The 281,811-nt window shown below is 44.9% G+C and overlaps 18 protein-coding genes and 3 long non-coding RNA genes across 30 annotated transcripts in view; 8 read left to right on the plus strand and 13 right to left on the minus strand.

Annotated features, from left to right (window-relative positions):
• The first annotated feature begins 2,626 nt into the window (after positions 1-2,626).
• Positions 2,627-11,115, plus strand: pah (phenylalanine hydroxylase). Its single transcript, XM_077593834.1, has 12 exons — positions 2,627-2,863; positions 4,083-4,202; positions 7,461-7,644; positions 8,507-8,595; positions 8,972-9,039; positions 9,239-9,435; positions 9,512-9,647; positions 9,714-9,783; positions 9,858-9,914; positions 9,985-10,080; positions 10,324-10,457; positions 10,537-11,115. The coding sequence occupies exons 1-12, from the start codon at positions 2,801-2,803 to the stop codon at positions 10,892-10,894; spliced, it is 1,572 nt and encodes a 523-aa protein (XP_077449960.1). The 5' UTR covers positions 2,627-2,800; the 3' UTR covers positions 10,895-11,115.
• A 128-nt stretch (positions 11,116-11,243) lies between these two features.
• On the plus strand, positions 11,244-14,174 carry th2 (tyrosine hydroxylase 2). 2 transcript variants are annotated; one of them, XM_077593835.1, is made up of 12 exons: positions 11,244-11,700; positions 11,816-11,990; positions 12,066-12,154; positions 12,239-12,306; positions 12,380-12,430; positions 12,495-12,640; positions 12,927-13,062; positions 13,140-13,209; positions 13,282-13,338; positions 13,511-13,606; positions 13,684-13,817; positions 13,898-14,174. In XM_077593835.1, the coding sequence occupies exons 1-12, from the start codon at positions 11,476-11,478 to the stop codon at positions 14,061-14,063; spliced, it is 1,413 nt and encodes a 470-aa protein (XP_077449961.1). In that variant the 5' UTR covers positions 11,244-11,475; the 3' UTR covers positions 14,064-14,174. The 2 variants fall into 2 exon arrangements, with proteins under 2 accessions (XP_077449961.1, XP_077449962.1); XM_077593836.1 differs by having other exon boundaries at positions 13,511-13,603.
• Positions 14,175-16,898: 2,724 nt separating this feature from the next.
• Positions 16,899-28,232, minus strand: nup37 (nucleoporin 37). Of its 3 annotated transcripts, XM_077594200.1 has the most exons (10): positions 27,869-28,230; positions 27,319-27,513; positions 27,051-27,172; positions 25,367-25,439; positions 24,664-24,758; positions 19,297-19,387; positions 19,011-19,192; positions 18,890-18,940; positions 18,364-18,457; positions 16,899-17,084 (listed from the first exon to the last, which is right to left on the minus strand). In XM_077594200.1, the coding sequence occupies exons 2-10, from the start codon at positions 27,496-27,498 to the stop codon at positions 16,971-16,973; spliced, it is 1,002 nt and encodes a 333-aa protein (XP_077450326.1). In that variant the 5' UTR covers positions 27,499-27,513; positions 27,869-28,230; the 3' UTR covers positions 16,899-16,970. The 3 variants fall into 3 exon arrangements, with proteins under 3 accessions (XP_077450326.1, XP_077450325.1, XP_077450324.1); XM_077594199.1 differs by lacking the exon at positions 16,899-17,084 and having other exon boundaries at positions 17,480-18,457; positions 27,963-28,232; XM_077594198.1 differs by lacking the exon at positions 16,899-17,084 and having other exon boundaries at positions 17,480-18,457; positions 27,869-28,232.
• parpbp (PARP1 binding protein) lies at positions 28,049-33,828 on the plus strand. The gene is made up of 10 exons (XM_077594196.1): positions 28,049-28,344; positions 28,657-28,812; positions 28,993-29,232; positions 30,027-30,293; positions 30,494-30,648; positions 31,131-31,311; positions 31,401-31,582; positions 31,649-31,730; positions 33,096-33,255; positions 33,323-33,828. Exons 2-10 carry the CDS (start codon positions 28,663-28,665, stop codon positions 33,538-33,540), a joined length of 1,635 nt encoding a protein of 544 aa, XP_077450322.1. The 5' UTR covers positions 28,049-28,344; positions 28,657-28,662; the 3' UTR covers positions 33,541-33,828.
• On the minus strand, positions 33,763-35,099 carry pmch (pro-melanin-concentrating hormone). Its single transcript, XM_077594201.1, has 3 exons — positions 34,771-35,099; positions 34,195-34,318; positions 33,763-34,127 (listed from the first exon to the last, which is right to left on the minus strand). The coding sequence occupies exons 1-3, from the start codon at positions 34,954-34,956 to the stop codon at positions 34,075-34,077; spliced, it is 363 nt and encodes a 120-aa protein (XP_077450327.1). The 5' UTR covers positions 34,957-35,099; the 3' UTR covers positions 33,763-34,074.
• A 3,399-nt stretch (positions 35,100-38,498) lies between these two features.
• Positions 38,499-47,910, minus strand: igf1 (insulin-like growth factor 1). The gene is made up of 5 exons (XM_077594055.1): positions 47,457-47,910; positions 46,890-47,049; positions 39,993-40,243; positions 39,660-39,695; positions 38,499-38,808 (listed from the first exon to the last, which is right to left on the minus strand). Exons 1-5 carry the CDS (start codon positions 47,505-47,507, stop codon positions 38,752-38,754), a joined length of 555 nt encoding a protein of 184 aa, XP_077450181.1. The 5' UTR covers positions 47,508-47,910; the 3' UTR covers positions 38,499-38,751.
• Positions 47,911-50,194: 2,284 nt separating this feature from the next.
• LOC144068826 (uncharacterized) lies at positions 50,195-55,629 on the minus strand. The gene is made up of 8 exons (XM_077593671.1): positions 55,319-55,629; positions 54,547-54,749; positions 54,374-54,475; positions 54,210-54,305; positions 54,027-54,137; positions 53,828-53,951; positions 51,755-53,262; positions 50,195-51,276 (listed from the first exon to the last, which is right to left on the minus strand). The coding sequence occupies exons 1-8, from the start codon at positions 55,344-55,346 to the stop codon at positions 50,296-50,298; spliced, it is 3,153 nt and encodes a 1,050-aa protein (XP_077449797.1). The 5' UTR covers positions 55,347-55,629; the 3' UTR covers positions 50,195-50,295.
• Positions 55,630-56,002: 373 nt separating this feature from the next.
• On the plus strand, positions 56,003-125,563 carry LOC144068830 (uncharacterized). Its single transcript, XR_013298314.1, has 3 exons — positions 56,003-56,100; positions 58,898-59,106; positions 124,221-125,563. It is a non-coding gene; the product is annotated as an uncharacterized LOC144068830 (long non-coding RNA).
• LOC144068828 (uncharacterized) lies at positions 62,644-65,313 on the minus strand. Its single transcript, XM_077593673.1, has 2 exons — positions 64,920-65,313; positions 62,644-64,258 (listed from the first exon to the last, which is right to left on the minus strand). The coding sequence occupies exons 1-2, from the start codon at positions 64,948-64,950 to the stop codon at positions 63,096-63,098; spliced, it is 1,194 nt and encodes a 397-aa protein (XP_077449799.1). The 5' UTR covers positions 64,951-65,313; the 3' UTR covers positions 62,644-63,095.
• LOC144068827 (hepatocyte growth factor-like) lies at positions 69,220-107,069 on the minus strand. The gene is made up of 18 exons (XM_077593672.1): positions 106,807-107,069; positions 104,717-104,876; positions 104,535-104,647; positions 104,032-104,146; positions 100,985-101,127; positions 100,796-100,916; positions 100,604-100,722; positions 96,510-96,681; positions 96,200-96,333; positions 95,738-95,831; positions 93,617-93,756; positions 92,847-92,876; positions 92,636-92,768; positions 92,467-92,541; positions 71,536-71,673; positions 71,344-71,450; positions 71,138-71,271; positions 69,220-70,201 (listed from the first exon to the last, which is right to left on the minus strand). Exons 1-18 carry the CDS (start codon positions 106,868-106,870, stop codon positions 70,025-70,027), a joined length of 2,169 nt encoding a protein of 722 aa, XP_077449798.1. The 5' UTR covers positions 106,871-107,069; the 3' UTR covers positions 69,220-70,024.
• On the plus strand, positions 88,424-89,582 carry LOC144068829 (uncharacterized). Its single transcript, XR_013298313.1, has 4 exons — positions 88,424-88,479; positions 88,570-88,620; positions 88,709-88,776; positions 89,177-89,582. It is a non-coding gene; the product is annotated as an uncharacterized LOC144068829 (long non-coding RNA).
• LOC144068825 (voltage-dependent calcium channel subunit alpha-2/delta-1-like) lies at positions 115,679-150,499 on the minus strand. 2 transcript variants are annotated; one of them, XM_077593669.1, is made up of 38 exons: positions 150,245-150,499; positions 144,571-144,652; positions 143,567-143,683; positions 139,883-139,942; positions 139,351-139,386; positions 138,370-138,493; positions 136,564-136,695; positions 136,191-136,260; positions 136,068-136,118; positions 135,237-135,336; positions 133,708-133,866; positions 133,525-133,629; positions 133,340-133,418; positions 133,222-133,271; positions 133,059-133,148; positions 132,415-132,477; positions 131,364-131,447; positions 131,040-131,114; positions 130,812-130,883; positions 130,655-130,726; positions 130,516-130,577; positions 130,326-130,402; positions 126,998-127,058; positions 126,791-126,897; positions 124,200-124,284; positions 124,077-124,139; positions 123,505-123,617; positions 123,355-123,426; positions 122,988-123,055; positions 122,888-122,926; positions 122,742-122,813; positions 121,827-121,979; positions 121,080-121,132; positions 120,909-120,964; positions 120,701-120,827; positions 118,977-119,089; positions 118,815-118,897; positions 115,679-117,284 (listed from the first exon to the last, which is right to left on the minus strand). In XM_077593669.1, the coding sequence occupies exons 1-38, from the start codon at positions 150,322-150,324 to the stop codon at positions 117,162-117,164; spliced, it is 3,228 nt and encodes a 1,075-aa protein (XP_077449795.1). In that variant the 5' UTR covers positions 150,325-150,499; the 3' UTR covers positions 115,679-117,161. The 2 variants fall into 2 exon arrangements, with proteins under 2 accessions (XP_077449795.1, XP_077449794.1); XM_077593668.1 differs by having other exon boundaries at positions 123,355-123,617.
• A 3,676-nt stretch (positions 150,500-154,175) lies between these two features.
• Positions 154,176-184,774, minus strand: pcloa (piccolo presynaptic cytomatrix protein a). 3 transcript variants are annotated; one of them, XM_077593497.1, is made up of 26 exons: positions 184,296-184,760; positions 182,106-183,087; positions 181,057-182,025; positions 175,021-177,867; positions 170,872-174,886; positions 169,063-170,573; positions 165,218-167,282; positions 164,351-164,398; positions 163,791-163,873; positions 163,629-163,704; positions 163,264-163,389; positions 161,624-161,732; positions 161,478-161,542; positions 160,477-160,664; positions 160,348-160,398; positions 160,122-160,252; positions 159,901-159,927; positions 159,473-159,566; positions 159,327-159,398; positions 159,028-159,256; positions 157,418-157,585; positions 156,946-157,087; positions 156,731-156,786; positions 156,286-156,420; positions 156,075-156,220; positions 154,176-156,009 (listed from the first exon to the last, which is right to left on the minus strand). In XM_077593497.1, exons 1-26 carry the CDS (start codon positions 184,508-184,510, stop codon positions 155,866-155,868), a joined length of 14,694 nt encoding a protein of 4,897 aa, XP_077449623.1. In that variant the 5' UTR covers positions 184,511-184,760; the 3' UTR covers positions 154,176-155,865. The 3 variants fall into 3 exon arrangements, with proteins under 3 accessions (XP_077449623.1, XP_077449624.1, XP_077449625.1); XM_077593498.1 differs by lacking the exon at positions 164,351-164,398; XM_077593499.1 differs by lacking the exons at positions 154,176-156,009; positions 156,075-156,220; positions 156,286-156,420; ... (1 more) ...; positions 156,946-157,087; positions 157,418-157,585 and adding an exon at positions 157,638-158,558 and having other exon boundaries at positions 184,296-184,774.
• Positions 184,775-185,085: 311 nt separating this feature from the next.
• On the minus strand, positions 185,086-188,197 carry LOC144068746 (uncharacterized). The gene is made up of 5 exons (XR_013298292.1): positions 187,887-188,197; positions 186,741-186,847; positions 186,593-186,659; positions 186,181-186,318; positions 185,086-185,450 (listed from the first exon to the last, which is right to left on the minus strand). It is a non-coding gene; the product is annotated as an uncharacterized LOC144068746 (long non-coding RNA).
• Positions 188,198-189,070: 873 nt separating this feature from the next.
• Positions 189,071-212,801, minus strand: sema3aa (sema domain, immunoglobulin domain (Ig), short basic domain, secreted, (semaphorin) 3Aa). The gene is made up of 17 exons (XM_077593808.1): positions 212,251-212,801; positions 201,536-201,696; positions 199,747-199,809; positions 197,056-197,175; positions 196,882-196,972; positions 196,690-196,809; positions 195,251-195,393; positions 195,051-195,165; positions 194,894-194,963; positions 193,232-193,376; positions 192,929-193,148; positions 192,758-192,849; positions 192,644-192,685; positions 191,809-191,966; positions 190,688-190,755; positions 190,455-190,609; positions 189,071-190,382 (listed from the first exon to the last, which is right to left on the minus strand). The coding sequence occupies exons 1-17, from the start codon at positions 212,354-212,356 to the stop codon at positions 189,741-189,743; spliced, it is 2,511 nt and encodes an 836-aa protein (XP_077449934.1). The 5' UTR covers positions 212,357-212,801; the 3' UTR covers positions 189,071-189,740.
• Positions 212,802-249,653: 36,852 nt separating this feature from the next.
• On the minus strand, positions 249,654-255,153 carry tspan11 (tetraspanin 11). 2 transcript variants are annotated; one of them, XR_013298330.1, is made up of 9 exons: positions 254,995-255,153; positions 254,278-254,385; positions 253,799-253,990; positions 251,915-251,989; positions 251,745-251,849; positions 250,934-251,092; positions 250,770-250,856; positions 250,352-250,488; positions 249,654-250,034 (listed from the first exon to the last, which is right to left on the minus strand). XR_013298330.1 is itself a non-coding variant. In XM_077593809.1 (8 exons), the coding sequence occupies exons 2-8, from the start codon at positions 254,359-254,361 to the stop codon at positions 249,975-249,977; spliced, it is 762 nt and encodes a 253-aa protein (XP_077449935.1). In that variant the 5' UTR covers positions 254,362-254,385; positions 254,995-255,153; the 3' UTR covers positions 249,654-249,974. The 2 variants fall into 2 exon arrangements, 1 of the variants encoding a protein (XP_077449935.1); XM_077593809.1 differs by lacking the exon at positions 250,352-250,488.
• Positions 255,154-256,137: 984 nt separating this feature from the next.
• prmt8b (protein arginine methyltransferase 8b) lies at positions 256,138-260,013 on the plus strand. Its single transcript, XM_077593924.1, has 10 exons — positions 256,138-256,446; positions 257,084-257,299; positions 257,886-258,041; positions 258,123-258,186; positions 258,262-258,404; positions 258,488-258,575; positions 258,664-258,779; positions 259,000-259,150; positions 259,414-259,535; positions 259,626-260,013. Exons 1-10 carry the CDS (start codon positions 256,378-256,380, stop codon positions 259,707-259,709), a joined length of 1,209 nt encoding a protein of 402 aa, XP_077450050.1. The 5' UTR covers positions 256,138-256,377; the 3' UTR covers positions 259,710-260,013.
• On the minus strand, positions 259,929-266,176 carry cracr2ab (calcium release activated channel regulator 2Ab). 3 transcript variants are annotated; one of them, XM_077593920.1, is made up of 18 exons: positions 266,032-266,176; positions 265,622-265,780; positions 265,437-265,548; positions 265,066-265,255; positions 264,841-264,987; positions 264,495-264,585; positions 264,340-264,435; positions 264,087-264,274; positions 263,933-264,004; positions 263,822-263,870; positions 263,669-263,751; positions 263,038-263,545; positions 262,835-262,970; positions 261,294-261,375; positions 261,054-261,168; positions 260,885-260,986; positions 260,235-260,311; positions 259,929-260,162 (listed from the first exon to the last, which is right to left on the minus strand). In XM_077593920.1, exons 2-18 carry the CDS (start codon positions 265,760-265,762, stop codon positions 260,075-260,077), a joined length of 2,277 nt encoding a protein of 758 aa, XP_077450046.1. In that variant the 5' UTR covers positions 265,763-265,780; positions 266,032-266,176; the 3' UTR covers positions 259,929-260,074. The 3 variants fall into 3 exon arrangements, with proteins under 3 accessions (XP_077450046.1, XP_077450047.1, XP_077450045.1); XM_077593921.1 differs by having other exon boundaries at positions 263,038-263,452; positions 265,622-265,898; positions 266,032-266,143; XM_077593919.1 differs by having other exon boundaries at positions 265,622-265,898; positions 266,032-266,143.
• A 14-nt stretch (positions 266,177-266,190) lies between these two features.
• Positions 266,191-267,841, minus strand: ccdc59 (coiled-coil domain containing 59). The gene is made up of 4 exons (XM_077593925.1): positions 267,137-267,841; positions 266,736-267,066; positions 266,564-266,672; positions 266,191-266,492 (listed from the first exon to the last, which is right to left on the minus strand). The coding sequence occupies exons 1-4, from the start codon at positions 267,273-267,275 to the stop codon at positions 266,322-266,324; spliced, it is 750 nt and encodes a 249-aa protein (XP_077450051.1). The 5' UTR covers positions 267,276-267,841; the 3' UTR covers positions 266,191-266,321.
• mettl25 (methyltransferase like 25) lies at positions 267,362-270,481 on the plus strand. The gene is made up of 11 exons (XM_077593922.1): positions 267,362-267,849; positions 267,962-268,135; positions 268,200-268,300; positions 268,371-268,856; positions 268,922-269,176; positions 269,255-269,284; positions 269,521-269,594; positions 269,729-269,822; positions 270,018-270,092; positions 270,186-270,257; positions 270,338-270,481. The coding sequence occupies exons 1-11, from the start codon at positions 267,624-267,626 to the stop codon at positions 270,422-270,424; spliced, it is 1,674 nt and encodes a 557-aa protein (XP_077450048.1). The 5' UTR covers positions 267,362-267,623; the 3' UTR covers positions 270,425-270,481.
• Positions 270,482-272,550: 2,069 nt separating this feature from the next.
• Positions 272,551-281,811, plus strand: part of LOC144069202 (protein O-mannosyl-transferase TMTC2-like) — a 19,609-nt gene continuing 10,348 nt past the window's right edge. Inside the window, exons 1-2 of the mRNA XM_077594382.1 lie at positions 272,551-272,936; positions 281,794-281,811. The exon at positions 281,794-281,811 is cut by the window's right edge and continues 568 nt beyond it. Coding sequence (XP_077450508.1) covers positions 272,854-272,936; positions 281,794-281,811 — 101 coding nt within the window. The 5' untranslated portion in view covers positions 272,551-272,853. The remainder of the gene's footprint in view (positions 272,937-281,793) is intronic.

Consider the following 281,811-nt stretch of genomic DNA (forward strand, 5'->3'; position numbering starts at 1 on the left):
GGCCTGGCACTAAGCACGCAGTGAGTAAATATCAAGTGGAGTGTTGATACTTTGAAGAAGACTTTATGATGAATATGGACGCATTGTGAGAAGACCGCCACGCTCACCTCCACGGGGGACCATCTGCTCGCCGTCAATGCATCACCTGCTCGAGCCGTCGCCACGGCGACCGGGACGGCGTGGATTAGCGGGCCGAGAGGCGGACCGTCGGCTTCTGCTGGCGAATCCGAACGACCGTCAGTCAGTCGGCGGCTCGGCATTAGCACGCTGACCGCTTTTGTGTGGCGGGAAGCGGAAGCGCTTTGTCCTCCAAAAGCTGAGTAAACACACCTGAGGACAGAAAATGCCACGACAAGTTAGAAATGGCGAAAAATAAAGGCTGAGGGCCTTTCCAACTCAATTAACTCATTTGGCTGCCCATGACGACGCTCGACGGTCAATCCATTTGAACTGGGAGGGATGAAAGACATTGAACAAACAAACTCCCTTCCAGTTCCAATGGACAAGTCACAAATTCATTCAATAGTTTTTAGTTTTAAGGAGCCACACGATTGGACGTCTGTCGTCGTCAACAACACCGCAAGAGTGAAGAGGCAGTGTTGAGTGACAGGTGAAAGTGAGCAGCGGTTCTGCGAGGGGTTAACACCTTTTGTGCGTGATCAGGGAGGCGGCGAGGGGCGGTGACCCCCCACACCCCCACACACACCCCACCCCTAATCAAGAGGGAGCGTGCTTTCTCCTACTTCATCAAGTCAATCTTATCTGCCTCTCTAGCACATGCTGCCGTTTGAGATTCTAACAAGATTAGCCCAGAAGACAAGTGTCCATCTGCGGGGAGCACTTCCTGTTTACACTTGGCGCTCTCATTCCAGATCGGAAGAAGAGACGGACAGGGGAGCCTTCCTCTCTGGCCCACGTGCCACAGTGTGAAAAGTAAATTATGTGACACGCTTGGTCTCAAAACTGTACAAAATAAAATGGACATCAAACTTCTGCAGTCCTCGGTGAAAGAACAAGATCAACTTTTTTTTAGTTTGGCTAAATGAAGAAGCGTTTCATTTTAATTTTAAAAAAGAAAGAGTATTAACTGTTGTTTACTACTTTTTAAATTAAAAAGTGTTAGGTTCATTAACTAACTCCAACAAAAAGCAAAAAATATTCAAATAATATCAACTGTTTTGTTGCATTCAGTGTTTTTATATGCGTAAGTGAAAAAAAGGAAAACGAAAAGTATATCCTTAAAAAAATGAGAGATACATTGAAACAGACAATGCTAAGAGGTTCAAAATAGTAGTTATGTTTTTAAAAAGTCCATTTTCATATTGAAGATTTACCAGTTGAAATTCAATGACTTTGAAGAAAAAGTTCCTTGCCCATTTTCTGCTCAGGAACCTTAATCCATCTTTAATTGCTGCATATGTTATAAAACAGCACATACAATTTGGCATAGAATACCTGCCATAAAACAAAGTAAGTTTGGGAATGAATATTCTTATATTACTAATCAAACACTGCCCACTTGTGGAACATAACATGAACTTCTTCATTACTCCAAATGAAAGCGGCCTATTTTTTTTATTATATTAAGAAATGATTAACTGATTAATTACATAGCAACACTAGTGACTAACTCGTGACTGGAGAAGAAAACCGACGAGCACCTCATCCACATTCGATCTATTCCGATTGTCTCACAGAGCAAAATAGCTCACTTTGTTTCCCCGTGAGTTATTCGAAAGTTGTAAAGATAACATTTCCCAGACACTTTATTGAGTAAATGCTAGTCAATTACAAGCTTTAAGGCTGACCTTGAATGCATCACAGGGAAAAAATAAAAGTCAATTGTTTTGTATTAGCACATTGGCTATAATGAGTGAAATAAAGATTATTATAGTGTTAAACAAAAGCATGCTGAGTGGTTGTGCAGCATATGGTTGAAATATTCATTCATTTTCTTATCCTAAATAACAAAACAAAATACAAAAGATAAACAAATACAGGATGTAAAAACAATATTTCCATGACAAAATAATTGACCAAAACACCATAGGCTCACCAGATAATTGAACTAAAAAAAGTTGAAATATATTTTCATTCATTTTCTGTACTGCTTATCCTCATTAGGGTCGTGGGGGTGCTGGAGCTTATCCCAGCTAACTACGGGTACCAGGCGGAGGACAGACACCCTGAATCGTGGGCAGCCAATCGCAGGGCACGAGGAGACAAAGGACAACCAATCATAGCTAGGGTAAGGCAATTTAGAGCGGAAGGTCCAAAACCTGGGCTGATGCTGTTTTACAATTAAACTTTCTAAAATAATCATTGTTTTCCTCTCTGTCAATTTGTTTCTTGTTTTATTCAGAATGCTTATTTCAATTTGTCATGAATTACATGACATTAAGCTTTTTTTTTTAAATCGAGAACGTATACGATGGATTTTCCCTTCAAAATCAATACAATGGCATGAGTACTACTTATGTCAATGTGTACTACGTCTGTGTACGTAAAAGATTTTCATCCCCTCACAAAACTCCCAGCATGCAAATTACAGGTCACCACTACCACAACAACCATCCGGACGGACCACACGGGCCCACCGCCGCACTCCAGTTTCACAAACCGCGTCCCGTCACGTGCCAACGTGGAGAGGGGTGTGTGTGTGTGTGTGTGTGTGTGTTTGCGCGGAGTCACATGAGCTGCTGTGAAATAAGAAGTGGCGGCCCCGCATAACCAAATCCAGCAAAGTTAAACGCAGCACGCACAAATCACACGCGGGAATCTCACCTGCACGTCGGACCAGATGGACGCGGCTTACAACGGCGACTACGGGCAGGACGGCGAGCCGGAGCAGCAAGAAAAAGGAGTGAGTCTGCCAAAAAACAGATTTTAAAAGATGTTGATTTTGGGATATTGTCATCTACAGTATATTGCAGAATAACAACAGAATGTTAAAAAACAGCCAGTAGAAGCTAATGAATGGATTTGGGCACAATACTTGAAATATTCCTGATTTTTTTAAACCACATTTGATGCTTATCTCAATGGCTGACATTGACAGTGATAGACATCTAATCCGTTTTCACTAGGAGAGAATGAACATTTCATTCCTTCATTTTAGTTCAGTTCATTTACTCCTCCATGTCAAAATTAATTACATTAAAATCTATAGCTTACATTTCGTATGATAAGTCGCACCTGAGTATAAATAGCACTTTTGGGACGGCCATTTTTTTTAAATCAGAAAGGAAAAGCAAACATACTTTAAAATAACAGTAGTAAAATGGAGCAAAACGGGGTAAATAGGCATTTGTTAACTAAATCTAATTTGTATTTGATTTTTTTTTTGTTTAGTAATTTTGAGCCACCATAAAGACAACAGGTTGCAGGAATTTTCATTTTGTGTCAATGATTTAGGTTTGAAATAGTTAAAAAGTAGGGGAGGTTTGGAGGAAGTATTCATTTTTTATTTTTAAATTGTTTTTTATGGGCTACGAAGCAACAAAATAAAACAAACTGTCAAAAGAAACCACCAGATATTAGTTTTGTACAAAATCATAGGTTAAGCAAGCTTTTGCGAGAAGTAAATGGTAAAATAGCTTCATAAAAGATAGATAGTGTATAAAGTATGGATTCTTTTTTTACATTTAAATACACTTTTTTCCCCTGTAAAAAGTGCTAAGGTATCGGATCGGTGATTAATATCGGTAGAGCTTCTGAGTCAGGTGATTAGCCCTACTTAAAAAAATAAAATAAAACTTTAGTTGACTTTCTGTAAAGGAATTCCACACAAAAAACCAAATGAGTTCGCCCAAATGGCTGATCGAAAACTTACATACACACTGCTTGTGTTATGTAACCCCAAATGTGTTTGTTGTTATATCTGCGACAGTAGTGAAAGAAACCCTGCGTGCTGGAATTTTCCGAAAACAAAAGCCGGAACGTAAAAGCTGTTAGAATTGGACAATGACCCCTTTTATTTTATATTACCGCAAACATCCGGGTTCTAGAGTCTTCTTGTTTTGGGGCTAAAGAGAGACAGATGCCAATGCAAGCTAATCAAAACAAGATGTTGTTGTTGTCAGAAGCGACGTGGCTCCATGTACCTGGAGGAGGAGACCAGCAAGAAGACTGAGGTGGTCTCCTGCATCTTCTCCTTGAAGGAGGAGGTGGGCGCATTGGCCCGAGCGCTGAGACTTTTTGAGGTACGCAATTCTCACTCCAATTTTGTTTAAGAATGACAATAGACATCCGTTCAATCCAAACTGGGAATGTTCGTTTCAGTGCCGTTGATGGTACCGGACGTCCAATTCATTTTGACCAATCAAAATGCATTGGACAGCTGGCGTGGGAATGGAAATGAGTTAAAATACATTGACGAGCGAGTTTTTGTAATCCGACAAATCACTTTTTTTATCCATTACAAAGTCTTGCTTTGAAGTAAATGGCTGATTTCTCTGAATCTTCATGCGATTGGTCGGTGGCACTCGAGGCCAAATGTCAAACTGTCACAACTTTGACCGCAAAATGTGCCTAATCATTCCTTTGGGTGTCTAAATGTTCATCCCAGCTTGTTTTTGTGGTACTGACCTTTCCTAAATGGCCCTGTGACTAAATAAACGGAGCTTATCTCACATGTTCGCATTGATCCGCTGACCCACGCGACCTGTCTGAAAATGACTCGAAAAGGTTGCCACTTCAATTTGCCTTTTATCCACAAACGCTAAATAATCCGGCGGTGTGATGTCTATTCCTTGAGCATTTCATTGTTATTATACATGTTTACTGACAGAAATGACATGCGGGTGATGGGTGGGACCTTTGAAATTGAAGGTCAACCTCCCCATAGTAAACTTCTTGTACTACTTTACCAATAGCGTAATATAAGGTTATCAGGTTGTATATTTGTTTTGTAGACAGAAAGAGAGAGAAAAAAAAAGACCTGCTTTGACCGACTGAAGATTTTTGTATTTTTATTTTGTTTATTGATTTGCAGTGTGTACGTGACTCGTTGCACGAATCGGCCCGAATTGGCAGCGCTTCCATTCTTTAATCAACAATGTCAAGGTTGCGTGTGGAAAAAGTGCAGCTCTCATTTTAGAGAAAGGGGTCGGAAAAAAAAATCGAAAAGAATGCAGATCGATGGGCCTGTAGACTCGTTACATCTGTTTTGTAGTTTTGTTTCCTGTTCTGTTAATCAAGAGGTTTGGGTATTTTTAGGGGGGGGTTGAATGAAAGCATGGGATCTTTTTGGACCTATGAGCGGCCACTTTGCCAATCCTCCCACTGATCCTCCCCCTCCTCCGAATGACCCTCAACACGGGTCGTCCCCACCCCAATGGACGGGCACTTCATGTGACACAACCCGCTGCTTGTCATGTGGCTTTTGGGGATTTCGGAGATCTGGAACCTGTGGCACCGGCCAACAAAATCAAAGGAGACCCCCCTCACTTCTGTTGTAAATTGGCGGAATTCAAATGAGCTGACTTCTTTGTATGGGAAGCAGTAATTCCATATCCAGCTCAAGATTGACCTGGGCTTTTTGCCACTAGTAAAAAAAAAACTGTCTAACTAAAAATGTTCATTCCAGGACTGTCTGAGATTTCTGACCAACTGCATGTTAAGGTGTGGCAAACCTACAAGTGGCCATTTTGGTTTGAAATGTCAAAAAGTATCATATTTTCCAGACTAATAATCCCTTTTTTTCCTCATCGTTTGGCCCGGAATGCGAATTGTATGTCTTATTTTTTTTAACTCTGACAGTCAACTACTTATGTTGTCGTTTTTAGACTATATAGAAGTTATGGGCAACAATGTGAAGGCGTTACATTAACAGGTGCCTATTTTGTCTGCTGTTTCCTAATTTTCTATTACTTGAACATACAATGTTTGTTCTTGGTTTCTGATTAATTGAAAAACTGCTCCTGAAAAATGTTATATTCCAGTACAATTCATATTATATTCTATGACTAGTGCGAATCATACTTAGATGGGACTTGTAATCAAAAAAAAAATGCTGATTATACCACAGAATTTCCTGATTGGTGAGAACAAAGAGCATATTTTACTCAGTGTATCATCATTTAATGAGCAAATCATTCATGGGCCAATTCCTAAAACGTGTGAAAGTTGAGATTGAGGAGAAAATCGGGGAATTAAGCGTGATGCCTTTCTCGTCTTTTCAGCTCATGTGCTCCATAATGATGTATGTCTGTTTAGCGTTACCCAAGCAGCGCGTTTCATATGGCAACATTTATCTTCAGTTATTGCATATTTGTTTTTTGACTTCCGACTTCTTCAGTAGTTTTGCCAGTGCGGAAAGACCATACAATATATATTTTTTTAGTACGCTTTGAAAGCCAGTCTTAAAATGGGCTTTTTTCTTTCAAAACAACTCCCATTGTCCAATTAACACAATGGCTGCCAATGACGGCGCGAGACGACCAATCCAGGTTTCCCGGCAGGGGCCGAATGAACAAACTTCAACGTCTGGCATGATCATTTCACCAACTACCGCAACACATACTGTGAATACTGTGTACTATACGATTGGCGGTGCAAAGTTTTCAAAAAAAGGAAATTCTAGACTCTGACGCATTAGGAATTTTAAACAAATAAGAAAATAATGATCTAAAACGCATTGGATGCTCTTTCAAGGATGTCCTGAGTCACGGGACGACAGTCGCATTCTTCTTGTTACTCACCAGAGGCGCATATCCTTTAAGATAATGTGATAAACAAAATGTGAACCAGATGCGGGAATAATGAGAGGCCCCCATCGCTCACGCCCTCTTTTCAAATGGGCCTATGGCGTAAGAGAACCTGACATACACCCTCTCCTATCCTACCTCCATGCCATGCGAAGATGGTTTCGAGGGGCTCCGAAACACCCCCTCAAGTCTTAAATTGGTTTCATGACTCCACATTCATAGGCCTTATGGAATCTCAGAAAATAAGGTCAACGTGTCTGAGAACCGATCCCAGACATCTGAAACCTTGACAACCTGTCGGGCCTGGTGCCAAAGAGCAAACCTCACATTCACATAATCGTCATTTTCAAATAATCCTTCATTAAAATACAAAAGAAAATACATTTTTACAAAAGTGTTTTAGCCACAAGTAAGTGCGTGCCATTCCCTAAATTCTCCACCAAGTGGTTCTTTGTTGTGACTGTGTAATTTTGTACCTCGTCGGAACAATGGACGAGAGATTAAAATGCCTATTTTAAGATAATTAAATCCTTCATTTTAGAAAAGACTTTGTAAAGGCTAGCTGTTGCATCCATTGTAAAAACTTTTTTTATTTTAAATTGGGGAAGAACAATTCAAGGTTGACCGCCTTCCTGTCCAAGTAACCCGACAATGAGAGTATCAGGGCAAAATAGCGCTACTTTGTGGTTGCTACAAAGAACTGCGAGCACAACAAGTTAAACGTACTCACATGAGTTTTGGTGCCGTTTCCAGGAGAAAGGCATCAACCTGATGCACATTGAGTCGCGGCCATCCCGCATCAGTAAGGAGCAATACGAATTCTTCATCAGCGTGGACTCCAACTGCTCCGAGGCCCTGGACGAGGTCATTGACGGCCTGCGCACGCAGATCAGCGGCCAAGTGCACGAGCTGTCACGCAACAAACAGAAGGACACCGGTGAGAGCAAGCCCTGAAAAATGAGCATCTTCATTTCACGGGGGGTGGACCACCGAATGGTTTATTGAGGTTCCCTATGTGGGGGAGAAAGGCATTTGCATAGGTGTTTCACAACCACATAAGAGCTTGGCAAGTGGTTGGATGGATCCAACAGAAGGTTGAGGACATTAGCGCACTATTGCCTCAAGAGGAAGTAGCCAGAAAAGACAGCCGGGCATTTATTAAATGGGCAGGCGTCACAGATCTGCTCGAAAGCGGACGGTTGTCGCCACCCGGACGATGACCCCTTTATTAGTTGTTTCCACAATGGCGTTAGTTTTGCTACTCAGGACCAACAGGGGACATGGATGCTCTGTGTGACCCCCTCACAGAGCAAGACCAAGGCCAGAAGGCGCATGCCAAAGTGACGGACGGCCGAGACTGACGTGCCCTACCGAGACACGGTCAAGTTGACCAGACCATAAGCCTGTTAGAGCCCCATTGTCTCTGCGCAGCCTCGGGCTTTTGGACCACACTCACGAGGGTCTTTGAGGGAAGAACAAGCAGGGGGCCTGTTTGCGCTGCTCTGCCAAATGTCAACATGCCGAGACGCTGCAACGTTTCACAGGACAAACCCCTCGTCTTCATCATTAATATCTATTTATGCTTGTCCGGCCACATTGCAGTTGACCTACAGCTGTTTGTTTTGACACTGTAGCTGCCTTTGGTATTAACTCATTGAAGGGTGCTCAACACCCAATGCATTTACCATCAAAGTTCTCTAGCACATTAGACTCAAAGTTCTCTAGCACATTAGACTAGCTAGTGGCTTCAAATATTTTCTGTAAAAAATTAAACTAACAAAAAAATGTGTCCTCCCCAGTGCCGTGGTTCCCCAACGATATTCAGGACTTGGACCGCTTTGCCAACCAGATTCTAAGTTACGGCTCGGAGCTGGAGGCCGATCACCCGGTAAACTTCTGACTCATCTCTCGTGTGTGTCTACGCATACGCAGATTGCTATCTTGTGACGCCTACGCGGCCTATAAAAGACGAGCTGAGCTCCGCTAGAGATGACAGGCTGCCTATTCTCATGGAAAAACACAAATTGATGTCATTGCTTTAATTGTGGCCCCTATAATTATAGATAATTGCTCCCTTTTGCCACCGCTATTAAAGCAAAATATATTCACCGTAAAACTGAGACCCCCTCTACAAAGGCTTGATTCGAATGCGCATATGAATGCTCTTGTTGGGAGCGCGGTGCATAATGCTGTCAAAGGCCACCAGGCTCGCTTTGGCCAGATCTAACACGGTTTCTCCTTTTGTGTTTGCGCATCACCTTCAGGGCTTCACAGACCCCGCGTACCGGACTCGCAGGAAGGAGTTTGCCGACATTGCCTACAACTACAGACAGTAATCAAATCCTTGCCAAACGCTTCCACACTTACTTCATGTGCCTGGGGAAAATTGTTCGACCGTGAAATGTTGGAACTGTGATCCAGAGGACATTTGAATTACCGCCCAGCACATTCTAGATTCAGAAAATATTTTTCTTTTCCAGTTGAAGGGCCCGATGCACTCTTATTGTGTTACTCTCATTATGCCCCAACAGCGGGCAGCCCATCCCTCGAGTGGAATACACCGAGGGCGAAAAGTCAACATGGGGCATCGTGTTCCAAGAGCTAAAGACCCTGTACCCGACTCACGCCTGCCGTGAGCACAACAGGGTCTTCCCTTTGCTGGAGAAGTACTGTGGCTACAGGCAGGACAACATCCCACAGCTGGAAGATGTTTCCCGGTTCCTGCAGTGTGAGTCTGGTCTTCTATGTATCTTGTGAGGCACTTTGGGGTCACTCGGGTTTGATGCGCCTCTGTCCCTCCACAGCCTGTACTGGTTTTCGGCTTCGCCCCGTGGCCGGCTTGCTCTCCTCCCGCGACTTCCTCGCTGGCCTCGCCTTCCGCGTCTTCCATTCCACGCAGTACATCCGCCACGGATCCAAGCCGACATACACGCCCGAGCCGTAAGTCATCAGTCGACTGACCGGATGAGATCAGGAGTACGGAATCAAATTTGCTTTCTTTTACAGCGATATCTGCCATGAGCTCCTCGGGCATGTCCCGCTCTTTGCCGATTCCGGTTTTGCCCAGTTTTCCCAGGTAGACCGACCTGTTCGGATTTCAAACTCATTTCTTGACACTCAAACCTGAGAGTATCCATAATTTTGCCACAGGAGATCGGCCTTGCTTCTCTCGGCGCCCCAGATGAATATATAGAGAAGCTAGCGACAGTAGGTTTCGATGCCCATCGTGAGATTATCATTATTATTGGTGCTGACCGGCCTGTTTTTTTGGCGTCAGGTCTATTGGTTCACCGTGGAGTTTGGCCTGTGCAAGCAGGGCTCTGAGATCAGAGCGTTCGGAGCAGGCTTGCTGTCGTCTTTCGGAGAACTGCAGGTAAGGTGGGCGTAGCGGGGGGGTCTAGTAGCTTCATGTAGTGGGTTAGTGGTCCATTTGGGTTTAGTGTGTCACTGGGTTTATCTGAGAGTGGCTCAGTGTGGGAGCAAGAGGTGGCATGTTGCATCAGCAGAGGATGTTCGCTCGGTCGAGTCGGGGGGAACGCATAAGGATTTAAATCTTACTCTACTTCCTGTTTTCCTGTCTGAGAACTCAGTGAATGATTCACTGCCTGTCTTCCAGTACTGCTTGACCGACAAGCCAAAACTGTTTCCGTTTGAGCCCGAAAAGACCAGCGTCCAGAAATACCCTATCACGGAGTACCAGCCCATCTACTTTGTGGCTGAGAGCTTTGAGGATGCCAAAGACAGAGTCAGGTACCCGTGTTCCGCTAGAAGTACAACACCTTGTCCCCGAGCTTTGAACCAAAATCCAGATATCCCCGACCCAACACAGAAATTTTGCCGGCACCATCCCCCGACCCTTCACTGTGCGCTACAACCCATACACCCAGAGCGTGGAGGTGCTGGACAACACCCAGCAGCTGAGCAACCTGGCCGACAGCATAAAGAGCAAGTGTCACCTTTGCCTATCAGACTGTGTTTCAGATCGACTGCTTTCTCAAGCCCTTTTCTTCTTGTGCTTGCAGGCGAAATGGGAAAATTGTGCGAAGCCCTCCAGAAATTGGCGTGACGTCGCAACCAGACGGCCTCAAGCTTGTTTAATATGCATATCCGCTTTTTGTATTAAAATACACAACATTACCGGGATACAATTAAGAATATTTTATATTTACCTCTTTCAGTGCCTTTGAGGATGTCAAACGTCCAATCATTTGAGTTTGTCACCCGTAGACCTTCAATCCATTTGAACGTCAGATGAATAGAATATTTTATGTTTAATTTTAGTGAATCATTTGTATCTTCTAGATCTTGTAGTACAATGATATGTATCCTAAAAAGTCATTTTGCACACACGTTTTGCTTTTTTTGTGCAAGAACTATTCTAATGGCATTATTAAATGGTGGCAGTTAATATTGTGGCATAAAGTTTTCATTTTTTCCCCCAAAACTTAGATTCAATCAGCATGTTCTTTATGACATAAACTGGAGGGAAACATACTATACTGCTCCGTACTATTTCCCTTATTCAAAAGTCAGGACAACAAAAACAATGGTGTCCCAGATGACTATTTTTAGTTACGTTTACACAACCTGAGAAAAACCTATTTTGGTCCGACGCTCGTCTTACGGTGTGACGTTAGGTAAGAAGCGGCCGCTCAATGGCTTGCTTTGCCACGGTGACGTAAAAGGCGGCCAAAAGGGGCACCCGCTCGTCATAGGACAAGGCGCTATTTAAGCACCTGCAGCTCAGACCGCGGCACATCTCAACACCATGAAAACGGAAAACAGCAGGACGCAGTCGGCGCCCTTCGGCGGACGGAGGCAGAGTTTAATCGAGGATGCCCGGAGGGAGCGCGGCGTCGTGGCTTCAGCGGAGCCCCGCGGGGGTGACGTGCAAGTTTTTGAGGAGAAGGAGGGCCGGCTGAATGTCAACTTATTGTTCAATCTTAGCAACGAAAAGAATGCTGGGTTCTTCAAGACGGGCAAAATATTTGAGGTAACCACGTTGAAACCCTACGAAGTGCAATCTTTGTGTCAAAGAGGCCAATACGTGAAAATAGTGCGTCACAAATATGCCAATATCTCTGTATACTGTCTCACCACCTTTCAAGACTTTCAACGCCAAACTCCTCCACGTCGAGAGCCGGCCGGGCAGGAGATCCAAGAACGGCACGTCGGACTTGGAGTTCTTCATAAAGTGCGAGCTACACAACTCCGACCTGGACGTCTTTGTCAACTCACTAAAAAGAGTAGTGGATAACGTTAAGTCCATATCGGAGGAAAAAGGTTTGTTTTGCATTAAAAAAAATCTGATCTGGGAAAAAAAAGAACTCTAATTGCTCCTTTTCATCTCCATCTCAGTCCCCTGGTTCCCGCGACGGATAAAGGAGCTGGACCGATGCAACGTATTGATAACCAAATTTGACCCTGACATGGACAAAGACCATCCTGTGAGTGTCCAATATAATGTTAAGTCATCTTCGCTATAGTGAAATTGAACGGTGGAAAAACAACGTGTGTCACCTTTGTCGCAGGGCCACACGGATGAGGAGTACAGGAAGCGACGAGCATTCATTTCAGAGCTGGCCTACCGATACAAACAGTGAGTTTGAAAATAAAGTCCCTCCTCCTGAATGACACCGAGGCATTGATTCATTTTGTCTTGTTTCTTTAAGTGGTGACCAATTGCCTGTGGTGGACTACACGGCTGAAGAAACAGCCACGTGGTGAGCAATCACGGCCAAAGAGGTATCGAGACCTGGCCTAAACAAAGTATATGTTTACAAATAGGAGGGCGGTGTACAAGAAGCTAAAGAGCATTTACCCCAAACTGGCCTGTCGGCAGTTCCTGGACAGTGTGCAGCAGCTGGAGCGCGAGTGCGGCTATGGCGAGGAGCGCATCCCTCAGCTCAGGGACATTTCTGCCTTCCTCAAAGGTAACAATTTAGCACAAACCTAAAAAGAGTCAAATGATTAGTAGCAGCTTTATGTGCCTCAATTACAACAGTGTAGCAGGAGTGAAAGTGCTACATTGCCGCTAGTGCAAAAAAAAATCCTATAGGAGGTTTATACCGAACTAGATTTCACTGGGTCAAGGTCCCAGGTTCGGACCTTCCTGTGTGGAGTTTGCATGTTCCCCAACTTTCCTCCCACATCCCCAAACCATGCGTGGAAGGCCGGTAGAGATTCAGAAAGGTTTGTTGATGCCGTTGTTCTTTCCAGAGAAAACAGGCTTCCAGCTGCGTCCCATCGCCGGCTTGCTGTCCGCCAGGGACTTCCTCGCCAGTTTGGCTTTCAGAGTGTTTCAGTGCACGCAGTACATCCGTCACGCGTCGTCGCCCATGCACTCCCCTGAGCCGTAAGTCCCGTCGAGCCGGTCGACTGCCATCGGACGATTTGCCCCGTCCGTCACTCAAAGCTGACCTCCTCCCACAGGGACTGCTGTCACGAGCTGCTCGGTCACATCCCGATGCTAGCGGACAAAGAATTTGCACAGTTTTCCCAGGTATGTTTGCCACCATTTCCTTTCAATCCTTGGCTCGCGACACCTCGGCCAATCAGTGTGTTCACCTTGCAGGAGATTGGACTGGCCTCGCTTGGAGCGACACAAGAGGACATTGAGAAATTATCCACGGTAAAATGATTTAATCTCTTGTGACGGATGATGTTCTTAGGACTAAAAACAATCAGAAAGTCTGTGTCTACAGGAATAGCTGTGATTCAAATGGGAGACTCGAGCAGCATCTAGAGGCTAAAGCTAATAGCTGCATGGACTCACATGACTCCCCCACTTTTCTCTTTTCTAGCTCTATTGGTTTACTGTTGAGTTTGGCCTCTGCAAACAGAACGGAGCAATTAAAGCTTATGGTGCGGGACTCCTCTCCTCCTACGGAGAACTTGTGGTGGGCAATGACCGTGTTCAATCCAACGGATTTCCTCTAATTCTTTGCGACTTGACGCTCCTTTTCCTGCTTTGTAGTACGCCCTGTCGAACGAGCCAGAGTATAAGCCGTTCGAGCCGGAGGAGACTGCCAAACAGCCGTACCAGGACCAAAGCTACCAGCCGGTTTACTTTGTTTCCGAAAGCTTTGAGGACGCCAAGGTTAAACTAAGGTAGTATTTTCCTTGGGCCTTACTTTGCACGTCACACTGCTCTGATGACCTAATGGAATCCTGTACGTCTCTGTGTGCAGGAAGTACTCTAAAAGCATTAAGCGCCCCTTCGCGGTGCGATATGAGCCTATCACCTGCAGCGTGGAAGTTCTGGATTTGCCCAGCAAGATCCAAAATGCTTTGTGGCGGACACAGGATGAACTGAAGATGCTGCAGGGCGCCTTGGAGAAACTGAGCCCCTCCTGAGAAAAGCAGCAGACAAAAAGACTGGAACCAAATGACATGTGTTTGCTTGCCTCCACTTGCTGTCTCTGGTGCATTGTGAACCAAAAAAATAAAGGTTTATTTTTTTCGTGACCACACGTCTTTGACGTAAACGTTGAGGGAAGAAGCCAGGAGGGCCAAACCACTACACAAGCAACACTTGCTCAGAGACCGCTCGTTTGGAAACCGACAATTTCCATGTCGGAAATTCTTGGAAGGCAGAGATCTGCATGTGTTGTTAAGCAGAGAGAATGAGCCTATTATGAATGATTTAAGTATCAAGTTGCCTCCGCTGTTCAAAGCGGGAGCCAACAGTGAGGTCTAGCACATCGACGGGGCCAGGTCAGCGGGACCTCGCATTCGACCGAGTGCCGCCATTTCCTTCACGAGACTGGAGATGGATGACTTTTTGAGGTTTTGACTCAAGTGCAAGCTTTTGAGCTGCACTGGCGGTCATCAGAGCCACACTCATCAATACTTCACATCTCCACTATCAACAGTCAAGTCATCAGAATAAGCGCCTCTCTCCCTCCCGACAACTGGGAGAGTAAAAACGAAACCCTCCGTCGGCCTCCACAGCGAGACGAGAAAAACAGTGAAGGGAGCGGCACGTCCAGGCAGACCATACGTCAAACTTTTTCACTCCTCGCATCCACCGCTTTGAAAGCCACAAATCCCAGAGAAACCGTGGTCAGGATGAGGGTCTGCCCCGGGGCCAAAAAACAAGGTGTTGCCAAGGCAACCCCGAGATCCAGAGATTCTGGCCTCAAATCCCGGCGGTCTGTATCTTCCTGACTCCGAGCAGACGTGTTTGCATGGACATCCCAAACTGGCGTTGGCGCGGTTTGCTTCCTTTGACGCCGGTCATCGGGTTCGCGAAACCCATACCGAGTTCATGTCTCCATTCTTAACCCCTTTGGGGCAAAGACAAACAACCCCGGCAAACTTGCATCTAGTTTTGTAAACTTTACTTTTTAGTTTTTTACATGTAGTTATACATTAGCGTGGGAAAACAGTTGCGGCAAACGGAACGTGAGATTAGACCAAACACCCAACTCAAAGAGCATTAATCTCCCTGCCTTCGTAAGATGTCGCTCATTAGCTCTGCTGATCTTGTTGAGCTTAAAGTTTTAAGTCGAAAAAATAACCAGAGGAATTAGCAGAAAGACCGATTTTTTTCAAGGATTAATGCAAGGTTGTAAGAACAAGGTCACAACTGACTTCCATCGTTGTCGTTCCTCTTCTCACCCTTTGGGTGGCGTCCTTGCAGCAGGCGCACAAAGATTCAAGTCTCGTGTTTTGGGGCGGGGAAAAAAATCTGTCTGTGCAAAGAGAGGCTTGATAGCTTTTGGAAAAGCTTCAGCATGCGCGCAGACCGTGATGGCTCTCTGGCTTGTGTGCAGCAGCTGCTCCGGCACCACTTACCCCAAAAGCACAGCAAACACCCGAGCAACGACCGCATTGGACTTGTTCAAACAAAAAAGGACGTACGTGGAGAGCGGTAGCATGTTATGCTTTGCGGACGGCGGTTTGACGCACCCCGGCCAAGAAACATACGAGGTTGACGTACTGGTTTCTAAAGAGCGAAAGGTCTTTAAAGGCCCTCTGTCGTTCTTTGAGGGCAATTAGATGTCAAGAAGAGTAAGAAGACTCTGTAGGGGGCCGTAAACCACAGTGTCTGGTGGCTTTCGATGGAAAGGCCCACCATCCTTTACCGGAATTGTTGTGGCAAATGCGATCACTGCAAATAAACTCCAACTTGGAAAAGGTCGACATCAAATAAGCCATTGTTGCTACTTTTGAGCCATCCTGAACCTTTGGTTGACAATCTGTTCATAGCTTTGGGAGCCATGCTAGCAAGCCAGCGATTCAGGAAGAAGCTTTTCAAAACAAATCTTTACTAACGGCATAAAGGTTGCGAAAGACTCCTTGACACTACGCACATTGAATGGAAAAATCAGAGCAAAGTACATTATTTTGGATCAAAACATGAAATGATAGATTACTACTGAGAAATGTCTATAAAGTCTAAAGCCTTGACGTGAACAGTAAAAACAAGAAGGTACTATCCCTGAATTGGGACCTCAGAAGGTTCTGTCTTTTGGCATGTTGTGGATGGCCCCTCCAAATGTCTGCTAACTGAAAACCCCTGATGTTTTTTTGGACAGTAACATCGATTTCACAGGGCCACCGAGGTAAAACAATGCATTATGTACACCCCCCACCTCCCACCACATCGTGTGTGATTTAGCTTCTCTGTGGTAGTTCCACACTTAACAGTGCGTGGAAGGGATCAGTCAAAAATATATTTCTCTCGTTTTGGGACGTGTCGAGGGGTGGGGAATGCTGGGAAAGTGGTAAGATGGATGGACGAAAGGCTGGCCGACGCGGTTTCTTTGCCTTTGAACTGCGCCACTACTGGCATGACATAACAGGTCAAAAAGGTGTGGGTTGAGTTATGCACAAGCGCCCGGATAACCACACCACGCATCAGCAAGACGAGAGCCTGCCAAGCACCTAACTGGCCCAGTGCTAACGCGATATCGTGGTGAGTTATGACACCGGGGGATGCAAAAGAGCACAAGATATAGGAAGTTTTAAGAGGTCTGCGCACTCGGCGGGGGAAAACCACAATGTGCCTAAGCGATAAAATCCTGCTCATGTGGAGTGTGAGGAAATTGGCAGAGAAATTGCCACATCAGTGTTCACGGATAAGACGGATGAGGTGTAGCTGACATGAGAGGCAGGAAATAGAGCACGGGGCAAAAAAAAAATGGAATACAACATGTCCACAGAATCCCATGCACACGCTACATCTACTCAGAAAAAAAAATATTTTATTGAATCCGTGACAAGAACAGCAGCAGAGGCGAGAGAACGTGCTTCTCGCTACATCTCCGTCATCCAGAAGCAAAGTATTCGGTCACCTCCCATCACGCACAGCGGGAGCGTGCGGTGCCAGCTCATGCCAGAGCCCACCCTCACCGAACCCACTGTCACGGGCTGGGATCAGAAGGGAACAAAAAAAAAAAAGCTGTCCTGAGAAGCCGTAAAATAAAAAATAAAAAATGACTTCCCCGAAAACTAATGGTGTATGCGCTTTCCTATTGAGTGACCAGAGTTAGGTGTACTACATGACAAATCCAGTAATACAATTCATTCAATCCTTTGTTTTCAAACCAAGTACCATATGTTATGCACTGTAAATGGCGCTTTTATTTTTCTACACTTTGCTTGGGTGTGCGTTTCTATTATAACCAATATGTATATTATTTAATCTTTGTCTCGGCGAAAATGCGATTTATATTCCAACTTTTCTTTTTCGTTACACGTGTTAGAAGGTGAAACCTATGGGATGCGGGGTTTATGCATTTGGTTTCATATATATATCTATATATATATATATATATATAGATATATATATAGATATATATTTATATATATATATATATGTTTGTTTGTGTTAAGGATACCTGAAGAACCAATCAAGGGATTATTACCAAACTTGAAAGACGTGTTGGTAATATCCAACAGAAGCGGTGATTCAATTTTAGGGTAAGGGAGTCAAAGGTCAGAGGTCAGAAAAAGAATTCTGCGATAATGAATAGCCATATTTAATTGAAACGTCCACGGTAGGTGATATGAAAAAGAGTGGTGACTTTTTGTGGTATGAGGGCAAAGGTCGAGAGCCCTATCTACAAAATTTGCCGATGCTTTGAATTTGACTGCTTAAGACCGATTCAGTTTCTTAATTTTCCTTGGGCTGTGATGTTAGCAAGAGCTTTACGGGAGTTGGATCTTTGCGCTTATGCCTAAAGATCATGGGAATCCAAACCAATTCTCAACGGCTGAAGGACGACAGGTTTTCATTCCAACCGATGAAGCGGAAACAGTTTCACCAATCTGGTGTTTTAAAAGTACAACACTAAGTCGGATGCAAACAGGTGCTGCTTGTTTCAGAAGAAACCTCAGTGGTTAAACTTACCGCGCTGTATCAGTTGGAACAAAAACGATACTAAATAGTTTAATACAAATATTCTGGACGCCCCTGCTTTGCATGGTTTTGCAGTTCAACTATCAATGGCGAGAGTGCAGCCCATTTGAACTGGGAGGGGCTTGCATTAGATGCACAAACGTTTGTTCGCTGACGGACCCCTCCCCGGCTGAAACAAATTGGACATCTACAAGTGATACATTCATTTAAATTCACAGTCAATGGCTGAATAGAACCACAACATTGGACGTCTCTTATTGTCAACGGTATTGAAAGTTGATCACTGACTTGCGGATGGCCAAGATGGTGGATCAAAAGCTGACTGTTGATCTTCCCAAGACCTCCGGTAGTGGCGAAAAGATTTTCTTGGACTCGGGACCACCTGGGGATAAAAAAAAAAAAAGAAGTCCTTCATAAAACACTTGACATTTAAAAGTTAATTCCAGCAGCGAACTTACAAAGCAGCACATCTGCCTGTGCGTTGACGTCCGCTCGGGCAAAAACTTCCAAAATACCCAATATTTCTGGCCCCATTTTCACGCCATTTTGAAAATGTATTCGCACGAAATCCAGAGCATAAACAAGAGATTACGACTCTCTGTGCAGCCTTTAAAAACAGGCCATGCGCGTAATAATCGGCTGAGCAAACATCGTAACGAGCAATATGGAAGGATATTTATAGTTATTTATGCAAAGGGGATGCTGGTTTTGTGCTTCCGCCGGGCGCCACCGCAAGAGGCTGGAATTTGCCACTTGGTGGAAAAACAGGTGGCACGCACGCGGGTCGAAAATGTTGGCAGGAAAAGTTTCTTACTTGAAATGCTGGGCTTTATCTCTGTGCGCCGGCCTTTTTTCTTGCGGGTAGCTGCAAACGGGAGCAGAATTTTAGGCTGGAGTTTCTTAGCTAGCATGACGCGGCTAGCACGAATGCCAACCTGGAGCGAGTGATGTCCCAGACGATCCAGTCGCCACCCGCCACCGCGCCCACTTTGACGGTGTTGGCCGGGCACCAGTCGGCAGCGCTTAGTGGTGACTGACCGCAGTCCAGCGACAGAATGGCCTGCTGGCTCACCAAATCGTAGAAGCGGATGGTGCCCTTCTTCTCCGCCACCATCAACTGAGGATGACAAAACGGACACTATGGCTTCACAACACCCGGAAGAGTTCAAATTGAAGTTTCTAAGGTGCGAGTTTGCCCCTGAAGTAGTTCTAAAAGGCTACCTGGAAGACTTCCTTTGGGTGCCAGCACACACTGATGCCAGGAGAGCAGAGTGGGAACGTAGCATTTTCATTTCCATCCAGATCCCACACCCTGGAAGAAATGACAACTCAATACCTCGCATTGCCAATTATTGTGCCAAAATATAAGAAAACTAGTCAGTGGAAATGCACTTTTTATTGCTGTGCTCCATGTTCTTGTAAAAATGGACTGCATCAGAAGGTTATGAGAAAGTTTGAAATGGTGAAAGAATGCATTCATATGTTACTACATGAAAATTGAAAACATCACAGTAATGATATTGGTGAGGAGGCTTTGTCTTGAAGGTAAATCTTTGATTAAGGATGGATGGACAACAGTATAAATGCTCTCCTTTTCTGTTTGTTTTTTTTTTTAACCAATTCCATTCAATTTTTGTCAATTTCATCAAATTCATAAGAACAAGTGTTGACTTTCAGCGCATTTCATAAGCACAACTTAAAGTTATTTTTATGTGTCCTTCAGTTATATATATATAAAAAAGGACATCCAAGCGAGCTAAAATTTGCTATCCTGGACACAGGCCCTTTATTTTACTGCGCTGACGACATTTGGAACTGTTGCCCCAGTGCGGACTTTATGGTTTTACTACAGAACTTTTCACTTACTTTTATAGTAGGAAAATGAATGCTGAATAACTGTTGGGGAAAGCAGGAGGATTTCTGATAGCAAAAGCAGCACCAATGGACGTCATAAAGGATTTGGACAGGAGGAGAAATGTGGTTCCGAGAGACGTGGATCTTTGGTTAACCGCCTCGGTATGAGGAAAGGTAGAGAAGAGGGCAAAAGAGGGGGGCTTTAAAAGGAACTTGCTAAGACAGGAACTGACGGATGAGGTCACCTCGCACGCTGCCTCCCGCAAATGTGCTCCATTTTGCTTAAAACTATTACCAACGCAGAAAACCCCTTCCCACGAAAGAATATTCCCAGCTGACCCTCACGAGACCACAACGGCAAAACAATAACTCGGCCGTATTTTTTCGCAGACCGCCGGGCCAGCAGAGGCGAAGCTCCGTTGCACGCTACTCGAACGGTGCCAAAGTGCGGTCCACGGCTCTCCCCTTCAAACAGGGCTCCGCGGTCGACAGAAAAAAAGACAAAAAAAACAAAAAAGCAAAGACACGTGACACCGTTGACCCGATGAACGCTACAACGCCCGGGTCGCGCCAAAAGACATCTGAGGTTGGACGGAGAAAACACGGAAATCTACTGGACCTCGGTTTCCATCTCGGTGCATACTTTTCTATAACTTTTACAGATGGGGTTACTTTGACCTTCTGGGAACTTTTGACCCCCCAGCGTAGAGCTCTTCGGCTGCCCTTGACTGTGCGAGAGGTCAAATCCATTTTCAGTGGGTGAGACGAAAGTGTTAATAAACTTTTTTGATAAAGTTCCTTTTTTCATATTATTTAACCCATTGCTGCCATTGAAGGAAGTGCTGGTCGGAAATTGGGCCCCATTACGTCATTCTTAGAAGAACGGGATCGGCTAACAAAAAAAAGATCGGGTTATTAAGATGTATTTTTTATTTTAAGAATTAAGAATTAACCATTGATGGCAATAGAAGTCTGCCAGAAACATTGCTGCTAACCCTCCCAGTCAAAATGGATGGAACGACTAGCAGCGCCAATGGCAGTGAAAGATAATCACTCAATGCCAGCCTTCCCAGTTTATCCAAATGTATCACGATGAGGGATGTCCTCAATCCGATCACGCCCCAAGTGTAGTAGCAGTACAGTGGTACCTCGACCTACGATCAGCTCTACCTACGACATGCTCGAGGTACGATGAAAATTTCAATCGAATAATTCGCCCGCGATACGATCAAAATTTCGAGATGCGACCACGCCAGGAGGCCATGACATGAGAGGCTGTTTATCATTGTAGTGCACTGTCTTTTTTTGCTGCATCTCTTTCGTGTATAACAGATATCTACGAGCACTAAACGATTTATTCAGACGAGTTTCGACCAGGAAACGCACAACGCGCACGCACGGGAAAAAAGAGGGCTTTCTGGGTAATGAAGTATACTCGTGCACACAACACCGATAGGCAATGGCACCCTTTCTCAGAATAAAACTTCATTACCCACAATCAATACGTGGGTAGGCTGTTATTCCTTCCTTAGCCTGTTAGCTCCCACGATCGCTCATTCAAGACAACTTCTCGTTGGCAAGTGGTTGTGCGTTATCGTAATGTGAGGACATTTGTGTGCATCATTTTCGGAATATTTTGACGGGAATACAACAGCAAACAGCCCATCGATAGCGAACGTGAGGGTGGAGGCGTGGCAAACAGCTAACCCGCCCATGACGAAGGTAAAAAAAATATATATATATATAGAATTCAGTTTTGTGTAAAGTTACATTAAACATATGTTTGAGTGTCTGTATATATTAATCCAAGTTCATTTAAATTTGTTTGTTTGTTTACAAGTGCCGTGGATAAAGTCCCCCCGAACACCCCCCCTCCGCCTCCGTGTATGTTGCTGTCTCTACCCTCCGCGAAATGCGTCTAATTTTACTTCTATTAAAAACATTTTATTACTATTAAACCACTAGTTATGTGTTACTTTGTTAATAGATGGCGAATTAGAAGAAATAAAACATTTTTTCCAATCCAATATCCTGTTTTTGGTGTTTTTTCAGAGGGTTGGAACGAATTAATTTGTTTTTAGTTCATTTCAATGGGAAACGTCCGCTCGAGTTACGAAAAGCTCGACATACGATCTCAGTCCCGGAACGGATTACGATCGTATGTCGAGGTACCACTGTATTAGGAATTATGCGGGAAAAAATGGGTTTATAAGATTGTTTTTAATTAAAGTCAAAGTAGTAGTAGGAATGAATGCATTCTTGTGCAAAAATTGCATTTTGTCATGTTTTATCTATATTATATTATCTATATTTTAGTAATAATTTACTTTTTAGGTCACCTTGAAAATGTTGACAAAGTTGACTCTAACACATTACTCCATGTGATTTAAGAAGAAAAGTGAAGCGAAGTTCTCTATAAAGCAGCAGGTGCCTGTCAGCTGTTTACAGTGAACCCGGTCAACCCTAAATCCCAGCAGGAGTGTGTCATTCCCCTTTTTGCTCTTTAGGTGGCGCGTCGGCCCACCGCCTGCTCGTTTGGGCTAAGACAAAGCAAAGTGTTGAGAGAGAGAGAGAAAGAGAGAAAGAGAGGGAGAGAGAGGGAGAGAGAGAGAGGGAGAGAGAGAGAGGGAGAGAGAGGGAGAGAGAGAGAGGGAGAGAGAGGGAGAGAGAGGGAGAGAGAGGGAGAGAGGGAGAGAGGGAGAGAGAGGGAGAGAGAGGGAGATTGAGGGAGAGAGAGGGAGAGAGAGGGAGAGAGAGGGAGAGAGGGAGAGAGAGGGAGAGAGAGGGAGAGAGAGGGAGAGAGAGGGAGAGAGAGGGAGAGAGAGGGAGAGACAGGGAGAGAGAAATAAATAATAATAAATAATTATTCGCTTGCCCTATTGGGGGCTGGCTAAGTTGAGTGAAAATAAGCGATTTGGGGGTCCACGTCACGGACAAGCTCTCCTGGTCTACCAACGCAACGGCAGTGGTGAAGAAGGCCCAGAAGCGACTCCATTTCCTGAGGGTACTCAGGATGAACAACTTGGACACTAAGCTTCTGGTAACCTTCTATAGAGCCACCGTGGAGAGCATCCTGGCATACTGCATTACAGTGTGGTACGCTGGAAGCACGGCAGCAGACACAAAGGCCATGCAGAGGGTGATCAACACTGCCCAGAAGATTATCGGCTGCTCTCTGCCCTCACTGGATGACATTGCCAGCCATCGCTACCTCAGCAGAGCCAGGAACATTGTCGGGGACCCATACCACCCTGGTCACAACCTGTTCCAGCTGCTGCCCTCTGGCAGACGCTACAGGTCTCACAGAGCACGGACAAATAGACTTAAGGACAGTTTTTTCCCACAGCCATCAGGACTCTGAACTCAAGTTAGCACGACACACAATCCATTCTGTGCAATAACTTTGGGGTGTGCAATAACAATGTGCAATATCTTTGAAAGCTGTGCAATAGAATAGAATTCTATGCAATATTTTGGAATTCACCTAGCCGGGATGTGACTTTTTATACTTTTAATAGTATTATTTATGTTTTTTTTTACTGGGAAAACACACTTTGAAAAGCTTGAAGTAGCACCACCAATTTCGTTATATGCAGCTGTGTATGATGACAATAAAGGCTTTTGAATTCTTTTATTTATTTTTTTAATATTATTTTTTTTAAAGAGCAGTATGATGATGTCATCTATTTCCCATGTATTTAGGAACAAAAATGGCTATTTTTACATCAAGAGGCCATTGTGTTATTTTTACATGAAAGGAAACTACAAAAAAAGAGGACTCAAATAGACTGAATTTTCATTCATCTTTCTAGTTCAAAATGTTCCCATTGCACCAAGAAATGGAAGAGGACGTAAATTGCATTGAGAGACTGCTACAAAAAAATATTAGGCTGAATTTGTGCATAAAGACAAAAACATGAGCGTGTAATTTGATTTCAATGTCAAAAAGCTTTCGCATTTTCTTTGCTGGGTCCTAATGGCATTTTTAGATGCCGGCGGTTGAGATCTAAGCCACGAATAGCATCACTAACTCGCCGTTTGTGGAAATAAATAAATAAATCTCACAACATTTTCAACGGCTTGCTTTTAAAACTGCTTTTCAATTGAATTTGGGTTGAAATTGAACTGCTCACAAAGTTTCCACTTTCGGAGAACTTGTGACCTTCAAACAAGTCGAGTGAGTACAAGCGCCATCCCAACACTGTCTGACCGAAGGCGGAGTTTGCCTATGAGTGTAAGAGGGCCGGAGCTTAATCTTCTTTCACGTGCGTGTTGGGCCGCTTTGTGGCTTTTTTTTCCCTCTCCGGCCGAGAGCGGATGGAAACATCAGCAGCAAAACAAGCAGCTAAAAAGCCGCTGACAAGCTCGGGAAAAGCCGTCATGGGGCCCTCTCTGGGGGCGTGTCCCGGAGGTGACCCTTGCTACTCCTCCTTGAACTTTTTTTTTTCTACCCAAGGCCCCCTCCGCACTCATCCCAGAGTGAGCGAAAAACCTTCTGGGGCTAATTGGATTTCCATATTTAAGCAATTAGCTCGCAAAAAGGCTCGACGCTTACGCACGGTCACAGCGGAGCGTGTTGTGCTTAGTGTCACGTTTCACTGTGGAAACACGGCCGGGACTTTCTGAACCCGTAACAGAAGAAGAACAGAACTCCAAACCAGAAGCCGGGGCCCAGAACGCGTCGACCATAGCGTACGCAGCGGAAAGAAGAAGAAAAACAAAGGCTTCTCTGACCTGCAAGCGTGGTCGTCGCCGACAGAAGCGATTTGCTTCCCTTCACTGGGCTCGAAGACCAAATGGTTAATGTAGCCGCTGTGGCCCCCAATCTCCTTCAGAAAAGACACAAAGGACAACAGCATTTTCAGAGGAATGGCATTAAACGGTGAAACATTTTGGCATGGTGATTGACACCTTGGAAATTCAAGAAAATTTCATGGAAAACATCAAAACCCTGTGTCGCTCTCTTATATAACCCTTGCGAGCAACTTTTATTTTCCTTCACGGACATACTTTCTTTATCTTCTGTCAACAGCTATCACCATCAACGGCAGTTAAGTTTAGAATCGAGGCGACGGCACGCCGTCGGCTACCATTGGCGGGGCGAGACGTTCAAGCCATTTGAAGTGGGAGGGTTAGCAGCGAACAAATGTCGCTGCCAACCCTCCCACTTCAAATGGCTATGGCAGTGTTTACCAACCTTTCTTGAGCTGCGTCACAATTTTTGCATTAAAAAATTCTCAAGGTACACCACTAGTTGAAAATCGAATTTAAAACTATGTCACCTATCTTAATTAAAAGAAACATCTTAAAAGAATTTAAAAAAAAATAGGCAGGGATCTCCTGCACCCCCCGAAAGGGATTGCACCCTGGGCAGTCGCCCACATTGCCCATAGCAAAAATGGCCCGTGACCATGGATGGCCCAGAGAGTTAACATACCTTGACCTCGAATTGATCCCGAAGGTCCGACGTCAAGAGTCTAATTTTTTTGTCGGAGGCCGCCGTGCAAAATCTGCAAAACGGAAGACAGCGTGTGAAAACAAAGTAAAAACATGCAGGGGTGTAGGAGGGGGGCAGGGGGGAAGGCAGGTCACTCCAAAAATGCACTTTGTGCGCGGAAGAAAGTCGAACGAGCATGTAATTGTGCGCTAATGTAAACATGAGGGCGAAAGAAGGACTCCCTCCCTCGCTTTCCTCTAATCACAGTGTTATTATTCACACAATTACACTGACAGGCAAAACACACAACGCGAGAATTTGCGAGAGATGTCGGCGCAGGCCGCACATTAGGATGTTATTATGAAGTGTGTCAAAGCAAAGTGATGGATGTCAAACAATGGGAAGTGCTCAAATTAACCGGCACGACAAGGCGGCAAGCGTAAATGAGGGAAAAATCTGTAAAAATAAAATAAAAATAAAAAAAAATATCAAAGGAAATGACTCAATACTTTTAAAACCAGTTTTTTTTTCTTGGTGTGTTGTTTTCATTCATTTTTAGGGAAAAACAATCATTTAATTTTAATAGTATTTTTTGTCATATTGACCTAAGAGAAATTCTTATTTCATGTTTCCATAAGTCAACATGTCCGGACCCGCAAAAAAAACTCTCCATTGATACCCATTCAAACAGAACCCCCATAAATCCCACTGATGTTAAAATAAGACCCACAAAATCAATACCCATTTTCTGACTTTCAAAACCAAAAATAAATATTGATGGTCATTTTTTATAACCAAAAACATAAATTGGCACTGAAAGAGTTCACAGGGCCAGCGAAACCTTTTGTATGAGCTCTCATTGAATATTCTGAATAAATAAAAATAAGTAATTCCTGATGTCTTTCCTGGCAACTTCTGGTTCTCACTTCCAGCACAATAACAAACGCGCTTGAAAGCTCAGCATTATGCAACGACGGTGCTCGCACGCCGGAATCCTCCGACCTGGACAACCAATTAGTGGAAGAGAAAGCATTGGCGAAAACGCTGCTGCTTGTCCTGGATGGAATTTCAAATGAATAATCACAATCTGGACATCCAGACCCTGGTCTGACATCTCATACATGCGTTCTTGTGACGCCGACGCATGTGTGAAGAGCATTAATAACAGAATTCACAGAGTACTCAAATTTTAGGCCAATTCTGACATCAAGAATTGTGGCATGAGACACGAGTGCTCTAAAGCATATATCATTTAACCTCTGAAAAAAACATCCAGAAGCACTGTAAGGAGATAATCAAGTGCTTGGGTGGAGAACCCGTGGCTCTCGAGCTGCATGCGGCTCCTGGCCAAAATGAATGCGGTTCTCTACCACAGCAACCTCCAGGGTAGATGATGTGTTAACTCTAGCTAAGTTGCATTTGATGTGTGGGTTGAGGGTGGACACTTACCTAGAAATTAACATATTGTTGTGTTGTAAGGGAAAGAAAGTGTGATGGTGAATAATAGTTTTAATTGTGTTTTTGTGTGTGTCTGTCCGCTCTGCTCTTTGAGTCTCACAATTTTTGCTCTTTGTGTCTAACTTGTTCTCCACCCCTAATCAAGAGTAATATAATTGACCTTCAAATGATCACCTAAGAATTAAATTACCTGGACCTCAAATTAAGCCCCGATGAAGCTCACTACCTGATCATGGGAATCCGGTCAAGATGGGACTCTGGGCTCCAGGCAAGCGTGTCCACTGGCAGTTCGTGAAGAAACGCTCTGACAACATTGAACTCCACTCCCTCCACGTTCATGTTCTCCTCCTGACGAGAGACTTCCCTTCATCACCGAATGGCAAAAAAAACACCAAACGGATGCTGCTCGTGTTTCCGAAATTAAACCGACAAATACTTTCTCGGCGATGGCCAAATGTTGCGAGCGGCCGCGTGGCAGGGTGGCGACGTCCCACCTGGAATAGGCAGGTGGCCACTACCACATACTGGTTGCAGCTGTAGGCCAGCAAAGATGCAGGTATGCCGGAAGCGAAGGGGCTGAACTCCACCGCATGGACGTAGTCGTCACACGGTACCGTATAGCTGGGACATCGACTGGCGTTGTCCCCGCCGCCCAGTGCCTTGCCCGAACTCATCTTGGACACCAGCCACTGGAACATATACAGTATACATTCATTTAAAAAAAACTACAGGGGTTCGTTTTCATACTCAAATCATAAACAAACATTTGCGAATTGTGCAAACGATCCTCCGCCCCGGCATACTCAAAATGGATTGGACGTCTAACAACGTCAACGGCAGCCACTGAGTTCATTTCACAAGCACGAATACACCATACGAAAAGAAGCCACAAACCTCATGTACTTAATAAATTTGCAGAAATATGCGCGTTTTACTATAAAATATATGAACTCTCGAGTCACACAATGAGAGCCACAGTGTATCCAATTCTATTGATGATGTCTATTCAAAATTCTGCCCTGAAACCTCTTATAAAGACTTTACCGTGCGATCAAAGGCAAAGAAAGCTTCCTCTGATGAGTAAATTTCAAATTTGACTTTCAACAAAATGCAGAAAGGCGAAATATTAACAATTCACCTAATTTTCAGAAACTGTCGTGAAAAAGACACATGTGCTTGTTGTCAATGTTTTCCGGGTTTTTGTGGAATCTACCATTACGCTACGAACTCAGGGGGGAGAATATATGAGGATTTATTAAATTAACATTTAAATGTGTCATCAGAACAACTATATTTATTTTCAGGAATTATTTTCTGACTATGAAGATGACTGGAGACATAATGTAGCGTTTTAAATCACTCGTTAGTTACAAAAGGGAGCTATAAAAGGGTGATGTGGTCCCCTGTAAACCGATTGGCGTGTTACTATTGAGTCACCCGTCTTTAAATTTTCAAATCAGCCGCTTTGTTTTTGTACATACTGTGGGTGTGTAAAAGTCCAAGTAACAACAATTTTGCAGGTAAGTTTAAATGATCGGCAATTTAAATCGTACACCTTTTATCAAATCCTATATTTACTATTTTAAAAAAATATTTTATTTTTGATGACTGTAATTTATTAACTATGAGCAAAGAGACAACCTAGGTCCTAGGACATTGGATGTTCGTGTTTCATTGCCATTGACGGCGATAGACGTAGAATCCATTTGGAGTGGGAAGTCATTCAATTGCCGACAGCCCTCCCGCTCCCAATGAATTAGAAGTCTATCGCCGTGAATAGAATTAAAGGCAATTAAAGCATGAACGAATTGAGAAAAATGCTATGGTTTCAGAGAGCAATGGCAGCTGTCAGTGAGCGTTTGAAGCAGATGCTGAGAATTTTCCGGAGAGAGAGCCACCGCTTGCTGGACTCTGAGAGGACCACCGTGCATGGGGCCGACGCTATGTTGATGGTGCTGCAGCTGGTCGTGGCGCAAGTCAACAAACAAGTGAGTGCAATCCAGTAGAAAGGTGGTACATCTTCATCACCTCTAGCACACACCAGCGACACGCTCTCACATATTCCCAAATTGCCTCGCCGGAACTGTGTGAGAGCCCATCATCGCGTTTCCACCCGCCACGAGAAATTGACAAATTGCAGCACCGGCTGTCTTTCCTCTCGGTGACAGCAAAGCGGCGAGTTTCGAGCGACACTCAGCGACGTACTGCTGGTGTGGAAAAACATACTGGCGGACAGACTGGGATTGACATCCCCTTACGACGAGGCCTCGCGATCCGAGAGGCACGACTCCATAGGCAAGGCGTACGAAGTCTTCCTGAAGCGTTCCAACGCCGTGGATCTGGCCGACGTCGTGGTCAAGTACGGAAGCATCAGGCGAGATTCAGACCCCGAAGAGCTTGTCAGTCCTGTGAGTAGAATGTCTGGACAGAATTTTGCACCTTATTTTTTAATTCATTATCAATTCAAGTCAAGTATTTACTAGTATTTTGCAGTACGCCCTGTACCAAAAGTAAATTTAGTTCTGGGAGAGTGGAATTTTTCTGAACCGCGTATCCTCACTAGGGTCGCGGAGGGTGCTAGAGCCTATCCCAGCTAACTATGGGCACCAGGCTGGGAACACCCTCAATTTGTGGCCAGCCAATCACAGGGCACGAGGAGACTGACAATCATTCACGGTCACACTCATACCTAGAGGCAATTTAGTGTCTTCAATTAGCTTAGCATGCATGTTTTTGGGATGAGGGAGGAAACCGGTGTACCCGGAGAAAACCCAGGCGAGCCCAGGGAGAACATGCAAACTCCAGACAGTGAGGACCAACCTTGGATCGAACCCTCGACCCCAGAACTGTGAGGCCGACGCTCTAACCACTTGTCCCCAGGCCACCTCGGACGTATTATTGATAAACTTAACTTTATTTTATTGAGACTTGAATTCGTTGGTTTTTTTCGAGCAAATGAAGGTATGTTTTCAGAGAAAAGGGTTGTAATTTTGGAATTTCCTTGTTAAAATGCGGCCTCGTGATACTTTCTTGTTAAAATATTACGACTGCGTTGGGGAAAAACATTAATCTTCTCGTGAGACCGCAACTTTTCATCCTGAATCCTGATAGAATGTCTTTGTTCTCATAGGGATTAGAAAGACAATATTTGCTTGCCGCTTGCCTTCCTTAATAGTAAAAGTTGCCTCTTTTTTTTCCGTAGGCCCAGCTCTACGACTTCCTGTCAGTCACCACGGTGGTCTCGGATGCGTCTGTCCCGTCTACACCGCCCCCCTTAGCTCGAACGTGCACCTCTCGTATCAAATCCACGGTGAGAAGAGTGTTCCTGGCCTACCTGAGCTTGCTGGTCAATGCCAAAGACGACCTGGCGGTGGCGCTCACGCTTGACGTCCCAGCCCGGGCTTTCAGCCAACAGACGTTCGCTGATGTCAGGCGGGAGGCGCGCCGGAGCAGCATGTCCCTGTTTTTGGTATGCGACCGATGTCAATTTGATTCAAAACTCACTCAATGACTTTATCAAGAGTAGACGTCCAATCCATTTGATCTGGAAGGTCTGACGGCCTTCCTAATTTAAATGGTCTATCGCTTTCAATGAGTTGCATTATTGACGTGATGCAACTCATTGATGTTGATAATAATACGACTTACAAAGGTTCTCCTCACCTTCAGGCAGTCACGTCATTCGTGAGAGCCATCCAGCTCGGCGGCAAGGGCTACACACCGGCGCCCTCAGATCCGCTCAGGAAGCACATCAAGGGCCTGTTCGCCTTCATCCACTTTCTGGACGGCCTGCAAGAGAACCTTGGCGAGATTACGGACCCGAGGTACCGAAACCGCCCCGTCTCAGTGTGCTTCGCTCTGATTAATCATGAAAAAAGCCCAGCTCACACAATATAAATAAACAGAAATACTTCGAGTGTGCGCGTATACTGATGTTGGCCAGCAATCTAGGTCTGGCGCCGCAACGCGTGTGCTTATCAGGAATGATTTAGCCTTCAGATCATGTGAAGGGGCAGGCATCTCGCAGCACCATGTCGGGGCTTTCGGTTCACGAGACACGGATGAACTTGGACTGTCGGCAAATGTGCACTTGTTCGTGCACCGACACTTTCTGCTGACAGTTCACCACCCCTCTAATATTGGGGGATTTTACCTCAGCGGCGCCAATATATCGTCCACTTAACAGGTCGATTGCCATGGACGGCGATAGGTGTTCATTCGCTGCCGCCATCTCGTTCAAATGGATCGATGCCTATCGGTGAGAAACTTTTTCAGAGTTTTGATTTAGCTCTCATTTTCCTGACAGCGTGTGCGCTTCCAAGCTGTTGTGCGCCATTCAAGGGGTTCTAGTGAAGGGTTGTAACTCGCGGGACGTCAGTCGCGCCGTAGAAGAGACGGCCGACCACCTGAAGGAGGAAATCTGCAAACTCTGCAAGGCCCAAAAGGACACGACGCTTAGGGAAGGAAGCGGAATCAGTCCTGCTAGGGTAACTTACTTTTTCATAAACGGGAGGGAGGTCTCATTGTCTTACTTTTGACTTCTCAATATGGGTTTTGAAATTGTCATCTCTTTAAGCCAAAAGCATTCGCCGTGAACCACGGCACTGCGTACCGCGGCCGAGACACGGTCAAGGTGCTGCTGGCTCTTCTGGACGACGAGGCGGCGGCTCCCCTCGCGGCCAATGTGGCTGAACTGCTTTCCGAGGAGCAAGCCGTCTTTGACGGGATCGAGTGCACTTCGGTTCTCACCTGGTTCAGGTTCGCAAACGTTCCGAAAAGAACCGAAACGCTCCACGATCCCCTAAAACCGAGCCCCTTCCTCAGGTCCCCCGAGGCACCCGCCGGATGTTCTCCAGAACCCCTGAAGCAACGAGCCCGGAGCCGCCTCAACCTGCTCAAACCCAAAGTAACGCGGCCGCCCCAGCCACATCAAATAATGTCTTTACATGCTGTCGTTTCTTACCGCGCTTGTTTATTCTTGCTCTGCCTGAGTAACTTCCAAGTTCCCGTTCGAGCGTTTGCACAGCTGCCTTTCCGCTTCCCGCCGGCTTGAAAGCGTCTACTGCGGTGGGAGGGGGGCCTTTGAGGGCTTTAAAGCCCACCGATCGGCGCTGCCCCGTTGCTTACCATGCACAGAGTAACGGCGAGAATACGCCGAGGATCCGACACCCAATCTTTTCCTTCCCCTCGCCCCGTGTTGTGGCTCCTGGCTGCTGCACGTGTGTTGCTTGCTAATTAGCCTCAATCAATCTTTGCTTTAAACATAATACCGAGGGGATAAAGATTAGCGACATCCTTTAACTCAACGGCTCCCGATGACCTCCCCATATTGTTTTTTTTTTTCGGGCCAAAAACCTGAGCGAAAACCGCACCTCATCTTCTGGCTATCTTATATTGCCAACTGACATGGAATGCAAACTATTTGCAGAAAATTAAGTACACTAAATTTTCAAAGGTGTTAAAATAGACACACACATATATGTGTGTGTGTGTGTATGTATGTATTTATATATATATATATATATATATATATATATATATATATATATATATATATATATATATATGTGTATATATATATATATATATATATATATATATATATATATATATATATATATATATATATATATATATATATATATATATATATATATATATATATATATGCATGCCTAGATGCATACATACATGCATGCATGCATACCTACATACATACATACATACATACATACATACATACATACACACACATACACACACATACACACACATACACATACATACACATACATACACATACACACATACATACATGCATACATGCATACATGCATACATGCACACATGCATACATGCATACATGCATGCATACATACATGCATACATGCATGCATGCATACATGCATGCATACATACATGTATACATACATACATGTATACATACATACATGTATGTATACATACATACATACATACATACATACATACATACATACATACATACATACATACACACACATACACACACATACATACGCATACATACGCATACATACGCATACATGCATACATGCATACATGCATACATGCACACATGCATACATGCATGCATACATGCATACATGCATACATGCATGCATACATGCATGCATGCATGCATGCATACATACATGTATACATACATACATGTATACATACATACATGTATACATACATACATGTATACATAATTTTAATCATTTAATGCGTACTTCTTTTCAAACATAAGACGCATAAGAGACCCCGAGCTGTCCAGTCCCAGTTTTCCTGCACCTACAGGGACGAAGAGGAACGGCCCCTCAATCGCGTTCTGGTCTTCCCCAGCTCAAGCCAATTCCTCACCTACGTGCACCCGGCACCCAAACCCAAAAGCGCAGCCGGGACCTCCGGTAACCCCCTATTTTTTTTTACATCGGGCGCCAGTTCACCATCTTCATGACCCGATCTTTCTCCCAGGCAAACCTTCTGAGATGGTGCCCATGCTAGTTCCGAGAAGCGAGAACGTTCAACCCCAACCGGAGTCGATCAAGACCATGACAAAGAAGAGGAAGCAGGCGGATGCACCAACGGAAAACGAGCCACTGCGGAAGAAGCAGCATGTAAAAACGAGGGTAAAAAGTCATAAGAAGTTGATTGTGGGACAGTCAACGCTCACCAGCTTCTTCAGAGTCTGAAGAAGCTGCTTGTTTTAGCATTTTTTGTGGAATCATGTCCTACTTTGAGGAACCAAAACAGTTTTTCAATACACCGCCCATGTCAACCCACAAGGAAAAAGTTTTTGTCTCTTTTTTTTGTGAGCATTTTGGCTGCTTTACTCTTGATCCAAGTGAGCTTTATTTTAAAAACCTGAAACCACACTGTATATATGTTGCACCGTTCAGTTGAAATCAGTTTTATTTTGCTTGACTCTGTAACTCATTTCCTCCCATTGACATCAATAAACATAGAATCCACCATTTTAATTGGGATGAATGGCATTGAATGATCAGGTTTCAGCGCCATTGGCGATGATAGACGTCCATTCGAGTTGGACTGGCAATGTAATTAGCAATTTAACAACTGATGCCCAGTTTCCTGATTTTGAGTGTAAATGGTAATATGCCAAAGTTACAGTTTGGTCAAAGTCTATTTTTAAAGCAGGTCTGATTTTTTCCAGCACGGCAATGACGGCCAATGAGATCAGGATGCTAGAAGACGACAGCTGTCAATTATGTCCCGCCCCAGCATGGTCGGTACACTCTTCCGATCATGCACCTCAGCACTGCGAAAATAACATAAAACATACAGGAAATATGTCAAGCGGAAGGATTCGAACATGTGGTGCTCACTCTCTATGTCCGTGTCCCTGCGGGCGAGGGTCTCCACAGGAGCAGTGCGGCTCCAGCGTAGATCGTCTGTCACCCGCGGTCGGTGGTCAAGCCCACGGAAACGGGAGGACCTTTGCTTTGTGTCCTGACGGGAGGAAAGCGGAGCATCCGATATTTGGGAAGGCTACTTGTACTTATTTTTTACATCCATTAGGGTCCTTCTGGTTTCATCAAGTGAAATAAAATCTCGGGATGGAGTTTGATGGCAATTCAGGGAAGAATGTCACTGCAAATTGCCAAAAGATAACTCATAGAATGTCAGAAAATTATCCGACGGTGAAAATTGAAGGATTTTGAAAGGTTAGGATTAAGCCTTCAATTCTTAAAAAAAAAAAACTATCAGGGTTAGACATTTTTAAGATAATGTATCTGCATTGACAGTGATAGACAAACTGGATCTGCCTTAAAAGTGAACTTTTTTTTCTTCCAAAATTAAACAATAGTTATCGCATATGAAATTGTTGACAGCTCCTCTTTTATTGATCAAAATCCAGAAATCAGATCATTCAACTACACATTTTACTTTCTTCTACTTACCAAAAGGACCACTTTGGGGCTTCCGTTTTCATCGGCGACATCCCACAACAAGTCCCCCCTCAGGGCGGCGTTCAGGTCTAACGGCAGCTCCCCGTTGTCCCTATCGTCTTGAATCCCGGCAACCCACGGTCTACTGAGGCCGGAGAAAAGCAGAAGGGCGAGAACGACGCGGCCGACAGAGGACATGTCGACACCAAGACGGTGATGCTCACACCTGGTCTGCGATGCCACGCCGATGACTTTTTATGGGGGAGCGTCACGGCTCCCGAGGAGATCTTGGGTGAAGGTCATGGTGAGGGTGAGACATCCTCTGATTTGTAACTGAATGGAGTTATGTATCTTTGTAATAAAGGGTCACAGAGTGCATGGCTTCATTGTGAAGCACGAAATAGATGCCGTCAATGCTAACCGGCGGGACCTCTTGTCAGGATCACGTCATAAACCACTCAAATTCTTCTCGTGATAAGGAACGGATTAAAATCCTGTCGATGTTCACTTTTGTGCTCATCATTCAGGGTTGTGTTCCCTGAAACCGAGAAGGCATCTGAAGCCAAACATCCGTGACGCTTCAGTTCTCGCGCAAACCAAAGCCGCACCAGGGCCTAAAGTTCTGGGAACGGCCCTGCAAATCCCGACTAATCCGACGCTTTGCGGTCGTCGGAAAGTTCCTCGAAAAGCTCATTCGTCCCCGTTTTCATCAGTCAAGGCAAAGTGCGACACCAGCAACACTTGCCTTCTCTTTTCTTCACTTCTCTTGCCACAAGGTACACATTGCGGTTGCTTGTGGGTCGCTCCCGAGAGGAGCCCCCGTGCTTTCCTGGAAACAATGCAACTGATGAGGAGCTCTCCAAGGAAAACACGATCTGACATCACGGCTTCTTCAAGTTCGCAGCTGAGCCAACACCGGGGAGCTTCAGTGAATTTCCACTGCCGACCTACCTCCCTTTCAAAAACGGGACTGTCTCTTGCTAGCTTTTTTTTCCGTGCGCGCCAATATTCCAGGCTTGGGGACAGGGAAGAATGCACTTCCTCAATAATAGTTCTTCGTTCACCATCCAATTGAGCAAATTTAACTCACTGACCACCATTGATGTCGATGGCCATCAATTCTAGCAAACGAGTGCTCAAACATGGCATTCGTCTATCTGTCCGTCGCCGTTCAATCTCCTGGTTATCTAGCCGTCCATCCATACCTCCCTTTGTCTTGTTCCATGTGACTATATGAGGATTAAGTTAGTGAACATTAGACATCTTATCCTAATTTTACAGACAGAAGGGACGTCAATTCAGGTTGATATCGTTCCTGTGGACACTCAATTTGACACCCAACTCCGCCTTTATTTGTGAACCGATCGTCTTGAATCATAGTTTGGAGTTATGGTCTGTAAGTTAAGAATTTGCCAGGAAAGGTCATGCACACACAGCGCAACATCTTCTGATGCCTGGGTTGCTGACCTGCTAAGGGTTAGCAAGTATAGAGGGCATTGGGGCACAATCTTTAGCCTGTAATATGCGATCTGGAAGACGGCGACACCGGGTTGCGGTCTTATCTTATTGGTTCAAGTAAAAGCTGCACGTTTGCAAGCTACAATAGGGTCACGAAGTTCACATCATTGATTCCCAGGATGAAATAACATCCAGGATGGCAGCGGGAAGGAAGGAGGGGGTGCCAGTCTACCGCCGTCCAACTCTTCAAGGTTTTTTATTTTCTGAGGGTGGAGCAGTGCAGGCTTTTGACTCCCGGCTTCCTCCTCCGCCGAAAAGCGCTGACTCGGTGGCTCCCGCCGGCTCCCGCCGCCACGCCCCGACGCTCTGTTTGCCTTGGCAAAAGTCGCCCCCTCTGGGGAAGTATCGCCGCGAGCGGCAGCGCTTGAAAGCCGGCGTAGCAACGGCTCAGATTGCGGCCACTGCTTTAAAGCTTCTGAGAGCAGCCCAACATTTTCACACGCCTTCGCAATCGTACAATGCCGGAGATCCAATCCGTTTTTTTAGGGCTGCCCATACGCCGCCCTTCCATTTCAAATAGATGGGACGCCCGCTAGTGATCCACTCAGGTCAGTTCACGGTAGAAAGATGAAAAGAGCCACATGATTGGATGTCTAAAGCCATCAACGGCACCGAAAAAATTATTCATTCATTTTCTGAACCGGTCGATCCTCACAAGGGGTGCTGGAGCCTATCCCAGCCTGATTCGTTAGCCAGCCAATTGCAGGGCACAATGATACAAAGTACAATCAATCATAGCTAGGTTTAGGAAATTTAGAGTGTTCAACCAGCTAGCCTAGCATGCATGCTTTTGGGTTGTACCCGAAGAAAACCCACGCAAGAGAGAACATGCAAACTCCACACAGTGATGACCCACCTGGAATCGAACCCTCGACCCCAGAACTGAGAGGCCGCTAACACGCTAACCACTCGTACACCGGGCCACCCCTGAAACAATTAACGAAACCATATTAACAAAATCAATGTTAATGTCACAGTGTAAACGGCAAAAATGCAGACCATCCGAAAAAGGCACCACACACTGACGGTAATGTTGACGAGTGCTTTATTCAGCAGGAATGGTGAATAATTTGTCACTTTTTTGTCATTTATTCTCAAGGAGGAAACGTTGCCGCGTTGCCTTCGTCGTCGCGTCGGAATGATTTGTCGTGACAATTGTCAACACGAGAGGCCAATTCCAAGAAAAAAAATCTTTGGCTTGCCTTTACACTGAAATACGTGATGTCAAAAACGCACCCCTTGGGACTTAATCGCCAAACAACGCGTCAAGGGGGGGCTTCTACACGGTACATTTTTTGGTGATTTTTAGGGCATTCGGGGCTCTCAAGTGTGGATCAAATAATTTAAAAACAGTAAGGAAAAAAATGGCATTTCCGGAGCTATCTGATCTTTTGTAGTTGAGTTCAAAAAACGAATGAACAATACCACGGGCGGCCACTAGGCTGCCAACCCGTCCGTCACAAAGTAGCACCATTATACAGTGGACACTTGTTCTTATAAGAAATAGTAATGCATAGATGATAAAATAGTGTTTAGTAATATATGCAGGCAGAGCGATGACTATGACGATATCGGCTTGGTGCGAAATCGGCCTTGAACGCCGCCCCCCTCTTCAGCTCACTATCGGGCCCAAACGGACTCGACAATTGTCCAATTTGGCCGGCTATTTACGTATTTATTTAATGTGTTTGCCGTCTGCCAAATGCACTTTGATCCATTTCTGACAACCCCCGTAAAGGTGAATTCAGTTTGCCTTTTTTATGATAACAAAATAGGGGTGTTTGGAGACAATCCTTTGGAATAAATTAGGCTGTATGATATTTTGAGGGGGAGAATAAAGCCATGTTGTATGAATAGAAAGTGCAATATCATAAAAAAAGATAGTTGTATTTTTAAAATTGGTTTTCCTTGTTAACTCATTGGCTGCCATTGACGGTGACGGACGTTCCAAATGGATTGGACGTCGATAAGTGAAAAACGTATTGTCAATAGCAGCGGAAGGGTTTACGAAATTATTCATGTCCCTTTGTTGGAATGTATTTAGTTCTTTGTTTCTTTCTTTTTTCAAAAACAGGCAAAAACACCCCTTTAAGGGTCTTTAGACCACAAAGTTGTCAGGGTTAAAATAGTAGACTGGATGTGAGAGTCCTGCCCCTAAAAAAGCCATCTGCGTTAAATATCCAAATTTGAGCCACCTCTGTGTTTTGGGGGTTTTATTAAAAAATAAAAGACCATGATGGGTAAATATTAGGATGATTTGAGATGGTTATCGTCCGCTTATTGACGCGTCTGGTTGCGGCTAAGCTCGCGTCTGTTATGTGGCGTTTACAAAAAAACGGCTGTGGAAAACAATGACAACATCCACGGAATTCTCGTTGCTCTTCGTCCTTTTGTCACGTTACCGTCGTGGTTTAGGGCCAACCGTTGGGGGTGGCCAGGGGTAGGGGGATGACAGGTAAGGCCTTCTCCCCTCGCCTACATTCGGTAGTTTCGGCCGGTGGTGCCTCGACTCGAGTTTTTGGGATGGACTTCCTGCCAGAGGGATAGAAGAAAACACTCAAGAGCATGCTTTAGTTAACATGATCAATTATTTGTAAATTGTCCCTGGACTTGCATTGTTTTTCTCCGGGTTGGACACACTAAATTGCCACTAGGTATGAGTCTAAGCGTGAATGGTCGTTAGACTCCATGTGCCCTGCGATTGGCTGGTCACCTATTCAAGTGTCCCCCGCCTCTGGCCCGAAGTCAGATGGGATAGGCTCCAGCATCCCCCGCGACGTTAGTGAGGATAAAGCGATTCAGAAAATGAGATGAGATGAGAGATTCTCCAGTAAACTACTGATTGTGAGCGTGAGTGGTCTATCTGTTTCATGATGTGCTGTGATTGGCCGGCCACCAATCCAGCCCTCCCCCGCTACACTTGTGAGGATAAGCGATTCGGAAAATGATTGAATGAACAACTTAATGTCGTAAGATACCTCCTGGTGGCGATCAAGGCGGTTTAATGGGCTATCCATCCACTATGGTAAAGCCTCCCTGATGTGCCGTAACGTCAATTACACAACTTTGATGATGAAATGTAACTCCGACGGGGAGAGACACTAGCGTGCGATGAACCCGATCCCCCCCCCCCATCTACGAGAAGCAGAACCGGGATGTCGTGTCGACGCTTCCCTTCCGAAAAAGCGCATAATGCACAGTGGCAGAGTGGAGCTGGAGTGCCGCTCGGTCTACCACGAAAACCACTTAGTTCCTTCATTCGCTTATGCTTTTTATTTCTCGCTGTTTTTGGGGGGGGGCTGGGGGAGTGGCGGGTGTGCAGCAGAAAAGCAAGTACATTGTGTCGGCGTGAAATGACAGGAGAGAAGAGTTGGAGTACATACCTTAAAGGCTGAGTGACTGTGTCCGGGCAAAGGTTTCTGTGGGACGAAAGAAATGCTAATCACGACGTGAGGTCACGATATAACAATCAGCACAGACAGTTGAACCAACGGGGGTTGGGCTGAAACAAGAAGCACCGGACTGCAATCCACTGATTGCACTTCTAACATACCAGATTTGTGGACAGTTTTCCTCTTTAGAGGTTGGAACGAAAACCCGCACCCACTGCGGCCCATTGTGGAATAGTTTGCCCACCCCTGGGTTAGCAAAAGGGGACTATGCATGGGGCAAAATGACCTTATTTTGCAATTAGTGCCAGATTAATTTCCACTCACCTTCTTGTTCTTTGTCTGCGCGGGCGCCCGTCGTTCCTGGCCCTTTTCGGTCTTGTGGCCACCAACGGCGCCGACTTTGGCGGTCCTGGGCGCATCTGTGTGGCGCTGGGCGCGCACCGAGCGCGCGGCCTTGCTGGTCTTGGCGGGCGCGCAGTACATCTCCAGCCGACGCAGCTCGCAGCTCTGGAAGCAACACTCGTCCACGATGCCCCGCGACCGCCGGGCATTGGGGCCGTAGCCCGTCGGCTTGCCTAAAAGACAACATTTCAATGACTTCAAATACATTACGGGGGCCCTGTGCTTAAATGTTTCATGTCTGTACTCATAAAGCTTCACACATTTACAACAAATTTAAGGGTCTGTGTAGCTCAAATTGAGCATGTTGACATATTCCCACCTCTCGTGGACCAGATTTACATCATTTTTAACAGTCTGTGTCTCTCTGATATACAGTAAGTTGTGTAAAGACCAGGCCGCGTGTCTGTAAGCTGATAAATTTGCAGCATATTTAATGAGAGTCCCATGACAACGCAAACAGTTCTGTCAAGCGCGCCGACTGGAACATTCGCAACGACAAGGATTTCCTCCCACGTAAGATTTACAGCATCTCACATTGCCGAACGTCCGCGTGGGGGCAACTTACACCGCGCCTGGTTCCTGGCCCCCCTCGCCAAAAAGTCTGGGAGGGGCCTGAAAATCGTTTGTTCGTCGGCCCCTCCCTGCCAAAATGGATTAACGTCTAGCGGCGTCAATGGCAGTCGACGGGTGCCCTTTCTGCTACTTTTAAACAAAATGGTGCCTTCCTTTCTGCGGTCTTTGTGCCTGTTGGAACGCCTCCGTTGGCAATTCCTCGATAGCTTGATGTTTTTTTTTCCTCGTTAGCAGATGTAATAATCAGAATTGGATATGGCATTTACAAGGAGGAAATGCCTCTCCCTGCCATTTAATAGCTGTTGGCTCTCCAGCTGACCAGCGCTGACAAAGTCCATTACATTGCAGCCACTGGCCTGACACGCCGTCCTTCTGGAGGCTTTCGTTCCAAGGAACAACGGTTCAACGGAGTCGCTGTTTTTGGAGCTAAAAATATGGCGCGCGACTGCATTATTCAAGCGAGCGGCGGATCCGCTCATGGGAATTCCGTCAAATCTGCAGAGTGACGCGATACCTCAAGAGCAGGGCTTTGCGAAATCTTTCCGAGGAGCTCTTCGGAATGCCAATTTCGGAGGACTCGCTTTCTTTTATTGGTGCGCCGCGTGTACTTTTGAGAACGGAACGTGATTTTTAAAAGGTTGGGCTGCTTTTTAGGTGTTCCATCGCCACCTGATGCACATAAACTCACAATGAGAGCTTATATAACACGCGTCCGTTGCCAAACGCCCGATCGAGGCCTCATTACAGACAAAAAGCCTCGCAAATTAACATCCGCTGTTATCCCCCAAAATAGCTGGCAACCCTGAGCGTCTGAAGAAAGAAATGGGCTGGCATCGCTTGCAAGATACGGGATAATCAGTGCGGGCAGGTTGAAAAAAAATAAAAATAAGCCACACATGATAATAATCAGGTCTAAAAGCTTAATACGCTTTTTAAACCATTGGCTTCCACGGATAACGTGTGTAATCCCGAGCAAACAAAGAGTTTTTTCCCCCCAAACAAAGCAGCTTTTCCACGGCCAGCGATATCAGTGCAAGCAGAAGGCCGCGTGACGGCGAACTGTTGTTTTTTCCAGAGCGCCGCGACGTCTACGGATCCGGATTGACGCTTTTTTCCTCTCAGAGGTCGGCCGGCTCTCCACTTTTTCCTACCAGTGATTTACGTCCGCGGCGCGTCTGTCGGCGGGCCTTCGCCACCTCCGAGCGAACGGTAGCGGCCGGCCCGCCAACATCTCGGCTTGCGTCGCTTTCATTCCTCTACGGGGAAGGATGAACGGCTTGGATTGCCCTTTCGCCATCATTCCCAAAGAGCACACCGAGCTCCTTGACTTTTACGGTTTGGTCACGCCGGTCTTGAGAACCGGAGGATTCCTGCAAGCGGGGCGGTGGCGCTTTACGGCCGGCCGGGAGCGCGAGGAGCTGCTAGTTTTGGAGCCGACGTGGCTGTCGTAAAGACCGCCCTCTCCCATCATTTTTTGGACATCTGCTCAACGGGTGTAAAAAGTTAAAGACGCCCTGGTCCGATTGGAAAACGTGAGCGCAATCCGAGACCGGGGCTTTTACCGACGTCAAAAGTTACAAAGGAAGGACTCTCGTCGTGCGAAGCCATTTCATTGGATGCTAGCAAAGCATTTTAACGTCAGCAAGGGTTCCCGGAGTGCTGCGCCACCGCAAAAGAAGGTTCCGTGTTTGCGATCCTTGATTCTTTGCACAGAAGCTCCACATGTGTGACAGCATCAAACTAATGAGGTCTGGACCATGTTTTGGTCCAGGGCGGACCCCCCATGGGTGCTTTTCACCAGGGCTTTAGCTCGGGTCTTTGAGATGCTGACGACACAGGCGGTCTTTCTTTGGACTTGGCCACGCATTCAGGTTTGCAGCAGGGAGCGATGGGGATCTGATCATCCCGTAATCCCCCGTAATCCCCTGCTGCCGAGGGCCTGGCCGTTTGCGTGCGTGCGTGAGTGCGCGTGACGTGCTGCTTACACATTCTCCGTCAGTAGCTTTCTTCAAGTCCAATTGAGCGAAGAAGAAAAAGAAGAAGGGAGACCCGAGCGGACGGCCTGAGTATTTTCATGAACCGTGAGCTAAAATCATCTGGTTTCCCCTTTTGGGGGAGAGGGAATGCTTCATTAGGAACAAATCAAGAGAGAGATAACATTTCTCACGCTCACTCGACAGCAAATGTTTCAGCTTAAAGCCGCCACGCCGGGAGCCAGAAAAACATTGCGACGGGCCGGGATTCTGCGGCGTCCGGGTCCGGCGGCGCAAAGACACACTCGAGATTTCTAGGTCAGAGCAATAATCGGAAAATGTGACTGCTGATGTGGATTTTTGCGCTACCGCAGTGTGTTTCCACCCAGCTAAGTATTTAGTAATCCTGTCAAGGCAGTAAGCGTGTAAGCGACATGGGTAAGGTGGATCCGCGCTGTCCGCGAAGCCAAAGGCGGTTGCGACTGTGCGCGCAGGGTTGGCGGGCCAACACAAGCAAACTCAATGGGAACACTTGAGTGGCTGCAGGGGGTGTGGGGGTTTGGTGTCCTCGACTGGACGGCACCCAAATGGATTTTCCAGATCGGTCGGGCAGTCGCCAAAGGGAGGACGTGTGGCTGAGAAAAACGACATCAAAACTCTCCAAATGAGTTTGTCACAAGCAGACGTCCAATCCGTTTAAAGCGGGAGGGCCGGCAGAGAAAAGTAGTAGTAGTAAGTCACTCTAACTCAGTAGCTGACGTAACGAGCGCTCAGGTTGCAATGTGGTTGTCGGCACGCTAGGACATTGGTTTCTCGCGAGATTTGGTCTGGCTCTGTCTATCTTAACCATATCAAGTAACTTGAGTTACGAGTGCCTGACATGGCATTTGTAGTTCAAGAAGTTAGGCACCTGGGTCAGCTTTTGAGCCTTTAAAAAGAAATGTGATGCGGGCAAAGAAAGCAGGTCGTATCACGTAACATCAGTTGCTTGCCGAAGCGAATTGTAAATACGTCTCGAGACAAAGTTCTGCCTTGACTAGTTGGCCAAACGGGAGGGAGATTCCTAGCAGGCCTGACGGACGAGAACATGATGCGTAAGACAAGACGAGTAGCGCACCACGCTGGGAATCCAAAGACATAAAAAGAAGCCGAGTGTTTCTGGCAGAAAGCTGGCACCGTCGCCACCGTTCGAGCGCCGGCGGGCGTTGCCAGCAAACTTTTTTGACGGGCAGGGCCCGCCGCCGTTCGGAACCTGGTGCTCTTCCAACAGCCGAGTCTCTGCGGCCAGATCCAAAGTGCCTGGCAGACGTGCGCTGGGAAGGGCGGGCAGGCGGTGCCAAGTGAAGTGCAAGGTGCACTACGAAGACGCTCTCTGGACGCTGCGGGACTTCAGCTCACGAGCTTCACATAATTGCCGTTCAGATGACAATAATGCGACACAGTGGTCGAGGTCTCCCCCAAAAAAGACTGGATGGACATTAGAAGACGTCGCTGAAGAGTCAGCTACTCGTACGCCACTTTCCAAAGGTGTGCTTACAGGGGTTTCACTTTCACCTGTCCCAGAGGACAGGTGCTAGCTAGCATGGATCGAAGCGAGGCGTCCTTTGGCCTCGAGCAAGGGAACAATCGTAGCGCTGACGTCCAAAGCTGACATGCGTCAGCTAAATCTACGCACGCACCGACGTCTGTTGGATGGTTTCGAGGAGCAGATGACGTGCAAAGGGGGTGAAAAGGGGCCCGCCGCCTTCCTCCCCGAAGCCCGCGAGCACGCATTAGCGGTCTGAGGCGGCGAAGCCTGCGGTCACGGTGAAGCGAGCAGGCGGCCCAATGAGAGGAGCCCGCCGACGAGTCAATCAAGTGGCGAGTCAAGCGCGCCTTTGTGCAGACAAGTGCGCTTTCCATTGGCGTAGGCTCGCCGGCTTCCCCAAGAGGCCCTGGGGGGGTTGGCGTTTAACGTCAGCAGCTGACGGTGTCTGCTCACGTTTGTCAATCGAGAAAAGTATTCAAACATGACTTCAGCAGGAAAGATAGCGACACTAAAATCGTTTTTGAGAAACAGGAAATAGTGGAGGCGGGCGGATTCCTGAAAATCTGTAGCAGCACTAAAGACAAGAAGACACAACTTTGCAGGACAGTTATAAAAAAACAACAACACATCATCTAATCCTTCGTAATTCAGGCTAAAGCGAGCAATTAGTGGGAAGACACTACAAGTGGAAATGCACAGGAAGGAGATGCTAGCGGCTAGCCCATAAATGTCTTTGTGGAATTGGGAGCTGCCAACAGTTCCGTGGAAAAAATCTCTGGCAGCTTTGGGACGGTACCAGAACCTTGCTAATGGATGTCAAAGCGGTCCACGGGGCTATCCATCACAAGCCAGATGGACTTCTTTCCGGGGTCGAGAAGCAGGGACAACGGCCATGTCGTGTTTGACCGCGGGGGAAGGAAGGCAGCGTTAACTCCTGCTTTTCCTCGGGTACTTTTCCCCTTCTCGCGTGGAAAACATGAAGAAGTTTCTCGCCCCGTCTCCACTTAAAGACTTTCCCTCATGGCTCAAGCTGCCACTTGACACCCACCATCATCGTTCTATGCTCGCTTTAAGCCTTGCTTGTGGTTTCAAGCGCCGTTGCGAGAAGCCTCCAGAGTCATGTGCGCTGTTCGCCCGTCTCCCTGGCTTCCGCTAGCTTGTTTAGCATTCTAGCTGCGGGGGGAACGCGGCGCCCGTTCGAGCAAACACTTCAATAAATGAGGAGAGAAATCGGATCGGATCAAATCCAAAGAGAATTTTGCCATGGCTGAAAAGCATATTGAGTACGTACATCATTTAACAGTTACGTTCCCCGATCGGCAATGGCATAAACTAGTGAATAAAAGCACCAATCTTGCCTCAACAGTGTGGACAATCACGCCATATTGCGGCGCCATTCAATGCCAGCCAATTTGAAATGTAAAATACGGCACCCCATTTGAATTCTAAAAGTGTCAATCTGATAAAACCCCAGTTCAAGTCCACCAGGGGTTTGCCAACAAATTAGACTCAAAGAGCAAAATTCTAAACTGTGAGAGCCAAAGCGCTCCACCTTATGTCAGAAGCAGCATAAAAAATCCATCATTCATTCATGCATTTTCTGAACCGCTTTATCCTCACTAGGATCGCGGAGGGTGCTGGAGCCTACCCCAGCTGACTTCAGGCCAGAGGAGACAAAGGACAACCATTCACACTCATACTTTAGAGCATATGTGTCAAAGTGGCGGCCCGGGGGCCAAATCTGGCCCGCCGCATCATTTTGTGTGGCCCGGGAAAGTAAATCATGAATGCCGACTTTCTGTTTTAGGATCAAATTAAAATGAAGAGTATAGATGTATATTAAATTTCCTGATTTTCCCCCTTTTAAATCAATAATTGTAATTTTTTAATCAACTTTTTCTGTGTTTTATATATATATCAAAAAACCTAAAATAAACATTGTTTTAGATCTATAAAAAACGGAATATTCAGGGCTTTTAAGGTTCTTTTAATCCATTTATAAAAAAAAATCTAAATATTATATCTAAAATGGTCCGGCCCACGTGAAATCAAGTTGACGTTAAAGCGGCCCGCGAACCAACCCGAGTCTGACACCCCTGCTTTAGAGTGTCCAATCAGCCTACCATGCATGTTTTTGTAATGTGGGAGGAAACTGAAGTACCCGGAGAAAAGCCACATAAGCCCGGGGAGAACAGGTGGACCGACCTGGATTTAAACCCAGGACCCCAGAGCTGTGAGGCCGACGTGCTAACCACTCAAGCCGTCGGCCGCCATAAAAAAATCCAATCGGCAAAAATATTTTTTAGATATAATGTATTGTGTTTTTAATGGGCCCTAGTGAATTTTAGTGTGTTTTAAGAGATAATAAAAACAAGAGAAACATGATATGAGGCAAAGAGCCACAGCATATACAAAATATTATATGAAGCAAAGAGCCACATGCGGCTCGAGAGCTGCGTGTTTGCCCCTGAACTCCACCATCATATCGTAGATTTCAAACATGCCAATGTTATAGTCAAGAGTAGTGAGTGAACGCTTTGCTTAGCTTTTTTTTTAAAAAGATAACAATTATCCGTGCCGGCGACGGACAGCGTGAGAGAAGAAGGTGGCGAGCATCTTTGGGAGAGGAAGTGAATGCAGAAGAGCCCGGACGTGTTCTTTTCTTATTGATGAGCTCAGTCGGCCCCGCGGAGGAGAAGCTTCATGAATTAAAAATAAGAGCGGAGCGCAAACGGCTGCACTTACTGAAATAAAAGCCCCTCTCTCCGCACACAAACTGCAGCGTGTCGACCAGCTCCGCCCCGCACAGCGTCTCTGGCCGCGCCCCTGATGCCGCTGGAGTCAGGCTGAGGACGCACAGCAGTAGTGAGAGGGTGCGCCTACGGGACATCCAGCACATCGCACTCTGCCCCACAAAAAAAACCACAAGGAGAAAGGGGGGAACAATCAGGTTTCGTTCTTTGAAGGTCATACGCGCCCTGTCCATTTGGACAGGGAGGTACGGCAGCGATCGTACCTCCAGGTCCAAAAGGGCTTGGGCGTCTATCAACGAGTAAACTCACGCGCGCCTTTAAACAAGAGGGCAAATTTTTAGCAACTCTGGCGTGCGTAATTACGCACGTACACGAGGAGGAGGGAGGAAGCTGGTTAGGATGCTAAAATAAAGCTCCAGAAGCGCGTTGGACCATCACGAGCGCGTCACCGTCCAGTGTAAATGCAATCAAAAAGAAGCAAAAGTGCACGAAAAGGGGATAGAAATGTCATGCCAGGTGCTGGGGGATCAAAAGCGGGTGAAAAGTGCGCGCGCGTTACCTTGAGGACGTCCCATAAATGCCACCGGAGGCAGGAAAGAGCGCAGGACATCCCTGCGGGTCTCCGCAAAGCAAACCCCCCAAAAAAGGCCGGCGAGAAGTCAACTTGTTTCAAGTCATGAAAAAGAGGAGTTTTAAAAAAAAGAAAAAAAGATGAGAAGGAGGAGAAGAACGAAGCGGGCAGAATGAGCGGACGAGATGCGCGCGCCGGGGGCCGATGTCACATCTCAACATTCCCACTTTTGTTCCATTGCGCACGCTCGTTTTGGAGAGAAGTGAGATTTAGCGAACAGGAGACGGATTTAGCGAGAAAATCCCTCACATTTATCTAACATTACACACACAGCAAAGACATGTGGAGCAGGAAACAGCTGGGCCGGCGTTCAGCCCTGCGAGCGCTCCTCCGAAGTTATTCATTAAGGATTTTTGGGCACGCGTTCAAATCACGTCATTCTTTGCTCTTGCTCTCTCTCCCTCTCTCTCTCCTTCTCCCCCCCCCCCCCCCCCCTCTCTCTCTCTCTCTCGCTCTCTCTCGCTCTCCCTCCCATTTTTTGCCACCTCTTGCTGGAACCTCGATTATTCCCGAGGCCTTTTTCTCTGCACTTTTGCCCGTCTTTTCTCGCCTTTTCGAGATACCTGAGCGTGACTCTAAAAAAGGGGCACTTTGGAGTCACCTTGAAGGCGGGGAGCGTGCAGCGGCGACCAGGGGGCGCCACTGAGCAACGACTGCTCTTAAAACACGGGGAGGCCACGGGAGCCAATCAAAGCAAAGCAGGACAGCCGAGCGTGCGTCCCGGCATGCATCCGCCACGAGGGAAGCCGAAGACACGCTAGAGGGGGGGGAAAGTGGGTCAAAGCGCATGCGCAGGGGAGACGGCAACATCGACACGATGACGCAAGGCAGCTTTACAATGACTAGTCGCTCACGCTGACGCAGAAGGCGCGATAAGTCTTTCGGCTTCATGGACGGCCACGGACGTCCATTCCCACGAACCTTTACTGTTCTTCGAGACATCCCACTTCCAATGGATTGGGGGTGTTTGCAAGTGAAACTCATTTCAATTTCAGCATCTCCAACACATTGTCTAGGTAGGACGTTCTGGCTAGGGATGTCCCACTACGGACTTTTTGGCACCCGATTCAATTTTTCTCAAAATGTTTTACCAATATGGATCCAACGTCCATATTTTTAATCCAGGAAAAATAATTCAAACTACATATAATGTCACCAGTAAATGATGAGTCTGTTTGTATTAAAGTCAAGAAATGCTTTGTGTGGACGATACACGATGATCTGTCAGTCGAGATCTCTTTGGGTAAAAAAAAAAATCTTTCCTCATACTGACCCAGTATTGCAAAACCGAAAACCCCAGTATGATTTCCCTCCGTGATATTTGCTGCTATTTTGAGCGTTTTTATTGATTTAAAGTGCCAGTTGTGATTTCCGTGCCCACAGGCGGGGTCAAATGAGGATGCTTGATTAGGAAAGCCATTAATCCGCCTGTCTCCAGATTAAATGTGACGCTTTGAGCGTCATTCTGCAAAAAGGGAGCCAAACACAAATTTGTTGGTTCAGTTTTTAGTTGGAGGAAAACGTGAACGAACATGACTCAAAATACTTTTAAGGCCCAAACTTTCCACTTTGTCGTTCATATGGAAGAAATAAAAAGCGCGGCGTCCAACGTTGAGCCGCTTGTTTTATAGTTTCCACGGTAACGTGCAAGTTTCGCCATGTTTACCGGGCCAATTTTTGGGCCCGCATTGTCGGACGTACGACATCCTGTTCGCCATTGATGCAAAAAAGTTGGCATCCCGTTTAAATTTTAAAACCTAAATATCGTTTTGACCGCCTGCTTCCATTCTAAAAGTAGATTTGGATTCATGAGTTCAAATGTCTATCACCGTCAATGGCAACAAATGAGTAAAGAAGGTCCTTCGGGGTGGAGCAATAGTTTGCAAATGAGCACTTTTGACCTCACTCTTGTTCAAGTCATATCCATGTAGTCATTTCCTTCATTGGTATGACAAAATGAGCTAGTGAGGCTCTCACGTGCAACCATTTTATGTCAAAGAATATATTTATACAGACACACGTGCACACATGAGGCCCGTGTGTGTGTGTGTGTGTTGTGATAACTCAGTGCACAGGGAAACCGCAGGCTGAAGCAATTATAGGCCGGCATAAATCACAAGGACTCCGGATTGGCCAGCCACGGGCTCCAAATTGTCATTTTTGCTTCTGGTTTGAAACATCGGAAGTTGGGAGAGAGGTGGATTAAAAAGTGTCGTCACCGTACTGGAGTTGGGAGACAAAAAGATCCAACGTGAGGCCCCCCCAAAAGACAAGATGAGAAGCAAGAGGTCATGGCGTACAGTGAAAGCCCTCCAACAGGGGGCGACATTCGCTAACGCAGGGAGAGGCTGATTTCTGCTACTGTGCTGACATCTGTTGGGGAAAAGGGTGAACGATACATAGGACACGAGACGTTTTGGATGTTTTAGCTTTTTTTAAATCTCAAAACTCAAATGTAACCGAACATTAAATTATAAATCAACACCTGAGCACATGTTGCAATAGCATACCATGTATGTACATGATAACTATAACCTGGAGGACAACAGGCGAAATAGCATTTAACAGTCCGTAAAATACAGTACTACCGGAGGCACGATCCATCTGAACCTCGTAAGTGAACTCAAAACAGAAATCGATAAAAACGAGAGAACTACGCAAGAGTAGGTGAACATCCTTTGGGAGGTGGTTTATTCAAAATTCCACCTAAAAAAAGGAAGGAATGCGTCAACGCAACATACACAAAAAAAGGCAAGTAGCGGGAGTTTTACTGGAACTGGATGTGGATTTGGGCGAAGGCAGGCTCTATCTTGAGCTTGTGCGAGACGGCGTGCTCCCACAGCGCCTTCTTGTTGACGAAGGTGAGTCCGCAGTGGTCGCAGGCGAACGTCTTGGCCTTGCCGGCGTGCGTGTGGCGGTGTTTCTTCAAGTGGTAGGACAGTCGGAAGCTCTTGGGGCACAGGTCGCACTTGAAGGGCTTTTCGCCCGTGTGGATGCGCATGTGCGACTTAAGGTAGCCCGACTGGATGAAGGCCTTGCCGCAGACGTCGCACTTGTAGGGCCGCTCGCCCGTGTGGTAGCGGTTGTGCAGGCGCAGCTCGCTGGCCGTCAGGAAGGTCTTGCCGCACTCTGTGCACTGGTGCGGCCGCTCACCCGTGTGAATGAGCTCGTGGCGCTTGAGCGAGGTCTCCTTCATGAACTGCTTGCCACAGCTGACGCAGGGGTAGCGCACGCCGATGTGCACCTGCTCCACATGGTTGTTGAGCTGCACCTTGGTGCGGTAGGCCGCCTGGCACTGCGCGCAGGCCCAGGGACGCTCCTCCGAATGCGTGCCCATGTGCACGTTGAGCTCCGAAGCCGAGCGGTAGCACTTGCCGCACTGCCAGCAAAGGAAGGGCCGCTCGCCCGTGTGCTTGCGCTGGTGCACCGTCAGGCAGTTGGACGAGCGGAAGCGGCCCGGGCAAAGGTCGCAGGCGAAGGGAAACTCGCCCTTGTGGATGCGCTGGTGGACCGCCAGGTAGGAGAGTTGCGCGAAGCTCTTGCCGCACAGCGCGCACGGGTACGGTCCGGAGAAGGCGTGCTGCTTCTGGTAGTGCTCGCGCAGGCGCCGCATCAGCGTGAAGCTCTTCTCACACATGGTGCATGCCATGGGACGGTGCATCAGCTGGTGGCGCTCAAAGGCCGCCTCGTTGGCCAGGATCTTGCCGCACTCCTTGCAGTACAGCGGGTCGTGGATTCTCCGGTGCACCTTAATGAAAAGCGGGAAAACGGTCACACGGAGGCAAAAAGCGGGGGACGCCCCATCGCTCCGTTTGCCCCTCCCACTCCAAACGGATCGGTCGCTATCCGCAGCATCCGGTGACTTGAAGGGAATGAAATACAGTGGTAAGTGGTACCTCTACTTATGAAATCAAACCGTTTCCAAAGGGGATTTTGTAACTTGGATTTTTCCTAAGTAGAGGCACATTTTAGATTTAACAATTCGTTCCACGCTCTTTAAAACTACCCCCTAAACCCAGCCGGGGTGGGCAAACCGATGGGGTGCAGCTTTTTGTTCCAACCGACCCAGCACAGACAGTTTAGCCGACGGGGCTTGTGCTGAAACAAGAAGCACCTGACTGCAAACCACGGATTGCACTTGAATGACACTAGTGGCGCAAAGGTGTCGCGTTTGATTCGTTGGAACGAAAACCCGCAGCCGAGGAGCGCCCGGATTAGCATCATACCTTGAGCATGGTGAGGCTCTTAAAGACCTTGCCGCAGGCACCGCATTTGAGTCCGTCGCGCGTGTCCGCCTTGCACGCCTTCTCCTGGTGCTCCTTGAGCGCCGACAGGAACTCAAAGTGCTGGCCGCAGTTGGAGCACCAGACGGGGATCTGGTGCGCGGAGCCCTGGCCCTCGGCGGGGCCGGCCTTGGCCTCCTTCTTCCAGGAGAAGCGGGCAGACTTCTTGTGGCAGATGGCGTAGATCTGGTGGCGCTTTAGGCCGTGCAGGTGCTTGAAGCGCTTCTTGCAGTGAACGCAGGGGAAGGGCCGTTCGTCCGTGTGACTCTGGATATGGCGGTTCAGCGTCTTGACATTGTCAAAGCATCTGCTGCACACGGGGCACGCGTCGGTCTTCCCGCGAGGCCTCTGGCGGGCAGGTGGGCGCCCAGGTGGTTCCGACGGGGTCTTCTCGGCTTCGGCCAAGATCTGGTCCACGCTCTTGCTGGCCTCCTCGCGCACGCCCTCGTGGCCGTGGATGATCTGGTGCTTCTTGAGTGTGTCGCGGTACTTGAAGCCCTTGTCGCAGCCGAGACAGATGAAGGGGCGCTCCTCGGTGTGCGAGCGCAGGTGCTTGACCATGTCGGCGCTGCACGGCAGAGCGCGACCGCAGATGGGGCACTCTTTGCCCTCCGGCCGTCTCTCGGGGTCCTCGCAGCCTTCGGGCGAGTTCTTGGGGTCTTTGCTATTGCAAATCTCCTTCTGGTGTCTTTTGAGGATGTAGGGGTTCTTGAAACTCTTCTCGCAGAAGGAGCACTTGTAGGGCCGCTCCTCCGAGTGAGACGTCATGTGGCGCTCCATGTCCACCTGCCGCGCAAAGAATTTACCGCACATAGCGCAGTTTCTGTTGTCCGACGTCTCCGAGGACTCGCTCTCGGCCGGCGCTTCGTCGTCGTTGGAATCGTCCCTCTCGTGGACGCGCATGGCGTGGCGCTTCATGTCGTACGGGTCGCGGAAACGCTTGTCGCAGTGCGAGCACTTGTACTTGAGCTCGCGTTTCTCCAAGTGCGTCTCCTGGTGGCGCCTCATGGCGGAGGCGCGCAAGAAGCTCCTGCCGCACACGGGGCACGTCTTGTTGTTGGGGTGCCTCTTCCTCTGGCCCTTGGCCGCATCCGAGGCCACTTGGTCTTTTGGGGCTTCGGCTGCGTTCCTCTTCAGCTGCAGGCGCCTACTTTGCTTGAGGGGCTGGAACGCTGCCGGCTTCAGCGAATTCTCATCTTCCTCACCGCCGCCGCCTTCTTCTTCTTCTTCGGGGTTAGGCTCCATTAAGACGGGCGTCTGTTCAATCTCTATGTAGTCCAAGAGCGTGACCGTCTCACCCTCCACCTGCACGGTGACGCATCCCGCCATCGGTTCGCCGTGGGGTTGCAGCTGGATGCGGCCGTCATCGATGACCACTTTCTCCAGCTGCGGGAGGGCTAGCGAAGACAGGATGCAGTTTCCGAAAGAGGACGGGAAGCTCTGGGAGTAGTCTAGTTGGAACGATAATGGACATAAATGTAAAACAAAAAAAACCTCATCTTTCTCTTGGCGGGGGAAGTGACCGTATTTTCTCACATATAAGCCATGTTTGTAACTCAAAAACGTGATGACTGAATCAAGGGTACGGCTTATATGCGCACAACACTTACAGCATTGCTATACTCTTTCACCATTAGGGGTCGGCAAATTTAAATTTACCATTTGTTAGTTATTTTCTGTTTTGCAGTAAGAAAATAACCATTACTGGATGTACAGTATCTCAGAAAAACCATGTGTGATGATTTTTCTTTAGATGTTCCCTTCAAAGTAACACATTTGTACTCCCTTTTAAAACCATGAATATGGAGGTGAAAATGGTGAATCGGGGGAGTCTTATATGCGTGAAAATACGGTGCCTTTCCCCTCCGCTCATGGACAGCCCTTGACAGTGTTTTCAACTGAGACCGTCGGTATTGAGCAATCATGTTTTCACCGCAGTTGACAGGCGTAGGCGTCCAATCTAATTTGGCAAAATCGATTGGACGTCTATTGCCAGCAAGGAGTCAAGAGGCTCACCAAAAAAATCGAAATGTCCGAGTGCACTTTGGTGCAAAAGCAGTGCCTTCAGGTCAGGTAGGTCAGGGCCCGAGCGGAGACATTCATCCACGGCTTCAGGGGCGGCGCTCAACATGGCGGCCGTCTACATCCAAACAAACATTGGAAAATAATCACCCTAACGCTGATTTTTTTTAATGTACTCAAATAGTTCCGTTACCTGTTGTAGGTCCGGCACAGGCAGAAGCTTCTCCAACTTGGAAAGGAAGTCCAACATGAGCACCTGAAGAGCGCCATCGTATTCCGGCCCAAAGTCAGTGGGGAAAACGTCCTGAAACGTGTGGAATATTCGAAACATTGTTCGTCGATTGTCGGACATTTTAAAACCAACTCGGAAAATAACCTGGAAGAATTTGTCCCTCTCTTCGGGGTCTTTAAAGAGCAGCTCCAGCTGATCCACAAAATTGGATTTGGGAAACTGGACATCGGCAAAGCATGGCTAGAAATGCAGCACGTTTGGATTAAGTGGACAATACCAAAATGTGAAAGCAAAATAAAGAATCCAACCTGAGACGCCCATGTAGATATGAGGGCCTTGATTCGGCTCAAATGCATCTCAATGGTTTCCCTATCTGGGTTTGCTCCAGATCGACACAATTCCAGAACCACCTGCCGCGAACGATAGTCAATGAGTTAAAATGTCTTTGGTTTGACATGGATTCAGTCATTTTTGGTCCCACCCTCGCCCGAAGACCAAGCAGCAGCTGGGCCTTCTGGTCAGCGTTCAAGAGCTCCGGAAGAATGTCCGTGACGGTGCAGATGAACTCTTCCACCACGCCGTAGTCTCGCACGCTGCCACGCTGCACCGCCTGCCACATGGCCCCCGACACCAGGCGCAGAGGTGGGATGAAAAGGCGCAGGGATGGAAGTTGGAGAGGAGCATCTAGACACCAATCACAAGACAGACATCTTGTTTTTAGAGAGACTTTCTTCATTTGTGGTGTGCGAATTGTAGACCAGTCTTCATGTAATGTTCCAACCACTGATCCACCAAACTACTTGAAACTATTTATATTTTTAGAGCAATTTTAGATGAGGCCGAGTTGCCCCATTATTCGGAAACGAATCAGTTTGGGTGAAACGTTATCACTTACACACACCACGTCCGCCTTTTATTTCAAACGTCAATTGCGAGCATTATGTGACGCTTTAGTTGATCAAATTTGCGCTCGTATTGTTATGTTGACTTTTGGGGTGGGAAACAGTCAATGGCAGCTCAAATGACAGCCGAACCCTGCTCGATCTTCCCCATTTTGTCCCAATTACTTTTCAAAAGCAAGTCAATGTTATGGTTTCACTTAGCTTAGCATACGCTTCTTTCTGTGTTAAATCAACTCCCCGCCGCCATCTCACGGCGGGCAGCGCCATGTTGCGAATCGAGCACACACACGGCAAGAGAACCGTACAAAAATGCCCCGGGGCCGATCTTTTGGTTGTTTTGGTTCGCTTTACCGTTTTGGGGCCGATGCAGAATCTCCATAAGTTGACCGGAGGTTGTTAGAAAAGAGATCAAATCGAGTTTCGATTGTGGCTTGACGTCCGCCCAAACTGGCGAGCAGAGAAGAAGGCTGCTCAATTTGATTCCTCTGTGCGCAGGCGGTCGCACTTCCGAAGGTGCTCGTTGTCTTCGCTTAGATTCACAACCGATTGTCTTGAAAATATATTTTGGAATAAAGGCCTAAAAGCAACGGTGACGTAGGGGCGCATCGACAAACTTTGGAATGTGTGAACAGGAAAGATGGCTTTTCCTCGCCCATTTTATGTGCTCGTTAAAACAAGCACTGCCACCTGCCGGTCTTGTCCGGGTCTGCACGATTATAGTGGTCAGGCAAAAGTACATATTACTACCTACATCATGATTTTTTTTTTGCAAATATAATCACAATGTCAATTTCGCTATTATGACTCTTGTTTTGGATTATTATAAATCCTCTTCCAAGAAGTCCTATTTTGTAATATTCCAAGAGAATAGTTGTAATGATAAGATTGAGCCGCAATATTACGAGAATTAACTCATAAATTGTTATATTACAAGAATACACTGGTAATTTAGATGGGGAAAAACTGTAATATTATATTAAAGTCGATGTCTGAACCGCTTTCATGGCATCGTACTAGACCTCCCAGTCACTAGATGGCACTCGTGTGCTCCTGTGAATGTAGGAAGGACGAAACTACGATTGTCTCTCCACACGCATGCCAAGTCATTATTAAGACACTGCTATTTTAACAAGGTAAAAAAAACTAACATTTCCGTCCCTTAACATTCATTATTACGCTTTCAATAATATATTTGTTTACGTTTGAAAAATAGACGATCCAAGTTCAAACGACTAGTTTTATATTTTGATCGAGATGAATAAAGGCGTTTTTCCATTTGTTTGACGGAGGGCACGTGCGTGTTTATGAGAAAGTATTTTATTCATTCATTTTCAACACCGTCATCCGTGTTAAGATAATTCATATATTTATTATGTATATACTTGGGAACATCGCCGAGGCTTATGGATAAAGCGTTTATTGAGAATATCAATCAAAGTGTTTTCAGTCATCTTTAGCTGAGACGGAAGAGAATGGTTACACTAGAGCTGGGCGATATGAAAAGAATTGTTATCACGATAAAAAAAATATATCAGTCGATATCAATAATTACTGTCACATCTTTTAGGTTTCAAATTTGAAACTTCAAACTATTGTGAATAAGAAGAAAAGAGAATATGAAATATGATGACTTAAAAATATTTTTGTTCTGTTTTGTAATAAAGATAAGACAATTCCCCTTACACTATGGAAACTTAAGAATAAAACCTGCAGATTTTTTTACAGGCATGTTTATTTTTATAAACTTACCTTCAAACCAAAAGTTGCTGTGCAATATGATAAAAATAGAATAATCAACTGAAGACATCATCACCATTGGCAAGCAAGCAAACTATTTTCAGCCTCACAAAAAGAAACTAAATTTACCTCACATATGGCCATTTACAAAAATAAATAAAATAAATCAGTTCAATTGACTTATTTTTTTGTATTTTTTTACAGTGTTAAATAGGCACATTGTGTCCTACTGCATATGTACATTCCATGATTATTCCATTTGTCTTTTAATACCCTTATTTGTTTTCTCAAAGCAGAATTTTGGCCCTGTGATTAGGATTGTAAATTAGATTGGTTAAACCAGTTCTCACAATGTTAAAATATCAGTCACATTTATGCAGCTTTATCTCAGAAAATTGCTCTCGTGAAGAAAAAGAATAATATGACACAAACTTTCACTGTGTGCTTTTTTTTAGCATCTAACTGAGGTGTGTAGGTGAACTTGTCAAATTGTGTGTCTTTTCAATAAAATAGTAACTATTACAACAGCTTATTAATTCAAAACTTTTTTTAAATTACTGTTAGACATTCCCAAACTTCGCCGCTCCGTTCTGACCTTGCACATCTTTTCTGTTGTTTTATTACATTTGGGAGGGGTAGAATGTGTTTATCTATGTGTGTGCACAGTCCTAGTCATAACAGTTGAGGACCGAAACGTCAGGAATCCGTAGTGGAGGGCAGATGCCACAGATGCATTTCTCAAAGCCGGTTTTTCAGTATTCCAAGGCATTCAGGCTCTTCTTTGTTTAGACTAGACAAGGCTTTAGGAGCAAAGCTTATACTTCGTTGCAAGCAAGTATGACAAAGCAAAGCTTATACTTCGTTGCAAGCAAGTATGACAATAATATTAATGAACTAAGGGTGAGCAACGCATTCTTTAATAGCAAGGCCATGCATATTCGTAGCAAGCAAATGTAATAACATAATTGATTTAAAAGTTAAGTTTGTTCTATGGCATATACGTACATTACTTTCCTCCTTATTCAAATATGAAAGTAAGTATGGTACCTTACTTTATAAGAAAAGGGAATATGGAATATGATCATTTTAAATTGTATTTTTGTTGTTCTGTTGTGCAATAAAGATAAGACAACTCCCTCCTTACAGTATGAAAAATAAATAACAAAACCTGCAGAAATTTTGACAGGCATCTTTTTTTTAAAATAAATTTACCTTCAAACCAAAAGTTGCTGTGCAATATGAAATAAAGAAAATAATCAACTGAAGAGATCACCATTGCCTCATAAAAAGAATCAGTGTAAATTTACCTGACATATCTCCTTTTATAAAAAATTAAAAAAAAAGTTGGATGAGGTTAACCCAAGTTAACAAGTTTTAGATTTTTGCAATGTTTTCAGAACATTTACATAAAATGGGGAAACACCTTGTTATCAAGAAAAATATTACAGGCTGTCCTCAAATGAGGACAGTGGGTTAAGGACATTTTCAATAAGGCTGCTCTTTGCGCCGCCAGGGAGAATTCACTTGGACTTTTTAGTGGGTCGGCTCAGTGTTATCCTGCATCTCATTTATATATTATTATTTTGGATGTGTTATTGTCCTTTTGCCTTCATGTTCCGTATTAGCCTCTATTGCTAAAATGCTAAAAACTCATTTCCCCATCATCATCTTCTTCTGCTGAGCGTTGGTCTGGAACTAGCGTTCATCTCGCAACAGCGTCCCCGTTTTCTGTGGTGGTCAGGTGGTGTAATGTGTAATTGCGGTTTAAAATTATCGACTTTTTATCGAAAGTTTTTAATATTATTGTTGACAAAAAAACTTTCACATAATTATCGTTTTATCGCCGAGCACAAGCCTACACTCATTTGTGGAAAAGTCTATATTTCCTATTTCTTACTGATTTTAAAACAACTCTTCAACCTATGAATAAATTAAAAAAACTACCTGTGAATCATATATTCAGCCTTTAATGCAAGTTCAAAAGCCGAAAAAAGGCTATTAAAATGTTCGTCTACACTCTTTTATATTTGAACAGCTGTTTTGCGTCGAGAAACGGCAGCACCAAACAGACTCTAAACATTATTTTTGGTTTGTACGGGGTGTAGGGATCATGGCGCTAACTTCAAAACGTTTTTTTAGCAACTATTGCATTTTTGCTAGTTAGGCCTGTCATGACATTGTTTTAATTTTCAGGCAGGAGATAAAGAGACTTCAACAGAACAGCTCACGAACCGAACTCACGGACAGCCACATTCAGTCTTCACTCTGGGAAAGTCATACTCGCCGTTCTCAACTGGCCACCGAGGGAGATGCTAAAGCACCCGTTCGTAACCATGACAACTCCATCACCAACAGTGCTGGCAATGCCCTACCCAACCAGGACAGTCTCTTGTCCAGTGTAGGTGAGTAGATCTTGACATTTACTAATGCCCTTTTTCCATGCAAAGAGTTTAACATTTATGCTGATAGGATTTATGACTCAGGCACGGGAATGTCACGCAATATAAAATGTAAAAAAATAATCATAATAACGTAGGACAATTCAAATCAAACTGTTATTATCATGTTTTTACAGTAATTGAAATATTGTGTTTTTGCAAACTATTGAAAAAGTACAGCATAATGAAAATAAGTTTATCTTTGTGTTTGGGTCCCTCTACCTGCGTTTTACTGTCAGTAAATCCACCATGTGTCACGCTGAAGTCGCATCGCACATGCATGTTGTGCAATGTGCAAATGTCGGTCCTTTTGGGGACGGCGTCGTCATGGGGTATTTCATCGAATAAGAAGTAACAAAGTTCTGCGAGTGTCTGGATTTCTTAAAGGTTTCCTCCAAATTGAAATCCATTTCGTGCTTATTCCGAGGAGGCACATTGATAAGACTTACCAGTGATGTGTACGCCTACTTCCTTTAGAACAGTGGTTCTTAACCTGGGTTTGATCGAAACCTAGGGGTTCGGTGGACCCTCTGCCGCGGAGGTCAAGACACATCGACTCATCATGTCTATTCACGATAACATGCCCTGCTTGACTATCACTGGCTGCAGATGATCACATGACATTGCTTGGCCATTCAGTGCTGCGAGGAATTTATATATCTTGAAAAAAAAACATTTTATTTTATACTAAAGTAGGGTTCGGTGAATGCGCATGTGAAACTGGTGGGGTTCGGCAGCTCCGACAAAGTTAAGAAAATCATACTGTATTTCAAATAACTAAATCAAGCATACTTAGGGAAATGTTAGCTAGCAGGTATAAAAAGGTTTTCCCGTGCCAGCTCCAGCTCCATGCAAAAGAGCCTGCCTAACTTCCAGTTAGTGACTCTTGCTTCCTGGCCAACAGCTATATTGATTATGGCTGTTTTCATCATTCATGTCAACTTCACCACAGTGTAAGCGTTTGCCATCTTGTGTCTTGTAGACGTTAGTAAATCTCATTTCCTGGTGGGGCAGGAGTCCTGTCTCATCAAAAAGGAAGAGCACGCGTCCGTGTGTATTAAAAAGGAAGAGCAGGAGAAAGTCATCCAGATTTGGCCCCAGCACATTGAGGATCAGTTGCAACTTGCAATCCCAACATTTCAAGAAGGAGGAGGAAGTGTCCCCACATATCAAAGAGGAGAAGAAGGACATCAGCAACTTAAGTGGTGTCCCTATGAAGAGTGAGGATGAAGGTCCAGTTAAAGTGAGCGGAGGGGAGACCCCGAGCAGCAGCAGCTTGAAAGGAGGTGACCAAGACCGGTGTGGTGGATCGCCAGCAGGTCACCGCATAGCATGTCTTTCAGACCGTGGCCAAACAACGTCACAGTCTTCTGGCTATGATGACGACAAGGAAGAGGAGTCAGATAGTTGGAAGACTGGTCACAGGGGCAAACAGTGGTAATGCACTCAATGTGACGTGACCTATCGTTAAAGGGTTCTTTTGAAAACGCATACGAGAAAACACTGGTGAGAAGCCTTTCTGCTGCTCACTTTGTGGTCGGAGATTCTCATAAGGGACACTTATATCGTCACACCAGTATACACACTCTGGACAACTACAAGAAACTCTTCTCTTGCTCAGTATGTGGTCAGCAATTCTCTCATAAGAGACACTTAAATCGCCACACCACTCATGACAACCACCAACCCTTCTCTTGCTCGGTGTGTGGTCAGAGATTGTCTCAAAAGGCAAATTTACACACTGGTGAGATCCGTGAGAAACGTTTCTCCTGCTTAGTTTGTGGTAAAATATTTTTTGAAAAGGGAACCTTAAAAACTCACACGAATACACACTGGTGAGAAACCTTTCTCCTGCTCAGTTTGTGGGCAAAGGTTTCCCAAACGTAAAAAGTCACCTGAGGACACACACAGGCTAGAAACCTTTCTCCTGCTCAGTTTGTGGTTTGAAATGTACTGAAAATTCAACGCTGACACATCACACTAGAACGCACACTGGTGAGAAACCTTTCTCCTGCTCAATCTGTGGTCGCAAATTTTCCTCGAGGTCATTCTTAGCTCATCACGCAAGATCACACACTGGGCGGAAACCTTTCTCCTGTTAAGTTTGCGGTGAAAGATTCTCTAGGCAGACCGGGGCCATTAATCACAAATGTGTTGGCGTAAAAAGCAGCCACCAATGAAGCTTTTGCCTCTGATCCGAGTCGTAGCTCTGTGTAGGGACGATTGTGTAGTGATCCTTCATTTTTGCGGTTCATGGGGACCGGAACGCCCCCATGAAAAGTGAAAAAAATAATAAGACAAGCAGTAAATATTTACGTGTTAGAAGCCATTGTATGGTGAAAGGTACCGCTGAAAATGACCCCGAAGTTGTTGGAATTCCTCCGTGTGTGAGACTATAGAACATGTCTTGGCCAGATGTTTGCCATCTGAGATAAGCCAAAAGGTCACATAGACGACAACTTGGCAACAGACAAGTGTATTCTCTATAATAACCTTTATTATTATTCCGTATATATACCATGTATAGTAAGGCTTTTTTCCCTTAAAAAATGACCATGTATAGTAAGGCTTTTTTTCTTAATAAATGACCATGTATAGTAAGCCTTTTTTCCTCACAAAAATGACCATGTAAAAAAGCCTTGCTATACATGTTCATTTTATAAAGGTAAAAACTATCCTTACTATACATGGTCATTTTTAAAGAAAAAAAGCCTTACTATACATAGTCGTTTTTGGAAAAAATAAAAGCTTTCCTATCCATGGTAATTTTTTAAGAAAAAAAGCCTTACTACACATGGTCATTTTTGAAGAAGAAAAAAAAGCCTTATGGTCGTTTTTGCAAGGCCTTTCTTTCTTGCAAAAACGACCATAGGGCTTTTTTTCTTCTTCAAAAAATGACCATGTGTAGTAAGGCTTTTCTTCTTCAAAAAATGACCATGTGTAGTAAGGCTTTTTTCTTCTAAAAATGGCCATGTATAGTAAGGCTTTTTTCTTTAAAAAATGACCATGTATAGTAAGGCTTTTTTTCTTAATAAAATGACTATGTATAGCAAGGCCTTTTTTTTCTTGGAAAAATGCCCATGTATAGTGAGGCATTTTTCCCTTGCAAAAATGACCGTGTATAGTATACCTTTGCAAGGGAAAAATGCCTCACTATACATGGGCATTTTTGCAAGAAAAAAAGGCCTCACTATGCACTGTATAGCAAGGCCTTTTTTTCTTGCAAAAATGACCATGCATAGTATGGCTTTTTTTTTCTTTAAAAAAGACAATGTATAGTAAGTCTTTTTTTCCTTAAAAAAATGACCATGTAAAGTACGGCTTTTTTCTTTAAAAAATGACCATATAGTAGTCTTTTTTTCTTTAAAAACGACCATATATAAGGCTTTTTTTCTTTAAAAAAAATGACCATGGATAGCAAAGCCTAGAGGATAGGTTTCACTTGGGGTGGCCAGTGCCAAACTGCAGACATGAGTTAAAAAAAACAAAAACCAACAAATATTCAATAATGTGATAACAATTTATTTATTTTAGGAAAAAAAAGTGACTTATCCATTCCATTGTTATTGTTTTGTCGCGTACAATCATCACAATACGTGTCGCGTCGGTCATCATTCCTTTCATACCCCAAACAGATATAACGTAGTCCATTTTAGTAGAAAATTCTGATTTTACTGGGATTTTTATTTGTTTGCATTCCACATGCTTGTCTTTTTCGCTCTGTGCTTTCTGGCTCGTGGTTACCTTCTTGCGTAAACTGACATGTCAATGATACTGAAAAAAATTGGTAAACAAGAGCAGTTTGCAATAATGTGGATGGACATCCTAAACCCGTTGGGCCAAACCACTGGTATCGTGCCATCGGCGATAATAATCTTCGAGAGGATGTCAAGAATGTCCAGAGGATACAATGGCCCTGTGTGCACAAATTGACGGATCCACATGCAAAATCATTATTGGCCACCACTTCTCACACCAAGGCACACGTGTTTTCTAACTCGATCTTTCCGGGTGAACCTTTGACCACAAACGGAGCAGGGAAAGCGTTTCTCACCAGTGTGTGTCATGGTGTGTTTCGTTAAGCTATCCTTCCGAGCGAAGTGTTGGCCGCAAATGGAGCAGGAGAAAGGTTTCTCTCCGGTGTGGGTTCTCGTGTGGCTGATCAAGTTTTGCTTGGTGGCGAACGCTTGGATGCAAAACGAGCAGGTGAACGGTTTCTCGCCAGAGTGCGTTCTCATGTGTATTTTTAAATATCCCTTCGTCGTGAATCTTTGGTCACAAATGGAGCAGGAGGAAGGTTTCTCGCCAGTATGGGTTCTCGCGTGTATTTTTAGGCTCCCCCTCCGAGTGAATCTTTGGCTGCAGACTAAGCAGGCAAAAGCTTTCTCGCCGCTGTGGGTTCTGGTGTGTCTTTTTAAATTGACCTGATGGGAGAACTTTTGATCGCAAATGGAACAGGACAACGGCTTCTCTCCGCTGTGGATTCTCGTGTGACTTATCAAGTTTTGCTTTGTCGAGGACGCCCGGCCACAAATTGTGCACGTGAAAGGTTTCTCGCCAGTGTGCCTTCTCATGTGTATTTTTAAATTTCCCGTCGTGCTGAATCTTTGGCCACAGTCTGAGCAGACAAAAGGCTTCTCGCCCGTGTGGGTTCTCGTGTGTATTTTTAGGCTTCCCTTCCGAGTGAAACTTTGACCGCAAACGGAGCAAGCAAAGGTTTTCTTGCCACCGTGGCTCACTTTAGGCTTTTTCACAGAACGGCACTTGCCAAAATCTGCGTCCTCACTGTCAGTGTCCTTATGAGCCTCGTCAGGGTCAGGCGAGTCGGACATGGCCTCATCGCTATCTGAGAGGGGAGCGATGAGGTTGTCTGGTTGGGCTCCTTCTGTGGAGTTGCCGTTGGCCTCACTCGGACTTGCGTCCTCGCACTTCAACACGCTCTTTTCTTTAACGTGCATTACGTTGTCTTTCTCCATTTTGAGGAAAGGCGGCTTCTGCTGCGCCCCTCTTACAAGAAGGACTTCTTCCTCCTCTTGTTTAATGTGTGCCGAGTCTTCTTTCTTGTCTTCTTCGATGCGAACGGACCGCCGGCGAGTAAGACGCCCCTGGCTGACTTCTGCAAGACAAAAACCCACAATGTAATCACATGACAAAATCTGTTTGCACCAGACTGGGCTTTTGGATAAAGGTCATTTTACACGTGACTTTAGCTCCAGTCCTAGAGTTGCGTTGTGTGGCACACTTGTTGTTGTTACCACATACCACTAGAGGACGCCAGCACAAAAGCAACGTCCAAATGAAGCCTCCAGCATTCGTTTATTCATTTTCCGTACAGTTTATCCTCCCAAGGTATGCGGGGGGTGCTGGAACCTATCCCAGCCAACTATGGGGACACCCTGAACTGGTTCCCAGCCAATTGCAGGGCACAAGGAGAAGGACAAATTGTCTGTCAGCTTCCTTTCATTGCTTTCTCCCTGGTTGCGCTGCTTCCAAGTATGTGTTTTTGAGTGATTGTTTAAATGCGCAGAAATTTCATTGCACATTTGCACCTCCCAAACTCATAAAATGAGTGCAAGATGGCGGAAATAATGATGGACAACACATTCGTGGCGTGGCGTCCATGACTTACTCTAGAGCCTGTGGTCTTGTACACAGATCTAATTGTGTGATAACCATAATAAAGTCAATCAAAACAGGTATAGAACATCACTGGATCGGATTGTGTGTATCGTCAAGTATATGTACTACACACAGAAGAGCGTAAACCGTGAACCAACCTTCTAGTCTGTGGAGACCTTTTGCCTGCATTTTTCTGCAAACACTCGCGTCTTGATGAGGTGTTATCTCTTCTTTGGCGCCGCAATGATCTTCGTGGAAATTTGCGGCTGCCGATATCGTTCTTGGGGACGATTTCCACACTTGACGACTTCTTCCTTTGTTAGCAGCTAGGCTAAAGTAGCCCCAAGTGTTCGACAAAGGACGATACAGCTCGGCGACTTCCAAAATAATGTTTTCATCCACAAAATGACTAATGCTGGACACGTCGTCGAGGTTTAGATTTAGTTAGGCGATAGAAATTGGCGAGACGCAAAACACAAGCAAAGAGAGATCCGTCGCAAAAAATGCTCGGCCCTGCCTGGTCGTTTTTCTTCGTTTGAAATTCCAGCCGATAGCTGAATAGTGCCATCTACAGGTGAAAGTGGTTTACTGTCTGTGACGTTGGCATGTCATAGCCGTTGCCTTAGAACAGTGCGTTTTGAGATGGATAAAATTAAAAACAGAGAAAAAACATAGGGTAATTTAAGGATTTGGTTAAAAGTTATTTTAAAGAATCTCTAATATCTCTAAAACTCAGTGGCGGTCCGTGCATTTTCTCGTAGCGCCTTCAACGAATCAATCCAACCCTCAAAAACTATTTTATGGCTATAAAACCTCTACTGCAGCCACAGCTGCGATACATAAAAATAATCAGTAAATCAATCGCAGGGCACAAGGAGACAAACAACCATTCATGCTCACACTCATACCTTGGGGTAATTTAGAGTGTCAAATCAGCCTACCATTCATGTCTTTGGAATGTGGGGAAACCAGAGCACCTGGAAAAAAACCACACAGGCCTCGGGAGAACATGCAAATTCCACACATTTGGACTGGATTTGAACCCAGGTCCCCCACTGTGAGGCCGACACGCTAACCAGTCAGCCGCTGGGCCGCCCAGGTTATTATTGATGGTTTTTAAAATGTGTCGCAGCTGTAGCTGCAGTAAAGGTTTTGTAGGCATAAAATAGTTATTGAAGGTTGGATTGATTCAGACGCAGCACTACTGAAGGCCTAGGTGTGAAAAGGCCCGTCACTGCTAACGAGCATTGGTTGGGCTCAAAAGGTCAATTAACCTGTGTGTTTCTTGTCCCATTCCAAGCAAAATAATGCATTTTTTAAAATTTGTGTTTATTAGTAGTTTAGCTTCATTTGTCTGACTAGAGATGCCTACAGGTTACAATGTACACATCTATTGCACGCACAGGGCTATTCCTCAAGTGTCCACAGGAGGATTTGAAGAAATGAATCATCTTCCAGCGTGTGCAGACTGGCGACGCCAAATTGCAGGAAAGAAAAATAGTCATTGACCAGCTGCTCTTACACACACAGGTGTCTCTTAAATTGGGTTTTCCATGAGAATCTTTGATCACATACCGAACAGGAAAAAGGTTTATCGCCAGTGTGTATTCTGATATGTTGGTGTAAGTTTCCCTTCTGACTGAAGTTTTGGCCACAGTCCGAGCAGGAAAACGTTTTCTCACCTGTGTGGGTTTTTGTGTGCTTTGTTAAGTGTGCCTTCTGGGTGAATCTTTGGCCACATTCTGAGCAGGGGAAAGGTTTCTCACCTGTGTGGGTTCTTGCGTGTATTTTTAAGCTTCCCTTCTGAGTAAACTTTTTACCACAATCCGAGCAGGAAAATGGCTTTTCACCAGTGTGGGTTCTTAAGTGCATTTTTATGGATTTCTTTTCTGTGAAGCCTTGGCCACAAATGGAGCAAAAGAAAGGTTTCTCGCCAGTGTGTGTTCTTTTGTGTATTTTTAAGGAGTTCTTGTGGGTGAACCTATGGCCACAAACTAAGCAGGTGAAAGGTTTCTCACCAGTGTGGGTTCTTGCGTGTATTCTTAAGCTTCCCTTCTGAGTGAATCTCTGAGCACAAATTGAACAGGAGAAAGGTTTCTCCCCTGTGTGGGTTCTTGTGTGACTTTTTAAGGCTTGCTTTTGAGTAAATGTCTGACTGCACATGGAGCAGGGGAAACGTTTCTCTCCCGTGTGGGTTCTAGAGTGTATTCTTAAATTTCCCTTCTGCGCAAATCTCTGACTGCAAATTAAGCAGACATAAGGTTTCTCGCCAGTGTGGGTTCTTGTGTGTATTTTTAAATTTTCCTGTTTAGAAAACCGTTGACTGCAAAATGAACACGAAAAAGGTTTCACCCCAGTGTGGGTACTTGTGTGCTTTGTTAAGTGTCCCTTCTGAGTGAATCTTTGGCCACAATCTGAGCAGGAGAAAGGTTTCTCACCTGTGTGGGTTCTTGCATGTAATTTTAAGCTTCCCTTCTGAGTGAATTTTTGGCCACAATCTGTGCATGAAAAAGGCTTTTCACCAGTGTGGGTTCTGGTGTGAATTTTTAAGAAGGTTCTGCGACTGAATCTTTTACCGCAATCTGAGCACGAAAAAGGTTTCCTATGTGCCTGGGTCCTCAGAGTATGCCCTTTAAAAGAACACTTTTTGCCAGGGGTTTTCCGGTGCCGAGAGTATTCCCCGCATTGGTTGGTGCATTTTTTGGTATCACCTTCAGACTCTTCATTATCAGTGTAAGAGGAGTGTGACGTGGGAGTGTCGCTATCAGATAGTGGAGCTATGAGGTTGTCTGTTTGGGATTGTTCTGTCTGGTTGCTGCTGCCACTTCGAGGTTCGGCCCCTCTGTTGGAGACACTCGAACCTTCACCTTCAGCCTTCAAGGGCCCACTAGTTGACCTGGTGATATCTTGCTCCTCTTCTTCCTCTTTCACACGTGGCAACTCGTCCTCCTCCAATTTGACGGGAGGTTGCTCTTCTCTCCTTTCCTGGAGAAGGGGCTCTGGATCTTCCTCTTTGATTGGGGTGAGCCCCACTTTCTCTTTAATACCAGGAAATTCCATGTCCTCTCTCTCAGGAACAAGATATTTTCTTATGCCTGCAAGACAAGGGAAGACAAAATAGTGTATTTTATGGAGTGCCATTGAGCTGGCAGGCTAGGAGGGTTTAGAGATGTAAATGGCCCCTATGTAGCTAAAGATGGCAACTTTCATATTATTAACAGAAAGGTAAACAGCCCAAAATTATTTTTAAATAATAGTATGCACTTCTATCTACAAGTAATAGTTGCTAACTGTAACACTAATGGAATAGAATTATTGACAGAATGTGCAATAGAAACAATCAGCGTCAAAGCGTCAAACGTGAACCAACCTTGTAGTCTGGGAACAACAACTTTTGATGGCATTAATGTGCAAGGAGACAATTGTTGGTGAGGTGCTGGTTGCTCTTCCATTCTTGTTGACATTTCCCACACTTGATTTCTCTGTCTTGGGCGTGTTGTTGAAGACGCCTTGTTCATTTGTTAGCGGCTAAGCTAGGCTAAAGTACGCCACAAAGCTTCATATTGAGCGCCGAGACGACATTAAGATTGACGTTTGAGTCAATAAAGTAGCTAATGCACACGTCATTTGAGCTGTGATCTATAGAAGAACCGACAGAAAGTGAGGGAAAAATAAGAGGAATGTGAATAGAAATGCAAGGCAAACAAATGTCCGGTATGTCCATTCTTTTTCTTTTGCATTTTCGGCAGCTTAGCTTCATACCGCCACCTACAGGTGAAAGGTTTTATGTACGTGTTCAAGTGTTGGTACGGTTGAATTTTAGGCTTGAACCTGAAGTCATAGACAAAAGAAACATCCATATATAAATATCTAAAAATCGATCGATTGAAAGTCAGCCCTCGATCCAAGTTTTTGTCGGTGAAATAGCCCCATCCGCTCCCATTATAATGACACGGAGGGTCCTCTTCACTGGCAGGCAATTCCGCTTTTGTCCACTGGAGGGCCCCGAGTGTGTGGTCTACAAAGCTAGCTCAGCATTAAGCACCAAGCTAGAGCCCCGCCCGAAAGACTGATTCTCTATGTAAAAGCAGTCTTCAATTTATAGACAAGTAAACACTTCTCAAGAATTGAGATTTATCACAAAAAGTGACGGTCGTTAAGCGCCGATGCACTCGGCAGCGCGTCAACGGCGCGTTTAATGTCCACAAAGATGGTAACTGCCAATTGCAACACCACGGATCGCGCGCACTAACATGCGTGGGCTACTGAAATCATCTGTGACCATTTTTTTTTGGTTTGTGGTCTTAATGACAAAAGATTTAAGCCCAAAGTCTGGCATCCACCATTTTCAGTTCTTGGTTCAGATCTGTCCTTCAATAAAAAGAGGTAAAATGGTAGTTTTTTGCCAAGCAAATAATTGGAAGAATATCATTTGATAAATTAGGTCAACAAGAGGCCTTTGTGTCTCGCTGCTGGGTCACGAGCGGTTTTGTTTTTATTGAAATGGGAATAATGGAGAAGATCGTACTGTAAAGTCAGACGGCCAAAAATAGCAGCTTTGTAGACGTTATAAAAAATAAAATCAGCCAGTTGCTGTGAAGTTAAAAAATATGACCATGTGATATTTACACACATTTACACTGGGGATATGTACACAGCCAGTCAATTAAATAAGAGTTAGTAAAAATATTCAAATATGAGGGAAAATGTGTTTCATAATAAGATTGTGCCACAGTCACTTGAAGAAAATATATGCTTTTTTTGTTTTTGTTTAAATATGACTTAGAACCTTCTGAATTGTCTTTAGCCACGATGGACTGGAATTAATTCCTTCTGATCCAGATGTTGACAAACAATCATCTAAGCCAAACATTCTACAGCCAAAAATGTCTTCATTTAGCCAGAAAACCGTCAGCATGCGGAACTTTTTTTTGCGTGTGCTCATTTGGTCTTAATCGACAACATTTGGACCACTGTGGCCAATAAATACAGCAAAACTACTTCTCTCTTAAATATATCAAACATCATTAGCGGTGGATCTACGAGACCCATAAACCCGCGTCCTAAAATCCGTCCAAGTGGCTCCGATAGAAAAAATGGCCGAGTATCCGTCGGCGTATTCAAGTAAATCCCAGGAAATTTGGTCACCGTTCGCTTGGCAACATCTTCACGGTTGCTTGCGGGGATCCCGTTTGGTTGTCTTTTTTTTTTCTTCCCTGAAAAAAAATAAAATTTGGATCCTCGCAGGGTAACTCCCACCCGGTCAGTTCGTTTCGGGGCTCGGGTAAAGCTTGAAGACTTTGTAAATCCACTGCGAGTAGAATGCCACGTTGACGAAAAGCGCCGGCCGTGACGATGCGCATTTGGTGCGCTGGATGCTGATTCCCGCCACTACGCGGCGCTCTTGCTCGCGGCACACCAGAGGACCGCCGTTGTCCCTCTGGTAAGAAGGACGACATTGCAGTGAGATGTCTATTGAATTTCATTGGCTGCCATTGACGGCGATACACGTTCAATCTATTTGGACTGGAGTGGTCGTCTATCGCCGTCAATTGTGCCGAAAGCTGATCCCCTAACTCAGCACACTCATCACAGACATCCTATCATGTCGTGACATTTCTATGCAGCCATAAAAGCCAAGACAAACAGACTCAAGGAGTTTTTTCCCCAAGAGCTGTCACCATACACAACTCGAGTTCGGCACTTAGATCCTAATCTAGACTTATCACTACTTATTTATTATGATGACCACTTATTTATCTATTACTATTTGAAGAGTATTTATTTATCATTACTATATATTGATTAACTATGAGTTTCTTTATTTTTTTGTTGCATCGATAGACTTAGCGAGTGGTGCGCTCTCAATAACTTGGAGCTGAACATCTCCAAAACCATTGAACTCATCCTGAACTTCGTACGGAACGACTACTTATTATTTCTTATTTATTGATTATCTATTTGTTGTTGTTATTCGTGCACTATGTGGTGAAAACTTTAAATCTCATTATACTTGTATAATGACAATAAAAGCATTAAATTAAATTCAATTCAATTACAATGATTTGTCACTAGCGGACGTCAAATCGGTTAAAACCGCATTTGAAACAGGCGTTTAAGGCCGTCAACAAGGTAAGACTCAAAGTTGACCATCCTTGCCGCCTATTACCATGGTAACGATCAGTCACATGTAAGATGCTCAAATGATGAGTGGATCATGCCATCTTATGAAATGGCAGTTTTGGGGAGCTCCGCTAAGGAAGCAAACAATAATATTACAACAGTATTATTATTGTTTTTTGGGGGGGGGGCGTGTCCAGTCGCAACGAGTCAAGTCTAGGGGCGGGGTTTGAAAAAACGAACCAAGTCCACTTACTTCACACACACCTTCTCCTCTGGTACCCCCGGCGCAAATGCGACTTTCTCCGGCGTCGCCCTTGATCCGAGCGCATTTGTCGTCGTCCACCATCGGCATGTTGACGGCGTTCAACGCCTTTTGCCGTTCTCTGTCTGCGGCAGGTAAGCGCGACGTTCACGCCACGGCTTCACTCTCAACATCTCGGGGACAACGCAACGATTTACCTTTGGTTTCCCCCCACCCGTACATGGTGCAGTCGGCGCCTTCGGCAATGTGGCATTCCTTGACGGGCAGGTGAATGGTGGCGGCGCCCTCGGAAACTGGCGCGGGGCTAAAAAAAAAAAGAAACCGCAGGATCCCGGTCACGCTGCGCCCGGTGGAAAGCGCCGTCCACGGGAGGAATGTTTACAACTCACTCGGCCAGTTTCAGCATGACCAGGTTGGATCCCTCGGGGCCGCAGATTAGGCGAGAAATTCCCAGTCGGGGGTGACGGGACGAGTCGTTTAGGTGGCGGAGGCCCACCTGGACGCTGTACTCCCTCAAGTCTGGAACGCTGGGAAACACGCATGAAAACATCGGCATATTTAAGTCTGGTGGATATTTACGGAGTGCGTGGGGAAAGGAGGCGGCAAACAGCTGCAATTTAAAATGAAAGAAAATGAAATAATGAAAATAAAACTTAAAAAAAAATAGTATATGTTTTGACGAAAGTTTGGCGACACTTTTTCCTTGTCGACGATAATGTCAAATATTTATTCATCTTATTAGACGTGCTTCATAACTGAGCAAAGAATACCCCGAGATTTGGTACAAACGTAAAGCTGGCATGCAAAATGACTTGAATGGCTGGACATCGTAAGGCTTTTTCTTTAAAAAAAAGTGGTCTATGTAAAGTAAAGCTTTTATTTGTTTAAAAAATAAATACTATGTATTTATAGTCAGGCTTTTTTCTTTAAAAATGACCATGTATATTAAGGGTTTTTATTAAAAAATGACCATGTATAGTAAGGCTTTTTTATTTAAAAAAACGACCATGTACAGTAAAGCGTTTTTCTTAAAAGACGACATAGTATAGTAAGGCTTTTTTTCTTAAAAAATGACATAGTATTGTAAGGCTTTTTTCTTAAAAAAAAAAACGACATAGTATTGTAAGGCTTTTTTTCGTAAAAAACGACATAGTATAGTAAGGCTTTTTTCTTAAAAAACAACATAGTATAGGCTTTTTTCTTTAAAGACGACATAGTATAGTAAGGCTTATTTTCTTTAAAAACGACACAGTATAGTAAGGCTTTTTTGTCTTTAAAAACGACATAGTATAGTAAGGCTTTTTATTTACAAAAAAGACCATGTATAGTAAGGCTTTTTTCTTAAAAAATGACCATGTATAGTAAGGCTTTTTTGTTCAAAAAAGACCATGTATAGTAAGGCTTTTTTTCTTGAAAAACGACATAGTAGAGGAAGGCTTTTTCCCTAAAAAACGACATAGTATAGTATGGCTTTTCCCCCTAAAAAACGACATAGTATAGTATGGCTTTTTTCCTTTAAAAAACGACATAGTATAGTATGGCTTTTTTTCTTAAAAAATGACATAGTATAGTAAGGCTTTTTTTCTTAAAAAACGACATAGTATAGTATGGCTTTCCCCCCTAAAAAACGACATAGTATAGCATGGCTTTTTTTTCTTGAAAAACGACATAGTAGAGGAAGGCTTTTTCCCTAAAAAACGACATAGTATAGTATGGCTTTTCCCCCTAAAAAACGACATAGTATAGTATGGCTTTTTTCCTTTAAAAAACGACATAGTATAGTATGGCTTTTTTTCTTAAAAAACGACATAATATAGTAAGGCTTTTTTTCCAAAAAAAACGACATAGTATAGTATGGCTTTTCCCCCCTAAAAAAACGACATAGTATAGCATGGCTTTTTTTTCTTGAAAAACGACATAGTAGAGGAAGGCTTTTTCCCTAAAAAACGACATAGTATAGTATGGCTTTTCCCCCTACAAAACGACATAGTATAGTATGGCTTTTTTCCTTTAAAAACGACATAGTATAGTATGGCTTTTTTTCTTAAAAAACGACATAGTATAGTAAGGCTTTTTTTCTTAAAAAACGACATAGTATAGTATGGCTTTCCCCCCCTAAAAAACGACATAGTATAGCATGGCTTTTTTTTCTTGAAAAACGACATAGTAGAGGAAGGCTTTTTCCCTAAAAAAACGACATAGTATAGTATGGCTTTTCCCCCTAAAAAACGACATAGTATAGTATGGCTTTTTTCCTTTAAAAAACGACATAGTATAGTATGGCTTTTTTTCTTAAAAAACGACATAGTATAGTAAGGCTTTTTTTCTTAAAAAACGACATAGTATAGTATGGCTTTCCCCCCCTAAAAAACGACATAGTATAGCATGGCTTTTTTTTCTTGAAAAACGACATAGTAGAGGAAGGCTTTTTCCCTAAAAAACGACATAGTATAGTATGGCTTTTCCCCCTAAAAAACGACATAGTATAGTATGGCTTTTTTCCTTTAAAAAACGACATAGTATAGTATGGCTTTTTTTCTTAAAAAACGACATAGTATAGTAAGGCTTTTTTTCCTAAAAAAACGACATAGTATAGTATGGCTTTTTTCCCCTAAAAAAACGACATAGTATAGCATGGCTTTTTTTTCTTGAAAAACGACATAGTAGAGGAAGGCTTTTTCCCTAAAAAACGACATAGTATAGTATAGCTTTTCCCCCTAAAAAACGACATAGTATAGTATGGCTTTTTTCCTTTAAAAAACGACATAGTATAGTATGGCTTTTTTTCTTAAAAAACGACATAGTATAGTTGTGAAATATGAACTGTATTCTTATATTTAATCATGCACCCTTCTGCACTCTTATGATTTTAGTCACTAGAATAGAATTTTTACTGACACCTACAGGTCAAGGCCTGTCATCACTTTGTATATAACACACCCCTTTCGTGTTCCCGCCTAAAGTTTGTCTCCGCCTAACTTCTATTAAATACCACCCTCGACCGAGTGAACGGCGTATCTGGATGGGAGGCCTCGAGGTGGTCGCTTGGCTCTGTCGAGCGCTGACCCCTTCTTAGGAAGGGTGGGGGCTAGCCAAGGGGGCTAGCCAAGAACAAAGGAAGCGGACCGAGCGGCGACCATTTTGAGAGCCATCGAGATGGGGCCTCCTGTGCAGATAACCTCCATTCGGCCGGGAGCTAAAAACTACCACGTGTTTTGCTGCTTCCTCTGTATAAAGATGATTGTCGAGGCAACCCAGCTTTGACATTTTGGTGCCTGAAACCCGAGATTCTTCTCTGCTTTCCGGCCACGGCAGATCGACAGAAGGATGGATGGCTTGACGTCGGCTACTCCAGCCTTGAGAGAGGGCGATCTGGCCTGCTGGCCCGGGAACAGATTACGAATTATCCTTTCGTACAGAGGAGGCACCAAAAAATGGTAAGGCACTTTTTAAAATTAATTTGTAGAATCTAACCCACCAAGTCCCAAAAAGAAAAGTTGCGTATACTCTTCTCTGTGTGTCGGAGATTCTTCTTTCTGTGTGTCGGAAAGACATTTTTCTGTGTGTCGGAATAATGTTTAAATAGTATACAGCACGATAAAAGGCTGTGTGTCGGCCAATCTGCCTGGAAAGCAGACAAAATGGGAGGTAGCGCCTCCCCGCGAAGGGACTTCGAGGGTTGTGTTAAAAATATAGAAGAAATATATTGTCATACAGTGCCAAGATAATGAAAGAGCTCGATATAAAGAAAAAAAAAAAAAGAAATAGAATAAAACTATAAACGCATGCAAGTAACCTTCATATGAATAGATATATATATAAGTACGCTATGACGCGTTCATAAACGATATAAGTATGATTGCCGCGAAAAATAGGAGTTTAATCGGCGAAAAAGAATATTTAGACGGATAAAAATAAGTATTTAAGAGAGGGTGAATTGGAACAGGATGGTGGGGGGGGGTTGAAAAGCAGACCACATGTGAGAGGAAAAATGGCCGAGCCCACAGACAAAGAGAAAAAATGGCGGCGAGCCAACTGAAGTTAAAACTGCCTTTCTTCTCCAGCCCACGTTCTACTAACCCAGGAAGATATATATATATTAGGCCTGTTCAGAAACAGTGCCCCCCTTGCTCAGCCCACTCCTCGTGCCAGGTTCCACTCGCAGGGGCTAGGAGCACGAGGGGGGGGGATTGGGGGACTGGAATGCAAGAAATCTCAGGTTACATCTCACATTCCACACGATGAGCAAGGAGGAGCAGTGATGAAGAGACATGAGCAGAGAGAGTAATAGAAAGAAAATAAGACAGAAAATTGACAATATAACATATTAGTGACAAATTATGGGTCCTCTAATAAACACTGAAATTTATCATTAGGAAATGATTAAGAAATTGCTAAGTAGAAGGTTAGTTTCTCTAAATTTTAATTGTGATAAGAGTGAGCTACAAAAAATGGCTCTTATATTAAATAAGCATAGTGCTTGGAGCAGAACAGCAATTCAACAAGTGCAATTTAGCTATCTTAGCAAATAGAGAGGGATTTGCGATTTAGACTTAAGGATTAGGAATCATCCAAATTATTAATGATATCAAACATGAAGACAATGCAGAAATGGCATTGATCCAAATTATTAGGTAAAATGTAGCTGGCAAGTTTAGATAAAATAATTAATTTAGGATAGGCATAATTTCGCTGAGATGCAATAAACATCATGACTTGTCACCAGTGCACGGGTGGCAATTCATTGTTTTGCCCATCAACAGGTGGAATATGCTTTAGCGTGGTTCATATTAATGACCATTAGAATATTAATTGCATTAGAATCGAACAATTGATGCCAACCAAACAACATTGACCTATTTCCTTTTAGAATGACTTGCCATGACACAGCGAAAGGTGGTTAGCTGCCAAGAAGCCCCAGGACTGGGGATGGCGCTCTTCACCAGTGATAAAAAAAATTTGCAGACCACGGATGTCTGAAAATGAGTGAGCGTGAATGGTTGTTTGTCCTTTTGTGTTTTTGATTGGCCGACCACCGAGATATGATCAATCGGTTAGGTATCAAGGTGGAAAATGATTTAGCAAATTGGAATCGATTTCAGAATTTGCCAATAAGCCGTTTCACGGATGGCAACGCCAAATTATGGAAAAATATTTCGTCCAAGGAGATTTTTAATGAAAAAGCAGCAGTACTCCAAATGTGAAATTTGAAGTGGAGAAACAAATCTGCTATGCAAAATTTGGGAGCACTGGGAAAAAACAGACAGTGCTTGATACCAAATTCCAAAGTACTATTGATTTATTGTGATAATGGCATCCAAATTGTGTTAACAGAATAATTGACTGAATTGAAAAAAGGTTCCATATTTCGTTATGAAATCATTGCGCCTACATAACGAGGTCAACCGGACAACAAAATATGGACATCCTATTTAGTAGACCATACCAAACGCCATTATTCACTACACGATTGGAACTAGAGGATGAGGCTAATCTGGCTATCTGCATAAAAGAAAAAACTTTAAAGGAACACACTGAATTTGGGTTAGCAGGAGGAGACTGTGCTTCCTAACAGAAAACAGACTGGACCAACGGCGGTCCCGGGAGCCTGGGTGCTCAACACACGCGTTCCTGACCAAGAGCAGACATGAAAATAGCGGGATCCATTTTGTGCACTATAAGAAGGTTCTCTCAGTTGAAACGTTTATAAGAGACAGGTAAGATAAAATTTTTGACGTAATCAGACGAAATGGCAAGCACTCAAATATTGATTGGAAAGATTATTGCTCGGGGAGCGATGCTGTAAGCCATGAGGAACTTTTTATATTGGTTTTATTGTCTCCATAAAAAAAAAATAAAAGCGTTTCAATTGAGACTAAACCTTCTTATAGATAGTTAAAGTAAACAATTGAGATTAGATCTTCTTACAGATTTTTAAAGTAAACAATTGAGACAAATCTTCTTACAGATTTTTAAAGTAAACAATTAGAGAGAAAATAAACTACAATGGATAGAAATGTTACTAGATTTTAATTTTATGCCTGACTATTGAAAAATATTGATTAAGAAAGTTTTATAGGAGATGATTGACAAACTCCAAAGACAATTGAATGTTACATTTGATAAAAAGACTACTAGATTGGGATATTTTGAATTTCAAACAACTGAGTTAATATGCAACGCAATGCACATTGTTAAATGAATTGGGACTTGATTAGTATGCATTTTATAAGTAATGAGTTTTAATTGCTTTAAAGGATACAATTATGCTACAATATTAACCTTGACAAACAAGGGGTGATTACAATTTAGTGGGTTCAATTATATTCAGAATTATAAATGTGTGCATTTTGTTTCTGAATATTAATTTATGTGAATCTAAACTGTTACAGAGAACGGGAAAGCTGTTTTCCTGAGGAGAAAGCAGCCTGGTTTACTTTTTGTGTTTTTCCTATTTTTAGTATGATTAGTTAATTTGTGTAATTAGAGGAAAGGGAAAAACAAATATGGTTCTTGATCTTAACAAAGAAGCAGTGATCATAATAGAATACCAGCTAGCATATTTGATTTTGACTGATAAGGCATTTAAATTTTCACAAACTATAGTGATGGAATAAGTAAGATTGTTGCGATTTTTATTCATTGAGGTATTAAGCCCAACAAAATAGCCGTAAGCAAATGTTAAGCACGTGTTAAAGACAACGACAGAATACAGCAGCTAAAGCAGCAGCGCAAACACTACACAGCAGCATACACAACAACAAAACTGAGCCGATCTCAAGAACAGTCAGCAGACGAACTGTACAAAACTAAAGGCCTACCGTGCCTACCAAAAATTTATTCCAAAATTGAGCCATAAATGCCTCAAAAGGGAGGAAGATATGATGGACATCGAAATACCTACTTTTAAAATTTTTGAAGGAACTGTTTAATTTGTTATTTTATTGATCTGTAAAGAACATGGGATCTCCAGAATCAGCTGGAGTAACAATGGAGCTGATTTTGCAAACAGCATAGTGCAAAACATGGCAAAACACCTAAGTAGAGCGAACAAATGGTACGATAAAACCAAGGCTTGAGAAACCATGGGGGAGATAAATAAGCAATGGCCAGAACGCCTAACACTGGCCAAAACGTATATGAAGATAGTACCAACTAGCTCGGGATTAACACCTTTTTGAGATAGTTCATGGAAGACCATTCTAACTTCCTCTATGGGAAGAGTAACCATGACGAGAGACTAAGGAAGGAGAGAAACTTATCCAAAGAACATGTAAGCTGCCGTGATCTTTTTGTCTATCTTGCAGGAGGTGGTGAAGCCAGGTGACTGGATCCTGATCCGAGTCATAAAAGGAAGTCCTGGTTCTCTCCACGATGGGAAGACCCATTCGTGGCCCAACTCACCAACCTCCACAGCAGCAAAGATCACTGAAAAGTCAAAGTCGATTCACCAAGGTCGGTTCAAGGTCGTTCGAGACAGGTGACTCTGAGTGGACTAAGTCGGACGGTGTCAAAACCCTTGTCCGTGAAGAAACTCATCTGACGTCTACTCACCAGCCACGAGCACCCCTCACTTAACCCTGACCTCCCATAGATTTTGCACCTCTATACAGAAGCCACAGTGAAAGCTGTTGCCACCCACATCACAGTGACTGGACTGTCAGTGACTGCACTGTCAGTGACAGCCTGGGCGTGTCTGAACGCCCCGCCCACAGAGACTCGAGTTGGAAAACAAGTGCAGGAAACGTCCTGCCTCATCACTGGAAAGGCAGAGCCAAGCGGTCCGCTCTTGGATGGGGACCCAACCTACATCAACATCGGGGTTCCCCGCAGCATATCAGATGAGTATAAACTCGCTGACCAAATTGCACGACTCCAGAACAGGACGGAGGAAGTGTTTGCAGCCATCCATGAACAGAGCTGATGGCCTTCCAGAACAGAATTGCTGTTGACATGCTCCTGGCAGAGAAAGGTGGCGTGTGCTCCATCTTTGGCGACCAATGCTGCATCCCGAACAATACAGCAGCTGACGGGAGTTTAACCAAGGCCCTGGAGGGTCTTCGATCCCTCAACAGCAAGATGAAAGAACAATCTGGAGAACTACTATGAAGAAGACGTGTGGTATAATTTCATGGTGTTCCAGGAAAAACTGATTGTTGCGAATGAAAGTTGTTATGTGTGTAGCCGTATACCCATTTCCACAGATCCTGACATCCTGAATTCACTGGGTCGAGGCGTCACATTTAAATCTGCAGTCGTGCAGATGGTCTAAGATGCATTCCTTTTAAGACGAGTGAACATAACAGTAAGATATCAAAATCAGTGCAAAATCAGTGCAATTCAAACCACGTGATTCAATCTGGTGCGATGATGTTCCTGTTGACCAAAGGTTGTGGTCCACCCCCCCCCAGAAAATCATGTGTAAAGACATTGAGCTGTTACATGAGTGTTCATTAACCAAACTGTCAAGGCCCTACAGGGTATAGCAGATGATTTAAAAGCCCTTAGGGAAGTTGCAGGACCGATAGTCCTGGATCTGATAACAGCCAAAGATGGAGATGTGTGTGCCATGATGGGAGAACACTGCTGCACCTTCATCCCAGATGAAACCAGTACATTACTCGTGCCGTAGCTGAAATAAAGGCCCTAGTCAACACCATGGCCCAGGATCATTCAGCCGTAGGTGTATCATTGTGGTCGTGGTTAATAACCGGGTCATGATTCTCAATTCTGTTTAAAATTGCAACCTTGCGGTTTTTGCTACTGTTCTGTATTTTTTATGTGTGTAATCCCCTGTATGAAAGTTATGATTCAAAACACAATCCAGCACACACTAGTAGGTTATAGTGACACAGTATCCCCGCATGACAGACCATACTGGAGATTATCGCATTCTTTCGAACTGTGACGAGTCCTCTATGCAAATGTGTTTGTCTTGATTTAAATATTGGGTTCGCTCATTAAGAGGGACGTAGAGGAATTTTTACCACTGATTACATCATTTCTCGCCTCTGCTTTGACATGTGATTTTGTTATTTTCCATACCCTGTTGTAACTGTCAATGATATTTGTATTCTAGAACCTGGAGGGGAGGGATACAAATTGATATGTTTAATGAAAATTCTTTCAAGTTACAACAGGGGGGAAATGTGAAATATGAACTGTATTCTTATATTTAATCATGCACCCTTCTGCACTCTTATGATTTTAGTCACTAGAATAGAATTTTTACTGACACCTACAGGTCAAGGCCTGTCATCACTTTGTATATAACACACCCCTTTCGTGTTCCCGCCTAAAGTTTGTCTCCGCCTAACTTCTATTAAATACCACCCTCGACCGAGTGAACGGCGTATCTGGATGGGAGGCCTCGAGGTGGTCGCTTGGCTCTGTCGAGCGCTGACCCCTTCTTAGGAAGGGTGGGGGCTAGCCAAGGGGGCTAGCCAAGAACAAAGGAAGCGGACCGAGCGGCGACCATTTTGAGAGCCATCGAGATGGGGCCTCCTGTGCAGATAACCTCCATTCGGCCGGGAGCTAAAAACTACCACGTGTTTTGCTGCTTCCTCTGTATAAAGATGATTGTCGAGGCAACCCAGCTTTGACAATAGTAAGGCTTTTTTTCTTAAAAAACGACATAGTATAGTATGGCTTTCCCCCCCTAAAAAACGACATAGTATAGCATGGCTTTTTTTTCTTGAAAAACGACATAGTAGAGGAAGGCTTTTTCCCTAAAAAACGACATAGTATAGTATGGCTTTTCCCCCTAAAAAACGACATAGTATAGTATGGCTTTTTTCCTTTAAAAAACGACATAGTATAGTATGGCTTTTTTTCTTAAAAAGCGACATAGTATATTTAGGCTTTTTTTCCTAAAAAAAACGACATAGTATAGTATGGCTTTTTCCCCCTAAAAAAACGACATAGTATAGCATGGCTTTTTTTTCTTGAAAAACGACATAGTAGAGGAAGGCTTTTTCCCTAAAAAACGACATAGTATAGTATGGCTTTTCCTCCTAAAAAACGACATAGTATAGTATGGCTTTTTTCCTTTAAAAAACGACATAGTATAGTATGGCTTTTTTTCTTAAAAAACGACATAGTATAGTAAGGCTTTTTTTCTTAAAAAACGACATAGTATAGTATGGCTTTCCCCCCCTAAAAAACGACATAGTATAGCATGGCTTTTTTTTCTTGAAAAACGACATAGTAGAGGAAGGCTTTTTCCCTCAAAAACGACATAGTATAGTATGGCTTTTCCCCCTAAAAACGACATAGTATAGTATGGCTTTTTTCCTTTAAAAAACGACATAGTATAGTATGGCTTTTTTTCTTAAAAAACGACATAGTATAGTATGGCTTTTCCCCCTAAAAAACGACATAGTATAGTATGGCTTTTTTCCTTTAAAAAACGACATAGTATAGTATGGCTTTTTTTCTTAAAAAACGACATAGTATAGTAAGGCTTTTTTTCCTAAAAAAACGACATAGTATAGTATGGCTTTTTTCCCCTAAAAAAACGACATAGTATAGCATGGCTTTTTTTTCTTGAAAAACGACATAGTAGAGGAAGGCTTTTTCCCTAAAAAACGACATAGTATAGTATGGCTTTTCCCCCTACAAAACGACATAGTATAGTATGGCGTTTTTCCTTTAAAAAACGACATAGTATAGTATGGCTTTTTTTCTTAAAAAACGACATAGTATAGTAAGGCTTTTTTTCCTAAAAAAACGACATAGTATAGTATGGCTTTTTCCCCCTAAAAGAACGACATAGTATAGCATGGCTTTTTTTTCTTGAAAAACGACATAGTAGAGGAAGGCTTTTTCCCTAAAAAACGACATAGTATAGTATGGGTTTTCCCCCTAAAAAACGACATAGTATAGTATGGCTTTTTTCCTTTAAAAAACGACATAGTATAGTATGGCTTTTTTTCTTAAAAAATGACATAGTATAGTAAGGCTTTTTTTCTTAAAAAACGACATAGTATAGTATGGCTTTCCCCCCCTAAAAAATGACATAGTATAGCATGGCTTTTTTTTCTTGAAAAACAACATAGTAGAGGAAGGCTTTTTCCCTAAAAAAACGACATAGTATAGTATGGCTTTTCCCCCTAAAAAACGACATAGTAAAGTATGGCTTTTTTCCTTTAAAAAACGACATAGTATAGTATGGCTTTTTTTCTTAAAAAACGACATAGTATAGTAAGGCTTTTTTCCCTAAAAAAACGACATAGTATAGTGTGGCTTTTTTCCCCTAAAAAAACGACATAGTATAGCATGGCTTTTTTTTCTTGAAAAACGACATAGTAGAGGAAGGCTTTTTCCCTAAAAAACGACATAGTATAGTATGGCTTTTCCCCCTAAAAAACGACATAATATAGTATGGCTTTTTTCCTTTAAAAAACGACATAGTATAGTATGGCTTTTTTTCTTAAAAAACGACATAGTATAGTAAGGCTTTTTTTCTTAAAAAACGACATAGTATAGTATGGCTTTCCCCCCCTAAAAAACGACATAGTATAGCATGGCTTTTTTTTCTTGAAAAACGACATAGTAGAGGAAGGCTTTTCCCCTAAAAAACGACATAGTATAGTATGGCTTTTCCCCCTAAAAAACGACATAGTATAGTATGGCTTTTTTCCTTTAAAAAACGACATAGTATAGTATGGCTTTTTTTCTTAAAAAACGACATAGTATAGTAAGGCTTTTTTTCCTAAAAAAACGACATAGTATAGTATGGCTTTTTTCCCCTAAAAAAACGACATAGTATAGCATGGCTTTTTTTTCTTGAAAAACGACATAGTAGAGGAAGGCTTTTTCCCTAAAAAACGACATAGTATAGTATGGCTTTTCCCCCTAAAAAACGACATAGTATAGTATGGCTTTTTTCCTTTAAAAAACGACATAGTATAGTATGGCTTTTTTTCTTAAAAAACGACATAGTATAGTAAGGCTTTTTTTCTTAAAAAACGACATAGTATAGTATGGCTTTCCCCCCCTAAAAAACGACATAGTATAGCATGGCTTTTTTTTCTTGAAAAACGACATAGTAGAGGAAGGCTTTTTCCCTCAAAAACGACATAGTATAGTGTGGCTTTTCCCCCTAAAAACGACATAGTATAGTATGGCTTTTTTCCTTTAAAAAACGACATAGTATAGTATGGCTTTTTTTCTTAAAAAACGACATAGTATAGTATGGCTTTTCCCCCTAAAAAACGACATAGTATAGTATGGCTTTTTTCCTTTAAAAAACGACATAGTATAGTATGGCTTTTTTTCTTAAAAAACGACATAGTATAGTAAGGCTTTTTTTCCTAAAAAAACGACATAGTATAGTATGGCTTTTTTCCCCTAAAAAAACGACATAGTATAGCATGGCTTTTTTTTCTTGAAAAACGACATAGTAGAGGAAGGCTTTTTCCCTAAAAAACGACATAGTATAGTATGGCTTTTCCCCCTACAAAACGACATAGTATAGTATGGCGTTTTTCCTTTAAAAAACGACATAGTATAGTATGGCTTTTTTTCTTAAAAAACGACATAGTATAGTAAGGCTTTTTTTCCTAAAAAAACGACATAGTATAGTATGGCTTTTTCCCCCTAAAAGAACGACATAGTATAGCATGGCTTTTTTTTCTTGAAAAACGACATAGTAGAGGAAGGCTTTTTCCCTAAAAAACGACATAGTATAGTATGGGTTTTCCCCCTAAAAAACGACATAGTATAGTATGGCTTTTTTCCTTTAAAAAACGACATAGTATAGTATGGCTTTTTTTCTTAAAAAACGACATAGTATAGTAAGGCTTTTTTTCTTAAAAAACGACATAGTATAGTATGGCTTTCCCCCCCTAAAAAACGACATAGTATAGCATGGCTTTTTTTTCTTGAAAAACGACATAGTAGAGGAAGGCTTTTTCCCTAAAAAAACGACATAGTATAGTATGGCTTTTCCCCCTAAAAAACGACATAGTATAGTATGGCTTTTTTCCTTTAAAAAACGACATATTATAGTATGGCTTTTTTTCTTAAAAAACGACATAGTATAGTAAGGCTTTTTTTCCTAAAAAAACGACATAGTATAGTATGGCTTTTTTCCCCTAAAAAAACGACATAGTATAGCATGGCTTTTTTTTCTTGAAAAACGACATAGTAGAGGAAGGCTTTTTCCCTAAAAAACGACATAGTATAGTATGGCTTTTCCCCCTAAAAAACGACATAGTATAGTATGGCTTTTTTTCTTTAAAAAACGACATAGTATAGTATGGCTTTTTTTCTTAAAAAACGACATAGTATTGTAAGGCTTTTTTTCTTAAAAAACGACATAGTATAGCATGGCTTTCCCCCCCTAAAAAACGACATAGTATAGCATGGCTTTTTCTTCTTGAAAAACGACATAGCAGAGGAAGGCTTTTTCCCTAAAAAACGACATAGTATAGTATGGCTTTTCCCCCTAAAAAACGACATAGTATAGTATGGCTTTTTTCCTTTAAAAAACGACATAGTATAGTATGGCTTTTTTTCTTAAAAAACGACATAGTATAGTAAGGCTTTTTTCCCTAAAAAAACGACATAGTATAGTGTGGCTTTTTTCCCCTAAAAAAACGACATAGTATAGCATGGCTTTTTTTTCTTGAAAAACGACATAGTAGAGGAAGGCTTTTTCCCTAAAAAACGACATAGTATAGTATGGCTTTTCCCCCTAAAAAACGACATAGTATAGTGTGGCTTTTTTCCTTTAAAAAACGACATAGTATAGTATGGCTTTTTTTCTTAAAAAACGACATAGTATAGTAAGGCTTTTTTTCTTAAAAAACGACATAGTATAGTATGGCTTTCCCCCCCTAAAAAACGACATAGTATAGCATGGCTTTTTTTTCTTGAAAAACGACATAGTAGAGGAAGGCTTTTTCCCTAAAAAACGACATAGTATAGTATGGCTTTTCCCCCTAAAAAACGACATAGTATAGTATGGCTTTTTTCCTTTAAAAAACGACATAGTATAGTATGGCTTTTTTTCTTAAAAAAAGACATAGTATATCTAGGCTTTTTTTCCTAAAAAAACGACATAGTATAGTATGGCTTTTTTCCCCTAAAAAACGACATAGTATAGCATGGCTTTTTTTTCTTGAAAAACGACATAGTAGAGGAAGGCTTTTTCCCTAACAAACGACATAGTATAGTAATGCTTTTCCCCCTAAAAAACGACATAGTATAGTATGGCTTTTTTCCTTTAAAAAACGACATAGTATAGTATGGCTTTTTTTCTTAAAAAAAGACATAGTATATTTAGGCTTTTTTTCCTAAAAAAACGACATAGTATAGTATGGCTTTTTTCCCCTAAAAAAACGACATAGTATAGCATGGCTTTTTTTTCTTGAAAAACGACATAGTAGAGGAAGGCTTTTTCCCTAAAAAACGACATAGTATAGTATGGCTTTTTTTTCTTGAAAAACGACATAGTAGAGGAAGGCTTTTTCCCTAAAAAAACGACATAGTATAGTATGGCTTTTCCCCCTAAAAAACGACATAGTATAGTATGGCTTTTTTCCTTTAAAAAACGACATAGTATAGTATGGCTTTTTTTCTTAAAAAACGACATAGTATAGTAAGGCTTTTTTTCCTAAAAAAACGACATAGTATAGTATGGCTTTTTTCCCCTAAAAAAACGACATAGTATAGCATGGCTTTTTTTTCTTGAAAAACGACATAGTAGAGGAAGGCTTTTTCCCTAAAAAACGACATAGTATAGTATGGCTTTTCCCCCTAAAAAACGACATAGTATAGTATGGCTTTTTTCCTTTAAAAAACGACATAGTATAGTATGGCTTTTTTTCTTAAAAAACGACATAGTATAGTAAGGCTTTTTTTCTTAAAAAACGACATAGTATAGCATGGCTTTCCCCCCCTAAAAAACGACATAGTATAGCATGGCTTTTTCTTCTTGAAAAACGACATAGCAGAGGAAGGCTTTTTCCCTAAAAAACGACATAGTATAGTATGGCTTTTCCCCCTAAAAAACGACATAGTATAGTATGGCTTTTTTCCTTTAAAAAACGACATAGTATAGTATGGCTTTTTTTCTTAAAAAACGACATAGTATAGTAAGGCTTTTTTCCCTAAAAAAACGACATAGTATAGTGTGGCTTTTTTCCCCTAAAAAAAACGACATAGTATAGCATGGCTTTTTTTTCTTGAAAAACGACATAGTAGAGGAAGGCTTTTTCCCTAAAAAACGACATAGTATAGTATGGCTTTCCCCCCTAAAAAACGACATAGTATAGTGTGGCTTTTTTCCTTTAAAAAACGACATAGTATAGTATGGCTTTTTTTCTTAAAAAACGACATAGTATAGTAAGGCTTTTTTTCTTAAAAAACGACATAGTATAGTATGGCTTTCCCCCCCTAAAAAACGACATAGTATAGCATGGCTTTTTTTTCTTGAAAAACGACATAGTAGAGGAAGGCTTTTTCCCTAAAAAACGACATAGTATAGTATGGCTTTTCCCCCTAAAAAACGACATAGTATAGTATGGCTTTTTTCCTTTAAAAAACGACATAGTATAGTATGGCTTTTTTTCTTAAAAAAAGACATAGTATATTTAGGCTTTTTTTCCTAAAAAAACGACATAGTATAGTATGGCTTTTTCCCCTAAAAAAACGACATAGTATAGCATGGCTTTTTTTTCTTGAAAAACGACATAGTAGAGGAAGGCTTTTTCCCTAAAAAATGACATAGTATAGTATGGCTTTTCCCCCTAAAAAACGACATAGTATAGTATGGCTTTTTTCCTTTAAAAAACGACATAGTATAGTATGGCTTTTTTTCTTAAAAAACGACATAGTATAGTAAGGCTTTTTTTCTTAAAAAACGACATAGTATAGTATGGCTTTCCCCCCCTAAAAAACGACATAGTATAGCATGGCTTTTTTTTCTTGAAAAACGACATAGTAGAGGAAGGCTTTTTCCCTAAAAAACGACATAGTATAGTATGGCTTTTCCCCCTAAAAAACGACATAGTATAGTATAGCTTTTTAACTTTAAAAAACGACATAGTATAGTATGGCTTTTTTTCTTAAAAAACGACATAGTATAGTAAGGCTTTTTTTCTTAAAAAACGACATAGTATAGTATGGCTTTCCCCCCCTAAAAAACGACATAGTATAGCATGGCTTTTTTTTCTTGAAAAACGACATAGTAGAGGAAGGCTTTTCCCCTAAAAAACGACATAGTATAGTATGGCTTTTCCCCCTAAAAAACGACATAGTATAGTATGGCTTTTTTTTCTTAAAAAACGACATAGTATAGTAAGGCTTTTTTTCCTAAAAAAACGACATAGTATAGTATGGCTTTTTCCCCCTAAAAAAACGACATAGTATAGCATGGCTTTTTTTCTTGAAAAACGACATAGTAGAGGAAGGCTTTTTCCCTAAAAAACGACATAGTATAGTATGGCTTTTCCCCCTAAAAAACGACATAGTATAGTATGGCTTTTTTCCTTTAAAAAACGACATAGTATAGTATGGCTTTTTTTCTTAAAAAACGACATACTATAGTAAGGCTTTTTTTCCTAAAAAAACGACATAGTATAGTATGGCTTTTTCCCCCTAAAAAAACGACATAGTATAGCATGGCTTTTTTTCTTGAAAAACGACATAGTAGAGGAAGGCTTTTTCCCTAAAAAACGACATAGTATAGTATGGCTTTTCCCCCTAAAAAACGACATAGTATAGTATGGCTTTTTTCCTTTAAAAAACGACATAGTATAGTATGGCTTTTTTTCTTAAAAAACGACATAGTATAGTAAGGCTTTTTTTCTTAAAAAACGACATAGTATAGTATGGCTTTCCCCCCCTAAAAAACGACATAGTATAGCATGGCTTTTTTTTCTTGAAAAACGACATAGTATAGCATGGCTTTTTTTTTCTTGAAAAACGACATAGTAGAGGAAGGCTTTTTCCCTAAAAAACGACATAGTATAGTATGGCTTTCCCCCCTAAAAAACGACATAGTATAGTATGGCTTTTTTCCTTTAAAAAACGACACGGTATAGTAAGGCTTTTTTTCCTAAAAAACGACATAGTATAGCATGGCTTTTTTTCTTGAAAAACGACATAGTAGAGGAAGCCTTTTTTTCATTAAAAACGACATAGTATAGTAAGGCTTCTTTTCTTAAAAAACGACGTAGTATAGTAAGGCTTTTTTTCTTTAAAAAATGACATAGCAAGTAAGGCTAAGAGAGTCGGAGAATAAATCTGACTTCTGATTCTTCACCTTCTAGTTGTTGCTGTGGTCCACTGGCAAAATCATTGGGAACATGAGGCGGGAATCAGGAGTGAGTTCAATTCCACTCGTTGCAATTCTCAAATTGTTTATTGAGGTAATGAAAAGGATAAATACAACTTCCAACTTTACTGTGGTGCAGTGGCAAAGACAATGGGTCAGAACTTCAGGTGGACTCAAGTTCAAATCAGAAGTGAGTTTGATTCCACTCTTTGCAATTCTCAAATTGTTTATTGAGGTAATGAAAAGGATAAATATAACTTCCAATCACATCATTTCAGAAGACACTGTGGTCCAGTGGCAAGAACAATGGGTTGAAATTGAAGTTGGACACAAGTTCAAATCTGGAGTGAGTTCAAGTCCACTCTTTGCAAATCTCAAATTGTTTATTGAGGTGATGAAAAGGATAAATATAACTTCCAATCACATCATTTCAGAATACACCGTGGTCTAGTGGCAAGAACAATGGGTTGAAATTGAAGTTGGACACAAGTTCAAATCTGGCGTGAGTTCAAGTCCACTCTTTGCAAATCTCAAATTGTTTATTGAGGTGATGAAAATGATAAATATAACTTCCAATCACTTCATTTCAGAAGTCACTGTGGTCCAGTGGCAAAGACAATGGGTCAGAACTTCAGGTGGACTCAAGTTCAAATCAGGAGTGAGTTCAATTCCACTCTTTGCAATTCTCAAATTGTTTATTGAGGTAATGAAAAGGATAGATATAACTTCCAATCACATCGTTCCAGAAGTCACTGTGGTCCAGTGGCAAAGACAATGGGTCAGACAGACCTCAAGTTAGTGGATTTGACTGCCATGTGGGAAATGGGGTTCGAATCCCGCTCTCGTTTGACTAATCACTACACTAGTAGTTCAGTAAATGGGTAATCCTTTTTTCATTCAAATAAAGACTTAGTCATTTTTTTTCAGCAAAACAATATTTCCGGTCAGCCTTCGGCTGACCGGAAGACAGTTGGGAGGGGGGGGTTCCTGGTGGTGTTCGACAGTCGGCCTTCGGCCGACTGCCGACACCATACAGTCGTTGACTGGCGACACCGGGACGTGAACCCTCGACACCCACGTCGCAGGCAGGTGACTTACCCACTACACCACAAGGCGGCCCGCCTATACATGATTGGAAGTTATATTTATCCTTTTCATCACCTCAATAAACAATTTGAGAATTGCAAAGAGTGGAATTGAACTCACTCCTGATTTGAACTTGAGTCCACCTGAAATTCTGACCCATTGTCTTTGCCACTGGACCACAGTGACTTCTGAAATGATGTGATTGGAAGTTATATTTATCATTTTCATTACCTCAATAAACAATTTGAGAATTGCAAAGAGTGGAATTGAACTCACTCCTGATTTGAACTTGAGTCCACCTGTAGTTCTAACCCATTGTCTTTGCCACTGGACTGCAGTGACTTCTGAAATGATGTGATTGGAAGTTATATCTATCCTTTTCATTACCTCAATAAACAATTTGAGAATTGCAAAGAGTGGAATTGAACTCACTCCTGATTTGAACTTGAGTCCACCAGAAGTTCTGACCATTTGTCTTTGCAACTGGACCACAGTGACTTCTGAAATGAAGTGATTGGAAGTTATATTTATCATTTTCATTACCTCAATAAACAATTTGTGAATTGCAAAGAGTGGAATTGAACTCACTCCTGATTCCCACCTCAAGTTCTGAACCAATATTTTTGCCACTGGACTACAGCAATAACTAGGAGAAGAATCAGAAGTCAGATTTATTCTCCGACTTTCTTAGCCTTACTATACTATGTCGATTTTTTAAAGAAAAAAGCCTTACTATATACTGACGCTCCCCGACTCACGAACAATGGTACATACGAACATGTCTACAAATAGCGTTTAAGTCCAAAAATGTTCGCAAGTCCAATTTTGTATTTCGCGCCTTTTTCGGAGTAGTACTTCTTTCCGCCGCTAATACCGACGCCTGGCGCTGTGAGAGCTCAGCTCACCCAGCATCTACCTTCTTCTTCGTTGCAATGCAGAAGTGCGTGAATGTATCTCCAGTGTGCAAATAACCTTTTTCATTTGTATCATTAAATATCTCATGCATCCAATATTGAATATGGTTCGTAAAAAGCTAAAGGCTTCTATTGAGGGAGTTGCAAGGAAGAGGCAAGCCATTTCATTTGAAACGAGTGGCAATAATAACGAAGCTTGATGCGCGTGAGAGTGGTGAGCGTTTCACGGGCATTGAATCGTTCGACCGTCAGTACCATTTATAAACAGAAAGATCGAGCAGCAGGACCCAAATATTGAACATTGCACAAAGTTTGCAAATCAATTGAATGATGCCATACAGTGCTACCGCATCATTTATGATGAAAAAAAGAAGAAAACTGTGCAATTGTCATTAGGTCGCTTCTTTTGGCCAGTTTCTAATACAGAACTTCTTGACCAACCGACCACAGACTGTTAGACTTGGTCCCCACCTCTCTTCCTCCATTACATTAAGCATTGGCTCCCCTCAAGGCTGTGTACTGAGTCCTCTTCTGTACTCCCTGTACACATACGACTGTACACCCACCCACCAGTCTAACGCCATCATCAAATTCGCTGACGACACCACTGTGGTCGGACTCATCTCAGGAGGGGATGAGTCGGCTTACAGAGATGAGGTCAACAATTTGTCTTCGTGGTGCTCGGTGAACAATCTCACACTGAACACCACGAAAACTAAAGAAATAATCCTGGACTTTCGCAGACACGGCACAGATCTGGCCCCACTCCTCATTAATGGAGTATGTGTAGACAGGGTCCAGTCCTTTAAATTCCTGGGGGTCCACGTCACGGATAAGCTCTCATGGTCTACAAACATCACGGCAGTGGTGAAGAAGGCTCAGAAACGACTCCATTTCCTCAGGGTACTTAGGAAGAACAACTTGGCCACCAAGCTTCTGATAACCTTCTATAAAACCACTGTAGAGAGCATCCTGGCGTACGGCATCACAGTGTGGTACGCTGGAAGCACGGCGGCAGACAAAAAGGCCGTGCAGAAAGTGATTAACACTGCCCAGAGGATTGTCGGCTGCTCTCTGCCCTCACTGGAAGACATTGCCAGCCCTCGTTACCTCAGCAGAGCCAAGAACATCATAGGGGACCCTTACCACCCTGGTCACAATCTGTTCCAGCTGCTGCCCTCTGGAAGACGCTATAGGTCCCACAAAGCACGGACAAGTAGGCTTAAGGACAGTTTTTTCCCCACATCCATCAGACATCTAAACTCGCGGTAACATAACACACATTCCCTTCTGCGGTAATATAAAAAGAGGTTTTGGGTGGTGATCTGCCTCCTACTAGCTGACTGAAGTAAGGTAAGTGGAAGACAGTGAGAGGTAAGCGAGAGGTAAGCGACCTGTATCCACAATAGCAGAATGCCAATTACAAGTCCGTACTAGATTTAGGTCTTTTGCCGAGTAAACGTAGCTTATGGAGAAGCACCATCAATTTCGTCACACGCAGTTTCTGCGTGTGATGACAAGTAGGTTTTTTGTGTTGTGATAACTACAACAGGGGCCTATGTCCGATTATTATTATTATATTATTATTATAAATCTCTCTCTCTCTCTCTCTCTCTACAGTACTGTACATATTCTCTCCATTTTATTAATATATTTTTTTCAGTACAAACCAATGCGTGTTACTTATACAAGCCTTAAACATACAAATGCACTTATATAAACCTTCAATATACTTATATAGGCCTTAAACATAAATTATAATACGGAATATAGCACTGAATCAACTTACAAACAAATTCAACTTATGAACAATCGCTCGGAACCAATTGCGTTCGTAAGTAGGGGAGCGTCTGTATTGCTGCCTGAGACAAACACATCTGCCTAGCAACAAGCGAGCTTTCAAATAGTAAAGAATGGGTGCACAGAAATGCCAAAAAAACAATATTTATCTCCTGGCTGACTTGACTTCAAGCTATTTTGCCACCCTGAATGCATGTTTGTAAACAGGATCTATCTCAAGCTGCCAAATCCCTTACCAGGAAGTGAAGCATTGCTGGTCGGTCAACACCCAATCTTCTCGAATCAAAGCGCCGCCACATAAGTGGATTTTTCTGGAGAAGCAACCGCACAAAAACAAAACAAAACAACATCAGATATTTCAGACTCCTGCTTGCCATCTGCACTAAAAACCGACGGGCATCTCACTCTCTCTGGATGCTCACGACCCAGCTGCCGTCCGCCCCTCGCACTTGGCGGCCCCCGACGATGCGAGTGGTGATGTGGACGAAGCATGATATCTTGGGGACGGTGGGGGACGGCCCAGGGGGTGCTTGAGTCGCTGGGATGAGGAGCGAGGGGAAGAAATAAGCGCCAAGATGGCAAAAAATGAGAGCGAAAAGGCTGTAAAAATACTCACTATTTAGAGACTTGGATGCCGTGGAATCACCTACAAAATAAGCAAAAGTACCCTAGTTATCAAGTGTCTAATACACAACCAATGACAGCTCTGTATTTGCAAGATAATACCCGCGGAAGTTTGCAAATGTCAACATTGGCTCTGAAAAGTGGACCACTGGAACGCCAATAAACATGTTCGCTCAATTATTGTCCACGTCCAAATTCACAATGAACTCATTTAAGTTTTCCACAAAAACGTCAACTGTTCATTCTATCGGCCGTGCCACGAAACTTTCTCAAACCGTTTCAACCAGCTTGTTTAGCTTGCAAATCGGTGGACGGCGGGACAGACGAGCAGCAGCGTCGCACGCTACATTGTTCACATTCTTGGCAGACTGCTGGGTTTACAGTGTACTAGGCCAGTGGACTGTAAACATCACGAGGCGGGCAGAACTTTACACACAACGAAGGCGAGAAGAACTTCCGCTTTTTCAAAACAAGATTCCGCCACGTTACCGTATCTTTTTCTTCCCGGAAGTGGCAGAAAGGTCGCAAAAGCCAGCCGACCGGGCTGGCTTTTTACATTCAGCACATTCTCTGCATTCCTCAATTAATGAAGCGCTTGGCACTGGGGGCCCGAGACATGGATTCGCGGCTCGAAATGAGTCCGGCGGGGAGTTCCCACGGATGCATGCGGTCTATTCAAATGAGGGCCATGTCACGGACCTTTCCCTCAGTTATTGCCGAGCTGTCCGTCAGTCAACAAATAAGGACGTGTCAGCCACTCACATTTCTTGAGTTTGCAGTAGTCCCACGCCAGGCGGGCGTTGGGGTCAGTGTAGCACCAGGGGCCATGCTTGTCCCGGTCTGGGTTGCGACAGTAGTTCTTTTCCAGCCCTACATGGGACAGTGTAGAGTGAGAATCCCCGCTGTAAAACACACAAATATAGATGCTCATGTTCCGTTTGTTAGTTGGCAAACAACACGGAGCGGGGCACCAAAGTCGCCACGCGCCCGTACAAGGACACAGCGCCATTGGGCAACGGCGCTCGGGGGATTTTCAAAGTATGCGCGGTCAGACGGCCGGGAGCCGCGTACTCCGGGAGGAATTCCCATCCCAGGGAAGGTCTTCGTTCCCCTGGCAGAGCGCAGAGTGCTCACGGAAGCGCGGCAATTTGTCAAGAGGTGAAGATAATTTCCCTTCCCGGGAGAATGTTAAACAAGCCGTGGTGTTTTTGCTTCCCGGGACGACCCCTCACCTCAAAGCGGGCTAGACTGGCTGGCGAGAGGAGCTGATTGGCTTTGATCTGCCCCCCCGCGCCAAGCGCTTCCCGTGGGTCAGGGGTCTGCTCTGGAACATGTCCATCTGCCCGTGGTGTTTTACCTTTTAAAATTCCCCTAAACTGGGAGCGTCAGGATTAATAATTGGGCTCGGCAGTGACCCCTGAGGAGCCCCTGATTTGCCCAGATTTTTTTGTAATTTTTTTTGCTGTTTGTTTTCACGGCTTAGCTCCATTCATATAAAAGGGAGTTTCACATGGTCGAAAAAGGGGAGGGGGGGCTCATTCACTTGTCAACAAACACCAATCAGTAAGCGCTGAAGAATGCTCCCTACTTTGCCGGAGAAACATTCCCAGTGTTTCGTCGCTTATGTTGGCAGTGAATTTAGCGAAAGATTTCCCAAATGTTGGGGACACTCACTTGGACGGTCTCGTTAGGTTTGCTGGCTAACAGACAAATACTAGTAGCCCAACATTTTGGTTCACAAAGCGACACAGCTCAGCAAGGGGCGGAAAACCTGAAGTACTTTGAGTGTCGCCGACGGCGCCAGAAGTCCAATTCATTTCACTCTCATCTCATTTTCTGAACCGCTTTATCTTCACTAGGGTTACGGGGGGTGTCTGAAGCCTATCCCAGCTGACTTCAGGCCAGAGGCGGGGAACATCCTGAATTGGTGGCCAGCCAATCACAGGACACAAGGAGACAAACAACCATTCACGCTCACACTCATATCTAGGGGCAATTTAGAGTGTGCAATTAGCCAGCCATGCTTTGGAATGTGGGAGGAAACCAGAGTACCCGGACAAAACCCACGCAGGCCCGGGGAGAACGCGCCAACTCCACTAAGATAGACCGACTCAGGATTTGAACCCAGGACCCCAGAGCTGTGAGGCTGACGCACTAACCACTCGCTCCACCGGGCTGCTGTTATAATCAAGGAACACCATCAGCTAAAAATCTTCTAATTTAAAATTTTGTCACCTATATTTACAATATAAAGTAATTTCCTTCAAAGTAAAATAATAATAATAATAATGAATAGATGTCCATTTCATTTCGACTGGGAGGGCTAGCAATTCTTGGCTGGAGCATATCAATAACCTATCGTAGGGGTAGGGAACCTATGGCTCAGCAGCCATATGCGGCTCTTTTGATGGCTCTCTGAGGTCAAATATGGAAACTACTGGGTAAAGTACTGAGTCCCGAACGCACCAATAGGAGCATCACGTCGTCACTGTGGCGTTGACATTACATCAGCCCCCCTTAAATCATATAATATTTTTTTAAATTTAGACCTTTCTGCATGCATACTCTCACTGATACTCATTGATTAGAAACAGTGTAGCAATGCTGTCAAAAGAATTCAGACTTTTGTTCTTTAAAAGTGTCAAAATGATTTTTAAAAAATGCACATTTGGTCATTTATTTTTAAATTCTGAGTTGGCTCTCAAGGAATAACATTTGAAAATATGAATTGTTTATGGCTCTCTCTGTCAAAAAGGTTCCCGACTCCTGACCTATCGGAATGGAAAATATTGCGATATATCACCATATCGATAGATTGTCGCAGGTCTCGCGATCATATCGATTGTGTCGCTTCCAATTTTTAGCCCAACATAATGCTCTTACCTGTCGATGTAACGGGACCAGTCGGAGCAAGGAATCCCCGAGCGCGTGACCGCTAAGGCCCCCCGGTACGCTTGGCCGTTGTCCTCGTAGCACTCTACGGAATAAGAAGAGTTTTTTTTTTTTTAAAAGACTCCAATAGTGCGTTCTCGTTTTCTCGTACAGCGCCTAATTGCAATCAGCATTCGAGAGTGTGCCGTCCTGCGGTCATTTTGGAAAGCCCGCCCAGGACCACATAAAACATTCAAAATGGAATCGGAGCACGTGTGGTCCGGTTCAACAGAAAACAGACAAACATAGAAAACGACAGCCCGCTGTAAAGCGGCCTGCTTAATTCCTCCAGGGAAAGGGTCAAGCTCAGGAATGCTGGGAAATTGGCAACTTGAGCACGATTCGGCGCGGTGGAACAAACGGACGCGTTCCGAGCGGGGCCGCGAGGTCTTTTCACCTCGGGGAGGTATTTACCGGTTTTCTTGGCGGCTGGGACATCGCACCTGGGGATGTGCATGCAATTGGCCCGCGGCAGGTTGGGATCACTGGTGAAGCACCACGGGTACTCGGACCCGTCCGGGTTGCGGCAGAAGTTTTCCCGGAGGCCCCTGAAAGATGCGTGCAAAAAAAAAAATCAAAGTTGATCTCGCTATGTTATTTTGGATCTGGCAGGAAAAGAGTCAGGAGAAACAATCGCCAGCCCCCCCAAACCCCCCCACCGCTCCCTCCGGAGAGAGTGGCTTAGCTGAATCCAAGCTGTCGGGGACGGAGGCGCATTACTCACTTGCATTTGAAGTTGTCGGGGAGGAAGGAGTGTTGATGGGGGAACTGCGAGTCCCAGCGCTGACACGTCACCCCCTCGGGGGTCACGTTCACGGTGCCGCGGTACTCCCGGCCCCTTCCCCTAACGCACGACGTCGTGGCGTTCACATCTGGATCCTCGCTGGAGTCGGACTCTTCGGAAAGGACCGAGGGGGGAAAAAAGATGGTAAAGTTGTGCTTTGAGAAGAGAAGGAAGCGATTAATCCTTTCAAGAATGCGCCATGTTCAACCTGGAGACAGATGATCAAAAACAGTAGCAGCGCTACACACACACACACACACACAAAGCGTTTTCGTCAACCCCCCCACCCCCTCGCTCAGAAGGAAGCTATCTGTTTATTCATAACACTGTCAGACGCCACACATTCTTCCACTCTTGGACATCCGCAATGTCAACACTGTATTAAATGTCTCCAAAAAGTCCTCAGATCAATTGGCTAGAAATAATGTATCAAAATGAGTTTGACAGATGTCGAATGCATTCCAAACTTGAGGGTGGCATGGAATGAACAACAACAATCGTGTGCTCGCTGCCAACCCTCCCGCTACAAACAGATAGATTAGACGTCCGTCAGCGTCATCAGCAGCCAAGATCGTCCAGGCCCCCCAAAATGTGCAAATTCTAAATACATTTTTAATACTCAAACTCATACTATTTAACGATACACATCATCCATAGAAGGGCGGCCCGGCGGATGAGTGGTTAGCACCCCGGCCTCACAGTTCTAGTCCTCGGTTTGATCCCAGGTCAGTCCTGCTGAGTAGAGTTTGTATGTTTTCCCCGGCGGATGTGCGTGGGTTTTCTCAAGGCTACTTTGGTTTCCCATCCTAAAAAGATGCATGCTAAGCTAGCTGTCTAACACTCTAAATTGCCAAAGTGGGATTGGTTGGCCGTCTCCTCATGGCCTGTGATTGGCCCGCCAGCGATTCAGGGTGTCCCCTGCCTGGTGCCTGAAGTCAGCTGGGATAGGCTCCAGCACCCCCCGACCCTTGTGAGGATAAGTGGTTCAGAAAATGAATGAATGAATCATACAAATAAAAAACGTCCTAATCAATTTCAGTAGCAAGTCCAAAAAGAGCCTTTTTTGCAATTAAGCGTAAATCTCACAGAGGATGCGCCGTAGTTGATTGCTTTCGTTTAGTGACGAAAGCCCTTATAAATGCTGAATTTATTGCATCAGGCACTTTAGATCTTCCCAGTGTGGGAATCCAAGCTTGGAGAGCATCCTAACAACTAAATGATCCTAAACACATTCAGGTGGATTCCTTACCCCGGATTTCGGCCTGTGTTTCTTTAGCTTTTGACAGATGAGACAGGGGAAGATGGAGGAGGCGAGGTCCTGTTTTATTTTTTGGGGGGGCTTCTTGATATAATGCATGCCAGGCAGCGGCGCAGGTCAGTCGTCTTTATCTGCGCCACTGAGGGAAAGCCACATCTGGATGCAACGCCCCACCCTTTCTGTAAATCCTTAGCCTTACTGTAAAGTCGACGCACGTGGACAGAAACAAAGAAGGATGCTCGCTTTTTGTGCGCGAGCATATTTCACTGAAACTAATTCCGAGGAATCTTTTCGCTCTTTGTTCGAATGTTCCCACGACCGCCGGGGCTCATTTTAGGGTCAACGTATTACCAGTTCACAATGCCAAACCCCCCCACCAAAAAAAAGACTTAAAAGCTGATGTTGGCGTAACTCCAAAGATTGGGACATGATTCGCTGATTGGAAACGGCCAAAGAATAGAAATACCATTACCGTATTATGCTCTTTAATATACCCGGGTATATTAAATGATTTTTGCTTTTTTGAGCCTCCCGTTTGAGCGCCATTTAATATACCTCTGCTGTTTAATATACCCGGCCGGGTATATTAAACGGCAACTCAACTTTTTTGGCAAGATTTGTATGGTGTTCATGGGGGCATAATTATAGATACTTAAGTTCATTAAAATTCCAAGTCAGACTTTATTCAGCAGTAAGTAGTTAATCGTGACCGGACGTTTCGTCGAAAGACGTTTGGTGAAATTGATAGATTTTAACAGTGGGTGAATAGGGATTTAATGACTATTATTTAACATTGAGTGAATAGGGTTAGGGTTAAACAAAGGAAAGTCTCGTGACACAAACCTCGGGACTTGCGAACTCGGCGACCAAACGCCCGGTCGACCAAACGCCCGGTCGACCAAACGCCCGGTCGACCAAACGCCCGGGGACCAAACGTCCGGGGACCAAACGTCCGGGCACCAAACGTCCGAGGACCAAACGTCCGGGGACCAAACGTCCGAGGCACCAAACGTCCGAGGACCAAACGTCCGGGGACCAAACGTCCGGGGACCAAACGTCTGGGGACCAAACGTCCGGGGACCAAACGTCCGGGGACCAAACGTCCGGGGACCAAACGTCCGGGGACCAAACGTCAGGGAACCAAACGTCTTTCGACGAAACGTCTGAGTACCGTAGTTAATAGCACACTTTCGCTTGTTGTTGCTGAAAGTGGTTCGCAGCTCGTGTAGAATGGCGAGCTTTCGTTCAACAGTCAGTTCCGTCCGCTTTTTCCTCCTCACTGTGCTGGAAGTAGACGCAATGTCGTCTCTGAAAGCTTCCGTGCTGCTTGTGCTTTCCAAATTGAATGAGTGACTGCACAAAATTACTTATACCGTATTTACCCAGGTATATTAAATGGGGGGTATATTAAACAGCAAAATACGGTAGATTGTACTGTTAAATTAGTAAACTTGGCTAAGGTACCAAAATCTCTTGCACTTAAAGTGCAGCCTTTATTTTGTTTACTAATGAAACAGATTAAGGTTAATCCGGTTACATGACCTACTTAAACCTAATACAGGTATAGTCTGCAAATTAAACTGCATAATACGGTAACTGGATTTTATCTAATAAATTTCAAATTTCATTTTCGTTCGAAAAGCTACAAAAGCCATGGTTTCAGGTATGACACAAAACCGAACAACACGAAGCACTAAGTTTAAAAAAAACAGAACAAATGATATTGTGGATATGCAACACAGAGCTACTTACCGTATTTATTCGCATATAATTGATTTTTTAATTGATTCACAATTTTCACTTCCATATTCATGGTTTTAATAGGGAGTACAAATGTGTTACTTTGAAGGGAACATCTCAAGAAAAATCATCACACGCGGTATTTCTGAGATACTGTATGAATCAAAAGCACATTATTAGGGTCAATATCATAAGGAAGTTAATATGGCTGTCTTTGTAAATGCAAAATATCAAATGATTCAATTTGAAAAAAGAAATAAGTCTATCTTGATGAGAACCTGATGCATTTTAATGACAGAAACTACAATTTTCTTTCCAGAAGTTTAAGCTATTGTGACGGCCAAATTGCTTCTAATGTCGAAATATCTCGATTTTTTCTCGATGTTTCATATGACTGCAATAGTTGTCACTTTCGAACAAGAAATAAAATTCAATTTGGTTATACCATCCCAAATCACAAAGTCTCTGGGTGCAATAATAGCATGGGATACACATTACGCAGGTATCAAGGCTGATTTTAATGATTGACCGCAAGACCTATGATCAGCCTTAAATACTATTGGGATGTGCTGACATGGTAAATGCTAAGAACACATCTGTCAAGGCTACTCGCGTCTGGCCAGTCAGAGCACGTTTATAAAAACTGGTTGGCTGGCGACGCCATGAGCAAGCGGTGGCAAGCAGTTGAGTTTTTTCACCTTTTATGCAAGATTTTTTTCTTGAATTTCATTCATAGACGTCAAAATTAATTTTGTTTAGCGTTTTATCTGTTTATCTTACCTCTATTTTGGAAATGACCGTATCGGCCGCATTGTCTTGCGTCATGGCGTTATGATGTTTCATCTTTGTTACCTTGCAGTTTCATGCATGTCGTCTTTTTATGCTCATATAAGCCGTACGCTCGATTCAGTCATCATTTTTTTTGTCGGACAAATGCGGCTTATGCGAGTAAATACGGTAACTTGTTATCCTATTTCTGTGGTATTGCTTAATTAAACATATTTCAGTTTTACATCTGATCTAGCGGAGCGCTTACCACATACAGTGACGTTGCAGTACTCCCAGGGGGTTTTGGGGTCCATGGTGTAGCACCACGGGCGGAGGCGATTGTCTGGGTTCCGGCAATAGTTGTCCATTAGCCCTTTGTCCTTGTACCTGAGTAGAAAGCTAAGGTTAAAAATCAGTTCGACCGACTGTAGCTTCTTCCTGCTCTGGCTCGGAGTCTGACTTTTTGGGCTGGAAGGGATGCTTGTGCGGCCTGGTGGAGTCCCATCTCTGGCATTCCTTGCCACTCTGGGTTTGGTCAACTTTTCCCCGGTAGTTCTCACCGTTGCATGTCATGCACACCACTGTCGAAACAATCAGAACACACCTTTATTTGTGCCCGCGTCCGTCCTTTTCGTAGCTCGCGACTTACCCTCCGAACAGAGTGGCACGCCACACTCCTCGGCCCGCACGTTGGGATCCATGGTGTAGCACCACGGACCGCCCGGATCTTTATTGGGATTCCTGCAGAAGTTCTCCCGTAGGTCTTGCCTTGGGTACCTATCAGGATAAAACCTGCAGAAGAAAGGAGAAAGCTTCTAAAATTTCAGGGAGCCCAAAACAAATGTGTTCCGCTGTAGTTACCTAGCTAAATAAATCCAAAGACCATTTGCATGAAGACCCCTAGCACACGTTTAAAAAAACCTTTGCAAATATGCAAAGGCAGTCATGTGATATTCCTGACCGGAATGAGCACTCCCTCAAGGTGACGGACCACCTGCAGTGACGCACCTTCATCCCAGAAAACCCTCTCATTCAGTCGACGCAATATTGTAATGCAGAAACCGGGCTTGGTTGTCATGTGAGGATCTCCATCTTACAAGGTATGAACACTAGTTCATAAATTTAGTGTGCAAAATAAGTCACGGAGACACCTTGCAGTCATGCGTGAAAGAGCCTGACAGGACCAAAAACAACTGGCGGAGCAGAACGTGAGGTAATGGATCATCCACCGTGACCTGGCTTCGCATGTGGCCTTAAATGTAATCCCCACTTCAGTCAACTGAGCCACCGTGAAAGTACATAAACAAGAACCAGACACTGGTGTCGAGCCGAGAAAATGGCATTCTGCCGATATATCTCGCTTTTAACAATGTCACCTTACCCTGATGTAAAGAAACTCGGCATGGAAGGAAAAACTGTCCGCGTCGAGTGCAACATAGCGAATCAGCCGCCGCTTGCACCTTTAAAACTAATCTCCCACTTCCGACGATGGAGTGGGGTCAAGCCACCTCCAATGAGCAGGAAACGCAATGCAGGCATCTCGATGATCCGGATGACTCCCGACACACAAAAAACAGCGATCTACGGCGTTTCCCAGCTTACGAGCAGGTTGTTCGAACACAATCCTCAGCGACGACGCTTCTCCTGGGGGACTCTGCTCTGACACTGCGCCCCACTTCCCTTTCATGCTCCGGGGCTTACATAAAGCTCCGACACTAATGCGCCACATCATTCACTTCAGAACAAGGAGAGACGCTCCCCCACTCCCAAAAAAAAAAACTCAACTAAAATTTCACCCCTGCTTAGCGAGGCGGCACCAGAACCCCAAACATCTGCTTTGTGTTAAACCTCTTTATAATGTCAATGTATTTATGTCATACTCCAGTATATAATAAATTGTATTACAAGGTACTACACGGTACCTCACACAAAACAGGTCGCATGCGGTGCGAGTCCATAAAAGGCTGCCGCACCAAGCGCGAGTTAGCCGTAATGATGTTGCGCTAACAGATGTTAGCCAGTTACCGCTTGAATTTATCTGGCCGCCAGAGCGGGTTCGCGCTCTGCACACGCTCCTTACTTTGAACGCGTTGGCGAGGCACGACCCCGGCCGCGCATGTCTGCGAAAGCAACTACGGGAAGTATTTACGACTGGTGGAACGGTATACTTCATAAACTCGGACCTCTCGAGTCGTAAAGCAAGTCGTGACTTTGAAAATGACAGCTGAGAATGAAATTGAAGAAAATACGTGAACCAGTTCTGGCTTGCAGCCCCTCTGACACATTTTTGAAAACTTTGATTGTCTAGCTGGCGAGATAAACGTGGAAAGGCTGTTGTTGGGGCAAATGCTAAAAGAAAGAAAATGCTGCTCCTTGCTGAATTTGGGTCGGACAAAATCAAGTCTGTTATATATGTTGACTTCTAGCTTGGACTTTTTCACTAAATGAAACAAACTTGCGTTCACACTTCAATGCGAATTGAATGTGGATTCACTTTGTCATTATATTGCATGGCTTGTTATCGAAAGACGAGACGATAGAAAACACTCCGCGTGGATGATTTTTGAGAGTGGACCACCCGGTGTCCATGTGAAAACCTTGAGTTATGAGCAGCATCATGAACACGCGCACGACTATTTCACCCTCCATGTAGCGCTGGGTGTCAACATGCACTTCCTGAGACTACACGCTTGCAATCCCCAAAGTCCAAAGGACATTCCTGGTGGGAAACATCGCGAGAAATCACCTCTGCTTGCCGTCGTGTCCGATCAAGCATGAAGAAAATCATTCGGGAGCTTTGACGAAAGGTCAGGTCGCGGCGTTAAATCTCGCCAAAACGGCAGGCCGGCGTCTGATTGCCATCTGGGCGGACTGAGTTTATGTTAAACTCAATGGTCCCCCGATTCACCGACGAACCAACGTTAACTCACTGGCAAATCTCCAACGGATTGGACGTTAACCAGCAACAAACTCATTGAGTTTGATTTATTTAATAAGGGACAGCACATATTAATTAACATATATTCATGTTAATGAACATAAATATGTAAGATTGTAGCCGAGGGTTAATTTTCATCTTTAGTCCTTGTGTAGGTTGAAGATAAACAATGACACATGCTACACATACACAAATACACACACTTAGTACAGCCTTAGACAGCGTTGTGATGGCAATTCTGTTCGTCTAAGAGCCAGGCTTTAAGATGATTGGCCAAAAGGTATTGAATTCCAGGTATGTGAGGCACGAACAGAAGGGACCTACACAGTCACCTCTAGAGCCAGCCCTTGTTGATGTGTTGGATTTTTTTTGTACAAAATCTGGCAGTGGAGGAGGAGCTTTGTGTTGGAAGATTTTGTAAACTAAGGTGGCATCTGCATATTTAACAGTATTGTCCCAGTTCAGGCGTTTGTGTTTTTTAAATATCTGACAGTGGTGGTAATAATTAACACAATAATAATAAACTCATTTAAAGAGTTGTTGTTTTCATCAAAGAGCTATCTCTAGGTTTGCTGTTTTTACGTTAGTGTTCTCCCCGCGAACATGACTAATGAGAATCTGGGCCTACTAGAAAAACACAGTAAAAAGCCGTATAATTTTCTTCACACACGTCGAGAGCTTTTATGTAACAGCCCGCCAGCACTCTGCTGTCTCAACTCAACTTTTTGGCTTTTTGGTAGAAAAGAGGGAGGACTTACGTGTGCTCATTGATGTTATTATCAGACCAGGCTTGACACGTTATGTTCGACTTGGTCCAAGACCTCCTCCCTCTGTAGTTGTCCTTGGGTCCCATGATGCACTCCCTTATGTAATCTGAGTGAGCAGAAGAGAGAACAGCACTTGAAAAGCCCATTAATGTCTAATTTTCCACACAAATTGGAGGTTTTTCCCAATCGGGTCTCGGCGTAGTCCATTTATGGTTGACCCCGGCTTTTTTGTCATACCCAAAACAACTCCCGTTAAATGTCACCGGTGCAGCGGGCGGGGGGAGTTTCCGCAAATTCTCAAGCGCTAAATTCCACAGGCTGCTCGGCGCTTGGACTGTAAACAAAGATTCTTTACGGACTTGTTTACGCGTCGGTGCCGGGTGCCCTTTTCCGACGCGCTCGTGGTGTCAACATGATCTTCTGCAACTTTGCTCGCGTTCCTCAAAGTGCAAATACTCGTGAATAACGTCGACGTCAAGAGCCTCGCCGTTTACCTTTCTTTTCGTACAGCGTGAAGTTGCCGTCGGCCTGCTTCTGCGCGCCGTGGCTGAAACGGTCGAAGGGAAGCAAGTGGCATTTCCTGTTGTGTTTGTGGAAGTTGAAGGCCCTGCACACAGGAAGGCATTAGCAGATGAACCCCCGATAGAAAACAAAACAAGGACTTTTGGAATCCCACCTGCAGTTGAAGTGTTTCTTGACTTTCTTACACTTGCGGGCGCACTGTTCCTGCGAGCTGTTGCGCACCACTGGCGATGGCGGGCATTCGGGGCAGACCAGCAGGTAGTTTTCCGACTTTTCGTAGCGCTGCAAGGACTGTCCTCTCTTTCGACAGTCCCCTGAAGAGCGAAAAAATGACTGCTGAGTGAACATTTTCTCGCACAGAGAGGGAAAATTACGAATGGTATCACCATCCAACGCGGCTAATTTCGACGTATCGGACTAGGATAAAGATCGTACCCGCATTCACCTGATTTCAGTACGATGGAATTGGTGACCAGCCAATCACGGGGCACAAGGAGACAAACAACCAACCACTCGTCGGTAGTGGCAATTTAGAATTTTCAACCAGATAACCTAGCATGCATATTTTTGGGATGTGGGAGGAAATTGGAGTAGCCAGAGAAAACCCAACACAAGCCCGGGAGAACGTGCAAGCTCCACACAGTGAGGACCTCCAGCCCACCGAGGCTACCCACTGAGGAGCCTCGGTATAACATATTTTGAAAAAAAAAAGACTGGAAATTAAAAAAAAAAACTATCAACAGGTCATTCCTAAAAATAACCATTTCCGAGTTATCACTCAAGAACAGTGCAGCTTGTAGCATTCGAGTAAAGACAAACTTTGCACAGGACTGTAAAGTGCAAATGTTTGAAAAGAGATTTTTTTTGGCTCTACTTCCAATTTACAGCACAAGTTAGCGTTTCTAAAGTAAACACGGTTGCTTTGTGAAAACGATCCAGTTTTCGCCCCTAAAACTGTCAAATTCCGACTAAATTTAGTGTTTTTGGCGGAGCGTAATTTGTTAATGTGAGAAAGCAGTCAATTTGGAGGCTGTTACAGTACTTAGCATGATGTATTCCCTCGTAAAATCTGGCGAGGAGACATGGCACGAGTTACCGCCGTAAATGTGACAACCGCATTGAAACATTGCCATCCCTCTCGCTTCGGCCGAGGCTTCTTCGGCGAAGACCGCCGCGCGAAAGGAAACGGGTGCAAAGACAATGTTTGCAGATGAGGGAGGTTCACGAGCGGGCCACCGCCATAATTCAAGGCCCAAATCCTCTCGTGGTCATTTCGACCTGCCAAAGGGGTGCGACAGGAGTAAAGCGCCATCTTGTACAGAACCGGGCTCGGGTTTCGCTTTCCAAGTGACACGAGCGGCGTTAACGTAGACGCTCGACAGTGTTTTTTTTCTTTCTTTCTTTCTTTTGACGTGCTATTAAATGTTTGGGCTCGAGCATAGCACATCTGGCACTCATCACAGTGTTGATGCAGCCCTCACGTCTGGCCAGGCCGCCGCTCAATTAGATTTCACTTAGGCTCTTCCTCGTACTCGGCAAAGGCCGAACCCGGGCTTCGATGTGGACGACTTGCGTGGGTCGTTGCGGGTGGGCCGCGCCGGGGCCAGTAAGTGGTGGGAAAGATACAGCTGTTATCAATGATATCATTTGGAATTCCATTTCATTGGGATTTATTCTTAAACCTTTAAGAAGCAGGCGTGGCCACAGTGACATTTTTCCCTCCTTGTATTGTTGAATGAAAATTCTTGGATTTTTTTTGCACACTCGTGAATAATTTCCAGATGAATATATTAGTTTCTTAGTTATATAAAATGATTTTTCTCCCTACAAAATTAAATGTTTTCAGATTCGCACATTTAAAAGTTATTGCGTTGTTGTTAAGGAATGCACTTGACGGGGTTAAGAAGGATTTTACATACTTATGGGAGCAATTTTCAGGATTTCCGTGAACTAGCCAGCATCTTCACGCCTTATAAACTAAAGTGCTGCAATAAAATAATGTTGGATGCGGAATCAAATTCAAAATAAAAGGGGATCATAATGGTTGTCATTGCAACAGGCAGATCAAATATAGAATCTAAAATTAAAATATTCCAAAAGCAACAATTAAACACCGTGCACTACCCACATTGGACACTCTCTGAACACTTTGAAGGATTACTATTAGAGACACGTGCGCGAGTGGAAACACGCGCGTGGAGACGGACGCAAAGTGACCGGAGGTTCGACATGATCACGTTTTACCTGCATCCATCATGCAGAGAAGCGCGCACAGCAGCGCCTGGTAAATCCACGCGTGCGTCCTCATGGCAGACTTGAGCGGGTGGGCCGTGCGTCCGTGCGCGTGGGCAGCTTGTGGCGTGAAAGTGAGACGCACAATCGGGATGCTCCAAGGTGGCGTCCTGCGTGCTCGAGGTCCGCTCAAAGACTCGCTGATTGCGTCCACGCGCGTCCTTGATTCAACCCGCCCACTTGACGAGAGTTCTTTCTTTTTCGACCACGAGTAACTGTCGTCAAGCTCCCCGTCATGCAGTCGGGGGAAATCACGTCCGCGTCTAGATTTCAAAATAAAACTGCCAATTGCAATTGCGTTTTCCAGACAAGCCCAAAAAATCGCATGCTGGTTTATTAATTCGGGTTTCGATTCATAGCGAAGCAGAAAAACAATATCCATAACAATACATGTTACACTAAACAGTCGGATTTCAAAGCGTGTACTCCAATTGACCTTTTCAACTTTGACCTTTCAGCTGAGGGCACACCTGGACTCCAGTCAATTGACTGACACAGTTCTAATAAACGTACACACAAGCTAGCGCTTGATGGATTTCCAGGAAGAATAAAAAACAATTAAAAAGACTTCCAGGATATACACTGAAATTCTAATTATTGGTGCATATGTGATTACCAGCTCTTGGGAACTCTTTTGGTATTTTGTTTATCTTGTCGCTGATATACGAGCCAGATTAATGACACATTAATCTGAACAGGCTACTTCGTGCTGTACTTTTCTGTAAGCAGGTTGCAAATCGTAGCACTCGGTCTCATTCGGGCGAGCACCTGACGCCAAAAAACAGGATAATTGTAAGAGCAGGATCCCGCGTGCGTTCGTCCCCGTTGCCTCGGTTTGGCTGCTGTGAAAAAACAGATGGGATTCTTGGCGGCCCGTGCCAAAGATCACTTGGCACCGCACGCCGAGATCCTCGGCCAGTTGCAAAACGCCTTCAGGTACCAAAGTGCAGGAAGCGTTTGAAAACAAACTTTCACTTCCAATCAATCATGGCCGTCCGTACTAAAGTTTGGGGATTTCTACGCCGTCGAAACCAGTGCTCGAGCTTCAAGCGGATATCCCGGTGGGCTAATACAGGACAAGAAAAGCATGTGTTTAGGCGGGTCAGCTGGAAGCAATCCAGTTCGAGGTACCAGCATACGGGGCTTTTGTTGGGCCCTCACCCGAACTTGACAGGAAATCCACACTTGAGCCGTTAATGGCCGGCGGTCTTAGGGCCCTCCAGAGAGGAAGACCAGTGTGGCGGGGAAATAGTTGAAGGTAAATACCAGACGCCCTGCTTGAGGCTCATTAGGACGTGTGCGAGTCATTTAGGCTCGGCTTTTGGTCGGCACGTGTGCGGGGAAAGTACGGGCAGGTGTAGAGGCAGGCTAACATCACACCTGTCAATCAGCTTTGAGAAGAAACCCAGACACGCAAAAACATATTTGGACATTTTTGGGGTGCACGTAACAAGGCTTTGAACTGCAGCCAACCCCTCCGACATCCCAGGTAATAATAATCAGACATAGGCTTTGTCATCATCATTGATTCGTCAAAAGCCTAATTGCCATTAAACCCAGCTGCATATGACGAAAAGGTAGATACTGTACGTTAAGTTCTGATTAGACATCCGTTCAAAGGAAGGTGCCATAGGCGGGAGTATTTCTTTTCAAACACGCCAAAGCAACGGGAGTATTAGCTTCCACCGAATGCCGGCCCACTTGAGACCCCCTTGGAGTCCAAAAGGTCAGTCACTGCGAATGTTCTTGGTAGGGTTAATAGCTGGGTTAACAATTCCGATTTGACGGGAAGGCAATCAAACTCCCAGGTGATTTTGTGCTAACTTGTCATCCTGAGCGACAAGTTCCGCGATTCTTATCCTCCTTTTGATTTTGGATTGACTATTCCCCGCGAGAAGCACCCCGGAGACGGTGGGCCTTAGGGGTACCCTTTCCGTTTGTGACATTTTCACAAAAACCTTTGCTCCTAGGAACAATTAGCCTCAAGTCTCATCATTGGGGTACGAGGTCCTCTACGTAGCAAACCGACAATTGCTAAAATCCTTAACCAGACAAAACAAAGTTGCGAAGGATGTCATCCTTTGAAAAGTCCTTCAAAGATCAAGTTTTCCCTCAGATGATAAAGTTTCTCCCTCCCTACGGAATCCGCACATTTGACCCGCAGTGTCACCATTAACGGCATAGAAGTGGGATTTTACCCGTCTAATTATTTTACACCCCAGCTGGACAGCCAACACCCCCCGCTCGCTCCGACGGCCCGTGCTCCCGCACATGGAGGCTAATCACTGGTGTGATCTCCTTCTTTTCACCTCTGACCCACCCAATGCTAGAATAACAACCTCCACCCCTGCCGCTTCCCAGCCCCTCGGTGCCCCCCATCCCCAATTAGGAGGGCGCCTTTCCCATTGCAGATGACAGATGAAGGGGTCAGGTTGCTCAGCTTTTCCCGGTGTCTAAGGAAGGATAGCTCCCCTTTCATCCCTACGATACGTGCGAGCGCCGTCGACTAAGACAAACTACCGTCCGGACGTAGCGGAGGCCGTACACGTAGACGACGGTTTGCAGCGGCAGATGGAAAAGAAATCGGGTGAAGGGAACGCTGCAGTGCTGCATTTAAAAAGCGTGGGTAGGAGAATGGAGCGCAAGTTCTAGGGGCCGAAGAACATCGCTACGAGGGACGGGCGGGAGATAACGGCCGTTGCGATTTTCCGAAGCCACGGTAAAGGCCGAGGCTCACTCCAATGAATCAAGGCGTTGGGGGCTTTCCTCTCTCTGTTGTGTGTTATGTCCACCACTAATGGCCAGCAGATGTGGACGTATTTCACGAGTGCGGTTTTCCAAAACATTCCCGCGCATAAATCCAATTAGGTCGCATGAGCGAGCCGGTGAGACAGCAGAGTGCTAGCGGCGACCCCCCAAACAGCTGACTTAAATAATTCCCATTTTTACAGGTAGGATAATAACAGAGGTGCTCCCCGTGTGTTCAAGTCTGGCAACTTGTTCACGTTTGTCTGGTGGCGTCTCGGTGATAATCTTTGACAGATTGCGGATTCTTTTTTCAAGAGGAAGAAGATCCAAGCCAAGCGTTTCGGTGTCCATCGAACAGCAGATCACCTGTAACGGGATGCATTCTTAGAAGGGCGCATAAATCCTGCGGCGGGCTCCAGCTCAGAGCAGCAAACCTTAATGTATATGTTATGGCACGTCCTCTTGGAGGCCTTAGTCGCTCATCCAAAGTCAGTCATGAAGTTCCTGATAGTGTAAATCCATGTTTGGACGAGAAAGGAGTATGAGAGCCAGGTGATCTCTGCCCTCAGTCTGGGATTTCAATAAGGCCAGTTGGGGCGAGATAAAAAGCCACTCAGCCATGCGGCCGGCAGGAATGTGCGGAATAAGAAGTGATGCATGCAACGTGTTGGCCAAAGTTGGCCAAAGTTGGCTCAGAGCAGGCAAAGTCTCAGAAGTCACCGGGTGGGACTGACTAGAATTCAACGCTGGGTGCCAAGACCTCCTCATAGGGGCTCCGTTTCTACTTTAACGGCCTTGCGAGCAATTTGAGAAGGCTAGAGTGGAGTTAGGGGATAACTTTGTATGTTTCACAACCTTTGGACGCCCATGAAACAAAAATGGGAATGACATGCGAGGGACAAAGCGCGTAAATAAACAGGAACCGAAGAGTCCGTAGCTACCTGGCGGTCGGGGAGATGTTCTTGGCTGGGGTGGGTCAGGGACCTTTGTGTCCAGTTCATTTGCGTCTGCTGGCCATCTTGAGAGTTAACCTTTCCAAACTAGTGAGCGGACTGAAGAAATACGCCTGTCTGACTTTTAAATATTGTATTTTTTGCAAGGAGAACCAATCACATGGGTAAAAAGACCAAGCTCATCCCTGGCCAAGAGATGTCAGCTCTCATAGACCCCTCCCCCCCATCCCACACCTGACCCCACACGCCAAAAACACAAGACAGGCTCAGATTTACCCTTGGCGTTTGAAAAGCCGACGACAAAGTTCACTTCCTGAACAAAACGGATACACGACCAGACACGTACTTTATCTGAGCGAGATTCGCGAAATGTCAGGCAACACGAGGGCCGGCGTAAACTGGCCCTGACCCTCTGGCTTGCCAGAATCAATCAAATGGTGGGGACTTTTCTCAAGGCAGCGACAAGTCAGGAATATTTTGAGAGCAAAATAAGACAAATGGACTTGGAAGGAAGTTTGGCAGAGCGTCCCGCAAAAAAAGTTGCCCTGAGGATTGTTGATGTGAAATCCAGCGCTTAAGCAAACACACTGTGGGCCAGCTCATAAAAACAGGAGGGACTCATCTATTTTTTTTCTGTCCATATTTGTGCTGGCATTTGTGAGATTAAAAAAAAACGGTCACGGGGGGCACCGCCCCGCACTCCAGCCTGATCTGACCCGACGCACCACCACCGCCACCTACTGTACGTGCAACAGGCGCTACAAGCCCAGCAGCTGCTCGTCTGGCAGCTTGTTCGCCGCTAACTAGCTCCACGTGTGCAAACCCGCACACCCACACGCCGCGATCCTCAGGTTTTAGTGTCACAGCAGGAGTAAAGCGGTCTTGCGTGCTTTTATGGAGCAGGGCCGGGCACGGGGAGGTGAGCGGCCATATTGGGGGTGGGCGAGGGAGTCCCGCCAGGTGCTAATCGATTTCCTGCAGCTTTGAAACGCGACAGTGTAGGGTTTCGCCCGCGGGTAAATTACGCCGGACCAACGTTTGACCTCGCCGTCGGCAACTGCCTAGCTAGTGAAACATACGAACAATGACTCCGCTGTCTGCCCGGCTGGCCGGCTTTCGGGTGCTTCGCACTTGGATTACTTTGCGCGCCAGGACGATCCAAAAACAGGGCCAAGATGTTACGCAAAGTTACTTGGCGAGTGCGGCAACTCTGTTCAGAAACATCATTCCGAGCGGCCAGGGGCTTACCTTCCATTTGCCGGAATCAGTTGCTATTCACTGACACATAAGAGATAAGAGATACGAGGACGTGGTTAGAACTCAATGGCAGTGGAACATGATCAAATTCATCCATAAAAGTGACAGAAAGGCTTAAAAATGAAAGTTACCTTGGTGCCAGCCAGAAAAAAAAATCTCCAAACACCCAAGTCCGTTAGCTAGCATGCTAACTATAGGCGTTCTATCCTTTTTTTGCAGTGTGAGTAGTCTGTCATTCTGTCAACATAGTATACTAGCTAGTGCAGCACAAAAAAAGACAAATGATCAATTCTGGTTGTGATGTCACAACCAGAATTGTCTTCCCTGTTTTGGCTGGAAAAACTATGGAATTGTACACAACAGCCAAATTTGTTTTCGACATGTAAAATAACAGTGCAGTCATTTTCATTCTTTCCGCATGGTCATCATTTCATAGCAGCTTTTTGTAGTTCTTGATCAACCAGACACAAGTGCCGTGTCAAGGGGTAGTTAGGAGAGAGAACAACTTTGTTTTCGTAGAACATCTGCAACTCTGAAACACTTAGATTTGACTGTCGGTTTGATGTCTGATCTCGTAAAGTTTAGACACAAGGTACAAACGTGATCTCAGAAGAAACATTTACGTGCTTCAACGCTTGTATAAATTACACAGCCACTACATTTCGTCTGGATCGATTAATCCATCTTGAAGTGAAGCACAAATTGGGGCTTTGATCATTTTTGCTTTTAAAACAAAATCCCCAAAATGTCCCAAAATACATTTCACGTGTGAGCAAAAAACACCCAAAACAGGTGATTACGCTGAGTCAAAAGCCACATCAAAGATGAATTTTGCTGACTATCTGGCTCAAAGTGGTTATTCCCGTTAAGAGAGAGTGGCTTCACACGGAGCTTCACTTTTTTAGCCGAAAATAACCGTAAAACCTTGCAGCAATTACAATTAACGTGCATCTGCAGAGTGAGTAAAGTGGTATTTGGATGAAGTTGACACGAACAGCTCTGGGTGCTTCCTGGAATGCCAAACTTTTGCTTTTAACCCCCTCCTACTCCGAGCGAGGTAACCGTATACCCTGAGACTAAAACAAAAAGATAAGGACCAAAGACATCCCTCAGCCTTGGGCCGCGGCGCTTAACGAGCGAACGTGTCGCGGCGGTAAAACGTATTCTAAACATATCAATTCCTGCCCCGCACTAGGGACAAGCCCCTCGGGCCGCGAGACTATCACGAGATATTTATTAGGCCACTTGTGATTGGCTTTTGTGGGCGAGCCAAAAAAATGCCTGCGGCGAGGTGTTCTCACTAAGCTCATTAGACACTCGCACCGCTTGACGACGTGGAACAATATCGTGGAGGTCTTTGGCTCCGAAAAAAAGAAGAAAAAAAAACTACAGGGTTATCGCCAAGAGAAATAAATGCGTCATTTGGTCATGGCAAGGCTACATTCTCCAGATCAATCATTTTGGATCCAAATGACAATTAAAATGTAATCAGTTTGTCACAATAAGAATTCTAACTCAATCCAACTTTTGAGTAATGACAAATCCATACGTGACCTAAATTCCAGCATTCAACCCGAGATCAAATCGTAATAAGGCTGTCACACTAAAACAACTACTAAATAAATGTTTCAAGGTTATAGCCAGCACATTGAATGTTGTGGGTAGCCATTGCAAATCAGGATCAAAAACAAATGATCCCCTTTCAAGCAGGAATGATGCTTATTTTATTATTTATTATTTTTCCCTGAATTGACAGGGGTCTCAAACTTGCGTCCCACGGGACAATATGTTGCAGAACGAATTTGCACGATCAGAGTTGTCTGTACATTAAAAAAAATCTGAACTGCTTATCCTCACAAGGGTCGCGGGGGGTGCTGGAGCCTATCCCAGCTGACTTGGGCCAGTTGGGAAACACCCTGGATCGGTGTCCAGCCAATCGCAGGGCACAAGGAGACAAAGGACAACCAATCATAAGTATCGGCAATTTAGAGTGTTCAACTAGCTAGCCTAGCATGCATGTTTTTGGGATGATACCAACAGAAAACCCACGCAAGCATGCAAACGCCACACGGTGAGGACGCACCTGGGATTAAACCCTCAACCTCAGAACTGGGAGGCTGATGCACTCACCACTCGACCACCGCCTAAAAATTATATAATTATAAATAATAGGAATGAACTGAAGGCTACATTTTTAAGCAAAAAAACAATACATTATGTTTTGGGCTACCATTAATGGCCTATCCACCATTTCAGATCCCATTGCTCCTCTCAATCCAAAAAATGAAAAGTTTTCATTGAATTTTTACGAACAAAAAACATTCCTCTAAAATGATTCGGATAAATTCAAAATTCCCCTCCTGCTACTAGCTCTTTATTTCCTCATTTGTTTCAGGCGTTTTCTGAAATGCGTGTAAAAGTGCGATTTTCATCAGATGGAATGATTACGCTGCCTGCAAAAATAAACACGGCGCTCCTAATGAGAGCCCAGCTAATGCCATGCTTCGCATAATAAGCCTTTCGTATTTAGCGAAGGACACGCTCCCCACGGGACGCCTGGCCAGATTTCAATCAGAGGGCCGACTTGGGATAACAATCCCGAGCACGCCGCCGGCGACCGAGCGAGGCGTCTCCTTTCCAGACGCAAAATCCAGAGCAACCCCCTCCCTGGGCAGGAAATCCAGCATGTGCTGTTGACATCGCAACTCATCCGCGGAAGACACGGAATAACACTTTTGGACAAGCCAGGAAAAAAGTCAAGGAGATCGATTGGAAACAAGAGAGAACTGCGGTCCCTAAATCTTTCTATCTTTGTTACTGTACTCTAGGAAGAAGTGGGCACCTACGGCGTGTGGAAATTCTACCAAAGTAAAAGCTTAGGAAAAGAAACTGTTTTCAGGTGTCATTTCAAACGGTCCAAATGTTTAGCAGATCTGAGAGATGGCGGAAGACCATTCCAAACGTGTGGTCACCCTTTGATTTGCAGGTCGTGTGGGGATAGATGAGATGCCGAGATTTGGAGGTGGGTGAGGTCGCCTAGTGGAACGAGGAACAAAGATCTTGGAGATAGGGTGGAGACCAAATAATCAACAAATCTCCTCGTTGGAGGTCAATAAAGGAAAACAAGGACAGGAGCGCCACGGCCAGTATTTGTTTAAAGTGGAAATGACAAATTCCACATGGTTGCGGTGGTGCCCTGGTAATTGCTGTCCTGAGAAATAACTTTTTTTTTGGTAATTCAATTGACGGTGCTAGACGTTCAATCCATATTTTCACTGGACCTGTTGATTGATTAATTTTTTGGCATTTCAGGGTTGTTGTTTTTGTTGAAATTTGGTCACTTTCTGTTGATTTGGGAGCATGTACAGGTAACATCGACCCCAAATGACTCAAAATGAACAAAACCGGGAAGACTAGGAGTAAAAGAATTATTACCAAGCAACCTAATTCGCAAAACTTTACAGTAAAAATAATTTGAATGACTTTCTCAACTCTGTACTAAATCTTTCCCAGATTTTGGTTGGTCTCCAAGTAGTCATTCATCGGCTGCTACCAAAAACAAAAAAAAGTCAGAGAAATGGCTACTATTGTCAATATTAGACAGTGATTGGTCGCGTTTAAAATGTCCCCAATGAGTGTATTATTATTATTATTATTTGTACTCGCAGCATGCTGCTCTATTTTTAATGTGCGCCATAAAACTGCAACTTGACACGTTTTTTTATTACTGCCACAGCTGCAGTGGCGGACGCCGCTAACGATTAAAATCCATCGAGTATTGGTGTAAATTTAGACCTTCCGAAATCCAACATGGCGCCGTGGTGGAGATTGTTCAAACGGGTTCTAAAAGAACTTCACAACGGAAGTTGACTATCATAAAATTTTATTCTCAATATTTGCACACAGATGAACACGCAATTGGACCAAAACGTTGGTTTTGTACAAATTAGAATCGTTTCCCACAAGTTCCAATTTAGTGCAACATTTTAAAGCACAATCAAGGGAGATTAACGACTACGTCCACACAATCAAAGGATTTTTTAATTTTCACTCGCATAGTTAGCAAAAAAAAGTTTTTTTCTATTGCAGAAGGTTATTAAGATACTGCAACATAGACACTTAAAAACCGCAATCATCACAGCCCCATTATTAAAATATACCTATGGACGTAGCCTGAAATAAAAATCTGATGCTAGCATACACAGGTAACACACAACCCAACCCGTGAAATTCCAGTCGTCTGCACGGAAACTTCAAAAAAATTTCAATTGGCATATAAATCCTTCATGAGGGGATAGCATCGAATTTTATCAAATGAAAGTCGATGCCATCTCCCCAAGGGAGAACGAAGGCAGTAACATCTGATCGTTACGCGAGACTCGACGTCGTCACCTTGCATAAACTAGCAATTCGAAAAGCAGAGACTTCGATTATGGCACTTGTTTTGTTTTTACTTCCCTTTCCACATTTGTAAAACACAACCACGCTAGTTCCACCGCAAGCGCGATATTATGGCTGAATTATAAAGTGCAAGACTTGTTAGTTCGACGGCAGTTTCGATACATCAAAGCGGGAGAAATAGCGAATAAAATGACCACGCTTAAAACGTCGAGGGGTTAGCATTAAAACGAGCTTTGTGGTTATAAGTCAGAATTCAGTTTTTGGGGCGCAGTGCATGATAAAATAGTGTGTGAACAGCCTCACACTTGAAAAAGAAAATCCCACCACAAGCCCAGAACCAATAAAACACTCCATTTGCATCCTATACGACGTTGTTAGTTCCACAAAGAGGCAAAAATGACGTGAATTCCAGTGTAGATACACAAAAAGTGCAGAAATCAGTCTCAAATCTGCAGTAAATAACAGAATGGCATTGAGTACACGGCACCAGAGAAAGTTTTCAGTCCAGTTCGTCCGGATTGGTTGAGGCGCATGGGTGGCAGTTTTCAATCTGAGAAGTCCAGACGGAAGAAGGCTGAGGATTCGGTTTTTACCAAGAGCACAGAGTAAACAAGTTCCAGAGACACTTTTGGAAGAGGAGAAGAATCCAGACCAAAAAAATAATAATAATTACCAGCAATCTGGTAGAGGTGGCAAAAGTTGTAAGCCAAGACGATTCTATGCCTTAAAACCACAAGCAGACCACTGGATTCAAAAGGAACTGTTTGCGTTGAATAAGACTCACGCTCCCCAACTAACTCCAATAAGGCAATTCTCTGCTAAAAATCGGCGCCATCCATCCCGGTCCCCCTCGGGCGGGTGTACCGTCCGAGGGTTCTCGGCTCAATTTCTTCTCGATCGTCGTTCTGAGGCATGCTGGTGGAAAGACGGCGGCCGGGCCGGGACAGGTCACGACGGAACGGCGTAATGTCCGCCGCCCGACACGAGACAGAAGAGCGCCACCTGAAGGGTCAATGCGAGCCACGGCGAGGGACTCAAGCCAGACGCGTCGCCACAGTCGGCGTCCTCCTCCTGGAGAGCCGACGGGATAAGTTAGTGACATTTGGACCATTTCCTCGCGGCGCCGTGAGCAAATGTTCCAATTGCTGTATGGGCACGGGTACGGGAGGTTGGCATTGTGCGGGGAATCATGCCGGTAGTTCAAAGCCGGGCAAGATGATGAGGGGAAAACATCAGCCGGGAAGTGAAAACAGATGCGGCAGGTGTGGAGCAAAGCCAGCCATGATATAAACAAACAATAAATAAAAAAAATAGGGGCTTGTTATATGGTTTGAGGCGGGGTGTGGTAGGGAGAAAAGATGGATTGAACCAGCAAAGCACCGAGCGGCGGCGGCAGTAATGTCGACGCTACAAGCGGCCGGGCGATCGCCAGCCGGGAAACGAGACAGAATGCATCATGCGGCAAAATGACATTTGATCGCAAGGCCAAGCAGGTTAGAGTGAGTTGTTGTTTCAGTGAAAATGATGACAATAGACGTCCATTCTTCCTCCTGCTGTGTATTTCAATGGAATGGCAGCTGCTGAGTAAATTGCAGATGCTTTAGCCATGATTAAAAAAAAAGATTAACAAAAAATAAAAAATGAGACTTTTGACTTAATTTGAATATCAATGCATTGACTTGGATGGGAACTGCTATCCTAACAACATGGCCGCCCTGACCAAAGATATTTTCATCAATCTGTTTATCACTGCAGGAATCCCTCCAATATCGCGGTTAATGTAGACTAGACATTGCCAGGAAAATCAAAAAAATCGCAAAGTAGGGTCAACCCTATTATAACGACCTTTAAAAAAAAAAAAAATTATAGCAGAAAAAAATCGTGAAGAAGTGAATTTATGATAAGTGAAGTCATGATGATTGAGGGAAGTCTTTAGTAGATGTCCAATCCGTTTAAAAGTTTAAGTCACTCTCCCGCTTCAAATGGATTGGACGTCTATCACTCTCAATAGCAGCCACTGACTTAAGCACCGTCTAACCCAGGGGTAGGGAACCTATGGCTCGGGAGCCACATGTGGCTCTTTTGATGGGTGCATCTGGCTCGTTGCTAACCTGTGAGCTAAAATATGGAAATTGCTGGTGACAGAACTGAGATATTACATCTAGAACTGCTTTAATCTTCATTTTTTTTGCAGTAGACTTTCTGGAATGAATCCTCTCATTGATTAGCAACAGTATAAGAATCTTTTAAAAAAATATTCATTTTTTTCCACTTTAAAAGTGGTGAAATTACAAAAAAAATTGAAAAGGCACTCGTTTACATGTATGTATTTTGACTTTTAAATTTGTAGTATGGCTCACAAGGAATAACATTGGAAAATATGAATTGTTTGTGGCTCTCTTCGTCAAAAAGGTTCCCGACCCCTGGTCTAACCGATAGAAACTGATACCAAAAGGAATCAGAACTCCAAAAATGGTGGGTATTACTGAAGATTGAAATTAAAAAAAACACGGATGAATTAAAAAATAAATAAAAGAAAAACAGGCAACCAAAAGACAAATGGGAGTTTGTTAGATCACAAGCACCCGGGTTTCCACTCACGTGCTGGTTGTTATCAAAGCACATCGCGGGGCCTTTCCGATAGCGAGGATTCCCAGCTAGCTCGCAGGGATCGGGTCCGTTGGCTAAAAGAGTCAAGTTAAGAATATCCAGTCCTGACTTCCACACGCATTTGTTCCGAGAACGCGATCGCCGGGAGGATACACTGCTGTTCGTCTTGGATCAGCGGCATGGCGTCGCAGGACGAGCAGGTAAGTTTGGCGTCGGCGATGACGAAAACCAGGTTGGTGTCAGGAAGCTTCTCGGCGTGATACAGTCTGACGGGAAGAAATTGGGTCCTTAGCCACTTAAGTTTTGTTTTTGTTATCTTGTGAAAGGTTTAAATACTGCATGACAAAAAAATGGATAGAAATGGAAATTTGGGAGAAGGAAGCTAAGATGCAATATCAAGGAATGCGAATGTTCACTTTTGGCCAAATAGGAAACGGGATGACCGTATTTTTTGGACTATAATTCACACGCCAAAGAATGCACATAGAATGGGAAAAGTTTTTGGATACCAATAGCCTAAAAAAAAAAACATCAGCGTTTGGCGGACAGAGAGAAAAAAAATGCAAAAATACCTAGGTATAATTCACAGGCTTAGTCAAACTAAAGAAAAATCATACTGAACAAAATACAGTGGTACCATACGAGCTTAATTCGTTCCGGGACTGAGCTCGTATGTCGATCTTCTCGTAACTCGAGCGAACGTTTCCCATTGAAATAAACTAAAAACAAATTAATTAGTTCCAACCCTCTGAAAAAACACCAAAAACAGGATATCGGATTGGAAAAAATGTTTAATTTCTTCGACTTCGCCATCTATTAACAAAATAACACAACTAGTGTTTTAATAGTAATAAAATGTGTTTAATAGAACTAAAATTAGACGCATTTCGCGGAGGATACGCAGACGGACATAGAAGCAGGCGGGTGGGGTATGGTTTCGGGGGGATTTTTTATCCACGGCAACGTACTCGTAACCAAACAAACAAATTTAAATTAACTTGGATTAATATATACAGACACACTCAAACATACGTTTAATGTAACTTTACACAAAACTAATTTTTAATCTAATTTTGTTTTAATTTGTTTTACCTTCGTTCTGGCCATGTTAGCTGTTTGCCACGCCTCCACCCTCAAATTTTTCTCGTATCTAGAGCGAATTATTTGCTCGAAATTTTCCTCGAATCTCGAGCATCTCGTAGGTAGAGCTGCTCGTATGTAGAGATACCACTGTAAAATGAATTAGAAATCCAAATAAACTGAGAAATTCAAATGTGGCCCAAAAGCATTTTGATTTATGATTTAATTTCTGTGGCCTCACTCTTTGGCCATAGGTGCCCAATCTATTTAAACAGGGAGGTTCTGGTTGTGATCTGGAGTTGAAATTGCTTGGACGTCTATCGCCGTCAATTTCCCTACCACAACAACGACTCTATGGTGGTGAACGAGTTAAGATAATGCTAATTTTTGAATAAACGTCTGCTAATGTTAACTGTCCCTCAAGGGAAATAAATGCGTCTAATTAGGCAGGAACGCGCCATCCAGCCATAACCAAAATCTCCATGTTAGAGGTTCCCAAATAACTTTCTCTGCTTTAATTTATTTTTATTTTTATGATGCTCGTTAAGCGGAAACGTGTGCGGCTAATGCGCAGGAACGCGGGTCAAGCACTCCATTAGGCGGCACGAGGGGGTCTTAAAACGGCGCGCATAGGCAAAGGGGGCGACGTTCCGGGACGGTGTTCCGCACACAAGTGACCTGACTTCATCTCCATGGCATGTGGTTTTGTGTGCATGTGTGTGTGTGTGTGTGTGTGTGTGTGTGTGTGTGTGTGTGGTGTCTTGGTGGACTCGTTTGAAGGATATAATGTTCCTCACCTGGAGCAGTTCTCGCAGTCCAGCGTTCCTTTAAAGGAGAGGACGTCGGTATCAAAGTAGTACTGCGTTTGCTCCGTGATGCACACCTCTTCACGCAGGACATCCGACGTATCCTCCTCCATCTCGGCTGTGGATTCAGTTTTTGCGTTAGTTTTTGGATACGGTCGGAAAGGCTGGAGAATTTAAAATTGGACCATTTGAGATTCACCTGCATGCAGGAAATTTGGGAAAGTCATGCTGACCAGCAACTGTTGCAGAATGGACCTAAGACCAAATGCATAGAAAATCCATCTGTTTTCTATTAAGATCCACAATCCACGTTCTATTCAGTTCCGGGTACTTTATACAAGAATGCGCAATTGGAGATAAAAGCACTCACCAGGAAGCAGCGGTGGCCCACCAGCCGAAATTTAAAATATCAGCGACAGACGGCTAAAGAAGGAGACAGAGTCAATGTTAAATCAGAAAAATAAAACTGATAACAACACGCGGTTGGAATAAAAGGCTTGTGGAGCATGCCATTTTGATTATGGGTAGCATGTGAGGACCTCCTTGCTGCCAATCGGTCACGTGGCCTTCAGACATGTTGAGTCACACACACACATACACACGCTGAAAGGAAAACGCGCGGATTTGCTGGTTTTCGGGAAATTCAGAGGCCCAAGCCGCAACATTTCCCCCCCACCCCCGAGTTTGTGGTGCCACTATAACGCTTTTGCTCTTCCCGTGCGGAGTTTGCATGTTCTCCCTGTGCCTGCGTGGGTTTTCTCCAGGTCAATCGCCGACAACACCTATCACCATGAACGGGATTGAGCGAGGTATTCGTGTTTTTAGCCTTAAACTCCTCAGTTTCAGTTTGCTTCTGCGTGAACAAATGGGAATCAAGGGCGGTGGATATTTTGGGGAGACAAAATGTCAGCTTGATGAAAAGCAGTGCCTGCGTGCGAGACCACCTAATCCTGTTAGCGTTACGACGACTCCCACTCCGCCGCTGCTTTGGCCTGCGCCCCCGCTTCTCTTCTCATCTTCAACGGCCCGATTTATAGCTCATTGAAGTTTGTGCATGTGGAGCTAGCGGCTACGTCTGCTTTATCTGTGGGTGAAACTGCGCAAATGTGTGACTCACCACGTAAACGGAACGCAGGCCCGCCGCAGCCCTGGTCTCCTTGACGGGATAGCACAGCGACTGGTAGTCGAAGGACTTCTTGGAGGTGAAGAGCGACGAGTTGACCAGGTTGATCATCAGAACCGGGTCGATCATTCCGAAAAAGCGACCGATCTGAACAAATGGCGGAGGAGGAGAACGTAAACTGACAAAGTGACTATACACGGACAAAGTTTTATGAACATGAACTCATTGGCAATCATTGTGGGGCATTTCAACCGGGACGTTATTCGGGACTTTATCCTGGCGTCCGATTGGCTAAGAGGTTTATGTTAGGAGTCGCGGGTTCTCCTTGACGAACAACTGCTTGATGGACTTTGGTGTAATCCGTTAAGGCGACCCAAACATCTTTGCCTTCGACCCCGCACGTGCGCGTCGCCTCCAATGAATGAACAGTCGCCGCGCTGTTGGCCCGCAGACTCCCCGAGGACCCCCGGGATAGAAAAGGGGAGGAGGCGGCGCGAAAAGAGGCGGGGAGAAGCCGACCGAGACGTCCCCAACGACAACTTTTAGTGCTGCTGCCAAACTTCAGAGAGCACCTGATTTATCCGGCGCACGCTCGGCGCTGATTAGGCAGCACATGAAAAAACATTCAGGCGAACCGCGGCGGGGGCCTGGCTACACTTTTGGCTCGCTTCGAATTGACGGCGCTTTTACGTGTCGGCAAATTAGTGAAATTGTGCTAGGGTGCTTCCTTTGTTTACTTGTGGATTTTGTTTTTCTTCACGCAAAGCTTCATCAGCATTTCGTTAGCTCAGACGGCAGGTGGACTCCGTTCCCCCTTTTGTCCTCATCAATCAAGCATGAATTGCAATTTTGGGGTCTTTAACTCGACAAAATTACATCTGACTCAGGCACACGCTTTTGTGTTCAGACCTGATCGACGTATTCATCCCGGTTGGACATGACCAGGAAGCCGCCGTCGTCCAGAAGGACACAGTCCACGTACTGAAATGAGACGGAGACGCTTGAACACAAAGCGGTGACCGTGAAAATACAGAAAAACAAAAATCAACTATCACCCTATCGTTGCGTTGGCAGCCGCAGATTTCATCCGTACACTGCGAAAGAAAACATGTCAGTCTCACACTATTGCAATTTTGCAGCACTGTTCTAACTCACGTTGGTCCTCATCGTGGTGTTGATGAAGCTCCCCATCCAAGTGCTGATGTCCAACTTGACACCGACCACTGGGGACAAGGAGGAAAAAAAAAAACACTTAGACTCAGTCCATCACGACGGACCCTGGAATCAACTTTAGTCTCTGAACTAAGAGCGTTTAGGGGAAAAAACTTGGCCGAGGATCACAGAGCGAGCCGGCATGTTGATATGTGGTTTGTGTGCGCATGTCACAGGAAATAGACAAAGTGCGCGACAAGCGTCTGCGTCAGGTGACGAGGCGACATAAAAATAAGCCTACAAAGTGTGCGCAAGTTGACATATAACTGGATAAATGCTATTTTAAGTCTGTTTTTTGGCCCATTCTGACCTGCCGGTTTGAGGAGCTCGTTGTCGATCTTGAGGTTGACGGCTTTGCTCACGAGGACAGAGTCGTCGCTCACTAATGGAGAAGAAAAAAGGAAGTTTTCACCCCACTTAGATTGGATACGAGCAAAAAAATGAGTTGCTGAGTACTCACTGTTGTCTCTGAGGTACGGCGTGGTCGTGAAGATGTACAGGCCGTTGTCCAAACTGCGTTTGTAGAAGCTTGACTCGTACGTCTCTGCATTTTCTCTCCAGTTCAAGCCAGCGCTGCGAGAAGTTTAGGAATCGGCAAAACTAGACCTAAGTTGTTCATTCAGCTCCATGAAGTTCCTCTAATCATGACTTTCAAACACCTTTCTCATTAGGCGTTCCTCAGAGAACCGTCTTAAAACAACTACCGTTTCAGTCCCTTCTGCAATTACGCTAGAAAAATAAGCATTTATGCAGACCGGATTCTTTTAATTTGTTTTGGATTCAAAGGTTCACCCTCGGGGACGCAGGTTGGAAGAAGAAATCAAGGTCAAAAACTCCATGTGAGTGGAAATTGGCGAGCAACAGCAGGGATCTACATCCTATCTGAGCTCAGAAAAGTCCGCAGAAAAGCCATGCTGGGGGATGTCACAATTCCAAGACTGGGGGGCAGGTCATTTTTTGGGAATAGGTCGTTATTTCTATCTAACCGATGTGAGTTATGTATTCTCTCGCTGAAAATGAAGCTTCTCCTACCTTTTCGGGTAGATTCGGGTGATTCCTCCATCCGTGGCGACAAATCTGGCCGTGACTCCGGGCCTGAGAAATGCAAAGTTAGCCAAAAATCTGCATCAGCGGCGTCCGTACCCGTGTACTTACTGTTGCTTATCCTCCTTCCAGGTTTTGATGAGATCTGAAGTGATGCCAGCATCCAGGAGCAATCGGTTCACCAGCTCCACGTTACCTAAACAGCAAAAACAGCATCAGCCACATCTGCCCGAGCCATTTGCGCCTGTCTGCTGACAGATCAAGAATTTGTCAAACGTAATGTATTTGATTGTCCGTCTTTGTGGGGCACGCGGGGGGGGATGTTGTAGTTTGGCTTTCGGGAACTTAATGGGACGGAACGTAGCAGCTATCTGCAGGAATGTGTTAAATAAATGCATTCCGAGTATCGATAGCCAACATGGAATGAAATATGATGTGTGGAAAAAAAACGGATGGAAAAGCAATAAAAATAAAGCCAGAAAGAAAAATAAACGGGGATATATAGAAGACGAGCGGGGACAGGGAAAGAGCTGGGAATCATTTTTCTATTTACACAGCGATTTGGGTTTAAAGAACCTCTAATTAGCCCATGACTTAATCGATGAAACGAGCCAGAAATCGTGATAGTCCCCATCTCCTTGACGTCGAAATCATGAAGCGGGGTATTCTTATGTTTAACGTTCTGCCCCCCTCTCAGATATGAGAATTGATTTCTATCACCACCAATGGAAACCACTGCGTTATAATTTAGCAAACGGGATAGTAGCGAAACACGTCGTCAAGGTGCGCACGGTCGAACAAATTTTCCAGGACCTCCGACAAGACCACGTGACAAACATAACAGGCGATAAAAGCTAGCTTTTTTTTCTTCTTCTTTGAAGGCCTCACTCCAGTCCATTAGCACAGGGGCTGGCCGATAGCCCCCCGCCACCTCGCAACGCGGCCCGCACTTCAGAGAACAGCTGCTCTAACACTCGATCCCGAGGCCCTTCGCCAGCGGCGCTTTTTATTACAGGTCCTTTATTGAAGGCAGCCCAGGAATTCCCGCTGTACTCGCACTTTTTCGCCACCACGGTGGCTGGAGCGCCCCCCCCAGTTAAAGTCGCAGCTAATAACGGCGAAAGTAATCACTTAATGGAGTGCCAGTTTTTTTTGGCGGGGCGCTCGGAGAGTCGATCCGGGTGACAACGCTGACAAACAAGGCGACGCCGAAGCGGGCGCTCATTAATGCGGCGGTCAGATGTCCCGCCGGGCCCCGATTGGCGTTTTACGGCACCGGCCCTTGCTCTCGGACCGACGCGTCCTGCTCTTTGTCACCAAACACAAAGTAATTGGGGAGGGCCTAACGGCCGGCGAGGTGCGGTGTGTGCGTCTCACATCTAGGCCGGCCTCCTTCACACATGTGCGCTCGGGCGTGTGATGGTCAGATTTTTGGATTTAGCATCAAATGTGCAACATGAAGGAGGTGACGGAGGAGGGAGTGGTGGTGGTGGTGGTGGTGGTGGAGTACTTTAGTAAAGCTTTGCCTGGTCACGCACGGCCAGACCAGATGTCTCACCTGGACGCGTTTGCAAGGAAAACTGCAAAAGTTCGGATCTATTTGAGAGTGGCGGTGACTCATTATGGAATAAGCGGAGCCAACGGCATCGCATTGAAATAGAGTTAAATCATATCAGAGCCGAAGAAAAGAAATAACATTGTAAGATTGGAATTAATCAATTGTATCCAATTATAATGATGTAAATCATGTGAAAACTGGTCAAAGTCAAAAGACATGTATCATGTTTATAGGTGCAATGAAATGGACACAATGTTAAAAATAATATGAAAATGACGACATCAATGTAATTTTCCATGGCACTCAGGTTTGCCATTCCTTAGATATTTCACCGAAAACAATGCAATGCATCGGTGTACGACCACCCCTCCTTCCCGCTGCAATTCTGGTTGTGACATCACACCAGCATTGATCACGTGTAGCTTTCTAGGACTACGCTAGCCAGAAAATGAATAACGAAATGGTCACACGGCGACAAGCAAATGGAAAGCCCATGTATTCAGCATGCTAGCAGGGAAAATCTATAGCTCAATGTGGGTGTGATATCTTCTGTTCGGGTATTTTTTAGTGGGCGCAGTCTAGCCAGTTGAGAAAGGGAGACCTATTAGGATATGATTTCATTATTTAACCATTCGTCATTTTCATTATAATTTTTATTTTTGTCTAAACTATGGTCTACTATCATTTACACTCGCTTAATTATTATCAACTCATTGGTTGCAATGACATTTTTCCCTTTTTAGATCAGGGGATTACACTGGCCATCATTTTTTGCACCATTCATCGGTTATTTTCGGTACGCTTTTAGTCGGCATTTTTGAATGCTGATTATCAGCTCTCTAAGTTCAAATGGATTGGACATCAAGGGGTTCAAATGAGAGAATTGCCAAAAGCTCTTTTGAACGAAGGCTTGACATTTCCAACCGGCTCAAAGAAGGTAGCATTCCCACAAATGGTTCCATTTATAAGAGGGACCAACTCTGAGAATCTCAATACGTTTACCCCCAAAATAATGTACTTTTAAATCAAGCCGTGGTGGGAACAGAGCGGAATCAGCACATTTTGCGCTTATTTTCCCCCGGCCCCCGGGGACGCCGTATTATTGATGGCGCACGTCAGCCGTGGGCCAAGCGTCGGCACTCACACATTGGGTCGTTAGGCGTCTTGGTGTCAATGTAGTTGTTGAACTCCATGAGGAACTCCGTGTTACTTTTGTCCTTGTCGGGAGGCGTCAGGTCCTTGCAGTAGACCCTGCCAAAGGAGCAGCGAGCGTAATTAACGAGGCGGAAACCCGAGATGGCGGAGAAATAAATGTTGCGTCAATTAGGAAATGAAACGCGCTCCATCTTACCTCGGCGCGATGAACGTGTAGCCGTATTCGTCAAACTTGTCTGCCAGCAGGCTTTCAGAAACTGGTGAAAGGTGGGAGACGTTACAAATGGGAATTTAGGAACCGGTCGCCTTGGCGTTAAGCTGCCTCAGCACAAGTCTTTGTCGATAAAAAACGAGGTCAAAATATGAAAACTGGAAAACTCCGGTCAATGCTGAAGAGCCACTGCAGGCACAGGCTTGAAGTTGGAATTCTATGAGTTGGACATGAGCAGTAGAATGAGGTCTAAAGATAAAGGTGCCGAATTAAAAAAAAAATCTGTTCATTTGAAAATGGTCGGGAAATAGTTTCAATGGTCTTTGTGAGTATTTATTGAATCGGATGGCTCTTCAGCATTCACCCAACGCAGGGTTTCCTCCAGTGCTTTATAAGCCTGGAGGGCCAGCTGCCCTTTGTTTTCTCCCCCACACAAAGCATACAGCTGAAAGCGCAAGGGTGACCTCTTATGGTCAATTTGTAAACAAACCTGCCCCAGCTCTTTGCCATTGCATTTAATTTTTGGATTGTTGCTTAATTGTTGCTCATTCAAGTGAAGAATAAATGGCTTACAATAGCAAAAAAGGTGCCGGAGCCTATCCCAGCAGCAAACTACGCGTAGTTAGCCTACAACGTTTCTTTTGGGGAGTAAACTGGAAAAAAACATGCATTGGAGAGCATGCAAACTCCACACACGAAAGCCGCGCTTGAACCCTTGATCTCAGAACAGTAAGGCGGACATGGTAACCACTCCACCAATGCGTATTTTTTCAAAAACATCTGTACTACCAGGCTTTGCGAGCATTCCGGAGGAAACCCTTTTGGAAAGCTTAACAAACAGGCAAGTTGAAAAAAAAAAGGAAAAGAAAATACTATACTTGCCATCTTTGCCTGCGGAGAAGAAGGAGAGGACAATCGAGAGGGAACAGAAAAGGAAATGGGTGAAACCACGGTGGGGTCAGAGGTTGCACAATATTTTATTCACAGAGCAAGTCATGAATAGAAATATTGCAAAGGCGGGGGGAACAAAATGAAAAGGACAATCTGGAATTCTTTAAGCACTTATCGGCCAGCGGGCGTATTTGCAACATAATGGGAAACACGGCGTCGACCGCACGTCAAGTTCTCATGACGACAGCGGCTAATCTTTTAGCCTCTGTGGTCATCGGCCAATAATTGCAGCCATGTGCTTTTCCCTTCGACGGAGCGCTCATCCGTCGCCGCTCCGTTTTGATGAAGAGTGACGACGGAATACATTTGTACGGAGGCGGGAATCTTCGCGCCCGCCGCAGACGCGGATAGAGACGAGGTCCATTATGATGTGGGCGGGGCCAATCATTTGCCCTCGAAAGGTTTACCATTCTTTCATCGAAATCAGAACAACAAAGCGATAGTTCTTGGTTGGGCCCCTAAATTGCCCTTGGAAGTGCATTGTGGGGGTTTTGGAGAAGGTCCAACATGAATTTTAAGTTATAACATACCATGACTGAACTTTTAACTCATTTTATTGCTATTACCGTTCATAGAAGTCCGATGCGTTCCGCCCTCGCCGATTCAAAATGAATTGGACGTCTAGCGCCGTCAAAAGGTAGCCAATGAGTTAACAGACGCTAGTCTAGTAGAAAATCTGGGTAGTGAATTAGTTAGAAATTTGTATGATAGTATTTATACCATACATTAGTTTTAATCAGGGAAAAGAAAAATCAAATTGTTCAAAATTCATGTATCAATTGTAATGCATTTGGCCAAATAGGATTAATAGGAAATACTTTCTTGTATTGTTATTGTTTTTATGTATTTATTTAAAAACATATATTTATATAAATTAAAAAATGGGTAAAACATTTGTTCATTTTTATGTTTTGTTTATGTTTAAACATCATTTTTTATTTCTTTTGTTACATTAACAAATAAATCAGAAAATATGTTTTTAGATAAAAGAAAAAGTGAAAATAAAGCCAAAATATTATGTTTTTAAATTTAAAAAATAAGTTTGTATTTTATCAATCGACGAGAAAGTGGTCAAATTCCGAAAAGAGGGCGGAGCTTAAGAGAATACTTGCCCAGAAACGCTGCAGGCAGCCCAGGTCAGGAGATGAGAAGAAGGTCAGGAAGAAGGAGGAACGCAGAATGGGAAGGGCACAACAACAGGGTTACACAATATTTTATTCACAGTGAATAAGAATATTGGAGGTACAAGTGGAAAAAAAACCCGCTAAAAAAGCCAGTCAATAACAACCAGATGTAAGAAATGGCTGCACAGTAGGAGACCAGTTTTACACTAATGTTCTCCAGAGCGCTAATTAACAAAGCCTTTCTAGCTTCAAAAGTTTTGCTACATTAGTACAAAAATTTAAGGGCACTCATTTCAACACCGCAGATTTTTACACACTAATTAAACACAATCTTTGAAATGCAAACAATCCAGACTGAAATTTGTTGCAATTTTTTTTAGCCCAGTTTTGCATTTAAAAAGTGTTTTATTTATTTAAAGGAAGCATTACATGTTATTGCAATTTTGTGTTCTTTTTCTTTTTACAATTTCTTGGGGGAAATGTTTTATATTATTATTTAATAGAAAAAACAGCAAATATTCCCTTTACAGAAAATAGATATTCCCACTTTTTCTCACTATTGATTAATCTAATTTAAGTTTAAAAGTTTGTCAACGAACATGATTTAGTAACATAAATCACACAAAAGGATGTGGTGGGCCGGAAGAGCCCCCCTTAATCTGACACTTGTGACTTATGTGGTTGGCAGGTCTTTGAGGTTATTTTAAGAGGTTTTTTTTTCTTACCATTTCCAAAAAAAGTCATTTTCTTGACTCAACATGCCAAACTTTATTTAAACCTAGCTTCATCTTTCTCATATCACTCAAATACAAAGCAAAGTAGATTTAACGAAGCAAAGAGGTGATGAAAAAGGAAGAGATGGACCAGTTGATTTTGGCAACAAGGTGACGGGAATACCAGAAAAGTCCCATGCGATAAGTATTTGGAACGGTACGACAAGCTGCGTATTCTGGCTGCGAATGGACTCTTAAAACGTGACTTTTAACATGAGACGAGGAGTGTGTGATTTTTTTTATGTGTGTGAAAGGAAACACGCTTGTCTGCAACTCTGCAAGCGCGAGCGCGCTGCCAAACGCGGGGCGACGCATCGTACGCCGCGCCCGCGAGTGATGGATAGCGAGGCCGAGACGAGGAGCCCCAGCGCCTTACATGGCGAGCGGCGACGTTCGTCAGCCGTTTTTCCGTCGTTAAGCCGCGCGAGTGCGTGCGAGTGGAAAAAAAGATATGAGCAGACTTACATTTGGCTTGAGTGATGGTGTCGCCGATGGTGGCACGGATGTAATGGGAGCTGTAGTCTGGCAGAACCAGCGCCAGACTGACATGCAACAGAACACGGTTTTAGGAATGTCCTCTCGGACTGACTTTTGTTCAGTTTTCCAGGAAGTGACAAACAGGGGGGAATTGTTTTTCTGTGCTCCGCGACGTTACCTGTAATCCGTTCCTTTCACTGGCGCAAAAGCGTAGGTCCTCCGACCCCGATCAATGTAGCGCTAGAAGGGCAAAGCGAGCGGTGAGCTTTCATATTCTCGCCGTGTCTCGGTGCCATTATTTGAAAACGAAAAATGACCTCATCTTGTGATTTGACCAGAGCAGATATGGGGTACATCCCGCTGAGACCGTCAATCATTTTCTGCCTTATCTGCAAATGGAAATATTACACGCCGCGTGTGCATTTAGAAACTCGTGGGGGGGTTGGTGAAAGTAACGCGGCCGCGACGTGATACCTCGACTTTAATGTCGCTCTCCAGCTCGGCGTCCAAGAAGTCCAACGTCACCGGCTCGTGGAACTCGGCCGTCTGCGATGAAAAGACAAATGTATAACACACCTCTTTTGTTTAAAGGCGCCGTCTGGTTGTTTGGATCATTTTCTTCTCAAGACATGAAATGTGTGTGAGCGTGAGTGGTTGTCCTGCGAATGGCTGGCCCCCAATTTAGGAGAGAAGAGGAAGTACCGGTGGCTGGAGGTTAGGGTGAAGGAGCACGTAGCCGTTGGGGTCGATGGCAAAGTAGTAGCCGTTTGGTCCGAACTGGAGAAGAAAAGAAACTAAAATATTGGACTAAAAAGAAAAAGAATTTCCTACCATTCAGAATTGCCACAAAATAATATGGATAAATACGACTTTTTAGTAAATCAAGCATTTCATTTGGCTCTAGCAAATTACCTTTGCACCAAATGTATCATTTAAAAAGGACTATTATTCAATCCCTTTCTTGCACTCATAACAATTAAGACAGAAGTCACTAACTTGTGGAAACATCAATTTTTGCTGTCTTACAGTAAAGCGTGGCGTGAGTCTCTTGATGTCCTCCAGTGAGACGTCGATGGCCATGACACCCAATATGAGCTGGTTCTGTGATTTCTGCCCCACCAAAACAGCAAACAATCAAGTCAAGCCTAATTAGCCGTCTCCTTCGAGTCCTCCTTTCGAGGAAACAAGCCGCAATCGAAATCTGGAAAGTTTCATTCGCCAAAGCCTAACATGCCGCCATGAGTCAGCACCGAGGTATTTCCAGCCAAGCGGCGCGTAAACTCATCTTGACCCACTTTAGCCGCGCCAGCGTTTGTCTCCGGCCGAGCGGCGGGTTTGATCCCGCCGGGTGACCTTGATAACGGCGGACCACGTGGAGTAGAGTGCAGGAAATGTCGAGGATGGGTTTATAAAAAATAAAAAAGGAACCCCCCTACCCGGCCAGGACGGAAAATTACTACAGCAATAAAATATCTTACATTTGACACGCAGCATTGCAAAATAAAGGGCTAGCTGCTTGTCTTGAGGCCTTTAAAAAATATGTTTGTAATAGCATTTGTGTATCTGCCGAGGTCGGCCAAATAGTTCTGGGTCAAGGGTTCGATCCCAGGTTGGTCCTCACGGTGTGGCGTTTGCATATTGTCCCCGGACTTGCGTGGGTTTTCTCCGGGCTACTCCAGTTTCCTCCCAAATCTCAAAAACAAATAATCTGGGCTAATTTAGCACTTGATTGGCTGGCAAGCAATTCAGGTTGTCCCCTGCCAGGTGCCTGATGTCAGTTGAGATAGGCTCCAGCACCCCCCGCAACCCTTGTGAAGATAATCAGTTCAGAAAATGAATAAATCTGCCTACGTATGAATCAGGGTTTAAGCATACTTCCTGTTTTCAGTTTTGTTTTAGTCCATTAGACGCGGTCAGTGAAGTTGCACTGCTTCTATCTAGTGACGGACAGCGGAATTACAGGCAAAATAAAATAAAATAAAAATATTGACTGACAGCCTTCATGATGTGTTTTGATTCCTTGATGTACGCGCAGTAAAAACACGAGCAGAATTGCTCCAGTAAGAAAGGATCTCACCTTGGATCCCGTGTTGGTCTTGTTAAAAACAGGGAGTGTACCAGTGATGACAAGTCCCAGCTCCTGTTAAAGTTATACATTACACCCACCCACACACCCACCCACACACACACACACACACACACACACAAAACACACACAGCCCCTGTTGGCAGCATGTTGAGTGCTAGAGTGGTCGCAGTAACGAAGCCCAGACCCCATTTTGTGTCAGCGTCTTATCGTGCCAAACGGATGAGGCCTTCTTCGTCACTGTCGATTTAAACGCGCTACACACCGACGGCTCAAAGCGGCGTGGGAAACATTTTTTTATCCGGACAATTAAAAAGTTCAGCCGTCAAAACGATCGGGGTTGAGAGCGAGTTGAGCCAGATAACGCAGAAATATTTGGCTTTTCAAAATGGACATTGGAGATTTTTCTCTAAAATGCCGCCCTGTGTTATCTCCATGTCTCTCTTCTGACATTTTTGCGAAAGTACGCCTTGTTTGTGGACGTTCTCATGCATTGGGGGTGGCTTAGTCATATGCTAAGGGGAGGGGAATTCAATAAAGATGGTCGTAAATTTAATATCTTTTTTTCTGGTGTGCAAAATGTTGCTGAAATAAACGATAACGTCAATTAAATATGAAGAAACAAGAAGACTCACGAGTGCATCCTGGTAGACGTTGGTCCACTGGACCTGTTTGGCCCGGCGGTCTGCTTTGACCATGGACCTGCCCAACACATCCAGGTATTCCTGCAAAGAACCGTGACATGTCCTATAAGCGACCAACCGCAAGGGGTCACTGTTGGCAAGCGTGTGAATTTACCTGAGTGTTTAACCTAATGGCACCAATGGATGGGATCTCATAGTAGTAACCTGACATATCATATTAATAAGCTTCATTAGGACAAAGTCGCAACCCAATCAAGATGGCGTGATGATACCTTTGTTAGTACATGCCATCCATTGTATGGGTCCCTTGTCGTAGTTGTGTTGACCCACTGAGAAAGTGAATATGCGCACCTGGGGGGGCAAAAATATACAAGTTGGTTCCTGGAATACTCATTGTTTGTCGAAGAAGTCTAGCGCCGTCGATGGCACTGACAGATTCGGCATTCTTATCGCTTACAGCTTGTTTCGGGTTGTATTGCTTGAAAATTTCCTCGGCACGTTCCTCGCCTCCATCGGTGAAGAGCATGATGATCTTGTTGCAGTCGGCCCTGGATACATTCGTCTGGAAAAATACAAGTGTCAGCAACAAGAGTGAGACAGATATACAGTATACTGTTAAAAAATATATATATATTTTGACCTGTGCGAGCTGTGCGAAGGCCAGCTCGAAGCCGCCCTTGTAGTTGGTGGTCCCCTTGGCCGTGATGCCCTGCACGGCATCCTTGAGAATGCGCTTGTTGCGGACGTTGGCCTGCACCAGGTTCTTGAAACAGGCGGCGTGCGTGGCCTTGTCGTTAAACTGTCGCCGGGGAGGGAGAGAGGAAGACGCCAAGGGGGATGACGGCCACGTATTTGGAGTTTAAATACGTGGCCAGGGTTCAGCATGCACGACAAGGACGAGTTTGGAATAAATTGACGGAACATTAACTGGGGAAGATCTCAAGTTATGCCATAGAATTAAGGCCGTGAATGTCAAAGGGTGACGGACCGAAGGAGGCTAAAAGGAGCACCAGGTAGGAAAAAAGGATGGAAAATACAGGAAAAAAAAGCATTATGATTATGGAGCCATCATTCCAAAAAGATAAGTCAGATTTTACATTTCAAAAGCATGAATTTCTAACATTCAATTTGGTTTTATTTCTTCTCTTTGAGTACTCGTGCGTCATAGTAATGCAAATCAATAGACAGTATGATTAAATTTTTCTCTTGGGAATGAATTGGCAGGACGCACACAGTAAAGGCGTGCCCCATTTTGAAAAAAAAGCATCAATATTGTGATTGCATGCTGACTAATTGCATTAGTTTGAAAGGCTCGCTGCTGATTTAGAGGCTCCGCACAAACATGCACAGCTCCATCAAGGCAGAGTGGAGGAAATTGTGATCAATGGCTGCTCCGAAGCGCGAATGGAAAAAAAAAGATCATTGGCATTTACGGAGGGTGCCGCGACGCCGAGAGGACTTGCAGAGGCGGTCCTGGTGGTTCTAAATTGTGTTCTGGATGACTGGATGAATTTGTTCCCGTAAGAACCTTTTTTTTTCTGCCACATTTCTGACTAGATGCAGACCGTCTATGCCACTCACCGGAGATGCAAATGAGCGAAAATGGTGTAGAAAAGTGGCAATTGTTCATGTTTATTTTTTTTAATTGGTGGGGGGGTTACTCGTGCGCCCCAGGCGGTCGTCTGCATTGCCCATAGCAGAAACCGGCCCCACTTCCAAGGACACACCATATTGTAATATCACCCCGAGGGAACGCGCCACTCTAAATAACCAATATTCTCAGCATGAGTGAACGCGTCCATGCCTGTTTGGCATGTTTCTTTCATGGCGGAAGCACTCCGCTGGCTCATCGATGTGTCAAGAGCTGTCACGCGAGCGCGTATGTTGGTCACCATTACATAACAAATGCTTGACAAACTCATCACAACAATTGGCTCGCCTCAATTTTCACTCACTCCAATAATTCAATTACAAGGAAAAAAAAATCTGTGCAAAATCTTTGCCTACGCCCATAAGTGCTAGCCACCAGTGTCACTCACCAGACCAGGCCACGCCCACACGAAGACATGCATAGCACACACACTTGAAACACGAGATTGGAGACCCAACTGAGCTTTAGTGAGATCAATTCTAAAAAAAATATATATTCGTCTCGGATATGGGACTCACGTAGACAACGTTGACGTAGTCATCGTCCGCCAGGGTCTCCAGCATCTTGCTGACGGATAATCGGATGAGCTTGAGGGTGAGGCCCGACACGCTGCCGCTCCTGCACAAAGTTCATTTCACAGAATTTACTTTATGCCGCATCTTCAGAGAATATTGACTGCAATTGTGATTTAGAAGGGAGAATTTTTTTTTGGGGAAAAATGGCGTTACGTTGTGGGATCGAAGTTTCAACAACTTTTAACAATTCGTAACCTATGACCTGTACAACTCAGAATTAAACCAATGAATATAATTTTGGGTACATTATGTTTACATAGTAATGAAGGGGAAGGGGCCACTTTTTCTGGTATTGGTCGCCATCTAGTGGGAATGAGTAAACATATAGTACTACATTGTTACAGATATCACAAATATGGGAATACATATAGTAGTTTGATACTAAAGGATTAAAATAAATAGATATTTGCATGAGTCCTTTTCAATGTTTCTAACGGATTTAATATTATCCTGAAATAAAAATACCCCCCAAAAAAGATTCACAATCTATTTTTGTTTAGTGTTTTTCCCCCTCAACATGGCAAGAAATATATAAAACAAACCAGATCTTTTTGGCAATTTAAAAAATATATATATGTGTGTGTACTCTGTATCTTACGCCTTTGGTGAAGATTTGCTCTTCAAACGCCCTGTGATGCAAAAATAACCCGACATTTAACGTTTGTGGACGGTAAAATGGCCGCGGTGTCCTTGCTGCCGGCCCACGGGGGTCGGCGGTCACGGGGTTACAGCCTAAAGCGCTCATTCCAACGGAATTCTAAGCTTTTCACTCACGCGTCCACCAGGATCAGCATGTCCTTGGGCGACGCCGCTCCTTGGATGTACCTGGCGGGGAACGGCACGACATTTACATGTTTTATTTTTGCTTCCCGGCCGCACGTCGGGGTCACCACTCACCATGGTCGCCTGCGTACGTCGTAGAGGTCGATTTTATTGGCCGATTTGCTGGAGTCAAACCAGGGAGAAGCTGCGTGTTGACAGAAAGAAACAGTCATTGGCTTTCCGGCGTGGCCTCCGACTCCCGGGCAGTTGACGCGTTCTTTTATTCTTTTGGACTTTTGGGGTCACCATTTTGAAGCATGGACAGCGGCAAGGAGAAAAGTGTCAGGTTATCGCGCTTGCCACTTTGTCAGAAAGTGACTCACTGGCGCCAAAAGTCACAAGACGGAGGCGTTTACGCGGCACTAATGCCGTGATTCAGAGTGTCCGTCAAAGGGCTCGGGCCGCGACATTGCCGCGGTCGGGGTCGACAGGGCGGATTTGCGCTCACCTGGGAAGTAGCGAGCCAACCCGGTGGCAGAACCAAACACCTGCCAGAGAAGCGTGGGGTCCTCTTCCTTGTTTCTCCGGAAAACATCCTCCAAGGCCTCCGTCCAGTTGAGCTCGTTCAGAATGATGGTGGCTGGATTACACAAGCACACACAAGTAGAAGCGAGTGTGACGAATGGGTTGCCAGTCAAAAATGGATTGGGCACCAATTGCTGGCAATGGCGCGCAATGGGTTAAGAGAGAAATAGTTGTCGCCGAGAAACGCAAAGTGGTTGAGCATTCACACAAACAAGTAGCGCCGGCTATAAATTGCAGTAGAATCTCATCTTTTGGATCCAAGACTCCCACTTGACTCTGTAGGGAATCCTCCAGGCTGATTTTCCATGCTTTGTAGGGGAGAAAACCACCAGAGGCCCCTCCTTGAAATGTTCCCCATGGAGCCGAGCGTGCTTCACAATGTGATAAACGCTCACAATTTCAACTCCCGCGCACACCCTCAGCACTAATCGGCTATGGATGCGGAGTCCCCAAAAAATGATTCCAAACATGTGGAAAGAAAGAAAGAAAACGCTCTACCCGATGCCAAAGGTGGAGAATTACAGTTCCATCTAACAAGGTTCAAAGAAACGTGACTGTTGAAAACTAAAGGGAACAAATTTGTCAAGTGTCCCCAAAAGGTTGGTCAAAAAAAAAAGTGTAATTACAGTCACAAATGAAACAGACAAGATTGGAAAAAAAAATACTGTCCCAATATTTTTGTTTATTTTCAGTTCGAGATTGCTGCCGTCTACTACTTAACGTGTAACTTACAGGCAATACTGGCACTAAGAAGTCCAAGTGCTGCGCCGGCAAAAGGCTGCTTTATACCGGCTGAATTCTAACGATAATTCGGAAATTAATCACCCCAAAATAAGTGCTCTGAGGATTGATAAATGCTGACATATGCTATCCAGCGACCAAGTTTCAAAACGAGAGGTTCGCGAATAACAGACAAATAGGTATTCAAAGTAAGTATCCACAACAACAAGAACCATAGCTGTAACAAAAAATTAAAAAAATGGATAAAAAAAATTAAATAGGATGTTTTGGTCATGTTTCAATTTGTCACCTCCAGGAGGTGTCCTGATTTTCATGCATAAGCCTTGGTGCCAAATAAAAGCGGACACGGACCAAGGGAAAATCAATATCCACGCTTCGGGAATCGTTACGGGGAACCGAATCAAGAGCACGTGGCGGCGGCGTAACAGTATCGCCGCGCATCACCACCGCGCGCCCACCTCGGCCTGACAGGTGCCACGCAGTGTCGGCGCAAACGGGCATCAGATACGCGCCCGCGGGGCGTGCCGAGCCCCTCCTTCGATGGCGCCCGTCCGCGTCGATCTGCCTAATGAGCAGAGAGGGCAAAGGACGGGCGCCGCACGAGGAACGTGACACGCGCACGCCGTCAGAGAAGATGAATCAGGAGGGAAAACAGAATCCAATCAAGCGCCACTACGATGGCGAAGGGGGGTCGAATTCGTCTTCTCTATTAATAGCCGTGATTGGAGAAGATGATTAGCTGAGGAGAAAAGCGGGAAAAGTGCCAGGGTGACATCCGTAAAAAATAAATAAATGCCAACAAGGACACGAGCTGGGTCTAGAAAAAGTCATCGTAAATTAATTAACGGACGTCTTAGTGACATCGTCGCCATGGAAACTCCAGCTTGCCCGAGTGATGTCAAAACGGCAAGGAGAGGAGGCAGCGCCACCCTGACAACGCCCAAACTGCGCCCAGTACGGCGAGAAACGATGAGGTGGCAGCACTTACAGCCTTCGTAGATGTCGGTGGGAATGTGGACGGCTGTGGTGTTGTACGAGACCAGGCGCTGGAAGTCGGGGTCCTCTTGGAAGTCCTCGGGAACGTAACGGTTCTTCTTCTCCGTCTGATTGAGCTGAGCAAAAAGAACCAGGCAAAAAGTTGAAAAGCATTCTCTTATGTCAGTCAACCCGTAGGAAATAGATCAACTTGGACGTCCCACCATTTTGACTGTATAGAGCTGCCATGATTCATTCATTAGTCTTTTTGTCATCTACTCTGAGTCAATAAAATGTCATACCTGTCAACCTCTGCCGATAACTGCCCTTATAAATGATTATGATTCCCCTTACAAACCCCCAAAAAACCTTACAAACACCGTACGACTCGTACGGTGTTTGTAAGGTTTTTTGGGGGTTTGTAAGGGGAATCATAATCATTTATAAGGGCAGTTATCGGCAGAGGTTGACAGGTATGAAATGTTGAGAGAAACCAGTCTCAAAATTGTCCTTTTTTTTCCATCAACTTAATTAAAAACGTCCGCTTAATAAAAAAATGTTGGGAAGACAATTTTTTTGTAAAATCGAAAATGCCTTTGTATGAATTTATTGATCCGTTTTATATTTTCAATCGCAAAAAAAGAGAAAAACAAGAATATTTTAAAAGATAAATGTCATTTCAAAATGATAACTCCATTTCTGTAACATTACTCAAGTAAACTCTAAGTGTATACAGACAAATCTTGAGAAATTGAAACGCCAGGCAAGTGTATGTGTTATGTCACTTGAATACAGAGTGACAGTGTTGCGCTGTGGGTGTGCGCGCCGCTTTCCCACTGCGACAGCACACGGGAACGACACGGCGACGGTGGCTCATCCGAGGCGACAGATGACGTCTGAGGCCGCGGGGGTTGGCGAGCCCAGAGCGCCGTTGACGCGTCGGCGCCAGTCAAAGTTCAACATAAAGCCGCGGCGGACTTTAACGTGTACTCACGTCGTCTTTGGCGTTGTAGTAGATGATTTTCTCGGGCTTGGAAAGGAAGCGGGACAAGAGGGAAATTAGAGCAACAACTGACTAAACATTTGCGATTGCAATTCCTTAAAGCTAATGAACTAAACTTTTAAGTGGCAAAATGTACTTTGTCATTGGTTCCCAGATATTCAGGATAGAACCTAAAAAAAAGTTCTACATCGACATCATTTTCATCAGTATGATATTATTTTGATGTCATTGTTTCCAGCTTTTAAAAAAAACTAAACTGACAGACCCTGACCTTTGACCTCACTACCCCAAAACGGGACACTTTGGGCGTCCAGTCATCTGATTCTTTCTATACTTTTCCAGTGAATTTGAGCTCGTCACTAGCAGAAACGTACAAAATTCAATTTAGCCTGGTGATCTTTGACAGACACGTCGTGTCTCACTGAAAGACGTCATGAGTTTTTTTTTTTTTCATGAAAGGACAATGAATATTAATGAACAGATACACAATACCATATTTCAAGATGAACTCCCCAAAACTCACCTCGCTGTTTACTTGCCATGCGTGAAATTTTTGAAGGAGTTCCGCCTCTGTTGCCAGCCTCTAAAAGACAACAAACTGTATTTTTTTTGCACGCAGTGCTCTCATTGGCCAGCGAGTGTAAAACGGGACTCGCTGCGTACTATAATTAAATCCTTTCCCTGTACACCAATTGCACACACTCCCATATTCGGGCATAATGACTTGGTTAAATGGTTTATAACGCGCCTATCTTTTAATCTGTACCTGCTCCATAAAAGCGGCGTACTATTAATTTCCCACGGGAAGCTCTGGAATCCCGTGTCTACACACCGTTTAAATGTTACGCAGAGCTGATGGCCGTTTGGGAGTGGATTGGGAGATTAGAAAATTATGAAGAAAAAAAATAGATGAATTATTCAATCAGTCGTCGCGTGCAATTTAACAAGACATCCGCGAAGACCGCGGCGAGCCATGCCGAGTCCCTTGAGCGGTTTGTTTGTTTCCCTCACTCATGAAACCCGTGTTCCACTTCCATGTAAAACGGCTCGGCCGGCCAATCAAAACGCGCACAGACAGACATTGACACGGAGGGATGTCAGCAGCATTCAAATGAAATACAATGGTACCTCGAGATACGAGCTTAATCCGTTCCGGAAGTGAGCTCGTATAACGAGATTCTCGTAACTCGAGCGGACGGTTTCCATTGAAATGAATGGAAAACAAATTAATTCGTTCCAGCTCTCTGAAAAAACACCAAAACCAGGATATTGGATTGGAATTTTTTTTTATTTCTTCTAATTCGCCATCTATTAACAAAGTAACACATAACTAGTGGTTTAATAGTAATAACATGTGTTTAATCTAACTAAAATTGGGCAGATTTCGCCGACGGGAGACAGAGACGTTTGGGGGCGTGGGCGGGGGGTTCCTTTTTTTTTTTCCACGACAACGCACTCGTAAACGGAACAAACAAATTTAAATGAACTTGGATTAATATATACAGACACTCAAACATACGTTTAATGTAACTTTACACAAAACTGAATTCTAATTTTGTTGTAATCTTTTGTTACCTTCGTTTTTCGGGTTGGCGGTTTGCCACGCCTCCGCCCTCACGTTCGCTATCGATGGACTGTTTGCTGTTGTATTGCCTTCAAAATATTCCCAAAATGATGCACACAAATGTCCTCACAATAGGATAACGCACGACCACTTGCCAACGAGAAATAGTCTTTAAGGAACGATCGCGGGACCTTTCCTAAGAAAGAATAACAGGAAATGACATAGCTGAGCTTCCCACGTAGTGATTGTGGGTAATGAAGTTTTATTCTGAGAAAGGTTGCCATTGCCTATGGGTGTTGTGTGCACGAGTATACTTCATTACCCAGAAAGCCCTCTTTTTGCGTGCGCGTTGTGCGTTTCCTGGTCGTATGATAAACTCGTCTGAATTAATTAGTTCCGTGCTCGTAAATATTGTTATACACGAAAGATATGCAAAAAAGACCTGGCTTGGTCGCATCACGAAATTTTGACCGCATAACGGGCGAATTATTCGATCGAAATTTCCCCCGTAAGACGAGCATTTTGTATGACGAGCGGTCGTATGACGAGGTACCACTGTAAAGCCAAGCTGCGCAGGAAAGACCACTTGCAAGTATAAACGCCACCCGTTTGTAGTTCAAAGCCCCCCCCCCCAAACAGCTGCTATGGCAACATGTTTGTCACATCTCTAATTTTCGCGCGTTAGCGACGCGCTAAAAGCAATGCACGCATAGTACAGCCCGCGATTAAAGCTTTCCAATGGCAGCGTGCGACGACTCACAACGCGTCAGTTTAATAACACACACGTGGCGGGGATCCATGACTCCTCTGTAATTACGCGCCACTATACTCAACTTAGGCGATGCCCTAATGAACACCAAAGTGCGGCGGCGAGGATTTGGAAGGAAACTTCACCGCCGATTAATCGGCGAGGGGTGGATTCGGCGTGTTTGCGATGGACGGGTTGTCACGGTAACCCGCCACATCTGGGAGATGAAGAGGCGTTATGTCGGCGGCATCCATCGCGGCCCGGCCAAAGGCTTTTTTTTTTCGGATCGACTGCCAGCCCTAATGCAATCCGAGACCTTAAAATAACCCTGGTCATTATTCAAAGAGCCCGTCTTGGTCTGTCTGCTCTCCTATTTGTCTGACATCTCAGTCTTGGGCTGCGTGGGCGCTCTTGGCAGGGTTCCCAAAAGGGTGCAGCGATTGCACAAGGTGAGCTCAACAGGAGCCGTGAGTGAGTGAAATAACCTTCAGCTTGCCTCAAAGACAAAAGGAAGGTCTTAAAAAGGGAATTTTAAAACAATGGCAGACCATATTTTGTTCCTTCCTCAGCTGCTTTTGCCCTCCCGAATCTCCAAACAGACGATGACGTCAGAACCAGAAAAAGATGCTGAATTGTAAAAGTCTGCTAGCATGGTATACGCATAGGTTTTCTGTTCTCGAGTAGGCTGGCATACTAGCGTAGCATTTGAATGCTTGGTACGATCGTCTGATTGTGACATCCCAACCGAAATCACAGACAAAAAGTGAGCGTTCCAAGATAGAATTTTCAGTGTTTGTTTTGTTTTCCAGATGGCAAATCTGACAAGTGCAGGCATTTGGATGATTTGGAGTGCACTTTTAAACTACCGTTAACAGCGATAGACGTTAAATCTATTTGAACTAGGACGGCTAGCATCAAATGATCATGTTCCAACGCCGCTGACGATGATTCACGTCCGATCCAACTTGACCGGGCCCAGTCAAATTGGAGCGAATGTCGACCGCCATCAATAGCCGCCAATGAATTTAAAAAGTCACCAGTCATTAGATGGTCACGTGTTGTGGTAAATGGTAAAGGATTTACATATTGATATTGAAATCAACCTCCGACGATGGATAGGACTTTGATTGCAGTTACGTCAGCCAATGAGTTAAAGGTGCGTCCTAACTGGGAGTTTATCCTGCCGGCTGATGTTAACCACAGGGCCTTTAAAGAATACTGGATAAGAGCGACTCTTTAATAATAAATAAGAACAGAGTCAAAGGAGTCAGAGGTGGATTTGATACTAGCCGTGTAGAGAGCCAACTGGCTTTAAGGCATTAACGTGTGGGAGGACATTCATAATTGATGAGATCAATCGGAATATTGACCTTGGGAAGCATCTGACGAAAATAGAATCGTAAAAATTGTGACATTCACCACAAATAACTCAGTCAAACGGTTGGCCCTGTAGCGCCAACGCAATATCGAAACGTAATCACAATCAAATGCTTAGACGCAGGTTGGACGACGAGGTAACCATGGAAACAGGTGTAGCGTATTTTCTCGTATATACGCCGTATTTGTCGCTAAAAAATGACTGAATCAAGGGTACGGCTTAAATACAAATTAGACTTGACATGCACGAAACTGCAAGGTGACAAAGGTGAAACGCCATAACGCAAGACAACGCGGCCGATACGGTCATTTATTTCAAAATAGAGAAAACGCTAAACAAAATTTGGACGTCTATAAATGAAATAAAAAAAATAAAAAAATTAACTTATCTTGCATAAAACGTTAAGATTTTCCCTGGCTAATATGCGAGAAAATTTGGTAATTGGTAGTTTCGAGGCTTAGACCTGGTTGAGGACCAAAACAAGTTTGGGGACTGCATTTTCTGTGTGTGTGCTGACCTTGAGGGCTTTGGAACGGCTTTCCAGCAATTTCTCGATATTCCCGGCAGCCGTGGACACCAGTTCCTCGATGGGATTGGTCTCCACACTGAAGTGATTTTTGTGTTTTTCGTAGATCTGAAAACAAAATGGTTGAGTTAGGTCATCTGTTATCGTACTAGCTGCCATTGATGGCGAGAGACGGCCAACACCATCGTTGGCAGAGTCAGTTTACGTCACGACCCTGTAGGACATTTAGTGCGTCGCCGATTGTGTCGGAGCAAAGGAAAAGAAAGCAAAGCGCATAAAATGCCAAGGCGAGCCAATTATTTTGCAGCCTGGAGGCTTTTTCCAATGTCCCACGTTCAAGATGGCAAGTGCACGTATTGGTTATTCCTTCGGGTTGTGAACAAAATAAAAGAGCGACTTCCATTGCGGATTGAGGTTATTCGTCGGACGGTATTTTTACTGTTACATGGTTTTTCTATGACCGAGTTGCCTGTTCCAGGAAATATAGAAGCCCTTTAAACGCACAGAAAAGCCCATTTTTAACAATGCCGTCGCAATATTATTCAGTGTAATATACATTCACGAAAATTGTAGTCGTTGGAATGAGACTGTTTTAATAAATCAGCTATTTTTTTTGACTAAGTTCAAATTGACTCCACCTTTAATACATTTTCTTTGCAGATTTTTTCCACTGAGGGACTTGGGCACCCTCCAAACAATTTCTGGAGCTAGCTGGCAATCTTTGGGCCAACTTTAACGATCGTTCCGGCCTCGTCCGCTTTGAATGCTGCGCAAGTTGAATCCGGGCACGGTAAAAAAAAAATCTACTGGCAAAGGCAGTTTTATGATGATTCCTTAACACTGACTTGTTCTTCCACTTCATGATGACTTTTTCAATTAGTGTACTTTACAAGAGGTGAGGAAAAGTGCAGCATTAGCGCTAATGAGGCGCGCCTATATATAGCGTTGGCGTGAACGTCATCCGAAAATAGAACACCTCGGTTGCGGCGACTAACCTGAGTGAGGGTGTGTATGCCGCTGGCCTTGTCGGTGAGGGTGACCAAGTCGTTCTGCATCTGATCCACCCATTCTTTAATCCTGGGGTCACACATGCAAGGATACATTGAATTAATTCATCGCTCCAGTGAAATGAATGACATTTGTTGATGTGACAGTATACAGTATGGAAGGGGGGATCTGAAATCATGTTTCAAGTGAATAGGCTGCACGTGCGTTAAAGACGAGAGCTATTCATAGACGGCAGAGTGTCAAACCCCGCGGCTGCTAATATATTCTTCTGTAAAGAAATTGCCTCTTGCTTCACACATTCGCTGACGTCTGTCCTAAGCCAGTGACGGAATAACTCAGGAAATGACAGCAAGACTAAAAAGCTCAATGCTGTTGCACCGTTACCATTTTCATACTTCCCATACCAATTCTGATATCATCTGATGGTGTCAAGACAACATGTTTTGGGGGAAAAAAGCATGTCAGTGGCAGCCAATGAGTGAATATCTCCATATTATAATGACTATAGACTTAAATAAATGCTGTTTTACCGATTCCGGTACTGATATCTGTGTATTGGTTGATACTGTCCTGATAGAATGTCGTCTTTTTGGGTAAAAAAAATATACATCAGTGTCAGCCAATGAATACATAATTTATACATTTTTAACAAGAATAAAAAGCTAAGTGCTGTTGCACCAATTGCATTTTTGGCCTTCCGACAATAATTCTGATACACATGCGTGGTATTGGCTGAGACTTGTCCTGATAGCAATATTTTGGGGAAAAAAAGTGAATAATTCATGAAGTTATAGCAAGACTTTTAAGGGAATTATGTTTTCTTGTAACAATTTTTTTGCATACCTTCAACACAGAGCGGGAGGATAATTGGATAAAGTTATTTCAAGATAAATGAAGCAGCTCAGGGAGGGGACACGGGACCCCATGACTGACCATGTTATCTCATTTAAAGCAAATACAGCGTAACGCGAGCCGGCCATTTTTAGCCCTGCAGGGGGACAGCTGGTTGTTGCCAGGGTCAGATATAGGCTGGATAGTTGTGTCGGTACATAACTCTGCCTGGTGCCACCTCGGAATTAGGTTTGGATGTCGAGCCGGTGCCGGGCTTGGGACGGCTTTTTCATTTGAGACTATCGGGGAAAAAAAGACCCCAAATATTCCGGGCAAGATGTTGTGGTGGTAAATGTGATATATCTCAAGGCTCTTGTGTAATTAGGCTCCATTTAGAGTGGGCTAATTAGCCACTTCCACAAATAACCATCAACGCCGCTCGGCTTTGGGCGGCGGCGGCGAAGGAAACTGCATTTTTTTTCTTCGATTGTTTGCTTCCCCGGTGAGGACTACGTGCGAGGGGACGGAGCTCGCAGTAACTTCCAAGGCGTCCGTTTGAAAGTCATTGGAGCGTGCAGGCCTCAAGGCGTCTTTTTGCTCACGCGTTTGTCACTAAGTCACTAACGACGCCCACTCATGAAGCATCTGAGGCCTGTTTCATTTCTTTTATTTGACAATCTGGAGGCAAAATAGATCAGGAATGAATCATAACACGAGTAAATAAGGGTGGGCCAAAATAGCGATACCATGAACTAAAATTGCCCTCATGCCGTCTTGTCAATTATTTTCCTTCTACTTTTCTGCTGGTCTAGAATTTCCATGCCTCGCAAATAGTCAATGACTGACCGGCTTGGAAAATTGTCAGCGCGGGTGGCCTTTTCAGACAAGCTTTTCAGGTAATTATGTGATCTTGCCTAATTAGTGTACAGGAGGGGAGGGGTATGCATCCTACTTTAGCGATGAGACTAATGAGCATATGGTTGCATGCACCACATCTTGGTGCCACTGATGGTAAAAGATGTTCAACCTGCTTGAATTGGGAGTGCCAACTGTCCCACTTCAAATGTCTTCTAGGGACCATCATGAGCCAACCTAGGAAACTCCACTTGAACAAGTTCATACTACTCAAGAGTCCAATGCCTTGACGTCATAAACACAGTAAACTATTTTTACTTTCCAGCTAGCTCCTGCAGGGGCCGGTCCAAAATCTGAAATCCTCGTCCGGTGATCCTAACTGAGACGTCTTGTCAGTTCTTGAAGAGTGTTAGGGATGAAAGTAGCAGAGTCAGTGGCTAAATCGCTAAAACGAGCTCAGATCGCGAGGTTTAGTACACAGGCAGCAACCTGCGTAGCGGCAGCATAGAGCTTCTCACCACTCTGACCTTTCCATTTAAAAGAAAACAATATCCTGAAGCCAAGATAAAATACAAAAGTTTTCAGGAAAACGCGCCACGTTTAATCAACACGGACCACTGCCAACATCCATCTTTTGTATCGTGGTCAATAACACGGTAATTGCCGCCTTTACCGGCCTCGTTATCTTCCCAGACGGAACAAACGATGCTCTCCCCGATTTCCCGGCGCGAAGTTCAAAGTATAAATCTGACATTTCCGATCATTTAGGTATGAACGTTGAATATTCTGACAGCATAGTGATGAGAACATAGTCAAACTTATAAAAATATAACCCCCTCCCCTATGTCAGAGTTATAAAAATAAAATGTAGCAAACACACACACACAGAGGCAATTTCCACATGCGTATATAAATAGATTACCGAATCTGCCATCGCAATTTACCCCCCCTTGGGCCAAAACGTCAAATTTACCTTCACTTTAATGCAACAGTGGCTGCTGCCTGAGTGCTACTACTAAAACGCCAGGACCACTCCATAATGGGGACCCTCAGCAAAGCTATCACACACAAGTCAAGAGCGCACTTTTGTGTTGCACACCCCATAAGCACCTGAGAGATATTTCAAGCACTTAATACCTCGAGGGCCTCAATGGGATGCGCTCGAGTAGATATTAGGCCTATAATAGCTTTAATTTACTCAAAGGATATTTTGGAGAGAAAATCAGCGGAAAAATGGACATCAACATAGCTAAGAAAATAGACAGGCTCTATTTCTCTTTTCACTGCCGGAGACTAAAATGAAGTCAATTTCAATTCCTGCTTCCATTAAAGCTAGTTTCTTTAATTGTGTGAGGCGTAGGCAGGACGATCTCAGATGAAGTAAAATTGTACTGGGATTCAAAAATGAGTGGCTTTTCTTTGCATGTTTTAACCTATAAATTGAATTACCGCATTTTCTCGCATATACGCCATATTTGTCGCTAAAAAAATGACTGAATCAAGGGTACGGCTCATATTCGCATAAATTAGACTGGACATGCACGAAACTGCCATAACGCAAGACAAATTTATTTTGACGTCTATGAATGAAATTCAAGAAGAAAAAAAAACGTATCTTGCATAAAATGTGAAAAAACTCACTTATTTGTGCCTGCCATTGTTCGCTCAGGGCGCCACCGTCTTACCTAGGGACGACAAACTAGATCGCTACGGACACACTTTCTGGTTATACTACTCACGTGACTTCCTTATTGAATTTAACTTCCTTATGATATTGACCCAAATAATGTGCAATCCAGCAGACGATCCTTTCGATTCATAAGTAACTCCGAAATACCACGCGTGATGATTTTTCTAAAGATTTTCCTTTCAAAGTAGCACATTTGTACTCCCTATTAAAACCATGAATGTGGAGGTGAAAATTGTGCATCAGGGGGCAGCTTCTACGAGAGAAATATTAAAATTCAACAATTTTAAGGCAATTTTAAGGGTACGGCTTATACGCTGAGGCAGCTAATATGCGAGAAAATACAGTATGTGTCTATTATTTTCATGGAAAAAAAAGATTATTTCCCCTGGGATGCACATGACCAAACTTTTTTTCAATCCCTTTAAAGGAAAAAAAAATCAAGCAAAAGTACTTCCCGAATGACGTTTGCCATCCAAAGAATTGCTTTACTAGAATAGCGTCGTATACAGATGTGCTTTGTGCACTGGACAGGCCTGCCAACCAAACAGCTGCTAGCCATTCCCCTGGTTGCCTTGGTAACGAAGTGGAAAAATTCCCCACGAGCTGGAAGGGGATGTGAGCTACTCACACAAACACACACACACAAGTTGCTTCCTATAAAAATCTGGCAAAAAGAAACTTTAAAAGCTCACAACTTCCTGTCCGTTTCCCCTTCGGAGGGATAGCGTGTATTCCCCTTCCCCCAAATACAGGCGCGTGTCTAAATAAATCCCAGTAGGTCGAGACGAGGCAAAAGGGATTAAAGTGGGAGGGGGAGAAAGTCCACTTTGGGTTGCTAATTCTTTACCAAATAAAGGTTCAGTTCTTCAATCGGTTGGTGAAAACCTTTCATCAGACATAAAATAAAAAAAGGAAAAAAATGAATGAGGGCAGACTTTCTGCCAATCAAAAATCCAGTTGACATGTACGCTCTTTTCCCATTTTCACCTTTGGTTTCCTGTCGCCATTTTTAAAGCGCGGTCGGGCCTCGTCCAATGCCATGCTCGTATAAAGTGCCTCCTCACATTACGGACTAGATCGCTGGAGACAAGACAGCGAACAGAGAGGCATGGCTCTTTAGCTGAGCATGAAATCGAGTTAGCCTTAAAAATATAAATAAATAAAGTGTGTGTTTGAAATGTCAGAGAGAAGACGTAGAAGATCAGCTCTTGCTTTGCGGGGAAAATCAATACGTTACCATTTCGGCAACACGCAAAGGTCACAAGGTCGCTTCCTTTTGTCAGAAATGATCAGTCTGACATACAAGCACTGCAGGTAATGAATATTCCTCAAATTGAGAAAAATGGACTTGGCGTCATGAGAGATAAAATTCTATTGTCGTATTTGTGATTGAGAGTAGTATAAATGTGAAAAGATGTCAAACTTTTGAAAGTCGTCTTTGGCGGCAGCTCTTCCTCTAAATTGTTTCTAGGCAGAGCAGTGTCAAAATCGACATCCTAATAATAATGGGGAGGTAGAAGCGGCCATGTTGAGTGGCCTTGGATCAATCCACTTAGCGAAATATACTCTGCAAGTCTGACATCATCGTATTGGGGCTGGGCCATCATTAGGCTGAGTGCCACGATGGCACCCCATTACCGATGAGGAAGAGGACGGAGCGGCGGCGGCGGCGGCGGCGTCTTGGAATCATGGGCAACATTTCAAAGAAACAAACTGTTGATTCAAACATTCTCGGCCGGTTTGGAATCCCAAATGATAGCTGGTTATTTTTGTGTCTCATTGAAACATTACAAAAAAAAAAATAAAGTCTCAATAGGGGCTAGGACAACTATTATTAGGATACAATTAGCTCTGGCTACTTTTCCACTCTCTTTTTGTGTGTATATTATTCATGGGTCCCAAAAAAAGAGAAAAATCACAGTTCCTTTTTTTCCTAAGATTTTCCCTTGAAAGTAGCACATTTGAGCTCCCTATTAAAACCATGTCCCAAGTGTGCATTCTTACAAGTCACAACAACCATTTAAAAAAACCTGTGTTTACAGGTTTTAGGACAGAAATAAAGCACCCAAAAATCATGTTTTGCATTAAAATTTGAGTACATACATGCGTGAATGACAAAAAAAGGGTTTAGATAAAGTTCAACGCCAGCAAACACCCACAAACATTTGAGTGCAAAGATTAGCCACCCCCTAAAAATATATTACGTTTCACAAGTTGCGTGTCCTCCTCTCTATTTAGGAATATTTATTTACATGAAAACAAGCAAATGTCACTTTGGTACTCACATGCGGGCGTCGGGAAATTGGCCACCACACGCGCAGGCAATGCCGGAGAGCAGCAAAAGTACGCACGCGCGGTAATCCATCGTGTCCGAGTTCCAAAAGGCAAAAAAACAAGGACAAGAGAGGAGATCGAAATGAGCCAAGGTGCACAAATCCACGGCGTGCTGCCTTTAGCTTCACCCGTCCGTCAAACGCGAACGCACGCACGGACGCACGCACGCACGCACGCACGCACTGGAGACAAATGGTCACAAATGTCGCTACCAAACCCGCCCCTCACTCCCACAGCTGATCTCGATGATGGGTCATCCTCCCGAACCGAACTCTCTTTTTACATTGGAGGAAATTCGGAATTGTGGGCGTGGACACGTGTTGCATAGATTATTTACACCAAAATCAGAGTGAAAAAAACAAACAAACAAAAGTGGACGTCGATAAAAGAAATTTAGTTTTATGACTTTCAACACAAATTATGGTTGTTTAAACTAGTATCGCCAAAATACATACTACATGATATGAAAAGGTATATGGACGAATTTTGGTTGGCCCAAATTATTACTATTTATTTTTTTGTGGGTGAAAAAGGAAAATGGTAAAAGTTTCAAATTAGCTGCCCACTGGTGCAGTGGTTCTTTCACCTGACTCAGATGTTGGGATCTTGGGATCAAATCCCACTCGGTGATTGTGAGTGCGAATGGTTCCATGTTTCTATGTGCGCCCTATGAATGACTGGCGACCAGTCGAGGGTCTAGTCTGAATTTCTCCCGAAAGTATGCAGGGATTGGCAAAGATAGGCGGTGTTGAAAATGAATTTTCAAATGCGTGCCTTTCTTTTCAAGTATTGGGAGTAACATCAGTTTGAGAAAAAAAAACGCTCGTATATCGAAAAGGTATCGACAACTAGCAATGATCGTGCGTGTGCAGGTGCATCCTTGTCGCCAGCCTCCTCAACCCACCTATCCAGGGAATTGCCAGGCTGCTGTCGCTGTGGCAACTTCTGCACACAAACACCATCTCCACGCCAACTCCTCACAGCTGAGCCACAATTGTTGTTGATAGAAAATACTTGAATTATGTGTTGAACAAGAAAAGTCAACTTGAAGTTTCTTTTAACCACGTGACATCAGAAAGGAATCGGTTTTCTGCAAAAACTGACCTTTTTGATGTTTCAAATAATAATAATAATAATAATAATAATAATAATCGGACATAGGCTTCGTCATCATCATTGACTCGACAAAAAGCCTAATTATCATCATACCTAGCTGCGTATGACGAAAATGGTAGTGCTTCTCCATAAGGTGCGCTTTCCCGGCAAAAGACCCAAATAAGTGATGATTTCAGACTCGTTGGCTTTCTGCCGTGATGGATACATCGCACTTACCTCTCACTGTTCCTCACTTACCTTCAGTCAGCCAGTAGGAGGCAGATCACCGCCCAACGTCTTTTCATGTTATATCACCCCGAAGTTATTACACAGAAGGGATTGTGTGTCATGCTACCGCAAGTTTAGAGTCCTGATGGATGTGGGAAAAAAAACTGTCCTTAAGCCTATTCGTCTGTAATTTGTAAGACCTGTAGCGTCTGCCAGATGGCAGCAGCTGGAACAGGTTGTGACCAGGGTGGTATGGGTCCCCGACAATGTTCCTGGCTCTGCTGAGGTAACGAGGGCTGGCAATGTCTTCCAGTGAGGGCAGAGAGCAGCCAACGATCTTCTGGGCAGTGTTAATCACTCTCTGCATGGCCTTTCTGTCTGCTGTCCTGCTTCCAGCGTACCACACTGTAATGCAGTATGCCAGGATGCTCTCCACAGTGGCTCTATAGAAGGTCACCAGAAGCTTAGTGTCCAAGTTGTTCCTCCTGAGTACCCTGAGGAAATGGAGTCGTTTCTGGGCCTTTTTCACTACTGCCGTGGTGTTTGTAGACCAGGAGAGCTTGTCCGTGACGTGGACCCCCAGGAATTTAAAGGACTGGACCCTGTCTACACATATTCCATTTATGAGGAGTGGGGCCAGATCTGTGTTGTGTTTGCGAAAGTCCAGGATTATTTCTTTAGTTTTCATGGTGTTCAGTGTGAGATTGTTCACCAAGCACCACGAAGACAGTTTGTTGACCTCATCTCTGCAGGTCGGTGTACAGTCGTATGTGTACAGGGAGTACAGAAGAGGACTCAGTACACAGCCTTGATGGGAGCCACTGCTCAGTGCAATGGGAGGAAATGTTGCATTTTGGGATTATTGTCTGACTCTATCTGGAAAAAATGTCAACGAACGCAACTCAGGTGACATTTTAGGAGGCTGAGCCGAAATGACCCAAATGCCTCTTACGGAAATTTTCACAATGTCGATATAGCGATTCTTCCATGGTCACATTTTTACAGAAATGGAATGTTAGGCAGGAGAAAAAAATCCTCACGCAAGGAAAATTCTTCCCGGGGTCGTCACGGAAAAAGATCTAAGATTCAGTGATGGTGTCGTAAGTGAATGCGAGCGAGTTTGTGCGATGCGACGTCCCGTCTCCGGTCCCGCCCGCTGACTGATCGCGTTACGGTGAGCCCGAGCTGCGTTGTCAAAAGCATAACGTTCAGGCCGGCCGGCGGCGGCCGGAGACGGGAAGCCGGCTCAGGGGGCCAATCGGAAGCGATTGGCCGTGAAGGCTAGCATCATCCTCGATGTTCGCTTCGGGACGTTTCCACTGAAAGCAAAAATGATATCAGTTTGCCGTCTCGGATTGAACATCTGGTTTGAGCCTCATCCTGGGTATCATTTTGGAGGCTTTTCTTCAGCGTCGATCTGTTCCAATGTGGTCGCATTTTCAAGCCGAAGCTCCGAATGCGACGGAGAACAAACATCTTTAGAAGTGCAGAACAGGAGGAGGGATCAGAGGGAAAGAGGCCAGGAAGATGAATGTAGCAAAGATGAAAGAAAATTGAACAGAGAAAGAGGTCCTTTGATTCAATTGCCACGCTGTGTTGAATTTCCTCATCTCTAAGTCCAAATGACTTTCCAAGTCGTCATCTTTTGAGGTCAGGTCCCTATCAGAAAGGTCACTTAATGGAATTTGGATGGCTGCTTTCCAAAGAGTCCAACAGGTGACGACTGCCTCACATTTACAAGAGTCAAAGCATGAAGTTCTACCACCCTCCACTGGTAAAATCCAAGAAGTGCGCATGTTCCAAAATGATACCACTTGGTCCAGAATGATCCGACCAATACCCCATAGAGAATCTAAAACATGATTAGGTAACAACACAAAAACCCAACAAAGTCCCAAGACAGTTTCTTTGTTTTTCTTATGAAAGCAAAACAGTATTTTTAAACAATAATGCGAGTATTTTCGGAAGTTGATTCGATTATCACCATCTGCCGGAATCCAAGTCAAAGCAATTTAAGAGTCCCTCGTAGATCTTCATTGCAAACTCAGATCAACAGTCTCGGCCTGGAACATGGTGTCCTGTTCGGTCAATAGTCCTGAAAACAATTAACTGGCCTCGAAAGCAGCTGTGGGGGGAAAGTGTCCTCGAGCTTACTCGGTCCCAACATAAAGAATAGCACAAATTAAATTATAGGTTCATTACCTATTAATGCTTAATGAACATATAGTAACATCCCAGAATAAACCCAACAGAAATGATCAAAGCTTTACTGTTGAATTTCCTCATCTGAAATTTCAAATGAGCATCAAGGACGAGACCCACAAATGTTTTGAGGTCAGGTCCCTGTCAGAAAGGTCACTTGACTCCAAAATGGGATTGACTGAGCCACCTTTACAGGCCTCAAAGTATTAACTGAAGATCTACCATCCTCTACTGGTAGAATCCAAGAGGTGCGACTGCTCCAAGGCAATACCACGTGGTCCAGAATGAGCCTACTAACACCCCCAAATCATTCTAAAACCCTACTGCAACCTCATTAAATAACAACACAACCAACCCTCATTTGTACTCATATTTAATATTTAGACATGGGGTAGGCAACAGCCATTTTTACAGCACAATTTGCATAATTTATCAATACCTTCTGTATACAATCACAAAACCATGACAGTATAGATAGATTTTTTTCCAGTTTACTTAGAGGTGAGGGAAATAAAGAACCGCACGATCATTACCTTTGTACAGTCTGCTTATATTGTCGATAAATAGAACGCCCTCTCTCAATGACGTTTTGTTCGAGCTCTTTCGCTAGCCGTCACTCTCTTTTTATGTATTAGTCATCAGAATCTGGACACAAAAATAGTATGAGCCACCACCAAGGAAACATGCAACATCCAGCGAATCTCCTGCGACCACCCGAGCGGTCCAATTGTGTGTTTATGGTGCATTGACTGAGAAGAAAACAATGACTGCACACATCTTTTTTTGTCCATTAAAAGATCTATTGCTCCCAACGGCTGGCGTGTTTGGGGAAAAAAAAGGAAATTGATTTATACGCTTAAGTGTGTTTGCGTTTTGTACGGATATGGCAACGACAGGCCGAATGACGTGCACTGAGCCGAAATGAAAAACAAAGACGCACACTCAAGATGCCGCTGGAAGTGAAGCCAGAAAATGGGAGGCGTTTTTAGTGGCAATTTCTGTAAACGGGAGAAATTCTCTGAGTTTCAGGCCTTTGGAACTTAACTTTGTAAACAAGCACTACGTCCATGCGTAGATGGGGAAAAAGCACAGTAAACATAAACTGCCTCACAGGGAATAACAATGCATTTTTACCATTAAAATGATGACTTCAGTAAGTCAATTTTTGAAAAATTATTCCATTTTTTTGTCCACCCTTGCTGATGGTATACAGGGTAAATAATCAATAAAAGAATAAAAATGGAATCCATAAAAGATTTGCATCAAAAGCAATGCAAATACAAAGAAATGATATAAAAAATAATACATAAAAAACAAATATATAATTAAAAGTACTGATTTGGTCAAAAGTAAAGATAAATGACAATTAAAAAGATAATTGTGGTAAAATGGAGATATGTATGCCTCTGTTAATCATCAGGATTGCATAGAAAACAATTCAGAAAATAATCAAACCAATAATAACTAACATTTTTGGATGTGCGGAATATATTAAGAGGTGAATAAAATAACTAATTCTGTTCTTTTTTCCCCATAAAGTTCTTTTACATTCAAGGAGGAAAAGTGCACAAAAAAGACACGACTTTAAATTGGGGGATCGAAAGCAACGTCACAATCATCAAGACTTGATTGTCTGTGATAAAGATCATTTTATACTCTACATATTTCTATACATTTAATCATTCCAGCTTTTTTTTATGTACATGGCGTATGTGGCACTAGATTGCACAAAGAGAAAGCAAAATACTTCAATAATTTGTGACAGAACGGTATTTCCTTCCATAAAATAAGGTCCCAGAGTGGAATGCTAGGTAGTGTGTGTTGGATTCATGACTTTCGTGACTAACCAATAGAGATCTACTCTTCTTCTAGAAAAATAAAGTCCTCATTGAGTCCTCCATAAAATGCCTTCAAAGGGGGTGAATGAGAATCCACGTACATGTGAGTCCCTGTATTTCCCGCGTGGGTGATGCTGTGTGTTTTGTACCTGCTAGCTTGCGTGGTCCACTTCAATCAAAGTACCTGCACGCCCACTTCAAATTGCCACCTAGGAGTGAATCTGCGCGGCGCTGGCCAGTAATTTGTGCCAGCTGACCACTCGCTTGCGCAAATCCACCTTGTCCAGCCACACGTAGGCCTCGCCGATCAACGTCTTCTTCACGAACTTGCCGCCGTTGGACACCAAGAAGAGCTGCGGAAGGGAGAACGCCACGTGATCGCCGTTTTTGTTGGAGCGTTTCTTCAAAAAGAGCTCACCTGCAAAGAATGGCCCGCCGGGTTCATGCAGAAACGGAAGGTCTCGTTGAAGGAGGGCTCGCGGTCGTGGCGGCAGACTCGGGTCTTCTTCTTGATGATGCGCTTCTGCGTGGCGATGTTCACCACGTACAGTTTCACGTAAAGGTCTTAAGGGGGGGAAAAAGTCTTGAGATGGATCTTTTTGGAGGTTTTTTTTTGCTCAAATCTTTACCGGGCAGGTGATCTGCCGTCTTGAACTTGTAGGTGATGTTGCGACATTGCAGAATTTCCAGAACCAGATGATCGCCTTCTGTCCTCACCTCCTTCTTCAGTGCGATCTTGATTTCGCCCATCACCTGAGACTTGCCTAGACACAAGCACACGTCAGGGTTATCGCATCCACCAAAAAGCCCAACAAAACGTGACAAAAACAGATCAAAACCAAGTACTAATTCATTTACTAGAGGGATGTCCAAAATTTGTTTAAAAAAAACAACAAAGTGTGCAAGAGCCAACTTCAAATTGTTCCTCTTTCATTTGTTATCAAGGAGGATCGGAATTTGTTAAGCATTCATTGGCTATCATTGTCACCGATAGACCTCCAATCACAGCCCACCGGCCTTAGTTTGGTCACTCCCACTCTACCACATTTAACCACCAAAATGACAAATTATTACCATCAGAATCACCAATGGAGGCTTTCATCCCATCTGTACCATTTGGAATCTTCCCACTAAAAATGCAAAATCATGAAGAAAAATTAGAATCCAACACGTTGACTCTTTGCCGTCCAATCCATTGTGACCGGTAGGGAGTCCAAACGGTCTGGACGCACGCTCCCGTCAACGGGCGTTTGCAAAACGATGCTCGACGGATTCATGGCGAGACTTACAATCGGGGCACCTGGAAGATGGCGCTGTCCACTTCGTTGGTCTCTCCATCTTCATCCAGCAAGCTGTAGGCGCTGCCGCTCAGGCCGCTGTCCAGCGAGGCCGCCGTCACGGGGGCGTCGCCCGACCTGTAGCCGGCACGCGCTATGGGATACGGTGACATTGTGAGCAGGATTTGCGTTGTGAGCAGACGCGTGATGCACACAGACGGGTAATGAACAGCGCGGGAATGGAAACATGGACCACGAGAGACCCGCCGCGACATCTTTAGAGAGCTGGGTTATACATCGAATTTTTCTGTTCGGATGCTGAGCGGTATCCATGGCGATGACACACAGACTCACGGGGGAAAGCGCCGCAAAAAGCGGGCACCTCGCTGCATGGATCTCGGCTTGCCGTCATCCGGGTTAGTAGCATCCTCTCACACCACAAGGGAGGGGTTGGGGGTTGGGGTTTAAGGTATGGCGGGCTCACCTCGGGCGGCGTGCGGCCTCTCCTCCGACATGGCTTTCCTGAGGGTCGAGGGATGACCGTCCGATCTGCTCCAATTGCCCCGCGACGGCAGGGCGGGCAGCCAATCGGGCTGGCCTCTCTGAATGGTGAGCACACCAACTACGCTGTGCCTTTGGCGGCCTGGTAGGCCTGGTGGTGATTGTTGTTGTTGTTTTTGAGGGGGGGGTGGGGGGATTGTTGTCATAGGTGGAGGGATGTGGTCCAATCCCAGAGTACAAAGAGTTCAAAGTTGAAGATGGGAAGAGGAGGAAAATGGGAGATTGAGAGAGCGCTCTTCGAGTCCACTGGCTGTCAATCACATGCACAGGTGTGTGCGTTCGTTGCAGGGGTGCATTGGGGGTTCTTTTCTTTTTCCAAATCAATTTAAAAAAATAGGCAAGGGGGACTGTGTTGCGTGCACAGCCATCAGGAGGAGCCTTGGGCTTGTTTTTGGTTCAAAGAATATTAAGGCAATACAAATATTATGGATTGTTAGTCCTGACAAGGGTCGCGGGGGGTGCTGGAGCCTATGCCACCCAACTACGGGCATCGGGCAGGGGACACTCTGAATTGGTGGCCAGCCAATCGCAGGGCAAAAATAAAACATTTGAATACATTAATTTGACATTTATCTATATGAAATTGGGGAATTTTGTTGCTAATTGTCTTGTTAAAAAATTCTGGCCTCCTCTGGTGGCGTGCGTCTAGAGGTGCCGGATGTGACGTGCCATATAAAAACTCAAGGGAACTTAAAAATAATAGAAGAAAAAAAGAATGACATTTGCAACCAAAAAAAAAATGTTGATGGGTGCGAGGCTGACATGCTGCGCTGTCGTTTATTTTCTTCTTGGTTTACTTGGCTGAAGGCGTTGCGGCGGCGTTTGCTGCTGCTGCGGCGGCGGCGGGACGGTGTCGCCCGTTGTTGTCGTTGGCACGGCAACGCCTCGGTCGCTCCCCGTGCCGCTGTCAGGGTGGCGCTGTTGCCATGCACCGCTTTTGGAGGTGCGCGGGCGAGGCTGCGGCCCCTGTCCGCGGCCGGGGCTTGGGCTCGGGCCCTGGGACGGGGTCGGCTTCGAGCGGCCGGGGCTACTGTGACATTTCTCGAGAGGGGGCACCTGCGTGTCTAAAACAATCACATTCACCAAATTAACAAAATAAAAGCAGCCCTAATGGGCTGTGGTGCGAAATCAGTTTAGAATATTCATCTGAATTTTTTTTACGAAATATGACAGCAGGGAACCAACACTTGGAAGGGACTTGTTTGCCGCCTAGACTTTTCAAATAGCTATGAAATTTAGGATTATTTTTTCTTGTTTGCTCACATTTCTTCGTTTAATTCGATGGGCTGATAGACAGCCAATCCACGGGAGTGAGTGAGCTGCCACACATTTGGACGTCTATCTAGTTAAAGGCTGTATCGCAAAGCTCCCTGACAATGGCTAAAGCGAAGCCCCGGAGCCAGGTGACCGTGGCAACCAAGAAGACAGACCATGGGAAAGCAAAAAGCATGACGCTGAAGCTACAATGGCAGGAGTGCAAACATCAAGCGGGAGTCGTGAGCAAGCGGGAGCAGCCGGGTTTTTTTCCCCTACCCTTTGCCGGATCGGGAAAGATGCTGTGACTTCGGCTTTTGATCACCGACGATTTGCCGGCATCCTGCTCGTGGGCGGTTTTGGGGGAGGAGTGCTGCGAGGAGGTCTTGGAGGAGCCGTGTCGGCCCTGATGGGAGCGGCGGTGGTGTTCCCCCTCCGTCTGGGGCTTGAGGGGGAGCCACCGCGGGACGTTGTCCAGCTGCGCCGTGTTGGACAGGTCGATGAGAACCTTGGAGAAATAATCAAGTAATGAAACAGAGGGAGTAGGGTAAAAAAATAAGGAATCATCAATGCCTTACCTCTCCTAGGAAATCATTGGAGGAACACTTGTCGTAGTCCCACACACTCACCTCCAGGGTCTTTTTCCGCAACTGAACACACCACAAAATTCCTTCCATTTCTAATTATTTGCAGCCGAAACGGGCTTAAGTAAACTATTTCCAACCTGTTCCAGGTGAATGTTTTTATAGATAACTGTCTGGTTCCATTCGGGATTCAGGCTCTTGCCGGCGTGTTTGGACTTCCTCTTGTTTTCAGCACTTGTGGGACACACACACACACACGAAATATCGTCTTCACATGTTTGCAAAATGAACCCGAGTGACGCTCGGGCCGACGTGAGAACGGATGGAATGCACACACGTCAACGGCAGGGTTGGAAATCCGTTAGACTGCTGAAAGTTAAAGAGTTAAGCTAGAGCTTGTTAGCGTGGCTTTGTTTTAGAGAGTGCAGGGTTAGTGTGGTTAAGACAATGGTGACCTCTGCTATATTTGACTTTCAAAGTAGCAGGAGCATATAAGTGAAAAAAAAAAACCTTCACCAAACTGACAACCAAGATAACATAAATAAAAGTGTCAAAATCAATAACATACCTGGCGTTCTGGACAACCATGACCTGACTGAGGGGGGGTCCAGCATGCATTAAATATAAAGAACATACAAAAAAAAACAATAGTCAGAGGGAGTGATTACGTGACGTGTGGGTTGGTGTCTTTAGCGTTGGGGGGGAAGGTGTGGGCGCTTATTGTAGTACGGTACAGCTAAGAGGCAAAAATGGGGCTTTTGTTTCATTTTCAAACATATCGGGACTTACCCTCGTCCCGGCAGAAGGTAGACCTTAACGAAGGGGTCCGAGTAGCCATTGTTGTCACGAGGCGCCAAGTTCCGCGCCTGGAGGACGTGCACAATCAGGTTGCCCAGCTGCTTGTCGAAGTGGATTTGAAGCTGCAACAAGAGGAATGAAAGGTTCTCGTCCAAATTGAGCGTTTTCGCCATAACATGGAATTTACATCGACTTGGTCTCAGAGTGAGTCACCGACCTGTATGTCGCCAGTGATTGGGTGTGACGGCGTCTTGCTTCCGTCGGCAGTCTGCTCGGGAAGAAAAAGTGCTGAGACTTGGCAGAGAGAAGAACGATAAACAGAGGGGGACGCCGAGGGAGGGCTCGCCTTGCCGCTGTGCCGTTTCTTGCCAACCGAGGGCGAGCCCGGCCCGGCGGGGCTGGAGGTGGCCGAGGTGGTCGCCGTCAGGCTGCCGGAGGAAGCGGTGAACGACGGGGCCTGTTGCTGGGAGACTTTCTGCAGCTCCGCCGCAAGCTGCTTGGGGTCCACGCCAGGAGACCTCGGGGGCCTGTCACCTGTTCCCATGCGATAGTTTACAACAGCATACCTGTCAACCTCTGCCGATAACTGCCCTTATAAATGATTATGATTCCCCTTACAAACCCCCCAAAAACCTTACAAACACCGTACGACGTACATCATTTATAAGGGCAGTTATCGGCAGAGGTTGACAGGTATGCAACAGTGTTTCCCAACCAGTGTTCCGTGAGCAATGGTCAGGTGTGCCGTGGGAAATTGCAAGAAGTCATACAATGTAATATTCAGAGATAAAAAATGAATATGAATTTAACAAGATTAAAATTGAACTATTACAAGGTTAAAATCAAAATATGAACGTAAAATTATAGATTATACAAGATTCAGATTGTGAAATTCATTTTGTTGCTTATTTTTCTCTAACATGAACCAGAAGTTGTTTGGTTTCTAGGGCTTTTGCCGCTGTAAAGTCTGTGTGAGCACAACATTTTTTTGCGTAATATTAGGAGATTGAAGTCATATTTGGAGAAAAGTCATAGAATTATGCGATTAAAAACATGACATTACTTATTTTTGAATCACTCGAAGTTGTTCAGGGTCCGCAGACATCAACAGTGTGAAAATTTAGATTTTCGAATCATTTTAGAGGTTTATGATATTCCTGCCGATAAAACTTTGATAAGAATGACTATTGTTAATATAGGCGACATAGTTTTAAACCAAAGATTTTCAGATGGTGGTGTCCCTTGAGATTTTTTTCAATGCAAAAATAGTGCCGCAGCTCAAAAAAGGTTGGGAAAAGTTTTGTTTACAAATCTGCTCTTCACGCATTACGGATGACAACAGCTCACTTTTACTCGGCTCTTGAAAGTCCAAACGCTCAGAAGCTTCTGATCCCGCCAGCATGTTGAGATCTCTGAAAAGGGAGGGTGGAAAAAGTTTAAGAAAGGGAAAAGCAACTTGGAAGGTGAGAGTTTTTGAGAGGCTTTTTGCTCACAATCTGACGCATAACTCTGCCTCGTTACACGAGTGGCCAACGAGGCCTTGCACCTCTTCGTAGGTTTTTCCCGTCAAGGGAATGCCGTTCCACTCTAGGACTTGCATTCCTGTAGGAAAGGAGACATTTTTAATAGTGCAAATACTGACAGTAAAATATTAAAAAGGGGGAAAAAATGACATTAAGCAATTCAATTTAAGATATTTCCTTTTTTTCAGTCCACCAGGAAATCGCACACAAAACAAACAAGCAACCACGCCAACGTGCAGAGACACATCACGCGAGATTGTCGTTTTTTTTAATGTTTTTCACATGGCACAGCAAACCCAGGCTGAGAAAACTCACGGCCTGAAGCAGCTCATCAGCAGCGTCCTCTGCTTTCGCCGCACTGCGTGCATTGCACACAAATTAGCCGCCTCATCGCATGTAAACACACACACACACCATCTTCGCAACATTCCAGAACAAAGCGCAGTGGAAAATGTCCTTGAGGATTTGACGACCATAACATGGCGGACGCAACTCAAATTAGCGTTTTGTCTGATACCGTGTAAAAAAAAAAAAATGTCGGAAGTGGGCGCTTTAACCACTTGCCCTAGATGGATGGCTCGCTACAGAAGCTTGAAACTAAGACACGTTCGATGCCGAACTCCGGGTGGACACAAAAGGCAGGAGGGTCAGATTGGGGTTAATTACTCCCAAACTATCAATAACTGCAGCCTTATTGTGTGTACCAAGAGGCAGTTTGAGTTTGATTTATTTAATAAGGGACAATACATATTAATGAACATATTTATATTCATGTTAATGAACATATATATGTAAATATGTAAGATTGTAGGTCTAATTTCCATCTTTAGTCCCTTGTGTAGGTTGAAGATAAACGATGACACATACTAGACACACACACATGTGGCACAGTTTTAGACTGTGATCGCAATTTTCTTAATCTAAGAGCCAGACTTTAAGATGATTGGCGAACAGGTTCAGAGACGGGAGTTCACATATGGAAATTGGTATTGAGTTCCAGGTATGAAAAGAGGTGTTTTGGCTGAATGCACTCTTTTTGAAGGGAACTACACATTTCCATCTTTAGTCCTTGTGTAGGTTGAAGATAAACAATGACATGCTACACATACAAAAATACACACACACTTAGTACAGCCTTAGACAGCGTTGTGATGGCAAGTTTGTTTGTCTAAGAGCCAGGCTTTAAGATGATTGGCCAAAAGGTATTGAATTCCAGGTATGTGAGGCACGAACAGAAGGGAACTACACAGTCACCTCTAGAGCCAGGCCTTGTTGACGTGTTGAAAGTTTTTGTACAAAATCTTGTAGTGGAAGAGGAGCTTTGTGTTGGAAATTTTTGTATACTAAGGTGGCATCTGCATATTTAACCGTATTGTTCCAGTTCAGGCGTTTTTGTTTTTTTAATATCTGACAGTGGTAGTGCATTTTTGGATTTCTGTCTAATACTCTCAGAGCTTGCTCTTATAAGGTTTCAATTGGTTTTAGTGTTGGTTTACAGGCTGATGACCAACTTGTTAGGCAGTAAGTCAGGTGTAAAAAAAGTTCATTCTATGGTTAGGTGAGGTTTATGTGTTCTGCCATTTAAATGCTTGCTTGGTCCAGGCGCTCACCTTCCAGAATCTTCCCCGTTTGTTCCGCAGCTCCACCTGGCAGAACTTTGGCCACGTAGGCTCCGATCTCCCCGTTAGCAGCAGGCACCTCCTTACCGCCGACCACACGGATGCCGAGACCGTTTCCTGGCAAAACACAAAGCTCTCACGGGATGGGTCCGTGCGTTTATTATGTAATGGTGAGCGTGAGGCCATTTTGAGAACGGCGATGGTGAGCCAAACAGAATGGATGGCAGGAGATAAAAATGTCCACTTGAAAAGAGTTGGAGTAAAATAATGGGTGAAATCGTTTCCCAAAAATAGCAGATGGTCGTTCTCCCAACCTGTTCTGTATGGAAGGCAGGTAAGAAGTGGAGGTATTTTACCTGAGACACTGCGGTCTTTAGGATCTCTCTGTAGCCTGACCCTGAGGTGAGGGAAAGGGTAGTATGCACCTTTACCCTGCGGCCCACACACAATCATCACATGGCATACGATTTCTTCAATTTTGAATTAAAAGTGACTTTTTCTTTCTTCTGCAATGTCACCTGTCTCTTGTCATGTCCATTCTCCGACCGCCCGTCTCTCGGCTTGTCAAACCAGTCCGTCTCTTCTCGTCTCAGGTGGTAGGCTTCATTAAAAAAAGCAAAGCAGGTCTAAGTACATTTGCCCAGAAACACTACTCAAGTGAGTACAAGCTTAAATAAAAGCATGATATTCATGCAAAGGTAACATCTTGAGAATGGCATTGCAAATAAGCTAGCGTCAATGTTGAATTATTCATGTATTATGTAGGAAAGGATGAAAAGCAATGAAGGGCATTTTAACACTGATGCTACAAAATGAAGTGGGGTGTAGGAATATAGTTTGACAGTTAATATGGTGTTAATTCAAACTACTATGCGTGCTAGTGTTATTTAAGCCTACATATCTATGACTGTAAATGTTGGGTATGTACTCATTTTTTTTCCTCCAAACTTTGACTCGCATTACCTTTCACATAATTACATTTTGAACCTTCCCAACATTTAACCATCATATCATGTGAATGAGTGCGCTGTTAATTTGTCGTGTGGGTTATTGTGTCGAAAACTACGTAATACTCTACCCTTGGCTGCATGGTCTCTGTTCAAAGGCATCAGGGAATCACTTAGGGCTGCAATCAAGGCAAACGAGTTTACACGGCGAAATGGCAGGATCCGTATCAAATTGATGCTTAAGATGCAATTCAGAAAAGTCTAAGCTGGGAGCATTGGGATTTTAAGCAAATATACATTACATGCGTGTCAAAGTGAACAGCGCTTTCATTGAATATACTTAATCTAATTTAAAAAAAATGATCAATATTATGGTATTTTTCTCATTGTAATAAATATATTATCCTTATACATAGTCAAATTTTTGGGGCCGTATAAACATTTGAAAAGAAGATAAAGGGTGCACATACGAAACAAAATAGAAACATACATGCAAGTATTCACCACGAGACATGCAAAAATTAGGGTTTTATTTATTACTGCGTCAAACAAACATGCATGTCAACACAGACAATCACGGGAATTACTCGAGATTGAAAAGAATAAGACAGAATGAATACAAATGTGACAGTCTCGAGGATTAAAAAGAGTCAAACAGAAAAGATGACTATCCCGAGACAACGTGCGCGCTAGTTAGATTGCTATTTGAGGAGACTACCTCCCACACAGTCACACCAAGTTGTGCCAACGAATTACATAAGATTGGAAGTACACACAGAAGCACAGGCATGCACAAGGCGCTACATCCAAACACGCCTCGTATGACAGGGAACAAAATGTGCAACATCTTCCTGAAAACGGCACCACAAAAGCATGAGCGAAAAACAGACGCAGATGTTCCCCAATCCAGAAAGTTTCACATAGTGGCACACGGCGCATGCAAAAGGAAATCATGCAAAAGAAAAGAAAGAGATGAAGATGATATTTCTGTTCTGTACCTTCACTATCTGACATGGTGCCCTGAAGGTCATCCATCAGCACGTAAGCCCTGGACCTGCTCGGCTCCTCCCTGATGTTCTGCTGTTGCGAATCCTGCAAGGACAGACAGGACCCAAACTGGTCGCGGGTGTCGGCCGAAATAGGCGGCAGCGGCCCCGCGGAAGCGCGGGCCATGCCCATCGGCTGCCCCACGGGGCTCAGCGGGCTCTCTTCCTCGGAGTTCTGGGCCACGATGGGGATTCTGCCACGCCCACTTTGCACAATGGGCAGGCTGGTGGGTTTAGCGCGACCAGAGGGCGTCTGGAAACTGGACCCCTCCGCTGAGGTTTCTCCGTCTCCTTTAAGTCTCAGCGAGGAGCTCGAAGGGTCTCTCTTGATGGAAAGGTCCAAGCCGTAGCAAGATGTAGGCCTGGAAGAGGGTCTTGAACGACTGCCGCTGGGGTAAGCAGAATCCAGGCCCAGACTCTGGCCTAGGTTTAGCGAACCGGCCAAGTTCGCCCCCAAGGTGGAGCCCAGGTATTTTTGCTGCTCTGCAATATTCTTACGGAGGCCAAAGGTAATCTCGTCCTGCATGAGTCGGCTGGATCTCGGGGAACTACTCGTAGATCCTAAGTAGCTGGTATAGTCCATGTCCAAACCTCTGCTTTCTGTAATGGAGGAATACTTGGAAGGGACCTTGGGCTCCAGTAATGGAGTTTTGTGTTTTTGGTACAACACGGACGCCGGGAGTTGCTTGGCCGCTTGCTTCTCCAGAGTCAGCCGACTCATGCTGTACTTGTCCGTCTTTGGATAATGCCTTTGGGAGTAACTCGAGAGGCTACAGCTCGGCGTGTAGTAGTGCTGGGAGAGACCCGTCAGAGGGTCTAAGCTTTCGGTCCCACCCGTGCTCCTTCTGAACTCCTGCTTCAGCTGCTGCTTCAGCAGCTTGAGTTCGTAGGGTTCCTCCATTGGGTCGTCCTCGTCGGCGGTTTTTCCATACGCGTGCAGTCTGGAGGTAGACCCGAGATAGTCACTGGATCCTAGATCCGCGGCACTGCGGTGGAGCAGCTTCTCCGCTTTGGCCAGCTCCCTCTCAGCGAGGCTGTATGACGACGACAGACCGGAGTTCTTCGCTAGCTCAGCCGCGTCTTCCAGGAGGAGGTAACTCCGAGGCGTATGGTGGTCAATGTCTGAGTAGTAGGAATCGGAGATGGTCGACATGGGACTACCCGCCATACCTCCCACCTCTAAGGCTCTCAGATCCAGGTGGTTTCCGTATTTGTCGTATTTGACGCCAAGGTAGGGCGAAGAGGTCGGATCGGGTTGGCGGCTAATGACATCGTATTTGGTGGTATCAAGTTCTGAGAGGAGAGCAGCTTGTCTGGCGGCTTTCTGCTGCAACAGGAGCATCTGCTGGTAACTTTGTTGTTGGGAGCTGGTGAGGGAAGGGACAGAGGAGTACATGGAATGAGAATGGTAGGACTGGGGGGTCTGGTAGAGGGACTGCTGGTATTGACTTTGAGAGAATTGATATTGGGAGTATTTTCCATACTCGTGTTTAGTTTGAGGCGGAACAAAGTCATCCAGCTCTGACTGAGGGGCCGTTCTGGGACGTTCCAGACCATGGTTTTCTATTTCCTCATCATCGCCCTCACCACGGTCGTCTAAGGTCTCTCGGATGCTGCTGACCTCGCTGTCCGACATGTAATCTCGGTCTTCAGCCACACCCTGTAGATAAGCGCGCTCTCTCTTCTCGCGCTCTTTCAGCAGAACGTCTTTCCTCCGGTTAATACCCATCTCCAAGTACCTCAGCTTGGCATCGATTTCCTTCTCCTCCTCGTCGAGCTCGGCTTGCCTTTTGCGCAGTTTGGATGACTCGCGTTCCACCAAATCGAGCTCACGATCGATGTCTTGCAGGATCTTGGCACGCGCCATATTGGAGTTGCGACACATTCTTCGGCGAGCCGAACCTGTGCTGTGCGCCGTCTGGCTAGCGGCTGATGACTCATCCTCAGATGGGGGATTGGGCAGTGTTCTCTTGACCTTCTTTTGAGTGCCAGTCGGTGTTCCACCTGAACTCTTGCCCTGAAATAAAAAGGAAATTTCTGTCTTTGTATGCCACGTGGTTTGAAAACTGCTCGTTGCAGTGTGAATAACAATAATACAGTGGTACCTCGACATACGAGTGGCCCGATTTACGAGAAATTTGATATACGAGTAAAATTTCGGGCAAATATTTATCAACAAATTTTGATATACGAGCAGACAGCGGACGCGAGAGGCTGCTTATAAGAACATCATGGGCACTGTCTCTCTCCCCGCAACTGCCTCGTGTAATGTCTCTCTGGTCGCAACTCCCTCGTGTAATGTCTCTCTGGTCACAACTCTCTCTTTGTAATGTCTCTGCGAGCACTGGGCAGAGCGATGCATTTTTTCAGTGTTTTTTTCTCTCCCGTTAGTCAGTGCGAATGGCGTATATACTACTTCTCATTGGCAAGTGGTCGTGCGTTATCCTATTGTGAGGACATTTGTGTGCATCATTTTCGGAATATTTTGAAGGGAATACAAAAGCAAACTACCATTGATAGGTTGGATCTGAAACTCAGGGTGGAGGCGGGGCAAACAGAGCCAACCCGGCCGGGAGAAGAAAGGTATAAAAATGTAAAACAAAATTAGAATTAAGTTTAGTGTAAGGTTAGATGAAATTTATTTTTGAGTGTGTCGGCATCGTAATCCAAGTTCATTTAAATTTGTTTATGTTATTTTACGAGCGCGTTGCCGTGTAAAAAGTCCCCCCGTCTCTCTCTCTCTACCCTCTGCGAAATCTGTCTAATTTTAGTTCTATTAAAGACATTTTAGTATACTATTAAACCACTAGTTGTTTGATACTTTGTTAATAGATGGCGAATTTGAACAACTAAAACATTTTTCCAATCCAATATCTTGTTTTTGGTGTTTTTTCAGAGGCTTGGAACGAATTAATTTGTTTTTAGGTCATTTCAATGGGAAATGTTCGTTTGAGTTACTAGAAAATCGACATACGAGCTCAGTCCCGGAACGAATTAAGCTCGTATCTCGAGGTACCACTGTAAAGGCTTTTACTACGGAACATCCGGTTCATCGCCAACAATGCTATATAGTACAAAGAGGTCTTTCCAGTAACATTTATGATATTACATGATAAATACCATATTTTCTCACATATACGCCGTTTTTGTCGCAAAAAAAATGATGGCTGAATCTAGGGTACGGCTTACATGCGCATAAATTAGACTTCACATGCACAAAACTGCAAGGTGACGAAACCCCATAACGCAAGACAATGCGGCCGATATGGTCATTTATTTCAAAATAGAGAAAGGATAAACAGGTAAAACGTAAAAGAAAATTAATTTTGACGTTTACGAATGAAATTCAACAAAAAAAAACATATCTTGCATATAATGTGAAAAAACTCACTTATTTGTGCCTGCCCTTGCTCGCTCAGGGCGCCGCCACGTTACCTTGTACTGCTCACGTGACTGTCTTTTTGAATTTAACTTCCTTATGATATTGACCCAAATAATGTGCAATACACCAGATGATCCTTTCGATTCATCCAGTGCATCTCAGAAATACCACGTGCGATGATTTTCCCTTCAAAGTAACACATTTCTACTCCCTCTTAAAATCATGAATATGGAGGTGAAAATTGTGAATCACAGGGCATCTTATAGGAGAAAAATTGTTAAATTCAACGATTTTAAGGCAATTTTAAGGGTACGACTTATACGCGGAGGCGACTAATATACGAGTAAATATGGTAGGTTGTCAGAGTGGCTATAGTATAATGGGTAAAGTCATAATAAAAGGGAGGCGCACTTACAATGTCACCATGCTGGGTGCCAGTTGCCCTTTCTTCCCCAGTTGGACTCATTGATTTGGGGTCAGACATGGATCTCTGCATCGCCTTTGTCACCCTTGGACTTCCCGACTCTGGACTTCCCTTGAGCTTTTGAGGACTTTTATCGCCCAGTGACTTATCATAAGACACAAATTCGAGTGACTTGCTTGGTGAGATACAAGGTGATAAGGGAGAATAGAGCACATTGGGAGATTTAGGGTGCGCCTGAAGTGTAGAAGAGTCAGCTCTGAGGTTAGGAGTAAGACCGATCTCCAAGGGCGTCGGTCGGTTCTTTGGGGAGAGTTTCTCAGAGTCGGACAGTTCCATCCTCGTCTCCATCCTGACGTTTCCATCTGTATCCGTTTGTATAGAAATCTCAGAGTGGGCTTGCAGAGACAGGTCCTCCTGCCCACCTCTCTCCCCCCTTGCCGTGCGTGGCCGACTCTGCCGGCTTCTCTGAGCCTCCCATTCCTCTTGATCTTCGTCATCAGTCTGTACACAACTGTCGACGCTCTTTTTGGCGCTTTTCTTTTTCCTCCCTGCCGTGTAAGTTTTGCTTACGGTTTCGTCTTCTTCGTCCGTTTGGCAACCGCTGTCCGTGATCTTTCGTGACAGCACGGTACCGTCGGGACCTAGGACAATAGCCTCTTGGATGCCATTCCCAATGGTTTCACCTGGCGGATACATCTGGCGAAGCTTCTGCTCTTCCAACTGCATGCGCAGCTGCTCTTGGAGTCTTTGAATTTGCTCCAGTTGTTCCTGTTGCTGAGCATAGGTTTCTTTTTGCAACATGAGGTGAGCTTGCCTTTCCTCTTCTTGCTGGCTCAAAATTTGCTGCTTCATGACCTGGAGGTCTTCCAGTTCCTTCTGTACCAACAGTTGCTCCTGCTCTCGAAAACGTTGAATCTCGTGACGCTCCCATTCCAACTCCTCCGCGAGGCGCTGCTGCTTCAGTTTTTCCATTTCCAGCCTTTCACGCTCCGCCTGATACTGACCATCCCCGGGGACCATGGGTGACGAAAGAGCCTCCAGGGAGGCGGCGATGGCTTCCAGGGATTCGTCTGTGTAGTCGAGGGATAAAGATGTTGTCGCTGTGGTGACGGCATTAACAGATGTGTCCTCTTTGGATATCTCGAGGTTTAGCGGGATGTCATCTTGCTCTCCTGTCTTTGTAATCGAGACGGTAGACAGGAAACTGTGGGATCTCGTCAGGGGTAAATTTTGGATGTCCGACAGGGATGGCATGGTGTCGCTGGTATGCATACTTGACTGAGTGTTGAATGACGTGCAAAAGATAGATCCAGGCTGAGTTGTTATTGCGTATGTAGATGGAATTGGCGCCGCGACGGAGGAATAAACCACCCCGTTGGATGACCTCAGCACACTGTTTGTACCTGGGAGAGTACCGGTACCACTTGTTACTCTGGCTTGTGAAAAAGGAGGGATTGCCATTCCCGCATATGTGCCTTTTTTGGAGTAGTCAACGGCTTCACCTGTTCAAAATATAAATAAACATCAGTTGAGTTCATGTAATCGTCAAATAAATGAGTGAGTGAATCCTTACCAAATCAAAATGGGATGAAAAACGGAAAAAAAATCCAGAATTTGGACAAGACATACAGCATGCAGGAACAAAAAATAAAAATAAAAAATCACAAAAAGGGGAAAAAAAGAGGAAAAGCATCACTCCCATGCAAAAGAAAAAAATAAAAGGGCATTGTTAGCCATGGATGAGGGGTAGCAGTTCAAAATGATATTTATGTGACAGGTCTGTAATGTCACTGCACTGACCTGCATCAGAAATCTTTGCAGAGGAAAGATCTACAGCACCGTCTGTGGTGCCACTGAAATTATAACTGTTCTTACTCTTGTAAATAAACAAGCCAGCTTCCGCCAAGTTGGTGTCTGACATTGACGGTTTGATTCCACCAAAGCCCCTTGCTCCGTAGGGTGAGCGGTCGTATTGGTAGTGGTCATCCCGGTAGCCAAAACGGTCTTCGGGCAGAGGGGTGGTAGGCTGCTGTGAAGTGCAGCTTCCTGCAAACGGGAGCTTGTAGACGACATCGCAGCACACGGCTCGTTTTCCAGCGGTCAGGTCCACCGGCTTACTATCGTCTTCTGTGACTACAGCCGTGATAACTTCTGTGGAGATGGTGTCGATGGATACCAGAGTGTTGAACGGTTTTGTCGTGCTCAGGTCTACGGCTCCGGCTACGGAGGTGGTGCTCGTCATCAATCCGTTAGCCAGACAACTCGTGACTGCACTGGGTGCCATGGTCACAGGTGGCATTTGGAACGTTCCGCCAACTGTGCTTGCTCCGACTGTGAGATTAATGGGAATTTCGCCAGAGTGGTTGGGAAACTGACTGTCCAGTGTCCGGTAAACAATCTGAGAGACGGGTTCAAATGCTTTATTCTTCGTTAGCTGGAGGGGGGTGGAGGATGCTTGGGAGGATTCTAAACTGTTGCACCTCTGAATGGTAGCAGAACAGGTCACAATGGTTATGCTGTCGGTCAAGATGGAGACGGTGGTGGATTCGGAACTCAGGTTGATGACGGGCGACAGTACGGCGCTGCTCTGGCGACTGACATCAGCTCCAAATGATTGTCGCCTGGTGTCCGGGCCAGCAGACAGATCTACTCCTTTGACATCTGACCTTGCGTCGGCTTTCATGGTCCTCAGATCGACCACCTCACAAGGCAAGACTGTCTGCCCGTTCTGTACGGGGAATTGGGTCATTGGCTTCTCCAAGGAGATCGGTAACCCGTTCGCCCGCGGAGCTGGCGCAGGCGGCGGTGTGCGTTCATGAACAACGGAGACGGTGGTTCTTTGGACCTCTGTGGTGACCACTTGAGAGATTAGATTTGGCATAACCACGGGAGCCTCAGCGGAGGCCGATACGGCCTTAATTATGTGACAAGAGCTCGACACGTGTTTTTCTGGGCTGCATATCTCTTGATTTTCAATGGATTCTGTCACCCGGGTGTAAGCCAGTGGCACCCGAGTTGTAGGAGGTGGTGCTGCTGACTGTGTGTGGCGATAACTCAGAGGCTGAGCATGTTGGGCAGTAGATGCTGTATCATCGTCAGAAGGGGCTTGAGTTACCAGACTTTCAACCGGTGAACTCGGCTGAGAAGGGAGCGTGATAACCACGTACGTATCCCGGAGGTTTCTTGAATATCTAGGAGAAGTGGGAGACTTTGTCGAAGATTGAAAGGGCTTCCTCTCAGTCGAAGGGCTAAGATTCAGCGCCATTTCCGTGGATCCTGTGGGAAGTACGGTGGGTCTCAGTGGATGCGAAGTGTGAGCAGGGGAGGACGGCCCTGAGGAAGGTTTGGGTGCAATAGGTGGTTTAACCCCTGGGCCTTGTCTGTGACTTTCACAAATGCCAGCTGGAATGCTGGGTTTTGGAGGAACAGGAGGCGGGACGTGTGGTTTGGATGTTGGACTTCCTGATTGTTTGGAAAATGAAGTCGTGGTCACCGTCTCTGGCCTGACTGGTGCGGTAAAAGCCTGAGGTGGGAGTGGGACTGGAGGTTTCCGGGGAAAGACTGTGGGTTTTTGTGACGTGGCAGGAGGCAGTGGTGGCTCAACAGGTGCATCTGCTTTGTCCTGAGAATTAGCCCTAAGAAGAACATTTGGCTTAGGGGGGATAGGTGGGGCGGTTGAAACAATGCTCGAGGTAACATGTGCATACTGGGGAAGTGTGGGTAGGACTGTAAAATGAGTAGTTACAGGAGCAGACATGGTTGGAATTGGACTCGATAGGTCTTCCGTGTCAGATTGGGAGGGCGTGATGGGCGAATCCTGTTGTTGATCTGAACTGGATGATGGACGAGATGGCGTTTCCACAGCAGATGTTGACTCTGATTTGGCTGTTTCCTCCTCCTTTTTAATGATACTCTCTTCATCGGAGGACAACTCTCCCGAGGAGCACTGTGTGACTTTCAGGTCTGGGATTGGGTGGAGTGCTCTTGGAGATGATGTCATTTCCCCTTCTTGTTCATGTAGCGTGGGACTTGTTCCGGGAGTCAATACCTTTTTCATGAGCTCTTCATATGCACTTTCAGCATCCAACAAAGGCTTTCCATCTTTTCCCAAACATACCGTTGTGACATTGGAATGGGTATTCTCAGCGGGCTGTAACACAATCTCTGGATTTGCAGACTGATTTTTTGTTTGCATCTTTTGATATTCCTGCTCTAGTTTCATGAACTCCTTCCTTTTCTTGATCATGTCTTCATAAACTTCATCGGGCGATCTGAGCTTCTTGGGCTGGGACGGTATGCAGATTTTCTCCCTCTCTGCCAGATCATCTGTTGAATTATCCACGACGGACGCATAAGCATAATCTTCAATAAGCATACCTCCGTAAATGGTTTCCTTTCCTGGTTCAAAGTCCGCATTTTCAACGGTAGGAGACTTGGCCCTCAGTATAATCTCCTCATAAGCCTCATCAGCAGATCTCAGTGGTTTTCTTTGAGCATTCTCAACGTTCTTATCTTCTGTTGGAGAGATGAGCGATACCGACGTGGGCAGCTGATATCTTTTCTGCACAGCTGCAATCTTGGCGGCGTGGATTTCAAATCCCTCAGGGTCCGAATCGATGCTTGGGGAGAAATCCGAGCAGGACGATCGCCTGATCTCTTCCATTTCCGCTTCCTGCCTCAGTTCTTCTGTGGGCGAGGCATCTTCGATAGGCGAAAGGTTGCTCGGGGGTGTCATGGAGCGGTCGCGTCTCCGCTGGCCCCGGACCTCTTCTTTCTCGCGCTTTGATTTTTTACCCACGCCCCGTTGTTTTTCCTGCTCCTTGAGTAGCTCCTCCTCTTCCCGCATCTCTTCCTCCTCAGAGGAATCTTCAATGGTGGGGAGCGTTTGTCCAGGCTGCCTATGTTTGGCTTTGCGGTGCTGCTTACTCTCACTGGACCGAACGTGGCCGGGACTGCTGCTGTCGCTGTCTTCATCCAGCGAGGACAGCGATGTCGGAGACGTGCCGGGCGTAAAACTGGACGCGTGCAGACTGGATGAGCCTTCCCCTTTAGATCGGTCATCCGGCGAATCCGTCAGACTCTCCATCTCAGCCTCTATATCGACATGAGTGACGCACGCGGGGCTGCCGGAGGTATCGAGCTCCATGTTTGGAAATTTGCGAACTGCGACGCTTTGACGTTCGGCCTCTATGAGATCTGGCGGATCAACTTTTACCATTTGCGCCGAGCCCAGAGAGCTTTGCAGCTCGTTGTCTTCGTCATCATTGGGACTTATCGATTTCTCCTTGGTTAACCGAAGCGCTTTTTCTGACGCTCTGTTCGCAACAGACTCGGTTTTGCTCCGTTCCATTCTTTTCTTCTCATCTCGTCGGATCTTTTGCCGAATTAGGTTTTCCTCATCGGACGGCGACGCGTCCTCGTTTTCACTCATTTCGATGATCTGTTTGCGGATGAAATCTTCATCGTCTCCCGACATCGGGCTCTCTTTGCCGAAGCTTTCGCTGCTGTCGTCCAACGAATCCCCCCTGACGCCTAGCGGGATCAGCAGCTTTTTATTCGAGTGACTCTTGCCCACGTCTTTGTCATCGTCAGAGCATTGCGAGTCAGGGGAAAGGGGAAGCACCTCTAGTTTACGTCTAGTCTTTAGTGAGCCCGTCAATTTCTGGTCATCTTCTTCATCGCCCTTTGTTTTGGCCTCAAGAATGGGCAGCACTGTGTTTTCCAGCTTAGCCAGGTCCGAGGGGCTGGTGGGACTGCCATCCTTGGGAACACTATCTCTGTCACCAGGCTCTTTCAAGGTCTCCAACTTTTTCTCCTGTTGGATTGAATGAGAGATGAGATGTTATTAGAATAGATTAGTTATGCATCTTATACCTGGTGGTTTAAGCAACATACTACCAACACACAACAACTACTCCTTCCGCTAATTAAGCTAAACGCAACGGTCACCTCAGGCTTTGTATCTTCATCACACTGCATGTCATGAGGTTCAGGTGGTGCCTCCTTTTTCACCGTCAAATTTGCGTCTTTGTTAATGCTCGCGTTATGCTCACAAACAACAGACGCTGGGAATTGTGCTTCTACTACGGGAGCTGAAGCTACGGATAGTTTGGCATTTTCCAAATCTGATTGGATGTCTTCCTGTGACGTGCTTTTTGTCTCGGCGTCAATGTCGGCAGTGCCGTCGTTAACGCCGACTAAACTCACTTCTGATAAAGAAATAGGTTGCTGCATGTTGCCTGAATCAGGTGATGGAACATCACAGCTTTTGTTTGCTTCTGTCTCACCGATGGAGTCATTTTTCTCGGCGATATTATTACCTGGCTGCTCCTGACTGCTTAGTAAATGAGAACAAGATTCCTTATCATCAGGGATGACACAATCCTCAAGGGTGTCGTTGCTCACATGAGTCTTACTCTCAAACGACTCTTTGGTTATGACCTTTTCTCGACTATCAGAATCTGGAACCGCCGTTTTGTCAAAATCTTGTTCTTTGGACAGAACACCAGAAAGTGGTGACTGCTCTTCCCTGGGGATTGTACTCTCAGTTTCAACTCTAGATTTTTGTGTCTCTGGTAAATTCACCAGAGACGAGGCTGCCTGAACAAGGCTCTCGTCAATAAGAGGAGCTTCGTCATTTGTTCCCGTGTCTCGTTGTTGAGGTGTGACGACACTATGGCAGTCATCGAGTGTTTTTTCATTTTGATCTATTGCACAAATGTTTTCTGTCTTAATCAAAGAATGTTCTGAAGGCACCGTTTTCTCATCAAGAGGTTTCTGCTCTTGAGTTTTCGTGGGTTCTGGCTCAGGTTGAATACTAGCTTCGCGCAACTTTTCTAAAAGTTTGTCTTCTGATAAATCAGATTGACTTTTCGGCTCAAAACTGGAATTAGGTGGATTAAGGAGTGATGTCACAGAAGGTTCAACGCATTTTGATACATTAGACTCGATTTCATTCTCTGTCTTATCAAGTTTGGTGGCCTGCGTCGAGGGAGGTGTTGCGTGTTCAATCGCGGATGTTTGAGGAGCGGTTAGAAGCTCCTCTGTTTTTGGTTCAATTTCTGCACTTTCAGCCTCAGTTTTCAGAGCAATATCTCCAACTAGAAGCTGCTCTGTTTTTGGTCCAGTTACTGCACTTTCTGCCTCCGATTTTGGAGCATTATCTCCGATTAGGTCTGTTTTTGGTTCTGTTTCTGCACTTTCAGCCTCAGTTTTCGGAGCAATATCTCCAACTAGAAGCTGCTCTGTTTTTGGTTCAGTTACTGCACATTCTGCCTCCGTTTTTGGAGCATTATCTCCGATTAGGTCTGTTTTTGGTTCTGTTTCTGCACTTTCAGCCTCAGTTTTCGGAGCAATATCTCCAACTAGAAGCTGCTCTGTTTTTGGTTCAGTTACTGCACTTTCTGCCTCCCTTTTTGGAGCATCATCTCCGATTAGGTCTGTTTTTGGTTCTGTTTCTGCACTTTCAGCCTTAGTTTTCAGAGCAGTGTCTCCAGCTAAAGGCTCCTCTGTTTTTGGGTCAGTTTCTGCACTTTCTGCCTCAGTTTTCGGAGCATTATCTCCAATTAGGTCTGTTTTTGGTTCTGTTTCTGCACTTTCAACCTTAGTTTTCAGAGCAGTGTCTCCAACTAAAGGCTCCTCTGTTTTTGGTTCAGTTTTTGCACTTTCTGCCTCCGTTTTCGGAGCATTATCTCCGATTAGGTCTGTTTTTGGTTCCGTTTCTGCACTTTCAGCCTTAGTTTTCAGAGCAGTGTCTCCAACTAAAGGCTCCTCTGTTTTTGGTTCAGTTTCTGCACTTTCTGCCTCCGTTTTCGGAGCATTATCTCCGATTAGGTCTGTTTTTGGTTCCGTTTCTGCACTTTCAGCCTCAGGTTTCAGAGCATTATCTCTGACTAGAAGCTCCTCTGGTTTTAGTTCAGTTTTTAGACCATTATTTAGGATTAAATGCTTCTCTGTTTCTGCACTTTCAGCCTCAGTTTTCAGAGGGTTGGTATTTTTCAAAGTATCCTCTGTCTGTTTTACAATCTGAATTGGCTCTTCTTTCAAATCAACTGGTTCGCTGACTAATCCTTCTGTCGCTGGAGATTCAGATCCTGAATCCAACTGAGAAATACGTTCCTCTCTGACTGAGGCAGGTTCTAGAGAATTCCTTTCCTTCTCTGTCATGGGGTTCGCACTCTCAGTAACTGCGTGATTTCTGTCTTTTGCTAGCTTGATGGGCATCTGGTCAAAACCTACATCAGGCGACTGAACCTCAGAGAGGTTCTTTACGACTTCATCACTCGTCATTGGCTCTGCCTCAATTGCGTTACAGGTAGTACCACCCTGCTCTTGATTCTCATCTTGAGGAGTTATTTTCACTAGGTTTGTATCATCTGTGCTACTCTTTTCCAACTGGTCAATTTCTGGGATTTCCTGTGTTGCATCAGTAGGGCTCTTTTGTGGATGCTCTTGAATTTCAGCGACTTGGTCTCCTGCACTTTCAGAGTCTTGACAATGAATAACAGGCTCAGACTCTAACTCGGCTGCGAGCGATTGGTCTGAAACACCCACGGCGTGTGGTTTGTCATGCTCGTTTGATGTGGGTGTAGGCGGGACTTCTACCTTGCTGTCAAGGGCAGGAGGGGTTTTGTCTGTTGCTGCTGCTTCTACTACGATGGGTTCGCTATCTACAGCAGCAGGGGCGGGGGCGGAAGAGGGCGCGGGGACGGCAGCAGGTGGAGGCTTCTCCGGGGAAGGGGTGCCGTCCAGATGACTGGCTCTTTTTGTCTGGCAGTTGAGGCAAAGCCATTCATTCTGAAAGGAAAAGGACAGAAATTCCAGTCAGTTTCAGCTTCATTTCAGATACAAATTCCACACTTGAAGTTCAACTTCAAAACGAGTCCTGGAACCGATCGTGTCCTCTTTAAAAGCAAAGCCACTACCATAGTGTCCAATGCCCCAAAGCGTAGCAAGCACATCTTCCTGACTTTTATTTGAAGCTGCAAGTGATTCCACTGCCAAATTTCATGCACCAGTCAAGAAAGTGATTAAAATTCCACTCCAAGGCAAGGATGAATAAAAAAAATAAGTCACTGTCTTTCAATCTAAAAGTACATTTCCCAGCATGGCTACTGAGCCCAACCCCCACACGGGCACTTGGCGACGGCGATGACACATGTAAAGCTAAAAAAAAAAAGCGTGACAAGGCATTCTATCTGCCTGGATCAGCAACGGCTCAGTCAAAAAGTATGGAGAAGGTCGATGTTGTCGCCTTGATTAAGACGATGGATCGAGTCAAGGTTTTAGCCATCTATATTTAGAGCCTAAATGTGGATGGATAAAAGCTACGCTGTATGTTAACCTTTGTTGATTTGGTGACAATGGGACTGATAAAGCAAGATGAAAAAAACTGAAAAATTAGAGACACCTGAAGCTTAGAAATTTGGTTGAGTAACAAGAGGGCCAAAAGGGAACATCAAATTTTACAACGTCAACATCGAGTAGCTCAAGCCTCAGAATCAATCATCAGTGCAATCTTCATCTTTACCTTCTGCAATATCTCCAACCACAATCCCACAAAAATGAGTGGTCGCCAGCAATAAAATGCCACGAGCCAGAAAAGATCTTAAGGCTGATCAATAGTCCAAATTTATGGATATGACATGGAGCTAATGTAATTCCTAGCTACCTGATTAATGGAATCCCAGTGTGGATGTTGTGTAAAAAAAGGTGTGTGTTTTACATCTCTGTGATTGGCAAATTATTACCATAATCTCTCAATAAAAGTTGATTAGGAGGCTCTAATGTCTGGGTGTGCAATATTATTTCTCCAGAGCACTTAAAAAAAAATCAAAGGCTGCAAGGCTCAACTTGAAATCCTTCCGCTTTCACCCATTAAATGTTAATATATTATATCTATCATATTTACATTACTGAAAAAAATACACCATTTGTTTCAACATGTCGTCAGGTTTTGAAACCCGAGCTAATGAAGCGCCGCTGTTTGTATGCTCGAGTATTACAAATGAAAATGCAATGTAGGCTGAATTTAAGCTTCTTGCGTGGGGAATAACGGCGTGATGCTGTCCTTCTCGGCTATTCCTCCCGTTTCCGGCTGAGCGGATGCCGCAGCTTGCGCCCCCAAAGGTGTCATCGACGTGACTCACAGAATTTTTTTGGTCACGAGTCAGATGGCCTCCGTGCATACTGCCGAAGCCACGGTGCCATCCATATACTTCCTGCCTCCACCCACCTCACTCTCTACACCCCACTACCGCCCCCTACTTGAATTATTACTAGTCCCCAATTTTTCACGGCAATAGACGTCGAATCCTAGTTAACCCTCCCGGTTGAAAAGGATTCAACGTCTACTAACGAAAATTCACAACAGAATGTACTGCTATTCAAATCTATTTCATTTTTTTTTATTGCATCCCTTTTTCCTCTGTGTTTTTTTTTAAATTTTTATATCTGACGGACGGTGTGCCAGAGAGTCCGTCCACGCAACAAACTTCCACTCTGGGAGCATTGCCACCACAGCGAAGGGCATCGGTGGGAGAACAAGCTAGAGCAGGGGTAGGGAACCTATGGCTCGGGAGCCACATGTGGCTCTTTTGATGGGTGCATCTGGCTCTTCGCTAACCTGTGAGAGCTAAAATATGGGAATTGCTGGTGACAGAACTGAGATATTACATCTAGAACTGCTTTAATCTTCATTTTTTTGCAGTAGACTCTTCTGGAATGCATCCTCTCATTGATTAGCAACAGTATAAGAATCTTTTTTAAAAATATTCATTTTTTTCCGCTTTAAAAGTGGTGAAATTACAAAAAAAAATTGAAAAGGCACTTGTTTACATGTATGTATTTTGACTTTTAAATGCGTAGTATGGCTCACAAGGAATAACATTGGAAAATATGAATTGTTTGTGGCTCTCTTCGTCAAAAAGGTTCCCGACCCCTGAGCTAGAGCATTGGTCAGGATGTAAACAGAACAGGCTGCGCTAACGAAACGCGACAACTGCCAAAATGTGAGTGTGTTATACAAAGCAAGGCCCTTCTGTTTCCCCAGCATCGACGGTTGTAGCTTCTCGACGTGGCCACTGTTTAGAATGGATCTTAATAGACGACGTTAGACACGTTAGCGAGATGCGAAAATAAATGCCCGCGGATGTGCCTTTTTAAAAGCGAGCTGACCCACAATCGCTCGTCTTGTACGCTTTTGTGGCCATTGACTATTTTTATACACGTGGGCCTCCGGGGCATGCGAGGGGACCGCTGTGAGGCAGCGTGTGTTGCTGGGGGAGGGCTGGGGGAAGGTGGCAGATGCAGAATATGCGTACAGCTGTACCGGATGTGGGTAAGCAGGTAGAGTCGCCTAGAAAAAAAATTGTTTCTAAAAACGAGTATTGATGGGGATTACGCGCACCTGACTGGAGGGTCAAGTCTTCACAGAAAAAACAGAATTTTTGTTGGCCTTTAAATCCCCACGAGGATTAAATCTATAGCCTAGCTCGTACCTGGACATTTACACATTCAATTTTATGATCTATATTGGATAGTTTGGAGCACATTTGAGAAGGTACGGACAAAGGACAAGAAAAGTGGGCTCTGTCAATTAGTATGCGGAAGGATTGTTATGCAGGGGAAATGCCAACATCAGTCTGCTGTTGGACTGCTTGCTGCAAAAAGCACTCAAGCAAAAATCTATTTTGGCCAACGTTTCTTCAACAGACTGATCCTCCGCCACAGCGTTCCTTCTGGTTAAAGTGTAATGTGACAACACAAGAGAAGTAGGTCAAAGATTTTAGGTTAGAGTGTCACCACAGTGCATGAAAAGATGTACATGAAAATTATATTAAACCACATACAAGTTATTGTTAAGAAGTGTTAAGTACTTCAAGGACTCGTTGATGGCGAGACGACCGTTGAAACAATTGGAATTTTCATATGGCTTCGCTCGCTCAGTGTTAAAGGTAGTGTTTGTGAATGTTTCTTAGTTGTTACCTCTCCTAAATGGGGTGCGGGGTTGAATCCACACAGATTGCACACACTCTTCTTACAGTCGGTGCAGAGATTGTAGTTGGGGGCTTCCGATGTTCCTACGTTCAGCTCCGAGTGGCAGAGAGGACAGCTTTCTTTACTCTTGGATGCCAAGTCCAAGCTAGGTTCTCCTTTAATGGAGTCGATCTTGGCCGCTTTCCTGGATTTGGCCGGCGGAGTGTCGGGAGCGGAATCTGAATCGGGGGGAGAGCCCGGCTCGGAGAAAGGCGAGTCGGGGGGAGAGCCGGGCCCGGAATCGGCCGGGGACTCTGGTGGCGATTTATCCGGTTTGTCTTCCTCGCCAGTGACGAGACTGGTGGCCGAGTTCAAAAGGGATGAGCCGAAGCTGAACATCTGCGAGGCACCGGCGGGAGGTTTCGCCGCTTCCGTTATCCCGCCGAATCCACCGAACAGCTTCCCGGCGACGGACTCTTCCTGCTTCGCCTGCTGTTGCGGCTTGGTGGAGTCCATCAACCCGCCCAAACCGCCAAACAGCTTCCCAGTGACGGACTCTGGTGAAGAAGCGGCGGCTGGTTTGGCCGAATCGGTCAAGCCTCCAAAGCTGATACTTCCCAAACCGCCAAAGAAGCCGGACTCCTGCTTGGCTTTAGCCGGCGATTGCTGAGGGCTGGCCTTCTGCTGAATTGGGCGACCGGTCTTTGGATCGATCTTGTGGGAGCCTACTAACGGGGAGCCAGGGGACGGCGGTCCCGGAGAGCCAGCGCCTGGGGATTTCTGCCTTGGCGTGGTTGGGGGCGTCAAGCCTTGGTCGCTAGTGCTTTGCTGCTTGATTAGCAGTTTGCCAGGCTTACCCGAGGCCTGTCGCTGTGGTGAGGGCGGACCCGAGCCCTGTTTGGGCTTTGTCACGCCAGGGGGGTCCATAGCTCCCATTGCTCTCTGCATCTGACAGTTCAGACACAACCATTCTTTACCCTGTGAGTAAGAAAAAGGCCTAGTTAGAAGATACACAAGTGCATGCCGACGACCACACGAGAGGAGTAACTAGCGCTTACCGCCGAGTCTGGAGGACTGAATCCACAGAGGCTGCACACCTGGTTCTTACACTCAGTACAGTTACTGTAATTTGGTGGGTCTTTAGACCCAATGTTCAATTGGGTTGTTTTACACAGAGGACAGGTGGACTTTGTAGGACACTGCTGACTTTCGGCGGGAGGCCCTGGCGGTCCTTGTGGTTTAGTTCCCGGCTTGGTCGCTTCTTTTTGCTGTGGAGGACCACTTTGTGTCTGTTTTGCACCTTGACCAGATGGCCCTTGTGCCTGTTTCGGTGGCTGTTGCCCCGGTGGTCCTTGACCTTGTCTGAGTACCTGCTGACCACCTGGCCCTTGACCTGGTTTGGGCCCCTGTTGTGCTGGTGGTCCTTGACCTTGTCTGAGACTCTGTTGACTTGGTGGACCTTGACCTTGTTTTGGTCCTTGCTGCCCCTGACCTTGTCTGGGAGCCTGTCCAGGAGGTCCCTGAGCTGATTTGAGTCCCGGACTGGCTTGTCCTTGACCGGGTTTGGGCAGCTGTCCAGGCGGGCCAGGAGTCTGTTTCTGGGTCTCCCCTTTTTGTGGCGTCTTTGGACTTGATCCTTGCTGGGGGCTTTTTGCAGGTGGTTTTCCTCCCCGGCTAGAGTCGGCTGAGGCTCCCTCGTCCTCTTCCCCAAACAGCCCAAATTTCGGGATGTTGACCGAGTCACCCATGGAGGTTATGGAGGAGGACACTGAGGACGTCATGGATGACATCGCACTGAGGGGGTTGGCCCCGCTGAGGAAACTGGAGCCAAACATGCTGGATGACTTGCTCTCCGAGTCTTTGGGCTCCTGTCGGAATCTGGACTCGAAAAGATTGAAGGATGAGGGACTACGGCCCGCGGCGACCTTCCCAGGTGTACTTTGGTTAAACGCGTCTACTGTGCGACTCTTACTGAGGCCCGCTGGGCCTCTTGGGGCCCCTGGCTGCCTGGGTGGCTGCTGGACACCAGATTCCGATGGTCTGTGGAAGAAAAGAAAAAAGAAAATTCTGTTCATAAAACAGGGCTTCATTCCAAAGGAAAATGGTCAGCTACCATCCAGGTTAAGTATAGCAATGTCGTCCTCATTATCATAAACATCCACCTCACAGCCATGTCAATGTGAATGTTTAGCATTTTGTCACTTAGGGCTAGCACGAACAAGAAAATGAATACGGCTGAATGATACCGAGTGTACATAACCGGGATGAAGAGGCTTTGTTAGCTCTAAGGCGAGAGGGTACCAATTTTACATGTGTAAGGAGCAAATTGTTTGGGATCTGCATTGTGCAACATTTCGAGGAACCTTGCTATTGGTATTTAGCATTATAAGATAAGGTAGATTTCAGCACCATGGACAGGACCCACCAGACGGATGCTCCAAATGGAAGGAGGCACGTCTGAGGGAGAAAGTCACATCTATTTTTAGTCCTATTAATATTGATGCCTCTCCGACCATACCCCATTTCTAAGCTAACATACTTTAAACATTTATCAATAAGAGCCAATTAAAAGAAAAAAATATTGTAGGCATGCACATTTATTGACTATACAGATATTGTCCATGCATTTTGTTGGCATAAGCTCCTCCTATTCTATAGCCACGCACCATTAAAATCCTACTTGACTAAATTCATTGGCAAAGGAGGGTCTATTTGGCAAATTCACGTGAATTCAAGCGACCATTTTGTGTTGTCGTTTGTAATATGTCGTTTGAATCGACAGAGAAAAGAACAGTGGGTTGAGTTCTTTCGCTCTCTCTCTCTCTCGCTTTTTTTTACCCAGCAGGCATTTCGTGAAATTGGCACAAATATTGGAGGTGTGTCTGCCCCTTTGATCTGACATAAACAATCCGGATTTCATCCTATTCAACGGGCCTGTCCAAGTAATTACGCGTGAAGCATCCTTGTTGGGGGGAAAATAACAGCATCGACACACGCACAGTACACGCAGCTACACGCGAAGGCATTTCAGATACAGGATGAATAGGCGTATTAATCCATTCGTGTGCACGGATGCTGATGATGAGCCATTAAAATTGGCTTTAATAATGAGATCACGTTTGGTGGATTACAGAAAATGGGCGTGATCCGACTCCTGCTCAGCCACTACGCCTCCATCCATTCGACTTTTTAAGTGTGTGTGTGCGTCAAAATAAATAAATAGTAAAAATGGTGATGATATGCCCTGCCTTCGTGCGACCGCGGAGCCCCCGGGCTGCCTGCCCTGCGCCCTTGACATCGCGGCGGCGAGCTGCGTTCGCTGCTCCTCGCTCAGCTCCGCCGGATCCACCGGAACGCCGTCGGGGAGCCGCACAAATCCGCCGGCCCCGTCGGGTGCCAGTCCCTCGGGTAGCCCCTGCAGCGGGCCTTGGCCTCCCCCTTCCAGGCTCGCCTCGTTCCCCATGATGCGACCCCTCCCGAGTCCGTCGTGGATCGATGCGCCTCCGTGACCCGCCGCGGGTTTTAGCTCCGAAATGCGCAGCGGAAACGGTCTCCGTACATGTCAGACTGCCTTCACCCCCGTTTAATGGCCACAATTCACCCGAGAGCTGTCGTTCCGCTGTCGTGCCTTCTGTCCTAGGTAAAGCATCTCTGCAGCTTTACACACCAGCTACCAGCGCTCCGTGATTGGGGGTCTTCCTTACACTCCAAGACAGCCCCCAATGACAACATCCGGATGATATTCCACAATAAAGTCGCGATTTAATGTCATTTCTCTTCATTTTAGAGCCTATTTGCGGACTGCGCAGTCGAAATAAATAGAAAAATGATATTTTACCGCTATTGTACATCTTATGATTAGTCAACAAAAGCGCGCTTCAATCACACTTATGAATGAAAACGTTACACTCTTCCACATTTTTTCCTGGAAAGTCTCGACAGCTTGACACATCTTGAGCTGAATGCGCATGCGCCGCTTTTGACAGGTGAGCTGGATTCTTCATTGGATCAAAATGTGTCGTTAAAGGGGAATAACAAGTTGAAGTGTCTTTAAAAAATGGGCACATTATTATTTGAGGCTGTCACATTTCGGGTTGCATGATCAAATATTCCATGTGCAGTCAATACACAGTCTCAAGTGTGTGTGTGTGTGTACAAGGCTGACATCACCAAATAAGAGCCAGTGAAGTGCAATAAAGCAAAATGTCAAACGTGAGTGCAGAGAAATATTACACAGTAGCTGTGGAGGATGATGACTCATATCAGGAATAATAATTCAGCTGGTTGCTTCGCCAATACGAGGACGGTAAATGAACGTGTCGACGCTTCGGGTGACGAAAAGACAGGTGCGGAACAATTTTGATGAATGCCCGATAAACCTTTGAAAATCAGATCGCTTCCATCTGTGAGAGCATTCATAAAACAATGTGTCAAAATCCTATTTTAGGAGGATTACAGAGCGGCACAACACACTGCGTCCAGTCCACTGAGCGTCAAGTTGATGTGTTGGAACACGACACTTCCTTGCTCTGTGTGTGTGTGTGTGTGTGTGTGTGTGTGTGTGTGTGTGTGTGTGTGTGTGTGTGTGTGTGTGTTCGCTTAGCTGCGGGACACACATGTCCTCTATGCATGAAATCAACACACTGCCAAAGAGACTTTTGTGACCCCTAAGAAGGCCGAACTAGCTGAGCAAAAAATGAAACCAAATGCTGTACGAGCAGTTATAATATCATCTCTCTTGAATAAATTCATTCTTTTGACAAAGAAATACACAACCGGATAATATCAACTGATTGGATGTCTTTGACGGTGATAGACAATTTGATCAAGTTCAACTGGATTGGCCATCGACAGTGGAAAAACTACTTTAAATTTACAACAGAAGGAAGAAAAGAGCCATATGCAGCTTTGGAGCCGCAGCTTGCAGACCAACAGCTCATCAACAAACAACTATACTGTGTGCATACATCCATGAAACATGACTCTGGTAACTAAATAACAAACCCTGCAAGGCGTTCATTAAATTTGAATGAGCCGAAAAAGACAAAGAAAAAGCGAGCGAGTTCAGATGTGAGCTTGGGTAAACTGCACTTCTTTAAATAAGATAAAAATATAAAAGTTAAAGTTACATACCTGAGACACGCTCGAAGGTTGCGTCCGTGAAGCAACTCTGGGCAGGATGTGCGAACGATCACCGTCGCATCCTCGCTGAGCCCTCGCTCATCCCGATTAGCTTCTAATTCTTCCCTCGTCGGACGCCAGTTCCTGTCCCTAAAAATAAAACGACGTAAGGAAGGAAGCTTCCGATTTAATTGGACTCCACGCCAAAGTCAAAATCAGCACGTGACTGGAAGACAAGGATGCAAACAGGAAGTAGTGCTCAGAGGTGTCCTAATCCTCTTTTCTCCTCCAAGGCCTATCACGTGCCTCTAATCTTGGGCACTCAATACATTTGTTTCACCACCGAGAATCAACTTCATACTGTGAAAAAGTTGCGTGAATCCACATTTCATAGAGAAGTAAAGGGTAAAAAAATAAAACTCACCACCCACTTATCTTCTACTCCTCCACTCACTGGGAGTTGTCATTTATGGTTGATTCCATTGAAAAAGCTGTCCAGAAATACATATGAAAAGTGAGTCACAGCTTTCTTCTCCATGACTCAAAACACACCAATCATGAATGGCATGCACCTGTTATTATCATTGTGGGGGCATCATCGTGTTGGGGGAGCCCACGTGGGTCCCCACAAGGGACTTGACGGTGTGGAGTCACACGCCTGCACACATCGTGATGTTAGCTAGAGTTGGGGACAGAAATACACAGGTTTTCTTCAGTGGAGACATCCATAATGTTGACCAATGGACAGCCAGAATAGCCACCCCCACACAAAGAAGAAGTGGAGTGTCATTGCGCTACCTAGTGGCAATGTTCCTCAAGTACACTTTAATCTGTTTGGGGAGCATAAACCATGAGCTGGATGAATATTCATTAATAATACAAGATTAAATAAAATGATTCTATAAAGTGCCCAATTTTTATTGACCCATAACAAATGCTGAAAATATGGACCACAAAAGAATCTTAAATACAGCCTTCATTCTGTTGCATTTCTCATTTTGAGCAGTAAAATGGAGGTAGTAGTCACTTTAAAGAAGGGTAAAAGTGCCTCTTGATTTTCAATCAATGTAGGCAACTGTGTAGAATTTTCGTGTTATTTTCCATATATAAAACTTCCAATCTGATAAAGACCTACCTTGATTGTGATTTTTTAAAAACCTTTCTTTGCATTTCATTTTCGACCTAGAAAGTGGGTTTCCCTACTGTAACTAAATATGTTACCCAATGTTCCCTCTAAGATGCGCGCGTGCGCAATTGCGCACTACTCTCGTCTTCTCTGCGCAGCAGCAATGGCGCGCACAAAATAAAATCCAATTTTTTTTTTCCTCTTTCTGCATGATGGCGCTGTTCATGCGCCAGCCAGTGGCAGTAGCTCTGTCCGCTCTTATGTTTTTCGTGTTTTACAGCCCTTCTATCTTTTTTTAAATTACATTTTAATATTTCTTAATACATTCCTTTTTACTTTACTGTGCAAATAGAAGAACAAGCGGCGAAATCAGGTGATAACTGTCTAAATCTGCTGTGTGTGTGGTTGTGTGCGCGCGTGTGTGCGTGTGTCTCATCAATGTTACCTCTATCAGATAATTCAAAATTTTAATCGCATGAATCACAGTCCAAATGCAGTCCATAGTTAACATCCTATTACATTTTTTTCATGTTTTAAATTTAAAAGAAAAACGCAATCTTCATTGCTTGCCATGACAGCGGATGCCACTCACCCACAGGCCTCCGAACATTGCTCCATTTTGACTTGAGACGAATTCACCTGGCAGTGTTGATGAGGTTTTAACACAACCTGGTGTTAACTGGTAAACCAGACCGGATGGTTGCCATAGCAGCCAGAAGAAGTGCAATTTTCCACCTGATTACGCCACTCGATTAATTATAGCACAAAACAACCCTGGTGAAAGGCGAATCGTGGTCTTTTGTTTTCCTACTAACTAATTTCTTTCTGACCACTCGCAGCGTTGACTTCCCAATTTCCAATCCTTGAATGACAAACGCAATCACCATTTACTCATTCACTGAAAGCACTGCTTACCAATGCTGCTTGAAAATAAACTCCCGTAAATAAATGATATAATTAATTCAACATAGACAAGTATATAGTAGATAAATCTAAAAAACTAATGAACGCAGGTATGATGACGCAACCTCTTTGTACCCACTGGATGTGGTTTCTCTAGAATCCCAAAGAGGGCGACAGTGTAACGTAAATCTCGGCCTTTCGGAATTTCCTTACTAATTATGAATGAAATCAATTCTCCACTTGGAAATGTTCACGAATCACACTATTGCATCAACGTGACGGTAAAAAAGAGACATTTTGTCTGTAACAGATGTTTATTTAGACAACCGAATGCATGCCATAAAGAATTGTGTTACAGCAGCTGCAGTCACGTTCAGTGTTCAAACTGAAAACTAAACACACTCAGTTTATGACCTTTATTTTTAGAGGGGGTTTGGCCAGCTCCTTTTGCCTTGAAAGTTGAAATCCTGAAGGCAAGTGTAGCTCTCACAAAAAACATTTAAGTGACAGTTATAAAAGATGCACGTACTGTAGGCAGCATTCACATGCAATCTCACAAACATCTCTTCGGACTAACTGGACATTTGTCTGCACTATTACAGAAATTCACAGCTAGAAGTGGTTTTCTTAAGGGTGAGAGGAGCCATTTTACATGTATATGAATAACGCAAATGGGTGTGGAAGAAAAAAAGGAATGAAAAAAAAAAACTAAATTGTGCTTACCGTCACTAGACTTTATTTTGAAAAACATCATCGTCTATATGCTGTGTATTTCTATTCACCCCCTGAAAGTGATTCTTTAACCCAATTCCATCCAGTTGGTCCAAAGACTTGGCACCCATTAACCCCCCCCCCCCCCCAATAAATTGACGAACCCCCGTAGCATCATATAAAAAAATAAATGCAACCCTTTCACAAAATGAGCAATAAATAAAAGTCACATGATGTTTCTTGTACTGTATATACACACAGAGAGCAGTTGTATGTACACTAAACGAGTGTTTGCGTGTTGGAGATGTAATAAGTTACACAGAGGGGAGAATGAGACCACCAGAGTCGTGCTGTTTGGAGTGTAGAAAAAAAAAAGGTTTCAGTTAGGTTGTAAAAAAAAAAAAGCCAGAAAAATAAGTAGCTTATCGAACGACAACATGCACGACGCTTGAACGGCGGCGCAGAGGCAAACGAGCGTTCGTTCCGTGGTGTCACAACATGCTCTGCTCCTGCAAAGGGAACGCGTTTCTTTTCCATTCCGGAATAGTCGACCCCAGGTTGAGTGTGGACTAGCTCACGTATGTACAAGGAGGCGCCATTGTCCGCCGGGCCGTATCCATGGCGACGGAACAGGTCCCCACACGTTTTTACATTTAGCTTTCCCGCTGTTACTATTCACAGCTCGCGTGTGGGTTTCTTGATGTGTGTGTGTGTGTGTGTGTAGGTGTGTGTGCGCATGTGTGGAGAGGTCACTGAATTGGAAACAATCTACAGAATGAGTGTGTGTCCTCGTCTTTGTGCTTCTTTTGGTGTGGTTTTGTTTAAACTCCCCTCAAACACTTCTTGGGGGTCTTTGCAGCTCGTGGGTTCTCCTGTTGCGCCCCTTCTTGTTGTCCTGCACACGCCGCCACTTGGCGGGGTGCTGGGCTCCCGCACGGGCTCCCGCCGCGCCCTGCCCTTTGGGACCGCTCGGCGTCTTGGCTGGGTTCTTGGGCGTCTGGGCACTCTGCGTGCTTAAGCTGGCTTGACTTTTCTGGTTTGTCCCCTCCGGACCCGCCGGGAGCCAAGCTTTACCCTGCGGGGGGCCGGCCTGCAGCTTTTGCGCGTTGGGAGCGAACGCTTTGGGCCGTGGCGGCGGCGGCGGGCCCGCCTGGCCGTTGGCCGCCTTGGGCTTCTTGGGCTTGCGCTCCTTCTTCCAAACGCGGTCGCAGAACTCCTCCACGCTGTTGAGGTCCGGGTGGTCCAGCAGGGACAGGAAATCCCGGTACCAAACGCGCTGCTTGCCGGTAGAGGGCGGCCCCGGCAGGAGGTCGCCCAGCCGGAAGGCGGGGATGACCTGCAGATCGAGGCGCCGCAGAGGCTGGATGAAGCCGTGCTCCACCGCCTGGCAGTGGTACACGCCCGCGTCGGACTGCGACAGGCTCCGGAGCAGCAGTCCCTGGTCGGTCCGCAGGACCCGCTCGTCCATCTTGATCTGAGGAAGATGGCGGGGAAAACAGTGAGAGCAATCCGAGACGGATACGTAAAAGGAATGGAGATCACCCACCTCTTGCTTGCGTTCGCCGCCCGCCGTCTGCAGTTGCCAGTAGACGAGCGCCCGTTGAGACTTGGGGCTGCACTCCAGGAACATGCTGCTGTTCTCCACGCCGTACACCGTGCGGTCCTCCACCACGCCACCACCAACCGGCCCGTCCATATCATCTAAAGGCCGACAGACAATCAGACTAAGAGGGACGCTTAGTGCTGGTTTGATTTTTCCCCCCTTTTTTTTTTACAAACCGTGATGCTGAAGGTCCGAACACTGGGAAAGCGGGTCACCATTCCGGATGTCCTGCCGTCTGGTGCGCCTGCCAAGAAATAAAACAAGTCACGTACCTGTCAACTTATACGTTCTCTCCCTTTTTTTATCATTTCAAATTGTGTACGCCGTATAACAACTTTTGTACAGGATTTTTTTCAAGTACGTTTTTGTTAAACCGAGTTAATTTTACCCATTTCAGCTCTAATCGGGATCGTCTCGGTTGTCTGGTAGCAGACAAAAACGTCATTGTCGACTGCTAATATTGTCATGCTTTAAGCATGATATGCGCACACGCATTCCCCTTTCACCCCTCCGCCTTTTCACTATATAAATATAGCGTGTCAGCAAGCAATGTACCCAGACAGTCGCGCTGTCAGTGTCATACAGCGACATCTACAGAATCTTGAATTTAGTGCATACAAAAGGGAGGTTTAAGTACACCCTATGTGAGTAAATATTGCCGCGTTGCATTTTTACGGTTTAGTATCGCTGAATAAGGGGAATTGCAAACATTAATAAGAGGAGCAATTGGCCGAGGTTGACAGATATGAAGTCAGTAGTGCTGCCATTCGGCCTCTAGGGGCCAATGTTACTCCGCGCAATGGAAAAGTGTCATTTCCTTCCTCGGCTGCTAAACTACTTGCATAAAATGGGGTCTGAATTTAATCACCATAAACCTGCAGCGAGCGTTCTCTGATGAGCCATTTCCATGAACGTCGCCTTTCTTTCTTCCTTCTTCTTTTAACGACAATAGCGAGAAATGTCTCTTACCGCACGATTCCTATTCCTCTCGTAAAAAGATGGAAAGGAGGTTGAGCCAAAGGTGAGGGAAATAAAGCGAGAGCTACTCAGAAATAGGGGTCCGACTGCGTGCCCCCGCGGGGACCGTTATTAGGCTCAAAAGGGACGTTGGAGGGGCCACATCTGCTTCTCATTGCGGAAAATTTGTAGTGCAGAAGGATGTCAGGATGCTCCTGTGTAGTGTACTGACACCTAATTGCGAGGACCCAAATGTTCTGGCCACGCTTTTGATTTGCAACCTTTTTTTCCCCGATGTGCTGATAACTCCCAGGTGTGTCCCAGGAAGGTGAATGTTTACCTCTTGGCGGTGGGGAAGTATCTGGAACACTCGGCGCCGTCCCAAGCGCAGTACGGGTCTCGGGCCAGGCAGCACTCGGCGCAGGCCTTCCCGTAAACCTCGCAACGGTGGAGGGACATTTGCGACACGCCCAGCGACGAGCCCAGGTACAGTTGTTGCTGTAGGAAGACAGAAGCCAAAATAAGAAATCATTTGAAAAGAAAAAAAATAACCGTTTTTTTATTTTATTTCAAACTTCAGTGTCAATTTAAGAGAAAAAACAGATTGTGTCTGATTTGGACAAAATCCCAAGTTAAATTTCCAAGATAAAATGGATGATTTTCTATAATTACCCCCTGAAATTAACCCCCCGACACACACACACATGGAAAAAAGTTTCCATAACGCTTTTCATCAACTTGGCTAGAATTTTGCTGCTTCAACTCAATATGGCAAACTCCCTGCTTACATTTGGGCACGCGTCCTTGCGATATTTCCATCCGTCTTGTTATGATGGGCGTGCCAAAGCAATTTCAAACCGATCGGTGAAAACTGCTTTGTTTTTCCAGCCTCCCTTTTTTAAGGAATTCATGCCCGGAATGGCGGCTTCTTAGGAAAATACCCAACTTCCTTTTCCATCTTTCACTCCTTTTTCGCACGTCCTGTTATGATAGAGACGTCCACCCAATTTCATGTCTTTTGGTGAAATAGCTGTGAAGGGCGGTTGTCAGCCTTTACCATAATTGAAGTGCCTAGGAGGGAATTTAACCAAATAGGGGCCAACATGATCCTTTTAGAAGGGCTTGGGCGCAACGAGAAATTCGATCCATCTGAGCGTAATATGTGGGTAACTAACCTGCTTGGTTGACAGCTCCATTGCGGTGATGGTTGTAGGCTCCTAAAAAAAAAACATTAAATGATGTCATTTGCGCTAATTTGCAATGAGAACAGAATTATTTTGAACTCTTACCCTGAAGACGGTCATTTCCTCCAAGACCACCTCCTCCAGGTCATGCCAGCTCTCCCTGGGGATGGTCACCACCTTAAGCACAGTGCCCACATCTGCGAGGAAAAACCCGAGAATCATCCCCGCCATTTTTCCCCCCGGCATTGCGTTCACTGGTCGCCAGTCGGCACGCACCCGTCCCGATGAACATGACGTCGTACTGGCCGTCCTCGGCCTCCACGCGGTCCACCACCAGCTGCGAGAACTGGTAGTCCACGTCGGTGCGCACCATGATGGGACGCCCGCCGACGGGATGCACCGGGTTGTACATGGCCGGGTGGCCCCGGGCGAACGTGATCACGTCGTCGGGGAGATCTTTGGTGGAGTCGAAGCCGCCAAACGTTTTGCTCGGGCACTGAGTGGGTCGACGAGGAAAGACCTCTGAGTCCGGCAGAAACCGGGATGGACGGGATTCCCGCAGGTGTGAGCAACACTCACCGTTCCCGGTCTGGGGTAGGGCACCCTGCCTTGGAACGGCACCCACTGGTACGTGGGGCCGTCTCGGTGCGCGTAGGGACCCAGGAACACCCTCCGGATGTCGGCCATGTTGTACATGCACACCGCCGAGCCTTTGAAGATGTTGCTGCGGGCGGAAGAAGCGGGAGTGAGCGCGGAAGACTAAACAAAGAGAAGAAGCGGGGAACGTAGCGACGACGGATCGGAACGTCTTATTGCTTCCACATTTTCGCAATAGGAATTCTGGCCTGGAATTGGATGGTGTGGCTTCCACTTTCTCCAGAAACCCGTGAGATCAATCAATCTTATTAAAAAAAATGGAAGCGTTCTCCAAGAATTTATGATCCATACGGGGTTATCCAAGAGGCATCGCCTCTCGGAATCGGAATATCGGAATCGGAATATTCCAAACGTGGGTTATTCCTGCGGACGTGGCCCCATCGTGACGTGTTCATGAGTCAAATTTGCAAACATATCGCCACAGTTTTCTCGTTTGAAAATTGCATGGGACTAATTAGAGCCCGGAAGATGAATGCAAGGCCGTTTGCGATTGCTTCATCAACAGGAATTCCATTAACCAGTGTCCTCGCTTGAAGAGAACGTCTGCTAGTGCAGAAATTCCATCTCCAAGACGCTCAATCAAACATTGATCCGTCAATGGCGGCGCCCCATTAGGCGGCCGAATTAAAAAGAAGCCGTGCGCTATTCATCTCTGGAAAGCGGTCGTTCCCAAAACCAATGAAGTCTCTTGTACTCCCCCATGCCCCTTCATTGGATTTAATGTGGGCTTCCTCGTGTGTGGATTGACATGTCGGCTTGAACGCGAGCCAGAAAATTGATCAAATGTATCCAATTCACTTCTCCGGATTTAGCCTCCATTGTGGTCGTAATGAGACGCTTTTAACAGAATGTAATGACGTCGATTGGCCCCTCCTACTCAAAGCGGATCGGACGTCAGATGAGTTTTTTCAACGACCCGAAAAATGCAGAGGGTACAAACAAATACTACAAGAGGAATGATAAGAACAGAGCGGCGCCCTTTAAGAGGAAATCACTCGAGCACCTACTGGTTGCCTAGCAACACAAAAAACATACAACGGGAAGAGCGACTCTTCAGTCAGAAATGGACAATAGATGACCTTACGCGCAGAAAGATGATTCCCACTTAATATCGCTAACCCTGTTAGGATGCGAAAATAGCAGTTACCAGCCATTGGTAAATACAATTACATCATGATAGCCCTGCTACGTTCATTGTTAGCATGTGTTTCTAAGAATGTATTGTTTGTTTGTCACCCCCAAAACTCCTACTTTCTCCTAATAAAAAATAATAATAAAACAAAAACGCAATGGGAATACATAAAACTCCCATGTGGCACATTAAAACTCTAAGCAACTGAACAGGACAGGTTAAAATATTTAATAAATAAAAAATAACAAAGGGTTATTTAGGAAACTCAGTGTCAGTCTCAGTCTGCAGAAGGTCCCCACCTTGTGGACTTCCTGTGTGTGGCTCCAGTTTTTTTTAACTAGGTCTACAATGTCTTGTGTGTCTTGTTTCTGTCTTGCTACTGCAACCAAGAAATTTCCCGAATACGGGATGAAATAAAGTTCTGATCTAATCTAATCTGGAATGCATTTTACCTGGACGTAGTGAAAACTGCGTAGATGAGCGGGTTCTTGGGATCCTTGGAGGTCATCAGGAAAACGTCCTCTGCAAATGCAAATTGAACACGTGAACGGCATTGCTGAGGGGTTTACCGGTTGCCTTTTTATAAACAGTTTTTGGGGCAGAACTCACGCAATTCGTCAAAGTGCGTATCGATGCCGTTGACGCCAGGCACGGAACACATGAGCCGGGCCTTCAGGAAGGTGGTCCACTTGTTGACGAGGCTGCGATGGCCTCCCATGTCATTCTGCAGGCAAAGATTGACTTGAAACGACGGATACGTAAAACTGGCCACCGAGCTAAGCTCCACGGTTTTATTTTGATTTTGTTACCTTACACAGTTGCCCTATCCGGGCAATGGTGGCCTTGCCCGTGTGTTCACCGTCCATGGCGTTCTCTTTGAAGAACAGAAAGATCTTGTCGTCCTCGGGATTGTCGCTCTCCGGGACCAAGTGAACGCCGACGAATCTCGGGTCTGAATGAGCAAATGTGAACAGGAGAGCCATTCAAGGCAATAAAATGGGTCAAACAAAGCCACCTCTGTTCTAACAAAGTGGTTCCCCTCCATTTTATACGTACCCCAAATAAGAATCCCCCCTCCAAATACATCCTAACCCCAGCTAGCAACGGGCTATAAACGTGAACCTAACCCTTATTTTTACTCATTTACAGCTTAACCTTATAAAGGTTTGACTTTGCCTTGGACCAAGCGTTATGCCATATTTTGAATATATATTTAAAAAATTTTTTTTTTCAATTTAATCAATATTTGTGTGTTTTAAAAAAATCAGAAGAAAGTCAAACAAAATAATATAAGTGCACATCAGGGTCCTTGGGACATTATTCCTGTCCATGCTTTAGAACCGCATCCACTCCAAAACACATTTTTCTTATTGCGTCGTGGACTTTGGCTTTTAAAAACCGGAGGAAATCAAAGCCAGGGTGGGAGACTTCCGCTCGTAAGGGGCAGGGGGAAGAAAAAAAAAGTGGCGGCGCGCGCTGGGGTGAAACAAGCGGTGCCATGTTACACCATTCGGAGGAGCCGTGAAAAAAGACGGGCGGGAGAGCGGCCGACTCTTCAAGTGGGACTTTTTATAAAATGTATAATCCGCCGCTGGAGGCAGGTGCGAGACCTCCACGATGAATCGATGCCTCGCAAGCCCCCGTGGTGAATACGCCATGTTAAATCTTTGCTGCACGGAATTGAAAACTGCAGGGAGAAAAATCCCAAATTAGCGTTGCACCGATATATCTTGGCTCCCGATTACGATTCTGTCTTGTCTCATAGGTTTATTGAGAAAAAAAATCTTTATAAGAGACTACTTACGTCAATGTCTGCCATTGCTAGAACAATTCGCCGCCACCCTGATCGGTCGTCTATCGGCGATAAACTCTAAGCCGGAAGAGCCGGAATTCGTAGCGCTTTTATCATCCGCGAACGTATTTCCTCCCATTTTCAGCACCCGCGTTTAATCCGCGGGACATGCGACCCATTCGTTGATAAACAGCTAATAGAGCATCCCCTATTTCCGTAATCCCCGCCATTACAAGGCAAAAGATGGACGGGGGATTAACGTCAGCGCGATATGCGCTACGTGTGATGGTTGAAGGCGGTGAAGGAGTAGAAGTGGAATTTGACTCCACAACGGGAAAACAGCTGAGAGCGGATTAGCAGTGTGGGAAAGCAAAACGACGAGGGAGGGGCACGGGATGCTGAGAGATAGCGCCTGTTGATCCTTTTCACGCCGGCTTGGGTTTCCGGTTTTCTTACCGTTGAGCCACCTTGAGTCATGCTGCTCCGTCCTGATCGGATGCTGATCCCCCAGCGTTCGGAAGATGGCGAAGTCCCTTCCCATGAAGTCGGCCGACGTGCCCGAGTAGAGCTCCCCGTCTGGCGGGGAGAAGGAAGGTTACGCGCGATCGGTCAATCTGCAAATTTCGCTTCCTCTAAAACCCGACTCACCGATCAGGAGCGACGACGAGAGCATCTTGGGGTCGTAAGGGCTCTTCCCGCGGCCGTTTTCGAAATGCGAGGCGAGCCGGAAGATGTTGTCCTGGTCGTGGCAACGGGTTGGAACGCTCGCCTTTCGGTGCCATTGGCCAGTAAAGTTCATGACGGTATTCTGCGATGCCTTACCTCAGCTCTCTTGCCCATTTCTAGGTAGCCGCAGATGGGATGGAAGGCTCCGGTGCCGCACACAAAAAGGTGGGTGGCGTTGTAAGGTTGGAGCACGCGGATGAAGTTCGAGCACTCTTTCTAGAAAAGACGCAACGGGGGTCATTCGCATATGACTTTATTTTTTTAAAAAGTCGTAAAATATGACCCACTTTTAAGGCTAACGTATAAAATTGCCCAAAAATTGTTGAATTTGACAATTTCTCGCATATAAGCCGCCCCCTTGATTCAGAATTTTCACCTCCATATTCATGGTTTTAATACGGAGTACAAATGTGTTACTTTGAAGGGAAAAGCTTCAGAAAAATCATCGCATGTGGAATTTCTGACATACTTTTTGAATCAAAAGCACATTATTAAGGTCAATATCATAAGGTAGTTAATATGCCTGTCTTTGTAACAAAACATCTGCTTAGAAATTTTGAAAGAGAGTCTTAGTTTAGCGTGGAACAGAATCAGAAACAAAATCTGACCGTTTGTTTAAAGCGAGCAGGGAAACCTTCGAGGGTGATGTGGACTTAGACGGAACACTTTGAAGCGCAACCAGACAGTGTTTTACGTTAGCCTTGGACGAAACCAGACCATCGTACCCGTTACCAAGCCACATACAGATACAAAAACCTTTGTCCCCCTACGATAAAAGACTTTTTGGACATTTTTACTAGCGACGAGTGCGCTAAACATGAAGCCAGTGGCCCCTGAGGACCTACGGCGAGGTCTTACTTGACGAAATACGGCTGATCTCGTGCGCGCTACCACAGAATGACTTTACCCTCTGTGCTTCCTACCGCGCACGACATCATTCTCACGCTTGGTTTTTGACGTGAAACTCCCCCCGGTGACTCCCAAAATCGACCCCTCTTAAAATTTGACACGGCTTTCCTCGGTCGGACTCATTGGCGCCGTGGGAGGTCGCCACGTCATCGCGCGAACCCCATAAATGAGCCCGTTTGGACAAACGTTAGTTCGCTTGCTTACTGTTCAAACGGGCTGAAAAGTTATGTAAAACTTGAATTTCAAAGGCGAGTTTCCATTATTTTTATTAGCGATTTCAAATCCTCCACTGTTTATAAAAACGTCCGTTAAAGGAAATCATTTTGTACATGTTAGGATGAAGCGAGTCAATTTTTCGCAGCTGTTCCGTGCGAAGCGCGGGCTGCAGAAAATTTGCGCCGGTGATAGATTGTTTTCAGAAAAGTGTGAACGGCGGGTGTATTGTCCCAACGGAGGCTCGGTGCTTTGCGCTCCATCTGCTTTTGCCTCTGCACGGTGGGTGAATATTTTGCGGCGGCACGCAAACGGCGGCGCTGAGGGCCACCGAGGCGCTCGGCCGGGCCCCGTGCGCGAATGGAACCCGCGTCCGCGCGGAGCTTATCCAAACACGCGTCGCAAACAAAGCCCGAGCCAGTAAATGTGTCGGTGGAACCCGTTAAGAGGAATCGCACACTCCCACTTGAAACATGCGCACATATATAAATACGCTCAAACAAAAGCAACGTGGGTGTGCATGCGTGAACGGTCTTCTTGTCTATTAAAATACTGTCAAAAACAACATCTGTTTTAGGGTGGTATTTCGAAACAGACCACATCACTGTTGATATTGGTTTGATTTATATACAAATGGTGTTAAAAGAAAAAAAGCGTCATTATTTGCAGATGCAAAACGAGAAATAGACGTTTTAGAAACGCATGTTTTCACCTTATACGGGCGTTAGCAGTATTTTGTTAACACACACATAATAATGAAGGACAATACAGACGCTCCCCAACTTACGAACGAGTTAGGTTCCGAGCGATTGTTCATAAGTTGAATTTGTTTGTAAGTTGATTCAGTGCTATATTTTGTATTATAATTTATGTTTAAGGCCTATACTATAAGTATATTGAAGGTTTATATAAGTGCATTTGTATATTTAAGGCTTGTATAAGTAACACGCATTGGTTTGTACTGAAAAAAAAAACATTTAATAAAATGGAGAGAATATGTACAGTACTGTAGAGAGAGAGATAGATTTATGTATTAGAAACTGGCCAAAAGAAGCGACCTAATGACGATTGCAGTTTTCTTCTTTTTTTCATCATAAATGATGCGGTAGCACTGTATGACATCATTCAATTGATTTGCAAACTTTGTGCAACGTTCAATATTTGGGTCCTGCTGCTCGATATTTCTGTTTATAAATGGTACTGACAAGTTGTATGCCCGTGAAACGCTCACCACTCTCACGCGCATCAAGCTTCGTTATTATTGCCACTCGTTTCAAATGAAATGGCTTGCCTCTTCCTTGCAACTCCCTCAATAGAAGACTTTCGATTTTTACCAACCATATTCAATAATGGATGCACGAGATATTTAATGATACAAATGAAAAAGGTTCTTTGCCCACTGGAGATACGTTCACGCACTTCTGCATTGCAATGAAGAAGGTAGATGCTGGGTGAGCTGAGCCCTCACAGCGCCAGGTGTCGGTATTAGCGGCGGAAAGAAGCACTACTCGGAAAAAAATACAAAATTGGATTTACGAACATTTTTCGACTTAAACACAATTTGCAGACATGTTCGTATGTACCGTTGTTCGTAAGTTGAATGTTCGTAAGTAGGGGAGCGTCTGTACTATACAATGCTATAATTAAAGATGACGTCTGACTTACCCCGAGATCTTTTCCCGCCCACTTGCACTCGTCCCGCTTGGAAGGGGTGGCGGGCCACGCGATCTGCAGCAATGACAAAGTGCACAAAGTCACTTGGCGCTCCCCAAAAAACAAAAACAAAAGACAAGAAAAGCAGAGGAAGAAAAGAAGGCGCGACGGACGGCTTGAATGTTTCATGAAACAGGAACGCCGTGAGTCACTTTGGCATAATTCCCCCCCCCAAAAATCAGACTTGGCTCGTTTTTTCGCCGTCCGACTTGGCGGCTCTCGTGGGAGCGGCGCCCGTGTGCTTGCGATTAAAGTTCCTAATACCATTGCGAGACATATGCGCGCACTTTGCCCTGGCCTTACGTGAGAAGAGGCGAGTGCTTGGGAAGAGACAATACGCAAAGTATGAATAATGCATTCAAATTGTCCTCTTGGCAAATCCGTATGTGCGCACATGAATTATAAACAGGACAGGAGTGAGACGTTACTGTGTTATGTATTTAGAAAGGGGCAATTGTTTGCACATGGCCTTGTGTATTACACTGGCTTTAGCATGTTTTAACTCCTTGCCTGCCATTGACGGCGACGGACGTCCAATCCATTTCGACTGGTAGAGGCAAATGAACGCTGGATTAGACGTCTAACGCCGTCGAGGTTAATATTACATCTCAAGGCATCACACCCGTGTCAAGATGTCCTGGCGGTCTATTTTGGGTGGAGAATCTGCATTGGAAATTTGCAGACTGACTTAATCGCCGCTTTTAAACTGCAAAGACGCACAGATGAGGAGTAGAAAGAGGCAGACAAGGACGCTCTTTTCATTTCGCACTTTGTCACCATGCCGCCTGTAGGCAAAGGGGGAAAAATATGGCAGTTTCATCTACTCCAGAGTCTCAAATTTGATTAAAAAAAAATACCTCGAGCAGGTGCGTTAATGGAATTTCACAGGGAGAGAAAGACACTTTAAAGCTGGCCGGGTGACAGACTCGGAATGGAAATGCAGTTTAGTGAGCAGAAGTCGTGCGCACGCTCATAATTCATAATGCCGATGATGTGTGTATGGTGTTTTATAAATAAGGAAAATGTAATGTACTTCAAATAATTAGTGGAGCGCATGTCTCTTGGTTACAATAAGGTCAAGTAGAAACTACAATATTTTTCAATGATTTTACGAGTTGTTTAGAGTCTAGTCTCAGTTCCACCTAATTTAGAAATGTAGGCGGAGTTTGCAGAAGTGGGATTCACCTCCCCTAGTGTCACTACTTCATCTAAAATGGTGCAATATTTTTTTTATCATGCTGTAACAAATTTCTGATGACGTCATTGATGATTAGGCAATTGCAAAAGGCCAGAAAGGTCAAGTTTTAGGTTCCAATCATGCAGAACAATTTAATGCCGAAAGTAAAAAGACATGGAAAAAATCTGCTATGAAATAAGCAGTGAATTGAGATTTTATAAATCATTTTAAATATTTTCATTTCCTTTATTCTATTTTTGGGGTTTGGAATTTGTGCATTTTACATTGGTGTTTATGTGTTGGCACATTTATGGTCTTATATTGGGTCAAATTGCTAAAATGTTATTAAATGATACTATATTTCTGTGTTTGGTGTTTGTGTATTTTGTCTGGCAGGGCACAAAATTAGCCAAGACCGTTTTTGGCAGAGGATAAAGAATATGAATGATGTGGTTTGTTTTTGCAATACTTCTCTTTTAATTCACAGCCAGTGTCTGAATTCAGAAATGTATTTTATGCCATCTAAAAAGATTTTTAAAAAACCCTCCCTTGTACGTCTCCCACCTGTTTAGGATCTCTGTTGATATTGACGAGGTCGAAGGAGAAAATGTGGTCCTCGGCGCCGACCAGCAGCCTCCCCCGTTCCTCGTCCAGCAGGAAAGTGTCGTAGCCCGAGCTGTTGGCGAGTCCCGCGAAGCTAGCCAGGTTACTCGAGTCCAACATCTCTGTTCCAAAACAAACAAAAAGACATATTAGGAACAAAATAAAAGACTTCCAACACAATCGAATGAAAGTGGGGGAGGAAATAACAAACCGATGTGAGCCGTCAATTTCAGGCCCCCCTACTGCGTGTCATTTTTGATTACATACACACACACACACACGCACACACACACAGCTGACAGGTAGAGCGTGCGGCATGGCAGCACGTCCAAATCAGGGTTCGGTGTGTTCATCTGTGTGATTGGTTGAATTATTCATACGCAGTCCTTCTGTGTGTGTGTGTGTGTGTGTCAACGCGGTATTATGTAAATGAGGACAAAGCCGAGCGTGACAGAAGCCGAGCGCGCACGCCGCAGCTCGCGGTGACACGACAATATTACATAGCGTTCAATTAACATTTAAAAGACGAAGCCAGGCGAGCGTGAAAAAAGATTTGAGGAACAAAAGCTGCCTTCAGACACGATAAATGAATGTAGCCCGTGAAAAATGTTAACAATAGGAAATGATGGAGTCGTGTTTTCAATGTATTTAATGACTAATTGTGTCGATTCATTTCAAGAGTCATTAAGCGCCGCTTTGGTTTACAGAACACGCTTCAAAGTGGATGGTAATGCTACAATGATTTTGGACGAGAATATGAAATATTGCTAATATGTACATTGGTAAATTGCCTTTTTTCATTGTAATGTTTGAAAGCCTTTTTCCATTTTTTTTTTGCTTACACCGTGTTTTTTCCCCATTTAGCTCTTAGTTACCCAGTAATAAGTTGTTTTCTGCATTTTTTTTTTTTTTAAAGTTGTTCCCGCAGTTTTTGACCACCATATCAAAATTGGACTAGAATATAAAATATTGCTAATACGTACATTAGTAAATTGCTTTTTTCCCCATTGTAATGTTTGAAAGGCTTCCCATTTTTTTTGCTTACACCGTCTTTTTTTCCATTTAGCTCAAAGTTACCCAGTAATAAGTTGTTTTCTGCATATATATTTTTTTGAAGTTGTTCCCCCAGTTTTTGACAACCATATAAAAAATGGTGGTTTCAAAACAAAACAAAACTCAGGGAAAAATAGGAGCATAACACACGATATCAACCAAATAAAAATTCATTAATGATTAATCAGGTGTCTTTGTGCATGGAAATAATTTTTAAAAATATTTTTTCACAGGACAGTATAAATTTCATAAAATAATGTCTGGAATTGTAAACAAAAACTCCAAATCATTCAGTCAGAAGAAAATCAAACAGAAAGTTGCTCGCATGTGCTTTTCATTGTGCAACTAAACATCATCCATCATGATCAGCATCACGTATGGAAGAATGCACACGCATGTACTTCCACACACGTTTTTTTTTTGCCCACGTGATTGACGGCTGCTATAGGAGGCCATCTGCGCCCACTCGCTCGGACATCTGCGTCCACATTGTCCACGAGACGATCGGCGAGGGAGACGGAGGAGGTGGATCACCCTGGAAAGGTGCTTACAGCTCGTGTGTGTATGTGTGGGTGGGCATGAATGAATATGGGGTACGTGCGTGTGCATGTGTGCATGTGTGTGTGTGTGAGAGAGCGTTTGTACTCCACCACAGATGGCTTGAGCGTATGCGTGTGGGCTTGTTTGTGGCTTTTTCTCCCACAATGGACATTCCATACACACCGACACTCAGATGAAGGACGCTGCAGCCGTTGACACGCGCACACAAACACACACACACGTACGCACACACAGGAAATGAGTCGGAGAGAGGAAGTGTAAGGAAATGCCATTTCCAGTCAAGAGAACCCGAGGAGGTGGGCTTAGGTTTCGCGAGGAGAAGGATGCGGCAGGAAGAGGGCGTGGCACGTGTGAAGAAAAGATTGGCATTAAAAAAAATTCATAGACAGAGATATAAGACAAAAGTGTGGTTGTTACATTAGGTATGGCTGTGCAATCTAATTACTAAACTTTTAAATATATATTGCCTCCGAATTCCAGTGATGAGCTCTTGCTTGATCAATTGAGCATCAATATGGGGGTGTTCTATTTTATTCGACAACAAAAGCTGTTGCAACAAATGTAGACGAGCAATGTGATCATCTTCACAGGAGTCTATTCTTTACCAAAAATTACAAAAAATAATGATTATTACTGCTGAAAGTACACACTAATAGTAGCCATTTGCACTGCAAATGCAAAAAAACCCATTAACAGCAAGCACTTTATCGTGATCGAGTGTGTGTGTGTGTGTGTGTGTGTGTGTGTGTGTGTGTGTGTGTGTGTCTGTGTTAGAGGTGGGGGCAACCTCCAACCTAAACATAGACACTTGCTTAGTTGTTTTTTCCTCATAAACATAAGATTCGTATTCTCTTGTGCATGTTTACAAGCCTATTAACGTGCACAAAATCACACACACACTTAGTCGGTCACAGTCTAATGCAATTGCCATTTTTGCTGATTCACCACAAACTTTTGTGGCGGTAAGCGCGTGCACAAAGAAGCATCTGTGACACTCTTATGTACAGTACTTACGTATACTGTAAGCGTACTAAGTGTGTACGCGGGTCACCCAAAATGCCGTCAGATTCACATGTTGAAACAAATGAGCAAAAAGCTCAGCAAAACACACACGTGGTTGACATTCATTCTGCTCCATTGCTAAATTCTCCAGACACACACAGGAGAAAAAAGAGTGACTGGATATCGTGTGTTGTCAATTCGTAATGCGACATCAACGCCGCCGGCGTAAAATTAAAGCGACGCGCAATATTTCAGGTTTTAGCCTTTTATGACGTGAGACTAGTCAACAGTATATATATATATATATATATATATATATATATATATATATATATATATATATATATATATATATATATATATATATATATATATAAAGAATTAGCTCAAGTAAATGTGTACATGCACATAAATGTGGAAGAACTGTGGAATAAAAACATTTTTTAGAGGCATGAATCTGGATTATTATTTTTTTCCTGACAAAAACAGCAAATTAGAATCTGGATTGTAATTGCTTTCCCCCCAGTTCTCGAAATAATGATTGTATTTGAATTCTGCAACTTTATTGTAATAATAATAATAATTTCATAGAATATTGCTTTTCTGTTAACTCCACAGCTTTATGTTTACTTTTCGTGTCTCAGTCTTTTTTACATTCACTTATATAACAAATAATGTATTTTTACCTCATTTAACAACTTTCAATGATCATTTTTTCCTTTCCTTTTGACATGTTCATTTTTTCTTTTGAAATGAATATTTGTTTTATGTTCTAGCCAAATGAATACGCTGAACTACGATGACTAAACTATCAATTAAACAACTTTAATTTCTACTCCTTTTGTACACATTGGATTAACAGGCACTGTTTGAGTATTTGGGAAAATTATTAATTATATATATACATATATATACATATATACATATATATACAGATATACATATATATACATATATACATATATATACATATATACATATATACATATATACATATAGTATACATATATATACATATATATACATATATACATATATATACAGATATACATATATATATACAGATATACATATATATACATATATACATATATATATACATATATACATATATATACATATATACATATATATACATATATACATATATACATATATACTCATATATACATATATACATATATATACATACATATATATATATACACATATATATATACATACATATATACATACATATATACATATATATACATATATATATATATATATATATATATATATATATATATATATATATATATATATATATATATAAATAATATAAGTGCTTCTTTTATTCTACTTTAGTGTCAACCTTCTTTTACCAACCAAAACGAGGTTGGAAAATGAAAAAGGAGTTGCCGTCACAGGAGTGCGATTTGATCTTTCTAAAAGCAAATCTGTTCTGTTTAAGTCCGTTTAGTTTGGCGTGTCCCAACCGCCGCCCTTTCCTTTTCTTCTCGGTGTGTGTTCGTCCCGAGAACGCAGGTGCGAGGAGGCGAGAAAAAGCAACCAAAGAAAAAAAAAGGCACGGAAAATGAGCTCTCCGCAACCCGTTCAAATATTACCCTAAGCCCAAGGATATCCACGCAAAGTTCTCGGCTTTTCTTCTTCGAGAGAGTGCAGTGGCAGGTGTGGGCCTGTTGCCGTGGCGACGCCAGGCACAACACAAACAGGTGTCATGTAAAAAAAACAGCTTGCACACTACAATGTTGCGCATTAAAGTTCCGTTCTGTTCTTAACGTCCTATTTTATCCTATTTTATTTATATCCTGGCATTTTTCTGCCCTCTCATAAGCACGATTACAGTATGACACCGTCGCAAACATTACATACTGGTCAACTTATGTTTTTCCCGTATTTTATACGTTTTTTTTTAACATTTCAAATTGTGTACGCCGTACAACAACTTTTGTACGAGATTTTTTTAAGTACGATTGTTGCACAACTGTTCTCGTTTTACCCATTTCGGCTCTAATACGGATCGGATGCTTTAAGCATGATATCCGCATTCCCCTTTCACACGTACGTCTTTTCACTATATAAATATAGCGCGTCAGCAAGCAATGTACCCAGACAGTCAAGCTGTCCGCGTCATTACAGCGACAACTAGAGAATCTTGAATTTAGCGCATACAGACGCTCCCCTACTTATGAACGAGTTAGGTTCCGAGCGATTGTTCATAAGTTGAATTTGTTCGTAAGTTGCTCAGTGCTATAATTTGTATTATAATTTATGTTTAAGGCCTATATAAGTATATTGAAGGTTTGTATAAGTGCATTTGTATGTTTAAGGCTTGTATAAGTAACACGCATTGGGTTGTACTGAAAAAAACATTTAATAACATGGAGAGAATACATACAGTACTGTATACATACATTAGAGAGAGAGAGAGATTTACTAGAAACTGGCCGAAAGAAGCTATCTAATGACGATTGCAGTTTTCTTTTTTTCATCATAAATGATGCGGTAGCACTGTATGGCATCATTCAATTGATTTGCAAACTTTGTGCAACGTTCAATATTTGGGTCCTGCTGCTCGATCTTTATGTTTATAAATGGTACTGACGGTCGAACGATTCAAGTTGTATTCACGTGCAACGCTCACCACTTTCTGACGCGCATCAAGCTTTGTTATTATTGCCACTCATTTCAAATGAAATGGCTTGCCTCTTCCTTGCACCTCCCTCAATAGAAGCCTTTCGCTTTTCACCAACCATATTGAATAATGGATGCACGAGATATTTAATGATAAAAATGAAAAAGGTTCTTTGCGCACTGGAGATACGTTCACGCACTTCCGCACTGCAACGAACTGGGCAAAGGAAGGTAGATGCTGGGTGAGCTGAGCTCTCACAGCGCCAGGCGTCGGTATTAGCGGCGGAAAGAAGCACTACTCGGAAAAAGGCGCGCAATACAAAATTGAAATTACGAACATTTTTCGACATAAACGCAATTTGCAGACATGTTCGTATGTACCGTTGTTCGTAAGTCGAATGTTCGTAAGTAGGGGAGCGTCTGTACTGATTGGGATAATTTTAGAGTTTTAAGTGGGCCTTATGTGAGTAAATATGTGCCACGTTGCAGTTTTTTAGCGCTTAATAAGGGGAATTGAAATCATTAATAAGGGGAGTAATTGACATTATGACAATATGACATTATTAGAACCAGACGGGAGACGATTTAACACGAACGCAGTGGGAAACATGTACTCGCAGACGCACCCGCACAAACACGTTCTAAATAGTGGTTAGAATATGGAAGCATTTGATTAGCGAGTCTCCTCCCGTCACTGCGCGGCGGGACCACAGCGAGCGCGCCGACCACAGACGGGACGGAGGCCCGATGGCGCCTGCCGCGGCCAGCCCGCACGGGCACGCCGCTAAGCATTCCCGCGCGCACTCGTGGAACACACAGATTGAGTTTGCATGGCGTGGAACGGCTCTGCGGATGAATCCGAAACAGACGCTGACGTTTTATTCCAAACTAATGAGGCGAGGCGGAGGGAAGCGTGAGGGCAAAGTGTGGACGATGACACAATGGCGGAGGACGCCCCGTGAGAGGAAATAGCGAAACACGCTAATTATTTCAGCCTGGGATCACAAGAGAACACAGTTCTAATTAAATGAGTTCGGGGGGAAAAAGTAAGCGCCAATCAACGGTTTCGCGGGTAGACGCGCGAAGGGATGCGCCCAAAGTCTCAAGGACCAATGCCCAAAATTGTAGAGGAAGTCAGCTTTTTTTTGGTTTTGAAGTAGCCATCTTTAGCTAATTGCAGGGCTACTACTTTGTTAGAAGGGAAAGTTAGCCTTGGACGCCAGCCTTGCAGAGCAATGTGAAATTTGGTGGAGCCGTTTATCACCATTTGACTTTAAAAGTCATGAGAATCCGTTCCGGGAAATTAACAGTTCTAGCAGGGTGCAGCCATTTTGAGTTGCTTGCAGGTCTGGTATTTTGTTAGAAAGCCACGCAGAAAAACAGAGTCAGACTTTTCCTCCAATGGTGTCCATCAGTCCGTCGTCCACTAATTTGTAACCGATTCCACTGGGACTGAGAAGGTGTTAGTAGGGTGTTCAGGATGCGGTCGCACCCAGGTCTAGTTTTAGGCCGTAAGGGTTGGGGAAGGGAAGAGTTAAAAACAAAGGTAATAATTGTAAACAAAATTCACTAGCAACTAACTAACTAATTAAAGGGGCCCATTGACAATCATTGCCCCCGGGCTTTGTACAAATTTGTTCCGCCCCTGCTGCAGTCACATTAGTCCAAATGTCACATGATGCATTTCCACTGGGTTCTCCATTGCTTCTCCCAGTCACTGCCACTAATTCTTGTAGAATGTGAAGCATGTCGGGCATCTGCACACGCTGGCCAAACACATGAGAGTGAATCAGTGTTGGACTATGTGATATATTTGGGTTAAACACACCAGTATGTTGCAAAAAAAATAAAAAATACAAAGCCGCGGCCAAACGTGGGTTTGGTGTCATGGAATGCCTACGAATGAGGGTTGCTCAAGATGACAGTCAAGGCTATCAAGGAGACAGAATCCAAAACATGCCTGAAGAATGTACTTTACTTCAAGTCGGCGGTTTTGCGGTTTGTGCGGAGGAGGAGGAGGGGGGACGCGGGGCCCGGCGTCTCCAAAGTTGGCGGCTGTGGAGAACACCTTGTAATTATCCACATCCGGCCGGTCGTACGAGGCAGACAGAAGATGCTCGCTGATTAGCCGACACGACAAAAACATACAGTCGGCTCTTCTGGGCCCGACAAGGACACAATCGCGCAGACGGGCTCATTATGGAGTCCAGACTGCAGCGCGTGCGGTTCCACACCAAGAATGTATTTGGAGCCAATTTAGAAGTCCGATACCGCTTCCCAGAACTTCTTCACTTCGCGCGGGACTCCGTAATTACCCGAGATGATAGAAATGATCGGGTTCTTAAAGCGTTGCACGCTCGGGATCACTTGGGGGTCACGCGTTGCTTTTTCGTACGCGGCTGGACCTATAGGAGTCAGTGTTTCCCCGGTGGCAGTGAGAGTTTTCTCCAAGCATTTGTGTTGTTGAATGCACGAGGGGGGGGTTGGGGGGCATTAGGGTCTGTCAAGATTTGTTCCAGTGGAAGTAGCCAAACACGATAACGTGACAGATTTCAAGCTGAAAAAGCTTGTTTGCAAATTGCAAATTTGTCCAAAACTAGAGCAAGGACGTCATTTGCACTGTTTTTAATGAGCTACTTCCACAATTCGACTTGCTTGCACGTTGAAAGTGCATACCTGTCAACCTCTGCCGATAACTGCCCTTATAAATGATTATGATTCCCCTTACAAACCCCCCAAAAAACTTACAAACACCGTACGACTCGTACGGTGTTTGTAAGGTTTTTGGGGGGTTTGTAAGGGGAATCATAATCATTTATAAGGGCAGTTATCGGCAGAGGTTGACAGGTATGAAAGTGATTTAACTTCTAGCTTCCCTTCCTTCCTTTCCAGCCTCATTTCACACCTTACCGTCACCTATTACAACAGGAAGACCGTTATTATGTTTACTATCCCCAAGACCCCCACTTGAATTTGACTTTCTCCTGTCACCCGCATTGCTCACTTGTCTACAGAAATAAAAGTATTCGGTCCACAAGTAGAGAAAAAAAAGCCATTAAATCTGGTGGAGATCTTCTCTGAAAAGCCAGGCCATTTTTTTTCCCAACCGGCCCCCACTGGGAAATCATTCACTCGCCACTCGCGGCGCCAGCTGTCCCGCGAGGGCTCATTTTATCTTTCGGCCATTCTTCGCCGCCAACTGCACGCACGCCGGCCGCCGTCTCCTTTCCACATGAGCTAAATCAGAGACGTCGTCAGACTCTCCGTGGAAGGGTGTTGCCGGCCCGACTGTCCTTTGAGTAGGACGTTTCGTGTGGCGGCTTGTTTATTTGACAGTCCCCAAATCACAGGCCCCGCTTGTTCCGTTCGCCTCGCGGAGGCATCACTCAGCACCCGTGTGGTCGTCACACAAGAGAGGATTCCGCCTTGACGTTTATTTGACTTAATTACTATGCCGGGAGAGCGGATGAGTGACACCTCACTCCGTTTCCAGCCTCCCTTCCGTCTGCGACCATTTTTCTGCCAATTCTGGCCCGCCGTCCTCCCTCTAGTCTTGCGGCGATAGGCATCAAGAATGCCGTGAGACACCTGTGGGGCCCGAGAGCACAACACCAGTGCGCGCTGCAAAAAAATAAATAAATCATGCTGGGCAAAATAACTCACATATCAATTGAGGAATTTATATTAACTGCATTGTCGCATGCAACTAAATTAACTAAAAAACATTTATATTTCATTAATAAGACTACTATAGAAGTGTGCTTAATACTACTTTATCACCGTATTAACTCATGATGATGCAGATTGCGATTCATCGTAATTAATTAAAATGGGTAACCATTGCTGAGCCCTAAAAAAAACAGCCCGAAGTATCGAGTCATGCACTCTGCACATTGACATAGACTTAAAAGAGCCAAATGATTGGACGTTTATCATCGTCAAGACCTAATACAGATGCTGGATGACACTTTATTTCTCTTAAGGAGTTGTCAACTAGATATTGTAGCATTTTTCAGCCAGATGGCCGAGGGAGGGATGACATGGCGCTCCCATCGCGCCTTCGGACCGGCCCCAATGACGGCACCCGTGGGAGTTCTGACTCGGATCAGGTGAGTCCTGGCAGATTTATTCGCGTCCTCTGAGATGCAGCCATGAAGCTGTTCATTCTTCTGCTGTGCAGGCTTCAGTTGCCCAGGTAACGCCTCATGTACATGGCTACGGTCCGCAACCGATCGCCGCTCCTGCCACCATCCTTCTCCTTCTCTACCAATGGAGGCACATAGCCTTCAACTTTGCGGCCCGCTTTGCACCACCCGCAGTTATTTCAACTCTATAGCATTTGTCATCTCCTCTTAAAGACTGAGAATCGGGTCCGAGCGCAGGGTAAGAACGGACACAGACTGAGATAATGGGGAATACATCAGACCAAAATTACAACCTGCACTTCGCTGGAAGGATAAAGCATGTCATAGAGCGGGCCGCTAAACATAAGTTACGGCAAACAAGTCGGCCCAAGATAGAACATCAATTAGAGTGGCAAACATCGCATGCAACCCGTTCACGAGATTTCTAAATATATATATATATATCTGAACGAGAGCAAAATTATCTGAGACGCGATGCTTCGGGCTTCCTCCACAAAGTCCCTTTGTCACTTGGAAATTGACGGCGATTGATCGTAAATTTTCCGAGGGAAGGCTTTACGAGGACGACTAAAATTAAAGAGACCGCACTCTCTGTCGGCCACTTTGGATCGTGTTTTAGGGCGAGAACCACAGCAGCCTCCCCAAAGTATGCTGAAAATGTTTTTATTTCAAGCAAAGATGAAAAGTTTGCTAGTTCAAAAAGTGTGTGGAAGAGAAGCGATTGAGATACTTGTTGTTTACATCCCGAAATGTACGCGTGCCAAGTCCTGTGAGGCTAGGCTTTAAAAATTCCACTTCCATTTTTTTTGAAAGCTCAAAGAAAGGTTTTGTGTTAAAACTGAAACGCCTCCGCCCCTTACCTAATTTGAAGCTAGACTTTGGGACACAAGCCATTATAAAGGAGACTCTAAAAGGCCGTCCGGGACACTAAACAAGGCTGCTCGGTGGAGACGGGGGCCAATATATACATTTAACTTGGGGCAAGAGCTCTACCTCGGCATATGGAACCACTCTGGACGTTTGTAAGATGAATGGCGAAATTGAAGCACGTGAGGGGCAAGGCAAAGTCACAGAGAAGTTAGGAGTTGATGCTTTCCGACTTAAATAGCCGGGCAAAATTAGAGGAGAAAAAAAGATCCTGCTGAGCAAAAAATAGATGAAAAGAAAAGCATGAAAGGATGCCCGTGGGCCAGGAAAAGAGACCAGACAAGCCGTGCTCTGCCAACAAGCCACATTACCCTGGAGACTTGAGGGTGAAAAGGAGAGTGGGCTTACCCTTGTACGACAGCTTTAGCCTGGGTACGTTGTGCTTGGGTTCTAGTCCTCTTCCCGGGTGCACCGCCCCGCATATCAGCACCACCAAACCAAAGAGGTAATCCATGGTGCCGGAGCGCTGCCGGCTGGCCTTCGGACCAGGGGGGCACTCGCGGCCCGACCGGCGCCCCGAAACGAGCGGCTCCGAGGGGCGTTCGGGGGGGATGGGGGGTTGACGAGCCCGGAGGCTCCCTCTCGGCGGAAAGTGGGGGATCCGGCCAGGGGGAAAGAATCCAAGGTGCGCTCCTCTCAGCTCAAGACTGTTGGGCTGTGTGAGGTGGGGTGCAGCTCACATGGCTCTCCGTATGGAGGTCCAGAAGGTAGTCCCCGGGGTGGTCGATCCACCGTCCAGGTGAGGTCCTAGCGATGAGATGCTACAAAACGGGAAAGAGGTGGACTGACAAAATCTGTCCAGTGAATTCTGTCTTATATTCCGGACGTTCCCCTCTCAGTCTTGTGCCGATTTGCCTGTGAGCAGACACTGGCTGCAGCCCTCTAATCCTGGCGTGAAGCTCCAGCAGACTGCTGGGGAGAGAGAGAGCAAGAGAGAGAGAGAGAGAGAGAGAAGAAGAGAGAGAGCTAGGGGAGGGGAGCTGAGCAAGAGATAGGAGGGCGAGTGACGGGGGCGGGATAACTTGACAGTGACGATGAAACACTAACATGAATCTTGTCGTCTCATCTGCCCGCATTTCCTTGTTTTTTTCCCCTTCCTTTTTTTTAAGCAGTTACATGCTCAACATTGCTGATTTCTGAAGGATTTTTTTTTTGAATGTATGTAGACTGCTCAAAGGGCAGGCAAAGAAGATGGCAAACAACGTGACAAGTTTGGACATGAAATCCGACCTCCGTCATTATATCAAATCTGAATGATTAATATAATCGTACTGGTCATCAACCTGGTTTGGCTTTTGTCTCTGGGAAAGTCATTGACAGGAGTGAAGGGGGTCAGTGAAACCAAAGCCTAGCAATCTCCCTGCAGGTGGTCGCTATGCTCGTGTGTATGTTATGTCCTGCTTCCTCCCCATGTGGCCGGGCTAGATGGTTTAGATGGTTGGCTTGCCGTGTCGGGGTGATAAAAGCTTTGATAAACACGAGTGCTGATGTGTCAACTGGCACACCACAAGAAAGACTGAAGAAAACAACCTTCCAGGACCGATCCTCCTGATAAGGGTACCGTCATGTTCTGGCACCTCCACTACTCGAGTCAACCATTTCCTCTGTACTTTCCAGGATGTAGTCAGATGGAGTAAATAACCCCAACTTAGTAATAAAATCAACTAATGCAACTGTGTTGCTTCGGGCTATCTAACGTCATGTACCTTTGTAACGTGGGTTCATTCATCTCCCCCCTCATATCTCATCACCCTTTTATTCCAACGAGCCATTTTGTCTGTTTACCCAAAACACGGAGCGGTGCAGACAGACATTTTGAAAGCGTCGTCTCCATCCATCGACCTCCGCCTCGTCCTATCTGTCCGCATTGTCCCAGCTAATGGCGGTCCGGGTACTTGTGTCGATCTGCCGCAACACGCCTTTAGCGGGCTCGCCCTTTGGGGAACGCGATAACAGGCCCACCTATTCTCGCCCGTCCATTTGAGATGCCCTCCGGCACGCCGGGGCGAGCCTGAGTAATGACAAATTAATAAATGGTGACGCGACGCCGGCGGGGGGCAATGAGACGGCCATCGACGAGGGCCTCCCAGAGGTTTTCGGCGCCTGTTGGTAAAAATAGGAAAGGACACCAGACACTCTGTTTATCAGGAAGTGGTGGACAGGGTGGGATTAGGCATGTCAAAATTTGTACGCGCACAGTACATCTTCATTTGGTGGCGCCCCTGAAAAAATGATTACAGTAACCTGACCTTTCGTGACGAAGAATGGGAAACACCCCGCCCAGGTTGTCATTCAACCCTTCACCTCTTCCACCGGATACCCAGCCAGGTTGTCTCATACCGTACGTAACGCCAAGTCAAGTTCAAGGTGCGAACAGTCCTCCGCTTCCTTTTTGCCACTTCCCGCTCACCCACCCTGGCCGAACCTGCCGAATCTGCGTTAAAAAGGTCACTGGGCAGCCTCTTACTCAGAAAATGACATGTCCAGGAAAAAGGTGAACTGACACTGGGAAAGATGGACGGCAGACCAGAGGAAGACCAGTAGCAAAGTACACGGTGGAAGTTTTGAGCCACTCAGGACGCGAGGTTGATTTCTGTGTCAGGAGGTGCAGGGGAAAAAAATTGGCTCGGACACCGGTATGCGCACCAGGAAGTATCCGGCTCAGTTTACGCCATAGGCAACAAGGGAGGGGGTCAATGAGTGACTGAGACTGACAAGGAAGTGCAGAAGGGTTCGGGAGATATTTGTACAAGTCTGGACTTTTTTTTTAATCACACGTATGCATGTGTCTGCAGGGGGAGGTAGGTGTATGTATGTGTGTGTGTGTGTGTGTGTGTATCACCTAATACATCAGCAGCTGAACCGGCGACACTCATCAAAGATTTACCTGAACTCAGTGACACGGGTAAGAAACATCTGGTTGAGAAATTATCAGGTTAACTCTGAAAAAGTCAATGTCTCAACCAGTTACACCCCCACATTTTCAGTGTGGAAGTAGAAGAAGGCTTCATGTCGGGTCGCTAATTTATTCCCCATTTTATTTCCATTAAGCCTAGGGTAGAGTTCAGACTTCCAGACTGAAACTTCCGTAGGCCGTCGGAAAGAAAGCAAGGGAAACTGGGAGGCGTCATCGCCTCCCGAGAGGTCGTAGGTCAGCCCGAGGGTTTACAATGTGGTCAACAAACCCCGTCGCGCACACGGTAATCTCTTTTCGCGCTGCTTCTGGCGTATCCCGTTACCGCGACCATTCGAGAACGATACCCGAGTGCTGAATCGAAGTGGAAGCACATTGCTAGCGCGGTGAAACATCTGGAGTGCTGACTAAAGGTACCAGGACGAGGAAGTTGTTGCAGTGAATTTATTCACTCCATTTCCATCTGTCATCCGGGCCCGAACATCCCCCCCCTAGGAGCTTTGGCTCAAGCGCACGTGTCCGAGATGACGGTGACGATCGGGAAGCGTTTACAGGATGTGGGGGGGATTGGATGGTAACACGCACGCAGTGATTCATGAAGCGGGAGGACGTCCACCAGAGACTTGTTGCTGACGTTGGTGGAGGTGAAGGACTAGATTACATCACAATAACTAAACGATACTAGTGCTGACGCCTGCGTTAGTAGCTGTTAATACTGGGTTTTATTTTATAGTGATTCCAATTGAAAAATGGATTCAAAAAGAGCAATTTCTTTCACCACTCTGAACTCTGCCTAGCAACCAGTGACCAGTAAAAATAATCGTTCAGACCCAAGTTGCTACATCGACTTGATGACTTTCATACCAGTCAATACTTTTTTTTTTCAATAAAACAAAGCATTTTTTTTGCAGGGATGTTATTTCAAATGAGTGCAACCAACAAGCAAACATTGAATTAACGAGTGACTGAGCAACTTCAAAGTACCCGATGAAAGACTCCTGAGTTTTCAGAGTCCCGAGGAAGCTTTTTCACTGATGCGGAAAGAAGCAGTTGGAAAGGGGGTGACGACTAATCCAAGGCTTCTTTTAAAAACGAACGTGTGTCAAAGCAGAACATAGCAGTCCTGAATGGAAGGTTTAGAAGGGCTGGGACAACAGCAGAGAAGCTCATTATTCCCTCTTCAGAGTCAAATTGAAGAGCTTATGGGTCCTCGGAGGAATGGGTAGGGCCTCACCCTTTGCCTCCCATCTCCACCCACCCACCATCAGAGTGAAAAAGAGCTCTTAGAGATCCCCAAAGAGCTTTCAAATCCAAAGTGCTAAAGTAGTTGAATGGCTACTATTTGACGGGGCCGAGAAGAAGAAATGCAACTCGCGCTGTTGACGTTCTTGCCAGGCGAATTTTCTTATTTTTGTTTGTTTTCTCTCCATGGAAACGTTTTTTTTCCTAATCTGTAATCATCTGCACGTGCGTGCCAGAGCATTCAACCTGCTGCTTCCTTAAATTTCACTGAGATGATGTGCGTCGAGCCTGGGGAGGTCACCTAACCAGCCAGCCATTTACTTTAAAAAGCCATCATGGCGACGCGTGGAAATCCTATCATTTTTTTTTTCATGGCGGGCGTGCGCCTCTTGCGCCAACGTGTCGGATTGAATTGCCCCTGCTGCGGAAGCAAGGGCCACATGCTTGGCTAATGCATCGCGATAGGAGTCACCTGCAAATAATAAAAGCTGAAGCGACCTTCAAGACATTCAACTCGGCCGTGTAGCTGCTAAGACTTGGAAAGAGGACATTATATGTATTCCAGCTTCTAGTTGCCGAACGTCGTCTCCTTTTTAAAATAATAAATGCCTTTTGGCGGGGGAAGCCTCCGAGCCTTCTCGCCGTGATTTGCAGCTGCAGGCCCTTCCAAGGAAAAATCCTCACATGGAGCCATTTGTCACCCTCTCCTTTTAAAAGGAGAACACTCCTCCATCGTGTCATTGCGCTCATTTTTTAACAACGTGATTAGCTCCCTTTGTTTGTTATCCTAGAGGTGCTCATTAACGGGTTATCTGGTTTTGGCCTGTCACTTTTGAGACTCGAGACGTGCAATCACCGAGAGGGAAAAAGAAGAAAAAAAAGAAGCCACACGCTCTCCTTTTCCAATCTGTTAAAGCCTTCCCGCCGGGCCCAAAGGTGGATGCAAACCATCTGTGTCAACACAAACTTCATGAGCGACGATTCCCGCCTGAACTAAAAGGAGGGAAAATAGTGGAAAAGCCCACGTCACTCCGCGCGACCGACTCCATACCTGAGAGCGGAGGCTCCTGATAAGACTAATAACCCGGATGACTCACTCTTCAATTCCGAGCGGTGTAATTGAAGGACATTCTGCCGTGTTAATGAATGATATATCCCGCCATCTCCTCTCACTTTGGCGCAATCAGCCGCGGCACAAATTGATGCTTCACATTGGCTGTCTCTCGGATGCCTTGTAAATCAAGTATAATTGACAGACGGGGAGTGATGAAATGCAAAGTGGTGTGAGCAAATGACTCCATCAGAGCGGCTCCATTAAAAGGAGGTGGCCAATTATCTTTCACACTCGGCTGGCCAGGAACTCCATCGGCCAGATACTAAAAAGTCTTCTTCACGCTTTGGAAGAGTTCAGGAGCGTGAGGAAGTTTTGCAAATCCAGCGAGGACATCTCCGCCAAAGATTTGACGTTTGTCTCAGGCCAAACCACGTATCGAAATTTCAACAGTGTTGTATACAAAACAAGTCATTTTAGTCATCTCAGAATCCTTTTTGGCAGCTTCACGCATAGATTATATCTAACAAAACATGATGTTTTTTACACCATGAATCTTGTAGTACATGCTATGTACATTCGTTCATTTCCCGCACCGCTCATCCTCACAAGGGTGGCGAGGGTGATGGAGTATATCCCAGCTAACTACGGGCACGATGCGGAGGACACCCCGAATTGGTAGCCAGCCAATCGCAGGGCAGAACGGGACAAACAACCATGCACACTCTTACCTAGAGTGTTATGGTTATTCTGGTTGACATACATTCAGCTACATCCTCAATGTTTGAACAATTTTGTGGGTGTCCTTTCAAAATAAATGAGGCTCACTTTCAGAAGCAAGGACTAAATTCAAAGTCAATTGCAACTGGAAACTGTAGCGTGCTTGATTTTATGCCCTTCAGTAGCCGCCAGTTAGGACGCCGAGCATATCGTAAATGGCACCTCCTTGCCACTGGGTTTGCTGGCAGTCTTTGGAATTGTACAATAAAAGCTCAATCCAAATGTAGACGTCATTTTTCTCGTGGCTACTGCGTTTACATCTATTCATAGCTCAATGTATGAAACACACATCATTTTTTTACAGTCCTGTAGAGTAAATGAAAGCATGCCTGAGATAGATCAAATTGTATATGCTGAATGCTTTCAACACGTGGTTTTAACTTGATTTTTTCAGCATGATGACAAAGTATCCTTAACAATACAACTACTATTCTCCAGAACAGCAATGTTCCCCCTAGCTGAGGCCATTTGGCAAAGGATCAGTCTCATTCCTAACCAGTCGGAGGCTTTTTTTCTCCAGCCTGTCAATGTTGGAATCTTAGGGGGTGATGTAAGACGTGCAAGTTTTTAAAAACAAAAACAAACAACAACAAAAACCAAGATGAAACTTTGCGGCGCACACGTACTCAGCCACACGTGACTTACGTACTGTACGGTGGAGCGAAAAAATAATAAGAAAAAACACCGCACCCAGCATTTTCTTACTGGATGGACGTTGTTGGCTCAGATAACATGGCAGGTTTTTCCGAGCTCATGACACTGTTGTTTTGCCCTCACTTTGGGCGTCCTATCCTGTTTTTCCAAAGGTGGGACAATAGTGACGCATCTCTGGATGAAGCTCCCCACTGATGTTTGGGCTCAGGATTATCCCTGGGCTCATCCTAGTGGTTTGGAAGCGGGATTCCACGCTAATCTCGTGTGCTTCTGTCACACAGCGATGAAAGAAAGACAGCCTGTTGCTATTGGCCTCGGGCGAATGCACAGGTGCACCATGGGAGAGGTCAGGTCACACCGTTCGAGCCCTGCAGAGCAACGTCTAAAGCCAAATATCTGTTGAGGAAATGCTGGTCCAACAAAAGAAAAGCCGCACCAAGTTGTAACACAAAATTGACTCAATGACGACCTTAAAGACGGCAGAATTGTGCTATTTTTGTGCCCTAATCCTTCCAAAAGGGTGGAGCCTCATAAAACAAACTACAAAGCGCTCTCTTTTGCAAATTTGACAAGTTCGGCCTTGGCTGCTCAGCTATTTGTGATCAACACGTCTTTCCCATTCGGTACGGAGGATTACCTGAAACAACAATTCGTCGGGGCGATAATGACGACGTGACAAAACACGATGTGTCCTTTGAAGGAATGCCTCAGTTTAGACTACAGTAGACACGCAACAACCAATGGAGCAAGAAGTTCAACTTGCAGTGTTGTATCGCGTAGCCTGCAGGGATCATCCTGTCTGATAATTATGTAAAAGGAATGTTTACATGAATTAACTGTGCGAAACAAACAAACAGTTAATGGTCAGGGTGGTTGTCGTGAGCTGCAGTTAAGTCCTTCTGTTGTCCAAGCTTAACCGGGAACAGCATGTTTTGATTAGGGTGGGGGGAGTTGATTTGTTGGAACACATACATGGTCTATAACGGGGGGCATCAGTTCTCGCTCTATACCCACTGTGGTGCCATGAGTAAACAGTAGCTTCTGTTGGTGGTTGGTGGTCTGCAGCATTTTGTAGTTAACTGTCGGTCGAGGTATGGGGCGGGTGGGTTCCATCGATCGAAGAGGTGGGGGATTAGCTCAATCCCCTGCGCTTGGCCCCATCCAACTCAACACTTCAGACTCAAACAAAGGATCAGGAGCTGAGGGTCTCGGGCCCCTGGCGCACCGCTAATCCTATTCCAACTGGACAACAATCCGTCTGGCCAGTGGTCCCCGCGGGGATGTAAGCCCGGGCCGGATAAGGCGCTTGTAGAAGAAGTCAGACAACTCGTCAAGGATGAGGACTTAATTAGGCATCCAAAGACAACCTGCTTAATTGAAAACACTGAAGCATGTTTGCGTGATTAATCATGGAGAGACACAGGAGTGCAAGAAGTCCTCCTCTTGGACGTCTTCTCTTCAAGGTGTTGTGTTGTTAGGCAAAGAGGAATTCATTCGGAAAGAGGTTGTACCGCTGCCTCAGACTCGAAACCTTGTAAAAGTCTACGCTTGTAAGGTTAATTGGGCTGCACTCGGTGCCAGGATGAAGTATTGGAGAACAAGTGTTGAAGTGTTTTGCTGGGCTTGAGCTTAAATCTTTCACGGCGGGCTTTATTGGCTGGCTCTTAGTCCGCCAATGACTGGCTTTTATTGGAGACCTCAGATTTAAAAAAAAAAAATCTCGCCTATCTGCATTTACAGCATTTGTGCCATTGAGACACCAAGTCATGATAAGCTTGTGTGTGCATGTTGCAACTCTGTCAGCACTGAAAGGACAGACAAAGCGCACACACCTCAGTGGAATTAAACAGCAACGCTCTTGACCTCCACGCTCACTCGCTCTCCACTCTCCATCAACGCCGTTTAATCCTGCCAGCGTCCCTTCCACCATAATGTGTTTGGAAACGCCGTGCTCCGGCGTCCTCGCCGGCTCTTTAATGCATTTAGCGACGCCACCCCCGCCCTGTACAACCATGATGTGTTTGAATTGGCCAACTCCGCCCAAACCCAGTCGCTATAAGAATGCCACACGCAGTCTCTCACGCTCAATCAGTGAAAGGTCATTTGTTTGACCGCGCTCCCCTCTCTGACGCCACTTACGCCTGATGTGTTTCGCCAATGACTAATGGAGCCCATGTGGATACGCAAATAAAGGCTTGCTGACAATTGAAGTAATGTTTTCCAAAAAGTATTATCATTAGTGCTGAATACAAAACTGACAAAACTCTACAGTGTTGAAAAAGTGTGAGCTTGTGTGCTATCCCCAAGACAAATGGAGGGAACTCGCATCCAAGTCATAACTTTTTTTTAAATTATTTGAATGATTCAACGGGACATTGGAGGCAACGATGGCGTCAATCGAATAAGACTGGGCCGCATCTTGTTGCTCCAGAAGCAGCTGCTGCGCATTGACGGAGGCCTCCTTCATCTTTGATTTGATAGATACAGTTTGACAGTAACTTGTGGTTTCCATCAGGAACCTTGGTACAATTATCTGTTCCTGATTTACTGACATCTGACTTCATTTGTAACGTGGAGCACTTTCAACGTTTTTTTAGAAGTTGTTTCCCAAAGCAAATTGTTTTTGTAGCTCTTGAGCCAAGATCTTTCAGGTAAATCCCACTGTTTTGTATCTCTGTGGCCCCACCGCTAAGCTCCCCCTCCCGTTCCTATCAAGTAAAGCCACAATCGATCCAGCAGAGCTGCAGCTATGGCGCTAATAGCCTTCATGGGGTGACAATAGAGCGGGCAGTTTGGTCATTTGGGATTAGTGCAGGTTTCTGCACATGCTCCCGTCACTCATGCGGAGGGAAAAGCCGTACGAACTGGTGGCAACCATGGAGCACTCGCAAATACAGCATACCATTTTGTCCTGCGTGCTACACTTCAAGTACAGGCCGTTTATTTGCCTTACAGTCAGCAAGCTTCGCTAATAAATGCGGGCCCTTCTGGAATCAGCTGAAATAACACTGCAGGTCTTTCAAGCAATTAACCTTTCCCACTGTTTAAATGGCTCGGGGGGGATAAAGAGGAACTCATTTGAGAGAATACCGGGCACATTTTGAAGGGGGGGCCCGAACTCAAGAGAGCCTGGCGCTGTAAGGAAGACAAATGTCCAAGCAATCCAAAAGGGTCTCAGAAGGGGTGCGGTGTGAAGAAGCTGTCAAGTGAGGTGGGACATGAGTAAAAAACTAAATCAGTAAGGTGGACATAAACACCTCTTTGTTGCTTGATGTGGTGACAGCAGCGACGGATAAACGTGATACCCAAAATGAGGAGCACTCCTGACCTGTCAACGTCCCCCCTCAATATTGTGGGCAGACCGCATATACTCAGGAACTTTTGACCTGTCTACACACTTGCAGGCTTTTAATACTTCCCACCCCGTGGCCTTGAAAATGGGGCACTGTGTCTGATACCTGTCTGCAAGCAGGCAGCCATGAAATTACCTTCCTAGAAATCAAGATACTTATTGTAGAGAGCTTCTTTTTTTGGAACAAAATCGCCAATCCTACTTAGGAAAAAAAAAGTATGATAAGACTCAATAGTCTTGAAGAGTCACACCAGAGCTGGAGCTTTACAGAAATCCAGGTCAAGCTCCTACCTTTGAGATCTGGGAAGAAAACTGATTATATATTAACCTCCAACTGGGGGATAAGCTGGGCCCTCACATTCAGAGATGTTAGAGGAGGTTTTCCACTCGTTTCACTTGAGGGGGTGTTATGTCTGGCTATTGTGATCTTGGGAGCTCTAGTACCAGAAGAAAACCGATGATGCACCGCATTGAAACAGTGGCGCCCGATGACCCTCGGAGCCGCAGGTAAGGAAGGTCGCCGTCTGTTTCCGCACGTTTTCTCATCTTGAAAGCTTTGTGAAAGCCTGGAGGTCAGCGTGTCATGTTTGGCTGCCCGGAATGAATAACAATGAAGCGGGGTGGTGACGGACGGAGGCAGGCAGGTAGACAGACAATTAGATGGATGGCTTGATAGAGAATTGAATCTTATCAGCCTGGAACAACAGGCCGGCGCACGGCATGGCTACCAAAGGAAGATTGGGTAAAAGAAGGAACATTCTGATTGCTGCTTTGGATTTGATGCCCGGAGAACAAGATTAGATCCTCCTGGAAAAGCCTTGATGATTATTTGATTCACATAAAGCCATTCAAATTAATTTGACCGTGGCAGAAATTTGATGAACAGTTTTTTAAGAAGACCACAACTAGAAAATGGTTGTGTGAGCATTTCAAGTTTGTGGGTTCAGTTGCCATCACTGGATGGACCCTTTAGCTTCCATTAGCGCCCACGACAGATCGATGTGAAACCAGAACTAACATTGATCCAGTTTTGTCCCCCAGCCTGATTTGAGTGCATCACGGTTGATCATGGGCAGTCAAGCCTTTGGAGGCAAAATCGATTATGGGGCGCACGTGCAGAGCAGCACTTGCGGAGGTAGCGGACTTCCAAATATAAAAGCCAACGTTAATCCAGACCTGTATCTTCAATAAACTTCAATTAAAGATCAGCGGTGTTATGCTCATCTGGTCGATATCGACGTAGTCACAAATGACAATGGACAATACTTCTTTTTTGTATGTATTTTAGGATGAACACCTGGCTTCCTGAATGGACCCCATGGCTACCATTTCCCCATGTCTGCTATTGCTGTAAAGCCGTTTTCTCATGGCAACGACACCATGACTAAGCTTTTTTTTATGATGATATTCAAGCCATCAGTGCTTGGTTACGTTTGGGGGAAACATTAAGGTTTACGGACGCAATAATCCAAAGACAAATCGCGTGGTGTTGTCTAAAGCAAATCGTGGTTTTTATTTCATTAAAACCCTTTTACCGAGCTACAAATTGCCTGTCAGAAAGGTCGTATTCCGGGCCTTTGCCGACTATTACTCAGGCAGGTCTGTCAAAACAAAACTATCACGTCTAAGCCAAGAGAGCTTTATCAACTTTTCAGCTCAGCCGCTCGTCGCACTTCATTTCTGGAACACTGGAAATGACACTCAAGATTAAGTCGACTGCAGGAGTACAGAATAAACACTTTTAGGAGACAATCTTAAGGTTTATGATAAAACCAGTAGATACGCATCTTTTGGCCTAGCGTTAAGTGCAGCGTGTCGAGATGGTGCCGACAGCTGACAAGGGCTATTAAATGGGTAGATAAGGCTGATAAAAAGGTGTCTGTTTTATCGCCTCATAGTAACTAATATTTTAAACGGTTGCTTATGTTCACGTCAGGATTTGCTAGAATTATCAGTCCATCTTATCCGTGAGACAATCCTCTTACTTTCAGACAGAAAGAGGCCCCGCCAAGCCATTTTCCTCCCACTCCAAGGAAGCACTCTGGCAGACAGCACCAATTCTCTGCTAATTGGACTTGAGGAAATTGCTCCTTGTTTTAATTTACCGTCGGACAGGCATGAAAACGTGATCTTCGGTTGCGAGGATGACGAACAAACAAATAGTTCAATCTCCGAAAGTATGCCCAGAGGATAGAAGATGACACAATGTAGGCATTCTTCTAATTCGCAGAGATTAGTCAAAACTAAGGACGAGGACCAGAACAGCTACTTTAACAAACAACGGCTGTCACAATATTGTCCAAAAGCTCGCAGGACGCCATACCACTGACTATAGGGCCAAGCACAAGAGGAACTGTATTCACTGGAAAGTCTATTAACCTTTCCTCTCTGGCGACGACAGGCCAGACTGTGAGCTCACCGGGATCAAATGACAAACGCCTGCGGGGCTTGGAGGATTGCCGAGATAAGATTCATTGCAATGCGGCGGCGACAAAACTCACAGAAAAAAGGCGACATTAGCATTGAGGATATTAGTAATTACAGAATGGGAAGGGGATCAAGGGGAAATCCACACCGTAAAGGTTTTCAGACCCAGATTGCGAGAAGCAGGCGAGGCAGGTGTTGCCCCGTGGAACATATCTGAACTGCAGTGAAGAGGTTAGCCAAGGGTGTAAAAAAAAGTTGTTGTTTTAGGTGTGTTTTTGAAGGGCCTGTGGCTACAGAAAAAAAAAACTGAGCTTATTAAAGTGTCACCAAACAGAAGACGGCATGTAGCGCTCATGAATGAGCTGACAAGTTGAGGACTCTAAACAGTATTTAATGGAAAATTACTCTCTGGTTCTGCTTGGCATCGGTTATTGAGCACCAGCACATGCCAGCAAAGACGGAGACTATGACTTTATACATTTAAAATGCATTCATAGCGCGAATGATTCTATCCATGGGCCAAGGGGGCTGACGCAAACACATGAATCCACGCAACCTTGGTTGACATTCATTCCGACACATTCGCGGAGCCCCCGTGGGCCCAGTCTGACCCTCACGCTTTGTCTGCATCCACTAATCAATACGCGGGCATGTTTGAGCACGGGATCCCTCGATCCCTGCCCGTCAATAACGACACGCTACCCGAGCTGAGCATCCATCAGGTCGACTGACATGTTTTGGAGCCAAACGCAGCCATCCATCAGCGCTTGACCGCTAAAAACCTGACCACCTCTTATAAATCGATACCTTTTCAAACAAAAGCGACCTTGGGTCGAGGACCTTGAAAAAAATAAAAACGACAACAAAACACGTACAAGTTCGGTAATGACACCTCACGGTCGGTTGTGAAACCTTAACCCAACTCTTGGAGTAGCAGTACAAATATTTTAGCTCTAAATCAGCAATTCTTTGCTTCTGGCGATTTGCAGAAATGCTCTCCCTGCTGCCCAACTCCACAAACACAGTAAAGTAGGGACCCACACACACATACACACAGAGCTCATTACATCTAGCCTGCTGCCTGATGGCTGCTTGACAACTTAGCACCTTCCACTTACTTTCACACTTTGCAAACTTCCTAAGTGGCTGGTATCCGAGCAAAGAACAGACAAAGAGGAAATGCATCACCCGGGAGAACCCGCCTTGCCTAGCCACGGTATTTTATCAGTTTCGAATTCTTGCCGTAAAACGCATTTGTGCTGGTCCGGAACGCCATAAAAAAACGTTTTTGTTCGGTGCCGAAGTGAACAGCGGTGTCGTTCTGAGTGAAGTTCTCATCCATCACGCAGATAGGTATGTGTCCCTTCAGGGGACTTGAGCACTCAGTGGCCACGGCAATAAAGTGGACCCATCAGTCAGGATTGGAGTGAACAAATTACCGTTTGTGTGGCCCTTCTGATGCGCTCGGGAAACCTCCCGCTAGCTTGCTCACTGTGCAAAGCGCCAATGCCTAACACATGGATTTAGAAACAGCGGGAGGTGAACACAGCGGAGTCTTTGTGCCTGACGAAAGGATTCCGACAAGGCGTAGCGAACGTCGACAATTGTTTTTCAAGAAAAATGCTGTTTGTGTCATATGTAGCCAGGTCAAAAATAACATCTGGAGTGGTAAACGTTAAACCGGTGCCCTTAAGGTCAGAAACATATGGTTCAATCCATACAGCGGGTGGGGAAAGTGAAAAGAATCTTCGTTGTTGGCTACGGCTTGATAAAAACACAAGGACAGAGGACTGAACGGATTTTGGAATGTTTAAATAGTAGATAACGAATAGAAAAGCACAAGGACAGCACAAATTGGAATTATTCCATACCTGATTCAAGACTTGATCAATGACAGCATCACCTTGACGGTGCAAGCTACAGCCACCTTGGCCGCATGCCCCAGGCCGGAGGTAAAGATAAAAATCATACCTCCTGCACCTGAGTTAAGACTTAACAACGTGGCGGGTCATCTGCATGTTCAAACAAAACTGAGGCAAAGACCTTCTAAAATATCTCTCGCCGGGCTGCAAACTGGAATGTAGACGACATTGCTGTTTCAGGTAAACGTAGCAGTAAGAAAAAACCCAAAAAACAAAACCAGTTTTGTGAGTCATCTGTCCTTCGAATCATTTATGTGTCAGAATTACAGCACTGTTCTTCAGTAGCTTACTAACAAAACAAGGTCATTGCAGTACTACTACATAGGCCAATTGGAGCTCAAAGTTTTTGACCTGAAAAGACTCAATTTTCTCCTCGAGTGTCGAGGGATGCACTGCTGCAGGCGCTTCATACAGAAAAGTTATGATGGGCTATTATCTCGTTGGTCCTTTGGGCCGATGCTGTCGGAGCATATTCCAGGACTTTGGATAATCAACTCTAAGTTCTAAGTTTAGTTTTGTGTGTGCCAAGCGCATCAGAAAAGTTTTTGACAATAGCCATCTTGATACCAATCACCTGTCACCAGATGACCCGGGCGGTGCTTTTACGAAGGTCTACAGAGGCCTTGGGGTTATTTCTCTGCTTTAAGTATCCAAAATAAAAACTCCTTAAAATATCACCGGGCTCCCCCGAGGGAGGGTGAACCAGTGACCCGTGGCCCCAAAGGTCAGGTAGCTAATTAGCCAGCACCTAGGAGGTGCTGTGGAATGCTATACGCCGAGAAAGCGGCGGCGGCGGGGGAGAGAAAGACCTGACAATTCCCTGGGCTGGAACCATAAACACTCGGGGGAAGAAATTTGAAAACAGGTGATTATGATGTGTGTACATTCACTCCTTGTAAGTGCACTAATGGGAGAAAATGAAAGAAGCATGTTGAAGTGCCTACATATCAATATCAAAAGTTCATCCTCAGCAACCTACTCGCCAAGTCCGCAGATGGAAGCTATGAGCGAGATTCCGGTGCCACGAAATGGACCGTGTCGGAGCAGCAGTTCATCGGCTCTTCAAGGGCGTAATGACAGACAATGACCATGCATTACACTTGGGAACACGGCCCCCATTACGCCCAATGGGATCTTTCATCTTGTCTTGCTCGTGGACCAGGGGAGGATTCTATGTCACTGTCAAAGAGAGCACTTTCAAAGTACAGGAATCAATTCCAGGCCAGCGTGACAAAGAATCTGCTATGATTGATGGTAATTGCCTTTTGTGAAACATCCCGGACATCCACGACTTGTAACTTTCTGAGTCAAGTCTTTGAAATGGACCGACAAAAATGCTTGGCCAGGAGCAGGCCAAGTCCAGCATAATCTACCCAGCCCGAAACTCGCTTAATATGCTTATTATTTCTGATGACCTGTTGCAATTCGTTGTACTAACTGGCGCTGGTGGTCACCGTGGGGCCGATTTTAAACCGAATAAAAAGACTATTGTACGAGCGTGGGGATGAACAAGGGCCGTATACATAAAAGGAGAAGCATTAGAAACTGAAACCAGATGTGCGCACGTTTCGGGGCATGCGGGTGCCCAACATGTGTGCACAAACCATTCACTGTGGTCTTCTGAGTATATTTTGTACAGTTAATCGACTAACACTCTCGGTGGGACAGGAAAGGGCAGTTTGTGATAATAAGCCGGCGTGAAAAATACTGTCGGTACTCAAAAAAACAGGCCACACTTGAGAGGTGAACGTGTCAAGATGTGATATCCTGACTACACGTCAGCGACACAAAAGACCCCGCTCCAATCTCAAGGATGGCCCGCAGCTTTACATTGTCCATCGTGTTGGAAACGCCCCGCTCTGACAATTTAACGTGCGCCCATATGGAAACATGCAAAACAGTATCTGCTGAGGGTCGTAATGGAAGTGCTCTGGCATTGCTCAAAACGGCACTTGGACAGGAGACTCATTCCACTCCTTCTCCACAAACGTCCCCTTCACTTTGTAGCACGAACATTCCCAGCAACGCCAAATAAACCCGTTCCAGGTGCACCAATGAAAAGGAGAGGGCGCTTTTCCTACCCGTGGGGGCCAAGAGCTGTTAAAACAGAGAGTCCAGCCAGGCTTTGTAATCTTGGCAAGTGCGCCAATGCTATGAGTGTCGTTTGAACAATCACCGCATTTGCATGGGTGTGCTCAGCAAAATAATCCTCGCCAATCGAAACGGGTAGATGTCCGCTGCCAAGTGAATAAGGTATACTAATATTTTTCCCCACGTCAGCGGGAGAGTGGCTTTCTTCATGTATGGAAAGGTTTAGGTGATCGGTAGACGCCTGATGAGAAACACCTGGGTGTCCGAAGGGCAACATCAGGCAGACGAATCAAAACGGGAATCGATGATTGGGAATGAGGCGGCGCGAATCAAGACCGCTGATCAAAACGGGCAGACAGGCGGCCTTACCCCATGGTGATGGAACGAAGCCTCGGGAAACCAACCAAAGCTAAAATAATAAAATCTGTCTTCATGCTTTCTGATTGGGCCAAAAGGTGACCATTCTTCTATTGAGATTGGATAAACCTTAAGGCCATGGCTGGTTACTTTAATTTCCTCCAAATAGCAAAAGTGGCATCCCATCAAAAAGCCTTGGTAAAGGGAAATGAAACACGCAGTTAGGATTTGTTTAAGCTGGCACCGCATGAAAAATATCCTTCTTGAGAGAGCGTAGGTACACGCGAACAGTATATTTTTGCAGCACCGAGGCGAGATGTCATATTTTCCCCAAACTTTCCACCCAACTCGGCCCGCTGTTCTTGCGCGTTGGTGCTAAACGTTCTGCCACTTGAGAGCGGTTGTCACTGAGCAGAGAAGCACATTTCACTCTTTGCCAAATGTGAGCTCAGAACTTGTATTTAGAGGCAATTTCAGGTTTAACATTATTGGTCATCCATCTTGCTTGAAAGACTTTCTGTCAAAAAATGTCAAAACAACAATGGGACTTCCTAGAGATGGTCAGGCCCAGTTTGTCAGCCCCCGACTTTCCCCATACATGCAAATTGCGAAAGTCACACGGAATGGCAGTCGCGCACAAATAGCTCATAGAAACCTCCGACTGTGCTCCCAGATGAGGTTGTGTACACAATGGAGCCGGCGGACACGAGATTTAACAGGAAAACAGCATGGCGGAGCATAGGGCGGCCAGCGTAGAGCTCACAAAGAAAACAAGAGCGGTATTATTCAACCCAGTAGAGCCTCTGTTGGCTTTTTGTTCCATGTTCAGTTTAGTCGGCATGTTTCGTCTCTCATTTTGCAGCGACTACTACCGTCTAGAATAACCACGCCGCCTGTGCTTTCATTGGACGTGAATTAAAGTCATGACCTCAGCCCGCTCGGAGAAAGCTCGGGAATTGGCAGATTACGCACGATCCTTTGCAATGCGCGTGGTGTTCCCAAAGACAAATGTCCCTAAAGCAACTGCGTGGCCCAAATGTTGCCAACACGCAAACAACCTCAGGGTTACATGTTCCAATATCAGCATCATAATGAAGACATTACTTCCCTTTCGCGGAGAAACCCTTTAGCCCTGAAAGAAAAGTGTATTGAAATCAAAATGGACGCCATCCATCTCTGTCTCATGGGTCCTTATTAATAAATACAGGCTGGGCACAGACTCAGAGCATCGAAGAAGAGCGCGCATGTGCTTGCCAGAGATAAACTCTGGGAGGAATGCCGCGACGGGTGGTGCTTTGTTGCTTTTGCAGTTGGGTGTGTGGTCAAAATCGCCGGGTTCCAAATGATACTCTTTCTGCTGGCTCGGCAGCTTTTTTAGTCTGCTTCATTTGGCTGCCTTGATTGCATCGGCCTTCTGTCCTCCCCGCGATCGATTCCCAGCCCGGCGCTTTTTCCGTTCGCCTCACTTCCCTCTCAATACCGGCCGGCCACTGAGGCTTCCTCGATACTGGCACCGCCGCCTGAATTTGCGACGAGGTCAGCGGGTTTGCGAGCAGACAGTTTATCTTTACCAGAAGATGCATGAGGCTCGTGTTTGACGTGAGGGTTTCTACATTCTGCTGCAAGAGTAAAACAGAGCCGCCCGAAGGTCAGGAGGAGCAGTTTCATCATTTCGACTGGAGACCAATTAATGGTACTCCAAGTCCACTGAGGGAACGTTTTGCAATGGGTTACTGAGGTTCGAGGCAAAGTGCACAAATGCTGTGATCATCTAATCCCAGGTGAAAGTTTAGCTGGTGAAATATCTATTTCACTACCAAATGACCTGCGACTGCCACTTCTGAACACGCAGTGTTTCAGCTGTGAAACTGATACTGCTTAAAAAGACTGACAAAAGTAAAGATGACACATTTTACTTTACTATGTAGAATGTCTTTGATAACGATCCATCCAACAACACAATGAAGACACGTCAAGGTGGTAATGTATACCGTCTACGACTCAGTCGATCCACTGATATGGTCTTCCCTGTTCACCCTTTAAATTCACATTACTACATGTTTAATAATGGACCAAAACATGCAACTTGACACACAGGTTGCCAAGTCCACAGGCACATAATGGTATCTGAATACATGCAAGGCAAGCCTACGGCAGTGCTGAACATAATCTCTTGGCATTTCCCAACAAAAGAGTTTTATTTCTATTTTAAAGCTCGCAGTTCTGGGGTTGAGGTTTCGAGTATCTCGCATGGTCGGAAAGTTCCGGATGGCACAAAAATATGGCGATATGAAGGGCAATTTTGCCAGGAAAGCACAAATAGACCCGAGTAATTTATCAATCCAATCTTTACAAGTTGTGACGCACGTTAAAGAAAATCAATAGCGCAATTCTCTTTTTAGCCACGCATGCTGATCGGCAAATTTCCTCGCGGTGCATCTTCGATAATTCAATCAAGAAGCGCAACCCGGCAGCGATTTTGTGAGGAGATAATAGTTTTCGAGTCACCTCCAGCCACTGAGGTCAATCCCCCATTACATTTACGGCTGTTTTACCTTCCCACTCCTAAGACTGAAATTCTAAAGCTATTTTGTTGTGTAATTCCTTCTGCTACGACGCCGCTTTGAGTTATGACTTGATCGATAGAGATCCTTTAGACACACGGGTCAAATCAATATAATTACAGGGGGCGTCTTGAAAAATCTGTAACCGACTTGCCAAGATGAAGACGACATTCAATCGTGCTGACTGGTCACACTTGAGTCTGTGCCAATAGTTTTCAAAGTGGAAGAAAAGTTTAGGAGTCAAATATCCACCATTTACAAAGTCTTCTTTTCAGGTGACTTTTGCTTCGGTACTTTTGCTTTTAAATTACAGACAGTGTGGAATTGTCCACACGGATGTTCGTCGCTATCCTACGGCTGCGCCCGGTGCAGGAAATATAGCCAATAATTTAAACCAAAATAAACCCCTGTCCATTCTCGCTACATGTACCTGCAAGCATCTATAAATCCACTTTCATCATGTGCTAGAATGTCATAAATCTCAATATGTACATGAAAGCGGGGCCTCTGTTGGCCTTGAGCCAAAATCCGTTGAGAATTGCATGAAAGCAAAGCCCTCTGTTTTGCATTTGATCCGCGCTCCGATACAGGATTGAGGTAAGCGCAAGCTGATCGCCACTAACAGCTGGTATGTGCTCATTTCCATTTTCCGGATCAGGGTTCCTTCTTGGACAAACAGACAAGCGGTGCTTCGTGTGGATTTCCGCACTGGAAGAGAAGTTGATGCATTTGGCCAAGCGAGGGAATGTGCATTTTTAGGAGCGGTGAAATAAACAGACAAACGGAAAGACGGGGCATATGGTTACCTGATCAAACAAGCTGACAACACACATCTGGGCCAGATATGTTGGAAACTAGCTGACTTGCTCTCTAATATTTGCTTGACGTACGGTAATGAAATGGGAAGGCGAATTTGATATCGCTGCGGTCATATTTAATAAAAATAAATCACATCAAAGTAGGACTGACTGGGAAATGAGGTAAACTGCGTTTTACATTGAAAACGACTACCGAGTTTGGGGCCCCTGTTCCATCCCTTGTTGTCCCTTTTTGGGACTTTCTTCTTTACTGTTAAATATGCAGATGCCACCTTAGTTTACAAAATCTTCCACCACAAAGCCCCTCCTCCACTGGCAGATTGGGTACAAAAAATTCCAACACATCAACAAGGGCTGGCTCTAGAGGTGACTGTGTAATTCCCTTCAAAAAGAGTGCATTCAGCCAAAGCATCTTCTCCCTTCAAACCTGGGACTTAATACCAACTAACATACGTGAACTCCCGTCTCTGAACCTCTTGGCCAATAATCTTAAAGCCTGGCTGTTAGACGAACAAATTGCCATCACAACGCTGTCTAAGACTGTGTGTGTGTCATCGTTTATCTTCAACCTACACAAGGGACTAATGATGGAAATTAGCCCTCGGCTACAATCTTGCATATTTACATATATATGTTCATTAACATGAAGATAAATATGTTCATTAATATGTGCTGTCCCTTATTAAATAAATCAAACTCAAACTCTTTCGTTGTTTTTGTTTTGACAGACCCTTTAATCCCGTTCTAATCAAGCGGGCACTGGAGTACACGGCGGTGGGTTGGCGGCGCAGAACGAATACAAGCAGGGATCGAGGTAAACTGTCTGCAACCCCGCAAGATCGGAACGAGCGAGCCCATTTCCCGGAGGGCGCGCAGACGACATGTGCTACGCTGGGATAAGCGGCAACCATCTGTGACTTGAAATGTCTTTCTGGGCAATACTGTTGGCATTCCGACAAACCGCATCGGATATTACTATTATTTTGGTATAACAAAGCATCTGGTGTCTGGGGGAAAAGGGATGATAGAGCAATCTGGAAGGCGTGGTCCTTCCTGAAATTGAATACCAGGTGCCCAGGACACAAACGAAAGTTATTATGGCAACGCCCTGCAGCGTAAGGGGGACGTGGGTTGATTACACACCAGACGGTAAAAATACATTTCTCTTATCGCCAGTTGTACACGTGCATAGAGGCACCTGGGGCTGGCCTACCCTGGAGGGTAGGTGACATAACCGTGTGTATGCGCATGATCATTAAGTGAGTGTGGCAGGCTGTTTCTAGCCAGGCTGCCCTCTCGGCATCTGTTCCCTATAGTGCCTCATTAGAGGAATTCCAGCGGGGGCTGATGGACAGGTCAGAAGGAGGGTCTCAGCCTCCCGACGTCTGTTCATCTGACAAGGCCCATAATGCTCAGATGGGGAAAGCACACAAAACGGGGGGTGCTAATCCAGAGGCCCTGACCTCGCGAGCCATGATCCGATGCGGAGGCGAGACCAAGGAGCCCTGTTGATCCTTGCGCTTACAGTGGAGGAATTATTAACGGGCTCGGTACGAGAATGTGAGAGACATACGTACACAATGCAAAATTGTCAACAACATTTAAAAGCTCATTTGATTTAACGGCACCCCCACAGTGGAGACTTTGCAAACCACGGCGCGGTTTCTGCTGGGAGAACGCAATCTTTTGAGGACCACAAACAGAATTCCAAGTATTGCTCATTTTCAACTCTCTCCTGCTCGTATTTCAGAAGGCTCGTGATCGCGATCCTCTTGTACTACTCTGGAATGTTTGTTTCATCAATGTTTACTGTCAGATGTTCATCGGCTCATTATCCATCACCGACCCGCCGCAACTCTACAGTCCTTGCGGAATGAGCGTGACATGCAGCTAAATATCGGTAAACAGTTTGCGACGCCTAGCAGCTGCTTTTGATTTCTCCACTGTCTTTGTGGGTCACATGGTGTCCAGGAAAAGGATACCTTGAGAATCCCACTGGGTTTACACCATGCTCCATCCTTAACCAAACACTTTGCATTCATGCGTCTGGCCTTGGGATGAAAATGAAAGCGAAGCATTCGTCCACCGAGAAACACAAATCCTTCGTAAAGGTGTCAAAAGAGATTAACTACAATTTTAGGAAGCTCTTCAACTTATTTTAACCTTTTTCAAAACTACACAAAAGTAGACAGCCCATCAATGCATAATAACAGCATTCACTGTCAATCACTTTCAACCAAGTCCAAGATTGCAAGAGTATTCTGGCGTCAACGTTATTTTGACCGAATGTGAACACAAATAAAGTTAAAGGATAATGCCAAAAATCTGAAGTGGTATCAAACTGTGTGAGAAAGACCTCCCCAATCTATTGTATCAAGTAGTCGGAATCTGACTGGAGCCAAACCATAATAATAGGATTAGTAGGCTTTCCTATGCAACATGATTTTCAACCATAAAAAAAAAATGTATGAGTCACTTTCACCATAATGTCATCACATTTCAACAAAAAAAGCATACTCAGGGGAATGTGCCTGTTTCTCTTCATAGGCAAAAATTGAATACAATTATTTACAACTGCTGCAAAACATAATGAGGAACCGCGTGCATTACATCATGGCAAATTAACAGAATTTGACGCTAATAGTGGTGGTTGCCCTTGGCCTTCACTATTGTAGACACACAGCCTCTATTGCAGCTGAGTCGGGACATATCGAGTCCTCTGACTTGTGGGTTATGAAATTTGGTGCCTCGCTTTGCCTCTCCTGGATGTGGTCTTCATCGATGGCGGTAAAAATTGGCAGATAGAGCAGAACCTTTCTTGGACTTAACGAAGTGTGACACCTTATTTGAAAGGCCTCAAATGCAAAACGCTGCTTTCTCCATCTAATCCCGCAGGGGTTACACATAGTCGTATAAACATGTCACATTTTTCCACGTTAGCAAATTTGACAGGCTGCAGCGCAACCGGTAGCATAAGGCGGGCAGACGCCATGGTGCACTCCAGATGAAGAGAAAATGGAGTCATCCTATTATAAAACATAATTCTTCCTCCATTTCTGGGTCCCAGTTTCCGTGAACTTTCATAAGAATTTCAAACAAAATTGGAACCAGATGTGGCCCGAGCCCATCTTACGGTCAGTCGGTGTTGGGGGCTGCGGAAAGGGCTCCACGTGATTCTCGGCACACTCCGAGCGCACTGAATAAACATGACCTTGCGTTGACCCGACTAGTTGGCCTCCCTTCGAGGCGGCGCCGCAGGTCCATAAGATCGGTTCGAATGTGTACCTCTTGGGTTATACTGCCCCTTTCGAGACTCGATCAGGATCCTGTAGGAGGTCTTATAAACGGAGGGCCTTAGCAAAACCATTCAAGCACAAATTTGGCTTTTGCTAAACAGTTATTAAATAAAATTGGCAGGTACCAAAGTTCAGGCTAATCATAAACGATATCAAGCTAGATGGTTTGATTTTGCAAAATTAATAGGATCGTAAACTTGACACAAGGGGAGGAGTATTAACTGCGGCGTTTACATTCCCAGCAGCTCATCCCTGACTGCGAGTGGTTAAACATATCAGAGCCGTGAAATCAACAACTGCCGTCTCCGTTGCAAATTTTGCCGAGTGCTGCACCCTCAAGAGTATTTGGATGCACGTCATGGATTTAAATTGAAAACCGCACGGATCTGCAAGGCTTAACCCTAACCCTTGACCAATCAGACCGGAGACTCAGGAGTACAGCGTGCGGTTTTCACACAGGTAGTGGAGCAGAAAGGAACCCTCCTAACGTGGGCTTGGACTCATTTTAAACAGAAACAAGGCATCTGCCAGAAAACAGTCCGGTCGTTGCGTTTAACATGTTTCCCTTTGGAATCGGCGGTGAAAATGAAACCTTGCCGAGAGTTCATCTCAACCACCTTGTAAATGTTTTCACTATGATGAGAGCCATAAAACAAGTAAGACCACCTATGATCACAACTAAAACATACACATACGTGTGTGTGATTGTACAGGTGTAGCCCATAATGACAAATAGAAGAGTGGAAGTCAAGGACAACATGGCAAAAACCCTTCACAAGAAGTCTAATTCCAAAAAGTAATTAACATCCCAAAGATAGAGAGGAAAATCCACTACTAACTTATCAGTCAAAACCACGAATTGGCCTTGCACACAAACCTGTGCCAGTTTTCCAGCGCTCGCAACTGTATAAACCTTTACATGCCCTTGTGCCAAACCCAGGCTACAGCAAACAATGTGAATTTAGACTCAGACGTCACTGAAATTACGCCTGCAAATTTATTCGTGGGTTTTGAGGTAAAGCGAGACCTGAAACATGAATGGGCCGAGCATCAACAAATTTAAATCCGGCAGATAACTCCGAGTGGGTCAGTGCCCAGCAAAGCGTCATCGTGGTGTGGATGATTTTGGCGCGATCCGAATTGCTGACATCAAGGAAAGACGCGGCCCTGCGAAACACCGGATACGCGGCGGCGGCTCTGCTTTCAGATTCCCGATGGATGCTTTGTGTTCAGTTTTCGCCCAACATATTCCACGAATCCTACACCACCTGCTGCCAGAGACAATAATACTGTGGTATCTCTACTTATGAAAACTTTTACATACGAGATATTCAGGTTAGGAAGAGCCTTGAAGGGAGAGATTTTGTCCCAATTTAAAAAATAATCCAAGTTACGAAATGTCAAATTAAATCAAACATCCCCTGAAATGTTAATACACTTACTGTATTCAGATTCTTGTAAATTGTGGAGTAGGAGCGCGAAAAACTGTATGACAAAAAAACCCTTTATGGCACTTTTTCCAGGACCATGGCGGAGCATAGTTTCTGATTGGCATGCCTTTGTTCGTTACAGTTTTTCTAAGTGTGCGTAACATAATTTTAAGTTGGTAAGTTATGTGTTTACGTACGTGTGGACATATGTTTATTCAATTCCCATTCGCAATTGCACCTTATTGGAACATGTATTTCCATTTCTTCATTTAATGGCTTAATAAATACATTTGTAATCTTTTTTTCTCTTTTATGCAAACATACATATTGTTTGTATATATATATTTCATACAGAATTAATATACGTTCATAATTTTTGAAGGGTTGGCGGTAGTGTAAAAGATCGTGGAATGAATGATGATAATTTAAAGTAAAATATGTCTACATACAAAACATTTCCCATAGAAATGAACTAAAAACAAATTAATTCATTCCAACCCTCTGAAAAAACACCAAAAACAGGATATTGGATCGGAAAAAATGTTTTATTTGTTCTAATTCCTCATCTATTAACAAAGTAACAAATAACTAGTGGTTTAATAGTACTAAAATGTGTTTAATAGTACTAAAATTATACGGATTTCGAAGGTGGGAGAGAGAGAAGGACAGAGAGAGGGGGGAGGGGGGTCTTTTTTCACGGCAACACGCTCGAACATAACATAAACAAATTTAAATGAACTTGGATTAAGATGCAGACACACTCAAAAATAAGTTTAATCGAACCTACCACTAAACTTAATTCTAATTTTGTTTGAAATTTTGATACCTTTCTTGGCTCTTTTTATCCCACCTCCACACTGACTTTCAGTCAATATCGAGGGTTTGAGTTTGTATTCCCTTCAAATTATTCCCAAAATGATGCACACAAATGTCCTCACAATAGGATAACGCACGACCACTTGCCAACGAGAAGTAGTATATACGCCATTCGCACTGACTAACGGGAAAAAAAAACACTGAAAGAAATGCAACGCTCCGCCCAATGCTCGCAGAGACATTACAAAGAGGGAGTTGCGACCAGAGACATTACACGAGGGAGTTGCGGGGGGAGAGACAGTGCCCGTGATGTTCTTATGAGCAGCATCTCGTGTCCACTGTCTGCTCGTATATCAAAATTTTGCTCGTATCTCCAGATAAACATTTGCCCGAAATTTTACTCGTATCTCGAATTGCTCGTATGTTGGGCCACTCGTATATCGAGGTACCACTGTATTTGTTTCTCATGCTCCATGTCAAGCTTTAAACTTAGGATAATAATTTTGACTCCTACTGACTTGCAATATAGTTGGACTGTGTTGAGCGACATGTCAACAGCTGTCACTTGTGCAGGTCAGCAGGTGTTTGCTCGGTCTACAATCCAACAAAACAGGCCCACACTTTCTCCCACCAACGACAGTGACCGACGGTAAAAGTGCCAACCTCTGCGCCCTTCTGGGCATTTGAGGTCGCAGGAGACTCGCACAGGTGGCAAAATAATCACTATCAAGCCAGAAGAGAGTCAAGAGATGAGCCTGCTTCCCTTTAGATCAACAGGGTCATTAGCACACACTCAAAGGGAGTCCCAGCGGGGGATCGGGACTCCGGGAGTTTGATCTCGGCGAGAGTGTGTGAAGCCATGAAACGTGGGGGCAAACCCTAGACCATGGGGAAGGCCACAAATGGTAGAGTGATCACAGAGCTTAAAGAGGTCAGGTGGCTTTTTCATCTCCGTGGAAGGAGCTTGGCCAAACCCGAGCGAAGCACAAAGGACAGGCACTGTGTTGATTGACAGACGCGAGAAGACGAGCTTAATGCTATTCCGCTTTCGTTGATGGAGCATAAAGAAAAGGACAACAAAGGAGAAATAACAAGGGGAATAAAACAGACGCGCTCGCCTCGGAGACGGAAGGATGAGAAATTTGACACTAAGTGGTGGATGCTAAACCGTCAGCGCTAATAGGCAGCAAGGCGCCGGCTCTCTGCTGCCGTTTCAGTCCGAGGGAGAACAGTCCAATGATCAGCACAGGGGAGCCAATTAAAACAAAAACTTTGGCAGACAAGTGCGATGCTTAAACCCCTCCGGTGACACTGGAATTGCATCCGATCCACCAAAAAGGTTGGAACTTAGCCTTATCGATTCGTGGTCTCTCGCTAAATCACCAAGCACCGCTTTAATTATTTCTCACCTCGGTGTGGTTTTGTTGTGGCAAGAGGGGAGAGGAGTGCTGACATCAGTGGCTCTTCCGACAAGATGGAGAACCTAACGACAAGGTTGGGTAATAGGAGGAGGCGAGCCGCGCTCAATTGTGAAGATAACACATCTCGGCGCAAGGTTTCTTCACGGGGTCGCCTGCCGGGATCAAAATTGTCTGCTTTCCATCCATGCTTGAATTTATTGTTTTCCTTCCCTAATTGGAGACTCACACAAGCGCGCAATGTCAATGATTTCATCCTTTGGAAGACCCTAAAAGACTGAGATGTTTGTTTAGGTTTTTCCCCTCTGGAGACAGCAATGTTTTTTTTTATTTGTTTTTAACTGAGATAATCTGCCAGGTGACCAAGTGACAACATGTTGGCAAAAATAGCTGGTAATAAATACAATTTAGTAGAGTCATTTCTGTGAGACTGTATATTGAATGTTATGAAACAAATCTTCATTCAATCATAGAACGCAAGGAAAGCATTTCACCACCAAATGCCACTGTATCTCCTTAACATGTTGAAGAAATATTAAATGGTAGAATAGTGTGACGACATTTTAAAAATGAAAGAATGAAAGTCAAATAAGCCACCAAAATGGTAGCGCTTGATGTAAAAGTGGCTTTGAAGACCTCCTACTGATCCTGCATAGCAACTTTCAGCGATGCGGTCCGCAAATAGATCTTCCCAACAACTCTTTCTCACTTTACATTCAACAATGGATCATCTAATTGACAGCTGGGTACTCAAGGGTGAACTGGAATGGTTGTCTCATTGTACCATGCAATTGGTTCGCAACCAGCCAAGCCGCGACCCTTGTGAAACGTAACGTAAGGACCATGAAGTACTGAAAACATGCGACTACTGTTTCAGATCCGATCCCGCGACCAAATTCGATGCTCCAAAAAGAACCATATCAGAGCGGTACATGACTATCTATCAGTGCACCAGACCTTCATCATAATGCTTTAACATCTGTCTAGCATGCCATACATCTTAAACAATAATCAACAGAGGGTCTGCCTGAACGGTGCAGGCACCGCAAACATCTGTTTTGTGATCCACATGTGAAGCGGAATGTGGAGTGAAAATATTGTGTCAATGAATATCCCGAAATTAATCTCAGCAGCAATCTTTGCATTCTGGAGGACAATTCTGCAGGTCAAAGTGTCAGAAAACGCTTCACGTCGCCTCATCGTGAGTTCTTCATGAGATCAAACATGGGTGGCATGCATTTAAGAGGAATCTAAAAGATGCCAGGCGCCCCATCAAATGGAGACTCTTTATCATCATCCAATTAAAAGGGAAAGAATGCCATGTATTTAGTGAGAAATGTCAGGTTACTCAACCAGTTTAAAAAAATCTTAATATAAATCAACCCCAATTGTTAGCCTTGTTAACTTTTCTTCTTTCGCTGCCATCCCTCCCACGTCTGTCAGGAGCGGCCCGTTTGTCCCATCCTGGCGTGCCGTCAGGGCAGAGCGGCTGCGATCAATCTGCTGATTACTTCCTGTTTTGGTATTTAAACATCAATGGGTCCTGGTTTCATTGTCGGATCGTCTCCTGCATGTGTCCTGCATGTTGCTGCATATTCCTGCATGCTCCTGTTTTGTTCCAAGCCTTTGTTGATTTGTAAAGCCCTTTTGATTTATTAAAGATGTTGTTTTGAAGCTAATACCTCGTCAAATCCCACTTCCCCGCGCCTGGGTCCGAATCCATTCCCAATCGTGCCACGACGACGCGGTGCGATCGTAACAACGTCTGTTGCTGTAAATCACGGGTAGGGAACCTATGGCTCGGGAGCCATATGTGGCTCTTTCCATGGGGGCATATGGCTCTCCACTAACCTGTGAGGTAAAAAATGAAAATCACTAGTGAGCGAGCCGACTCCTGAACGCACCAATAGGAGCGTCACGTCGACAGTGTGGCGTTAAGACTAGCTCTAGCACCACTTTAATCATAATTTAGTTTTTCATTACTCATCTCATTATTAATGATTGATTACCAACATCATAACAATGTTGTTAAAAGAAATCAGAGACTTTTTGTGATTAAAAAGTGGTGAAATGACAAAAAAAATGCACATTTTCATATATTTTTACTTTTAAATTCTGAGAATGGCTCTTTAGTAATAACATTAGAAAATAAGAATTTTTATGGCTCTCTCTTTCAAAAAGGTTCCCGACCCCTGCTGTAAATGGTTGCCAATAAGTTCAATGAGGTCACATTTGGAAATGACAACCCAATGAAACTCACCCGCACTATTTCAATACCGGTTTGAACCTAGCGTGCAGACAAAGTCATCGTTCCACTTGTAGGGATTTTAAGTCAGCATGGTGAATTCCTCTCACCTCGTTTCGGGCTCGACCCCTTACCCTTTAGACCACAAATAATCAGCTTTACAGGTCATTTACTCTAGACGTCCCATCGGCCTCACACGGGCCAACAGGCGTCACGGTCTAATGGGAGGAGGCCCACGCCATTCTAAAAACAAGAACCTGTTGTACGAGTTCTTCTCCTCCTTCAACCTCCCCGGGTGGTTGTGCAACAAGACAAGGGTCCGCTGATGAAGCACTTTCATGCAGATTTATTCCAAATCTCCTTTCGCGACTGCGCTCGAGAGGAAAATTGCTCGTGGGCAAGCAAATCCGCCATAGTTGACATCAGACGGCTCGGGGAAAGGCCGTAATTAAACAAGTCGAGCGCTGGTAATTATCCTACAGTGTCCCTAATTGCCCTATTCTCAGGGTGATTACAGCCCACACGGGAAGGGCACACATTGCGAAACCCCGAGAGAAAAGGACGGTACTGTACAAAGAGACAAAAAGGCTCATTTAATTGCAATTTCCAAACAAAGCATAGCTTTGGAACAAAAGCATCAGAGTGCTACGACAGGACCGCACTTCCCAATTTGAAGCCTGGCCAAACTATTATGGAATACCGCCACCTTTGTTCAGCGATCTAACAGGCGCAGATCAGCGCGTCTCAGCGTTTTTTGAAAACAAGATGGAAGACGCCCGGATTGATTCGGTTTGGATTCAGCGAGGAATCACCGAGTCACGTTTTGAAAGAGCGAGAAAGGGATCGAGGCTGGCTTTGAGAAACGACAAACTGCCATTGTCAGAGTCAAAAGTGCTTAAATAGTTGGTTAAGTGGAACAGAACAACATCATTAGCATGCGTTCTGCATTATTAATACGCACGCGACATCTGCTCGGTGTTGAGTGATCGAGGAAGGCCATTTGAGCCAGAGTGCTGATTGATGTCGCGCTCTGCCGACCGTCCCGGCGGTCCCGTTAGCGACCCCCCTCCATGATACGGTCGCACCTGTCGGGCGAGACGGCTCGCCGATCGGCGGTGGCGGATGGCGACAAACGGACGCCGGCGGAATCCAAACATGCCGACATGCCTCGTCTTTCGATATCGGCTTTCGTTCCCATTGCTGACTTAATCACACAGCGACGGAGTTGGACTGCTCGCGAGTATTTACGTGTTGCCACAGCGTGATATCATGTACGGCATTGTTTTGCCGGAACGGACCAGAGGCAAAACTTTATTGCGCCTCTCTCTTTCTCGTGGGGGTAACGTGATATGGGCTTGATTTCTAGATATAATATAAATAAGATTACCGCATCAATCATTAGGGGTGTCAAACTCTGTTTGGTTCGCAGGCTGGACCAGTTTACGTCTGGCCCAAAGAGTTAACTTAAGTTAAATCTTGTTCATTTGCAGTCAAAATGAATTGGACGTCTATCATTATCAATAGGAGGCAATGGGTTCATTTTGCTCCTTTTTTTCCACTTCTATTTCAGCTCATGTCCAGAAAATATGTTTCTTGCTGGTTTTTCGGTTCCTGATGATTTTTGGGCTTGTCCGGACTACTTCCTGTTGGTTTTGGGGCATTGTGTACGTATGGTAAGAATGAGCCACAAATTGCCCATCTGGCAGAACAACCCCGCGGGCCAGATTGGACTCCCTAGCGGGCCACTTCTGACCCACGGGCCGCACCTTTGACCACCCCTGGTTTTACATCGCTCTTCACTGGCAGAACTGAAACCAGGATTCCGACGAGGTTTGTCGTTCTTCTTGGCGATGGGCAGGTCTCTCCTCTGAAACAATTAGCTTCAAAGAATGTCATTTATTTGTTGAAAAATATTTGCCATTGTCAATTGCATTCGTGGAGCTTCTTGCATGGAATTTAATTGACACAATGCCATAGTTGTTCCTCACATGTTTTACTATGTTTACTCAAATGTTTCTGCTCCACAGAACTTATCGGCAGATGTCGTCGCGTCACGGTCGACTGAAGGAATGTACAAAACCGCTGTTGTGTGACTCTTTTATCAGCCTTGGGTTATTAGTCAACAGGAACGTTACGGAGGCTTGGCTGCGATTGATCTGCCCGAATCCATTCTCATTCGGCCGGGATATTGATAAGCGGCAACCTATATTTACAGTACGGTTAGCTTTGGACGGCAAAGTCGATACGGTATGTGCATTCATTAACGGCGGGTTCATGAAGTCACTTTAGCAGGCTGTGGATTTACCCTCCCACCCGGGAAAAATAATGATCCCGAGGTCGACTTGTTATAATGAGCACATTCTTGTCAAAAAACCACAAATGTGAAAACGTTTGACATCAGCCCCCCGCCTCATAAAAACGTCTATGCACGAATGTGTAACGCGGCTCTCCAAAACAAACCCGTCTTATCCGGGAGGACGAGGAGAAGCTTGGCAGAGAATACGAGTATGGTCGGCCAACAAAAAAAAGGGGGAAATCGAGGAGATATGTCTGTCCATTTTCCTAGCGAGCGGCAACAGTGAGGGTCTCCACTGGGAAAAAATGTTAACTGCATTATGGAGCGTCTCAGTCTGTTAACGGGTAGAAGAACCCTGTCAGTGTCCACAAAGACGTAAAAGGCAGATAAAGCGAAGAAGCCGAGCAACGCGTCCAAACGGATCATGTTTGTCTTGGATTTCCAGTCCGCCGTGGAGATTTCCACACCACCGCTTCATTTGGAACGTGAGGTCTCCAAGCAGGCCGAAAATGGTGTCTCTGACGAATGTGAATTCCAAGCGATGCTGATGAAGCGACGGCAATGGAATTGATGGGAAAGACAAAGGATCGGGGGGGAAGACAAAGAATATGCAAGAGAGCAGAAAATGTTGCCGAGATAAATCGATCAACGAAGAACAATGGGAGGAAGCGGACAAAGGGAAGCGGAACGAGATGAAAACGCCGCTGCTGAGACGGCGATCCGTTTGGGTTCCGGTGAGGTTATGGTAACAAAGTTCAGTGGGACTTTGGAGAAGCACATCAATTTGGTGACCCCCGACCCTGAACTCCCTCTATAACTCAGACCCTCAGGCCGTCCAAAATGGTCCCCCGACAGCTGCGGGCGGACGGGCATTTGACATGGCCTGGCGCGACCGCTCGCTGGGGATGATTGACATGCGACAAAAGGGGAGGAAGCCTGTTAATAACAATGAGATTTCAAATTCTCTTTTTTTTTTATTAAAAAGGAAAATAATATGCTAAAATATCCTTTGCTATAACTATCAAGAATAGTGCAAAATTAAATGATCAAATTTCTGGTCATCAAATACAGTTGTGGTCAAATGTTTACATACACTTGTGAAGAACATAATGTCATGGCTCTCTTGAGTTTCCAGTTATTTCTACAACTCTGATTTTTCTCTGATAGAGTGATTGGAACAGATACTTCTTTGTCACAAAAGCATTCATGAAGTTTGGTTCTTTTATGACTATTATGGGTGAACAGAAAAAAATGATCAAATCTGCTGGGTCAAAAATATATATACAGCAGCGCTAATATTTGGTAACATGTCCCTTGGCCATTTTCACTTCAATTAGGCGTTTTGGTAGCCATCCACAAGCTTCTGGCAAGCTTCTGGTTGAATCTTTGAGCACTCCTCTTGACAGAATTGGTGCAGTTCAGTTAAACTTGATGGCTTTCTGACTTGTTTCCTCAGCATTGTCCACAAGTTCTCAATGGGGTTTAAGTCAGGACTTTGGGAAGGCCATTCGAAAACCTTAAATCTAGCCTGATTTAGACATTCCATTACCACTTTGGATGTGTGTTTGGGGTCATTGTCCTGTTGGAACACCCAACTACACCCATTCTCGGTTGAATCTTCACCCTCCTGACCAATTTTCTGACAAAATAAGTGACAAAACAGTGCCATGCACTTTATACTTACAAACAACTGTTTACACTGTTTCTCTTGGGACCTGCAGCTGCTTTGAAATGGCTCCAAGTGACTTTCCTGACTTGTTCAAGTCAAGGATTCGCTTTTTCAGATCCATGCCTAGCTCCTTTGACTTTCCCATTGTAGCGTTTGTGGGCATTTGCATCCAATGAGCCCTATTTAAATGGCCTCGGAGAAGTCACCAGCTGTAGTCACTCATAATCACTCACAAGAAGTTAAGAGGCCATGCATGCTATGAAGCTCATTTCACTGACACAACTTTCTAAGTCACCAAAATTGCTAATTCGTGTTGATGTATGTATATTTTTGACCCAACAGATTTGATCACTTTTTCTGTTAACCCATAATAGTCATAAAAGAACCAAACTTCATGAATGTTTTTGTGACAAAGAAGTATCTGTTCCAATCACTCTATCAGAGAAGAATCAGAGTTGTAGAAATAACTGGAAACTCAAGATGAGCCATGACATTATGTTCTTCACAAGTGTATGTAAACTTTTTACCACAACTGTACATGAATAAAACCAATGTTCCTGATTGGAACAAACTACATTTATTTAATCTAATGAATAAACCACAACCTAAAATGTAAACTGCATTTTAACACAACCTTTCCTTTTTTGTTTTTGTATAGAAACTACATGAGATTAAACCATTCATGCACTTTCCGCATCTCGTGTAAATATCGCATCCGGATAGGACATTTCACCAAGCAGTTATCTGCCATTGACAGCAATAGACGTTCAAATCCATTTGAACCGGGAGGGGATGTCAGCGAATGTTCCTTTGCTGCCATCCCTCCCATTCAAACGGAGTGGACATCTACTCATAATAAATCATTTAAAATGACGTGCTCCGCATAAAGCTTTTTGCGACGGAGGACCGACTAAAAAAACGAGTTTGGCATTTGCGTGAATCACTTAAATGTCCATTCGGATACGAAGCCGCCATTAATCATGGGATTGCGTGCGTGCCTGCGTGCTTATTACGCCTCACACTTCCGCCTGTTTCTCCCTCTGTCGTCGCACAACAGCAGTTGGCCAGGGGAACGTCTCGCTCGCCAAATGGAGGAGTGGAAGAAATAGATACACACACACACACACTAGCAGGAATGGTCTCCATGGTGATGGTTTTAGTGTTCTCACACCCTCGCATCTGCTTCAGAGTTAGTCACGAGACAACGAAGGGCCGAGTCGTGTTCAGGCGAGGCGGAAAAAAGGGCTTCCCGTGCACCGAAGGACGTTATGTCGCCCGAAAACGACAACGGACATTTGTAGGCCTGCTCAAACTAGAATTGTTCAGTGAGTGAGGCCATCTAGTGGATTGCAGAAGTCGTCCATTGCAGTCAATGACAGTCAAAGATTTAAGAGATGTGAGGTCACGTGATGAATAAATGTTTTTTTTATTTTAATCGTAAGTTACTCCTACGTCAAACTCAGCAAACGGAGCCAAAGCATAACAAAAAGCGTCAATATTTTTATGGCGTGATAACTCTAACTGCCTAAAACCTCTATTTCCTAAACACAAGACAATCCTGCACTGTACTAATAAAAATTTCAGCTCGCTTACAGTAATAAATATTTACAGACGGAGCAAAATGGCATGTTTTGCTTCAACTTCCGCCGCTCTTCTCACGGTTTCTAGTTGCCGAAACGTGTACGCTCACGAGGCAGGACATCGGCGAATGCGGGCGCGTCTGACCCGTTTGGGTCAACAAGCTGACCCGACGACGGGTGATGTGGACATAGGAGCTGGTGTTTACCGGATAAAGCCTGAATTGTCGGTGAGCACTTTTGAGCGGTGGCCAGCGTGTAAAAGGAGCTCCAGATGGACAAAGCGTGAAAAAGTCCCCACAGCTGCGCACCTTACGGCCCGCCGCGCCGAAAAGTCGGCTATGTGAGCGCGCGCACGACTCCGTGATACATAATACGATGTTTACATTATATTGGAACTCGCATCAAAGCTTGGTGAATTCTGAAATAGGCTTTCGATAACGGGCCGAAGATGTAAATGTGTCAACTCCAAATACTCCCCTTCCGTAAACACGTCACAGCGTGTCAATCCGCAAGCCAATATTGGTTAACCCTCTCCACGTCAAGTGTTTACTCGGCAAATGAAGATTCCGAAATTCTTTTGGAGGTCAGCAAACCGATGCCACTCCTTCCTGTTGCTTCCACGCAACCTTCCAGTTCAAGTCTAGGGCATTCGCCGCAATCAATCAATCTCAGGTGCTCTCGGCAAAGGAACTTGGCGCCTTCTCGCTTCTCGCCTTTCCTCTCCAGAGCGTAAAAGCCGACAGGCATCCAACCACAAGACTTCTGTAACCGTGTAAATTTTGCGAGTAACGACAGCCCGTTTGACGAGACATTCCGCCAACACAAAAGGCGCCGCAACATTCGTCCGGAAATCCCGCCAGACAAAAACCGACCGGCGTGGATGTTGCTTCAAAATAGGGCATTAATCAACATTCCGGAGGCCAGAGTACCACCACGTTACCTGCAAACTGTAAAGTGACCTCGCCGCGCCGCCTATCGACATCTGTTTATCATCCATCGTCTTGAAAGGCTTTCCCCGCGTTTCATTTCCCTCCCGAACCGCAACGTGGGAACCCCGCGGCCACCTCACGGTCCCATTTCGACTTAAAAAGCTGGACATTATGCGCAGTTTGGCAGGGATTTAATGACAGACATAAAAAGTAGGTGGCATGGAAGTTGAGGCGAACGGCGTCTCTGTGAGTGGCTCTCAGGCGACCCTCACTTTTGACACTTTGGGCACTGGAGTGCCCCACTAATGAGGCGCCCCCTCGTTAAGACGCGGAGGAAATTCCGACTTTTTCTCCCCCTAGAAAGCTTGTGAATAGAATGGCTGGCAGTGAATGATCATAGTTCAGCACCACTGAGGGTGATGGACGTCCAATCCGTTGGACAGATTACCGTTGCTTGAGCTGATATTTGAACCGCTAGAAGACGGTTCAAACTGGTTAAACAACAAGAGACCTGACCTAACAGATGATATCATCTTTAATTGTCATGGCGACATTCATTTTCTGTGTTGCCTATCCTCACAAGGGGGTGCTGGAGCCTATCCTAGCCAACAATGGGCAGTAGGCGCGGGACACTTGAATTTGGTTCGATCGCCGACAATACAAGACAACAAATACAGTCTGGAAATTAGACACTTAATAGGCCCATTTTGTCTAATACCTCCCATTTGAGGTTTTTGCGAAACAGAACACGACCACATGTCCACGTCAAGAAGAAAAACTCCATCCTTCAATTCTTGCCGACACATGACAAGCATCAGACTCGGCAACGGCTTACTCGCTTCAAAATCCCCGTGAAGAGCTGACATCACGTCGCCCCGGCCTCAGGCACGGCTAATCAACCTCGGCCAAACAAACCTCAGCCCCCTCGCGCCCAGATGTGCGCGTCCGAAAAGCGTTCCCACACGTGCGGGGGCGCTTCGGGCGCCGGGTTATTGGACGCAGGCGCGCGTGGCGTGACAATAACCAAACCGAGACGGGGAAAGGAAATGGCTCGTAATATGTTTACAAGGCAACAAGTGACTTTGCAGTTTAAGAATGCTGGTTTTGTTCCTCTCGACAAATATTTACAGAGAATGAATGTTGAAGCAAATTTTGGACTCAGGAGCAACCGTTGGCCGTAAACCAGGCCCCGGCGGGCCGTTTTAATCCCCGACAGTGACGGGGAATTCCGAAGAGAGGGGAACGAAGAATAATAGGCGGGTCATATGGTAACAATAGGATGCTTGGAGTTGACGTGCAAGGCGTGGAGGTAATGCATATTGTGGTTGATCCAGGCGCGACCCCAAGAACCACATCAACGCTTTACGAGGGACCAAAAGCGGTCGGAAGGAGGTGGGGAGAAATTACAGGGCGGCCCTTAGCCTGCATTGTAATTACTTGAGAATAAAACAGAGGTCAAGTTCAGATCTCAAGGAGCTCATCTAAGAATGTCACAGAAAAACACAAATGGCCCCTCAAAGTAGTGCTCAATTGTTCTCAAAGAGCTATAGTGCCCTCTTACGGCTCATATGACACATCACAATACGATTTTTTTTTAATTTTGAGGAGGAAAACAGAGAACTTTTGGATCATTCCACCCATTAGCACCCGTCGACTTAAAAAAAAAAAAAAAAGTCCTTTAAGAGACAATTATGTACCTCATTATGTACATATTTGATAAATTTTGTTAAACTAATGTTATATTTTGGCTCCATTTCAAGAAACGTGCAGCCCATGCCGTGGCCAGTAACGATCAAAAATTCACAATTCTTCTTCTTAAGAGCCATAAAAACACAATTTCACTCGTTGTGGCTGGAATTGAGAGATCATATTTCATTCCCCAAAAGGGATTGTACGTCCATCACCGTTAATGGCAGCCAATATATTAAGGCTACTCTGTTTTATTTTCTCATATTGTATACACTTTGAAGCACAGTTTTTGGTATAATCCGGCACAACGTTATCCGATATGCAAAGTGTCCGCTCTCCTTTTTTGGTATATTTAAAAAACAATCACCAATTGCTAACCAATTCCACCACTGAAGCATTTCAAAGACTCCTTTAGTAGGTCTAACAATAAAGTTTAAAAGGAGAGACTTGCTGAAAAGGCCATCTGCTGGTCAGTACAAGCAAAAAGACATGGACAAGGTCAAATGAAAAATCAAAAACTAGGCAAAATGTGTCAACAAGGCTCCATCTTGATCCTCCTGTACAAGCAGCAGGTGAGCGCCATCCCACAGATCTGAAAAGAGGAACGGTGGCATCAAAAGCCAAGGACGAGACAGCGAGGGGGGTGGGGGGGATGATAGCGGTTAATGTTACGGCCGCCAAAGCGATGGGCTGGAGTAAGAAAGCAAGTAAAACTCCAAAGAATGATATTCGCGTGAGACCACAGAAGAAAAAGCAGAGCGGGACGTGTTATTGGCTGACAGACGGCACAAACAGCCTCGCTTGGTTGGCGACAAAGCAAAGATGACAAAAGTCCACTGGGGGTAAATGATCAGCCAGCGCGACGGACGACATTGACGGCCCCGTGCATCACGTGACGCACGCACTCACGTTCATTCAAACTACGCTCACGCCAGCGGAGGAACGTGGGAGCAAAAAAAGGGCGACAATCACAATGCGGCCAAGTCTTCTTCCTCTTCTTTATAGAGAAGATAGATAAAGTAGGCCGTCAAGATTGCACCGGCAAGCTACACACACACACACACACAAATGTGGGGTTAACATGACAAACAAAACTACTGAATCCAAGAAAATCCATGAGCAGGTGATTGAAACCCGGATTTACGTGTTAAACGCAAAGTTGTGAATCAATATTAGGACAGAAATGACAAATACGTGTAGGCAGGCAAGAACATTTAGTGCGTACAATCTTTTTTTTTACTTATTTCGCACAACTTTAACACACCTTTTAGAAAGCACATTTAAAAAGTAGCTCAAATCTCATTCTTAAAAACTTTCCTCCACCTACCTGCAGACAGGCCACTCCGATTCCCACGGCGCCGATGATTAACAGGTGGTCCGCCAGGAACTGCTCTAGTTTGGTAATGCAGCCGCCCTGCAGACGGCAAGGGGCCGAGTCAAGTAAGAGTCCCGACCCTCGTGGAACGCCGCGAGGCGGGCCGTCCCGCTCACCTCCACGTTGTAGATGTTGGACGGGTGGTCCCGCGAGCCGCAGTCCGGCGTGACCGACTTACAGCAGCTGTCGGGAACCAGCCGGCCGCCGGCGCTCTTGGACGAGATGTACGCGCTGCTCGTCCAATCTTGGTAGCTGTCGCTGCCGCAGCACTTGAACTAGAGAACAAGATGGCAAACTTTGATTCCCTTTAGCACTTTCTGTAGCTATGTTTGGCCATTTAAAACTAAATCGACGTCGGGAGGAACAGTCTAAAGTAGATGTTTGTTTTCTCGGGTGACCCAAAAAGATGCGTACCCATATTTTATTCGATAAAAAAATCCATTTTTTAACGAATGTCTTTTCTGTTGCAGGATGTGAAAGGTGAACCTATGGATGATCGTTTTCAGCTATAGTTGTGTAAAAGTGTGTAAAAGTGATTGACAACTTTGTCAGACGAGTACAGGTTTGCTTGCAACGGAATGGTGGACATTTGGAACACATCTTGGGAAAGCCATAAATTGACTAAAAATTGACAGAAATAGCTGAAACTCTGGTGAATGGTCTTCCATAAACTGAATAATGTGTGATTGTAATTTGAAAGAAATAACTTTTTAATCAAAGTCACAATTGAAATTTTCATGGGTACGCATCTTTTTGGGTCACCCTGTATGTGACTCGTTGCGTGAGATTGAGAGCAATAGACATGTCATTAAAACCAAGACTGTTTTCGATCGTTTCAATACCACTGATTGGATGATGGGAGCCAATGGGTCTTGTTTTAATCATAATTTGCGCATGAAAAAAAGCTAAAACCTGATAGAAACATACGTCCTGCTGTAGTTTATCCACCGCCAAGGTGATGGCCTCCTTCCCTGGTTGAGCGTAGTTGTCGGTCATGGTCTGCTTGAGATGTTCCTTCAACTCTTGGCTCAGCTGAAATCAAACGACACATCATCTCAACGTCCTGCCAAAAATCCTCCAGCTCCATTTTTTCTTACCCTCTGGTAATAGACGTACGCCAAAACTCCAGCCACCAGTTCAATGAGGAAGATCAACAGCAGGCAGAAGAAATACTGCACAGTGACAAAAGGCACAAAATGAGATCCCCGTAGAGAACGCCATTAAAAACTTCCAGCGCGGCATTCATCTCGGTACGCGACATCCGGCGAGACGTTTTGACAGGGACGGGAGACGCCATTTTCTCCTGGGGGTCTCCATTATACCTGTTGACTACTTTGAAAAACACAAATCATCACACGGATCGCAAAGTAAACTAACGATCCAAGCCGAGCAACGCTAATGATGCTAATTGCGTCTGGTGAAGACTCGTGGTTACGTAAGCCGCAAAATGAACAAGCCGCCCACTGCTTTTCATACTCTCGCACGTTCAAACCGGAGTGTGGCGGGACGCGGGGGGGTGCTTGAAACATGAGCGGGGGGTTTGCAGAGACGTCATGGCAAATGTGGCCACGCGTCTATTGGTTACATACAATAGCCTCTTTGTGCTTCCTGCCCACTGGCGGCCTTTTTCGCACATGCTACACAAGTTAAAAAAAAGTGGCCAAAAATGTGTGATGAAACACACGGAAGCGCGCCAGATACGAGCACCTCTTTACCGCATCCATCGTGTCGATGGATACGAGCCTATAAATAGTCCCGCTGTCGTGGAGGTTCGCCTCCTGCCTGTGTAAAATAATGAGCGCCATTGCACCAATTTGTCGTTTTCTCCTCAGAAGAAAAAGGCCTCCCGTTGCAGGCATGACAGACTCACTCTAAATCTCACGTCAGGGAATGTATCGAATGCACAGAAAGAGCCAAGAAAACAGGATTTCATGTCACGTAGCTGACCGAGTCGACTGGCTACGGGGGAGTGCAGTGAACACCTCATAAAGCGGAGATGAATGACTCGATCCTGAATTGCCAAATGTACGATTTATGCTGCTGACTCACCTGTGTGTGAATGAGCACTTGTAGTTATTAGTTTCAAGCAAAGACTAGATTAGATAACTTTATTTATCCCGTATTTGGGAAATGTCATTGTCACAGTAGCAAGAGGGTGACAATACAAACACATACACATACTATCACCTTTTTTCATGCCTCTACTTAGAAATTCTTCCACATATGAAATATTCAGGTTATAAAAAGTCCCAATTGAGTTTGATTTATTTAATAAAGGGACATATTGATGAACATATACATATTCATGTTAATGAACATATATATGTAAATATGCTTCTTGAGTTTTGTGCGTGTGAGTGTGTGCGGCATAATTTTAAGTTGTGAAGTTTACGTGCGTGTCCATATATTTACTCAGCCGCTACTCACCCCCCACCCCCCACCCATCCCCCATGTGTGCAAATTCATTTTAATGGCTTAACAAATCTTTTTCTTTTTTCTCTTTTTTTGCATGCATACATTATTACGTATTTACATATTACATATTGTTACATACATATTTCATACCAAATTGGAATACTTTTATCATTTCTAAAGAGTTTAGTGGTAGTATTAAAGATCGTAGAACACATGTGTCAAAGTGGGGGCCCGGGGGCCAAATCTGGCCCACCGCATCATTTTGTGTGACTCGGGATCCAGTTCTTTTAATCAATTTATTTAAAAAAAAACTAAATATTATTTCTAAAATGGTCCGGCCCACGTGAAATCAAGTTGACGTTAAAGCGGCCCGCGAACCAACCCGAGTCTGACACCCTTGTCGTAGAACAAAGGACCCTAATTCAATTTTAAATATGCTGGTTTTCTTGAAAAATCCAAGTTTTAAAACCACTTCCACAACAATGTCATTTGGTAAGTAGAGGTAGCGCTTTACATGTAAAATGATAATGAGAAATGTGTTGGAAATTGGGCTTTCCCAAACTTACCGTGGAGAGGCAGCTCCTCTGCTCACGGATGACGGCGCAGCATCCCAGAAAGCCCGTGAGCACCACCAGACCACCTGCCAAGATGAGGATGTAGGCGGAGACGGCGAAAGCGCTGGACGCCAGCAGGCTGAGGAACTCGCTCTTCTCCACCACCGTCCACACACCCACCCCCAGGACGCCGGCACCGCCAACCTGAAAACACATTTACGTCAGCACTTCCTGCTCAACAATAAGAGGGAGGTTTCCTCCGGCGACCTCCGGCGGAGGAAATTCCAGCCGTGCCCCGAAGGCACCGGGGCTGAAAACCCAGACTGAAAAAATGTTCAAGAGTCACCCTGAGAGTGTAAACTTGCCAAAACCTGGGAAGTTCTTAAAGCTATTTATGAGCAAATACTGGCCAAGTCCATAAAATTGCTGCACCGTTCATTCTGGCATAAAAGCATTCTTAATACTAGAAGCGATAATCTTGACTGATTTACCCAAAAGAGCGAATTGAAGACAAACAGCAGGTACTTGAGACATACAGTCAGCCAGTCCTCGCCATCTTTATAAGCGGACGACATCTTCCTTTTTCATCCACTTTGGTGCTGCGGAAAGATTTAAAACACAAAAAAGGGCCCCATTTCCAGTCATGTTTCTAAATAGCCACATTTGATAAATAAGAAATTGTGAGGGGGGTAAAAGGGGGATCCACAACAAAGTTGGACCTCAAAGGACAATGCAAAGATAATAATTTTCCTGTTTATATAAATATAACTTTTGTAATAAAGTAGACAACCCTTTTGAAATAAATTGGGACTGCATTTAGACAACTTTGGGCATTTTGTTACGCTGCCTATCAATGTAAAATAAACGCAAACGCGCAATTTAACTTGACATCAACTAGTAGTTTAGCGTCAACTCCGTAAGAGGCGTTCATGCACGACGTCAACAAATCGGTGGCTTTAAACCCCCCGCAAATATCAGTGGACCCCCCAGATGAATTACAGGGCGTCAAAACCTTGGTTAAATTGATCATGCACGTCTTTTATTGCGTAATCTCAGCAATCCAATTCAATTCAATCAATGCTCCCAAACAACATCATCATCATCATGACCAACTGCGACACTGACGCATAAAACAAAAGTTGCGCGATAAAAACGGACCGCGAGCGCGACAAGGCGATATTTCGAGACCGATCGGACCCCGTACTCACCAGGCCAACGTTTAGCAAGGCGATTTTCCTTTTTTTTAATGATTTATCGAGCAAATGTGAGCAATGAAGAGCAATCGAGTGGCGTCTGGCTTGTTGCTGACAGGCTGTCCGGTGGAGACCTGGGTTGCTTTTGTGTGCAGCTCGTTTTTTAGAAACTTCACAACCATCACTGCCTTTTCCAACCTTGACATAACAACACGTGGATGCACACAGGGATATATGTATATATAAAATGAGTACTACGTTCAATTTACTGTATAAAGGGTTTTAAAAGGTCCATCTTGATTAATACTTAGTTAATAATCCTTTTTCCGACGGCCCATGAAAGCCTCGCACGGGGAGGTCAATGTGGGGTGAGAGAAAGAAAAAGCTGCTTGACAGACTGAATTCCACTCAACAACACAACCTCGGTTACAAGGGGAAGTACACATGATCCCTTTAGAATTTCACTAACAAGAATGCAGCGGTACAAGTGAATAAAAGGCTTCAAAATGGAGCACTTCTCTCTGGTTTTGCTTATCTTTAACAATTAGGACTGAGAAGAGGCGCCAGCTTGTTTGTTTGCTCATTCAGCTGTCATGCCTCGAGGCCTGCCGGCATGGAAAAGAAAGAAAAAAGTCATTAAAATTCACAATAGGCAAGCCGAGATTTGACATCTGCTTGTTTGGACACAAGCTGGAGAGACATCTGGGTGGGCTGACAAATGGAAAAACTTTGCTGAAATTGCTATGATAGTCATGTGCACAGAGAGCTGAAGGAAGCTACTCTGATTTATATTGTTAGTCGCTGTATTTCAATTTTCTTTCAAAGAGAAAAACATTTTAAACTGAAACTTTTTTAAATATACAAACTAGCATTCATGTTGTTGAACAGTCTTATAATTTATGTTGAAATGTAAAACAGAACAAAAAATTATTCCGTTTCAATACATGTGACTGTAATTTAACAAAATAAAAATGGCGTCTCACCTCGTCTATGGTAATATTTATTTTCTCTATATTATCTATATCTCATCATTTTTACTCTCGAGTGTGCTGCAGATGTACCAAATAACGTGGGTGTACAAAAATTCATTTTTTCCCTGCAGTGTGGAACGCCCCTCGGCTGCGAGAGAGCAAGATAGAGGGGGGAGAGAGTGAGAGAGAAAGAGAGAGATAGTTTGTTCATGTGCAAACTTGGTAGGAGCCTTCACCATCAAAAGGTGGAGGGCATCGAACCTGGAACCTCCAATGGGCATCCACGTCCGCTGAGTGACACTATAAATGAATGTTACTATCTTGCAACTTTTTATGAGATTTTTCCCCCCAATTATTTTTTTAATCCTAAAAGAGAGTTCTAGGGTGTGACATTTTCAAATCTCGTGCGCAAGTCTCGCCGACTCTCATGGGACTCGGTCATTCGTCGCGTTGCTTGCTGCTACGGCGGAAGATGGCGGAGGCGGACAGTTGCGAGGTAAGAGCGGACTTAAAGGGTTCCAGCAAAGAGAGTCACGAGTGCCCGGGCATCCGTGGAATACCGTGGCAGTCCATTTTAATGACGGGCTTGATAAATTAGGTGGAAATGTCGCGTCCTCGTGGAGGAAATCTTCCAGGTCGCTGTCCCTGTCCTTGGTGCTGAAATCGCTTTGGTCAATTGATCAAGTATATATACCGTGATTAATGCAATTGTGCGTGTGGGCTTGACTGGAAGTGTTTGTGTAGTCTATACAAAATATTGAACTAAAAGGTAGTGCAAGGAAAGTGTTTCTAATAATATTTCCCTCGCGTTCACTTGAATGTGACTAGACTATTTATTAGGAACACCCAGGAAGCAACTCATTTCTCCAAATTTGTTTTTTTCGGTTATTTATACATTTTCTTGATTCTGAAAATGTAGTTTTATTCATTTAGAATTGTGTACATATCTATATATATATATATATATATATATATATATATATATATATATATATATATATATATATATATGTGGAGTATGTTGCAGTGTTTTTTCTTCATTTTATACGAGATATCTTATGTATATACAATACATGCACACGTATATTAAAGAATGATACATTAATAGATGATACCTTTTACGTCATCCGCAGCGGCACCACCAGGCCGTCACCTCCCACTTCTCCCAAACCAACCATCCGCCTTTGGCAGTTAAACCAGCGGCTGCCGCCCACCACCACCAGCACGCGCCCCGCGACCCCCAGCCGTTCCGTGCCGCTCGAAGCAAGGGTGCCGCGTCCGTCAACCTCGAGGAGATGACATCACGCGACTATTACTTTGACTCCTACGCCCACTTTGGCATCCATGAGGTACAGAGTTACTGACGCCGTGTTCGCTTTAGCTATGTCCTCTCTATTTACAATTTGAATACGCAAATTAAATTTCAACTTAATATCAATGTTATAAATAATTGTTTTCCCGAAAAGAGAAAAAAACGCAGCAAACACTTCAACTTTGACTCTTCGCCCACTCAGTGAGCGCATTTGCTCACACGGTTTGCAATGTAAAACCTTGCGTAAACATCCTCACGATCACGTTTGCGTCCAATTGCAGCTGAGCGAAGGTTGTCTTTTTTTATTAACCTCATCAAATAACTTTGGCAGAAAAGACGATTCGTCCATTAGCGAGCGGTTTCATTAAAGATGCCGTCGTTTTTAAAGAGCTATTTTCGGAATGACTTTGCCTGCAAAAGGTGGAAACATTTGGGGCCATTTAATACTCGAGAGATTCCCAATTTAGCAGCAAACGGGGCCTTCGCTCTCACGCAAAAAGAGCACCAGAGAACAGGAAGCAGGATATCGAGCGGCTCCCACAGGAGCCGTGATCTGCTCCCGTCTATTTCCAGGCGGCGCTTTCGGCCCCAATTGCACACAAACTCATCTTACTTCCTGTCAGGAGATGCTGAAGGACGAGGTGCGCACGCTAACGTACCGCAACGCCATGTATCACAACAAGCACGTCTTCAAGGACAAGGTGGTGCTGGACGTCGGCAGCGGGACGGGAATCTTGTCAATGTTTGCCGCCAACGCCGGGGCCAAACACGTCTACGGGGTAAGCCAAAAGCTTTACGCTGCGGAAATAAATGAACTCCAGAGTTGGAACGCTTGGAAGAAGTGGGTTTGTTACCGATAGATCGAATGCTCCAGCATTTCGGAATATTCCGAGAAGATCATCAAATCCAACCATCTGCACAACGGTGAGATACGCGTCGCAGCAAAATGTCACGGTGGTTCGACGAGACGTTTTTTTCCACGCGCCCGTCTTCCGGCAGTCGTCACCATCTTCCGAGGGAAAGTGGAGGAGGTGGAGCTTCCCGTGGAGCAGGTGGACATCATCATCTCCGAGTGGATGGGCTACTGTCTCTTCTACGAGTCCATGCTCAACACTGTCATCTTCGCTAGGGACAAGTGGCTGGTACGGTACGCTGGAGGGAAGGGAGAGGGGGCGGGGTTCGCTCTTGACCTTTGACCTATCGACTAAAGTACCTTGTTTTTTAGAAACCGGGTGGTCTCATGTTCCCTGATCGAGCTTCCCTCTACGTGATGGCCATTGAAGACAGGCAATACAAGGACTTCAAGATACACTGTAAACCCATTTGAGTGTTTGTTTGTTTTAAAACTCTGAATTGGACGTCGATCGTCAATGAGTTCACGTTGAAAATGTGTGCGCGTAGGGTGGGAGAACGTCTACGGCTTTGACATGAGCTGCATTCGCAACGTGGCCATCAAGGAGCCTCTGGTGGATGTGGTAGACCCCAAGCAGGTGGTCACCAACGCTTGTCTGCTAAAGGTCAGGAGATTGGGAGATGAACCTGGACATTTTGGGACTGGATCACGAGGAATAACATCTTGAAATGTTTGAAAAATATGAACAAACACACCAACACGCCCCCACACACATGGCATGCGTGATTCAGTGGTGATCCACGAACGTATACTGTGCCTGCCTAGTCACATGGTGTGAAGAGAGAAAAGCTTACCCGTCTTTGTCGCTCCTCCCACGCACACAGGAAGTGGACATCTACACGGTGAAAGCGGACGACCTGACCTTCACGTCGGCGTTCTGCCTGCAGGTGCAGCGCAACGACTACGTGCACGCGTTAGTCACCTACTTCAGCGTCGAGTTTAGCAAGTGTCACAAGAAGACTGGATTCTCCACCGGTAAGTCCAGGCAAAAACGAGAAGAGACCTTACGCGAGGAATAGATTTACATAACTAATATGGTGGAATCGCCACGTCGGTCTTTTTAGAAACATTGTGCGCGGGAAGCCCACGGAATGATGTAACTTTGGGTTGCGTAACACCGCGTAGAGGAGCTCCTCCGTTCGCTTGGCGCCGCCGGTCCACCCCGAGGCCGGAAGGACGGCATCTGGAGAAAAGCAGTCTTGCGCGTATTGGTCAACTTCCGATCTTCTTCTCCGCAGCGCCCGACGCGGCCAGCACGCACTGGAAGCAGACCGTCTTCTACCTAGAAGACTACCTGACGGTGAAGAAAGGCGAGGAGATCTTCGGCAGCATCGCCGTCAGGCCCAATGAGAAAAATGTGGTGAGGTGAAATGATTTGGGTGATCGTTGTGAACGGTGGAATATATATATATATATATATATATATTTTAAATGCACCATTTTACTGCAGCGTGACCTGGAGTTCACCTTGGAACTCGACTTTAAAGGCCAACTATGCGACGCCGCCATCTCCCACGACTATAAAATGCGATAAGTCCCAGGGGACCAACTTCCCGTCCGGTGTTGACATCACCCAAATCAGCAATAACAAGGAAATGGCGGATATTTTCAAGACTGCAACAAAAGCTTAACGGACACTCCTGGATTTGTTTCGACTCCACCGTTTTGCAAAATAGTTAAAAAGTACTGGACGTCTCTCGCCGTCGACGGCAGTGGACGAGTTAAGAATGCCTTGAAACATATACGAGATGAATTAAAGTGCAAATAATCTGCGGATATTTTATTCTTTCTAAAATATAGTGATTTTCCCCAAAATTGAACGAGATGTAGAACCCTCGCCTCGACCTATCGTAATGGTAGAAGAGAGTTTTTAAGGTAAGTCCGTCTGCAAAGGTGTGTTTACTTGCAGCAGGCTTTCTTCTTCAAGGGTTGCGCGCTGAGGATCACTGTCGTGTCTCGGACTCGATCTTCTTGCTCCATCAACACCCTAAGCAAGAGAGGGTCAAGATATCTAAAGTCTACGCACACATGTCCAGGCTGTCGTTTAATGGCGTTCTACCTGGCCAATTGCGTCAAGGACTCGGCGACATTCTTGCCCGTGTAGGCGCTGACTTCGTGGAACATCACTTTGCTTTCCTTAACAGCAAAACAATACAGGAACAAGCTATAAAGTCTCACGACACACTAAACGACAGAATCTTGTCAAAGAGCATTTGAAAATAAATTCACACGTCTCCAAAAGGCTGGAAATTGGTCAAGAAAAATGATTTTTGTAATGAATTGCCTCTGCATAGTTGAAAGCAACGAGGTCATCAAATGTGGGGATCCCGGCAGAGGAATCTGACTTAAAGGAAAATGTTAGTCGAGACTTTTTGTTTTTATTGTGTGATGAGTTGAAATATGAAATTTAAATTGGATCAGAGCGTGATTTTCCTGATAAGTTTAAAGCAGAGGCAAAAAAAAAAAACAACGCAGGTGAGCGGCGGACACGGAAATCGTTTACCAATAAAAACAATAGAATTTCCAGGAAAAATAAGCAATTGGGCGACTTCCAATTACTGAGTCTGGCAACCTGACCAATGGAGAAGTATGATTCCATTTTTTTACAAAAAGAAGGACTGGATTGTTGCTCATTGAATTCTAATCGATCCAATTCAGTAAAATACAGCCCGTCATTTAAGAAAAGTCCAAACAAGATGATCTCCACACCTGAGCAAGCCGTTCTGCTTCTTTAAAAGACACCTCCCTTTCCCCATCCATGTCCATTTTGTTACCCAGAACCAGAATTTGCACACCTTCTCCCGCTGCGTCCTGACGAGACGAAAAGTTGATATCGGATGAGGACTTTAAAAGAGCGGGGAGGTTCCCGAAAACAGACCTTGACGTTGGCGAGCCAGGGCCGCAGCGCCTTGAAGCTCTCCTCCGACGTGACGTCGTACATCACCACCACGCCGTCGGCCTTGCGGAAGAACTGCTTGGTGATGCTGCGGTACCTGCGGCGACAACACTCGACTCCGTCAACCCTCGGCTAATTGCCGCCGCTGGCGCGCTGACAATTTAATGGCGCTTTCCGCCCAGCTTGCAAATTCCGAAGATTAAACGAAGGACGGTCGCTCACCTCTCCTGCCCGGCTGTGTCCCAAAGCTGCATCGCTATCTGCATGTTGTTCAAGGTTAACGTCTTCACGCTGAAGTCCACGCCTGATTAAAAAGCAGACTCATTTCAATACAAAAACAGTCCAGTGAATTAAAACATTGAAAACCCTGGTAGACGTCCAAGCCATTTGAAGTGGATATTATAAAATATATATATACATTAGTGTATTTACATTTCCCAAAAATATTTTTTTTTAACATGCCAGATTTTGACCCATCAGCTAATGGAGATGCGCTGTTTAATTGAGTAGGGTGAGAAAATCAGATTTCATGCAGAAAATGGTTATTAGTCCCTGAACAAAAAACAAAATCTAATACGGTGGTACCTCGAGATACGAGCTTAATGCGATTCCGGGCCTGAGCTCGTATGTCGATTTTCTCGTAACTTCAACTAAAAGAAATGAACTAAAAACAAATGAATTCGTTCCAACCCTCTGAAAAAACACCAAAAACAGGATATTGGATTGGAAAAACATTTTTATTTGTTCTAATTCGCCATCTATTAACAAAGTAGCAAATAACTAGTGGTTTAATAGTACTAAAATGTGTTTAATAGTACTAAAATTAGACGGATTTCGCGGAGGGTAGAGAGGGACAGAGGGGTGGGGGGGCTTTTTTGCACGGCAACGCGCTCATAACATAATTTTTTTTTAAATGAACTTGGATTACGATGCAGACACTCAAAAATAAATTTAATCTAACCTTACACTAAAGTTAATTCTAATTTAGTTTTAAATGTTGATACCTTTCTTCTCCCAGGTTGGCTCTATTTGCCCCGCCTCCACCCTGACTTTCAGATGCAACCTATGGAGGGTTGTTTGCTTTTGTCTTCCCTTCAAAATATTCCCAAAATGATGCACACAAATGTCCTCACAATAGGATAACGCACGACCACTTGCCAACGAGAAGTAGTATATACTCCTCTTGTATTAGCGATCGCTCCGCCATTCGCACTGACTAACAGGAAAAAAAAAAAAACACTGAAAAAAATGCAACGCTCCGCCCAGTGCTCATAGAGATATTACACGAGGGAGTTGCGACCAGAAAGAGAGTGCCCAAGATGTTCTTAGGACCAGCCTCTCGCGTCCGCTGTATGCTCGTATATCAAAATTTGTCTCGTATCTTAAGATAAATATTTGCTCCAAATTTTACTCGTATCTCAAATTGCTCATATGTTGGGGCACTCAAGGTATTACTGTATAATTTTTCCTGAAAAGAAATAAATAAATGATTCACCTGTTTTTTTTCACATTGCTTAGAATTCAATTCAAATCTAAGATTATCCATATGCCAACGTATATTCTTTATTGTATAATTTTGACCCTGGACATCAAGGGACGCACGCGCACATACCCACACACACACGCACACCTCGGGGGGGATTGCTGCAGGATTGGGCAAAACAAAAAGTAAGCAAAAAAAATCCTGGCTGACATAATCTTAGTGTGAACCTGAAGCCTTTTCATGTGACTTGCACCCCTTCACAAGAAAAAAATGGACTGACCCACTGTAGCAGCAGTGGAGGGGTAGAAATGTCCCTCGCAGAAGGAGCGCAGAAGTGATGTCTTGCCCACACTGGAGTTGCCCACCAGGACCACCTTAAACAAACGACTTGGCCCTGACACGGATGTTTCTGCCACCTTAAAAACGAGATTAGTGATAAAAATTTGAAGTGGTGCAAAATTCAAAAGCTCTTGCGTCACATACATGCTGGGTCTCCTTCCCGACAGGCTGCCCCCGTGGGGACGCGGGGGTCTCCTTCAAACGGCCAGTTTTCCCGGATTCCGAACGCCCACGGGCCTCCTCGCCGTCTTCTTCCTCGCTGAGTTGGTGCAGGAGAAGCTGCGGCCCCCCTTGGAGGAGGTGAGGCAGGTGGTCCTCTTCGATGGAGATGACCCGACGGAGGGGCCAGCCGCCCGGGGGCGAGTCGGGGGCCTCGTCTGCCACGTCGGGCTTGGTCTCCGTCCTCCTGGGCCGCTCTCGCGCCGTCCTCCGAAAACTCGAGGAGCGGGCGATGGCCTTCTTGGCTTTGGGCCTCACGTTGTGAGCTTTGGAGGAGGCGGGGGGCCCGTAGCCGTTGGGCGGTCCGCCGCTCTTCTTGACGGCGATTGCGTCGTCCTCACTGCATGAAGAGGAAGCAACAAACACGATTTGAAGGTGCTCGATAGGCAAGGCCTCCAATGACTGGTAGGAGACCTCCGGCACCACAGGAGATCTTGGGGAAAAGAGGAGAAACAGAGGATGTCCTCAAATGTTAAAGAAGGAGTGGATGTCATTCCCCCCAAAAATGGCCGATCCTCTGTTTTTCCTCCTCGTTGGGCCTGTCGTAAGGAGTCACCTTTTAGCTGGATGGCCGCTGTCGTCGAAGGCGCCGGCCAGGCCGGCTCGCTGTTTCTGCTTCTTCCTCAGAGACGTTCTTGGCTATTTTTAACACAAATAAATGAGTTTAAAATACTCCCCGCGATTTGATGAGGTTGGAAAGGAGACTCACCACACCGGAGCAGATGTCGCGCTCATCCTTGAGATGTTTGTTCATCTCCCTGAGGTAAGAAGAGACATTTGGAGTGGGCCGGAAACGAGCACACCTCCTGATTGGACGTACCTGAGGAGGTCCAGTTGCTTCATGAGGCTTTGTTTCTCTCGTTGCAGTCCTTCGGTGACTCTATACATTTCCCTGCAGGAACACGCGAATTCAAAACGGATTGGAACGGATCCACAAGCGATAAAGTCGGACAATGGGCGACGACGTGACCCACATCTCCTTCTCCTGGTGCAGACGCGCCGCCTGTTCCTGGAGCATGGCCAGCTGGTCCTGAGAGACCAGCAACTCCTGGCTGGTGCTCTCCAGCACCCGTGCCAGCTCGTCGTTGGTCACCTTGAGCTTGACGTTCTCCACGTGGCTCTCCTGCTTTTCGCTGTTCAGCTCGTGGCATTCCAACTCCAACTTGGGACGGACGCAAGCCGGTTCGGAGGAGCGACGTGATGGACGCCACGAGTCAAGACGCTCACCCTCTTCTGCTTCTGGAAAAGCAGCTCCAGCTCCTTTTCCTTGGTAGTCAGCTGGTCTTCCAGATCCTGGCTTCTGGACTGGAGACGCTCCGTGTCCTGCGAGTTGAGGGGTCCAAGTCGGCAAAAGAGCCGGCAGAGAGGTGAACTTGAGCTACCTTCAGCACTAGCTTTTCCTTCTCCGTCTTGATCTGCGCTTCCATTTCTTCGTACAGGTGGCGGATTTCGTCATCGTGGGTCGCCGCCTTCCTGCGTTGAGGACATTCCAGGACTTCACGGTATTTGCGTATTACTTTGGAAAATCATTCGGGCTTATCATGTGGGAAAGTAACCCTAACAACATGGATTCAAACTCTCAAAGGTCACGGCGGGATTGCTCGAGGTTCAGCTTAGCGGTCATTTGACGCAAATAAAATCTGCTTAGTATTATTTCTTGCGGAATTACAGCGAAACATGCTGGTTAGTCATTCACAGGGCCAATTCTTTACTTCTGCCACCTCTGACCTTTGGAGGGCGCTCTCCATGTCACACTTCTCCTGGTGCGCCTCCTTGATTTGATGGGTGACCCTGGCCAGGAACTCCTCAAAGTTGGACAGGAGATGAGGCTCGTCTCGCCGCAGCTGCGCCCACAGACTTCGCACTTCGCCCGGGCTGAAGGGAAAGAAAACAAAAAAACATGAGTGTAGTCAGTCTTGCTTTGAAAATTGGGTTTTACTAATATGTACTCACTCCTCGAAAACATGACTGGCTCCGAGGCTATCCAGCAGCATGCAGAAGTGTCGCTCCTCCTCATCCTCAACCCTGGACAGCTTGGCGTCCCATTGGCTCTGGTAGAAGGCCTCCTTGGTCCTGAAACTCGCACCCGGCGTCCGGATCGGCTCCTCGCTCACCGAGATTCTCCGGCCGTGAAGAAACTGACCTGCCATAAAACCGCTTGGGATTTATTTCCAATGGCTCGCTGCCATTGACGGTCATCCAATCCACTTTGACTGGGAGAGTCAAAACAAATTGGACGTCCACCGCCGTCAACAGAAACCCAATGAGGCGAGCGCCGACACTTTGAGAAACGCCGAAAACGGTCGTGAAGACAGCAAACGTACTGAATCCAAGAGAGAAGGCCTCCAAGGTGAGGTAACCGCTACGTTGCGTATCCAGAGAGTCGAAGACGTCTTCCAGTTCTTCAGCAGACAGCGGCAGCTCTCTGTGGAGCCTCTGACAAGCGCCGAGAAACCACCTCAGATGCCTCCTCACGCACACACACACAACTCAGCCGGCGGGTTCTCACCCTCATGTCAGTGCGCGTGATGAATCCCCGACCGTCGGCGTCGCACGTCTGGAAGAACTCTTTGGTCTTATCCAGTAGGGCGATGCGACCCCAGTCTGAACCGCGTCTGCCGGGCTGTCCGCACTCCTCCTTGCGCGCCATCTCGAATGCGCACTGGATCTGAGAGCCACACGTAGGTCAGCTTGGAATCACGTGGTGTTAAGCATGCTGAGCTCTTTGGTTGATCATGCCAGGAAAAAAAGGGGTGTTCCAATGAATGAGCAGAAAACTGCCAGTTCTGTGTTAAGGCACAATGTTAAGTTTTTTTTTTTAATATGTCTAAGAGCTGCAAAACTACAAATGATCTACTCGGAAGTTCTTACCGTCAGTAAAGTAGCAGAAAGCAAACAAAAGCGTGCTAGTCCGCTTACTCAGTCATCCCGCGACCATGTGAAGTCATGAGGGCGCAGACCCCAGGCTTTTACAGAAGGAGCGTAATCTCTTGTGCGATTTGGTTTCCATGGCAACATCCCATGTTGAATTCGTTTCTCGTGAGAGGCGAGAGGGGCCGGAAAAGGATTCGGAACAAGGAGTGTTTTCACGTTTATTAAGTAAGAATGCACAATTGAATAAACTTGCACGTTATCCCAGTATATTAGAATGCAATCTTGTGGTAAAAATGTGCAACATTAATGTGTTTAAGAAGCCAAATTTGGCATTTTTATTTTTTTTCTGTATTTTTCTGGATCTTCTGAAGTAAGTAGTCCATTTGAAGATTGAGGTTAGGCTGCCCCTTTTTGGTCTTTTTGCACAACATCTGAAAGGTCTCCTTTTTTTTCTCCTTATACTTCCGGATGGCCTCTTCTCGCTGATGCTTGCGCTTTTGGAAATCCTGCAAAACAGCCAAACGGATTCGAATTTTAGGCATATTGTACAAGGAGAATCACACAGTTGCAAGGTGACCTCTTCTTTTTGCCTCCGCTTTTCTTGGATTTGCTGGTACAGCTCCTCCGACTTCTGGATAGATGACTTGTGGTCCATTCTCTTCTTCATGCGGTTGCTCAAGGGAAGCCTAAAAGGGAATATTTAAAAGAATGACACCTAGGCGCTTATTTCAACTTCAGGTCACCCTCACCTTTCTATCATCGCTGCTGACGTCTCTGTATCTTTTTCCTCGGGACCGACAGGAGGTGTTGGATCAGAATCAGTCGTGTCCTCAATCGCCATCCCTTCTTCCTGATCGTGTTTTTTCATTCTCATTTTGGCTCGGTTCAGTCTGCTAGTCCACATCTCTTTCTTCTGTTTCTCGGCCTCGGCCACGTACAAATGTTTGAGGTGATCTGGATATTCATCGTGGTAAAGCGATGACAAGGACGTCTGCTTGTTGATATTTTTCTCCTCCTTGCGCACGATCTTATTATATTCATGCCTCACTTTCTCTTTACGCTTGAAAGCAAAACCTTGACCTGGAACAGATAAAAGCATGTCGATCGGTGGCTAGAATGACATGTACGAAAATAAAAAGCCAATGTTTACCTTCTTGAATACTTCCTTGGAAAAATTTGTCTACCGGAATCCATTTCCTCTTTTTGACGCCAGCATTTTGTTTTTGTGGATTCTTCCAGCTTCCTTCTTGAATCGCGCTTTTCTTCGTTTTTGGATCAATAGGTGCCATTTGACCAAATACTAAATGTGGGAGCGCAAAATACTGTTTACATGTGCTACGGCTGCGTGCATTGCAACACAGCTGTCGCTGGATGATGACGTTGTAAACCGGCGCGGCTGAACATGCTCAAAACACTATCCTTCACTTATATCCGATGTAAACTAAGAACCATCCATTTTTTTAAAATGAAGATGAATCAAAATATATACGTGTGTTAAACGCCCAAACGGTTTGCAAAGTGTTTTCCTATAGTGTTAGATCGATTATTTTTTTATCAACTACTAATGCCTAAGTAGATAAGAAAGGGACGCTTGACATGGATTGCGACTGTTGGCCTAATTTTTCAGCTTTTTCACGATGATTCCTCCCTCGATCGACCTTATGGAATTGCACCAACGCATAAATGAAGTCACGCGGTTCCTCGCTGCTACTTTGAGCATCGCAAACGCGCACACGGTGGAGTTTTACACCCACGACGTATGGAGTCGCTTCGTGGCCGTCACGCCCGAGGAGGTGCTGACTGCTATTGGTGTGGATGGCCACCAGAGGGAACCCGGGCTCCAAAAACAAAGTGGAGCCACTGGTACAGTAGTCAAATGAGATTGGATGTGGACTAAAAGCTAAATACATATAAACTGAAAATGATGCCTTAACAATGATTATGCAATTTCAACTTGTGTTGTCTCCACGAATAGAGCAATCGAAAAGCACATTTGGATTTTGCCCAGACACAAACCGGCTGGTTGATGTTCACGAACTTTTGCGTGAGGCCAAGGCCCACTCACTTCCCGCTTTGGGGGTCTGCCTGAGCCGAGACGAGCTTTTGGAGGCCCTTGGGCACAAGTCATCGGAATTAGGAGCTGAAACAGGTATGAAAGTTAAACTCCATCTAAATGCTTCGGATGGAACGTTCATCGTTTTGGGACCTTTCAGGTTCATACGAGCCGGATGAGTTTATGAACGCAAAAAAGTCGCATGAGGTCCAGTCCATGGCGAAGGTAGTGGACTGTTTAGCCAAACACTGCAGAGTCAAACAGGAAAGTATTATTTCCGAATGCTTCTTATTGTCTCACTTTGTATCTGATGGACATCGTATGGTTCCTGCAGGTGATAGACGTGGGTTCGGGGAAAGGTTACCTGAGCTCCTTCCTATCCCTGCAGCATGGGCTACGCGTTTTTGGCATCGACTCATCCAGTACTAACACACATGGTGCCCAGGAGAGGAACCGCAAGCTAAAAAAGTTCTCCAAGGCGTACCAGAAGTGCAGAAACGCATCAAGAGAAAAGCAAGAAAAGCCGGTAGTCGCGGACATCCAAGTTGCTAAAGATAAAGATGCCTCGCGGGAGCTGCTAACGCCAGACCCCAACCCTATAGAGGATCTCTTCCTCAACGTCATGTCATTGGATGCGACACAGTCAGGGAGGGCTTCCCCGAGCTCACTGACCGATGAGGAGAGGCAGAGGAGAAAGCGGGAAAACCTCGAGAGAAAAGCCCGGGGCAGAAACAGCGTGACCGACGCCGTCTTTTCACCACTCACGTCTTACGTCACCGCACACACCGAGCTAAGGGAGCTCATCGGCGAGCTGGAGGTGAGCCGAACCCGTGGAAGAATTACCTTTGACTGTTGAGCTCAAACCTTTCCTCGCGTCGCTAGCATGCGGTCTTGGTGGGCCTTCACACGTGCGGCGACCTGGCGCCCAGCACGCTCCGGATGTTCACGGCGAAAGCCGAGCTGCTCGCCGTCTGCAGCGTGGGCTGTTGCTACAACAAGCTCTCGGAGGAGTTCGAACCCCTCACCGAAAGCGCGTGCGCGGAATTTTCACACGGCGCGTTCGGGTTCCCTCTGAGTCAGCACCTTCGACGTCACTCCTGGTTCTGCGGACGCAACGCCAGGATGTCGGCGTGCCTGGTGAGTCGCAGCCGTCGCGTGCGGGACGCCGTGACGCGTGGTTAACGTGAGCTTTTTTCCCCTGGTTGACAACAACAGGCGCTGGAGAGAGTCACGGTGGGCCACGGGGTGAGTACGCCTTGAGTCAAACAAAAATAGATCCAATATTTGCTCATCATAGACTTCACGGAAGTGGTTTAGGGGGCCCCGGGCCAAAACCCACGCTCGACGCCGGCTGCCATTAATATGGAATGTTTATAAATATTCATGCAATCGCTCCACGGGGAGGAAGCACAACACAAAAACAGACTCGATTGAACTACGCGTGGCTCATCTGCACTTTTTTCCTTTTGGGGTCACACAAGATTCAGATGGAGTCGCTCTTCTACCGGGCGGTCCTGCACGTCATTCTCCGGGACCGCTACAGGGCCCATAAAAGGTAACAGGAAGCACATTTGCCTTGGCACCCCAAATATGAAGCATATGGAAACGGTTTTCATCAATTGAAAATGACTTGCTGTCCATACTGCGTCGACTTGTCGAATTAATGACCATTAATATTCCCGTTCTTAGTGAGAAGCGAGTAGGAAATGTCTACGCCAAAGTGAGATCCTTTGTGGATTACGTTCGACGGGCTCTTCGCAAATTGGACCTGGACGATTCCCAGGTCACGATCACATAACGAGCTTATGGCTGACGGCGATAAACGTCCGATCCGTTCCCACTGGGAGGCCCGGCGACGATCTTCCGCTGCAGGCCCCTCCCAGTGGAATTGAAACTGACGTCTATTGCGGTCAATGGCAGACAACGTTAACATTTTTTAAAGTGAATCACACACTCCTTGACGTTATTTTCCACGCAGCTTTCCGACGACGACATACAACGGTACCACGACGCACACTTGCCGCGTTGGCCTGAGATCCACGCTTTTAATTTGGTGGGCATTTTCACGCCATGTTGTAAACTCACTAAACTGTCAAAATATGACTTGATCTGAAAATTAATGACCCCCCCTCGCGTATATGTGTAGTTGAAGGTCACCCTGGCTCCATGCATTGAAGGCCTCATCCTCCTGGACCGCCTTTGCTACCTTAAAGAGGAGGTAAAATAGTCATTATAATAACAAACAGTACTTTGGGGTAAAATGAGCAAAATCAATTACATTTTTTTCTTTTTTTGCAGGACGAGAGAGCCTTTTCTGCTTTGGTCCAACTGTTTGACCCGCTTTTGTCGCCGAGATGTTACGCTCTTGTTGCATTGAAGGCGTGATAGTAACGCAATTTAAGTTTTTTTGTTTTTGTTTTTTAAATAAAGCTTTTAACAGATGCTAGTGTTGCAACGGTATTGATACAGTGTGAAAATGACGTCATCGCTATCTGAGAGTAGTGAGAATTAAACCCTCCCACCAATTTGTATAATAGACGTCCAATCCATTTTCAACCTCATTTGCTGTCATCCCTCCCTCTTCAAATAGATTAGACGTCTTCCACTGTTAATGGCAGCCAATGAGATGAGGTGAAAAAAAATGGCCAAGAAGAACAGCAAATGTGCATTTTTAACTCATTGTCTGCCATTGATGGGGCTAGACGTCCAATCCACTTGAGGCTGGAGGAGGACAGTGAATGAACATCTGCTTCAAACGGTTAAATAAAGGTAAAAAAAAAAAATTGTATGGGTACAACTCTAACAGATACACCTGCTAAAAGCGGCTGCTGATTTTGATTGAGTTATGACCGTTTGGATTTCACTCAAAGCTGCACCATGTCTTGAAAATGCGGGTTTTTCAGGGGGCAGCCGGGCCCTTTGGGGGTGCTTCAGGCAAATCCTGGACGGCCATGCTGGTCTGGAAAGAGCATTGCGGAGAAGAGGCCTTGACCTCACTTTAATCTCTACAGCTGTTTTCCTTACTCTCCCAATAAATCTTCAATGTTTGGAGAAGATCGCAGACGCATGAATTATTCATGGGATCGGACGTCGTGTGGAGCGGCAACACTCGCCCTCGTCGGGGGCTTCGACGTTTTGCGTTACTCGGGTGAACCTTCACACTGGCGGGCGGGGAACCTTGTCAGGAATGTTTCCAAATAACATCCATTCAAGATGACGGAATGATTTCCAATGAAAACCTTTTTTGTTGCATTGGGGTGCTTTGATTTTTTTTGCCCATGGGTTATATTAATCTCATCAGTGAGGCCCGACTCTGCAGCTGTGATTATCCGTTTCCCGCGTGATGTTTATCTGAGGGGGGTGAAGACGCAAAAGATCTGGAGTAAATAGCACAAAGAGGAAATGACTAGTCATGTTTCGCCCGCGGCAAGGAGGAAATCTCCACAGCACATCTACGGAAATATGTACGGAAATGCACTCGGTGGCAAAGTCTTAATCGCTTTTTTCCCACGCGCATGTAAAATTAGGAACCAAAACAAACCTGCAGAGTGATTGAGTGACTTTAAATACATATTAAAAATGTGTATACCGCATTTACTCACGTATAAGGCGCCCCCTGATTCACGATTTTCACCTCCATATTCATGGTTTTAATAGGGAGTACCAATGTGTTACTTTTCCGTACGAATCAAAAGCACATTATTAAGGTCAATATTATAAGGAATTAATTCATCCAGTAATGGTTGTTTTCTTACTGCAAAACAGAAAATAACCAACAAATAGTTAATGTTACTTTGCCAACATCTACTGGTGAAAAAGATTATAGCAAGTCTTGTTCGCATATAAACCGTACCCTTGATTCAGTCATCATTTTTTGAGTTACAAATACAGTTTATTTGCGAGAAAATACGTCATGTCATATTTGTATTAGGTGGCACCTTAACAAACAACTCCCCTTAAAATATGAGACAATTTTAAAAGGTGAAGCCAGTAAACAAACCTTTCGCCAGAATATGTTCTTATATAACAGAACCAATGGTTTTCCTTTCTAATCCTTAAATCACTTTTGAAGAAAAGTACCCACCTTCTTCCAAATCTCTGGGCTCAACTGAGGGTGCTCTTTCAAGCTTGGCTTTACGGTGGATGATAACACAGCATCCCAATTTGTTGCTCGGGTCGCAAATATGTCCCACGCCTCCATCTGTTTTGCACTTCCTCCCCCATTTGGAGGTCAGCGGGACCGTTATGGCATCTAAAATTTCTCTGGGACTGGGTACATTCAGGAGAAAATTCGCTTTTTAACCATTTGCATTTGTGATTGAATTTAAACTGTGATTAAATTTAAAATGGTGATCTAATTCTATTTTGGGAACATTTTCTTTCATAATTTCTCCGCTGAAATGACACGATGACAATGATTTGTGCGAATGATAAAAGACATCCTTTGTGTGCCTTGGTATTGTATTGGCTGCAGCCCGCGTTGCGCATGCGCGGCCCTTACCAAACCCACATGCTCGCTGTCGCCTGCCCAAATTTTGCGGCTGGTCTCCGGCGTTCGCTGACCAGAGAGACGCGCATCGCACAGCGCGCTCCGGCGTTCGCTCAGCATCCCCCCAGCCCCCGATCGCTCCCTGCCCGGCCGGGGGAGAACCATGGCCCGTCGTGACACACTTTCACTGCGCCGGGAGAAGCTCCGCGCGGCGTGGAGAGCCGCGCTGTCCAGCGGCTGACCGACGACAGACTCGCACTTCCTGGCGCTTCCCCTTCGAGGCATCCCCGCTTCATCCTTCCTCGGTCGGCTGCGGCTCGGAGAGATGATCCCGGAGCTCCTGTGCACCGCCGTGGCCGCGGGGGTGTACGTCAACACGCTGGATGCCGACTTTTGCTACGATGACAGGTAGGAAGGAGGCTGAGCGTCCTCCGCCTTCGACTTTGCCTCCCGGCCGCTGTCACCCTGGTTACCCTAGTTAGGTTACCATGGTTACGCAGCTTTGTTTTGCCCGTGCTCTTGTTATCAATCCGTGCAGCGTTGTAGGAGTCGACGTTATTGTCTTGACTAATTGGCGGCCATTGACAGCCATAGGCGTCCAACTTGTTCAACTGAGAGGGTGACGGAGATAGACGTCCAAATCATTTCAACTCAGAAACTGCCATTGACGGGGCTAGACGTTCGATTCCATTTGAAGAGGGAGATATTCAGCGAATGAATGTCACCGCCAGTGTCCCGCTTCCACTAGTGATAAACTAATTGGTCAAATGATAACTAATTGGCTGCCGTTGATGGCGCTAGACATTCACTCAATTTGAAGAGGGATTGGACGTCTGTTAAATTAACTGGTGGTGGTCGGGGGTTCATCTTGGCCAGAGGGAGAACATCTATTTTGTAACCTCACGAAGAGATGTCCAATCCATTTGGAGGGGTAGTACGTTTATTTACTGCCACCCGTCCCACTTTTGAAGAATTGGATGCCTGCTCTTCTTAAATTTACGGGTTTACATGGCTTTAGAAAGAACAAATCCTGTTGAAAAATGTGACTTGAGCTGCCAAATTCTTTTGCTGCCAACTCTCCCAGTTCGATTGGATTGGAAGTCTCTCCTTTAGTTTTCAAACAAATCACAAAGTGATGACATAAAAGCGGCAATGTTCCCTCTAATTTTTCACATATCTGGGCATACAAACAACGTACCTGAGCACACTGAGGACCAGTATGAGCAACATCAGACGTGATCGCTATGGCCACACACACCAGTATCACAGCTGCCATCACCATGTGTATTTTTACTACCCATTAATGATCTAGCCATAACATTCAATTATTGATATCGATACATAAAACATCTTAGTAAATGGCACTAGAATTTGCACAAATCTGACTTACCTTATTTTTCACATCTGTCCTTGAGGTAGTCTGGCTTCCATTTCGTCCGTATTTTTCCATCGGAAAACTCAGTTTGAACGCTTGTTCTTCTATTTGCACATACTCCGACAGCCATTCCAACTTAAAAGATGCACGCTGGGGGAGTCGACGTATCACATTCACGTTAGCTGAGTTAGCTTTAGCCTCATGCGCAAGTGAGGCCAATGCCGTGATTGGCTGCGCAAGGTGATTGCATCATATCCAATGATTGGCTGGACACCTGCCACTCAATGAATTACACAGTAAAATGATTCAGAAAAAAGTTATACTATATTTAATATATTTGCAGTGCATTCACTGCGCTGGATAGGTTTTCTTGTGAACTGAGAGTGTGCGACCAGTGCGCAATTACGCAGTTTGGAGGGAGCGTCGACAAGCGGTACTTTGGATATTTGAGGGAAAACAGCGAACAGGTGATTGGCTAGGAATCGTCTGCAAACACCCCCGTAAAAGGTCAGAAATCACCCCTAACCCAAACAAAGCCCTGGGGTGACGTAGGACGCATGGCAATGGGGGAACGTGACCCTCCCTGGTTGTTCCTCAAACGGCATCCTCGCTTGGGGTCAAGAGTCGTGTGCTGGAGGTGGGGTCGTCCCTGGGGGGCCGACAGAGCGGAGGGCCGCTAATCACTCCGCTTCGCTTGTCTGAGGAGACCCCTCAACGGCTTTTCTGTGGGTCTTTCTAAACAACACTCGTGTGATCTTTTTGAAAGCTTATCTGACCTTTCGGCCCGGTCATCAAATCTTGGCAACTTCACGTCACATGGAGTCGGGAGAATGCTAGACGAGATGGCGAGGCTGGATATCTCCAACTTAGCTCGTTCTGGTGCCGCTCTGCTTTTGCAATCAGGTCAAGTGCTTTCCCGGGCACGGCTAATGCTAATACTACGGCTGCTCGTCAAAGCATTCTGCATTTTACGACGGGAACTGGGAGACCAGTTAAGACAGAACAGGGACTCTTTTTGCGTTTGATATAAATGCCAGGTCAAGTCGTTAGCACGACGACCACTCCTTTAATGGACGCAGCTGTTTATTTTATCGATGACTAATTGTGGCACACTACGAACTCATTCCCTTACGTCTACATTTACAAGGGCCTTCCCATTGATTTCGTGTGGAAAACATAATTGCTATGGCTTTCCAGTAATAAATTACTGGCAAATTATTCACTTCAATGGCTTTCGGTATGGGGAATATTTTCATCCCGAGGCTCGTGTGACCCCAATCCTGTTTTTAATCTTCACCAATACGAAGTGCGGTATGATAATGTCCCTGAACAATGCCCTTGATCCCGGTTCAAAACCATTCCACCCGCCGCTAATGAATCTCCTCGCTGCGACGCCACGCATGACTCTTGAGCCTTCAAAATGAAGAAAGTATTCATGAGCCTGGCGTTAAATAACCACATGTAAAAGACATTCATATGAAAAACAAGTTTTGAAATGCAGGCTTCCCATAAAATGCTACTTTTGGTGGTTAAACATCTTAATCTAGGATAGTGAAATATTAAGCCACAAACACGAATGCCGCTTAACGACAGATAATAACGACAAGATTCGGGCAACGGCGCCACTGACTTAAGATTGAATTGTCGTGATCTGCTGGAAGAAATACCTCAAATAATTGTGATTCTGTTGTGGCTTTTAAAGTTGTGCTGGGAGTCTATAAATATTGGTGCAATATCTAGGCCAGAGGGGCATGTGAGCAATATTATTCATCTTGCGGGGGGTGACAGTAAATTGGCCTGCCAGGAAAAATGTTCCTTGGAAATGAATAACATTATCTAAGAGTCGTGCGGTCTTTACAAGTGATGATGAAAAGTCACAAAATGATCACTTTCTAAGTAGAAACAGGCCTTTAAGACGCAACACTCAAAACCTCCTCTCCATTTTGGCTTTGTGAAACCGCCATGTCGTTTAAGCGCCGCATAAGCTTGCACATGTGTTTTAGTTCATTTCAATTCAACGCCATTCTATCGACGTCCTGTTAAAGCGCCGTGTTTGTTTGAATTCCGGAGAGGATTCGTCAAAAAATAACTAGTTCACAAAACAGTTCCTGTTTGTGGCTTTGTCAAGGTTGCGCTAAAATACGAATGACACATATTTGCGTGTACGTTTTTTCTTCCTTTAATTGATAGCTGACCGATATTGGCTTTTGGGTTTCTGTCAAAAACAGAAAAATCAATTTTTTCTTTACTGCCAAATACAGTTCTAACGAGGACGTTGTTTATTTCCTCTCAATCTTGATAGCTTTACCCCAAATTCTTAAAGGGCCAGGCCATACACCAATCAAGCCTATCCCAAATTATTTTGAATCAAGAGCTTTGACGCCCACGACAAAACTCTGGTCAAGGCGCAGGCACGCCTCATAAACCCGGAGACTCTCGGCCGCCGTCGCCGCTGCAGTTTCACGCGTGGTTAGTCCAACTTACTCTTGTAAAATGGCAGCTTTGAAAGGCAGGGTGGGTCTACTCTGTGCTGTGCGTGTGTGGAAATGATTTGGTGCTTCACACATCATAAAAGCCACCGTGGGACAGAGTCGGCGCGAGGGAGGGAGATCGGGTGACAGCCTTCGCTGTGTTTAAGCTAGGGATGTCCCGATTGCACATTTCAGCCCCTGATTTTGTGTTATGTTTATCCATATTCTCTTTGTTCTGCACAAGTTTACTTCACTTGTCTCAGCATAAAAATATAGCATAGTACTGTATTTTTGCAATATACTTTAATTATAGACATCAAATCTTTAAAAGCTGGCGTTGACGTCCAATCTATTTGAACTGGGTGGGTTGGGCCTCCCTGTTCAAATAGATTGAACTTCTATCGCTGTCAATAAAACTGAGTTAAGTGTATGTGTGAGGTGGCAGTGGAAAGAATTAAGGCCAATTCGTGAACATGAGTATTATTTGGCTGTTCTGAGGAAAAAACTTTCCATAAAAAGATTTGCTTGATTGTCGTAATAAAATGAATAGTATGTTTATGAGTGATACTTTTTACAAAGAGTTCTATTTTATTCCTAATCATTTGACTTGATTTTCTCATTAGCATAGCACTTTCAAGAAATAATTTGACTTTTTTTTTACCATGCCTTTTTTCTGTGAAATTATTATTTGAACAACCAATTGCACATATGAACACAAAATTTAATTGCATTAGGTTTGCAAAAGTCAATGTCTCAATTCACCTTTTATTGTGTTTCTAATAAAATGTCTACTTTTCATCTAATTTTTTAATCTAATGTCTAAATGTAAACCAACAGCCTCAAATGTAACTTGAAAATGTTGGACATTATGTCATTGATATAGTATATATACACCTGGCGATTCCATGATCGGCATTTGTTTTTAAATGAATTTTCCAGCAGCGCATTTTTATCTCTTCTTTTCTATTATTATTTTTCATTCATCTCACCGCGGTGAAGGTCGCTGAATTATGCATGTCGAGATGGGAAAAATATTTCAGCACCCCACCAAAAGGCAAGTAGTGTTGCGGCTGCCTTTTTTTCAGTACCGAAAGTTTGCACGAGTTGGGTATTTATTGCTGCTCATCTAGCACGTGTCGGGGAATAAAAAAAAAGCTGACATCATGTCTGCATGTTCTTCTCCGGAGGTTCTTTTCGGCCCCCGTGAGGGTTGCGAAGACCACACGGTAGGGACAGAAGGTGGCCGAGGAATATAATGTCATTTTATGATACCATATGTGGTTTCGGGACAGAGTTTGAGAGTGCCCTTGGGGGATTTGTCGACAGTTGGATGAACCTGGATTAGAAATCCATGTCTTATTGCATTCTATCATGCTGCTTTTATAATTTATAGCTTGCCATCCGTGGCAAGAATTTGGGCTTTGGTCAGAGGTCGAAAAGGTCACACTTTTAGGATGACCAGTATGGAAGCAATGGTTGAGCAGATGGCTTCCATTCGCCCGTTATGTTTAACAGTTCCCAATTTGGCTTTTCCACGGTCCGGATCGGACCCCCTAGTGGACCACTTCCAGCCCTCGAGACGCATATTGGACACCTGGAATAGAGCATTCGATTCTCAGTATAAAATAAAATTCTCGGTCTGTTTTCTAAACATCTTATCGCCGCTCAGTACGATTCAGTTATTTTCTCCATTTTGTGCAAGCGGCGCCGACGGGTCGCTCCTTATTGAATCTCCTCGTTAAGACTGATTAAATGAAAGCTATAAAAAACACTGCCGTACGTAGAGAGTCATAATTCTTATCCCAGTCATGCACGCAGCTGCATCTCGTGTGTTGGTTGGCCCGGTCCAATTTTTTTAAATCAAGCAACACATTTATCAACGCTGAAGCCGCCTTCATTAAAGACGCTGTAATTAAACGCAGGCTGATTGCAAACATGCCAGAGGGCCTTTCTCACGAGTAGACGTGCAAGTGAACTTTTCCAATGGAGCTTGCACGCGGGTGGTGCTGAATCCCACGGCAGTAGTACCTTTATTAGCCATTGATTTCCCGTAGATGTTCCCCGGTTGGGCCTAAAGATTTATTGCAGACTTTTATTGACATCATCGCCCGAGGAAAGTTGCGGTGGGACACCGTTCTTTCTCCGCCTTGACTTTTCGCTGACGCGGCAGAGGCCGTTTTTGGGCTTCATCGTCCGTTTAGCGGGCGATAGATTTTTCCCGGGAATGCAATGAGACTTGAATCAATCCACTGAAAGATAAATGAGGGAATGGGCATCGCATAAGTCAGCTCGGAATAGATTGACGCGCACGCTTTTGGTTCTAATCCAATCGCCAAGGTGTCCCGTCAACGCTGTCAGTAAAGTTGTTTTTGGGCCAAAATTCTAAGACGGGAAAGTGTGAGAAAAGCAGTGCGGTGCCGCTTCGGTCGGGACCATTGTTCTTGCATGCAATGGCGCTCATGTTTGATGTCAGGCTCGTTTCCTGAGGTCTGACACACTAACAGTGCAGATACAAAGAGTGGAGAACTTATAGGTTTTCCACGTACTTTACACATTTTTGATCACAAATTGTGTACGCCGTTTAACAACTTTTGTACGGGAAAAAACATTTAAGTATGTTTTTTTTGTAAAACCGATCTCGTAGCCATTTTGGCTCTAATCCGGATCGTCTTGGTCATTGGTAGCAAAACGTCATCGTCGACTGCTAATATTGTCAAGTTTTAAGCATGATATGTGCACGCGCATTCCCCTTTCACCCGTCCGCCTTTTCACTATATAAATATAGCGTGTCAGCAAGCAATGTACCCAGACAGTCTAGCTGTCAGCGTCATACAGCGACATGTACAGAATCTTGAATTTAGTGCATACAAAAGCTTAATAAGGGGAATTGCAATCATTAATAAGGGGAGCAATTGGCCAAGTTTGACAGGTATGTGTTAGAGACGACAGTACGAATGACCAAATCGCACAATAAACGAGGGGTGGCAGCCCACACACACTTCCGAGACCCCGGACTGGCCTTAGGAACGCAATGATCGCTTACTAATCCTTTTAGCCACTAATCCTTTCCTCACTGACCACCGCCAGAAAACAATGGTGAACATTTGTTTTGGGAATATAAATATTAAAAGTAAAAATGAATCAAACCAAGCGAGTTTATCGAAATAGAAGAGCAATTTCACGATACACTACGGCCTTTGTGGCCACCAATTTGCCCACTGCTGAGGAATCCAATGAAGCACTGTAGTACACAAAAGTGTAATTGTAACTCAGCCAGCCGGAATTACATTTCATGATGGCTGCTGGTTATTAGAAACCGGTCGCCCTAATAGTGCCAGCTATTTAAAAAATAAAAAATAAAGATTCAACAGCAGCCTGTGTTCTAATTATCCTGAAGATATGCAACTCCAGTGCCTGAAATTTGAATGTTGTCAGACAAAGTGGGGGACATTTTCCATTGAAAATGGGCAACTGTATACATATGGAAAACAAATGGCTGGTTGGTGATATCATTGTTTTGTGGTGGTTGTGGGGGGAGGGGGGCTTCATTTACATAAGCAAAAGAGAATGACAATGAGAGATGCTCAATCTTTTCAGACCAGTCGGCCTTGAAATTCCAATCGTTAAACTACTTGCACACACACACACACACACAAAAAGGAAACCTGAAAACCGGTCGTGTACATTGTGAATAGCGAGTCCTGTAGCCTCGCCTGGCGGTGTGGCCCAAATACGTCGGCGGAATACAAAAGAGCCCCCCTGCCCCCCTACGCTTTTTCTATCACCACGGGAGACCACTCAATGTTTTCAATGATGCCATCAACGCTCACAAACATAGAAACAGACACCTCCGTAATTCTTTAAGCCTTCGCTTTACGTTCATTTCAACCATCGGTAATGGAAAGGGTGGCTTTGATGAATGATTAGCTGCCACTGATTTGGGAGGATTGGTTTTCGAGCGGGGAGCGTCACAGAGAACTGAAGATGTCCCAGCTGATAAGCGCAAACTCCACGATGGCCACACGCCGGTCTCCAGAATAAACACGCTTTCATTGTTGGAAAACAATGCTGGGAAACGGTGGGAACTTGCCCCAGTGAAGACAGCTTTAGAGGCTTGGTCAGGGAAACAATTTCATTTAGCTGACGTTTAAAACTCTCCTGGCAGCTCTCCCGCTCTATTTCTGAGGCCTGACGCGTTAAAAGGGCGCACCGTTCAGACAAAGGAGCCCCCACTCTTCTGCAGTGCAGCGTGCGTGCACAAAGACAGAAAACGCGCTAATGATTATGAGGCAGCAGGCGCACGTTTTCATCACTCTTCAAATAGACTTGCAAGCATGGCGTACAAAAATCCAACTTCATTTGATTCGTGATCTCTAACTCCGCTAATTTCATTGATAAGAGTACACATCGCTATTTAATCAAGTACACAATTCATTTTTAGGAATATAGATCTCAGAACCTGACTGGAAGAATTTAAAGAAAAATGTTCTTCAGTTCACAATGTGCGCTCCGTGAAAAATATATATATTGAAAAGTCCTGTTAGCCTTCTATTGTGAACAAATCTCAATTGGACAAATGTTCAAAGCAAAAGTTCTTCCTCATTTCACCGCCTCCTATTTCCTTCCCTTTGTGTTAACGTGCTACTTTCTCACGAATAACGTCCGCTCGGCAACCCTCGTCTTCGGTACATCCTTTCCAATTGTTATGATGTCTGACTGACGTGATCAAATTAACAAATGATATCCAAATTGACTTGTGTATAGAATATAAATAATGGATTAAAGTAGCTTGTCAGCAATATTGAAAAGCAATTGCGCCATCAAAGCCATGACTCAAGCACTAGGCATTAATTTTGCGTTGCCCTTGTCCTAATAAGGCTCGCAGGGGTGCCGGAGCCTCTCCCACATGTGGACAGTAGGCGTCGGACACCCTGAATTGGTTGCCAGCCAATCGCAGGGCACAATGACAATTTGCGTTCAATTAGCCTAACATGCGTGCTTTCGGGATGTGGGAGGAAACCGGAGTACCCACAAAAAAACCCACGCAGGCACAGGGACAACATGTCAAATCCACGCAGGAAAGTTGTAGCTCACCAGGGATTAAACCCTCAATTACAGAAATGTGAGGCGGACGTTCCCGACACTCCTCCTCCGTGCCGCTCACTCGAGTACTCATGAATTTTAATAGCGCAAAACCGAATACAGTAGCGGCCAATTTAAAACACACGCAGCTTGTGCTCAACTAGTATCGCAGAAATGAGGAAGAGAAAGCGCTTTGATGTGCTAAACAGACAACACTATCGAAGAAGGATTGTTTTGAGGAATGTGAAATTCTGGCATCAGCAGTGGCCTATTTTAATGAGAAACGTGCGGGAGCTCTCCAAAAAGCAAGAATTTCTCTCCCTTGTCATTTTCCCAGCCGAGCCATCAAGACGAA

This window comes from Stigmatopora argus, chromosome 23 (assembly GCF_051989625.1).
Source record: "Stigmatopora argus isolate UIUO_Sarg chromosome 23, RoL_Sarg_1.0, whole genome shotgun sequence".
NCBI lineage: Eukaryota > Metazoa > Chordata > Actinopteri > Syngnathiformes > Syngnathidae > Stigmatopora > Stigmatopora argus.

Coding starts and splice junctions, on each gene's coding strand:
- pah (XM_077593834.1), top strand. CDS start 2,801: ATGGACGCGGCTTACAACGGCGACTACGGGCAGGACGGCGAGCCGGAG. Junction 9,648..9,713: donor CCGACATACACGCCCGAGCC/GTAAGTCATCAG, acceptor TTTCTTTTACAG/CGATATCTGCCATGAGCTCC. Junction 10,081..10,323: donor CGTCTTTCGGAGAACTGCAG/GTAAGGTGGGCG, acceptor CCTGTCTTCCAG/TACTGCTTGACCGACAAGCC.
- th2 (XM_077593835.1), top strand. CDS start 11,476: ATGAAAACGGAAAACAGCAGGACGCAGTCGGCGCCCTTCGGCGGACGG. Junction 12,307..12,379: donor CTGGCCTACCGATACAAACA/GTGAGTTTGAAA, acceptor TGTTTCTTTAAG/TGGTGACCAATTGCCTGTGG. Junction 13,818..13,897: donor GACGCCAAGGTTAAACTAAG/GTAGTATTTTCC, acceptor CTCTGTGTGCAG/GAAGTACTCTAAAAGCATTA.
- nup37 (XM_077594199.1), bottom strand. CDS start 27,498: ATGAGTTCGGGCAAGGCACTGGGCGGCGGGGACAACGCCAGTCGATGT. Junction 25,440..27,050: donor GACCGGATTCCCATGATCAG/GTAGTGAGCTTC, acceptor TCCGTTTTGCAG/ATTTTGCACGGCGGCCTCCG. Junction 18,458..18,889: donor GATAAAGCCCAGCATTTCAA/GTAAGAAACTTT, acceptor TTTTATCCCCAG/GTGGTCCCGAGTCCAAGAAA.
- parpbp (XM_077594196.1), top strand. CDS start 28,663: ATGGCAGCTGTCAGTGAGCGTTTGAAGCAGATGCTGAGAATTTTCCGG. Junction 30,294..30,493: donor GCAGCATGTCCCTGTTTTTG/GTATGCGACCGA, acceptor CCTCACCTTCAG/GCAGTCACGTCATTCGTGAG. Junction 31,731..33,095: donor TCAACCTGCTCAAACCCAAA/GTAACGCGGCCG, acceptor TTCAAACATAAG/ACGCATAAGAGACCCCGAGC.
- pmch (XM_077594201.1), bottom strand. CDS start 34,956: ATGTCCTCTGTCGGCCGCGTCGTTCTCGCCCTTCTGCTTTTCTCCGGC. Junction 34,319..34,770: donor GCCCCAAAGTGGTCCTTTTG/GTAAGTAGAAGA, acceptor TCCTCCCGTCAG/GACACAAAGCAAAGGTCCTC. Junction 34,128..34,194: donor CAGGGACACGGACATAGAGA/GTGAGCACCACA, acceptor TTATTTTCGCAG/TGCTGAGGTGCATGATCGGA.
- igf1 (XM_077594055.1), bottom strand. CDS start 47,507: ATGTCCTGCGCTCTTTCCTGCCTCCGGTGGCATTTATGGGACGTCCTC. Junction 47,050..47,456: donor ATTTATGGGACGTCCTCAAG/GTAACGCGCGCG, acceptor TTTGTGGGGCAG/AGTGCGATGTGCTGGATGTC. Junction 38,809..39,659: donor ACAGTCACTCAGCCTTTAAG/GTATGTACTCCA, acceptor TCCCTCTGGCAG/GAAGTCCATCCCAAAAACTC.
- LOC144068826 (XM_077593671.1), bottom strand. CDS start 55,346: ATGGAGATTCTGCATCGGCCCCAAAACG. Junction 54,750..55,318: donor TCTGCATCGGCCCCAAAACG/GTAAAGCGAACC, acceptor ATTGGTGTCTAG/ATGCTCCTCTCCAACTTCCA. Junction 53,952..54,026: donor CTGTGCCGGACCTACAACAG/GTAACGGAACTA, acceptor GTTTGGATGTAG/ACGGCCGCCATGTTGAGCGC.
- LOC144068828 (XM_077593673.1), bottom strand. CDS start 64,950: ATGCAGGCAAAAGGTCTCCACAGACTAGAAG. Junction 64,259..64,919: donor AGGTCTCCACAGACTAGAAG/GTTGGTTCACGG, acceptor TTTGTCTTGCAG/AAGTCAGCCAGGGGCGTCTT.
- LOC144068827 (XM_077593672.1), bottom strand. CDS start 106,870: ATGAGGACGCACGCGTGGATTTACCAGGCGCTGCTGTGCGCGCTTCTC. Junction 71,674..92,466: donor CAGCAATGCTTCACTTCCTG/GTAAGGGATTTG, acceptor CGTGTTTCCCAG/CGTTCCAGACTTGAGGGAGT. Junction 70,202..71,137: donor GAGGAGAAGGTGTGTGTGAA/GTAAGTGGACTT, acceptor CCTTCTTACCAG/AGGGACAACGGCGGTCCTCT.
- LOC144068825 (XM_077593668.1), bottom strand. CDS start 150,324: ATGGATTACCGCGCGTGCGTACTTTTGCTGCTCTCCGGCATTGCCTGC. Junction 133,630..133,707: donor CCTTCGCACAGCTCGCACAG/GTCAAAATATAT, acceptor GTATTTTTCCAG/ACGAATGTATCCAGGGCCGA. Junction 120,965..121,079: donor TGGGCCACCGCTGCTTCCTG/GTGAGTGCTTTT, acceptor ATTTGGTCTTAG/GTCCATTCTGCAACAGTTGC.
- pcloa (XM_077593497.1), bottom strand. CDS start 184,510: ATGGGGAACGAGGCGAGCCTGGAAGGGGGAGGCCAAGGCCCGCTGCAG. Junction 170,574..170,871: donor TGCAAAGATTTCTGATGCAG/GTCAGTGCAGTG, acceptor TATTTTGAACAG/GTGAAGCCGTTGACTACTCC. Junction 159,399..159,472: donor AAAACATTCACCTGGAACAG/GTTGGAAATAGT, acceptor TGGTGTGTTCAG/TTGCGGAAAAAGACCCTGGA.
- sema3aa (XM_077593808.1), bottom strand. CDS start 212,356: ATGGATTACCTCTTTGGTTTGGTGGTGCTGATATGCGGGGCGGTGCAC. Junction 199,810..201,535: donor TCAACAGAGATCCTAAACAG/GTGGGAGACGTA, acceptor TCATTGCTGCAG/ATCGCGTGGCCCGCCACCCC. Junction 191,967..192,643: donor TGGAGCTGTCAACCAAGCAG/GTTAGTTACCCA, acceptor GTCTTCCTACAG/CAACAACTGTACCTGGGCTC.
- tspan11 (XM_077593809.1), bottom strand. CDS start 254,361: ATGTCGTCCGCTTATAAAGATGGCGAGGACTGGCTGACTGTATGTCTC. Junction 251,093..251,744: donor TGGATAAACTACAGCAGGAC/GTATGTTTCTAT, acceptor CTTGTTCTCTAG/TTCAAGTGCTGCGGCAGCGA. Junction 250,035..250,769: donor TCGGAGTGGCCTGTCTGCAG/GTAGGTGGAGGA, acceptor TCCTCTTTTCAG/ATCTGTGGGATGGCGCTCAC.
- prmt8b (XM_077593924.1), top strand. CDS start 256,378: ATGGGACTCGGTCATTCGTCGCGTTGCTTGCTGCTACGGCGGAAGATG. Junction 258,576..258,663: donor CAAGGACTTCAAGATACACT/GTAAACCCATTT, acceptor GTGTGCGCGTAG/GGTGGGAGAACGTCTACGGC. Junction 259,151..259,413: donor GAAGACTGGATTCTCCACCG/GTAAGTCCAGGC, acceptor TCTTCTCCGCAG/CGCCCGACGCGGCCAGCACG.
- cracr2ab (XM_077593920.1), bottom strand. CDS start 265,762: ATGGCGCGCAAGGAGGAGTGCGGACAGCCCGGCAGACGCGGTTCAGAC. Junction 263,546..263,668: donor AGCGGCCATCCAGCTAAAAG/GTGACTCCTTAC, acceptor CTTTTCCCCAAG/ATCTCCTGTGGTGCCGGAGG. Junction 261,169..261,293: donor GACACAGCCGGGCAGGAGAG/GTGAGCGACCGT, acceptor TTGTCGCCGCAG/GTACCGCAGCATCACCAAGC.
- ccdc59 (XM_077593925.1), bottom strand. CDS start 267,275: ATGGCACCTATTGATCCAAAAACGAAGAAAAGCGCGATTCAAGAAGGA. Junction 266,673..266,735: donor TCAGCAGCGATGATAGAAAG/GTGAGGGTGACC, acceptor ATTCCCTTTTAG/GCTTCCCTTGAGCAACCGCA. Junction 266,493..266,563: donor AGCGGAGGCAAAAAGAAGAG/GTCACCTTGCAA, acceptor GCTGTTTTGCAG/GATTTCCAAAAGCGCAAGCA.
- mettl25 (XM_077593922.1), top strand. CDS start 267,624: ATGATTCCTCCCTCGATCGACCTTATGGAATTGCACCAACGCATAAAT. Junction 268,136..268,199: donor GGAATTAGGAGCTGAAACAG/GTATGAAAGTTA, acceptor GGGACCTTTCAG/GTTCATACGAGCCGGATGAG. Junction 270,093..270,185: donor AGATCCACGCTTTTAATTTG/GTGGGCATTTTC, acceptor GTATATGTGTAG/TTGAAGGTCACCCTGGCTCC.